Source organism: Peromyscus maniculatus, chromosome 7 (assembly GCF_049852395.1).
Source record: "Peromyscus maniculatus bairdii isolate BWxNUB_F1_BW_parent chromosome 7, HU_Pman_BW_mat_3.1, whole genome shotgun sequence".
NCBI classification, from domain to species: domain Eukaryota; kingdom Metazoa; phylum Chordata; class Mammalia; order Rodentia; family Cricetidae; genus Peromyscus; species Peromyscus maniculatus.
Window position 1 is genome coordinate 103,745,592 of NC_134858.1, and position 211,815 is coordinate 103,957,406.

The 211,815-nt window shown below is 44.6% G+C and overlaps 2 protein-coding genes across 2 annotated transcripts in view; both read right to left on the minus strand.

Moving 5' to 3' along the window:
- Col6a6 (collagen type VI alpha 6 chain) overlaps window positions 1-34,116 on the minus strand; it is a 137,971-nt gene extending 103,855 nt beyond the window's left edge. Inside the window, exon 1 of the mRNA XM_076576972.1 lies at window positions 33,977-34,116. The gene's annotated coding sequence lies outside the window, so the exon portion shown is untranslated. The remainder of the gene's footprint in view (window positions 1-33,976) is intronic.
- A 30,733-nt stretch (window positions 34,117-64,849) lies between these two features.
- On the minus strand, window positions 64,850-187,635 carry Col6a5 (collagen type VI alpha 5 chain). The gene is made up of 41 exons (XM_042281552.2): window positions 187,470-187,635; window positions 165,486-165,582; window positions 162,422-163,135; window positions 156,366-156,998; window positions 152,802-153,362; window positions 150,646-151,200; window positions 147,511-148,086; window positions 144,741-145,316; window positions 142,466-142,806; window positions 142,276-142,357; window positions 139,186-139,328; window positions 136,429-136,521; window positions 133,993-134,046; window positions 131,304-131,375; window positions 130,983-131,009; window positions 130,830-130,874; window positions 130,687-130,740; window positions 127,560-127,622; window positions 126,317-126,382; window positions 125,858-125,911; window positions 122,278-122,313; window positions 120,902-120,964; window positions 119,039-119,101; window positions 118,048-118,110; window positions 115,770-115,832; window positions 112,265-112,315; window positions 112,108-112,143; window positions 108,455-108,517; window positions 106,597-106,659; window positions 103,061-103,096; window positions 102,910-102,946; window positions 98,699-98,710; window positions 97,604-98,091; window positions 91,164-91,257; window positions 89,996-90,652; window positions 86,022-86,112; window positions 83,083-83,291; window positions 72,951-73,637; window positions 71,534-71,630; window positions 70,655-70,887; window positions 64,850-66,071 (listed from the first exon to the last, which is right to left on the minus strand). The coding sequence occupies exons 2-41, from the start codon at window positions 165,550-165,552 to the stop codon at window positions 66,052-66,054; spliced, it is 7,938 nt and encodes a 2,645-aa protein (XP_042137486.2). The 5' UTR covers window positions 165,553-165,582; window positions 187,470-187,635; the 3' UTR covers window positions 64,850-66,051.
- Window positions 187,636-211,815: the final 24,180 nt, after the last annotated feature.

Sequence of the window (211,815 nt, forward strand, 5' to 3'; positions counted from 1 at the left end):
TGCACGTGTGCGTGCATGCGTGCGTGCGTGTGCGTGTGCGTATGTGTGTGTGTGTAGGACTATGACAAAACAAGCAATGGAAAGGATTTTCAAGTCCAAGCTTGGGCTCGCCTCTATCTTCAGTCCCAAGTAAAAAAGGCAAAGATAATAGGTTTATTTTTATTGTACCAAGGCATGGGCAAGTGACCGTGATTAATATGTTGGTGTGCCACCAAGGATGACCAGATTCTCTCATGGGTTTTTTGAAAATATCTGATTGCTTAAGTACATATGAAGAAAGAATGAGAGAGACAGAGTAATTAGCATAAAATTTGAATTCCCAGCACAGTTCACCAGACTGCTATAGCATCATCATCTTGCTGATGGCCTCACAAAAAGTGTGGGTCTCTTTAATCCGTATTCTGGTATGTTACATCCATTCAGAATCAAGCAGGCCAAGGTTAATGTGGCTCTTTTGGAAGTTATGTGATATGGAATAGTTTTTTTTTAAATTCTAGTCTTTGTAAAATTTCTGCAGTGATGGTATGAGTGTGTCTCACTTATACTGCAGCTGCGAAGCTCGCTCGGTCACCCAAGCATTGGCTCCAAGCCCAGAGTATTCAGAACCTGACCAAGCCTTCTCTTGAGGTTTTGGGAATCACGAGTCGAAGAGAGACTTCTGCCAAAGACAAGCCAACTCATAATCCAGGCCACATCTACAAAATAAGATAATTTAGAGCCCAGGAGAATGGAGAAGCAACATTGGCAACATTAAGACAACCTTCATTTCTGTTTCTTGTTTGTTTGTTTTGTTTTGTTTTGGTTTTGGTTTTTCGAGACAGGGTTTCTCTGTGTATTTTTGGTGCCTATCCTGGATCTCACTCTGTAGACCAGGCTGGCCTCATACTCAGAGATCCACCTGGCTCTGCCTCCCGAGTGCTGGGATTAAAGGTGTGCGCTACCATCGCCCGGCTTGTTGTTTTTTAATTGAGGCATACAGGACGTATCAGTTCTAAGCCCTGGTTTTCTTTTTCTTCAGAAGTAAGTGCATCATCAGCGCCTTCACCAGAAGAAACATTGGCTATTTGCCAGGGTGTTAAAGACAAGTGGCTGGTTACTCATTAACCCCCAGTGGTGCTACCACTTCCCTCCAAGTGGTTCTACTCCTACCCAACTCAAAGGGAAGAGAGAGAAAGTTCTAAGGGCCTTAGGTCTGTGTTAAGATGCTTCAGGATAAGTCCTTGGCACATGATGAGGTGAATGAATATGGCCTCAAGGATGCTAAAGAAAATGCTCGAGCAAGTTAATTGTTGTCACACTTTCCAGAATCTCATAAAGTTTCATAAGCTGATCATACTCAAGCAAAGTCATCAGGTGACCTTGTCACTTTGTAAAATCCATACTTTTCTGTGTTAAAGTGTTTGGCGGGGAGGAAAGAATGTGAACTCCAAAGCTTTGTGATTGAGGCTCTGCTCATATCTAAACTGTTACTCGATGCTAGACAATGCTGCCCACTTCTCTAGGTGCCCAGTACGAAGCAGGGATTCTAGTCTCACATCCAGAAGGCCCACAGTTTAGTGTTCTTTCATCTAACCCCTATAATCAAAGAAAAACAAAGAAAAGCCAAAAACAGTGGCAGACCTGGTAGTGTAGGTCAATAATCTCAATTCTCTGGGACACCGAGGCACGTTCAAGGCCTGCCTAGACTATAGAGTAAGTTTAAGGCCAGCCTGGGCAATTTAACAAGAAACCTGTCTCAACAACAAAAGGTAAATTAAAGAGCAGGGAGGTTGGGGTTATAGCCCCGTGGTAGAATATTTGCCTCGTATATGCCAGGACTACAACAGACAGATGGACTCACAGGCAGGCAGACGGCAGCAGCAATAACAAAAACTTTGGGAATCCTTTAGGGCTCGACTACATGAAGCACCGGGGACTGAATTGTCAAAATGCAAATCCATTAGATAGTAACTGTCCACTGAGGAACTGGAAACACAGAAGCAGTCCGAGAGAAACACAGGCACAAAAGGTTCAGATCAGAAATCAGTCAACTAAAAAAGTACTGAAAAATTTAGTTGGGCTAAATCTCAGAGGACTGGTCAATAAAAAGAGCATTTTGTTCATCTTAAGGTCCAACCTGCTAGGATTTTCCCCAAGCCTAATCATTTGGGGAAAAGGAAATATCCATCCATAGCCCCTTGAGCCTTCATGTGTTAGCCATCCACACAGGAGATGGTAAGGTAAGTACCTGCCCACTCCTGCTAGTCAGTCCCTCCCTACAGAGGTAGAGCTGAGGAATATGTGCAATAAATTCAAGAACATTACAGGTCAAAACACAAAGGTCAAAATCACAACTTGAAGAGACTCAGCAAACATTTGAACCAGACTCAGACACAGCTGAGATGATGGAGTTAGCACAGGAATTTGAAAGTACAGATAGCAGCAAGAAAAGCCAAGGAACACATCAGACACTTCAACACCAGTGAAGGACCAGAAGTGTCTCTGCCCGGAAACAGAACGCTGCAATGGAAGTGGAGAATGCCATGGGCGGGGCTTGCTAGACTAGTCCGGAGAGAAAGAACCTCTAAGCATGCAGTTATCTCAGCAGAAACCTCCCAAAGTGAAAAAGCTGTAGGAGGAAGAGGAGGAGGAAGAGGAGGAGGAGGAGGAGAAGGAGGAGGAGGAGGAGGAGGAGACGACAGCGAGGTCGAAGAACCACATGACTACAGAAAGAGGAACAGAAAAATATTTAAAGAAATGGTGAAATGTCCCCCTAATTAGTGACAAATATTAAATGGGAGTCACAGGAATCACAGAGAACACACCAAGCAGATTAAATGCCAAACATCACACTAGAATGTTATTTCTCAAACTTCAGAAAAATCAAAGAAAAAGAAGATACCTTGAAAGAATCCAAAGGGATATTTTTTTTTCACTCACAGAAGAGGAAAGATTAAAACACGCATGTAACTTTCTTTCAAAATGTGTCTTAGTTAGGGTTCCTACTGCTGTGATGAAACACCATGACCAGAGCAGCTTGGGAAGGAAAGGGTTTATTTGGCTTACGCTTCCACATCAAAGGAAGTCAGGACAGGAACTCAAGCAAGACAGGAACTTGGAGGCAGGAGCTGAAGCAGAGGTCATGAAGAAGTGTTGCTTACAGGCTTGCTCCCCATGGCTTGCTCAACCTGCTTTATTTATAGAACCTAGGACCACCAGCCCAGAGGTGGTACCACCCACAATGGTCTGGGTCCTCCCCCACCAATCACTAATTAAGAAAATACCATCTTGCCTACTAGAAGGAAGCATTTTCTTAGTTGAGGCTTCTTCCACTCAGATGGCTTCTTCCACTCAGATGGCTCTAGCTTATGGCAAGTTGACATAAAATGAGCCAGTACACCATGAAAGCAAGAAGAGCGCAAATAAAATATCTCGAGTTGAGAGGATGCTCCATCCTGCAAAGTTGTCCTTCAAAAACGAAGAAAGGACCAGAGAGATGGTGCGGTGGGTGAGCGTTCTTGACACACAAACATGATGACCTAAGTTTAAACCCCAGCACCAAACAAACAAATGAAACAGACATGGCTACCAATGGCTACCCACGTGATTGCTATCCTGGCCACCCATGGCCACCCATGTGTCTGCAATCTTTTCATGAGGTGTGGGCAGGCAGAGACACAAGAACTGGCATTTTGGAGACTTACTAGCCACCAGCAAAGCTTTAGGCTCAATGAGAGACCATGTCTCAAAGGAAGAGGTGGAGAGTAAGAGTAGGACACCTAATGTCGCCCATGACCTCTGCTGCATCCTCACACACAGGTGTGCATACCCATGTACATATAAATTGCTGTTTCATGCACACATACACACACACACACACACACACACACACACACACACACACACAATTTATACACCCCACACCAAAAAAAAAAGGGGGGAAGGAAATAGCTGGGCATGATGGCTCACAACTATAATCCCATCACTGTGGGAAGATGAGGCTGGAAAATTCCCACAAGTTTGAGGTCAGCCTGGGCTGCATACATAGTGACTTCATGGCCAGCCTGAGCCACAGTGTGAGACTCTCTCTTTTAAACTCTTTCTCCCCACAAAAATGTTAAGGAGAATGCACCAAGAAGACAGAACAAGAAAGGATTGACTCTCTAATAAACTGTTTGGGGAAATGGGGCATCCACATCATAAACAATGAAATTGGACCTTTTACTCACACTACATACAACTCAAAAGTCAACTCAAAATGATACATCTAAGTAGCAGACCTGAAGCCACAAGGCTAGATGAAAACATAGGGGAAAGCTATTATGACAGTGGCCTTGGCAATGACATTTAGCTATCCCATCAAAGTTCAGCCTTCAAAGGTAGAAACAAATTAATTGGAGTACTTCAAACTGAAGCAGCAGCCAGCAGAACACAGACAGTTTTCATATGGAGAGGAAGCATTTGTCAATTACATATCTGTAAGGGGTTAATTTAATATAAAAATAAAGAACTCACAATTCACTCTCTGAGAGCCTGAAGGCTGGTGGTAACAGCAGAATGAACAACCTGATTATAAAATAGGTCAAAAGAACCAGGATACTGGATAGAAATTTCTCCAGATGATAAAAATGGCCATCAGGGGTGTAGGGGTGTGTGTGTGTGTGTGTGTGTGTGTGTGTGTGTGTGTGTGTGTGTGTGTGTGTAATCACTGATCTTCAGAGAAATGCAAATCAAAAATCAGAGATGTCACCTCACACCTGTTAGGGTGGCTGCTACCAAAACAAGAGGTAAGTGTTGGGTGACCAAAGAAACTGTATACATTGTTGGTGGGAACACACATTGGCACAGCCATCATGGAAAGCAGTGCAGGGACACCCAAGGAAGCTAAACAGAAAACCCCCGAGATGCCTCTGGGACACACTCAAGGGAGTAAGGTCACCACCTGGGCATATCTTCCCTCTCGTGCTCACTGCAGCATTATTCATAATAGCTCAAGACACAGGAGCAGCTTAGGCTGCGGCCAATGGGTGAACTTTTAAGTGTGATGGATTTATATATAATGTTATATAGAGGAATACTAGTTATCCTTCAAAAAAGGGGGTATGGAAAAACTGTCAGTGGATGATTACATTAAGAGAAATAACCAGATACAGAAAGAAAAATACTGCATGATCTCATTTATATGAGGAATCTTAAAAGAAAAGAAAAAGAAAAGGAGGGGAGGAGGAAGAGGAAGATACTGATGAGGGTACTTGGTGAGGAACAGGAAAATTTAAGCTGAAGAATATAAATCCACACATGGGAAGAATGGGCGAGTCTAGATGTTTAATGTACAACTCGATGACTGTGGTTAATATATTGGTGACTTTTTATCCTCTTTGCACACAGAATGGCTAGCCTTGGAAGATTACAGGTGTGTTAATTTGGTTATCAATCATTTCACTATATATGAAAAGGTAAAAAAGGTTTCTCAGACAAGAAGTGAAGGAAAGTATTAGTGGTAAGAGATTAGCTGTCAGTTTCTACTTTGAAGAAATAGTAAAATAATTTCTTAGGACAGCAAGTAAATAGCATTGTTCTGATCCATATAAAAAACAAAACAAAAAAGAAGTGCCAGAGAATTGTTCTAACAGATGACAGTTTGCTCAAAGTAACAATAACAATGATGCATTTGATTAAATAAACTCAGATATAAACACAGTGTGCTTATATAAATGTAAAATGAATGATGTAATGTTAGAATGGACATAGAAAAGGATTAGGATTATTTTGTTTTTATAAGTTATTCCATTACTCATGAAGCAGTACAGTGCTATCTAAAAGTGGTTTGGGTTGGTTGTAAATAAATTTTATAAACTTTAGGACAACCAGTAAAAATGGTTAAAGAAAAACTACCCACACATTGTGATGTTACACATATACACAATAAACAAATATCAGTTTTTAAAAGTCAGTTTGAGAATGTGACATCTGACCACTTTTTTCTTGCCTTTGAAAGTTTCATCAAAAACATTGAACAATATTCCTCAATAGTGAGGTGCTGGGGATGTTGTGAATGTGTTGCTCTGATTGATTGATTGATGAATAAAACACTGATTGGCCAGTGTAGGCGAGATAAGCAGGGAGGAGGATTCTGGGAAGTGGAAAACTGAGTCAGGAGATGCTGCCCAGTTGCCCCCATGTGAAGCAAGGTGTAAAGCACTGGTAAGCCACAAGCCCCGTGGCAACTTATAGGTTAATAGAAATGGGTTAATTTAATATATAAGAACTAGATAGCAAGAAGCCTGCCACTGCCAAACAGTTTATAAGTAATATAAGTCTCTGTGTATTTACTTAGGTCCAAGCAGTCAGCCACAGGGCCACAGGAGCTGAACAGAACCAGGAAAACTTTAGCTACAGTGAGGAAATCCAAAAAGGCTATTAAAAACAAGAAAAAGTTATATGTGAACAATATAAGTTGTTCATCACCATCAGAAGCTTCCATGAAACCTCCTCTCCCTCCAAGCATCTCCCTTCTCAGGCAGCACCATCTAAAATTTTGTTAATCATTTTTTAAAAATGCTGTATGCTTGTACTTTGAAACAACATACATTAATGTTGGCTGACCATTGACCTCTTTTTTGTCTTTTTGTTTTGGAAAGTCTCAAAATTACAGAAAAGTAGCAAGATAAAGCAATGAACCATGTCTGTGTGTACACGTGTATGTGTTGTTGTGTACGTGTGTGTACACATGTGTGTATGTGTGTGTGCACATGTGGAGGCCAGAAGTCAACAGTAGGAATCGTCTTCCATGGCTCTCCATGTTGTGAGTCAGGTCTCTGACTGAACCTGGAGCTCACTGACTGACCAGGCTGCTGTCCAGCAGGCCCCAGGATCCTCCTTTCTCTACCTCCCAGTCCGGGGATGAAGGCGTGAAACACCTGTTCCTGGCTTTACATGGACTCTTGGATCAGAACTTCGTTCTTCATGCTTGTATAGCAAGTATTTTACCCCCAAGCCATCTCCCCAGAACCAGGAACCAATGTTTAACTCTAAGAATATATGTATTCTTCATCTAGATGGCCAACTGTTAGTGCTTTCTGTCTCAGTAGATAAAGAGGCATGTGTGAAAATCAAGTAAAAATGTACTAAGCATTTGGTCTCCACCTTTAAATGAATAGGTTTATGCCATGCGTGCTATTTTATAGCTTTTTTCATTATTACAGATTTTGGGGATTGATTTATAGTACAAAAGCTGTAATTGCTCATTTTACATTATTGTGTGTTAGTCTATGTATTTATACAGAATAGTCCCTTTTGTGAGAATAATTTGGGTTAGATTAGGGTTTTTTTCTATTATAAACATTAGCTAACACACTGTTGTGTGAGCCTCTGTGTATATCTTTGTTAGAGATGTGTCTACCAATGGTAGAGGGAGTCTGGGGTGTGTGTCTCTGTTAGATATGTGTCTACCAGTGGTGAGGGAGTCTGGAGGGTGTATCTCTGTTAGATGTGTGTCTACCAGTGGTGAGGGAGTCTGGGGGCTGTATCTCTGTTAGATATGTGTCTGCCAATGGTAGAGGGAGTCTGGGGGGTGTCTGCAGTTTTACAATAAAATGTCAAGCTGGCCTTCTGGAGGGGCTGTTGATCCTCCCCACCACAAGGTGACCGAGTTTCAGTGCTGAGCCCTATCTGACACTTATCACTATTTTAAACTTATGACAATTAGGGGTAAGCGCAACAGTATCTCTTTGCTTATTAATTTATGGCAATAGATGATGTGGAGCAATCATTTTTAATTAAGAATTAGTGATATGTTAGAAATAAATAACACAAAAACACAGCATCAACTTACTTTAAAATAGTAAGAAAAAAAAAGAACAACAACAACAAAAAAAAACACCCCAAAGGCACAGACATTTCAGTGTTTTCAAATATGTTAACAAGAATAAATCAGGAAATGGTCAAGTGAAAAGAAGACTCCTGAGTGGCACAGCCCTTGCAGGTCCAGCTAGTAGTTTCATGTAAAACTACAAGCACTCCCATAATAAGAACCACCTAATGCTGCAGCGTTTGCAGCAATATAAATAGAAATGCCATCAGGAAAATCTGTTCCTGGGTGCTACAGCCACTTCAGTCACAATTGTCAAACCCAGAAGCAATTGGGGCATCTGGCAAAGGAGCAGCAAAACCGGTACCTTCAGATGAGGGAACATTATTCACTATGCAAAAGAAACAAGCAATCAAGTCGGGAAAAGACAGAGAGAAAAATCGATGTTTATTGCCAGCAAGAAAATCCCAATCTGAAAAAGGCAGCATAATATGCTGTTCTAACTGTGTGATAGTCTGGAAAATCATAAAGATAGTTAAAAGATCAGTGGCTGCCATCAGCTAGAGGCAATGGATGAACAGGATGACTATAGAGGATGTTTTAGGGATGTTGAGTTTCATGATGCTGTGGTAGCGGACAAATGTCACTCCAAAACTGGCCAGACCTATGGAATGTATAACCGAAGAGCAAGTCCTAGTGCAAACTATGGATTTTGAGTGATGATGTACCATGGTAGTTGGGTTCACCAGTCGTAACAAATGTTCTGTTCTGAAGAGATACTGCGAGGGTCTGTGCATGAACCAGAACAGGTCTTAGGGGGACCTGTATCCTCAACTCCATTTGATGGAATTCTAAACTGCTTGAAACATAAAGACTGTTGGTTTTCTTTTTTGGGTTTTTTTTTCAGTGTTTTATTTTAAGTAGAGAGATAAACATAGGGTCTAGAATGGGTTCATAGATGTGTGGTTCAGGAGAGTGGAGTTAGAAGGGAACTTGTTAAAATTCCAGTTTTTGTGAGTAGATATGTAGGGCTTATTTATTAATAAACAATTCTTAGAAGGACCCATGAATGAGAATGTGGATTGGGTGGGGGTGAGGTGATCCTGTTCTGTATACCCAAGGCTCAATAAACATGTGTAGATATGATACAGACATTGAAAAAATAAACACTATTAGAGCAAAGAAAAAGACCAGTAGTGAAGCCAACGCGTCACTGAATGAATGTAAAGGGGTTTGTGTGAGGAGCCCTCAAACTGCTACTCTTGATGTATTTACGCAGTGTTAGCTGGAAAGGAACAGAGAAGCAAGGGGCAGAGTTTGACCCTAAACGAAAGACTAACTTTCTCCAAGTTTGTTCTTCATGGCCTCAAGCAGGAGCCAGCTAAAGAAACTCAAGGAAATATAATTTCTAGAGCAAAATCCTAGCAAGGAGCAACCCAGGCCCCTGCATGGGTCCTGCCAGTCACTCAGCAGCAGCAGGCCCCAGACCATGGTGAGGCAGGTGAGCTGCCAGTGGACATCACCTCCCCGTCCACTGTAGGCACAGGGTGGGAACTGCCACCCACAGAGATAGAGAGGAGTCTCCCATAGGGTGCCCTTCCATCTCTTTTCCCTGGGACCAGTGGAAGGATACACCCTCAAGCACCAAAGTTGGAGGTTCAGGGCTACCCTCAGCATGGGACTCTGCGTGGCTTTATGGACAGGGATGTTCAGTAAGGGCATTTATGCCCCCATGGAAGAATGTAACTCACAAGTGGACCAGCATGCATTTGAAGGTTATCTGGTGCAATGATTGCCCCCCAAATCAAAGTAGCCTCCAGCACCCATGACAGTAAAGATGGTATGAGGTAGAGGAACTGTGAGCAGGTCCCAAGACTAGAACAAGTTCCTGAGATACCATGGTAGGAGGAGCGGGAGGCAGACTCCGCTGAACACATGACTTCAACAACCAATGCTCGGGTGATGCTCCCGTTGCATTTGAATTTGCTGTGAGGCTGTGTGGCTTCTTTAGCAGTTAAATCCCACAGGTTCTGGCAACAGGCCTCCTAGCTAAACTCCTGACTCTGTGGCCAGAACATTACATACCTAACTTTGTAAGTCAATGCTAGTTGGCATTATTTCTTTCTCTCTCTCTCTCTCTCTCTCTCTCTCTCTCTCTCTCTCTCTCTCTCTCTCTCTCTCTCTCTCTCCATGTGCGTGTGCGTGTGCGTGTGTGTGTGTGTGTGTGTGTGTGTGTGTGTGTGTGTGTCTGCACATAGAGACCAGAGGTTAAGGTTGGGTGTCTTGGTATGTTGGTTTCCATCCTATTTGGGACAAGTTCTCTCACTGAACCTGGAGTTCACTAAGTCAGCTAGAGTGGCTAGCCAGCGAGCCCTGGGCATCCTCCTGTCTCTGCCTCCTTGGTCCTGGGAGGGCTGGCTCATATTACTGTATCCAGACTTCAAAAACAAAACAAAACAAAAAAGGTTACTGGGGATGTGAACTTGGGTCCTTGTGCTTTTGTGGCAAGGACTCTACTGACTGAGCCATGTCCCCAGCCCTGGGTGGCATTGCTTTTATTCTTGTTATTACTCTATTTACAATGGGGCAGTTTGCAAGTGATCTAGAAAAGGAGCTGTCTGAGGAACATCCCAGGAGGGAACCTGATTCCCCCGAGTTTTCCCAGCATGCTTCCTAACCTCAGCACATGTACAGGCTTGTCTGGGTCCAACATTTTTGCACCCCTCGAGGTCTTTCACAGCCACTGGGTCTCCGGCTCCTTATAACATATGAGTGAGGCTCACAGTACTCCCCATGCCCTCTCACAGAGGAATGTGTGAGGCCTGGCAAGGCTGAGCTCTCCCAGCCCGAGGCCCCAGTCCAGCGCTTCCTCTGCTGCGCCATTGCTGCCCTCCAGGCAAAGCTCAGTCCAGTGCCCTGTTCTCTGTAGAGGAAGGGTTCCTACCTAATGTGTCTGAAAGCCCTAGGTTATCTAGGGTCACAGTTGGTTTTTTTTTTTTTATCTTACTTCAAATTATTTCTTTAAGTTGTCTTCTGCACCAGTGAAGGGGAACCAACCCAGGTGATCTCTTCTGACTACAGCTGATCCCACTAAGTCTGGAAAGAGGCGCCCTCTCTCCAACTTGCTGTTTTCTGTATTTCACCAAATAGACAAAAGCCAAACCAATACAATTCACAAAAGCCAATAATGACATCAGCGAGGCTGAAATCTGTCCAACAAACCCCAGGAGGACCAGCGAGGCAATAAAAAAATGTTGGTCAGTGATATTTATTAGCTGTAGCTAAATCAAAAGCATGCCTGGCTTAGTATGGTAGGAAGTATAGTCAAAGTTAACGGGTCCTATTTGTCAGCCAGCAGTCAAGCACAAAATAGACATTCCCCAAACATCTGCTAATGGTTGACTTCATAAGATCCAAGTTCAGAAAAGCTTTCACGAAAAAGAATCACACACAGAGAGAAGCCTCAGAAGGCTGGTGCAAGCTTCCTTCATCAGCTGACATAGTGAGTAATACCAGCAATAACAAGATGGGAGTGGGGAACCAAGGAAAACACATTCTGACCTTGCACTGAGCGAAAGGAGCATGGAATGATGTGTGAGATCCCTTGGCTTGAGCAACCATGATGAGTGGGATACAGGGCCATTCCTGAAATGAGCAAGAGCGAAGCTAAGGATATAGCTCAGTTGGCACAGTGCTTACCTAGAAAGCACAAAGTCCTGAGTGTGAGCTACAGGATCCCACAAAACCAGGTGCCGTTACGCCTGCGATCTCAGAACTTGGGAGGCCGAGACAGGAGGATCAGTGGTGAAAGTCATCTTTGGCTAGACAGTGATTTCTAGGCTAACGTGGCCTGAATGAAACCCTGCCTCTAAAATCAAAGAAAATGAAAGACCAACTAATACTCAATACTTACTTATATGACAGACATTGTTTTAGGGGCCATACAATTCAACAATCCAACAGAGTATTAAAAATTATCCATCCAATGGAGTATTAAAAATTGTCCAACCTGTACTACAGCTGATACTGAATCCAACGGTTAAGTAGGCTGCCAGGAGCCATGGTGCTATCAGCGATCTCTCTGCAGTCGGTCAGTCAAATGTGGATAGCTTTGCTTGCCGATGCTGTGGGAAACAGGACACCTACAGCCTAATTCTGAGCTGTAGAAATACACACGGTAACAATTAACTACTGAATTCACCACAGTCAAAAGCACACATGAACTAGTACTGCCTTTCAGCGCTATGTCAAGGCAGCAACTCGGAGGTAATTACTATGTCATCTCTTTTTTCCATGTTCCTGGGTTTTACTGTTAATTTTAGTTTTAGAAAATCAGCCTGGGCTATAGAGTGAGTTTCAGGACAGCCTAAACTACCAAGTGAGACTATATGAAAAAAAAAAAAAAAGCAAAGAACTGCAACAAAATGACCTGGCCAGATGGCTCAGTGGCTAAAAGCACTTGCTGCACAAGCCTGATGGCCCGAGTTCAATCCCTGGAACCCACTGTCTTAGGATTACTGTTACTGCCATGAACACGCCACAGCAGGAGAGTACTGACTCCTGAGTTGTCCTGTGACCTCCACATGCATCCCATGTCAGGCACATGCATGCCTGTATTCATACACACACACACACACACACACACACACACACACACACACACCACACCACACACACACCACACACAAAACATAAACATACACCACACCACACACACACCATACCACACCATACCACATACACACACACCCCACACCACACACACACACACCACACACACACACACACACATCACAAACATGCATCATACAATCACACACTGTACATACAAAGTATATATATAATTTTTTTCAAGAAAGAAAGGCAAAGCCACTCCTCAGGGACATCTTTAGGTGCATGAGAATCTCTCATACACTTGAAAAGAACCACCATCGAAGTAATACCAGGATAAAAATATCTAACTATAAAAGCAAGAACCCCAGGAAGATGAGGCAGGATGTAACACAAAGAGATGCAGCACTCACAGGCATGAGGCAATAAGACCGTCTGAATGCAGCTGTAAATGACATGAAAGGTGCTTAAAGAAACTGGAAAGCACAGAGATCACACAGCAACCATCACAGGACATAAAGCTATTGGAACCCAAGAATAGAAAACAGACTTTGAAAGCAAACATCAAAACACCGGCCCATGCAAAGGGTGTCCACTGGAAACCCAGTGGGTTTGGTAAAGATCCTGCTTTATATAGGGAGGTGAAAGCAAACGACTGGGCTCCCAGAGTGGAGCAAAGACAAGGAGATGTTTACAATTATCTAACATGGCGTGAAGGGCGAGGTGTGAGAGCTGGCACAGGTCTACTAGAAAAGCAGGGGAAGAGATTGGGAAGAGGGGATGGTTTTTGAAGAGGTTGTAGATAAGAATGTTTTATCCTGGGAAATACAAATTGTTGGGGCTGGAGAGATGGCTCAGCCATTAAAGGCTAGGCTCACAACCAAAATGTCAAGAAAATATAAACAGTTCTGAGGTAGTAAAATATATCAACAATGAAGGGGATATGCTGTAAGGCTTCTTATTCACATCAACAGATGTCAGAAAAATAAGGTAACTATCTCTGTCATAGGAAAACTTTTATATTGAGACCATTTATAATCAGAAACAAATGTGGAAAAGATTTACAATGAGGCAGGACAGACAGACAGAGCAGGAACATGATGACTTGAGAGGAGAAGGGTCCCCCACCCTGGAGCCTGGTGCAAACTCTTGCCAGCAATGAGGGAAGAAATTCAGCACATTAAACAGTGCTTCCCACCTTTCTCTCTTCGGAGCCATAAACCTGCCGTTATCTAGGACTCTCATCAGAAAGCCCATTAATTTACAGGGAACGGATGGGAACTAAACTCCTCGGGGAAGCCTTCTGGCTCTTGGTTTGAGGTGATCCGATAATCCATGCACGGCGTCTGTGGAGCTGCCCTACAGTCTCACCTAACACAGAAGAGAAGGGGAGGCAGAGACAGTTCCTCAGCAAGGTTTCGAGATATAACTTGAAAGCCACCAAATGTTCTCCATGGCTAATGTTATAGTTAGTTGTGGCTCTTTTGAGGAACTCAAACCCACACAGGGTGTGTCTTACTCTCTACAATTCCATCTTAGAGATGCCCATGCTCTCGACAATGCTTTTATTGTTTATGAACTCCTTTCTTCCTATAAAATCATAACTGCACTTCACACCAGCTAGTCCTAAAATTCTCTCCTTTGTTGAAGCCACAAATCCATATTTGGCCTGAGTCAGGTCCTTAAAAGGCTGAGGAAGTCCCCAGGCTGCCAAGCCTGACAAGGGGGAGCTGTGTCTCTGTCGCCCTCACTCATGACAGAAACTACTTCTAGATTTTTACCCAAAACACTACTAAAGGATATATTTGAATGAGAAGAAAATTAAAACCAGTCAGAAAAAAAATGGAATGCAGGAAACAACAGAAAAAGAATTTGAAAGCACAGAGATAAATCTAAGAACTAGTTGGGACAGTCTTAGAACTAATTGAGAACATTAAAATTTGGGGTGTTTTAAAACAAAACATAGCTAAGAGTTCTTGGCATTATCAAGAAAAGATGGGAGAAAGCAATTAAGGAAGACAACTTTGGGGTTTGTATATTATTTAAGAGATGTCTAGATGCTAAGATTAAACTGTGATATGTCACAGGAGAGACATTCCAAAGGCAACATGCTAAAAGACAAACCAAAAACATCTTGTCTTTGGAAGAAATTCTCAAGGAAACAGTCAAGTTTAGACCAAACAGGAGAAGCAGGACTATCAGAACATACGAAGTATTTTGACAAACCCATAGAAAACACCAATCCTGACAGACAAACAGACAATGGTTATGAGCATGAAATTCATGGCAAAGAGTTATATAAATGGCCAGTAGGCATAGGACGGGCTCCACTCCTAGTGGTTATGATATGTGTTAAAATATAAGAACTGTGTTATAATACACCGGGCTCTAGGATCACCTATGCTGGGCAAAGCCAGCTATCATGTAAGAGATGGTGCCCAGTCCAGCATGTCCCAAAGAAACACAAGCCAGTTCCATGCAGAGAGCTCAGGAGTGGGGCCTTACCAGGCACCGGACGGCCAAGCCCAGGTGTTAGGCACGTAATCGAAAAAGATCTCAAGGGCTACAGCCTTGGCCACCAGCTGACCAAGACCCCACACAAGACTTTCGCCAGCCACAGAAGCATAAGGAATACCTATTACTTTAAGCCACTGGCTTTTGAAATGCATTCTTCTACAAATACAGGTCACTGGCACATACAGAAGAACCCCAAGTCTGGTTCTTTGAGGTGCTGAGTGGGAGGCGTCCACAGATCATAGAGCAGGGGCGTCCCAGAGACAGGAGGCAGCTGCAGTACTGAAGCCTAGAGAGTCGTCATTGCTTGTGTGAGTATGGTTGGCTGCCCTGGTCTAGAGCCCCTGGAAATGGAAATCCAATCAACACAGCCCTGGATCTAAGGAACTCACAGTGTGCTAGGGGTGAAGCACGTGGACCCGACACAATAGGATGCAGGTAGGTGGGGGAAGGGAAGTAGATCAGGACTGAAGCTGCTCAATGCTTCAAAGCAGTGGTTTGCAACCTGAGGGTCACAACCACTGTGATGAGGGTTGCATAGCAGATATTTACATTATGCTTCATAACAGTAGCAAAATTACAGTTATGAAGCAGCAATGAAAATAATTTCATGGTTGGGGGTCACTACAACATGAGGAACTGTATTAAAGGGTCTCAGAATTAGGAAGATTGAGAACCACTGCTCTAAAGAGAGAGCTGATGGGAATGCAGAAGTTCTGTTTCCATGATGTAGTTGCTCCCGAGCAGTGTCAATTACAGGTGCCCACAGAGGGCATAAAGACCTAGGCAACGGGGGACAGGGAGGGATAGTTATGAGTTCTCGACTTGAAATCAAGAACTAAGCAAACTGCTTTGCCTTGGCAACAGTTCCATTGGGTAATTTGTATGTTAGTCTCAGAAAGACACAGGCAAGATTCTACACATTACTTCAAATGTGATTCAAACAAAATAAATTAAAATGCAAAATACAACATGTAAATCCATTCATATGGTATTTTTTTTGAGGTCACACGTTCTAAGCACATAGTCCCCCAGAGGCTAGTGTCCATACAGAAAGACTGTGCTCTCCCATCCTGACTCCAGAAAGCCTATAAAGTATACCCGCCACTCCCATCTTATGGATGCTAAGACTGGAACTTACAAAGGACACTCTGAGTCATAAGTAGGAAAGCAGCAGGATTTGGACTCAAATGAGTCCCTTCTCTTTCAATACCACCCCTGTCTCCCAGAAGGTTCTACCGAGATGGGTAAATGCAGCACTAGTCTGTCTCCAGGGCTGTGAAAAGCTCCTGGAAAGCTGATGACCAGGTGGGAAAGCGGGAGCTGAAAGGTTCCAAGGCCTGCTTTGATGGTAGAGGTTTTGAGCTGTGTTTTGTAGAAAGTAGTAAGTTTGTTGTATGAGTAGCTCTGGCTAGGGTCTACATATCTAATGGCATCCAGGAGATGCTGATGTAGTCTAGTCTAGACACTGCATTTTGACCATGATGCTTCTAATTTACTGTGGGGTCCTTCACCATGAAAGCATGTGTAATCCATGAAAGTAACCTGAGCCCCACGTACAGTCAGATGTCAGAGAGAAGACACAGACGAGGAAGAGCCTGTGGGACACAGATGGGACCCACAGGCATCAGTGTAGCTCTGGGTTCCACAGTGGTGAAGTAGGAAGAAAAGGATCTTGAATTTTGTCACTGTTGGTGCCAGAGTCTGGACTGGGGACAATTTTCCACCCTTACAGAACACTTGGAGACTGGACTGGAGACAATAGTGGCATCCAGTGCACAGAGCCAAAGGATGATGCTCAAACTCCCACAGGGCAGTTGATGGGACAGTTCCCTGCAACAAAGCATCATTATGCACAAAGGCCAATGACTGATAAATGATTCAGACAGAGGAACCTGAGCATTTTGAGCACAGTGGCTTCTTCTGGAGAGCAGAGTGTGGTTGGAGTGGGAAAGATTTAAGGAATTGGTTCACATAAGGGCTAGCAGGTCCCAGATTTACAAATTGGAAATGGCAACTGGGACTGAAGTTCAGCCTGCAGGGCAGAGGCAATCTGCAGTCTTCTCGTCTCTTCGGGGGGAAACCTCTGGCTTTTGCTTACAGTTCCACTGACTGAAAGAAGCATGCCACCATCTCCTGAATTAAATACTAATAACTTCTGAAAACTATCATGACAATCATCTAATTCACACAAAAAAGCCACGAGGCAGAGTTTATACTTGTTTAAAGATGGACGAAGTAAAACATGGAGACGTTAACAACTCCATGCTCCACCCAGCTTCAGGATGCTAGCGGCTTCTCCGTTTTGAAGACTTACCTTGTGCAGAGAGAGTGGAAATTGCCTTCCTGTTTTATCTCTTCTCACCCAACTACAGAATTCACTGCGATTTTTCTAAATTTTCATCTCATAGGTCAGATGCTGGGGTGCAGAAATGCAGTACAGGGTACCCAGAACTAGATAAACAGCTTACACGCCAAAGATCCAGGATGTGGAGTGAGGTGTCTTGACTCCCAGTCCGTACCCTAACCTGCTGTCTTCACACTGGAGCTAATTTACCTCTCACCAGATAGCTGGTCTCACCCTAGAAAGCCTAATTTGACTGATCTGAAAGGTCTGGGTGGATGGATTTTTTTCTTTTAAACTCAGAAGGTTCTAGGTACAGCTGAGACCGGGACCAGGTGCCACGTGATTCTACCGAGCTGGAGTCAATCACCACCGCAGCCTGCAAGGCCAATCTAACGCCTGTGACTGCGTTGCTAATTGAAGTTTTACTGGAGCGCACAGCCTTACCTGATCATTTACAAACCAGCTACAGTTGCGATAGCTTCACAGTGGCACACTTGAGAGGCTGTGGAATTAAACCGCTTATTATGTAGCTCTTTCCAGAAACAGCCAACTTTTCCCTCCTCCATTGCCCTCTAAGTGTGGTCCCTGGTCAGCATCACCAGCATCCCTGAAGAGCTGTTAAAAACACAGATTGTCCAGCGTAGACCCTGCACCAGAATCTGCAGTTTAACAGAGGCCCCCGGTGGTGGACAGGCCTGGCAAGGCTTGAGCAGTCCTGCCCTGTACCCATTGGGCTACTGCCACCCTCTCCAGCTTTAAAAGTGGTTTGATTACATTTATTTATTTTTGTGTGCATGTATGTGGGGGGGCACATAAGTGCTAGGATGGGTATGCAGACACCATGGTATGCATGTAGAGGTCAGAGGACAATGTGCAGAAGTCAGTTCTTGCCTTCCACCATGTGAGTTGCAGGGATTGAACTGGGTCGTCAATCCTGGTGGTCGTCAATCCTGGTGGCAAGTGCATTTACTGGCTGAGCTCTCTTGGTGACCCCACACTGACATTTTTATCCCTCCTTGCTCCCGGTTGGTGCTTCTCCATCAAATAAGGTTTTCTCTCTGAGTTTTCCTTCCCAGCACCTTATTATTTTTCCTCAGCACCATTCATTGGAATATTTTCCTCTTTGATGTCTGTCCCTCCATGAGGCTGGAGCATGTAAAAGAGCTCTAACCTCTAAGTCTGGGCATGGTGATGCATGCTTGCAATCCTAGTACTCCAAGGGGGAAGCAGAGGATCGGGAGTTCAAGGTTATACTTGACTATGTAGGGAACTTGAGGCCAGCCTGGGCTACATGAGACTCCACTTCAGAAGCAAAGCACAAAATTGGGCTGGGGAGATGGCTCCGTGGGTAAAGTGTTTGCCAGGAAAGCACAACACATACCAGCGCACAGCTGAACCCCAGCACCGGGGCTACGGGGGAAGTATAGACAGGCGGATCCAAGGGCTCACTGGCCAGTCAGTTACCACAAATGGCGAGCTTCAGTTCAATGAGAGACCCTGTCTCAAAAAAATAAGGCAGAGCAATAGGAGAGGACATATGAAGTTGACCTCTGGCCTTCCCATATGCACACATGGGCAAGTGCGCCCCTAAGCACACATGCAAACACATGTACAACACACATATGTACAACATGCATAAGCATATGTATACACATGTACAACACATGCAAACATATGTACACATACACATGCAAAACACATACATACACAAATGCACAGATGTGTACAAAACACACATTGCACACATATCTATAACACACGTACAGACACACAAGCACACATACAATACATGCATGCACACATAATATACAATACACATATGCACAAACATGTATAACACACATTCACACGTGTATAACACACATACACACATAGGTACAACACACACACAGAAGTGTAAACCACAGTGACTTAATAGTAAGTAGGAAACAACCAAGAGGAAAGGTAATAAACTAAGTAAGTTATTAGGAAGCTGTTAGACCAGGGAGGACAGTGCCCCGGAGGCCTGGGATGATGAGCGGGTAGGTTAGCTTTAATTCCCTCCCTTTGCATTCTGGAGCTAAGTATTACTATTCAATCACACAGAGATTTTCAAGTGCTTTGGGAAACCTCTGTAGAGCGAGGATCCAATTTCACCAGCTGTTCACGAAATAGCCATCTATATCAGGAATTTAATTAGAAAGCTCGGAATGGGATCCTGCCTGGGAAAGTTACATTGCAGGCAGCTGCCTCGCCCCCAGAGACCAGAGGGGAGCTGTGGCTGAATTCTCTGCTCCTCTCCCTCTTCATGAGAGCTCTCTTCAACTGATTTTGTCCAAAATGCCCTTGTGGGCCTGGCACTTTTGAACGACTAACTTATTGTGTGGAGATTAAGTACCCCGGTGGCTCCTGGCAAGAGATTTGTAGTGTCTTTTCAAAACAGGACTCAACTCGAGTCAGATGGGTTAGGCTGACTTCCTTCCGGTCCTTGGATCACATCTACCCTTGGAGAGCTAGCACTGATGACCTTTACTTAGAAGAAAACAAGCTTCCAGCAGCTAAGGGCTGGGGAGACGAGACGGCTCAGTTGGTAAAGTGCTTGCCACAGAAACATGAGGACCTGAGTTCTGATCCCCAGCACCCACAGGAAAAAAAGCTGGACTCAGCCATATATGTCTATAATCTCCACACTGGGCAGGTGGAGACAGGAGGATCCCTGGAGTTCCCTGGCCAGCCAGGCTGGTCAAATTTGTGGGATCTACATAAACGAGAGAGCCTGGCTCAAAAAATAAGGGGAGAGTCACTGAGGAAGACATTCCAGTATGGACATCTCAAAGTGATTGGAATAATGATGCTATCATCATCATCAGGTAGGCACCTGGCTAAACAGACTGGTTATCCAAGGGGAATATTCTAAGTGCATCTTAGTAAGCCCTCCCTCCTGCTGATAAAGGAGAATGGGGCTCAAAGGAACTCAAGTGAAAGAGAGAAAGCCTCTAGAAAGCAGGGTGTGGAGGCACAGGCTCCGGTCTGCACTGAGAGGTCCTGGGTGACCACCTTGGCTTAAACTCTCAGAGACTCGTTTTCCCATCTGCAAAATGAAATGAGTGTTAGTTCACATCTTTGTCCGCTCATTCATTCTCGCATTCAAGTGATATTTTTTTAAAAAAAAACATGTACTAAATAGCAGGAAGGTGCTAGGCAGAAGATACATGCCCAAAGAAAATCACACATGAACTCTGCCCTTATGAAGCTTGCAGCCAACTGAAGAAATGAGGTGTTTGTGTTTGTGGAGGGGGGCACTAAATATGAAGTTACAATTATGGTGCATACCTTAGAGAAAGAGTCCCTCTGACACCCCGCAGTTAACCCATCAACATCTCTTGTTGTCCATACCTTAAAAATACATTCCAAACACCAGTTCCCAACTATGCCCATGCCACCATTGCTTCTAGCTGGATTAGTGCACCAGCACAGCCCCCCGACCTAATTACTCTTCACACAGAAATCAGTTCTTTGAAGACTATAAATCAGATCGATAAGTGCTATGTATGAAGTCCCTGGTGACTTTCCATCATTTTAGACTAAAGTGCAGTTCTAGAGAGAAGAAAAGAGGAGAGGAGAGGAGAGGAGAGGAGAGGAGAGGAGAGGAGAGGAGAGGAGAGGAGAGGAGAGGAGAGGAGAGGAGAGGAGAGGAGAGGAGAGAAGAGAAGAGAAGAGAAGAGAAGAGAAGAGAAGAGAAGAGAAGAGAAGAGAAGAGAAGAGAAGAGAAGAGAAGAGAAGAGAAGAGAAGAGAAGAGAAGAGAAGAGAAGAGAAGGCTTAGGAGGATCTTCATGGCACAGGCCATGTGGGCCCTGATCTCATCTGCTGGAGCTCTCCTTCCAGCCCTCCACTCCAGCCACTCAGATATCCTCACTCCCTGAGCATGCCAATGTGTAGTAAGAGGTCCTTGTGTGCACAGGTAAGCACTGGAGAACCCAGGAAAGTTAAACACACAGGCTCGTCTCTTCAAAGGAAGGAGATGTTTGCCTGTCTTCCATCCTGAATGCTGGGAAAGGATGCAGTTTACAACCTGGTGATCCTTTGCTATATGTAGGTCCTGGCTTCACTTGAATCTTCCAGAATATTATGTTTGTTTATCCCATACTCCACCCCCCAAATCACGAGCATTGCTTCTCAGTCCATAAGCCCATCCTTATAAGAGATGGCACTTGGGCTTTCAACAGCTTAAGTAATGTCTGTGTTATCTCAGGGCCAGGCCAATCCTGACTCCCACAGGCATGTTTACATCAGTCCTTCTCCCTAGACCCTTATCTTGAGCACTGTTTTTGAGTCAACAGAACCCTTCTTTAGGGAAGAAGCCATATGTACTTTGTAAAGAGTTTCAATGTAAACAAGTCTTAAGCTTAGTTGTACACATGGGACTGAGTTAACTGCCATTAGGAAACTCTTTTCCAGAATTGTGCTGTACTTAAATATAACTAAAATAAACCACCCAGGATCAGACTCCAGAATTTTGGCCCAGCACTGGATAACTAAGTTGGGCTGAACTGAGTTTCATTCTTACCCTACCTAAATCATTTCCCTCTCAGTCATGATCTTGAAGGAACACAAATACACCTGGGTATGGCCCCAGCTAGCTTAATTTGCTCACATATTCACTCGAAGATGCTGATATTGATACCCAGAGACCTTGATCTCTGTCAAATGTTGCCTTTCCAGAGAGTCTTTCCTGCTCACTGAGCATCACCTCCCCAGCCCATAGCAACAGTTACCAGCCCTTAATTCATCCTTTACCTAAGATGGGGTTTAATTCCACTTGGAAGTTATTTGTTGACTTCTCTGTTGTTTCTCTCCTATCTGGAAGTAGGACTTTGTTCAGAACATTTTTGAACATCTGTAATAGACTTTGGACATAAGAGGATGCTGAATAAATATATTACTGTTATTCTAAACTGACACAATGAGAATTACTTATTCCAGGGAGACCTGGGAAGGCTTGTTTGGAGGAGAACACAATGCTCAGAGAATGGTTGGAGTTTACCAGGGCCACGAGGTGTGTGGCATTGGCTGAGGAGCAGGGATTACTCAAACAAAGGCTCTGAGGTGGGAAGAAAACTGTCTGGTCAAGAAATTGGAAGCTGAGCAGGGGCGATGACTCCGGTGATAGAGTGTTTCTGCGCGAGCACTAGAAGCTGAGTTCGATCCTCGGAGACCTCACAAAAATAAAACAAACAAACAAAAGACCTGGGCACAGTGGCCTGCACTTGTAATTGCAGGGCTAGGAAGGAGATGGGAAGATCCCCGGGGCTTGCTAGACACTCAGTGCAGCCTGCTTGCCAAATTGTAAGCCAATGAGAAACGGTTTCCTAGAAAAACAAAGAATGATGCACAGCTCCTAAAAAGGTTCTCAGGAATGTCCTTTGGCCTTCACACACACCTGCATACACTCATTACAGCTGAACACACTTACACACACACACACACACACACACACACACACACACACACACACACACACACGAGGGTGGGGGTGTAAAAGAACATCTACATGAGCAGAAGAACACAGTGGAAGGTGCTAGGGTTTTTATTACTGTGATGAAACACCATGACCAAAAACAACTTGGGGAAGAAAGAATTTTGCTTTCACTTCCGGATAATACTCCATCACTGAGAGAAGTCACGGCGGGAACCTGAGGGCAGGAACTGATGCAGAGACCATGGAGTAATGCTGTTCACTGGCTTGCTCCCCATGGATTGCTCACCTTTCTTATATACCCCCAGACAACTAACCAGGCAGGGACACTGCCCACAGTGAGCTGTGCCCTCTACACATGCACATCAATCAGCAATCAGGAGAATGCATTACTGTCTTGCTGCAGGCCAGTCAGGTGCCAGCATTTTCTCATTGGAGGCTCCTTCTTCAAGAACGACTCTACTTGGGTCAAGTTGACATAAAATTGGCCAGCACAGCCATGAATGAAGCTGGATGCAGGGAAGTGGTCAGACTGCTCATGGCTGCACAGGACCCATCCATGAGTTGTGTCTTTATTCCCAGGTTATGAGCACAGGACCCATTCATGAGTTGTGTCTTTATTCCCAGGTTATGAAAGGATTCTAACCTGGAGGAGTTAGGGATAGAACCAATCATTTTTACTTACCAAAAAAATATTTGAAAAGATTTGTTAGGCCATTGCTTTAAGCCAGACAGTAAAAGGAGAAAAGGATTCTGAAAATATTAACCATAGTCGGTTTCAATGGCAGAGATTCAAGCCACTGAGGCTTCTGTCCCCAGAGCTGGGGGATCAAACCCAGGCCCTTGCACACACTAAGCAAGTGTTCTACAGCTGTACAGCATCCCAGCCCCTGAGCTGCTGAGTTCTGTGGCTTCTCACTCACTCATCACCAACCACTTGGAAGCTTTATATCCCGGCTAAGTTGATCATTCTCTCTCTCTTCCCTCTTCTACAAAACAAGCAAATAAAAAGCCCACTGATTGGAAACTTCCCCTTACCATAAAAGAATGAGGTCTGAACTTCTGTTCTGTTCTGCAAGAATGTAACTCAAGCATCAGCATAAAGCTTCGAGGCTTCTGCGGCGTGTGTTTTCCACTGTTTCCTTCGGGGTAGACAAGCAGTGGTCAAGGCCGGTGTCTGGCTGCATCCTGAATTCAAATCTTTCCCACTGACCAGCTGTGGTCTTAGAACAGTGACTCCTTGAGACCCTAACATGCATGCCATAAATCATCAATTAACCTAGTTTTCTTTATTTGGGAATGGGGGATAATGCTGGTACATATAGTTCTTTGTAGGCTCTGAGTTCACTGACGGAAAACTCCATGGGTTGAAGACTCAAAGATCCCCTTTGTGAAGCTCTAAAGACCCCCAGCTCCTTCCCTGGGGGTGGTCCTGGCCATCCCTCTCCCTGAAACTCTACATCTCAGCAAACTGTCTTTCCAGTGGGTTGTTTGGCAGGTATGGGGCTGGGACAGCACAGATGCCCTCTGCATACCCAGTGCATGGCCCAGCTCAACGCTTCAGTGACAGCAGAGCGACGGCATCTACGGCAGCTTTTTCCATAAGACATGGAGAGGCCGGAGGCGGGGGAGACGGTTCTGTGGGTAAAATGCCTGCCATGTAAACAGGAGAGAGGTTTGGAGACATCAGTGCCCGCGTGAAAGCTGAGCAGGCACTAGCATGCTTGTAATCCCAGAACTCAGGAAGCAGAGACAAGGGATCCCGCAATAAAGCTGGCTAGCTAAGACTAGACAATGAGGTGAGCTTTGGGTTAAGAAGAGACCCCACCTCAATAAATAAAGAGGAGAGCAATTGAGGAGGGCACTCAATGTCAACTTCAGCCCTCTACACACATGTGTACACACATGCATGTACACTCATCCATCCATATGTCTATAGACACGCAAACACACCTACCCATACACAGCCCACACATACACACATACAAGTAAAAAGAAGAGAAGAAGAACAGTGGAAAGGCCTGCTGAAGCACCAAGGGAGAAGGAAGTTAACAGAGAAATGAAAACTTTCAGGCATGGGGAGTGAGGGAACAATTATATAAAGTATTTTGCACCACAGAATAAAATATTTGTGGACTTATCTAGTCAAGTCTATCTGAGAAAATGGTGTGAGACTCTAATGTAAACATCATTAATCATTGATTTACCTATTTTCTTTATAGTGACTATTCATTACAAGTGATTTGTGTCCCCAGATTATTATTGGGATTATTATTATTATTGGGATCTATGGATATGGGGAGTTTGCAAAATGTGTATGTCTGCGGCACCTCTGGCCCTGCCAGCTTGAAAATGGTCTTGTTATAGCTCCTAAGTAAGTCACCAAGGCAGCAACTTGCAGAATATACCTAAAAGTCTCCAGAGCCTGAGACTTCCCTACAGGGCTCTTATCTCAATTATGTACGTCACTGGGCTGCCCACTACACAGATCTGAGTTTATCTTCCTCACCCAGTGGTACAAACCTGGGAATCCATTTACTGTGTGTCCCCAGACAGTTAAATCACCTGCAAATGTGCCTAACATTTTAGGAACCCCCTGGTAACAGTTCCCTGGAGGCCCGACAATTAGATGCTTAATGGCCCCACTTCAGGATGCTGACAGTAATCTGGGAGAAAGGGGAAAGCCAGGCAGCATTCTCAGGGGGAGGAGTTTACCGAGGCAAAAACTCTTGGCAAAAGCTCTATTCCTGGCTGTGATTCAGGAAATGCAGAAGTTGACGGCTGGGAGGAAGGATCATTTTGAGGAAACTGTGGAAGAGTTATGGCAGGCCTTGCTTTCCCAAAAGCCCACACTGGGCTCAAAAAGACATCAGAAAAGCCAGGTATTTTAGCTGCATTACCAATGGCTTTCTGCCTCTGGGTTTTGTCCAAAGGTACTAACTATAGCAACATGGACCAGCCTACATCTCCGGGAACATGCCCTACCCCATCTCAAAGTGTCACAGGGTCACTGTTGGAACTGGGAGCCACTCTACAAGGGACAGGACAGGGCTTGCAAAGATCACTGGGATCAAATTAAACTGTTAGGACCTGAAAACTGATCAGATGGGATCATTCACGAGGCCTGGGAGAAGGGGCAGGGCTGCAAGGCTGCTTCGAGCCTTTCTGGCGAGGCCACTGGATTGTGCCATTTGTAGGACGAGGGGAAGGAGTTGAACACTCTGTGGGGTTGTTGGGGTTGCAGTGTGTATGGTTCAAGTTCTTTGTGGGCAGTCAGAGATCTGGAGCTGAGTGTTGTAAGACATTATTTTAAGATGTGTTACATTTGTTTACGCTGGGGAACATTTGTTTAATGATGCAAAGATGTGTTGCCTTCCCTTATGTTGCGTTTGTTTAACACTGTGTTGTGGTGCCTGTCTAAAACACCTGATTGGTCTAATAAAGAGCTGAATGCAAGGCAGGAGAAAGGTTAGGCAGGGCTGACAGGCAGAGAGAATAAATGGAAGGAGAAAAAGGAAGAAGGAAGAGCAAGACAACAAGGAGAGGAGGACTCAAGGGGCCAGCCACACAACCACACAGCCACACAGCCACACAGCCACACAGCAAGCCACGGAGTAAAAGTAAGATATACAGAAGTAAGAAAAGGAAAAACCACAGAGGCAAAAGGTAGGCAGGATAATTAGTTAAGGAAAGCTGGCTAGAAATAAGCCAAGCTAAGGCCAGGTATTTATAAGTAAGAATAAGCCTCCATGTATTTATTTGGGAGCTGGATGGTGCCCCCCCCCAAAGAGCAAAGAGTGAAAAACAGCTGAGTGCTCAGGAGAAGTCTGGCCTGATGGGGGTGGAGGCTAGGAACTCATTGTTAGCAAACAGTGACCACCGCCAGTTTCACATCGGAACCACCTCACGAACAGGACAGTGTTTTGTGCTATTTCTCTAATTATGGGCTTGCAGCAAGCTCCCTTCAACTCTGAGATCATGATGAATCCTCACAGCCTCCCTCCATGTCCCATGACACAGTTTCCAAAATGCCGATGGTAATTTAGGAGCAATTCAGGACCAAGAAACCAATCAAGTAAAACAGCTTTAGCTAGGCCCAGAATTCTGTTCTCTAGTGTGGAAAGCAAGAATCCCATTCTTAATATTTGGCTCCAGTGGTATTAAAGTTATAATTATAGATAAGTATATTTAAGCTAGCTAAATTACATCATCAGCCGTGTGCACCAAAACAGAACAACAATTTCCTCACAAGCAGACCCGGACAAGAAAGTTTTGCTTTCCATTTGTGTGATAAAAACACTCTGATCAAAAACAGCTTAGAGAATGATTGGGTTTGTTTGGTTTACATTTCCAGGTCATAGTTCATCATTGAAGGAAGTCAGGGCAGGCACTGAAGCAAGAACCACGGAGGAACACTGCTTACCAGTTTGGTCACTGACTTATGCTCAGATAGCTTTCTTATACAGCCCAGCCCACCTACCTAGGGATTGGTGGTGCCTGCAGTGGACTGGGTCCTTCCACATCAATCATAAATCAAGATAACCTCTCACAGAGATGGCCTAAAGCCAATCCTATGAAGACAATTCTTCAACTGAGATCACTCTAGATTGTGTTCACATTCACAATAAAAAAAAACCCAGGATACTGAGTTATTTGGGGAGGGACTCTTAAAGCATGGAAGTGGGGAAAGGAGACAGAGGAGGTAAGGAAACCAACGTTAATATACAAGTGATCTACCACCATGTGCACCTGGAATTCTGGTCCCTGGGCCACCTGAGAAAAGTGACTAGACCAGACCTCAGGAGTTACGGGGCCTTTCCTCACCAACCTTAACCTGATGTTAGGTACAGGATTACTCCCGGTGTTCTCAGCTCCCCAGCTGTGCCCCACATGAGAAGAAGCCTGCAGAATGCATTGAACATGAACAAAGAGAGAACATGGCTGGGGCTCTGACATCATCTGCCAGCCCAGAGCAAGGCTGGACCCCGAGGTCTGAACTCTGCTTGAAAGTATGCCATCCTAGCATTCCAAATTCTAACTGCCCCCAGAGAAAATGCAGAAGTAAATGGATTACACGCTCGCCTGTACATGCTAGCTTGGGGTGAGTCGGAAGTACAAAAAGATGTTCGTGGACCATTTGTTGCTCTGTACGATTTTTTTCCTCACTAAACAATAATAACCCAATATGATGGCTTGCTACGAGCTTCAAAGTTCAGTTGTATTTGGACTCACTTAATGGAGACTTGGGGTCAGAATTTCTTGCCAAACATTAATCGAGCTGTTTGATTAGCTTATGATTTTTCAAGCCAACACAAATGCCTTTGTCAACGAATTCTGGCAAAACCGTCTGCCCTCTGAAGTTAGAGTGCATGCAGTACTAACAGCCCATCTGCACACGGTAAGTCCATATTTAACACCTCGTAAGCGAAGGAGAATTTGGAGGCCCATGTTCATTAAAACTAAACTCATTTTTATGCTCTTTCCTCTACCATTCAAACATTGGGAGAAAAAGCTTTCTCTCAGCACCAAAAGCAAAGCAGAAAATTTCCACTGACTTGTTATTTGGAACCAAAAGCAAAGCAAAAATCCTTAAGTCTTAGCATTATCTTAGCTGTTATCAAGATATCAGGCAAAGGTGAGGTTCAGAGTCAGAATGATAGACCATCTGCTTCTTGCTTGGTAAGACCAACCTTCAGCAGCAGGGCTGTGAATGGTGTTAATGTGGCCTCCTTTATCCTGCCTGAGATTCTGCATGCTAATAGACTTTTCTGTGAGATTGTACACCTTAAGGATCTTCAGAGCCTCATGGAGTTTTGCACATTACTGAATTTCCTGAGAGCATCTGCCCCAACTTTCAAGGAAACACATACTCTAGCCATCTTAACAGTTGTTTATTTACTAAATATTTATTGACTACCTACTAAGTGACAGGAACCGTGGGAAACATTAGGGATAAGGAAGGCACAGGGCATGGTTTCCTTTGGCATATGGTTTGTGTTGGCTAAACAGTATCCACGTCTGCCCCTGGGTATCTCTTCCAAATTCCCATGCCAGGGCTGTGAGCTCACTCCAAGACCAGATTTAGAAGGAGTGTGAGAAACCAGGAGAGTGACTGAGACGAAGATTATTATTTCTTCATGAGGTGTGCCTGCTAACTAGGCATCGTGTGACAAAGGATCTCTGTATCTTTGCTCTCTTTCCCTTGGAAACCTTGGGTTGCTATGGAAGATTACTTTAAAATCTTGAAAATATAGGTTCACATTATGGAATTTTTTTAATGGACTCTCGCACTTTGCACCTTGATAGATATTCTGAATGCTGCTGCTATATTTCATACGTAGGGGAGAATTTATCTATCTATCTATCTATCTATCTATCTATCTATCTATCTATCTATCTGTCTGTCTATATCTGTCTATCTGTGTATCTATCTATCTATCTATCTATCTATCTATCTATCTATCTATCTATCTATCTATCTATCCAGTGTCCCGTGTAGCTCTAGCTGTCCACAGTCTCAGTATGTAGTTGAGGTTAGCCTTGAACTCCTGATCCTCCTGCCTCTGCCTTCCAAGGGAAGGGATTTGGGGTGTTTATCACCACCCCAGCACAGAGGTTTACATTTCAACAGTCACACTCTTCTTCTGACAGTCAGAGGAGGAGCTGGGGAAGGGCTGAGAGACTCAGGAGCCTGCAGGGCTAGCATGAAGACCTGAGGTGGGATGCTTGGCCTCGGCATAAAAAGTCAGGTGCTGGGAAACAGTCTCTGTGCTGGGGAGGAAGAGATGGGGTTCCCTGAGCCCTGCTGGTCAGTCAGAGCTCAAGGTTCAATGAGAGACTTGTCTCAAAACTAGATAGAGGTTGAAGGAGACACCCAGCATCAACACATGGGGGTGGGTGGTGGACTAGAAAGGTATCTCCAGCACCACAGAACCATGCTCTACAGAATCAAAAACAGCAAACATGCTTTATTGATTTCCTTTTTTATGTGTATGAGGGTTTCAGCTGCATGTAAGTCTGTGCACCACATGTTTGCCTGGTGCCAGCAGAGGCCATATGAGGTGTCAGAGTTCCTGAAACCGGAATTACAGGCGGTTGTGAGCGACAGTGTGGGTTCTGAGAATTGAACCCAGGTCCTTTGCTAGAGCAGCCAGTGACCTTAACCACTGAGCCATCTCTCCTGCCTCTCAAGTGTGCTTTTTATAGTCACCTACCTATGGGAATGATTTGATTTCTCTGGGAAAGTTTCCTCAAACCATAAAGCTTAAGATACAAGAACCCATCTATGATGAGTTCAGTACAGACACCCCACCTTCCCCCTCCCTCTGGGCAACATCTCTTCCACGATAGCTACATGCCTTAGTGACAGGCCTTTTCTTAAGGAATCTTTATGAACTGGAACACGTCCAGGAAAAAAGCGAGATTGCACTTGGTCAGTTCCTGCTCATCACGTGTTATAGTCCACAGAGACGAATCGTTCTCTGGGGTGGTGACACCGAGTAACATTGGGTCGAACACTGACAGCTGTCCCTGTAGTTGTGTCTGCCTGGTCCTCTTCCCGCCAGCCTCCTGCCAGAGGAGCACTCGTGCTGGGCATTTTCTCCTATTTTCTCCCTCCTCCCTAAGGCCTCGATGTTCCTCAGGACAGGTGAGCAGAGCGAGGCTCCAGGAGGTCAAAGGTACTCAACGGCTCATCTGTCACTCAAAACTAGGCCACTCCCTACTGTATAAAACAAAAGTCAAAGAAGGAGAGAAAGATGCTTTGGGGGCTGGGGACATGGTTTAGTAGTCACCCGGTGAGCCTGGCAACCTGAGTTCCATCCCCAGAAAGATACTGTGGAAGGAGAGGACCGACTTCAGTAAGCTGTCTCTGTTCTCTACTTACATGCCATGGCGTGTGTATACCCCCATCCCCCCAAACACATAAAATAAATAAAATGTAATAAGAAAGTTAAAAATGCTTTATCCGGGGGCTGGAGAGATGGCTCAGAGGTTAAGAGCATTGGCTACTCCTCCAGAGGTCCTGAGTTCAATTCCCAGCAACCACATGATGGCTCATAACCATCTATAATGAGATCCAGTTCCCTCTTCTGGCATGTAGGCAGAACACTGTATATATAATAAATAAATAAATCTTTTAAAAATGCTTTATCCAACATTTAATTACCAAGAAAAAGTCATGTTTCTGCCACATATAAAAAAGAATAAATAGTCTGGGAGTGGTAGTGCACACATGTCATCCCAGCATTCAGGAGGCAGGAGGATTTCTATGAGCTTGAGGCCAGCCTAGTCTATATAGTAAGTTTCAGGTTGGCCAGAGCTACATGGTTTTTCTTTTGTTTTGGCTTTTTGAGATAAGGTTTCTCTGGCTGTCCTGGAACTAGCTTTGTAGACTGGGCTGTCTCCCAAGTGCTGGAATTAAAGGTGTGCACCACCACCACCCGGCAACCAGGCCAGGGCTACATGGTAAGACTCTGTCTCCAAACAAAAAGTCAAAACAAAACAAGAAGAATAAAGAAAAGCGTGGAAAATGTAGTAGTCATCATACTGGTTTCGTGGGACTGCCAGAGTGAGTGTTTATCATTTTCAAATGCATAATTGTTAGCTCGGACCCTGTTTATGTACCTTGGAATATCGCTAACAACATCATGTTTAGTTTTTGAGAAGTTGTGAGGCAGGGCATATTTACTGAGGGTTCAAGTGTCATTTTTAAGAGCTTTGTATTATCAGGACTATGTGGCACACAGTGCATCCAGATGAATAGGTAAAGCACCCATTTCTAGTCACAGTTCTTGTAGCCTGGTCCCTAGCTGGTGACTTAATTAGCTCATGTCAGCACTGCCACGTGAATAAATAAATTTAGTATTACAAATACTGAAACTTAAAAACACAGACTCTGAAGGGGTTGAGACAAGTCAATTGTATTTTACATTTAACAACAATATTCTTGCAAAATTATGTCACTAAAAGACTTAGCAAAACCAAAGGATTCCCTTCCTGAAGCAAAAGTTCATTTTTTTGAATGTTTAACAAAAACTTTGCAAATATCATAAAATTTGACTTCTTACGGCAGAGCATTTAAGTATATCAAACTATGAGGGGGGAACCCTTAATCCAGGTTCTCTCCTCCCTTCTTCCCTCCCTTCCTTCCTTTTACATCCCATCTGTGTGTGTGTGTGTGTGTGTGTGTGTGTGTGTGTGTGTGTGTGTGTATCTTGTGTGAACATGCCATGATATATATACATATGCAGAGATCAGAGGATACCTTGAGCGTGAAGATTTTCTCCTTCTATCTTGTAGGTCTCAGGGACAGAACTCAGGTCTCCAAGCTTGGGGCAAGTGTCTTTACCCACTGAGCCATCCCACCTCTGCATTTCTAATATTAGGAAAGGGTGGAAGGAAATGACAGTTTTTCCCAGAATGATGAGAATGTGCAAGGCTTTCTATTTCAAACCATTAAGTTTCTGGATTCTTGTGAACGTGGCCCTGACCGTGAAGACACTGAACAACAAGCATAACAGCATAACTTCATGCTGCCATACTTGGGATTTATTTAATATTAAAAACAATACCTCGAGGCTGGAGGACTGACTCAGTGAGTAAAACCTTTGGAGCACAAACCTAAGGACCTGAGTGCACATCTTCTGCATCCAAAGACACACATAATTAATTAAAAAAAAAAAAAACTGAGAGCATGTGTTCCATCCTAGCATACGAACAGGCAGATGTCAGGGGAGCAGCAAGATTCAAGATGTCCCAACAAGCACTACACGTGTTTGGCTGAACTCACTTAAAACTGAGGAGAACTAACTGTCTGAGAAGTGAAGGAGCCGGATGTGGGTTCTTGGGTCATGCGGCATCTCCAGGTAAACAAAGCACCAGTGATGCCCTGTCACACCTACAGAGCTCACAGCGGGACTATCCCACACCTCAGTGCCCCCTGTTGTGTGGAGGCAAGACTCACTCATAAGGAACCAGCTGTGCCTACACCAGAATCAGAGGCTATCTAGACGGGGAGCTATTCCAGAAGAAACCGCCAGAGCAAAGCCTTACCTAATAAACGCAAGGAAAAGTATAAAATAAAAAGCAGTGCTCATCAACTAGATAGTTTAAAGGGGCGATGCGCAGCCAGAGACGCGGCTCAGCCCTTAAGAGAGTGTTCAGCTCTTCCACAGGACTGAGTTGGTTCCCCAGCACCTGCTTTTAGCAGCTCACCAACCACTGGTCCCCATTCCAGGGGATCTGAAGCCCTCTTCTGGAGTCCCCAGTCACCAGCACTCTTAGGTGCAGCAGATTTCTATACACATGCACACACAATTAAAAATAAATAAATCTTTAAAAATTAAATGGGCGGTGTGACATCTGCACCCTGTAGCAATAAAAACCCTTAAGAAAAGCCTTCTACTGATCCACCCTGAGTCTTGGGTATTCGCTCAGGTCTTCAGCGACTCCTCAACACTATCCCAGTCTCTCTGCTGACTCCCTGGCATTCACAAAAGTTCTCTTTAAACATCTCCATACTAGAGATTTCTAAAACGGAGCCACAAGAAACCCTATCACAAGAGGCTACACGGCAAAGAACATTTCTTCCTAGTTCCAAGATTCCCTTCCTCCTCTGCCTCCTCTGGTCAGAACTACTTGCAAGGTTGAGTATGAGAGCCAGGCAGCCTGGGCTCCACTCACAGCAGAGTGTCACTGGGAATGGATTTTAAAAAGGCACACTTTGCCTGCCTCCCCTGACCCCTGCACCACCAACAAAACCCCAACGTCGTCTTTAATCGCTTTGTGTGACATGGAACGGGGGAATTTAGGAGCTGGGTACCTGCAGGCTTGGCAGTGACTTTTCCTGGGTAAGTGGCCCTATGTGCCTGCCATGCGCCAGGGCCCTGTGCCAGGCCCTGTGGCGGCTGTGGGGACACAGTATTGGGTGAGGCACTTCTCACCCCTGGAGAGCCCTGGGCGTGTGGTGGGGAACTCCCAACACAAGCAGAGAAATGACTTGTGCCTGCTGCTGAGTCTCCAACGGCCTGAGGCAGGAAAAAGGAACGGAGCCCAGGGAATGCTGCAGCTCGCTCTGTCCGGAGGGGATGAAAAACTCCAAAGAGGCGCTTTTAAGCCCTTTAAACAGAATGTTTCCTTCACCACAGTCCTCTGTAACCTCTCTCATCTGGCTGATCCCTGCCTCCCACCACTGATCATTTGTTCACTTTGTTCTGTCTCTTGCTTTCCCAAAGGATCTTGGCTCCTGGACTTACTTACCTCTGGGAAACTTCTACCCAGCCTGAGGTGGATTTGCAGAGCGCACAACCAGAGCGCACAGTCCCTGGCAGCCGCTGGAGAGCAGGCAATCCTGGAAGTGGCTCCAGGCGCAGCGGGAAAGCCTCTGGCCTCGGGGTCCCCGCGGGCTGTAGCTCTCACGCCCCTGGCTCTGCTTATGAATGTTGCTTTCCCCACCCTGGGGGTCCCCAGGGCCCAGAATGTGTCTCCAGTCTTGGGGAGGTGACAGAAGTGTGAGGGGGTGCGTGGAGGCTGGCACTATCCCTCCTGCTTCTCTGCGATGTGGACCGCCCCCCTGGGCTGCAGACCCTGGAGCAACCCGGAGGGCGGGGAAGTTGGGGCGTGCTTGGGGCTTGCCTTCACTCTCTGCGCCAGGAACTATCTCTGGGCTCCTTGCTAACCGCTGTCCCAGGAAGCTTCGCCTGTGCTCTGGAGAGTTCTTGAAGAAGTCTGGGGTCTAGCGATGTAGCCCAAGAGGCTTTGAGTGGTAGGGATTTCTCCCTTCTCCACGCGGGGCAAGCGCTGGCTAATTGAGTGCTGAAAACAGCTACCCTACTCGCTCTCTTTCTTGTGAGACCTCTGCTCCCTGTCTCCTTGCAGAGACAAACTTGGAAACAGAGCATGAGAGGCAGTCGCTGGGTGAGAACTCAAAGGGCAATTCTATCTCAAGTTTGGAGATCAGGAGAGCCGCCCAATTCCCAAAGGAATTCCAAAGGTTAAGCTAGGTGGGGGAAGCTAGGAAAAGAGGGTCCCAAACACATGAACAGCAGCTGCAAGGACAAAGGGGGACATGAGCCTGCTTCAGGAGAACTGGAATTATCTCTCAGAGCGAGCTGTGTGGTCACCTTAAGTGAAAAAAGGCATGAAGAGGTGGTGAGCTGGTGTGGGGGAGAACAGGGCTGGAATAGAAGTGGCCTAGTTCTGCCATGCGCTGCACCTGTTAGTCTCCATGCTGCCAAGTGTCCACTTCCCAGAGGGCAAGTTCAAGCTAGAAGTGGTTTGTCACAGACAATTAAGTCTCTGCCAGACTATTCACCAGCTGCAACTTTGGCCACACCCTCAACCTCACTTTTTCTTTTTCTTTTATTTTCTTTTTTGTTGTTGTTGTTAAAGTTACACTTACATATTGTAGTGGTGGAACATGACTTTCGGGAGTTGATTCTCTCCTTCTACTATATGGGTCCCAGGGAATCTAACTCAGTTCTCCAAGTTTGGCAGTTTGGCAGTGAGTGACTAATCCACTGTGCCCTTTGGCCAGGCCCTTGGCTCTTTTTTTTTTTTTTTTTTTTTTTTTTTTTTTTTTTTTTTTTTTTTTTTTGATTTTCGAGACAGGGTTTCTCTGTATAGCTTTGGAACCTATCCTGAAACTCGCTCTGTAGAGCAGGCTGGCCTTGAATTCACAGAGATCCGCCCGCCTCTGCCTCCCAAGTGCTGGGATTAAAGGCGTGTGCCACCACCGCCTGGCTGGCTTTTTCTTAATGGAACATAAAGACACATATTAATGTCCCTCATGCATGTCCTGTATCATAGACTTGGGGTTCTGTTATAGAGAGTCCACATCAGGGCAGGTGGCTTCAAAATGACGGTTCTTTACCTCCCGTGGTTTGGAGAGAGGGCAGCTGAGAGGACATTGGAATCACAAGTCAACAGTAGCAGGTCTCAAATGCTTGCTTGTACCTTAAATGATTAAAATCAAGCAGCCCATGTCCTTATATTCTTTTATGGTTATTATTTGTAACAGTGCACTTTAGAACCTGAGTACACTCCCCGACCCCAAGATCAATATGAAAGAGGAAGATTTGAGATTTCTGAATGGCAGGGTTTCTCATCAATCGCCAGCCACCCAAAGTCACTTGCGAAAATGTCCCACACACTCGAACACTGCCCATTCTGTAGTCTCCTCATAAAGAGTCCAGTGTGGCAAGAAGGCTCATGGACGTCAAGGACCTGTAACTCATTGCTCCACCAGTCAGCTGTATGGGAAGGCTTGCGGATCTCTGTGACGTATTGTTTTGAAATATCTTGATGTCAGATCTCATGCTTTGGATCTTAGGCTGTTCAAACTGATTTCACACCGGGATCCAATGGAGACCAGCATTCAAAGACCTGAGCATCTTCTCACCCATCTCAGATTAAAAAGAAGAGAAGTTCATGAGTTTTGTAGAGGAAAGCAGTTGCCTAAACTGACCCCAAGTTTTCACCATTGTGCAGCTCCTGATTTCTGGACCAATGAGACAACAGCCAGTGGTTTTCTGCTGTACTTCGGAGCCTTCTCAGGAACATCCGTGACTGGAGGGAAAGTGTGGGCGATATATGTGTTTGGCTGTACTTTTGGAGTCTACGACAACCTCATCCGACTAGAGATAAATTATATCGGAGGACAAGCTGCTCCACCATCGACAGTGTGGGACTCAAGAACCAGAGAGTTCATAAATCAGGGCTGTGGGAAAGCCAGCTACCATTAGCCTGGGATGAGCCATACTGACTTTCAAACTGTCTTCAGACCTCAACCCAGCTGGATCACCCCCCTTTAAATCCACAAGCTACCCAGATCACCTTCCCTTGGATCTTCCAGGGTCCAATCTTCTTCCCTTTCATCCCATGCAAGCCCTGCCAATTCATCCTTCATTCTGGCGAACATCTTTGTAAGCCATCTCCCTGATTAATCACTCTGCTGGCCTTAATGAGCTGAGCTGTGAGCTGTGGCTCACTGCCAATGCCTAGCATGGCAAGATAGTACTGATAGACCCGAAAAATCCTAAATTTAAATTTCAAAATAAAGTATCTATCAAACATTCATAGCTTTTGCATATCAAAGTCCAAGTCAAAAGAAAATGCCAGGTTGACCATAAGCCAGGAACTGTCTGTACATTAAATATTTTATATTAAATTAAATATAAAATTACTACAGGCCAAGCATTGTGAAGAGTAGAATCATTTTACAGTAATAACCTATCTGCACACCTACAAATGTACATGTATTGTTCCTAATGGCCTTCTTAAGCTGTAATTCATATACCATCCAGCAATTTCAATGATTTTAGTATGTTCTTAGATATATGTGGCTGTTAGAAATGCTACAACATCTCTTCTCAAAGGGAACCCCGCCCCGGTTGTCAGTCCTCAATCCTTTATCCCCCAGGCTCTTGGCTACTAGTCACCTGTTTGCTGTCTCTCAAGCATTTGCCTGTTCTGGGTATTTCAGAAAAAAGGAATCACATGTGACTATAGCTGGCATCTTGCCCTGTGTGTGCTTCAGGATTATCCCTGTTGTAGCATGGGTTGGTACTGGATTCCTTTTGTGGGCAAATACCAGCCTCTATATGGCTGTTACATCTTCAACTGGTAGACCTCTGGGACATTCCCACTTCTTTCTTAGTAAGAGCACTGCTGTAAACATGCTATATTTTCTGTCCATGATTCTGTGCCGGCATATGTTTTCTTTGCTCTTGGGAACATGCCTCGGAGGGCATTGCTGGGCTGTAGGAGATGGAAACCCTGTGGTTTCACTTTTCAGGGACACCTGGACCTTTCCCAGGGGGCTACTCATTTACCCTCCCCACTGGCAGCGTACAGGGGTTTTGATTTTGTCACCTTCTTGCTTGCTGTCACCTCCACAGTTGTTAGCTGATGTTTTAATGACAGCCATCATGGTGTGGGTTAGATTTGACTGTCTCTGGTGGTGTGGGAAACTTCCCATGCCCTATTTGGAGACTTGTCCCATTTCAGTTTCTTTTTAGGTTTATTTACTTTATCTGTGTGCTTTTCCTGCAAGTATATCTGCATACCATGTTTGTGCATGGTGCCTATGGAGGTCGGAAGAGGGTGTCAGATCCCCTGGAACTAGATTGACAGATAGTTGTGAATGACCATGTGGGTGCTGGGAACCAATGCCTGGTCCTCTGAAAGAGGAACAAGTCCTCTTAACCACGGAGCCATCTCTCCCCTCAGCCCAAACTTGGTCCACATGAATTAGGCTGTTTTTGTATTATTACGTTTAGGTGCTTCCCACACGGTTTCCACTCCTTTACATCAATGCCCATCAGTGTTTCTCCCATTATGTGCTCTTTTTACTTTCATGACAGTGTCCTTTGAAGCACATTTTCCATTTGATGGGGGACAATTATCTATTTTCTCTTTTGCTTCTTATCATTTTTATATTATGAGTAATAATCCATTGTAAAATCTGAGGTAATGAACCCTTTACACACACACAATACTTGATTGCACTTGCCTGTAATCTCAGCATTTAGGAAGTAGAAACAGGAAGAACAGAAGTTCAAGGTCATACTCAGCTAGCTACATGGTTGAGTTTAAAGCTCAAAACATAGCATACTTAAGTCAGGTATCTTACTGGGTTATTAGAATCTACTCCTTTGTTAAATACCTACTATGTGGTAAATACTAGGTACCTCGGTTCCCATGAGGACAATAAAAGAATACAATCAGATTGAATAAACTCTGCATTTGGGACCTAAGAACCAGTGTTGGAGATGGGTTAATCAGCTAATCATCGGTTTAATAAAGGGCTGTGTACACTGGAAATATGGCAGAGGCTCCAGTAAGAACACAGTGCTTGAAATAAACATTTGGAGTTGCATGAGAAAGGTAGAGAGAGGAAGGACAGTAAGACAGAATGAGACACAATTAAGGGAGCCAGTGGTGACAGGAGGGGTGTGATATACAGAGAGGTTATGGGGGTGGGGGTAGGTGACAAACTGAACGTCACGGGCAGGTGACAGGAGTCTGGACATTCCAAAGGTTTGTGATTATGGCTGTGCCTGGGCAACTCCGTCTACTGAGACAATGAGCACAGCGGGAGGGAGAGGTCTGGGGAAGAAGGTGGGAGAGAGGAGTTCTATTTTGGATGTTGTGTTTCCCATGTCTGGGAGCTGCTCAAGTGATGACGCTCAGTAGCCAGGTGCACAGGGATAGGTCCAGGCTTGGTGTAAGTCCTGAATGGGAGATGTGGATTTGGTTCATGATGACCTGGGAAACTAAAGCCACAGGTGTGTGCAGTGGTGCCTGCCGGGAGCATTCCTCCCCTCAGCACTCAGTCATTGCAGAGATACACCGAGATCTAGTCTGTGGGAGACACTGCTCCAAACCCCGGTGATACACACCAGAGAACAAAGTAAAGAAAATCACTCTGTTGGGGTTCTTGGGGGAGGGACTAGTGGTACCTTATTGGAAGGTAGGAGACATAACTGGTTTTATTCTTCTGTAGAGCTAGGGACTAAGGCCCACAGCTCTGGAAGGCTTTAAATAGACATGGGAGGTAAGCTCCGGAGACAGCTGGAGCCGAAGAGGTGTAGGCAGTGAGAACAGTCCATGCGAAGACCCTGTGTGTGGCAGGAGCATCTCTGTGCACTGGGGAAAAAAGAGAAGGCCACCGTGGCTGAAGCAGGACAGTGATGAGGCAGATAGGAGGACATGACGTCAGGCAGGTGGCGGATGAGAGGAGGTAGGTTGTGGTGAGAAATGGAGGTTTGAGACAGAGTGACATGGTGTGACTTCTGTTAATGATGATGTTTTTAAGACGAAGATAACAGAATCCTGGGACTAGCTGACATTTAAGGGATGAAGAGAAGAGGGCAGAAGGGAGGTTGGTGGAGGTCAAATACAGGTCATTTAAGGATGACCATAGAACTTAAGACTCCAGCACAGACAACTCGTGATGAAGGAATGGCCAGGGGAGGAGGGACCAGGAAACAGCCTAGCCCAGAGATCTCTGTCGGACAGCTTGTAGAAAGAGTTTTACAGCCAGAAGTTGGGAAACAGGGAGAGATCTAGGGCAGTCTTATATTGACTATGCATGGGATGCTCAAGTGATACCGGAAAGCCAAAGGTGAGGTGAATTTGGACCACTCACCACAGGAGATTGACTCCCACCTGCCACTAACCCTCATTAAGATAGAGGTGACATGACACTTAATCACTGTCAACTTGACCAGATTTAGTCACCCTGGAAACACCTCTGGATATGCCCAAAGTGAGTTCCCAGAAAGGTTTAACAGAACAGGAAGACCCACCCTGAACAGACCAGAGTCCCAGACTGAATAAAAAGGAGAAAACCAGCTGAACACCAGCCTTTGTCCCTCTGTGCTCCTGACTGGATGCAATGTCACCAGCCACCTCAGCCTCCTGCCACCTCAGCCACAACAAACCCCTTCTTCCCGAGGTGGCTTTGGTCAGATATTTTGTCATGGCAGCACAGAGTAACTAATCCAGACAGGCTGGAGCTCCTGTTGTGGGCGGGAAGGTGCAGAGGTCAGCTGGGAAACAAGCAGGGCCGTGGAGTTGCTTCCCTATTCACTCACAGAAACGGCAAGAAGCCAGAGACACTGAGTCAAATTTCCTCACTGGGTGATTTATTCCACTGGTATAATTTATGAGTGGTCAATTCACTTTCAAAGGCCATTAGGGAGTAATTATGTTCAATAGGAAATTTCTAAATTCCCTTCTTAAGGCTGGATGGCAAGTACTCCATAGTTAAAGAAACAGAAAGCAAGAATAACCCAGGAGAGGGTAGGATTTCTCAGACCTTCCATCACAGAACCTTGCTGTAATCAACCCAGCTTTAACACTCCGGGATGGCTAAGGGAGGGAACTGGACTCTGAACACTGACCCCTGGATTTACTTTGTTCATGGCAACTTTCCCTTGTTGATGCTGCTGTTGGCCTCAGATACATCACCTTAACCATTTGGACTCAAGAGGGGACTCAAAAACTTTCCCTTGACTTAATTTCTGAGTCATCACAAAGTACTAGAAAGCCCTGTCTGAAGAGCCAGGGTGATAATAAAGAAATAATGAGTTGCCTCCATGTCGTAGGTATGTTTTACAGATAAAATAGGCAGGCTCACGTACATGTGCACGCGCATGTGTGTGCACACAAACACACACCAAGAAGGCCATCCAACACAGCTGCTAACTTGGAACTCAGAATGAAGCAGGAAGCCAACATGGCAGTAAGAAACAAAGCATGCTGGCATGCAAGGCATGCATGGTGGATTGAACTTCCAAAGAAAGGTGCAATTTCTCAGTCTCTCTCGTTTTGTACAATACAGCTAAACAGTTTTACTGTCTCCTGTGTGCTCGGCACAGAGACTGTCTTCTCCCCCCCCCCCCCCCCACTCCCACACAAAAGCAGAACCCAAGACAAGGAGTTGTGTGCAGGCATTCAGTACCTCTAGGGGAGAAGAGAAGAGAGATAATAAAAGCCAAGGCGGCCAGCACAGGATGTGTGACCAAGAGACCACCGGTCAGTGGACAGCTGGAGCTCAGCCCCGCTGGGGAATGCTGGGAAACGGCAGAGCATGCTCCAGCTCTGCTTCTCTGCCAAGTCCTGGTGTGCTTTTGGCTGAGAGCTCAGAAGGTTGAACTCTCTGGCACTCGGTGTGGCCAGCCCTGGGAGCAGGCAGCCGAGTCTGCAGATATGGGATCCAGTTTGGAGAGGAGAGGCGGGAAAGGGGCACGGTGACAACATCTGCTGGAGATAATGTTCCAGTCTGTGTGCCTGGACAAGCCCCTGGGGCTATGGAACGGCCAAACAGCAAGGGAAATAATGACCCAATTGAGGTCCACGTTCCCGGGACCTAGCAGAATGCAAACTCCTCTTGAGGTTGTAAGCAGGGAAGCTCAGAGCAAACCGTGTGTCACTCAGTGTTGTTGACCCTGCTGGTCCCCTGGTGTTCACGATGGAGGCAGGCCAACACTTACCTACCCTTGTAAAGCACTTACAGCTGTATTTGAGGGAAATGGGGATGGCAGAAGGATCCCTCTGCTGGTCAGAGAAGCTGAGCCGTGTGCATAGGGTTGGCCGCGGGTTAACTGTGTTAAAATAAAAGCCAAACATGAGCTGACAATGAACTCAATTAAAAATTGTTGAAAAATACATCAAAAGCTGGTTTAGAATGTGATTAACCTTAATCTGACAAGTGCCGTTTTTCTGGATAAATCTTCAATGATTTGATATTTTGATCGAGTATCTAATTCACATTACAAGTCCCTCTGACTCAGAAGTTACAGAAAATCTATGAGGAAAGTTTAAACACTAATGTGAGTGCCTTAGTTGTATGTATTTTCTTTTCACAAAGAGGCAGGTTAATCTCATAGACTGCAATTTTCTAAGTTTTCCTAGTGCTTACACAGAAGAAATTGACATTTAAAAGTTAACTCAGGCGATCATCTCTTCGAGGCTCCTGCTCCCTGGTTTACACGTGGTCTTCCTCTTCCTCGGTGTTCACAGGGTCTTCTTCCCTTCGCCCTGTGCCCCCATCTCCTCTTCTAAAAGGACTGCTGGATCAGAGCTCACCCTAAGGACCCCATTTTAATTTTTACTTCATTTTTTTAAAAACAACCTCTCACAACGTAGCCCTGGCTACCTCTGTAGACCAGGTTGGCCTCAAAACCACAGAGATCCACCTGCCTCTGCCTCCCAAGTGCTGGGATTAAAGGCATACAACACCATAATCACCTCATTTTTGCTTCTCTTAGTTTTTTTTTTCTTTCAGCTTAATTGAAGAGTCATTGACATATAAAATTATATACATTTTAAGCATATAGTATGATTTGGTGTATGTATGTATTGAGAAATGATTATTACAGTCAAGCTAACTAATTCATGAATCACTTCAAATAGGTATCCTTTTGTGTGAGAATGCTTAAGATCATTCTTCTGTGTATAAAATTCCATGTCTAAAATGCAGTACCGTTAGCTGTACCTGCCATGCTATTTACTTGCTGAGTCGTATTCATATTACAATTCTTTGTTCATTCTGACCTACATCTCACCTTCCTCAGTCCCCAGTGATCACCATTCCACTCTACTTCCAAGTTTGACATTTACCCCCACACTCCACCTATAAACGATACCATATGTCTTTCTCAAATTTATTTTTCTTAGTGTAGTACAAAGCACCAACAAGTTGGAGCTTATTGTGATTCTGAGGTTCTCAGGGATTTGTAAGGAAGTCCCTTGGTAAAATGCGTGGCACTCTTTGGAGGCAATTTTTTTTCTTTTTTATGTGTGTAAGTATTTTGCCTGCTTCTGTGTTTATGTGCCAAGTACATGCCTGGCCCCTGCAGAGGCCAGAAGGGGGGCACCAGATATCCTGGAACTGGAATTACAAATGGTTATGAGCTACCATGTGGGTGCTAGGAATGAAGCCCAGATCCTCTGGAAGAGCAGCCAGTGCTCTTAACTATGGACCCAGACCACTTGGAGGCAAAATTTATTTGAGTATCTTCGATCGCTTTCTAAATATTTATTATTTTAAGCTAAGGCGTGTTATGCCTCTACAACAAGTACAGATACCACATTTTTTGAGAGTATGGTTTCACACTGAAATAATGAAACTTCAATAGATTAACTTAGATATGAAATCCCTGGGCTGTGTGACCTCTCATGGAGGCATACATGTGCTGTGTAAGCATTCTTTAAGAAACTAGAGGACCCCCATGACACAGGCTTTAGGAAGCACAATGAACAGCACAGGAAATCTCCCCCCGCCACCAACTTCCTGATCACACCACTCTGCAGCCATTCCTGAAGCATGAAAAAGAAAAATATTGAGTCTGGAGAGAAGTGTGTTGTGATGAGCACATGGTCATAAGAGCTCAGATAAGGGTCATTAGACTTGTGAGATTTTCCCAGAAAGTCAGTGGTGGAAGCCCTGCCCTGAAGAAGCTCTCCTCCATCATCTGCTCGGCAGAGGAGATGGGGTTATCTGAACTGCCTGAGCTAAATTCCAGGCTTCCAAGGAAACAACAAATCTCTATTGCTGAAATAATCACAAGTTAGTCAGGATTTCTGAAGGATGTGATTCATCCACTTAATAACCAGCCAGAGTCTTTTGGTGGGGAGGGTCTGTGCATGCGCTTGCTAGGCAGTACTCTACTGCTGAGCTAACCCCAGCCCTTCTAATGGCTTTCACTGGTCTCTACAATAGACTGGAGTGAACTAAGGAGGAAAACTGAGACCTGAAACTCAATGAATATTATTATAGGACTGAGGTTAAGTTATAGTGATCAATGTTTCTCCAATCAGCCATTTTCTCTAAGAAAGATTATTGACTCTCTCTCTCTCTCTCTCTCTCTCTCTCTCTCTCTCTCTCTCTCTCTCTCTCTCTCTCTCTCTGTGTGTGTGTGTGTGTGTGTATGTGTGTGTGTTATGTGTGTACATCTCAGGTTTTAATTATTTCAGGAAAATCCTTTTACATAATGTGCATGGTAATGTGCATGGTTCTGCTCCACACAAGAATATCCCAGTCCCACAAAACTCAGCGCATCTTGAATGCTTTTTCCATTCTACGACTTCTCCTGTTAGCCTTGTTATTGGCATTGGATGCAGAATTCTTCCTACAACCTGCTCTCTAAAAACTTTGAAGATGTTCAGAGATGCTTGGTTCATCACCCATATCCTGGGACTCCTGGTGGAGAAGCAACAGGTGTAGGTACACACATGGACACTCCATGGATAGATGTATATGTGTGTTCTTACAAACTGCTGAGGCTGCAGGTTCCGAGGAAGAAAAACAGAATTCTTGTATGAAGCCATTGCAGAAGTAATGGCCATTTATGAGATGGTTTCCTAAGGCCTGAGACACTCCTTCAATGGATCCAAGATGGAAAGCTTCATTTCCTAGGACCCGAGCTTCCCTAACTGTTCACAAGTAGCGAGCTAGAGTATTCTCGCTAGCACCACTTGAGAACGGAGCTGAGTATGCTTGCTATGACTTCCCTCCTGCACACCCATGGGGCGGAAGTGGTGCATCTTCATTTTCTTTGCTGAAATCATGGCCTCACATGACTGCTGAACTGAGGTGAGAATCATCTAGAAATAAGTCCTATTCCTAGGACACTATCCTGAAGTATGTCTCTATTTCTTGATATTAATGTCTAGGACAGTTTCTGTTGTTTCTGTGTAGATGAATTTCTAAATGGTCTTATTAAATAAAAAACACGGAGCCAGATATAGGGGTGAAAACCTGAGATGTCAGGGAAATAGGGAGAGCCACAGCTAACCTTACCTCACCAACTCTGCAGCTTCCAAAAGCGAGCTACTTCCTGTCTACCCATGCCTATATGCCTTGCTATTCTGCCATCTGATTTGCTCTCTCTGTCCAGCTACATCACTTCCTCTTCCTGCCCAGCTCTGTCACTTCCTGTCTGTCTGTATAGACCTCCAGACCTCCATGGTTAACTGGTGTTGAAATTTAAGGTGTGTGCCACCATGCCTGGCTCTGTTCCCAGTGCGGCCTTGAACTCACAGAGATCCAGACAGATCCCTGCCTGCCAAGTGATAGGATTTAAGGCGTGTGCTACTATTGTCTGACTTATACATAGTAGCTGGCTTTTTCCTCTAATCTCCAGGCAAATTTTATTGGGAGACACAGTATACTGGGGGACACAATACATCACCACACTGCTGTGGCTAATATTCTTTCCCTGGGGGAAACAGAAACTTACTCCTTCCTCCATCTGCTCCAATGACACACCAAGGTGTGATTCCACCAAAGTTCAAGTTCATTCAGGGAAAGCAATGAATTTATTAGGTCTTCTTGCAGATCAATGGATGAGGAGTTCAGGGCAAGGGCATGGATGACCGCAAAACAGCCACACTGAAGTCCACACCCAGTGTGGATAGTGATTTTTTCCCTTGGCTGTGTAGATGGCTCTGCCTGCCCTAATCCTTCCCTACCTGTATCATCCAGCCTTTCCCAGAGAACTTGAGGCCACATGCAGTTAGGGCAGAATTGCATCCAGCTGGTTGGGAGGGCCAGCTTGATACTCAGGGGTTGGGTATCAAGGGCCTCCCCACACCCTTGTTCCAAGAAAATAAAGTCACAGGCCAGCAAGCCCAGCTGCAATGACCTCTGGCCAGAAGGCTCAGCCAAGTTTGGCTCCGAGGGTAGTCCAGACCACTATGGGAAGGTGAGGGAGCCCGAAGCTCCCACTGACGTCTTTGAGGAAAAGTACTGCTCCACAGAGGAGACTATTACTTGGCCATCAGTGATGCATAGCATGGTATATTTTCCATTTTCTAATACTGGAACATTCTCTCTACTTGTGTCCAAACTCATAAATGATACTTTTTATAAACTTCAAATTTATCTAGTCTCTTTTTTTTTTTCCACTTTAAGTAATACAGTCTGGAAGAGGCAAGAAAGGCCACCACAGTTGGTGACAGAGCAAAGATCTGGGCTTTCTCCATGTCACTTGCCATCCTGGGAAGCTTTCCTGTAAGTTATCTATAATGGATTTCCTACTGGGAAATTACTTGACTTTCCATTATCAAGTACATGCCCTAGAAAGATACAGATTTAGCTATCATTTTTCTGATTTTGATCAAATATTTTATATAAGCCAATATATTTAAAATATTATTTCAACTTGAAAACATACAAATAAATAGAAACATTTTACAATCATGTTTATACTAAGTTTTCAAATTCTGGCATGCTTTATTGTGTTTTAAAAATTACCTTAACTGATTCATAAAACCATAAGCCTGTATGTAAGACTCTGTTACAGGATGGCATAAGATAATGTGATAGTGAGCATCATTAGCTTGGCAAGTCTAGAGTCTCCTAGGAGACAACTCTTTGAACATGTTTGTGAGGAGTGTCTAGGTTAGGTTGATGTGGGAAGACCCACCTTAGACATGTATGGCCCCATTCTTGGACTGGGGTCTTGGAAAGAACAGGAAGGAGAATGTTAACTGAGCATGCGCATTGGTCCTGCTCTGCTTTCTGACTTGGGACGCAGCGTGAGCAGCTGCCTCAAGCTCCCTATGCTATGCTTTCCCGGCCACGTGACTGCAGCCTCCCACTGTGGGCCAAGATCAGCCTTAGACTAGCTAACGGCTCTCGTTTCCTTCCTTGTGCTGCCTTCATCAAGTGTTTTGGTGCAGCAATGAGGAAAGGGACCCAGGTGACTATTGATAATTTGTTATTGCAGATCCCAAAGGGCTAAACGAGAGAGGGGATGCTGTGTGTTTTCACAACGAAGGAATGGCATGTGAGTGATGGACATGCTTCACTTAGACATCATGCAATACATACGTTTATCTAAACATGACAGAGTAGAGTATGGTTCATCGTTTCTTTGATGTGTGCCTTTCAGCTAGGTGCTCCACCCATGATTGGTGCTGCACCTTCCAGAGTGCGGTCTTGCTGGGAAGCCAGGAAGCGCAGAGCCCAGGCTCCTTTCTAAGACTGAGTACGTGAGTGATGGTGAGAGCAATAGAAATACAGAGTGGGAGTTCTTCCCGACCCGAGAACTCAGCTCAAGAAGTTTGCACATCACCCTTGCCCGTCCCTTACCCTTTCTGCATAGAGTGGCTACATGTAGACTGGCAGCATCAGAAGAAGGAGAAACATCCTCTTTACGCCTCTAACGACCATTCAGAAGTGTGTTCCCTAACGTTTGCATCAGTACTGAACCATGAAAAGGAAACAAACTATGCTTTTTAACTAGTTTTTTAAAAATCAATATACAAAGCAATGAATTTCATGATGGCCTTTTCATTCAGTTTGCTTTTGTTGATCATCTTTTCTCATTTTTCTCTGGTGTCTCCACCTCCATCCCACTGGTCCCCTTCCCTCAGCAGCTCCCTCCAAGTCACATACACCCTTTTCCCACTTTCTTCCTACCAAGCCCTTTCTGAACATGTAACACAATTATTTCTAGTTCTATTCCTTTTCTTGCAAATGTCATTGATTTCATTTTCCTGAATAGAGGAATAAAATTCCATTGTGTTTATGAACCACATTTTCCTCATGCATTTATATGTTGATGGACATCAAGGCTGAGTCCATTTCTATTATGAAAACGTGGATGTGTAAGCAAGAAAGAAAACTTTACTATGTTTTTGTGTATTTATATCTATGGCAATGGAATAAACCACCCCCAAACTCGGAGGCTTGGGATGACAGTAGTCACTTATTTCACCTATAAAACTTTAATCTGGGTAGAACTCTGCAGGGGCAATCACCTTCTGCACCCCGTTGCTTCAGTGAGGGCTGTGGGACCCACTTTCACAACAATTATATGTGTGCCTGACTGACAGCCGTGAGCTTAGCCAGCCAGGGCTGGGGGCCAGAAGACTGTGCCTCTCCATTCTGGCCTCATCATGTGATTCTCAGCCTCTCCTGGACACAGTGCTGAGTTCAAAGAAGAAATATCCTAAAAGACAAAGAAGCTAACAACTTTTTGAAGTCTGAGTCTAGAATCAAACACAATTTCACACCTGCCATTATTTACTGATCAACCATGGAGCCCAGGTTCAAAGTGATGAGGCCTACATCTCATTTTCCATTAAGTATGCTTAAAGATTTGCTTTGAATTTTTGTTTTTGGTTTTTGGTTTTTTTTTGGTTTTAGGGGAGTTTTTGAGACAGGGTTTCTTTGTGTAGCCTTGACTGTTCTGGAACTCACTCTGTAAGCCCGGCTGGCCCCAAACTCAGAGATCTGCCTGCCTGACTCCAGAGCACTGGGATTAAAAGTGTGCACAACCACCACCCAGCAAGGGAGGCTGGGTTTTTAAACCATTTTTACCCCAGTCAAAGTATGAGCTTTACAGCTCATATCGCTATTAAAACTATTCCAGTGAGAGACAAGGGGAAGAGCCAGCCCCATGCCACCTTAACATACATGAGTTACAATCCACCAAACAACTAACAAGTGACAATAAAACCTCACGGCAGTGGGACCCCGACTTTTGTCAGTTAAAAGAAGTGGAGAAGTCTACAAGGAAAATCCTCCTGAGATCAGCTTCAAAATATATTCATGGATCTCTTACAAGTCAATAAAATAAATATAAGTACTGTGAGAGAAACTGACCCCAGAGCATGGACACAGGTGACTTGCAGTTTTTAAATTTCTTAATGCATCTATCTATCTATCTATCTATCTATCTATTATCTATCTATTTTTATTGTGTGTGTTGGGGGAAGGGAGAGAGGGAGGGAAGGAGGAAGGGAGAGAGGGAGGGAGGGAGGGAGGGAGGGAGAACATTGGCATGCTTGTCCCACAGCACACCTATACAGGTCAGATGATTTTTCAAGAGTCAGTTCTCTCCTTATATCATGTGGGCCCTGGTGTAATAGGTCCTAGACCTTAGCACAACTGATGCCATATTAAAGGCACCATTCTGTCCTTAAAATCCAACACACAGGCCCCAACACCGGCCAAAGCAGGAACTAAGACCTAATCAGTCAAAGACCTGGTCCATAGTTCCAGGATCCAGGAAAATCCCTATATGGACTAGCCCAGCTTTTTGCCTTCTACAGTTCTGCTTCTTGCTAACTGCTCTTGCTAACTGAATGGGGTGAACCAGGATATGGGTTTTGTGCACAAAAAGACAAAAAACTGTGAGGATTGCAGCTGCATGCTTTGGACAAGTTCCCCAGGCAGCAATAAAAACTTTCTATTTGGTTTTGAAAGTGCCCATGTGAGGGTCTCTGATGGGCTTACCTTGAAACACTGGGAATTGGATTCAGTTCACCCGGCTTGGCAGCAAGCACCTCTACCCACTGGGCCATCTCACCAGTCCCTAACAGCAGTGTTCCCATCACTCCGGGGGAAATGTATAGTAATGTTCTCAAGTTCTACTCCCCCCTCCTCAACACGTTCAGTACAGCTCTCCGGAGAAAGGACCCTTCTCACATCCTGTCTTCTAAGAACACGAGCTTTGCCTACTTTTGCATTATTCTGTGGGATTCTGTGCTTCTCTACATCTCTTCTTACACTCACGCCTACACGTTTCACACTGCTGTGTGAATAAGATTATTACTACATCAAAGGTTGTAGTTTTTTTTTTTTTACAATTATACAACCAGCTACAGTCAGAATCCATACCCTGACCTCGAGTGTCTGTCCTACTTTGCCCTCTACCACTGAGATAAACATCGGTACCAACGCAACTGTCAAGAGGAAAGCGTCTATTTCAGCTCACACGTACTTGGCACAGCCCGTCACGAGGGACGTCAGGGCAGGAACCTGGAGGCAGAGCTCATGCAGAGGCCATGAAGGAGTGCTGCTTACTGTCTTGCTCTTCATGGCCTGCCCAGCTTGCTTTCTTACATACCCAGGACCACCTACCTGGGGATGGCACCTCCCCCAGTGAGCTTGGCCCTCCCACATCAAACATCAATCAAGAAAATGCCCCACAGACTTGCTCACACACCCATCTGGGAAGAGCATTTTCTCAATTAAGGTTCTGTCTTCCCAGATAATCCTAGCTGACAAAAACAAAATAAAGTTCACACAGTTTTCTATGTAATCATATGATCTGAAAATAATAGGAAGCAAGTGTTGGTGAATGGGACAAAGGAAGAGTTGCTCCATTTATGGCTAGGCATTGGGATGCAACTATTTTAGGACTCCTTTGAGGGAGCCCTTAACACTAACCAGCTTGTGCTGGCTTGGCCATCCTCCCTGCGAGGAAGCTCACACCACCTTCCCTTATTTCTATGAAGGTATTTTTCAATGCAATTATCATTTAAATCAGTAGAGTCTGAGTAAGGCAGAGTTCTGACGATGTGATGTGAGTGGACCTCTTCTAATGTGGCTACATAAAATGACTGATTCCAGGAGGAAGAGGAAATCCTCCCGACTGACTCCAAACTGTAAATGCTCCATCAGCTCTTCTCCAAACCTCAATGCTGCTGGCCTACCCTACAGATTATAGATTTGCCATCTCAGGCCCCTGGTGTGGGGGGGTGGCAGAAGGGAGTGGGATGGAAGGAAGGAGTAGAGGGGAGAGAAAAGGAGTCCTCTATAATAGGCACCGTATTTTATAAAGGACAATATTATTTCAAAAAGAATATGTAAATTCATCTTTACCAGAAAGAAATACTGAAAAATGTTCCCAAATGTGCTTTTAAATGAATTTTCTGCTTTTCAGGAACAATTGTTCCTAGGCTACTGAGGAAATAACATTTTATCAGGCAGTACCACTGCGGGAGGGCACCGGGCAGCTGGGTCTGCAACATGGGAATGCAGAACATCGGTTAGCATTTCAAATGCAATTATTCACACATTTTATGGAATTCTTCTCTTGAGCCATGAATAATTTGTCCCTATCTCTCTGAATTCTGGCTCTGAGTTCATGTTTTCTTATTCCTGGGGGATTTTCTAGTTAGATATCAAAAAGATAAAGTGTCTTTGAAAACCGCAGAACAGACTCATTCCCAATCCGCCCACTCTTGTAGAGATGTTACTTTGCCTGGGGGAAGAGAGAGGTTGTGACTCCCGCGGGCACCCCATTTTTCTTCCCTTTGCAGTGGAACAGTTGGTGGTTGTCCAGGATTATCCTCCAGTGAAGACTTCCTGAAACTGAACCAGCTGATGAATTAGCTAAACAATCACCCTCAGCCATCTTCCATCCTGTCGATGGGCAACATGTGAGGAGGCTCTGTGGGGTCTGAGCTAATTGTGACTTTCTTCCTATTTCATATCCAGTTCACACTAGGTAGTGACCACAGTGGAAAGCATAAACCACTATGTGCCAGCAGTGATGCCATCCATTTTCTTTCTTTTAATGCTGAATGCCGTTTATTGAAGGAAGGAGGAGGTCTTAAATACAGGCTTACAGCACAATGGGAGAACCCCGGAGGGCAGAAGTTTGCTACCAATGTTTTACAATCTTGCATCTAAGCTGTTAACGCCCATTATGCAGGATACACAGACAAGGAACTTCCCTTAAGCATTCAGGAGGGTGAAACCTGGGAGGGAATTAGCATAGGGAGGATATCAAGGTCAAGGTCAGCAAGCAAGGCAACAGTTACCCAAAACAGGGGCCAGGACCCTACAGGTCCCCCTTTTACTAATAAATGAGCTTCTGACTTAGGTGACACCATCCATTTCTATGTCTATTTAAAGAGAAAAAGACAGCCAGCTCTTCATCCAAAAGAAAAGAAAAGATAAAACATAAGGGTTCCTCAAAAACATAGAACACAATCCCACCTTGGGTGTATAGCCAAATGGTATGAAATCAGTATGTTGATGAGATATCTTCATTCCTGTGTTCAAGGCAGCTCTACTCATAATAGTCAAGATATAAAATCAACCCAAGCATCCACTAGTAATAAGTGGACTTAAAAAATACAGCATATGCATATACACACAGAGGAATGCAACTCAGCCTTTAAAGAGGGTCTCTTACTGTTCACAGCAACATGCTTAAGCCTACAGGATGTTATATGAAGCCAGACACACACAGAGAATGATCATTCTCACTTATATGTAGAATCCAAAATGTCAAACTCATGGAAAGAGGAAGTGGGACTGGAGAGATGGCTCAGAAGTTAAGAGCACATTCTGTTCTCTCAGAGGACAGGAATGAAATTCCCAGCTTCCAAGTTGGATGGCCCACAACTACCTTTAATTCCAGCTCCAGGGGATCTGACACCCTCTTCTGGACTCCGAGGGCACTGTACATATATGCACAGACATACAGACATATACATATATAAAAACAAACCTTTTTAAAAAGCAGAAAGTGATGCTTAATGGGCAGGTGCAGCCCAGGAGATGTTGGTGAAAGAATTTTCAGTCAGATAGAGGAATAAGCAAAGTGATCTGTCATGCATCATGATTATGATGACTGGTGTCAATTACTAATTTGACAGAACATAGAAACAAACCACTGGGCCCACCTGTGAGGGATTATTTAGGGTAGGTTAGCCTCTTGGGGGATTTTCTTGATGAAGTTTAATGGAGATAAGATCTAACCACTGTGGGTGGTACCATTCCCTGGGCTAGGATCTCAGACAGTATAGAAAGGAGAGACGGAGCTGAGCTGAGCACAAGCGTTCATCACTCTCTTCATGGCTGTAGGTCTAGTGTGACCAGCTGCATCAAGGTCCTGCTGCCTTGACTTTCCTGCCATGATGGTCTGTACCTTGAACTGTGAGCCACAATAAACCCTCCATTTCTTAAGCTGCTTTTGTCAGGGAATTCTATCACAGCAAAGGAAACCTAAGTATGAGGAGGGTCTGACTGAATACAATATTTTAACAGAATTTTGTTGTAAGTTGTAGGTTTAATAATGAAGGAAATGTCTGCCTCAGTGGGACAGATAATCACACACAGCCAGCTCTTCTTGAAGTATTTTTAAATGACACAAAGCATTCATTCACACAGAGACCATATATCTAAGAACAAGAACTGATGAGGGAGAAATCTCTTCAGAATGGCAATTTTCTTAGCAGAATGGAGAAAGATGCAAAGTGTGTGTGTCAAAAAAAAAAAGATATAGGACGTATTCTTTCTTAAAAACATTTGGAAATTTTGGTATTTAAAGCATCAGGCACCATGAAACATGCGGCTTGAACTATGGAGCCAATTGAGGGGGAATGAAATCTTGCCTGAAGACTGGTTAGTCTCTTAAATTTCTCTTCTTGCCTTGAAGCTCCATCCTCCTCCACTCTGTTTCCTGTCAGATATTCTCCTCCCTGCTCCACAGTTTCCTGTCAGCCATTCTCCTCCCTGCTCCTCACTCAGTCTCCTGTCAGACATTTCCCCCATATTCTAAACACAGACAGTCACAGATCAGGGACTTTGGGATAAAGGTTCCAGTGTGAGAAAGCCCTAAACCAACAGAATGAGCAACTGCAAAGAAAAATGAATATGTAAGTGCAGTCATAGAAATCTCTAAAAGGGAGAATAAAAAGGGTAGAGCATAAGAAACAGAGGACAGAAACTTAGCAAGGTCAGTTTGGCAGAGAACACCTTCCTCGGTAGAGAAAGAAAAAACATTACCAAACAGGATATATATATACTAATTATTATTATATTATACAATGTTATATAATATAATATATGTTATAACTATATATAAATATTTTTTCTTCACTAATATATATGCTAGCTATATATTTAGCAACTTCGTCCAGACCAGATGCAGAAGGAAACAACAGTAAAGAAATAGCTCATCCAAGTCCAAAATCAGTTTGAGAGGGACGGTGCCGCTTGCAGAGCAATGGTGACTCAAAGCCAGCTAGAACACTGAAAAGTCTCATCCCAGCTCAGGCGAGGACTCACAAAACCTGCCTTGCTGGAACCCAGCTCGCAGGAAGTGTACACAGGAGAGCCACTGCCCCTCAGTGACTGTCTACTGCCTTTAGTCCCTCCTCTGATAAGAGGCTGTCTGTGACAGGGACAGGACCTCACTCCATTGCTTAAGAGGGCTAGGGTCCTGGAAACTCAGTGGCCACCAAAGCCAGAGGCGTTCAGGTTCTTGTGTCACAGATTTTAAGAATGAAATTCATGGGCCACAGAAAAAACACTTTGTTATAGGGAGCTTGAGCAGAAGGGTCCCTGAGAGTGGGATACCACTGAGCCTCAGGGCAGGGTGGGGAGATGGGGACAGAGTAAGCAGATCTGTTCAGTTTCCATTCAGAAGTGCTTGGCAGTTCCAATCATGTGCTTGCTGGGCTTTCTCAGAAAGGAGAAGAGATAAGAACAATCCAGACTCTTGGTATCTCCAGCCTCCGGTCATGGTGGAACAAGGGACATTTTTAACTTAGAGGCTTCTGGCATATCTTGCCTCCAGCTGCAGAGCCGCTGCTGGCGGGCCTAAGGACATTCCTGTCTTTTAGCCAAGAAAGAAGCTGGTCACTCTTCTCTCTTCACCCTAACCTGTCTCCCCAGTCTCTCTCCCTCCCGCTCTCATCACCTGGGACTGGGGAGTTTCTGAGTCCCCTAGATCTTATACATATATATAAAATTGTTTTCTGTCTCCCAAGCTCCCCTCCCAGGAGGGAATATTGAAATATGCAAGAAACATCTGCACAATGAAATGAAATTTTCTCCAAACTGAAGGACATAGGTTGCCAAATTGGAGGAAAATGAAAGCATATACTAGTTATTTCTCTCTCTGCTTTGACAAGATACTTGATAAGAAGCAATTTAAGAGAGGAAGAGTTGATTTTGGCTTACAGCTGGGGAAATGCAGTCCATCATGGGAGGGGGAGGGGGAGGGGGCTGGTCACACTGTGTCACCAGCCAGGGAGCATGGAGTGATGAACACCAACACTCAGTTCCCTTTCTCTTCATCACCAACATTCAGGCTGAGTTTTCCCACCCTGTTAACCTAAGACAGAACTGGAGAGATCTGGGTTCCCTTTGTGAACTACGTTTATTGAGTTTTAGGGCACTATAGTAAAAAAATGACAAATTCTTGAAGGTTGAGAGTGGCTCAGTGGTAGAGCACTTGCCTAGCATGCATGGAGCTCTAGCTTTGACCCCCAGTACCTAAAAGATAAAAGGAACAGAAGTTTGAGATGTGTGGTACAAGAGAACAAGGAATAAAGTGCCGTTAGGGACTGGAATGATGGCTTTTAGTCAGCAGAGCAAGCATGAGTTTGGATCCCCAGCACTCACATAAAAAGCCAGGCACAGTAGTACACACCCAAGATCCTAGCACTTGGGAGATGGAGACAGGAGGATCCCTGGAGCTTGCTGGCCAGGTAGTCTTGCTGAATTGGTCAACTCCAAGTTCAGTGAGAGACCCTGTCTCAAAACTTAAGGTAGAGAACAATCAAAGAAGATACTTGATATAGATTTCTGGCTTCCACGGGCACACACTTAAATAACCCCTCAGGCACACACCATTAGACTTTATAGAACATACTGGAAATGCTAATGTCATAGAGCACCAGCGTCATAAAGTTAGGCAGCTGATGCTCAACCTGACATTTTATACTCAAGTCATATATTAGTGCCAGGGATTCCATAACAAAGCACCACAGAGAGTCATTATATTACCTCTGTAGAACCCTAAGTCCAAACTCAAAGTAGCAGCAAGGATCAAAGGTTCAGGAAGCTGTGCAGGAAACAGACCCCAGGTCTCTCTCCCGGCTCCTGGTAGTTGTCCATGATTCTCAGCAGACCACATGTTCTAGACTCATCTTCCAGCCTCTGCTTCTGTCTTCACATGTCCTTCCTTGTGGCTCTATGTGTCTCTGTGTCTTTACCCAGCCTTCTAATATGGGCACTAGTTGTGGGATATAGGAGCCATCCTAATTTAGTATGACCTGATCCAAACCTCACCTGTGAAATGTTACCTATTACTCCCTTACCAAAAAGTTTTTAAACAAATGACAAAACATCAATGCACAAGAAAAAAAAGAATGAGAAGATACACAGCCATGGGTGAGAATTGACACAATTATTTTGAAGAGAAGCATCTCACAGAGAGTGATATATTTCTTAGCAAAATGGAGAAATTTATAAACTGTGGGTATCAGAAAGGCTTGTAAGGAATAATCATTCTCAATTAAAATTATTTAAACTCTAAGAGCAAGTGATGAAACTAGAGACTTCAATGCCAACATCAGAAAATGTCTTCAAATGTAACCAGATGCCTCTCGTTCCTTCTGTGCCATGATAGACTGCACCCGCAAGCCATGAGCTGAATTAAAGCCTCTTCCTTCACTAAGAGACTGAGGGGACCTAGGGCGGTGACTCACTGGAGAAGCTACTCCCCGGGCAAGCATGAGGAGTTAGGACCCCCAGAACCCACATAAAAGTCAGGCAGCTGTGTCGGCAACCTGCAATCTCAGCACCTGAGACACGGGCGGAGACATGGGATCCCAGAGACCCAGAAATACCAGAGACTCTGAGATCCCAGAGACCAGGAGATCCCAGAGACCTAGAGACCCCAGAGACCCAGAGATATCAGAGACCCAGTGCTGTGGATATCACTCTATATAAATAAAACTCTGATGGCCAGTGACCAGGCAGGAAGTATAGGCAGGACAAAGAGAGAGGAGAATTGGGGAAACAGGAAGAAGGAGGGGAGACACTGCAGCCACTGCCAGGAGAAGCAGCATGTGAAGACGCTGAGAAGCCACCAGCCACGTGGCAAGGTATAGATTTATAAAAATGGGTTAATTTAAGATAAAAGAACAGTTAGCAAGAAGCCTGCCACGGCCATACAGTTTATAAGTGATATAAGCGTCTGAGTGATTATTTTATATGTGGATTGTGGGACTGCGGGGCTTGGGGAACCTGGAGAGAAGCCCTCCGGCAACAACCCAGAGATCCCAGAGCAAGCTAACATGCTAGGCTAACCAGAATTGGTGAGTACTGGGTTCAGTAAGAGACTCTACTGTAGTACATTAAAGTGACAATGATCACAGAGGACACCACACATGTAAACATGTGTGTTGATAAACATACACACATGAATGTGGATCATGTATACATGTCCAAAGAAGAAGAAAGAGAGAGATGGAGGGAGAGAGAGGAGAGAGAAAGAGAGAGGCTGAGAATGCATGAGTCTTCAAGCGGTTGGAAAGCACCTTCCACCCGGGTACACAGGAAGACATGAATGTCACCCTCATGTCTGGGAGAGGCTGAACCACCTGCTGGGTGCTGTGAGGCACCTTCAGAAAGGAATGTCATGGACAGAGCACGACCATCATCTTCTTTAGGGATGTCTCCCTGATCAGTTATCCAGTCCCAAGATGTCGGCACTGAACACGTACACATATGAGCAACACCAAATGAACCCAGCAGGCTGTATTTATAACATAAACATGTCTATACACATAATAATAATTAAAGAAGAGGTGAAAAATGTGAAAGGGAGTGGGGTACTATGGCAGGAGTTGTGGGGGAGAGGGTGGGTGAAATGATATAAATACAGTACTCATATAAGAAATTCTCAAAAACAATTTAAAACTAAAAAAAAGCAATGCTCAAGTGAAATGTGCCACTGAAATCTGCTAACATCAGAAGTATAAGGATGTCAAAACCTACTGTAAAAGTCTAAAATGCCATGGTCAGCCATCCCAAAGTTCCTTGGCCCGCCATGAAGGTTATCCATCATTAGCGTCACAGAGAGTCGTGAAGGCTGGTTCCCAGCTTCTGCAGGGACACCCTGTCCTGAGCCAGATGCTGTAGAAAACACTTCCCACAAGCCGAGGCTCACAAAACCCATTTCACGGATGAGAAAAGTGGAGGCTCCAGTAAGTTCAGCCACAAGGCCGGTTTCAGCTAACCAACTCCTAGAACAAGTTGCACCCTTTTGGTGGCTCCAAACTGCACCTTGGACGCATCATTATAGGGCGGCAAATAACAGAGAAAGATCATTAGCATGAAAAATGCAGAGTGATCCATTTGTCACAGAAAATGTGTTCACCAGACAGAAACCCTGCTGGCCTGGCAGAAGGACTCTCACGTGCAGACACCACAGGGTGGAGCATAGCTCAGCAGCAGTAGTGGATGGCTGGGGAACAACCCTGGTTGTTGTTGTGGGGGTGGGGGTGGGGGAGAAGTAGAAAGAGAGAGGCTCTTTTTAAGTGAGGACCAGAATAAAGTGAAGGCGCTGGTTGGAGAATTTCAGAAAGCAGTTGCAGACGCTGAAGAAGGCGGCGGCAAGTTCCTAGTGGTGATGTGTGTTAGAGCAAAGTCATCAGTTTACTGACAACGATGAGAGACAGATCGGCCCTAAGAGCACATGTTGTTGGAGAATCTTGGAGGAGAATCTTTGGAGGACAAAGAGCTAGGAAAAACTATTCTTGGGTTCCTTTCAAATTTCTGCTTTTCCTGGTTATATCTAGTCGTTTTCATTCAGCCCAAAGGACCCCTTCCTGGGTATTCAGGCTCCAGATGAAGTTTCTTGCTCCATGGTCCCATGAATGCCACCTTCACCATAAGCATCACCACGCTAAAGTGCAACCATCCCTTCCTGAGTCAACATTCCTGGTTAGCTCATGAATCCTATGTCTCCAGCACAGTGCATGCTCCATGATAGATGCTCACACCCTGTTGTTGGTTGCTTTCTTACTCTTTGTCTCTTGGGGGCCCACCACCCAGTTCCCAAATAAATCAGACATGGAGGATTATTCTTAATTATAAATGTCTGGCCTTAGCTTGGCTTGTTGCTAGCCAGCTTTACTTAAATTACCACATCTACCTTTGGCCTCAGGGATTTTCTCCTTCTATTCTTGTATACCTTTCTTTTTTTTCTTATTCCGTGGCTTACTGTGTAGCTGGGTAGCTGGCCCCTGGAGTCCCCCTCCTTCTCTGGCTACTTCTTTTCTCCTCCCAGATTTCTCCTATTTATCCTCTCTGCCTGCCAGCCCCACCTATCCTTTCTCCTGCCTCGCCATTGACGATTCAGCTCTTTAATAGACCATCAGGTGTTTTAGACAGGCAAAGTAACACAGCTTCACAGAGTTAAACAAATGCAACTTAAACAAAAGTAACACACCTTAAAATAATATTCTACAACACACCCCATGCCATGCAGAACTGGAGAGCTACAGGATGCATCTGTCCTCCACAGAACTTCAAGCAAATGATGTCTATACCAACACATCTCAGTCTTACATGATCGCACCAATGATTTGGGGATCTGGTTATAGCACAGAGTCTAGTAGAATAGACATGAGGTAGAGTCCAGAAGTCTTGCATCTCTGCCAGGCTCCCAGATAGTCTGACATGCTGGCCCATGGGCCCCCAGATATGCTTTGGGTGGTTAGGACCATGACCAGGACACTGGTATGTTAATTCACTTTGTTTTACAGGAATGCCAGGAACTGATAAGAGTTGAGCTGTGCTGTTTATTAATCTATTCTCATAACAGCCATCATCCTGGAGCTTAATCTATTTTTTGCTCATTTGTTTAAAAGAGCCCATAATCAGTCCGCTTGTGAGCCAGTCCCCTGCACAGCTGCGTCCCCATCTGTGTCCATCAGCTTTCTGGGGCTGGAATAAATATCCAAGATAAAGCAACTTAAAACTGTTGGAGGTTTCAGTTTGTTAGCAGTTGGCTGGGTTGCTTTTGGCCCTGTGACAAAGCAGGACATCACAACAGGTGCTGTGTCAGAGGAAACGGCTCACCCTATGGCAGGTAAAGAGAAAGAGGAAGACACCAACACCCCAATATCCCCTTCAAGGACTGCCCTGACATCCTCCCAGTAGACTCCCACCTCCTAAAGCTTCTTCCACTTTTCTGTGGTAACAACTGGGACCCAAGCCTAAAATACATGGATCTTTGGGGAAATATCCAATTCCCAACTACAGCGTCATCAAAAACAATGAGAACTTCCTTACTAGCAGCCTTTTGTGAAGGCCAAGTATAAGTTCTTAAAAAAACAAAACAAAACTTTTCTCAACGCAGAATCCATATTCAGTTTGGGAACTAGAATCTTGGGAAAAGGTCTCTTCTCCCAAGGTCAACAGGGTTATGATCCACAAGATAGAGCTCCCTCATTTAGTCCTTTTTGTGTGAAGACGGATGGTTGTTAGGTCTCTATTAAGTTTTTAAGGCACGCGTTCCTAATGATTAGTATGGCGTTCTCACAGAGAGCCAGAGAAGAAATGCAGACAATAACAATACCAGAGTTCTGGGGTCAGATCTCCAAGGTCCCAGCAGCAGGTGAGGGGTGCTGGAGCAGATGGGTTACTCTAGAGAGGTGGGAAGGGGCTGCATTTGGAAAGACTGGGCAGGCCCTGTACAAACTTCCAACTGCACCAGTCAGCATCTTACCCCCGCTGTTCACACTCAGATCAAAGCGTTGGGAATTACATTCAGCCTGTCGAATGCGGTTTTCCAGAGATATCACAGGACTCTTAGTCATCTATGATTCTGACCAGCTGTTCCAAGTCCATCATCTCATGTCATGTAAGGTTGCAGGGGCTTCACGGGTCACTTCTGAAAGAAAAAAAAACTTTCTGGTAAAATGGGTGCTTAATAAACACACATGGTTCCTTTTGAGGGAATTCAACTTGATCATATTTGGGGGAATGTTTAAGATTTTTAAAAAACAGTTTGCTCTTTTTAAAGTCAAAACAACTCACCATACTTTCTGCAACATCAAATTCCCAGGCCAGCCACACTGGCCGCCAGGCAAGCCCGGCTCACACTGCCAACTTCCGGTCTCTCTGGTACACAGATGCACAGTGCTGACTTGGGGATTTGTCATCACTCAGGCCAACTCTCCTCCTTGCCGCTAAATCGTGTTGATCTTTTACGATGGATCTGTCCTGGCATCCCTTCACTGGATTTCTTGAAAGTGCCAGGCACTGTCCTGGGAATGTAATGAACCCGGCAGCGATGCCCCTGGCAACATCCACAAGTGCAATGGGGCCTTATAACACTGGTGAGAGCCCAGAGGGAGTGGCCCAGGGACCAAGAGATGATATGGCGGGGGTTACTCTGCTGTGGTGGCTAATCTTTGTTGTCAGCTTCATTGGGTTTAGAACCACCCACCTCCAGGTGGGTCTGTATGTCTCCAGAGAGGCTTAGCTGAGGTGGGAAGACACACCCTGAGGCAGATGGACTGGGGTCCCAGACTGAATAAAAAAAAAAGGGATGAGCAACAACATTGACCTCTCTCTGCTTCGTGAGTACAGATTCGGTGTGGCAGCTTCAACTCTTACCAACATGTGTTCCCTTCCATGATAAATGGCACCCTGAAAGTGTAAGCTACAATAATCCTTTCCACATATTCATGGAATATATACTCACACACACACATAAATAATTTTAAAATAGATTTTATTTTTGGCTTATATAACCAAAATATATAATTACTTATTCAGGAAGCTCCTCACAATTACAGTGGAATGCTTGTCGGATGAAACAATGTGCACATTATCATGTTCTTGTGTGCATGTGTATGTGCATGTGCATGTGTATGCACATGTGTGCTGTGCATGTGAGTGTATGTGCAGGCTTGTATGCACATGTGTGCTGTGCTTGTGAGTGTATGTGCAGGCATGTATGCACAAGTGTGCTCTGCATGTGAGTGTGCGTGCAGGCATGTATGCACAAGTGTGCTGTGCATGTGAGTGTGTGTGCAGGTGTGTATGCATATGTGTGCTGTGCATGTGTGTGTGCAGGCGTGTATGTACATGTGTGCTGTGCATGTGTGTGTGTGCAGGCGTGTATGCACATGTGTGCTGTGCATGTGAGTATGTGTGCAGGTGTGTATGCACATGTGTGCTGTGCATGTGTGTGTGTGCAGGTGTGTATGCACATGTGTGCTGTGCATGTGTGTGTGTGCAGGTGTGTATGCACATGTGTGCTGTGCGTGTGAGTGTGTGTGCAGGTGTGTATGCACATGCGTGCTGTGCATGTGAGTGTGTGTGCAGGCGTGTATGCACATGTGTGCTGTGTATGTGAAGGCCAGAGGATACCCAGGCATTATTCCTTGGATGCTATCCACTCGATCTTTGCTTTCCTTTTTCTTTTTGTTGTTGTTTTGTGTTTGTTGTTTCTGTCTTGAGCCAGGGTCTCTCACTGGCCTGGAGCTCACCAAATAGGCTAGGCTGGGCGACCAGGGAGCCCGGGAATCCATCCGCCTGTCTGTCTCCCCAGTGCTGGGATCACAGCATCTGCCATGGTGCCCAGCTGTGTTTTACATGGGCTCTGGGGCCGGACCTCAGGTCCTCATGCTTGCTGAGCTCTCTCCCACCCTTCCCTGCTGAGCTCTCTCCCACCCTTCCCTGCTGAGCTCTCTCCCACCCTCCCCTGCCGAGCTCTCTCCCACCCTTCCCTGCTGAGCTCTCTCCCACCCTTCCCTGCTGAGCTCTCTCCCACCCTCCCCTGCTGAGCTCTCTCCCACCCTCCCCTGCTGAGCTCTCTCCCATCCTCCCCTGCTGAGCTCTCTCCCACCCTTCCTTCCCTGCTGAGCTCTCTCCCACCCTCCCCTGCCGAGCTCTCTCCTATCCTTCCCTGCTGAGCTCTCTCCCACCCTTCCCTGCTGAGCTCTCTCCCATCCTCCCCTGCTGAGCTCTCCCCCATTCTTCCCTGCTGAGCTTTCTCCCATCCTTCCCTGCTGAGCTCTCTCCCACCCTTCCTTCCCTGCTGAGCTCTCCCACCCTCCCCTGCTGAGCTCTCTCCCATCCTCCCCTGCTGAGCTCTCCCATCCTTCCCTGCTGAGCTCTCCCCCACTCTTCCCTGCTGAGCTCTCTCCCATCTTTTCCTGCTGAGCTCTCCCCCACCCTTCCCTGCTGAGCTCCCTCCCACCCTCCCCTGCTGAGCTCTCTCCCACCCTCCCCTGCTGAGCTCTCTCCCACCCTTCCTTCCCTGCTGAGCTCTCTCCCACCCTCCCCTGCTGAGCTCTCTCCCACCCTTCCCTGCTGAGCTCTCTCCCACCCTCCCCTGCTGAGCTCTCTCCCACCCTCCCCTGCTGAGCTCTCCCCCACCCTTCCCTGCTGAGCTCTCTCCCATCCTTCCTTCCCTGCTGAGCTCTCTCCCACCCTCCCCTGCTGAGCTCTCTCCCACCCTCCCCTGCTGAGCTCTCTCCCACCCTTCCTTCCCTGCTGAGCTCTCCCCCACCCTTCCCTGCTGAGCTCCCTCCCACCCTCCCCTGCTGAGCTCTCTCCCACCTTCCCCTGCTGAGCTCTCCCCCACTCTTCCCTGCTGACCCTCAGATGCATCAAGCTGTGCTGTGCTCTAGCCAACCTCAAATGACTCCTCACTCCTAAAACTTACATGAAGGTCAATTGGCTAATTTTATGCATTGATTCAAGTTGCATGTGTCCAGTATTCAGGAAAACTGTCACTTGGATGTAACAAACTCCATGACCTTGGCTCACTGTAAACTCCTCAAGGAGAATGAAGATTTGATAGCGATTTTTGAATCCCTTCCCAGTTCCTGATGTGATCTTAGATGTAGATAAGGATTTACTTGAGTTTTGTATGTTTTTCATGACTTCACTTATTCTGTTCTAAATTATGTACTGTCGGGCATCTAACCATGTATAAAGATGATTTCTCTATTGACCCCTTATGACATCACAGTGCCAATTCTAGCTGCCCCAGTTCACCTTTTCCCACTGAACAATCACTGCTTTGGAGTCCGGCATTTGGCTTGGGGGAGATGGAACAGATTCCTGTCCAACACCCAGCTCCTGCACAGGTTCCATGTCTCTTGTCTAAGGCATAGGCTGCAGGGGCTAGAAAACTCCTTACCTGTACCTGTGCTGATCCACTTTCCTGGATTCCCACTTTTACCCCTGCAGAGGGGAGACTCTGCCCTAGGCTGTGGAGCCAGGAAAGGAATGATGGGATATTCTGTTTATCTTGTCCTTTTATGGCCATTCTTTAGACGTCACAAGGGTCCCATTTTCCTAGCACTGAACTCCAGGGTCCTCCAGCTATTGTCCATGCGTTGACTAGATTCCTCAGGAGTCGTCATAAAGAACACATGGTATTGTTTCTCTGGTTTTAAAATGTGTAAGTGATGCTCCAGTATATCCTTCTGCAACTTTTTCTGACTCAATGTTATCTTTGATACTTATATATGTTTATGAATGCAGCTCTAGTTTCTTGGTTTGACTGCCCTGTAATAGTCTGTTATATGCATATGACACATTAGGATATATAGGTGGTATTTAACGCTGCTCAATGCACGGTGCTGTGTCTGGTTCCTGTGCATGTGTGTAAGAGCTTCATACATCCACCTCTTAATGGGACTGTCGCTGAGCTGAAGGATATGGTTAGAAACATAGCAGATACTGCTTCAGTAGTGTCCAGAGTTGGGACGATGCTTCCCCCAGCAGTGAGTGTCTCTGGGTTCACGTTCGTGCCATTGTCCCTTTCATATTTCGGCATCTGATGGACCCTTCATGCTCATATTGAGACACACAGAGTTCTCAGAGAAAAACAAAACCATTCAACAAACAGAGTGTGTTTTGCAACTTTCCAGAGCAATAAATGCCTGCTTAAAATTAATTGACTATTATTTTTAAATTATGTAAACAACAACAGTCATAGTAAGGAAAATTACTTGGAACAAATGTGAAATTGTCCACGGTGTTATCTGATCAGCACATTCATTCCATTTTTCATGCAATGCATGCTCATTAATTTGGTAATTACTTGATGCCTTAAACGTATTGAGTGATTTTATTAGTATATATTAATTGTACAAAATAATGGGTTTCATTATGACATTTCCATATAGGCATGCAAAACACTTTGATAACATTCACCTCCTCTGTTACTCATTTTATTCCTCTTTCGCCTCACAAATCCCCTTTACATTTATCTCCTTCCCAACCTCCCAGCCCTCAAACTCCACATGTGAGAGAAAACAGACGATACTCATCTCTGTGTCACTTTAGGCAAAGGCCATTAGTTCCATCCATTTTCCTGCAAATCACATGACTTTGCTCTTCCTTATGTCTAAATAGCACCCCACTGCCTGTGTATGCCATGTTAAACTGAAGGATTTTTAACTAACTCACTAGAGCTTTATCTTATCCTGTCTGTGTATTTCCCAAATAGATTTATGTATGCTTTCTCGGACCTTTATTCCAAAGGGTCTGAGCTAGACTACAGTTAATAAGAACACACAGAACAAGTTTCTGGGTCAGACCCGGTTTCTTTTAGAAACTGTTTTTGCTGCGTTGTAATTCATAAGAACAGATCTGCTGCCATGTTCACATGCTGACAGGATGTCTTTTGCAGCAAAACCCAAGTACATACAAAGCAAAGCACACTAAAATAGAAAACAAGTGTTCCCAGCGTGAGCGAGGTTCATACAGCAGCCCTTCTCTCCTCTTCTTTGTTATGAATGTGTTGCTTTGTAAATGCCCTGGTAAAGAAAACCCACAGAGGGGGTTATCAATGCTGGATGTATTCTCTGGGTCCTACTAGAACCCAAACTGCTGATTTATAGTTGTATAAACGGGGAAAAGGCAACCCTAGGACATACAATTACAAATGGTTTTACTCAAGGGTCTAATTTGAGACGTAGATGTAACGACAGCTATGACAACAATCTTCTTTTGGCAGATCATCTTCCAAGCTGATCAAATGAATGAACAGGGCTGTCACAGGAAAGACTGCCACTTCTTCTTGCTCAGTGTCCCAGTCCTGCTGAGAGATGAAGCCCATTTCTACTTCCGAAGGTCTGCTCCTTGATGTCTATTCTGAAGAGCCTCTCCCTCAGACTTCGGACTGAGAACTAAGTTTAGTTCTAGTTCCCATGCCTTGCTCTTTTAATAAATGATTGATACTTTGTGGCTGGGACCACCGGCAGGGAGCCCCGTATGCCAGCGGGCACTCTTCTCTCCTGGGCGCTCATCTTGCATCCTCGCCATCTGCAAAACATGAAACACACTGCTCTTAGTGTCCCGATATTGGCTAACAATGTTTCCTCCCAGGCCTACTCCACAGGTACCAGGTGTAAAGCAAACGCAAGTGAGTCTTTGCTATTTTCAACAGGCAAACTAAAAGTCTGACCTAGAGTGATGTGTCCATGGAGAATGATGTGACCTTTGGTAAAAATGAGTAACTCATAAGGACTGTGGACACGATTCTCTCTGATCTACCCATGATTTGAAATTCCTTGCTTAGTGGCTTTAGCAGCTGGGATTCTTATATAGGCATTTGAAGGAGGTGATGATTGTCTGTGATATCAAGCTCTGCTCCGAATTCCTGTGGCCTTTTCACAGCATTCATTTACAGGACAACATTCCTCCTCCTCACCCCCACCCACTCGGCTCCTGACTTTGCACAAGTGAGCTTCTGATTTCTGATACCATCACCAACTACCCTTCAGGGGCGGCTGTTGAGCAATGGAGCTGCTTTAACCACATACTCCATGAGGACCTGGGGTGTGCATCCTTCCCCTACAACAGCTCTTGATCCATCCATCAGGGATTTGGGAGGAAAACCCAACTTCCAGCCTGCCTCCTAACTCAGATGCCTGATTCCCAGCCAGGCCTGGGCCTTGGCTGCCCTCTATGGGCCTGTGCTGACATGGCGCCTCTTTTGGTTTCCATGCCTTCCCTAGGATACTTCCTCCACTGCTTGATGGATTTACCCATGACTATTTTGTGAACAGACCTTACAAACATGAGTTCTCAACTCAGGAAGAGCTTCACCTGAAGATGGCTTGAGAATTTCCACTAAGTACCTCTTTCCAGGGGAAAATCATGTCCTTCTTGCCCTGCACCTTGGAAAGTTAACATCTAATTTTTTTTTCCTTAAAAAAATTGAAAGTATGCAATTGCAACATGCTGTAAAAGCTGACATTTAAAACTAAAGCCTCCATGGGGGCTGGAGAGATGACTCATAAGGGGAAAGACAAGCCCAATGGCTTGAGGTCAATCCCTGGAATCCACATTTAGAAGCCTGATATGGGAGCATGCATTTGGAACCCCAGCATTGCCCAAGCCCAGATGCTTGCCGGCAAAGCCAACTTGGAGTATGTACTCCTCCTCAAAACAAGGTGAAAAGAGAGAAGAGGCTGGGTTCTCTGACCTCTGCACAGTCCCCCTACACATTCATAGACATACACATCATACGGACTCAGGCATACAACAATAACACAGTCTAAAATGACACTTCCACATTTCATTTATTTTTATTTTTTCAGACAGGGTTGCACGTAGCCCAGGCTGGCCATGAGCTCCTAATCCTGCCTAGGTCTCCTGAGTGCTTGGACCCCAAACATATGCCATCACTCCTGGGTGTGTTTCTCTTTCAGCTTTTCCAACAAAATCAAAATATTGTAGTAGTTTGATATCAGTTATCCATTATATAAAATATGTTTAAGTCAGATAATTTATAGTGTTCATTTCTCTCCTTAAAGTTCTACTTCCACTCCAGTTCCAGCATATAATTTCATGCCAACTGTAAAAAGATTTACATGCTCAAAACTCTTTAATTATTTCCCTGATCATAATTTTCTGTTTGGGGAAAATACGTGTGTGTGTGTGTGTGTGTGTGTGTGTGTGTGTGTGTGTGTATGTGTATGTGTGTGTGTGTGTATGTGTATGTGTTTATTCCCTATGTCTATACAACTAGGTATTTAATTTTTGTCTAGATGGGATATTATTAGAATTTGTCACCACATCCTATATATGTAAACTTTGATCATTTTAACAGGGAAAAAGTAAAGATTTTATTGGAAATTTATTTATTAATTATATGGATAATTTTATATTATTTTTACTTCTGGCTTGACCATTTCTACTCAATCACCAAAGCTTCCTAGGAAGATCTTATATCTGGACCAAAGCACCATAATCAGATGCAGGATGGTTGAAAAACATGCCATACTTTGTGTGTGTGTGTGTGTGTGTGTGTGTGTGTGTGTGTGTGTGTGTGTGTGTGTTGAGGATGGGGCCAGAGAATTTATAATACATGAAAGAGAGAAGGCCTCCAAGATTTCTCTCACACACAAATAGATCCTCTTTAGGGCTAGCTTTCTAGAGGGCCACACTCTGGCAAGTCTCTGTGTGTCTCCAGCAGAGACGCTGGTGTATGTACCCCAGAAGGGAAACACCGGCCTTGCCCAAGCTCCTCATTAGCAGTGGTGGAGGGCCCCAGTAGTGAGGTGAACTGTAGCGATCAAGAGCTAGGTCAGCAACCAAATCCAAGCTGGCACCTGGGGCCCCTCGTTCCCAGTCTGGTATGCTTTCCACCACAGCCTTCAGCTCCAAGTCCCTCATCAAACTGCAGAGAGCTGGCACCCATTGGCTTTTCTCTCTTGGCCACATGTGCTTGAAGCACACCACATTCATTCAGTGCTCACACCACATTCATTCAGTGCTCACACCACATTCATTCAGTGCTCACACCACATTCATTCAGTGCTCACACCACATTCATTCAGTGCTTGCATTAGCCTCTGACATAAGCTCTATTACTGTCTTCATTTGCAGCTGAGGAAAGGGAGGCTCAGAGAGGCAAAGAGACACATCCAACCTCAGATGTTCAGCGATTGTGGAACTTGGGGCACAAAACACTAGCTCTGCAAGGTGGTTCCTCACACAGTGTTCTGTGGCGGCACTGATCTGACCAGAGCTGTCCTCAGACTCAGTGACTACCAACCAGTAAAAGACAATGGAATCTCCTGCAAACATGGACCACTTGCCAGTGATTTCCCAGAAGCCTGAGGTTTCATACACTGTAAATATCTAGTGGAAGGACTCCCGCTAAAGAAGGCTGATTCGGGCTCAGAATCTGCAACACTAGGTCGGTGGGTGAGTTCTCAAACAGCAGCCTGTGTGAGAATCTCTTGCAGGTTCTCATCGCCAGAGTTTCAGTTCAGTAAGTCTGAGGTGAGATCTGGGGAGCTGCATTTCCAGTGAGTTCTAGGTGGCGCTGATGTTGCCAGGGTTGGAGTCTACTGATCTGATCGCTTTCAGCAGCAAATTGCCTTGAGACACCCAGCAAGAATGATTCATTCAGTCAGGATTCGTGGCAGTGTTTTGCAAACTTCTCTTGAATCACCCGGGGAACTTGGTAAATAATACCAACTCTGTGTCTCACCTTCAGATAATGATTTCACTGGTGTGGGGTGTGTTTTTGTGCTCAATTAGAACCTACTACAAATAGTGCTGTTATATAAACCCTAGTAGGTGATTTTTGGTGAATACATTCTGTTAAATATATACATATATACATGTATGTCTGTGTGTGTTATGTGTGTTTTATATATGTTATATATAACATATAGATTGTGTGTGTTGTGTTTTTATATATAATATATATATGTGTGTGTGTGTATATATATATATATATCCTGATATAGTTTGCATATATACATAGGTATGCATATGAGTTCTATTGGGTTTATACAGTTATCTTAGTTAGGGTTTCTATTGCTATAATAATATATCATTAGCAAAAACAACTTGGAGAGAAAAGGATTTTTCATCTTACACTTCCGGGTAATAGTCCATCACTAAGGGAAAATAGAGCAGGAATCTGGAGACAGGGACTAAATCTGAGGCCATGAAGAAGTACTGCTTACTGGCTTGTTCCTCGTGGCTTCCTCTGCCTGCTTTGCTCATAGCAGCCAAGCCCACCTGCCCAGAGTTGGCACTGCCTACAATGGGCTGGGCTCCCCCTGTCAATCATTAATTAAGAAAATGCCCCCACAGGCCTACCTACATGCCAATCTGGTGGGGGCATTTTCTTAATTGAGGTTCTCTCTTTCCAAATGAATCTGGCCTATGTCAAGTTGAAATGAAGAACTATCCAGTGAAACAATGTAGAAAAATACAGAGTCATTTTTCCAACTTCAGTGTGATCCATAAATATTTAGTATAAGATAATTTCCCACAAGGTGCTGGAGCTCAGCGGGACTCTGGGTTGCTGCCCTGGAGTCCTCTACAGATCCTTGTTCTCCACTCCTCACTTTCTCTTTAGCCGCAGATCCATAACTGCCTCACCCCCACCTTATAAAGAAGCTGCCCTTGGCCTTCGCATAGATCTCAGAATCACAACAGCCTCATCCTCTCCGGACACTGCTGAAATCATGGCTCGGCAAGTAGGCGACATCTCAAAGCAGGAAAGCCTGGGCTACAAACGCAGACCTGGAGCGTTCAGAGTCAGGAGGCTCCTCACCTGCCCAGGGGTGCAGCTCCTGCCTTCTTGGAAGGCTGTGCTTCTTGATTATCCCCCACCCCCACCCCGGCTCCCTGACCCCACACCAAGCCTTCAGAAGTACTCTCTTCTCTGGTTGTTCTGAACACAATCAGCTCCCGCTCTGCTTCAGGAGATTGTCTCTCCCTCACCCTTTTATCCTGGGGGCTCCCTGTATTCCTGGACAAACAGCACTTTGTCTCTCTCTATCATTTCTCCTTGCCCCCATGCTTTTCAACCCCCAGGGGAAAAGACCAGCCAGGCAAAAGTACTTCAAGGTCTTCAACGACGACATGGAGGTTACCTTGTTTGTCATTCGCTGGAGCTGCAGCTTCTTCCAAATGTGGCTCTTCCTTGTCATTCACCATCAGTTCTCCAGAGGAGAAGAGCGCGTACAACTTCTGGATCAAATCAGCAGTGATCCCCGAATCGTTACTATGATTGTCCCCTAGTACAAAGAAATGCTGCTCCTGGGGATGGGAGTCTCCAAACAGCTCACTGTCTCCTGCCTCGATTTTGTATACCTCTGGGATGAGGCTGCAGTGAAGGACAAAGGGGATTAAGGTGGTTAGCCGCGTCCATTGTAAGACTGAATGCAAATACAGCCATATACCAGAACAGAAATCCATCTTATGCACGTGATAAGAATAGTCCTAATGTGGTTTGTGCATGGAATTTGATGCAGGGACAATTTTCTAATATTCTGAAGGAAAATTAAACACATATTTGTCTCAGAGGTTTAAGATTCCAAACCAATGCTGTTTTCATTACTAAAACTTTATTGGGGACTCACGGTTTCACTTTGCAAAGTCAGAATCCTTCCTACAACCCTGACATGTGCTTTTCTGAAAGGCAGGTGTTTTCTTTGTCATGTTTTCCATCCAGCCTTTCATATTGTGAGCTTTGCTTTGGCACTAGCCAATATGAGTTGCATTATTTATTAATATGAGGTAGTTTTGATAAAAGCAACAGATATGGTTGCTTATAATATAAAATACAGTTCCTTATAATATAGACCATGCTCTATCTTCTGCTAACTGGTGATATCATCACCAGCACAACAATCAAAACCCCCTTGCACAGCCCAACTTTTGCATCCTGAAAATGAAAATGTCATTCACTTCACATTCTTAAGGGCTGTTTTCTGGGCCGTACTCCCCACATCTGAGATTTCTTAACTCACAATAAACTGTCTTCTGTGCCAGCCTTCTCTGTGCTGGGGAAGGTGGCATTAGCACACTTGGCCTGCAGCTCTCTGGTAGGATATTTGTTGATAGCACCTGGAGACAGAATGGAATTCTTAGTCCAGTGTTTACCTTCCCACATAATAACTACCATCCAAAGCTAGGTCATCTTTTACTGGAGATGTGAATCTTTTCAAAAACAAATTAATCTTCTCAGGAACTTAGCAAAGTCCACAGCCTGGCATTGAAAGACCTTGTTCTTGCCAAATCAATGAGATACAGCAATAATTGAATTAAAAGTTCCCACACTCTGTGATACAATTTCAAGGACATCTCTGAATTCCCATCTATCTATTTCTCCCTCACCCCACACCCCAGAAATGGGGGCTCTTCCTAATAGGTTCTGTTGACTATTGACATTGTCTACCCTATTTCTACCTTGGGGTTGAGAGAAGATATTGTTTTTGATTCACTGTAAACATATTGCCTAAATTCCAGGATTCCTAACTCTAAGGTGAGTCCTGGGATTGCATGTGTTCCAGAACCCAAAATATCCTGGGAAAACCTAGCAAGCTCCCAGCCACAACAGACAACCACACAGTGTGGCTTTTGCTGTCTCTCAATTCCCAGCACAGGCCAGGACATGTTCAATGGTCTAAGAACTCGGGCTATTCCATACCTCTGCCTAAAATTACAATACTGAGGGTAGAAACTGAGGCAGCTACTCTCAGAGTGCCACAGTGGAAAGACACCTTACAATTCTCTATGTAGTTGTACTTAAGTTAGAATTCTTGAACAGAGGCTCCAGAAAATATCTGTGCCCATGAATCATAAGAATTCAAGTCAGAATCGAGAATGGTTAATAATGACAAGGTAGACCAGATGTCCTTGGAGAAGGTGGAGGGGTATTGGCAGTGGGGGTTTTATTTGTTACAATAGCATACTTTGTTAAAGGTTTAGTAACTAAAGTATAGTTTAATAGAAAAGATCATAATCCTAAGGCCAGAATGTACAGGGTTAATTCTAGAATTTACCAGGCATTAATTATGAGCTTTTGAACAATTTATTTAATGTATCTAAACCTTACTTTTTCCTTTATAGAAAAGGATTCTGAATTATTCTCTTCAAAGGCTATGCTGAAGATGAACTGATATAGCCATTCAGAGAACCAAACACAGTCAATGCTTGGAAGTCAGGTTGAAGGGAAACCTTTCACCTATTTGGGGGCCTCCTGTCTGGGACTTTGACAGCAGCAAGACCCAAAGTCAACAAGATTTTTATCTGAAATTCTCCCATTGCCTCCTGTTCGCACCCAGCACTCTCTACTCAAATGAGATGCATTTGACTACACAGGCTGATTAACTGCATGCAGAGACATCAACATGGCAATAAGGGGGAGAAGCTTGAGAGACTTACGTCTGATTGAATGAACAAAGGGCTTGACAAACTTAATGATATAGTCCAAATCTGGCTTGTGTATCCGGCCAAGCTGCACCAAGTGATGATCCAGGGGCTGGCTCGCTAATTCTTCTAACTCCATGTCATTGTGTACAGGACCAAAGGAAAATACAAAGATGGAGTAGCCTTGGCACTTGGCTCTCAGAGATGCATTCCTTAAGACTTCTTTGTCTAAAGAACTGGTTTCACCCGCAGATATTATAAAGATAACTTTGTTTTTCCTCAGATTGGGGGTCCCTACAAAGACATTGTCAATTGTCCACTGAAGGGCATGGCCGATAAAAACATCTCCATTGAGCTGCTTAAGAGACTCTTGGAGATGATGCTTCATTTGGTGTACACTGTGATAAGTGACCAAATCAAATTCCAGGTAGACTGGGCATTCCTCAGAGTTTGGCAGGTAGCCTGGAGGAGAGTAGGTCAGGACAGCCACTCTGTCTCCTAAGACAGAGGTCAGTGGATCTGGGGCGATGTAAAAGTAATCCAGTACTGAAGTTATAAGAGCTCTCACTTCCTTAAACAAATCATTTCCTACTCTCTGAGAAGCATCTATGAGGAAAGCCACATCCATGTAATATTCTTGAAGAGAAGCATCCTCAGGTTCATCAGCAAGACCCAGTTCTTTTCTGCCATGATTATTATGTTCTGCAACAGAATAGTTGAGTCACTCATAGTGAAAGGGTTAACTTGAAACTCTAAGACATAAATATAAATATATGGCATGGGGTGTCACTATTCTTCATTCCCATATCATGGCAGACATCACTAGTCAATGCCACAGTAGATATCACTAATCAATCTCAGTACTTGTTCCTAGATACATTCTTCAAATCTGTCTTCATTTAGCGCAGAGAGTTATTTCCATTTGAAATATTTATTTTGGGTTTTTGTAAAATGACTGATTTGACCCCAAATATCTTAATGCAAGAGAGAAATACATGCCTATTTTAATGCTCCCACATGTTTACTGATCCTATAGCACATATTCACATCTACTGAATATTTAATTACAAGAAGTGACCACAAAAGAAAGAACAGATGTCAAAGTTACAACTCATGGGTTTTGGTATCAAAGTGATCTGATTTGAAATAATGAGTTGGTAAATAGTATTTCCTCTTTAATTCCCTAGAAATGTTTGTATAGAATTGGTCAATTCATGGCTGGGTGGTGGTCCCACGCCTTTAATCCCAGCACTTGGGAGGCAGAGCCAGGTGGATCTCTATGAATTTGAGGCCAGCCTGGTCTACAAAGTGAGATCCAGGACAGGCACCAAAACTACACAGAGAAACCCTGTCTTAAAACAAAACAAACAAAAAAACCAGCAATAAAGAATTGATATTCATCATTCCTCAGAAGTTTTGTTGAATTTATGGTGAAATCATGTGAACATTTCAAGTAGAAATTCAATCATTTTGACAAGCTAGTTAGGTTATTTCTTCTTGAATGAACTGTGGTGATTTTCATATTGTAAGAAATTTGTGTCCAATTTAAATGCAAAAGTGCCTTATTACATTCCCTTGTTACCATTTTGATAGCTGTAGATGGAAGATGCCTCCTCTCTCTTTGCTACCACTGGCTCTTTGTGTCCACTTTCCCTGGTGAGTCTGATTACAGCTTTATCAATTTTATTGATCTCAGAGATCTGACTCTTGGCTTTATTGATTTTTCTTATTTCTTGTTCATTAAGTCCTTAAATGTTATCGCTTTCTTCTGCTCACTCTGGGATTGCTTATCTGTCAGTTTTTGGCTTCTGAAGATGGAAATTGAGGTCATTGATTTGAAGCCATTCATTTTTTTTTATATATCAGTATAAGTGTTTAATGTCAGAATCCCTTCATAATCATGCTCTAGTGGAGTCTCAACCATTCTGGAATTTTGATTTCATTTTCACTCCTTCCAAAATGCTTTCTAATTTCTTTATCTATTTCCTCATTGGCTATGAATTATTTTTAAGTGTTTTATTTATTTTACAAAGGTTTGGGGATTTTCCCAAAGATCTTTCTGCTGATTATTTTTACTTTGGTTTTATTTGGGTCAGAAAATATACTTGCTATGACTGGAATCCTTCGAATTCTTGAGCATTGTTTTATAGCCCACAGTATTGTCTGTTTTGGCAAGTATTTCAGGAGCACTTAAAAAGAATTGCGCACTCTGCTCTTGGGTGTAAGTGCCAAGTAGGTTACATTCGCTGATAATTTTGCTAAAAAAAAAAAATGTGCCTCTCTTCTATTTTTTCCACCAGATATTGGGAGAGAATATAGACTCTCACTGATTTTTCATTACAATTTTCAGAGCTCTTCTTCATTTTGAGTCATTTCCATCGCTATATTTCAAGTGCACTGCTATTTTTCCTTCTGTCAAATCCTTGCCCCCCTCTCTGGCACACTGTTCTTGCCATCCCCATGGTTTGCATCTCTACAAACACTGTTGAGCGCCAGAGGCGCGGCTCAGTGGGTAAAAGCTCCTGGGCTGCTGGCGTGAGGATCTGAGTTTGCACCTCAGCACCCAGGGAAAAAGTTGGGCGTGGCGGCACCAGTAACCCCAGCACTGTGGGGTGCAGAGACAGGAAGAACTCTGGGGCTCACTGGCTGCCAGCCTGGCTCCATCAGTGAGAGACCCTGAAAGGAGTAAGGTGAAGAGTGGTTGAGCAGGACATCAAATGTCCTCCTCTGTAAGCGTGTGACCACACATATGAATGCACACACATACACACCACGCACACACAACACACACATACACCACACACTACACAACCCCACATACCACACATGTACCACACACCCAATATATATACACACACACAACACATACACCACACATATACATCACACATACACACCACGCACACACACCACACACACACCACACTCCATACTCTGGTGAGTAGCGCGGGAAGAGCATCTAGAGATCTCTGGAGTTCTCTCTGTGCAGCTCTTCCTCTGTCCTGTGAACCTTCTCTTGGTCTCCCTGGACTCTCAGCTCTGTCTCCTCATCTCTGAGCTCACTCGGCTCTCCTGAAATTCCTCCCACCTCACCACGGCCTGGAAGCTCTCAGGCCAGGAAACTGGAGTAACTGCTGTTCACGCCTTTGTTTTAATCCCCCTGTGTCGTCGACGCTCATGTCCTGACGTCCACTGTTTAACCATCTGTGTGGGCGTTTTTATTTTTCCTGTTGGTTGTGTTGGATCTGGTCCCTCTATTGTCCTGAGGAGGTCCTGATATGAAAACCTGATCATCTTGTGGGGGGTGGGGGGTCACTTCTTCTCCCAGAGCATGAAGAGCTGGTCACACGTGTACCAGGTTCTTAGCACATTTACACTAACCAACAGGATTTTTCACTTTGAGGGATTGTCGGAAATGTACAGGCCTCCCATCCCCACCAGGATCCCAGTGTGAAGTTCTCGCTGGACTTCGGGTCCAGACGGAAGTCCTGGTTAAACTGCTAAGCAGGAGACAACGTGTGTGTGTGTGTGTTGTGATACCCTTCACTACCAGTGGTCCATAGTGCACATCACCACAGGGCACATCACCACAGTGCACATCACCACAGTGCACATCACCACAGGGCACATCACCACAGTGCACATCACCACAGTGCACATCACCACAGTGCACAGCACCACAGTGCACAGCACTACAGTGCACACATCACCACAGTGCACATCACCACAGTGCACATCACCACAGTGCACAGAACCACGGGGCACAGCACCACAGGACACATTACCACAGGACACGTCACCACAGTGCACATCATGTGTTATCAGCAGAGGCTCTGTTTTCCAACCACAGCTTTTCAGTTTTGTGAAAGGACCAACCAGCACACTTTTATAAACAGAGGACGCGATTTCATACACGCTGTGGTAGAGGAGGATGCCTAGAAATATTGCTATTTTGGTTCTAGTTTTCTTTTTATAAATGAACTAAAATCTCATTTTCTCCCAAGTACCTAGCAAAACAATCCTTTTCTAAAGAGGCACAAACCACCTACCAAAAACTCTAAAAATAGGTTCCTTCTCTACTTAGAAGACTTTCGTGGAAATCAAAGAAACTAAGTATAGATGACTGTGCCTTGGAAACTAAAATTTAGCCCAACACAAGGTATGGTTGTTCTATTTTGAGTCTAAATTCACGTTATTTGGGGAGACTTGAGCTTTAAAGTTATTTCTCCTTTCAGAAACCCTGGCAGAAGCTTAAATAAAACCTGCACAACAGCTCACAGCAATGCTCTACGTTCTCTCAAATGTCGGCGGAACTGGATTCTCGCCTTCGGCTCTGTGGTTCGTTAGTTCTGTGGTTCACTTGGTTGAAAGGCAGAGGAGGGAGAGCTGGCTCACTATCACGCACAGACTTGGACAGGATGAATGAGATACAGTCAGATTTCCAAGGAAGTCCCCCACTCCCAGAGAGACTAGCCTAACTTCAGCCAAGCATGTCCACCCCAGAGCCAAGGGTCAGGGGAGTAGGTGTGGAAGGGAAATTTAGGGAGAAAGGAGTAGCTTCATGCATGAGTCCTTTGGACTAGATCATGACACTTATGGGGAATCTCAAGACATTTGTGAGTTATCTAGTGGGCTTTCTTGGAATTTAACCAGCTCCAAAATTAGCCATGGGTTTTCCTTTTCTGTTTTCTTTTCTTTTTGTTTTTGTTGTTGTTGTTGTTTGAGATAGGGTTCCTGTGTGTAGCCTTAGCTGTCCTTGCATTTGCTCTGTGTAGACCAGGTTGGCCTTGAACTCAGAGATCCGCCTACCTCTGCCTCCCAAGTGCTAGGATTAAAGGTGTGCACTACCACCTCCCAGCTTAGCCATGGGTTTTTCATAGGCTACGTGTACAGCTGAGGCTAATTTATGTATGGGGTTCTATTTATGTGAACAATATCTGATATTTTTCTTTTTAAAGACGTTTACCTTTGTGTGTGTGTGTGTCCATGTACATGTGCATGCCTAGAACTCACAGAGGCCAGAAGAGAGTGGAGGATCCCCTGGAACTGGATGATTGGGAACTACCATGTGAGTGTTGAGAACCAAACCCAGGTCCTCTGGAAGAGCAGCAAGTACTTTTAACCACCTCGCCAGCTCTCGAGCCCTAGATAGCTGCTATTTTTCAAGTTCAACATTTTCTCGACATTCAGTCCATTGGACTGACAATGCTTTCTTTTCTGTTTCTACTTCCTGGTACCAAATCGAGTATTCCAGCCACTTCAGGTCTGTTGTTCAGTTTACCCAGGTGTCTTCTCTCATCAAATCTTCCTTTTGGCACAAGAATGGGATTTTTGCTACTCCCATACTCTCATTTCACACAGGAGCAGATTGAAGCTTGGAGATGGCCAGGGATTTAGCCAAGAAATAAAAGCCTATAAGAAGTAGAGGCAGGATCGAATCCCAGAGCTGCCTCAATGTCTGATCCTTCCAAAGAATGAGTCATCCTATAGGAGGTGGGTCAGAAAGAGTAACGCATGCACTAACCAGGTCAAGAAAGGCCCAGGGGCCTGAGCTGAGGAAAGCGTCTCCAGTCTGTTAGTATTCCTCTGACAGAAGCACATTTTCTTCTAAAAGTAAGTCATGATATAAATTAAATTTCTCTTCCTCCCCACCCAATGGGCATTGTAGAGCAATGGGTACAGAGAGCTAAGAGTTTGAGTCTCAGCTGGAGAGTGGTGGCACACGCCTTTAATCTCAGCACTTTGGGGGCAGAGGCAAGTAGATCTCTGTGAGTTCAAGGCCAGCCTGGTCTACAGAGTGAGTTCCAGAACAGCCATGCTACACAGAGAAAACCTGTCTTGAAAAAAAAAAGAAGTTTGAGTCTTATTTCTACCTGTTGTTAATTCAGTAACCTCAATTCTGCATGCCTCAGTTTCTCTATAAAATGCCATGCTAATACACTACAATCTCACAAGGTTTTGTGGGGGAGATGGAATTGTTTCCAGAGTTCACAATATATCCAAGGCACTACGCAAATTTTAGTCTTTATTCGGTAAACAAGAAGAAAAATCCTAGGGCTATAAAAATTCTTCTTGTAATGGTAAATTCTGCAGAATTTCGATAAGGAAAAAAAATGCAGCCTGGTGGCCTAACTGACACACAGATGCACTCCCACGGGCCCTCGGAATAACAGCTCTGCTGTGTTGGTGCCTGCTTATCTGCAGAGCGCTTGGCAGCTCTTTATGAACCGATTCGTTCCACACTAGCAGCCCAGGCCTGTCCTCCCTTCTGTCTGGTGAGGTCACTGGTTAGGGTTCCAGGGCTGGGAAGGCAGAGGAGCAGCACAGTGTGTGCGCATCGCCACATGCCAAGGAGAAACAGGAAACCTTAAAATTCCTCCTCCTTTTCCCAGTGAGAACCTCTTGTCTTTTTTTCCTAAATAAGTAGAAATAACTGCTTAAAACAGATTTCATCCTTTTCCCTAAAGACAGGACAAATATTTCTTTTGGACTTAATTTTTCTAGGTGGTCTTCGATGGTTAGAACATTGCGTATGAGCCACTTTGTGCTCTGAAACAAGAGTGAGCAGGAAGGACCGCCATACTGAGGAAATCCCTGCATCCTTGGAGAATCCCTACAGCCAAACCACCTGCAATCTTGCCCTTTAGTTTTAGTGATGGTATTCTGTGCTTTGTGTCCCTAAGTAGGTCTATTATAATCCAATTATAATTAAATTAAATTTAATTAAAAATTTAAATACCAGAATTGTACCACCAAAACTATTTGAAAATAACTCTCCAATATAATGATGAAATTTAACTTGTTTTCCAGTTTGGTGAATGAATATAGTTCCTCCTTTGGAAATGAAGAAATGCCATCACCAACCATGGGGACACACTGGTAAAAGTCAGCTCTTTGGTGCAGATCATCAGAGGCTGATGTGACAACAGAGTGTCAGCTGATTAACATTCCAGGGATGGCTCCGAAGTCAATTCTTCCATCAAATACAGATTTCAGGATGAGCACATGTACATTCAAGTTGAATATGAGACAGCAAAGAATCAAAATCAAACTACATGTTCAAGAAGGGGTCAATAGCTAATATAATTGTTCAATGAAGGGGACATTATGAGAGTGTTTAGAAAAATCAAGATGTAGTTTATAGCAATATGGACAATAATAGTATGTTTTCACATAAGAGTATGTGAAAAATAGGATACACAATTGAATAAAGCTATGAAAACCAATATGCCTATGGGAAAGACAAAGAATGTATTCAACACTGAAAAGAACTCAATTTGATAAATTGTTTGAAGCTTTGTGCTCAAATTGTATTACCACTCTATGGTGCCTTTGAGGATTTTTAAAGGAATAATATCCTGGGGTGACGATGGGGACAGCAACAGACAGATGTAGGTGCTGTAGGCCTCTACCCGTACCAGACGCCAGAATCACCCTTCAGTTGTGACAGCAAAAAAGGTCTCCAGAGATTGCAGCTAAATCCTCAGAACCCACATGGTGTAAGGAACACCAGCTCCTGAGAGTTGTCCTCTGCCTTCCACATGCATGATGGTTATTGCAACATACACACACACACACACACACACACACACACACACACACACACGTGCACACACACACGCTCACATATATGCATGCACACTAAATAAACAAATAAATGTACAAAAATTTTAAATCCATTATTTGAAGGGCTCTCTAATGAGTTTGGCTCCTCAAACTAATGATTGAATAGGTCTAGGATGAACATTTACAGGATGCATTTCTAGTGCATTCCCAGGTGCCGCTGCCATGGGGAAGAACCCTCACTGTGAGAGTCCTTTGGACAGTTGGTCTCTAACTAGAGACCATATAGAAACCCATATGGCCCCATACCGTGGGACCGGCGATGAGCCTGGTGCAAGCCAGGGCAGGTAGAAGCAGCAGACGGAGAGGCAGGGTGGCAAGACAGGCAGTGGTTGGGTGTCCTGTGGAAAAGGGTGCTGTACAGTGAGCTGCCAGCCCACAGGGAACTACACGATTCTTTAACAGATAAGATTTCTAACTTTCCCTCAAGCCTCTCCATTCAAGGACAGAAAAGTCAGCCATCAGCTGCAGGAATTGTATTATAATTGAGTAATAAACGTGGCATATGGAGATGCTCATCAAAGTTATTAACTCATTTGTACCATGCATCTGGAACTTATCAAGGTTCATCTCTCAGTGACTAAAGGTTTGGAATCACAACTGCCTCTGAAGGACAGCACATCATACGGAACGTTCTTAGCAGTTTTTGGCGACTGGCTACACAAGATTTGAGAGGGAAGGGAAGGAAGAAAAGGGAAGGGAAAAAGAGGGGAGGAGACAGAGAGACATAAAGAGAGACTGTGATTTGTGACTCAGACTTATTTATGGGATAAAGATACAAACATGTCATGCCCAGGTCTGAGGCACTATCCCCAGGCCATCACAACCTACCCAGTCCTCCGTGGGAATCCCCCGCATGCTTCAGAACTTTGGTGAAGTACTATTTACTTTTTATCTCCTTATGGAGATGTGAAAAAGTATTTCTTCAACCAAACTGAACCTCACCATGGCTGCAAGTGTCTAGATTATTCAGACATCTGGAAAGCCAAATGAAAAGCCTTTCTTCCCTTCTGGATCACTGTCATTATGTCAGTAATGATGGCTGTAATGAAGTCCCCCTCTCCCGCTCTCATCTGCTTTCCCTGATCCATTTCCAAGACTTGGAAATGTTCACCTCTAACAAAGCCATCACGAGTGACAATTTCCCACTCTAACACACTGCCAAAATGCATTTTACTCTTGTTTATAAGCCAGATGAGAATGGGTTCCTATGCCTTGAGGACAATTGTAATCCCCACACCATTAAATGAACAAACAAAATCAACAACATCCATTAAAAAGAGCAGGAATCTGATTCTATTGTTCAGGCTATGCCTACATGAGAGTTTAAAATTGTTTTAATGAAATCACGTACAGGCTTAATGCATAGACGTCACAGTGACACACATCCATGTTTACTGAGTCTCTTCCTTTTAAAGCTAATACATCTTATTTTTCAACTAATAATTGATTGACTTTTAAATTCCTCACTGTAGATTTTACTAAAGCTAGTTTGGCTGTTTTAAAAATAAAGTTCAAATGCTTATATTTATGAAATACTTATGAGGATATGATTGTGAAATCCAAGGAAAGGAAGAGCAATCCAAGAAGCTGCTAAGAATCAATACTATAGTGTGAAATTCACCCTTTTTTCTTTTTTCTTTGCATATTCTAGCCATGCATATGATACATTGGATACAATACTTAAAATGCCAACATTCTGGCCAAATGATGATTTTGGAAGATTCTAGATACATAGTTTGAATGGCTGAGTAGTCTGTTTGAAATTTCACATTTTTTTTTAATTTTTAAATAAGTATTTATTTTTCTTTTACGTGTGTGGGTATTTTGCTTGCATGTATGTCTGTGCATCATGTGTATACAGTGTATGCAGATGCCAGAAGAGGGTATCCAATTCCCTGAAACTGTAATTACAGGTGGTTGTGAGCTGTCGTGTGGGTTCTGAGAATCAAACTCAGGTCCTCTGAAAAAGCAACCCATGCTCCCTGCCACTGAGTCACCTCTCCAGCCCCTCACACTTTCAAATGAAAATACAGATATCTCTGTGTTTTATTATCTTACATATCAGTTTGCTTCAAACTATTAAATCTGGACATGACAATATTGAGAGTAAGCTATGGGGGAGCCTCATACTCTATCATTTCTGGGTGTCTCAAAAATAAAACCCAAACCTTCTCATGTAAGCACAGATTCTGGGGCAAGTTTACAGGTGTTTTGATCAATTCTCTGCTCTGATATTCTCTATACTTTCTTGTTCTATATCATATCAACCTTCTAAAATGTATACTCTAAAGGCTCCTTAAATTTCTTTAAGTGCATCATGGACATTTCTAAGAGCTTATGTCAATGATTCCCTTAGTAGTGCCTGTCATCCACTACAACTTCTGTTGGAATACTAGTCACTGGACCCATCATCCTGAATTAGGAACAAAACTTGCTTCAGATACCAGCCTGAATTATTTAATTCTCTACTAACAAGCCTCCAGATGACTTAAAATATTCCATCATTGGTTCGTGGTCTTACCGGAAGTGAGACTTGCCATTGCTTCAGATCCATGATCGTCTCCATAGTGAGTGACTAGCATATGTGGCTCTAGCATTTGGTTTGGAATATAAACCAAATGGTCACCTCCATCATCCTCCAACATAAAAGATGAGTCTTTCCCAGCACTCAGCTCTTGGCCAAGAAGGCTGTTCTCGCTTGGAGAAACCTCATGCAACTCAGTAGTCAATCTAGATGAAGACAAAGAAAGTTTTAGGCTGAGTCCAAATACATTGGAAAGACACACATAAACTATCCAAACATTTTAATATGGTTCTTTAATTACTGATTAAAGGAGATGGGGGTGGTATCTCAGTTGGGAAAGTGCTTGGTTTACAAGCATTAAGAGCTGAGTTTGATTCCCAAGAACCCACATGAAAAAGCTGATGGTGGTAGTGTCTGCTTGGAATCCAAGCACTAGGAGGGAAAGGTGTGTGGATTCCTGGGGCTCTCTGGCCAGGCAGCCCAGGCAACACAGTGAGCTCCAGAGCAGAGAGAGACCCTGCCTCAAAACCAAACCAAAAACCGAGGTAGATGATGCCTGAGGAACAACAGCCAAGGTTGTTGTCTGGCCCTACACACACACACACACACACACACACACACACACACACACACACGTGTATACACACACACATGTACACACACATGTACACACACACACACACGTGAACATATATATGTACACACATATATACACAGAATAGAAAAGATTGGGTGGTAAAAAATTCTAAATCATTCCTTTGGAATAAGCCAAGTCTGATTTGCATAGAGTTGTCAATAAATGATGAGGAAGTCATTCATCAATCAGCCACAGGAACAACCTTATTATACCCCAGACTGATACCAATTATCGCAGAAAATGGATGTTTAATGGACAAAGTCCTGTTCTGAGAGGAATAAGTTTACAAGGAGACTCTTGAAATGGGGCCAGCACTTACATTGACAGTTTAAGAGTTCTTCATGATATTTTAGAATTACCTTTTTATTCAGATGATAACAGAAATCATATATAAGCATATTCTTGGTAATGTCATTTTAATTCAATATTTGTAGTTGTGTTTAATACTGGTGTTTGGTATCCAGAGGTATTATTTAGGGGGCTGGAGAGATGGCTTAGTGGTTAAGAACACTGACTGCTCTTCCAGAGGACCTGGGTTCAATTTCCAGCATCCACATGGCATCTCACAACTGTCTATAACCCCAGTTTCAGGGGACCTGACACCCATGGCAAAACAGCAATGCACATAAAATAAAAATAAATAAAAATTTTAAAAAAAATAAGTATTATTTAACTGTGTGTCAGAACAAATAGACGTAACATGTGAAATGAGATTGCCACAGCCCATGAAGGCCGAATGACATCATGACACAGTGCACAGATGATGGTCTTGTACTTGTGTGTGGGGACCCGTGGTGTGAGCGTAGGCTGTCATGTAACAACGGAGGCCAACTGGGCCCAGGTGCATCTGCAGCATGTGCCAAATTTGGGTCTTCACAACTTCAGCTTTAGAAAAAATCATTCATCACATGAAATTAGCATGGGCTGTTTTTGTCTGATTGTTTAGATTTGGTGTGTAAAGTTGTTTGGATTTAATAGTTGGGTAAAAATCACAAGTGTCGTGGTATGTACAGTGAGGCTTGTGTTTGTGCATGCTCAAGTAACAACGTAATTGTCTGCAGCCCTTCTTAAAACAGTCTGTGGCTTATCCAATGGGAACCACTCTACCTGACATTAGTGTTATCTTCCCCAGGGGTCGGCTGTTGGACACGCCCTTGCTAAACTACCAAAGAAATGGAACCTGACATTAGAGGAGTATGCACTTGCATGGATACTGGTTGCTTCTCATACCTAGAAAAAGCCATATATTCTCTGAGAAGCTGCCTTGTTTAAGGCGATCTGAGATAAGGGAGTAATTAACTATGGGCCAAGACCAGCTATAGCTAGGGATCCAAGCTCAGTGAAGCTCCAGCTAAAATCAACCGCTAAGGGCTATTCTCACAGTATCCCATGGGCTAGATTCAGCCAATTAATTGTTGTATTTTTACTGTAGATAAATACTAGTGAAAGCTGTTGGCACATGCTGTTGTATTGAAGTCTTCTGTGATCTGGATGCTTTGAGGTTGGAACAAGGACTCAGATGCAGACCCAGACTTAGTGAGGTGAGACACTGGGCTGAGCTGCCACAGTGCCTCAGCAGAGGTATAAAAGACACAAAAAGAGCACTGTCTGTTGATGGTTTTGAGATGACATGGTCTTTCTATGTAGCCCAGAATGGTCTTGAACTCACCATTCTCCTGCCTCTGCTTCCAGAGAACTGGGGTTCCAGGGGTGTAACACCATACCCAGCTAAGGTCATAGATTTTGAGCAGGATGTGGGGTAAATATCAGTTTCCAAGAGGGAACTGTTTTAATCAGGACCATGAAGTGTTAATGGGACCTTACGAAAAGGAATGGGATCCCAGGCAGCTGACCAGAAACCAGAAAGGTGACAGGGCAAGGTTCACACAAGGTACACGCCAGTCCAGTGCAACTAGAATTCAGACACTCAGGAAGGGAGGCTCTGGGCGGTGAGGCTGAGGATAGTCTGTGAGGTTTGTTGTTGCTGTTGCTGTTGTTGTTTCAGGGGTAAAGTTTATCAGACGCTCCAGAGGAAGCCATGCCTTTACATGCAAGATTTAATGAAATTCATGATGTTATTAAAATAAAAACAAACAACAACAACAACAAAAAAAAAAAAAAAACATCAGACTGGAAAACATGCTTGATGCATGGCTGATGCTGTGGAAAGTGGAATCCATGAAGAGCCTTTACCTCAGAGACCTTGTTAGCTTCCTTTGCCTAACAGCCTGCCATGGCTGGTTACACACCCACTAGTCAATTACCAAGCACTTGTAAACAGAAGCGCTCTGCTACCCACCGGAGGCTGCTGCGCAGTACATCTCCCCTCTCTACACCGAGACGCCTGCAGTCACCCTCCAGCGTCGGCGGTGGGTACTGATTGAATCCACCTATGGAGAGAACAAAGGCAGAGTTTGATTTCAAAACTAGAAATTGGGTTTTCTGGGCGATGAGAACCCCAACAGGAATCCTCTCAAAGCAATAAATGTTAGCGACACATTTCAAGAGAATTTGGCTGCAGTGAAGATGGAAAACTCTAGAAACGGCACTCATAACTTGAGCCTCTGAGGGTTTCAGCGGCCAAGGATTTACTAGGATCACGGGAAAGTGCTCAGGGTGTTCCGGGAAAGGCTGACTGTGAGGCAGGGACACACGAGGGCGGCATGCCTGTGCTAACATAATCTGAGAGACAATCTATCCTGATTCTCTACGGCTTTTTCTCCCAGACTTAAACTACTAGCTCAAACATAGAAAAGACGGTGTCTTATTACACGATATCATTTCTTTGCTTCTGCACCAATAAGCACTGATTTCCTATGAGAAATGGAGTCACAGATAGGATTTTAACTTACTGACAACACAATACATCTCTTTAATATCTTTCCGTACAGCCTGTAAGTTGCACAGTACTGTGGTCTATAATTTTCCCTCTCATTCAGGAAAACAAATTTTAATGAAACAAGGCCCTTGGTTATTGAAGATCCAAGGCTCTAAGAAAAGCATCTCATAGTTTTATTTCACGGATTCTGGGATATGCTTTATTTTTTTTTCTATTTGTCTAAAATGAGAATGTCTCTGATCAATTCCATCTTCCAGTGGCTACTGTGGAGGGAGGAATCATGACGCCGCTGTTACCTCTGTGTACAGAGAAGCAAAAATGCACAGAACTGGAACTTTGGGGGGGAATTGTCACAGGACCAGAAGATGCAAGAGCAGCCATCTAACTCTGACAGATGGAGTGGGTTCCTGAAGACAGGGAAGGTGGAAGTCAAGTTAAATCAGCTTTGCTCAGTTGCAAAGATATGGCCCAGCCCAACAGGACCAGACCCGAGATGTTTTGAGTCTATTAAAATTGTTGCATTGTTAGCCATCTGGATGCCACAAAGAATAAGACTCTGTGGGGAACGATGGACAGCCATGCCTCTGGACAAGAAGTTCAATTTCTAAATGTTTACTGTTTGCAAAAGTCTCTTTCAGATGAGAAGTTGTTTGGGGATGACCTAGCCATCTACTGCCCAGATGTTCCTCGCATGTGTGCACTGGAGTGACATATGGTGGTAAACATCTGAAAAACATGACTATAAAGAAAAAAATTCTAATCCAATGGAAGGGTTGGTATCAAAATTTATTTGGAAGCATTGTTTTGATTCATCTTTATGGCAAATAAGAGACCATGTTAGGTTTAAAAGCAATAATCTAGCATTCCCAAGAGGCTGCTCTTGCCTGGACTGCTGATAGTATGTTGTATAAACTGGACATGCAGGACCCATAGGAAAATAACCACTGAATTTGCCAAAATGGGGCAAAGTGGTTCTTCAAGTTCCTGCTTTGCAGAGGAGACCGCCAGACATTCTACAGGACACAGGGAGAAGCAACTAAAAAACTCTAGACCTATTGGCTGAAGATGGATGCCCCAATGTTGCAGAGGAACTTTGGGTGACTGTCCAGGCAGCCTGGTGTCTCTGTCATTCTAGATTTTTGGAAGTTGCTTACAATGACCTTCTTATTTACTTAGGTAATATTATATCCTTCTGAGGTCTTTGATGTAGTTGAAGACTAGATAGTTATAATTTTTCTTGGTTATGATAAAAGATAAATTAGATATGAAACTTTAGACTTACAAATATAGGATAGATGATAGAATATTTTCTTTAATTTTGCAAACTACAAATAGACTAGATATTGTAACTGTAATTCTTGCTTGATAACTATTCTATTACATGTAATTTTAAAAACTAAAGTTAAAACCTTCCTTTTTGATTATATAGAAAAGAGGAAATTCTGGGGGATGTCTTTCTGTATGCTGTGAATATGTGTTGCTCCCATTGGCTAATGAATAAAGTTTTTTTGGCCTATGGCAAGGCAGCTTAGAGGCAGGTGGGAAAGGAGAGAGATAGGAAAAGAAAGGCAGAGGCAGGAGAGACACCAGCCACTACCTAAGGAGAAGCAACATGCCAACAGACCGGTAAGCCATGGAACATGTGGCAAAACATAAATTAATAGAAATGGGTTAATTTAAGATATAAGAGCTAGCTAGCAAGAGGCTTTCTGTAGACCATACAGTTCATTTGGTCTATGGAATATAAGCTTCTGTGTGTTTATTTGGGACCAAGTGGCTGCAGGATGCCAGGGTGGGAGAGATTCATCCCAACCGCAGGGCCAAGCAAGACCAGAGAAACTTCTGACTACAGATGGGTAATGTGTTCAACAGTTGAATATGAGTCATAGAAAACAGGCAGAGGCCTCCTTACAGTGGAGAGTATACCCTGAGGATACTATTCCTGCTGTGGGACATCCCCTCAACACTAGGGAAACAGAGTTTGCAACCTCGCTGTAAACCTGACAGAGTCCCAGAAAGAACAGCCTCAGTTCCATTTGTGGAATCGTCCAGAAGACAGTTTGCTATGGTTTGGATAAATGTTCCTCAGAAGTCCATGAGGTTAAGACTTGGTGTCTAGGGCAGAGTTATTGGGAGATATCCTATACTTTAGGAGGTAGGCCTAATGGGAGGTCCCTAGGTCATTGAAGTGTACCCATGAAAGTGCCTCAGGACCCTTCCCTTCTTCTCTGTCTTGCTTCCTAGTTTCTTACAGAAGCAAATTTATTCTTTCCCACACCCCAGCCATGGTGTGCCAAAGGCACAAAGAACCAGGCTGCCTGACTCTGGACAGTAAATCACAAAGACGATTTAAAAAAAAAAAACAACTTATTTTCTTTATAAGCTAATTCAGTATGAGGCAGACTAACACAAAGGTTTCATCAACATAACTTCTTGGTATTTGAGAGCTGGGTTTTGTTTTTTGTTTTTTGTTTTTTGTTTTTGTGGGGGGAGGACTGGATGTCCATCCTGTGAATTGTAGAATGGTAAGAGAATCTCTAGCTTTTACCTACTTGACATTAATAGCACTTGAAAATTATAAGAATCAGATAAGAAAACTGTTTGGGATATTTCCAACTATCTCCTGAAGGCGAAATATCTGAGGGGGGGGGGGGTTCCTCCAGGGAAGTATTTGCTTACACCATTTGTGGTAGGGAAGAGGTGCAATTTCTAAACTTTGGCTGGTTGACACTGTTGCTCTCTGTCATTTCTGATGACACAGAGTCCACTGATCATGCACTTGTATGCTCCAGCAATCATCGTCAAGTTCCTTTAAAAGCTTTATAGTTTTTACTCTCAATTTTTTAACTTAGCACTCACAGGTCAGTTTATGGGCTGGCCCATATCCAAAGGGTAACATATTGTAGCACACAGGACTGTAGCCATGTTGCTTAAATTGTGATCTGTGACTCAGGACACGGGCATCACTCAGGTGCCTATGAGGGACAGTCTCAGACTCCACCCTAACCCTGCTGAACAGGAAGCTGCCTCCAGGTCTGTAGGATTCCTATGGGACATGACTGGGTCATCACATTCTCACACAGCTCTCCATGATGTGCCAAGATTAGAAAATAAACTCATTTAAATGCTCAATCCATACTTTCTAAGAGCTGTTAGAACTTTTTCAGGCTAAACAAATACAGCTCAGAAGACCACCAGTCACTCTGTGATTTCTACTACACAGGTTTTGGCAAGAGATGTTCTACCAACAAGCTCTCACCATCTTACACCCAAGGCATAAGCAGGATACATTCAGGATATGTCCCGCCTTTGCCCCCAATCACTACCTAATTTATATATTTGGATTCATTATAGATTTCATGATATTCATCTTAGGTTATCAGTATTACTACCAAAAACTATTCCAAAAAGAAAGTAACCAAATAATGACTTACGTCTGACAAAGTATACAAATGGCTTCAGAAACTTTACAATATAATTCAGATCTGGCTTGTGCATTCTCCCAAGCTGTATCAGATGGTGATCATGTGGGTAGCTGGCTAATTGTTCCATCTCATCTGTTTGTGTGGAGCCCAGAGAAACCACAAATATGACATAGCCTTGACATTTGGCCCTCAAAGCCACAGTCTTCACAAATTCCTTCTCCTCATGATTCTCTCCAGCTGAAATCACAATGATAACCTTGTGTTTTCTTGGATTGGGGGTTCCTGGGAAGAGACCCTCCATGGCCCACTGTAGGCCAAGACCAATGGTGGCATCTCCATTTAGTTGTTGGAGGGAAGTGTGGATGTAGTCCTTCATGATGGATTGGTGGTCGTAGGTTGTAAACTCAAACTCTGTCTTCACCCTGCTCTTCTTTCTGGAACTCTCTGAGGGAGAATAGCTCAGCAAAGCAATTCTGTCACCAGGGCCCGAGGTTGAAGGGTTTGAAGTGATGTGGAAGCCATCGATCGCTGAGCTCACCAAAGCTTTCATGGCTTGGAAGTCGTCATTGGCTATATTATGGGAATTGTCTAAGAGGAATGCTACATCCATGTATGAATTTTCAGGAAAGGAAGTCTCTTCTGCACAAGTATTTGGAAAACACTTGTCTGAGAACACACAGAGAAATACATCATGGGATCAGTGTTAGCATAAGACACTGAGAGCTTCTAAGAATTAATGACCATATCAATACTACTTCTATTTCACATCATTTAAATTAACAGAAAGTGGTCAGTGTCTCAGTAATGTTGTGGCAACTAGCAATTAACATCAGGGTGTCTATGGCGAAAACAGATTTAGGTGGCATGTGCCTCTGAAGTCCACAATTATGTCCAAACTCACGAAGAAAGTATTTTAGTAGTTTAGAGGTTCTTAACACAAACTACAACACTGTCCTAGGAAAGATTGCCCCAACCAGGTAATTTTCAAAACCAGTTTTCACATTCTACAGAAACTCTAGAAATTAATTAGAGATTGGAATTCTGACATAGTGCATTTTCTAAAAATTGAAAATAGAGCCTACTATTCTAAATAGAAATCTCCCACAAAAGCCCAGTCCAATAACTCTCTGGGAAGGCATTAAGCCTCCTGCACAGTCAACCTTCGCAGAGGTCTTACCATAGCAAAGTGTGCAGCGCCGAAGCCTTTCCAGAGGCTCATAATTCCCAACCGGAGGAACCGGAATCACTTGAAATGTCCCAGTGTCATCAAACTGCATTGAAAAACGAAGCAAATGCTGTTTGTGCACTTGAAGCCTTTACTGGGAAATTATTATATGCTCATCATGAGTAAAAGCTTGAAAAATGACTGATATCACTATCACTTTGAATTATAATCCTTTGGTTTATTCAGTATCACACACACACACACACACACACACACACCATCAACATCCCTATTTCATGATAAGGATATATTTTTTAATGTGTTTGGATGTTATGCCCACATGTCTGATGCCCTTGGGGGCCAGAAGAGGGCATTGGGGCCCCTGAGATTGGAATAACAAATGATTGTGAGTCATCATGTGGATGCTGGAAATCAAACACAGGTCCTCTGAAAGAGAGGAGCGTTCTCTTAACTGCCAAACTCTCTCTCTAGCCTCAGTCTTAACATCTCTTGTTTCCATGGCTGCAATGCTGGGCAAATTTTGACATGTTTCTGTGTGCCACATGATGGGATGCGCATACCACCAGCTTCTAAAGTTGGGCCCTTCAGAAACTTTTTATTTGTAGGTTTCCACCAGTCACTTTGGGTGGTGATACCAGAACCATTTCTACTGGACTCCATCAAAGGGTTCACCCTCCTGATGCCTCATGGGCCTTTATCTCAAACGGCCATAGACTGATGACAGTGTGTTTATTCAAGCTTCTTCTTGTAACTCCTCCATCTCCATCGTCTCTCTGATGACTGCTCTCATTCTTGTCCCATCTGTTTCTTGATTACTGTTTTGCTTTACCGTTCATTGAAATGCGCAATACGCAACACTCATTCATTAATCCATTGACTCAGTACCTAATTCGGGGACATTTATTTTTATGGTCCTTGCAAAGCAGATGCTGTTATCACAGTGAAAGGAATGTATCATTTCCAGATGGTGATGAGGCTACCCCTCAACCCACAGCAATGCTCAGGGTTGTTTTCCCCCTCCCTCAGATCACAGAAGGACCAGAAAAGCCATACCCTCTGCCTTTCTGTAAAGTACTGAGTGTCTGAACATACTTGTAATCATTTCAGCCTTAGGATGAAAGTTGTATGTTATTCCTTTCTTATGAACTTGGACATTTGGGCCTTACTTAACAGTTGACCATTTTTGGTCCCACATCTAAAGACTACATGCTCACTCAGTAAACCAAGAAAATTCACAGGAGTGAAGACATGCTCTGCCTTCATTTATTCATGAATCCAAAAAATATGGATTTGATTCAGCAAATATGTATTGGATGCCAACAATGTTATAGGTACAGATTTGATGTTAGGGATAGTGAAATAAATAGAACAGATAAAAAACACCTTTGCATTATGCTCTAGCGGTACACCTGTCATAAACATCAAAATAAGTATATTATCTAATATGTTGACAGGTAGTCATCTCCCTTTAAAATGGAGTAGGGTCATGAGGATGGAAAATGCTAGGTACCCTTTAAATGAAATCCACCTAGAAAGTGAGAGAGAAAGAGAAACTGAGAGGAGGTTGCCACTGAGAACACCCAGGAAGATGAAATTCTGCGAAGGCTGACCTTTGATGTAACTCATCACCGTCTTAGTCAGAACAGCTGTGATTACTCACAAGCGACTCTCTACAAGGTTGGCTCTGTTGACCTTTCTCATAGGAGGAGGAGGAGGAGGAAAGGAGGGAGGGAGGGAGGGAGGGAAGGAAGGAGGGAAGGAGGGAAGGAGGTGAGGACCCTCACCAGAGCTTCCAGACACTTCTGCCCTCGTTACCTACTCCGGTTGTGTGTAATTCTGCCCCAGCTGCACATGGTTGTGAGAGGTGCTAGCCATGTAGGAAGTGAACCGTTGACTGGATAGGGACCTCACCTACGCAGTCATGGAGGAGGGTTCATCCACACCTGGGGGAAACTGCTTAGTGATGCAGTGGCTTGGGTGTCACCCACACTCATTTAAGTAATTCTTCCACCCATGCACCTGGAAGTAAACCCTTGTCCATGTTCCTGGGCCCAATCCCTTGCATTGGTTACATTTTGTTGGTGTGATAAAATACCATGACAAAAAGCAACTTATAAAAGGAAGACGATGCTTTGGCTGGTGGTTCCAGAGGCTTAGAGTCCAAAATGGTGAGGAGACATGGCTGCAAGCAGGAGCAAGAAGCTGAGAGGCCACATCCCAACCCTAAACACAACAGGAGGCAGAGCAAAGCAGCCAAGGGCTGAGGGTATAAGCTCTCAAAGCCAGCTGGTTGACAGGTTTCCTTCCTTCCAGCAAGACCACACTTCCTAAAGGTTCCACAGCTTCCTCACACAGTGCCACCAACTGGGGAATAAGAATCCCAATTCTGAGCCTAGGGTAGATTTTTTTTTTTTTAATTCAGACCACCGCAGCCCTCACGCATCTATGTACCTATATGGAAGCCCAATCAACTCCTTGGTTCACTGAACTAGACTGGGTGAGTTGTTACTTTGGTTTGTCCCTGGTGTCCTATCTGAGGTAAGTAGACATTTGTTCATGTAAGGTGTCAGTGGAGACAAATGTCTCCAAGAAAATCTAGGGTCAACAGTTTTCTTAACATTGCTAATAAATTATGTGGGCTGAGTGTGGGAACCAGCCCCTGAGGATAGAAATATTGAGAACATTGTTGACTGAAAAGAGCACTTTGGGGGCAGTAGTAGGAATGAAAATGGGAATAGGATTTGTTCAGTAAAGAATGTAAGAGCCAGGTGGTGGTCTGTGCATGGTCCCAGCCCCCAGGATGGTGAAGCAAGGTAATTTCTTGACTCAATGAATTCAACTTAAGCAAAATATCAAGATGGGGAGGGGGAGAAAGAGAGAGAGAGGGAGGAACAGAAGGAGGAGGCAGAGGGGGAAGGAGGAAGAGAGAGAGAGAGAGAGAGAGAGAGAGAGAGAGAGAGAGAGAGAGAGAGCAAGAAGAGGTGCTGTGGACAGCAAACAGGCAATTTTCCCCGAGAAATCATTGTATGGGGAGATAAGGAATAGGGTCATAACTAAAGTGAGAAGTTGGGCCAGGAAAATTACATTTTTCCTCTCTTGATTAGAAGGATTTGACAGAAGGGTGCAAATGATCTATAGTAGACAGGGAGTCTCCAGCAAGAATAAGTCTGTAACGCTTTAGGGGAATGCCTCAGTGCTTAATAACTGTTCGTTCTGTTCAACGCATGGGAGGAAACTCCATAGAGAAGAACAGATTTCGAGAGATCCAATCTAAAACTTGCAACGTTTTTATAAATTTCTGGAACATCAGGGGGATGCTGCAAATTTGGTTTCCAATTGAGGCAGAACACCGAGATAAGAAAGATGAGGCACCATTTTCAAACAGATTTGTCAAAAGAAACTATTTTAAAATGAGGAGGGTGAGATGGCTCAGAAAAGTGAAAATGCCCAAAATCATGTAAAGGTGTTTATCTTCACACAGAAATACTGGTTACAATAACAGACTATTCTTTATCATATTAGTAAAAAAATATTTTTATTACATTAATTATATGTGTGGGTGTGTATCTGTGTGGGTATGGGGACCTGAGTGCAGATGCCTGTGGGACCCAGAGACACCTGATACCCTGGAGCTGGAGTAACAGGTGGTTGGGAGCTGCCTAACACAGGTGCTGTGGGGTGGACTCAGGTTCTCTGCAAGAGCATTACATGCTCTTAACTGCTGAGCCATCTCTCCAGCCCTTCATAATGGTAAAAATGTTAAACATGCATAAAACTCCAAAGTTGCAAAGTGCGCAGAGAGGGCTTAAGGAAGAAGAAGAAGGAATCCTGGGAGAGGAGCACAGAGGCAGGGGTGTATATGAAATGACTGGAGGAAGCGTGGTTCAAGATGATATGTGGCTAGAATTAGCAAGTGAGAGGGTTATCTGGTAATAGCAGAGTGCTAAGGAATATCACTAGGTTAGTGCTCTGTAGAGAGCAGTTGAGAGTGCTCCCACGCTGAGGCCTCCATGGGGTTTGGGCATGGACCCATCAGACTATAAATTGAATTTGCCATCCTTCAGATTTCTTCTATTCTAGAATTAGATGTAGCTCTCGGAGCAGAGATGTCACATGTTTCTTGCAGAGAGCAAAATTAGGAAGGCAGGAAAGCCTGAAAAGAGAAGCCAGGAGCCAGGAGACCTTGACTTCTAAGATCTGATTTATCAGCAACTCTTGTGGCTCCTATTGCTGCAAGCCGCAGGAAAACATAATGGAATTCAGCTACTATCACAAAAGCTACTACTTGGGAAAGTCAAGGACTTCTCCAAAAGTCAAGCCATGGCTTAAGAAGTCTTGGTGATATTTTAGCATATATATATATATATATATATATATATATATATATATATATATATAATCTTGTTCCTATAGTGATTTTCTTGTAATGCTATGGGTGCTTCCAAGAACTTCTAACAGGGTATTTATCTAAAATACCTATCAAGCATCCAAGGCCGAATGAAATAACACCTGTCTCCCAGGTCATTATTTCTTGTGCAATTTAGGGTGAGACCCTCATTCCTTACAGCCTTACTAATAGACTCCTAACTTCTTACCTAACCACTTCTAGAAATGTAGATTGAGCACATAAATTCCATTCTTGACTAGCTGATCATTAGCACTCATTTGGGTTGTAAAAGAAAGCCTGACGGCCACTGCCTGAGGAAAATTCTTACCTGCCTTTATGACCTCTGCCAGAGGATCGCTATGGTTTGGGTTTATAACTGAACACCTCAGAGACTTGAGAGGATTTAGAGACATAAGGAGATGGAGAGGAAGAGAGGAGTAGAGAACTTGAAGATGGAGAACTGAAAGGGATAAGGAGGATTTTGACAAGAGAGAAAGTGTGGACGAGATGGAAAATGAGGAAGAGCCAGATGGGGAAGTACTAGCTGGGTAAGAACGACATAAGAAGGACCTAGATGAGGCAGAATTAAGATGAGAGGATTAAGATAGAACTTAGAGGGAACCACAGATAAAGGTAGAGAGAAATCAGGCAAGAAAGGAGCTAGGCAAGAGGACAGAACTGAGGCTGTGTAGATAGGATTTTGTCTCAGAGGAATAAAGTAGATGGACAAAGAGTTTGGTGTACTTAGGTTCATTTTCTAAAAATAATTCTTGCCATTCATAGTTTTCTCTTCTGGGCCCCTGGGAAGAATATTATTAAGGCTGGTCCTTTTAATATTATACAAGAGCCTGTATCCAGAAGTATGTGTGTGTGTGTGTGTGTGTGTGTGTGTGTGTGTGTGTGTGTGTGTGTGTGTAACAAGATGACTCCCTCTCATCTTTTATTATAGAAATGCATGCATATGAAGAGATCTCCATAGCCTCCTGAGCAATGAGATGGCTTCACCCAGCTCCAGGAGCCTCTTGTGGTTTGAATGTGGGATGTTCTCCACTGGCTCCATGTTTGAACACATGGCCCCCACATGATGGCGCTGTTTTGTAAGGGTGTTGAACCTTTAGGAGGTGGAGCCTTGCTGGAAGAAATGAGTCCCTGGGGGCGGGCCTTGGTGTTTGCTGGCTGTACCCCATTTCCTGTCATCTTTCCTCTTCCTCCCTGCAGATGCCATGGTGACCTGCTGCCCCATGCTTCCCCACCAGGCCTTCCCTACCACACAAACTGCATCTTTATGAAACTGTAAGCCAAAAATCGACCTTCTGTCCCTCAAGTCACTTCCTGTCCAGTGCTTTGTCAGTTCTGAGGATGCTAACACACGCGTGTTTCCTGAGTAATCAACACACTGCAAGTCACTGGACAGGAAATGGAGAGGATCTGCAATGTGGGGTGTGTGTAAGTTGTTTTGTTTGGGATAAGAAAGGAAGACAGAGGAACACTGATTCCTTTAACATGAGTGGGTCCAAAAATGAAAGAACATCTTTAGAGGAAAATACTCACATATATTAAATATCCTGTACCATTTCAGGAGCTCGGAGCTCCCCTGAGCGTCTTCCATTACAGGTGAGAACTCGTCTGATGGGACAGCAGTGAGCAGGTGGCTACTCCTAGCGGAACTAGCCAGCAGAGGGCCAGCAGAATGCCCACCCATGCACGTTTATTTCAGATGGACCTGAGTTGATAGGCACTTGGTAGCCATGTAGAAGTGAATTTGTCTCTAAGAAGGCTCCAGGCCTCTGTTCTCTGGCTTTTAACATGGAGATTGCACATGCATTCACTTCCGTGCTTTGGGAGTACATGAGCATGGACATGAAGCTCTGGTTCCAGGACCCAGCACTTAGCAGGGTCTAACAACCTGGCTGTCACTGCCACTGACTCATTAAGACTGCAGGGGGGCCCAAGAGACCCCTCCCCAACCCTGACTCCGTGCCACTCACTCTCACGCCACCTTACCAATGTCACCACCTCTAAAATGAACAAGGGAGGTTCTTACCCCAAAAGCATCATCAAGGAAAACTCTTTCGTTATAAGCAAAGACTGCAAGGCTGATGTCCAGGGCACTGAACTCCATGGTGGCCGTGAGGATGGCCCCTCTACTGGCTGACTGGCCATTGCTGAAGAACACTGCAACTCTCCTGACATTGGTTCCCGAAGATGTCCGCTTGAAAACATTGCGGGCCACAAACCTCATTGCGTTGCCAATGTCCCTGGCCTTCTGGGGGACTTGGTATTTTATCTGGGAAAGGAGCTGAAGGAGATGTTTCTTGCTCCGGTAGTCAGACCTACGGATGAGGTAACTGGTACCTGAGTCATAGGAAACCACGGCAACCCTCGCTCCTACAGGACAGTTATTTTCCCTGATGTTGAGGTCCCTGACAATGGAAGTGATGATGTCTCTTGTTTCATTGAATCTCCTTTCTGTGATACCAGAGGACTGGTCCAGGGCAAATACCAGCTCTGTTGGATACACGGGACACTTTTCTATGAAGAAGAAAAGCAAAACTATTAAGAGATTTCACTAAGTCCCAGCTATTCCCACACCCTTTACATAGTGACACTGGTTCCGTTGGTAAAGCCCAGGCTGCAGTGGCTTGTCATCCAGGCATCTAAGGACTCAGGCATCCTTACTGCAGCTTAGGTCCTAATAAGACCACCCTGAGGCAGGGTAAGGTTTATACAGGGTAGCACTTGTGAAATGATAGGTGTGGATGTGGGTCAGAGGGAGGCAGGACACTGAGCGCATCCAAGAAGCCAAAGTTGATGGAGACAGTATAGGTGAGTTAGAGCCCTGTTCCTTGAATCTCCAGTACGTCCTGCCTCCCAGAAAGACAGGAGCTACGCTTTAAAATAATGAGTAGAAAACTGTGATGGGCCCTAGACAGAACAATAGTGTGAGCGCCGCCATGGTCACTGTTGACACTCGGGTCAAAACCATGACACTGACAGGTAGAAAGAGTCACCATCGGCAGAGAAATGTCTGCATAGAAGGTGAAAATTCTTTTCTCCCAGGGGAGAGGGCTTTCTTCAAATTATCCTTATCAAAATACAAAAACTATTTCATCAAGGATAGTATGGTCAGAACACTCACCTTTCCAGCAGGCTGTTTTGAAAAGTGGGGGGAGAGACAAAATGGAAAAAAAAAGACAAAGAGAAATGAATCCATTATGTTTTTGACTTAAAACTTTTAAATTAAACAGTAGAATCCCAACCAAACTGAAGATTTGGGTCCTCACTTAAAATGGGGCTATTTTTAAGTTGCGGAGAGCCATAGTTAAAAGACTAGAGAGCTGTCTACAGAACTGTGTTGATCTGGGAGCATTTCTGACCATTTCCCCTGCGAGCCAGAGCTGGCCGACTTCAGCAGAATTCTAGCTGAAGTTGAAAGGCCTATGACTTGTCGTAGAAGCCGACTAGATGAGGCCCTGATTAAATGGCCAGATAGCTGAAATCCAATTTGCTTTGTCTCTCATCTTAGAGCCTTTGGAGACTCATTCAGCAGCAGAAGGCTAAAATATGGGATCTGATTTTCTTTCCTGATGAATGCCTTGGGAACCTCTATTTGGAGAACCATGGGGGCGGGTGTTTTCAAATAAACTTTGTCTCTGATTAAAAATGCAGCTATTTTTCACTTCCAGAGGTTTCCCCAAGGACTTCTATGGGCAGGGCAGCATCTGGTCTCACTGTAAATCTATGGCACATCAAGGGAAGTGCTGGGAAAACTTGAAGAAACCCCAGGCCTGACAGTTTCCATGTTTAGTTGACTCCATTCCTGGGAAGCAAATGAATCATTCCAATCTTCCCTTTTTTTAAGTTCATCAACATTGGTGACAAACCAGCTTCCCTGGCACACGAGCCCTCATGGCAATCCTACCAAAACCCAGTGTCTATCTTAGTCCTGTGGTCAATGAGATGCCCACAGCCATCAGACAGCGCATGTAACCTACAACCTCTTCCTTATCCCAGGGCTGAAAACATCTCTCCATGTGTTGACTTTAGACCTGTGAGACAGGCTAGGTTTGAGTCTACAAAGTGGGGTGACATGGGAAGAAATCACTTCACCTTGCTTGGTGCATTTATTTTCCTAGAATTCTCCTTATATAGCTCCCCTCACAGCACTGAACGTTTGCAGCCTCCCATTCTATTCTCAATCATCCCCTCGCCCCATATTCCTAGATTAATTTTATTCTCAGGGGAGAGTCCCAGCTACCAGTTTAGAATTTGGCCCTAGTCTGGATGGGCAGTGGTGGCACATGCCTTTAATCCCAGCACTCAGGAGGCAGAGGCAGGTGGATCTCTGTGAGTTCAAGCCAGCCTGGTCTACAGAGTAAGTTCCAGAACAGGCTCCAAAGCTATAGAGAAACCCTGTCTCGGAAAAAACCAAAACCAAAAAAACAAACAAACAAAAAGACCTTGGCTCTAGTCCCTGGGTAAAAGAGAGCTGGTGTAGGACGTGGCATCTACAGATGTGAGACCAGGGTCCAACCTCAGCATAGCCTTGGTGGTCCCTTATACCAAGCCGTGAAGGCCTGCCACCCAACTTCTATCTCCAGTCTATAAGTGGGAGCTCAGTGCTAACCCACTCTCTCTACCAGATAATGCAACCCACTCCTCTTTCTCCTGCTAATTACAGGCTGACTCCTTTCAGCCAATGCTGGGGAATCTTCTCCCTCCAATTCTCAAACTCTCCAGGAACTCCCCTTCCTCCTCCCCCGGGTCTCCCTGGGAAGACATTTGGTCTCCCTGAGGAGGCTGGCAATGCCTAGAGAGACTGATCAATCACTTGACCCATCACAGCTCCTCTTCACCTCCTCTCCTGTGCCGAAGAGACTTCTGGCTCTCAAGGTCTTTCACACTAACCTTTCCACATGATCTCCTTGTGGATGCATATGGGCAGGTACACTACTTACCCATGTACGTGCAGAAGCCAGGGGTGGGCAGGGGAGACACCCAGTGTCTTCCTTAGTTGCTCTCTACCTTATGCTTGGGGAATAAGGCTCTTATTGAACCTGGAGCTCACCATTTTTTTTTACAGGCTGGTGACCAGCAACAAGCTCTTTGATCCTCCTTGATCCTCCCCCAGTGCTGGAGTTACAGATGTTCACAGCTGTGGTGTGCCCACTATGTACACAACCAAGTGCCTAGTTACAGGGTTTTTTGTTTGTTTGTTTGTTTGTTTTTTAAGATTTTTTTATTATGTAAACAGTGTTCTATCTGCATGTATACCTGCATGCCAGAAGAGGGCACCAGATCTCATTACAGGTGGTTGTGAGCCACCATGTGGTTGCCGGGAATTGAACTCAGGACCTCTGGAAGAGCAGCCAGTGCTCTTAACCTCTGAACCATTTCTCCAGCCCCCTAGTTACATTGTATGTGGATGCTAGGGACCCAAACTCATGCTTTTACACAAGTGCTTGTCCCCATTGAACCACCTCCCCAACACCTCAGCTCTTCCTCTCTGTCAAATCCCTTTTTAAAGATTTAGGGTTCCTGCAAATTAAAACCCAAGTTGACCTCCAGCAGCAGTTCATTCTATGTTGACAGTGAGAGAACACTTTGCCTGTTAGGATACTGTTACTCGTGGACTGAAATGCTGAAGAAACCCCTCCCCCTATTTTGTTTTTTTGCAAAAATCAAGGTATATTCTAGGGTTTCCTGGTTGACCTCAACAGATAAACTGAGATGATAGTCTTAGTTCAGAAATGATCTGGATGTAGATTTACAGTCTACGTGTACAGCTGGCTAAGTGAGATCGCTTTCACAGTTCTGCATGTATCCCATCGGCTCCCCATTAGTCACTGAACTCTTAAAACTGGTATTGTAACATTATCACAATGTTTTGCGCCAATTTTATAAACTTTACAGTGCAATATGTGTTCCTTTTCTGAGGCAAACCAAAGGTATATTTCTCAAGGTTCTGCTGCTAACAGCAGCGTTGATGGAGGATTTTTTATACATTTGTAATAGATAGAAATAAACCAGAAAGAAAGAAGAAAAAAAAGTGGTGGAGGAAAAGGTGAACACTGCAAGAATACTCAAAAGGGCTGAGAGTTGCAAATGCCAAGAATGGCTTTGCATAGTAAATGGAATAGAACAGCTCTGAACTATAGCTTACTTTTCCTGGTTTGGTCTGACAGAATGATTGAATGCTTTTGTACAAAAATCAGAGCCTTAAAAACAAGGATTTGGTGAGATTGTAAAATGGTGTGCCACTTTGGCAAAACAGTTTGGTGGTTGGTCAAAATGCAAAACACTGTTACTCTGTTACTCAACAATTCTACCCTTAGGAATAAATCCTCAAACTACTGAAAATGTGCACCTATGAAACATGTACATGAAAGTTTACAGCAGTGTGTTGCTAATAGTAAAAAAGTTAAAACAACTCAAATAGCTATCAAATACTGGAGAGAAATAAAATGTGGCTTATTCATACAATAGAATATTATTAAGACATAAAAATGAAAGGCGCAAAGCTACACAGAGAAACCCTGTCTCGAAAAACCCAAAAAAAAAAAAAAAAAAAAAAAAAAAAAAAGACATAAAAATGAATGAGAAACTGACAGAATAAATGACTTTGGTGAACCTTCATAATTTCATTTGTAGATCTTTCCATTTCTAATTTATAAATACATTTGGGGTTATAAATTATAAATGTACTGCCTCCTGTCAACATTGTATACTTCTATTTGATGATTTCTGTGTCAAACATTATATGGAAATGTTTCCAAGTATTTTCTGTACTAACTGTGAATGAATAGAACAAAATAAATTGCCTGTGATGGAAAAAAAAAGAAAAAAAAAAAAGATTTAGGGTTCCATTCTGTGCAACTTGACCCTTCTTCATTCTCACCTTCACGAGTCCATCCCTCACCTTCCGTCTCTCTAGTTTCACAGTCGTGGGAAGCATCATCATTTCACCCACACATGAGTGACTCCAATATCTAAATCATTAAGTAATTAACCAACTATATCTACACCCCAGGGTCCATCCCTTGAGTACTCTGCCCCCTCCCATTATTTTGCTTACAGTTGTCATATGAATAATGGAGCTAGTTCATGAGCCTTTGGGAGTGTCTTATCTCCCATATGCATATCGCCTCTTCCTATATGCATAACACCTTATGAGCACATGCTCTTATGCTTTTTCTTCCACTTTGGATGTGAGATGTCCCTCCAGTTCCAAGGCAATCCTATTACAGAGGCTCCTCACCAGAGAGTTCAGCCGCCTGATTCCACACACCCACTCTACACTCAGTCCCAAGTGTTCTCACCAACCACAAATGTTCTTGACCACATACTCACAACTATGGTTCCGCAGGAACTGCATCAGATCACAGGGCTAGAAAGGTTAAGAGAGAACAAACGTGAGTGCAGTGACCTTCTGGGGCACCTGTTTAGTTCCCAATGAACTGGTATTGGTTTTGTTTGTTTTCATCAATAAAGAGATACATACGGAATATATGGGATGCCCTGCTGTGCCTTTAGGACCCTAAGGGGGGAAAGAGCAAGTTATTGATTTGTGAACTATAGTTTTTAGTAAGAAAATTTTAAAAAATTAAACATCTCCTCCTTTATTGGAAGTAGAAACAACAGAATGTGTCTAAGTACTATGGAGCCTGGTGTGTCAATTACAGAGAGCTTTTTCCATTCCTATCAAGAGTGTATATTATTTTTTATTTGTATTAAAGATGCTATCCTTAGAAGAAGTTTTTCTAAAGGAGGCTTTTTCTAATTATTTTTTTCCTAATTATAGGCAGCAGACTTTCTCCACAGGGTAGAACAAAGGAGATAGATGTATTGAGCATGCAGAGGTAGATTATCTTACAAATCAAGATGCTTAAAATGCAAAAGGCAATAAGCCTCAGTATATCTAAAAGATCCAAAGGCAATTGCATCGCAAATGAGATTTACACAAAAGAGGAGCATACATGCTAAGCTCATAAATGACACAAGACTGAGGAACAAAGGAATATAAATAGCTGGGGAGGGTGTTTACTGTGAGATTAAATCTCTTTGTAATGTCAGAAGCTACGCCCATAAAGTCTCACTAACATGACTGCCCAAGTATGCCTGAACAAGGATGAAACCAATGGAATGCCAAGGAGAATGGGGTAAAGTCCACGAGGCCTCAATATGACATAAAGAACTATAAGCAACTGAGGAAAGCTGGGAGTGGGAAAGGTGGTTTTCCCCAGGAAAAAGAACACCAATTGGCTGTCCAGTGCTAAATAGTCAGCCCCCAAAGCATGCATACAAGTAACATTATACAGACTGAAGAAGTTATATTTAAGTATATGTATGTGTGTGTATTGTATGTATATGATATATATTATGAATATATGTATGTAATGTGTGTAATAAAATATATTATATTATAAAATTAAGGAACAGCTAGGTGGTGGTGGCACACACTTTTAATCCCAGAACTCAAGAGGCAAAGACAGGCAGATCTCTGTGAGTTCGAGGCCAGCCTGGTCTACAGAACAAGATCCAAGACAGGCACCAAAACTATACTAAGAAACCCTGTCTTAAAAAACAAAACAAAAAAAAAAATTAAGGAACATAGAGGTCATATATTTAAAGGAGAGTGAGGAGGAGCATATGGGAGGGTATAAAGGAAGGAAAGGGGAGAAGAAATGTAATTATATTAGAATCTCAGAAATAAAAATAAAGAAACAAATAGTTAGGTGAGATCAAGAAGGATGGCTTCTGGAAAGACATCAGCCCTGGTCCTCTTCCATTTGAGTTTTTTCCCTTTGCTTCTCTTGCTTCTTCTTCTTCCCAGGATCAGGCTTCTCATTGGTCATGCTTTTTAATGTATTTGCTAGTGCATTCATTTCAGAAAAAATAATGCATTATATACTCAAACTCAATCATTCCCTTGGGCACTTCCCCCCCCCCCAGGTGCTTAACCAGAAATGTCAGGATAGCCAACCTCTGTTCTAAATGACAACTGATTTATCTGTCTGACTATCCATCATCCATCATCCATCTATCACCCATCCATTATCTATCCATCCATCATCTATCCATCATCCATCCATCATCTATCCATCATCCATCCATCATCTATCCATCATCCATCCATCATCCATCCATTATCTATCCATCCATCATCCATCACCCATCCATTATCCATCCATCATCCATCCAGCACCCATTCACCATCCATCCATCATCCATCCATCATCCATCACCCATCCATTATCCATCCATCATCCATCCAGCACCCATTCATCATCCATCCATCATCCATTCATCACCCACCCATTACCCATCCATCATCTATCCATCATCCATCCATCACCCATTCATCATCCATTCATCACCTATCCATTCATCATCCATCCATCATCTATCATCTATCCATGCATTATCCATCACCCATCCATCCATCCATCCATCCATCCATCCATCCATCATCCATTCATCACCCATCCATCACCCATCATCCATCTATCACACATCTATCATCCATCTATCACCCATCCATTGTCCATCCACCCATCAATCCATCCATTTAGTCATCCAATAATAGTTAACTGTCTGCCAAATGCTGAGGTGGTCTGTTGTATACTTCTGATTTAACCAGAACTGTGTGCTGTCCATGATTCTACCCAGTGAAGAAATCACTAAAAGTCTTAAAGTTTAGTCTCCTTTCAAATTAGGACAGAAAATGGAAAGAACGCAGTTACTCACACAGAGAAACAGTTTCAGGGTAATACAGAGAGTAGGAGCTACATTTTGCAGAAGGTCAGAAGTAGGAAGAGTTTATCCTGAAAGAGATCTTAAGAGTAACTCCAGGTGCTGGAGAGATGGCTCAGAGGTTAGGAGCACCTGATGCTCTTGCAGAGGACCCAGGTTCAGTTCTAGGCACCCATGTGCAGCCATCTGTAACTCCAGTTCTGGAGTGCCCAAGGTCTGACCTCCATGGGATCCTGCATGTATGTGATGCACAGACAGACAAACACACACACACACACAAGAGAGAAAAAGAGAGAGAGAGAGAGAGAGAGAGAGAGAGAGAGAGAGAGAGAGAGAGAGAGAGAGAGAAATATTAAGAGTAATTCCAAGCAAGTCCTTAACAAAAGCTAAGAACCAAGAACCTGAGACAAAGACCACACCCCAATTATAGCCCTAGGACCTGGAAAAAAACGATGAACTTGGAGTAGAGAAGACTGGCCCAAAGATTAGCTGTTCCCCCACATGACCATACTCACCCATTCTGTAATGCATATAGTGGAGTATCCTTTACAAATAATTATTATATTCTACTATGGAGTCATTTGTCCAAGAAACCATCTGCAAGTTTTGCTTTGCTAGATCCCAAGTTGAAGAATTCTTCAGTGCCTAAAAAGCATTTTGTGCAGTCTGGGAGCATTTACATTGTTGTCTGGGTCTCCTCCGTGTAGCAGGTGCTGGTGGTGTGTAGTTCTGCCCTGACTCTGCTAGAGAGGGACACTGAATTTTCAACCACGTGAGAAGCAGTGAAGCAGATGCAGGTCTGCCCGGGGAGGCCAGCCTGGCTCTGCCTGGGAATGCTTCCAGAGATAACGTTTTTTCTCATAATGGAACCAGAGTGGGAGTTGTGGTTACATTTCCAAATCTCTCTAGAGTCCAAATAAAGGCTAAAAAGGCAACAAGAGTGGTTCTGGCAAACTCTTATCTACCAACCAGCTTTGCATGCTGGAACTCTGTCAAGATTCCTCTATGAAACATAGGCAAGCCCATCCCTATTACAAAGGCTTCAGCGATAAAATCATGATAACAGAGAATATCTGCATTGCACTTACAGTTCACAGTGTTTGTCTGATCCCTACAACTACTTTTTCAGCTAGGGCAGGGACATGTCATCTTCATCTTAATAATAAACAGAGAGACACAGTGACTAGCTGCTCGAACCCAGTGCTTCTGTCTTGAAGTTCCGCATCCTTCCCATCGGGAATACCAGAAACCACCACACCTCAGTCAGTTCCCACTTGTACTTACTCTCCGTCCGGGGGGGCCTTGAGACCCCTGAAGCCCACTCTCGCCTTTCAAGCCTTGAGAGAGCTGAAAAAAGGAAGACACAAGTGTAGTTTCTACATTTTCTGTCCATGGAGACTAGCTCAGGCTTATTTTTTTTAAATGTTATATATGTCGGTGTTTTGCCTGTATCTATAGACAGAGACAGTGTGCATGCAGCACCCATGGAGGCAAGATGGCATTGAATCCCCGAGAACCGGAGTTACAGATGGTTGTGAGCCATCATGTGGGTACTGAGAACTGAACCCAGATCCTCTGCAAGAGCAGCAAGTGTTCTTAACCACTGAGCCATCTCTCCAGCACCAGAATTATCTTAGTTTAAATGAGATGTTATACTTCTCAAAAATAGTTTTTAAACAAACAGCTGGACTGGAGCATGTATCTCTGTTTGTCACAGTGCTTACCTAGAATGTGTGGCTTCCATCCTTAGCATCATAAATAGTAATGAATAATAATTTAATTAAAAATAAAAGGTAGCAGCTTATTCAAATCATGTAAATTCCTTGCTCATAATACAAGCCACCAACTCTTAATCCTTGGTGAACATCCATTTCCCTCTTGTCCCTTTATTTAGTGCCACAGAGTGTTCTGACACTAGCTGTAAACTTACATCTAAATTAGTCAGAGCTGGGATTAATGCTAACAAAACAAGGCACACAAAGATTGTGCAAAAATCTTTGTCTATAAAGATCCAACAATAAGGGCTGGAGAGATGGCTCTGAGGTTAAGAGCACTTGCTGTTCTTACAGAGGAGCCAGGCTCCCTTCCCAGCACCAACATGGCGTTCACAACTATCTGCAACTCCAGTTCCAAAAGATCCAGTGCCATCTTTGGACCTCCAAGGGCACCAGGCACATGCATGGTATACATGCACACATGCAAGCAAGCACTCATACATGTAAAATAAAAATAAAAACACGTGTGCTTGTTTTGTCCTATTCCAATGTGGTTTTGTTTCATATTATATTATATATTATATTATGTTATATGTTATGTTATGTTATGTTATATTATATTCCCTTAGAAGCCTGTTCGTTTTTTATTGAGAGACAGAAAGAGGGTGGATCTAGATGGAGGCATGTGGGAAGGAATTGAGAGTAGAGGGAATGGAAATTCTAATCAGGATATATTATATGAACAAAAATCTATTTTCAATAAAATATAAAATAAATAAATATTTTAAGATCAAATAATAAAAATGACTTCTCACATACAAGATGGTGCATGAGAGGAGTTTATTCCCCAAACCCAAAAGAGAGATACTAACAAACTATATGCAGCTTAATGACAAGGGCCTATTGAACTACATCTCTCTCACACCCAGTGACTGTGACATTGCACTCAGACTTCAAAATAAAAAGATGCTAGTCTCAGCCATTTGTACTTAAAAAAGCATAGGCTTCTACTCTACGTGGCTAATTAGAACACCTCAGTATCCTCCCTTAAATCAATATCCACCCGGCCTCCTTTTGGATAATGGATAATGGAATCATCAGACAGCCCCCTGGGACAAAAGGTAAGATATCAGCTTCAACTCCAAAAGACTGCAAGGCACTGGTATTTCTCCAACAACCAATCACCAGTTTGTAAATCTTAAAAATCACGGAACCATAGGCTTGCAGAGCAGAAAGTGTGTGTCACTAGGTTCAATTCTGATATTCTGGAAATAGAAGCCCTAAGAAAGTGTGGCAAAGGTCACATGACTAGTGAGTGGCTTTCAAGATGCCCTTGAAATGAATCAACAATCCACATTTATTATCACAGTAAGAAAGCTGTGGTCTACAAAAAAATGTTTATTCTTTCCAGAATACAGGCCACTTACAGTCAGTCCCTTGAATCCTTTGGGTCCAGGCCCCCCAGGAATTCCAGGATCTCCAGCATCACCCTGATTCAGATAGATCAAGATGTTAAAATCTTTGCTATGAAAGAATGGAAAAATTCTCTCCAATCAATACTTACACTGATGTTGTAAACATTATCTAAGGAAGGCTAATATAGCAATAAATGCATCTTGACATGGTAGTATTAGATATTAAAACTATTTTCAATACTCTAGTAATCCAAATATTTATATATAAATATCAATTCAATAACCTTCCAGATGCTAAAAACAATCAGAGAATATACTAGAAAAACATGAAATATTGATTACCTGAAGTATTAAAGAATGACTTCCTAGCTCTACAAGTTACATCTCAAAAAGTTGAAGGTAAAAATAAAATATTAATCTTGGAGTAAGGAGATGTTCCAGCTGGTAAAAGTACTAGTGGCACAAGACTGAGGACCTCAGCTCAACCCCCTGGGATCCATGTAAAAACAGCCAGATGTAGTGGTGCACATCTGTAATGCTAGCACTACTGTGGTAACATCCCTCCCTCTGCAAACACACTACATTTTTTAAGTTTAAGAATTTATTTAAAAGTTGTGACAGCATGCACAAGACATTCTCAAACTCAAGCCAGGACAGAACCCCAGCATGGGGTAGAAGGGAGAGTAGACAGGAAGTCCCACCCTAGCTAAGGAACTATTGGCAATTGATAGCTTTTGAGAGATGGAGAGTCAATCTTCTCTAAGGGTGTCATTGGAGGCAGATTGACCCTGTTCCCGTGGAAGGCCACACATCTAAGAGTGTAAGGACAGTGCAGACTGTACCTGATGGAGTTTTTTAATGGGAGATGGGGCAAAGTTTGGTGGGTATGAAAGGGGAATGGATCTATGAGAAATTGGGGTAGGGGTAAATATTATCAAGATACACTGTAAAAAAATCTCAAAGAGCCGGGCGGTGGTGGTGCACGCTTTTAATCCCAGCACTCAGGAGGCAGAGCCAGGAGGAGCTCTGTGAGTTCAAGGCCAGCCTGGACTACCAAGTGAGTTCCAGGAAAGGCACAAAGCTACACAGAGAAACCCTGTCTCGAAAAACCAAAAAAAAATCTCAAAGAACTAATGAAAAAAAGAAAATAACTGAAGATGTAAAAATAAATTGAAAGCATTAAGGTTCATTTAAAGAAATTCAATCTGACTTTGGTAGTAGTTATTTATTAATATGTTCATTTCACATTGATCAATAAGTTGTTACATGTCTCCCTTGGTCAATAAATCAGAAAATAGATCCTCTATAATGAGAATTCTCTTTCTGAGAGTCATTTCTAATCTCTTCCTAAACTCATGTCTATCTCGGGTAGTCCATCAGTAAGAAGCACTTCTCAGATGTTCTCCTGGAGGTGGTTCATTAGATAGACAGTCTACTTTAGACCCAGACTGCTCATCTTGACTGGGGCCTTACAGGGACAGAGCCGTTCTGGCATTTGGGAAATCATAGTACTGAGCCCTAGTGTGCACAGAGGGAATGAGGGTGGCCTCTGCTGAAATGACAGGTGTGTCTGGATCTACAGCATGCAGACAGATTATCTAGTGACAATGAGGAATTTGAAAGATGTTGAGCGCCGATTGGACTAAGAGCTTTGACTCATTCAGGGGGTGACAACAGTGAAGATGCTGAGCAGAACCCATGGAAGCAAGTACTTCGGGAAAATATCATCCCCCCTGGAAAAGGAGGAAGAGATCCACCCACCCACCCTCTAGAGAGCACACCGATGGGAAGAAGACGATGGCGCCAAAGGAGATGCCGACTTGCTGGGAAGTCTATCCTTGGGGTTAGCTGGGAGACGTGGAGCTGGGGCCCCTGGTTCTGGTACTTTGTCCCCATCTTGAGAAGAAGGGGTGCCTAAAGAGATACAGCTGTCCAATGATCTCAGAGAAGCCCAGGTAATGCACACTAATGACAGGTCCCTGGGATGTGACCAAGTCACTAAGCCTTAAGAAATGACAGCAGGGGAGTCTTAGAGTTTCTGAAGTGTTTTTAGATTTTTCTAGAATTAATATTTGGTAGATTACTTTGATAGCCAGCTTTTATGCCAACTTGACACAGGCTAGAGTCATCTGAGAAGTGCTGGGGATGCCTTTCTGTATGCTGTGAATGTGTTGCTCTGATTGACTGATAAATAAAATGCTGATTATCCAGTAGCCAGGCAGAAAGTATAGTATAGGTAGGATAAGCAGAGAGGAGAATTCTGGGGAAGTGGAAGGCTGAGTGAGGAGATGCTGACAGCCACCGCCGCCATGAGAAGTAAGATGGAAAGTACTGGTAAACCACAAGCCATATGACAACTTATAGTTTAATAGAAATGGGTTAATTTAAGATATGGGAACTAGATAGCAAAAAGCCTGCCACGGCCATGCAGTTTATAAGCAATATAAGTCTCTGTGCTTCTATTTGGGTCTGAGCAGCTGCAAGCTGGGTGGGACCAGGAAAACTTATAGCTACAAATGGTGCCCAATGGCTCGAGTTTCCACCTAAGTTCCCGTTTCATGTCTCATGTGGGTGGCGAGATGCTACAACACGTGGGCTTGAACTTCTCTATGGCAGTTTTGTATCAGGAGAAAAAATTAGTTAAGAAAATGTTCCCTCCTGATTGGCCCATGGGCAAACCTGTGGTGTATTTTCTTGGTTTGTGATTGGTATGGGAGGCCCCAGCCCATGGAGGTTGGTGCCACCTCTGGGCAAGTGGTTCTGGATTGTATAAGAAAGCAGGTTGAGCCAACTTTGAGGAGCAAGCTAATGATCAGCATTCCTCCATGGCTTCTGCTTCAGTTCCTGCCTCCATGTTCGTTCCCTGCTTGAGTTCCTGCTCTGGCTTCCTGGAATGATGGACTACAATCTATAAGATGGACTAAATCCTTTCTTCTCCAAGTTGCTTTAGGCCACAGCATTTCACCAAATCAATAGGAACCCTAACTAAAACAGCTATCAACAGTTATTAAAGTAATAATAGCATGGCTGTCTTTGATTGTAAACCAGTATCCATAGTTCTCCCCCGATCAGTAGGGACTATGTCCCAAGACCTGTAGTGGGTGCCTGAAGCCAAGGGTAGACTATTTTCTATTCTAAACTTATATACCTATAAAAAAATTTAATTCATAAAAAAGAAAGATGTTAATTCAAGAATCAGTATAATTAGACCATACTTTGAGGGTAAAAATCTAGTGAATGTGGTATTTTTTGTCAATGGACAGAAAGAAACTGGAAATGGGAGATGACTAAAGAGGACAGTGGGATTTTCAGGTGAGAGGAACCCAAAGTCAAAATAATGCTGGATTAATAACAATAACTAAGGTGGTGAATGAGATCACCAAGCCAGAGAGGGGCTGCCAGGAGGTTAGAGGGTCAAGGTAGAGATATGGATCTCTGGAGTGGAAGTAGGTGGGGTATCAGGCAACAAAGGGCAGGATGTGATCTTTTCCAATATAAAGACTCACAGGGTTAAGACGTCCATTCCCAATGAAGCCCAGAAGAAGCCACTGACCAGCTTGCCCACCCTTCCCCACCTCCCACCATACTCAGACCAATGGTTCATCTCATTTCTCAAGAAGGCCATCCATGGTAATGGCAAAAGAAGAAATTCTTATGCACCTCACCTTCTGCCCTGGGTCCCCAGGGAATCCTGTTGGGCCCTGTAATTTTCAGCAGAGAACATATGTAAGTCAACAAATCACTTCCTCCACACCATCATTTCCTCTCGGTATATTTAGGTTTGATTTATCAATTGAGAAAATAATTGTTTTGCATATTTACCTTAACTCCTTTTCTTCCCATCTGGCCATAGCCTGGGATGCCATGATCTCCCTGTAAGCACATTAGTTAATTTCAGTTTCTCCAAAGCTGTCTCAATGGGGAGCCCATGGTGTTTGGAAATAAGAGCTATGGATGGAAGGCTCTTGCAGAGGACCTGGGTTCGATTCCCAGTACTCATAGGTGGCTCACAACCCTCTTTAACTCCAGTTCCAGGGGATCTGATGCTTTCTGACCTCCACAGGCACCAGGCATGCATGTGCTGCGCAGACATACATTCAGGCACTCACACTAATGTATAAAATTAAAATAAATACATCTTTGTTTAAAAGAATTATAAATGGCCAATAGATACTGGTGTGGACCGCATAGCAACCACTGCTGCTTGACAGAATTCCAGCATTTTGACATTGTAGATCACAGTTCTCCAGTATCCTTTTACTTTCATTTTTAAAGATTCTCACTATGTGTTATAGGAGTTCCCTTATGCCTTTTCCTTTCAGAAATGTGTGCAGGCTGCTGTGGAGGATGAGGATTGCATACAATAGTAGGCCCTCTAGACAAAATAATTCTTTTGAAAAATTCCCCACCACCGTGAAACCACATAGCATACATAACTCTGCACACAAGAATATCCATTGTGCGTGCACACACACACATACACACACACACACCATGCCACCACCACCACCCACCTTCAGTACCCCCCTATCCCCACACACACCCCATTACACTAAGAATAGAGAAGTTAAAGATTTACTGACTGACACACCTGGTCCCACGGATGAACACACACTAGCAAGGGAAACAGAGGTCCAAATCCAGAGCCTGAAGTCATTAAGTGCAAGGGTTCAGTTAGTTAGTAAGTATAGGAATCGGAATGGTATGGCATAGTGGAAAAAGAGTAAGATAACAGGACCTTCCTTTTGGGGAGCACATGAGTGGATCAGGCCCATACAGTAAGACTAAGACACAAAGGAACACAATTAGGAAACAGCTCAAAGCTTATGCTGCATGGGGCAAATAGTGTATCGTGCCCCTTGACAAATGAAAATCACTCTTAGAGGTCTGTTTCCCAGGACTCAGTATGTGACACCTCCTGACCAGAGAGACTGAGATCATGCAGGAGGAAATGGAAGAGGGCACCAGGCAGGGTAACTGAACCTCAGAGGACATTAGAGAACAATAGGCATTTAGATTCTTGCTGAAAACTGCTGTGATAAAGCTGATGACAGCTTTCATCCGGGAATCATTAGGTCTGCTTCCAATCTTGCTGTGTCTAAACTACTGTGCAATCATGAGTATAAAAGGCGTAGCCTTTTTCCAGTAAAGCAGCAGCCATCCTGATTCACCCTCCGATTGGGTCAGTCTCCTTCCTTTGCCCTACACCTCCTCTTTGGGACCCAAACCCCTGCTGGAGCTGGACTCTGGCAAGACATTAATGGGGAAATGGGTTCACTCTCACTGAGAACCAAAAAACTGAATTAACTGAAACCATTAATGAGTTGCCATTTTTGGCAATGGTTATAAGGAAAAAGAAAAGGTTATAATAGCCATTGTTGGTGTGGAGACCTTAAAACAACCAAACTCCTGCATATAATCCATGGGTCCATGTAGTGTTTGAACTACATGAGTGTTTGAAAACATATTTCAACGCCCTAATTAAATGTATGCATATCTGACCTAGCTATGAAAATTCTAGAACTTTCTATACAGAAATTAATTATGGTACTAGGGGTGTAGCTCAGATGTAGAGCCTTGAGCACACATGAAGCCCGGGAGTCTATCCCCAGGCCCCAGGCCCTTCCAAAAGAAATCATTGGTATGTTGTTTATGACAGCAGCTAAACGGAAATATTTATATAAATTAAATATCTAATAATAAGAGATCAGTCAAAAACAAAGACTGTGCCCAAGCCAAGTTCCACAGAGACAAAATAGCAGTGAGAAGCACAGAAGGAAACTTATTCATTGAGGCCACACTGGGAAAAGGGGCAAAGAGACTTGGTGGTACCCTTCAGAGGAATATTTTGAAACTACTGAAGTGACATTGAGAGAACACAATGGCTTGGGAAAGGTTTGTTGGCAGGAGGGGAAACTGAGTCATGCTGATTTTCTCTTCACTCTGCCTAGGATGTTAAGTTTGAGTATCTCAAAATGGCCAAATATGGTAATGTTTCTTTTTCCATCGCTTCCCATTTTCATGCCTACGAAACTTACATTTTCCTCTTTCCTTTTGTTAATCCCACCAATCAAGAATAAGACCACTACCGTAGTTTAAAGCCACATTTGAAGTAAGCTTCAATACTGGCCAGTATTTAATACTGGTGGATGGGCACTGGCCAGGTCCATTTCTAGTTCCCCCCAAAAAAATGGCCCTGAATCAAGTTTTGCAAGGGCTTAAGAAGGAAAACCATGGTCCAATCAGGGACAAGTAGACATCCAAAAGTATTTCCTGCCTGTGAACTTCCTGCCCACATGTGATCAAGCTCATGGTGCAGATGGTTCAAACAAACTTGTTTAGGGGATTGAAAGTTTGTGGCTTATTATCTCCCATAAACAATAGCCTCCAGCATTTCAGGAACTATCTGTCCTTGGGCAAGGGACTTGCAGATCAGAGGCGGTTTTTGTTTCATGGATCTCTATGGCGTAGTAATTAAAACTTAAAATGTAACTTCGGCTCTCACACTTTCTACTTTTGAGTATTCATGTTTTGAAGCCGAATCACAAACAGATGGACACTTCTTTGTTTTGAAATGGGAGTCTCTCCTAGCCTTCTTTTAGTTTATGTAGTATCCTACAGGCTCAACCATGTTGTATATATAATAGGATTCCCTTATTATGTTTAAGCCTGAATAGTATCCCATCACATAGATATACCACAGTGTTTTTATCCATTCATCCACAGATGGGCACTCGAGGTTGACTCCATAGCTTGGCTATACTTGGTAAATTTTCTACTATTTAATATCTACATATAATTTTATAGCTAACATAAAGTAACTCTCCTTCTATTGGCTGTTCCTATACTGAGATTTTGGTTCAATAGGGCAACTAGGCCTGAGTGCGAGCCTTAAAAAGCAGTGGCCTGTTTCTTGACCCTATTCCTCTGCTTCTTGTCACCCTAGGGTTTTACAAGGGGAGAGAGATGGGCTGTTTTGTTTTCAACCAAAATGTAACTACACGGTCTCGCTGGTTGTTAAAATACTGAAACGCCCTGTTCTTACTCACCTGCTCCTCTCTGCCTTCACCTCATCTCCTCCAAACCCCCACATACACACACACACACATACACACACACATACACACACACATACACACACATACACACACATACACACACATACATACACACACACATACACACACACGCACACACACGACAAAAAGGCCGGGTACACAGCAAGGCAACAACAGATGGAGCACTGCCTCACATCCTCCTACCCCGGGTGCTGCAGCCTTCACTGCCCCCCATTTCCCCTTTAGAACCAAGTGCTCAAGCCGCATACCCGTTCTCCTCGCTGCCCAGGGGGTCCTACTGGTCCTGGGCCTCCAGGAACTCCAGGTTCCCCCTAATAAAAGAGGAGAGAAAACACTCAGGTCAGCAAAGTCAAACCTGTTCTGTCCACTAAATGAGGGGACACAAGGTCCTCAGTGGGCAGCCAGCACTCAGCAGGGCTAGGGTGAAAGACACAATACGTCTACCCAGAGAGTAGCAGAACAAAGCTCAGGGCTGAGCTCTGAGGACTTTTTAGGGCTGTATAGTATTCCATTGTGTATATATACCACAATGTTTTCTGCTCTCCTAGTGTCAACTGGGGACTTTTTAAGGCTGTATAGTATTCCATTGTGTATATATACCACAATGTTTCCTGCTCTCCTAGTGTCAACAGACTGGGAAAAGTAAGGGTGGAAAGTTCACTCTAGGGAAACTGACTCATTGGCTAATGTATTCACTTACACAATACTTGCTTATTGCTCTGGAAAATGAGTGACCCAATATGATAAATGTAGCCCTGCCCTTACTAAGCACAGTGTGGTTAGAAAGAGAAAGAATGAGGTGGACAATTACAACCCTGTGCATTGAAGCTGGGACTGCTTTGAGAGCAGCAAAGAGACTTGAGGGTCCAGAGAGGCTTCCCAAGGAGACACTGAGAAGCTGGGCCCAAAGCTCACTGTGGGGGCTGAGGAAGGAGCAAGGGAGCCTACAAGTGACCCCAGGAGAGGAGAGTGGTTGGCTCTGGAGAAGAGGATAGGGAGGCGGGGGCAGGAAGGAGCTGAGCTGAGAAACCTTGGAATTAAATAGGGGGAAATGCAAAAGGCTTCGTGTGCTTCTCCCTGCTGGCCCAGGGTTGATGGCCAAATGCTGTGGGTATCTGTATGCTGTGAATGTATTGCTCTGATTGGTTAATAAATAAAGTGCTGATTGGCCAGTAGCCAGGCAGGAAGTATAGGTGGGACAAAGAGAGAGGAGAATGCTGGGAAGAGGAAAGCGGAGTCAGGAGACACCAGCCTGCTGTCCAGGGAACAGCATGTAATGGCACAAGGTAAAGCCATGGAACCCATGACAACATTTAGATTAACAGAAATGGGATGAGTCTAAGTGTAAGGGCTAGTCAATAGTAAGCCTGAGCTAATGGCCGAGCAGTTAAAATTAATATAAGCCTCTGTATGTGTATTTGGGACCAAGCGGCTGCAGGTTGTGGGTGGGAGAGATTTGTCCCAACCGCAGGGCCCAGGTGGGACACAAGAGAACATTCAGCTACAGCCAAATAACACTGAAAGCTGAAGGTGGACAATGTGATAGCATGTGTACATATGCATATGTTGAAACGACTGCCACAATCACACCAACTAATAACACATCTCACACTACCGCTTAGTACTCTTCCATTTGGGTTTGGATTTTTTTCTTGGTGATGTGTATGTGTGTGTTGAGAACTGTGTGTGCACATGTGTGTAAGGGTAGAGGTCAACATCAGGTGCCTCTCCCAGTCCCTCTTTACTTTATTTTGTGAAACAGGCTCTCTCAGGGAATCTGGAAATCACCAATTCAGCTGGATTGGCTGGACAGCACCCCTGTACCCAGCTTTTTACATGGTTCTAGAGGATCAAACTCGGGTCCCCATGTTGTACAGCAAGCCCCTTACCAACTGAGCTACCATTCCAGCCCTGTCTCATTAGTAGCAAAGACTGAAGATCTTCCCAATGGAAAAATGACAACTGAACCCCATAGTAGTTTCCTGAACCCCATAGAAAAAGAAACTGTAGGTCTTTGGCTCAAATATGAAAGAGTTTTGAGGCCTTGACAAGAGGGTAGGAAACCCAGCAGGACTCCTCTGTAGCCACACAAACCCCAGAGCCTGAAGGATGAAAACAGAGGAGTTGGGTGGACGTGAGGCCAGTACTTGACTCTGGCGATCTCCACCACAGCTACCTTAGCCATGGCAGGCCTGGGTGAGACCAAACGAAGCATACAAAAAAGAGTTCAGATCCATCCACTCATCTCAGCCAATGAATGCATTCCTGCTCAGGGAATATAGGAGCTGAAGAGAGTCTCAGCAGTGTTTTGTGATGGGCAGCTAACTCTCTCCTTGCAATCAGGACAGCTCCCTAGAGAGAGGTAAACAGTAAGGAATTCTGTGCTCTGTGGGTGGGAGAGAACATACTAGCAGCTCGCAGATGGTTGAACATGGTGCTTGGTTTGAATGAGGGATTTTCACACAGCTCAGGAGAAAATGTAACAGCGTTTGTTCCCAGTATTTGAAACCAATGAGAAATGTTTACCTTTCTCCCCCAAAGCCCAGGTCTTCCAATGCTCCCCCTAGATCCTGCTGGCCCAGGAGCACCCTGAAAATAAAGAGAAAGAGAGATGCAGAAGCCACCACTGTAGTAATTTCTGGAAGCCCAGTAGGAACATGGCAGGTATTCACATCATCCCAACAGTCCCGGAAGGTCTCCTTAACAGAAAAGGAGATGAGCCAGGGCAGAGAGGGTAACCTAAGCAGTGGACCATGGCTCTGCAACCACCGGGAATTCACTAGTCCCTGTGGGATCTTAAGGGGAGGGGAGGACCTAAAGGCTTCCTTGACTCTATCAGCATTCTTTCCAAGGGAGGGGGCATTCCCTGCAACACATCTCTGCACATGCACATTCCACAAAACCACAGATACATCCATCATGGAGTACAGGGCATATTTCCAATTGCTAGGTCTAAAACTGGGCATAAACATTCTTTACCAATCTGCTAGGAAGATAGAACTGAGCACATTCGGGCATCCCTTGCCTTCTGAACTCTGGCTGGCAGGAGTGAAGAACTCAATAGAATCAAGTGCTTCCTACAACCCCACCCCCAACCCCGACCATCCAAACTCTCATTCCTCACTGGGGAACCTCAGTCAAATGCTGAATATAAAAACTCGGCACAGATCGTTGTACAGTCAAATGCCTGTGGTCAGTGGAGAGACAGGCACACAGACGAAATCTAAAAGCACAAGCAGAACGATCCGTTCAGAGTGGGCCTGCTCATCATTGGGCAGCATTTTTAAGTCTTCCAAATGCGTCCTTGAGCGGAGTGAGTGAGCCTGTGCTTTCAGAGTGAAAAATCACCAAAGAGGGGTGAGCCAGTGAGGTATAAAGGATCTGAGCCGGACTAAAAATGTATCTTCAGTAACTCAAAAAATGAAATAAACCTTCCATGGATGACGTAAATGCATGATACACTAAGGCCTTTTATGGTAAGAGCGGACAAAAGGTCAGGAGTCCCCGAGTCACTCACCTGAGGTCCCTGGTGCCCTTGACCTCCTTTTTCTCCTTTCTCGCCAGGATTTCCACTGGACCCCTTTTTGTAGTAACGACAACAAATACAATGTGCTGTCAGTGAAGCTCACTCTCTTAGTAGATATTTTTGCAACACCCCTGTGGAGGCAGAGCAATGGTCTGCCTCTCCAAGAAGCCTTACTGATGAGATAAGTCTTTTTTAGAAGAATAACTGGGGACAAGCCCAGACACAGTGGCACAGATCTTATTAAGGGATTCCCTGCCTCAGCATAAAAGTCTCATCCTTCTTCTACAGAGAGAAATAAAAATAGATCAAAAGGGGAATAAGTAAGCCCATGGAGATACAAACAGCCATCGAATGCATCTATGTGATGGTTCGCTGAACCAAAGTGCTTTCTCAATGTGTAAATACAGGAACCATTGTTTCAAGTTTGCGTTAAAGATCACATTAGCAGGCTTCTGCCAGCTAAATGAGAGTTCCTCTCGCTGCATAACTGGGGAGACTAGAAGTGAAATGGCCCCTGCCTACCAGGAAATCACTGAGTAAGCCTCGAGTCACTAGCGTCAAAGGATCCCAGAGCATCTGAAATGACTGTCATCCCACACCCACCCCTAAAAGCATCTGGACAAATCTAGATTGATCCTATGGTTACTCGACCTGTACTAGACCTCAGAAAAACTCAAGAGAATCTAAATTACTTTAGTTTTAAACTGGAACTTTCTGGAAGAAAAATGAAGTTCTTAAAAGACCTTAAAAATAGGTATTTCCACGCAGACTCTTCCAGACAAGTCCAGGTTTAAAGTGAGCTCAACACGGAGTGGGATCAATGGTGACTCAACACAAAGGTGTGGCAAAGCCATCATCAAGAGATGATATGGCTTCTTCCAGGCAGGGAAGAAGACAAGACAGATGCCTGAACTTCTGACACCAGTGTCACTAATGGCATTTGGGAGACTGATAGCAACCCAGTGTATAATAATAATAATAATAATAATAATAATAATAATAATAAGCTGTGGGATATCTTTCTGCACACTGTGAATATGTGTTGGTCTGATTGGTTGATAAATAAATATGTTTGGCCAGTGGCAAGGCAGAATAAGGTTAGGCAGGTCATTTGAACTGAAGAGACAGGAGAAAAAAGAAGAGTGAGAGGAGATGCTAGCCCTCCACTCAAAGAGCAAGAAGATGCCCACAGACCAGTGACACCAGCGCCATGTGGGAACATATAGATTAATAAAAATGGGTTGAGTTAAGTTGTAAGAGCTAGCTAGTGAGAAGCCTGAGCCAATCAGCCATACAGTTTGCAAGTAATATAAGCCTCTGTGTGTTTACTTGGGTCTGAGCAACTGTGGGACTCGGACAGGGCAGGACACAGGAAAACTTCTGACTACAAACTGCTAATTACTCACTTCCTAGGCACAATACAAGGTAAGCACAGATTATACTTTTCCCCCTCAGTGCACATTAGTGAGCTGCAAATGTTGGAGCAATTTTAATGGAACAAAATAAAAAATCAAAATCATCTCCCACCATGGGAAATGCACAGGGTGATGGTTGCAAATTGAACTTTTACCAGTTGAATATATTTATTTTTAATTGTGTTTGTGTGCATATGAGTGCAGGTGCTCAATGAGGCCAGAAGAGGGCATCAGATCCCCTGGAGCTGCAGTTAAAAGCTGTTGTGAGCCACACCACCTGGATGCTGGACATTAAACTCTAGTCTTTGGCAAGGTATTATGTGCTCTTAAGCCATCTTTCCAGCCCCTCTGTTGTGTGTTTTTATACTGAGCTACCTGCTTTCTTCCCACCAGAATGGCTCCATACCATTTGTCCACATTTATGAAATACCTAGCATACCTGTGGGCCTTGCAGTCCTTCTGGTCCCTGTGCACCTTGAGGCCCCGGGTTTCCTGCTTCCCCCTAATGAAAAAGAGTTTCCAGTGTTAAAATTTTTCTCTGCATGGTTCCCAGATAGATCATTTGGTTCATCTGACCTTATACTGCCCAGGGTCTTATTTTTCCAACTGTCAGGAATGAACTCTAGCATGTTTCTAATTTTCATAAAGATGGGGGTGGGAAGAACAATTGGCTCAAACAAACTGTGGTAGTGTGAATGAGAATGGTTCCCACACGATGGAACTGTTTGGGAAGGATTAGGAGGTGTGGCCTTGTTAGAAGAGGTGTGTCACTGGGGGAGGAGTGGGCTTTGAGGTTTCTAGGGCTCACACCAGGCCCAGTCCCACCCTCTCTCTGCCTGCCGCCTTAGGATCAGAATGAAGCTCTTAGCTACTGCTCAAGTGCCATGCTCCCTTCTGCGATGGTCATGGACCGATCCCTGGAAACTGTAAGCAAGTCTCTAATTAAATGATTTCTTTTATAAGCTGTCTTGGTTATGGCGTCTCTTCATAGCAATAGAACAGTAACTTAGACACAAGTTTTGTTTGAAAATGCCATGATATCAAATACTTTGCATGCTAATTAAAAACAAGTTTAAAAGAAGAAAAACATGGGAGGAATACCTGGAATATATAACTAATAACAATAATTTGGATAAAAGATAAGAAGCAACAAGAATTTCACTTTCTTGCATGCTGCTTCCTGATACATGCGACAGCCAGTCAAGGTGTGATGTTTAGGACTGTGTGAGTTCTACTGGTTTGTCAGGAAGTGTTTTTTGAGGAAGGCTTTGCCTTAGTCAGGCCTGTCCCATTTCAGGAAACTGACTGGAGAGCTGCTTGTGCTTCCCACTCCTCAGTAGGGTTCATGGCCAGGGCTGGCGTGGGAGCCCATTTTTGGGTTCCTTGTGGCTTTACCCAGCAGGTCCACATAGAGGATGATCAGGACCACGGGCCTGAGTGCAGGTGTCTGAGATGGTCTGCACTTGGCTGTGCTGGGGGAAGGTCTTTTGCTCCACCCCTTGGCATCTCTATAAAAACCCTGGGGCAGAGACAGTCAGGGCCTGTTGGAATAGGTTCCAGGCCCTCTCGAGGCTATCCTTTATTTTCTGTCTGTTTATCTCCGCAAGATTCTCCGCTATAAATCCTTCTATCTAATATTTCCTGCTGCTCACACTCAAGAAAACTCTGGGGAACTGTGGGGTTGGTGGGCAAACGCCCCACAGGCTGGACATCCTTACAGCATTCTGTCAATGCTACTTACCCAGCACCATCTACATAGAAGAAATGTCCTCAATACCCTACCACAGAGGACAGGAAGTCAAAAAGAAAACTTACCGAGGGACCCCGGAGTCCCCTCCGACCTTCCATTCCCTGAAACGCCAAAGGCAAGGCATCAGTCAGTGTGTCCAGACAGACAGACAGAGGGTCTCTGAGGCAAGCCAGTCTCTCCCATTCCCTGCTCATAGAGGGTTTCCTGGGGGCCCTGGCAGGGCAGGTTTTCACACTGGGTGTTTTAATCACACACTAACATTTAGGGGATTGATGGCAACCCAACACACTGTAGCCTTGCCCCAGCCTAGGAGCCTCTGGCGATTATTGAGTGGGCTATTTGGAGGACCAGATCACCCTGAAGAAACTGTTTTCCCTCCCTGCAGCCCCACGAAGCGTTGTGTACACTGTGTGCTGAGTGCAGGGCAGAGTGAAATTTCTAGACACGGTGGTACATCATACGGGCCCCATGAAGTCTGGCTCTGCAGGATTCCTCGGGGAGGAAATGGCAGTGGTGGCTGCTCCTCTGTGTAAATGTAGATGCTACTGATTGAGTTCCTTACAAAAGGCAAGGCTGGTCCCTCAACTCTGTCTGTGCCTCTCCAGGAGGGAGTTCATGTCACCAGTGCAAGCTACAGGGACAGAAAGCAGCCAAGAGGGGTGATGCCTCAGGCCCCAGATCCTAACTTACTTTCCCCAATCTACGGCAATAAAATCTGCTGACATTATTCTTTCTCACTGAGAAAGCCATGGAACACTCTCAACCACCAATTCATATTGTGTTGTGGTAACAATTGTTTTAAACAATCGCATTTATTCGTTTATTATGTAGGAATTACTTCAGAACTGCTGCTTTCTCTCAGTTGCCCACCTCCTAAAGTTCCTTGGGATACATCATCCAACCAACTAGCAGCCCTACCAGGTGTTAGACTTTTATGATACACTCTGGGAGAAGTTACTCATAGTAACTCGTCAGCTGTTTGTCTCTGGCTATGACTAGTTGATGCTCTTGACACAGGAAAATAGAGAAGATAAAAAGTCAGCAAAGGTGGAGGCTCCTGTTGCCATGACTTCATGGTCTGTCTCCATGGAAAAGCCAGGACAGGGACTAGAGAGGTGTCTTCTCAGTTGAGTGGGTGCTGCTCCCACAGAGGACGCACACCAGGTGGTTCACAACTACCTGTGACTCCAACATCCTCTTCTAGCCCCCACGGGCATCTGGATGCCAGAGCACAGACATACACATGCACACTCAAATGAAAAATAAAATAAAAAGGAAAGGAACAATAAGGTGGCTACAGTGGTGCATGCCTATAATTGCATCATTTGAGAGTCCAAGGCACAAAGACCTCGAGTTCAAGACAAGGCTGGTCTACACAGTAAGTTCAATGCCAGCCTCAGACAAAGAGGTCAGCAGAGAAGAAAGGCTGGAAGAAAGAATAATGCTTATTCTGTGTAATAGATTTACATCATATCATGCTTACAGGCAGGACCTTAGGAACAGCACACTCTCTTGCTTTTAGTTCCACAGCTTTGTGTCTAGGTGGCACAAAGCAATCGCACATTAAACCTCACACAGTGGTTAGGAGCATAGACTCTGAAGTGAGATGATCTGAGCTCAAATCCCAGCTCAGTCACTTACTAGCTTTTGTGACCTAGGGAAGTTACCCAAGCCTCCTTGATTTGCTTGTGTATAATGTGGATGTAAAGATAATAATCCTCCTGGCAGGCATCTTACGGGGCTTCTCTAAATGAGTATCTAAAGTGATTAGATCAGGACCTGGTACAAAATGGACGATATATTAGAAATACAAATGTTATAAGGACTCTTTGCAAGTGGCCACCAAAAGGCCACGGACCTGGAATGTGGCCTCCTGTGTGGTTGCCAGTGTGTTGAGCCATTGTTTTAGTAACAGCTGGTGTGATGATTAATTTCTGGAGGCTGAAGTTCAGTCACACAGGGAGCCCATGCCCGGGTTTGAGCTGTGCTGTTTACAATCCATTATCCACTTAAGATGCTCTGAGGCTCACAACAGAATTCTGGCCTACGTTGGAAATGTGGGGGAGAGGCTAGAAAAGCCCCAGATTGCTTGACTATGAACATGAATATTAATGCTGCCTTCTTTAGTTCCAAAGATAAGAAGTTACAAAACAGGGAAATGGGTAAAAGATGGGGGGGGGGGGGTTTGAGGTCCTTCTGTCCTTGTAGTGATTTAAAAGGCAATGACTAGTGTGTCCAAGGAGTAATCCCAACCCTACTCCCCAACATCTCTGTTTTTAAAGCACACGATTTATGTGTCAGTTATAAACCTATTTCAAACTAAAACCCCTTTTCTCTTGAGCCAACAGATATATTTCTCTCTAAATGTGTAATGCTTAGCTCATCTTGCTGCTCTGCCCCTTCCCCCAATCACATCTCAATCCTGGGAAAGCACAGGCCCAGGGAAGGGTCCCAGAAGCATGGGAGCCTAGCCCCTCTGGCTTGGGATCTTTGTCATTCAGGATAAACAAGGGTAAGATGGGCTAGACTGCAGCCTCCCAGGGAAGAGAGCAGCCGACTGCTGCCTTCGAGGGATGAGAACAATCCACTCAGGAAAGAAAGCCAAATATTTTCATTCCCTCTGATCAAATTAAGGCCAAACCCAGGGCTCTCCACATTCTTCTCTGTTATCACATTCATGCCAAGTATGCTAGAGGAGCTTTTAATACAAATATCATCTCTAGCCAGGTGTGGTGGGGCACACCTACAAGCCCGGCACACAGGTGGCAGGGGCAGGAGGATTTTTCTGCCAGTTTGAGGCCAGCCTGGTCTACATAGTGAGTGCTAGGCCAGCCTGGTCTACATAGTGAGTGCTAGGCCAGCCTGGTCTATATACACAGTGATTTCCAGGCCAGCCAGGGGTACATAGCAGGAGTCTTCTCCCTCCCCCCAGAAAAATAAATAAATATCATCTCTACAGCAGTTCACAAAGGGTAATGTGGTTTCTTGGTTGCTCCTTAAAAACTGAAGGAAATCAAATGTTCTTTGGGTGGGGGAGAAGTAGGCTTGATATCACATGATGCTATAAGCTACCCAAGAGCCTCCAGACTGCCAATGAGCCGGCTCTAATAGCCAGTGGTTTGGGAGTTTATTCAGGAAGAAGCCATTTATGTTCTCCTTCCCTGGTCAATGTGTAAAGAGCATGAGATTACATCTACCCAGTCCATAACATTCTGACCTAGCTCCCAGATGCTAAGCTAGGAGAGGAGACTGTGTATTGGCTCTCTTCAAAGGCATTCAAAAACACACTGAAGGCAGAAAGGCAAAGGCAGATCAGAGCACAGTGTTTCTGAGCCAGGGATGATTTTTGCTTCCTACGCCCACCCACTATAGACATTGGCAGTATCTGAAAAGACATTTTTGGACGTCACAAATGGGTAAGCAGAAGAGCAGAGTTTGGGGGTGTGGTTAAGCATCTTATGAGGTGCAGGACAGTCCTTCATAAGAAAGACTTCTCAGGTCCAAGAGGTCGGCAGTGTTAAGATTCAGAATGCCTGCAAAGGTACCAGCCATGGGTGTGCTCTCTCAGTGGCCACAGATGATCTCCAGGGCTCTGCATCCCTCACAAGGGATAAGGAGGGAAACGGGTGTCTGGGAGATACTTACCCTGCTTCCTCTGGAGCTAGGACCACCTTGTGTCCCCTTCCACCCAGTTCTCCCCTAGAAACACAACAATTCCCCAAAATCAGAAGTCAGAAGTAGGTTCTAAGTCCTGGGCATGTTATAAAGCCATCAACACAAATCATCAACTGCTCTCAAGACAGCAGAACAAGGGAGTCATGCAGGGGTCATTCTGCATAGTGACACTCTTGGTGAGATGGCCACACAAGGACAGGGCTTACAACCAGGACAGGGGTAGCAGCATGTCATAAGTAACTGGCAACAAATGAAACATTGTGCCACTTCCTTGAAAATTAATAATTCCCTCAAAAGTATAGCCTACTTCAGACATGCCTTATTTTAAGTAGAGATGACTTGGAGGGTGTTTGCTCACCCACCATGTTAAACTTACTTAGCTAAAAAATGGAATTAGTCAACTTATCTATGTAACATAGACCGAATTACTTGTGTTCCTCGATCTCCTCTGTGGCCCTTCTGGCCTTTGATGGTGCTGTCTCGTCCTGGGTTACCCTAGGAGATGATTTCAGAAATGTTTTAGAATCCAGAAACATCAGCGTGAGGAAGTTCATTCATTGGTTTGGATGCAGAGCTTTGCTATAGAGCCCAGGCTGGTCTCGAACTCGAGGTGATCTTCTTGCCTCGGTTTCTGAGTTCTAGGATTGCAGGTGTGTGCCACCCCCACTCTGCGTTTTCTCTTTCTTCCTTGTGTGGTGCATGGGATTAAACCTGGGGCTATCGGTGACAGAGAGTTTTGAGATGGAGGTCTCACAGAGTTTCTCAGGGTACCTGAGACCCTCCTATTCCAGCAACCTGAATAATCAGAATTAGAGGCCTGTACCACCTCCTTTTTTTGTAATGGTATAATATTTAAGTGTTAGGCTTCAGAAGTTCTCACCCTGTGAGTCTCGACCCCTTTGGCAAACTCTCTAAAAATATTTACACTGCAATTCATAACAGTAGCAAAATTACAGTTATGAAGTAGCAATGAAAATAATTTTGTGTTTGGAGGGTCACCACCACATGAGGAAGTGTATTAAAGGACCACAGCATTTGGACCCTTTGGTTGAGAACTACTGGGCTAATGCAAGCTAAGAGATGAAGTGTAAGAAAAATCTCCAATTTGAAACTCCTAAAAGTAACCTTTGCCCCAGTTTGAAGGTGACTCACACAGTATTCTAACAGTGCCTGCTGGGCAGTGACTTCCTCTAGTGTGGCTTCCGTGAGGCACTGGCCATCCCCCCAGACATGAATGAAAGCCTCCTGTAACTGAGTCTGAGAGAGAGAATCTCACAGGGATGCAGCTCAGTGGTGAGTGCTTGCCTAGCAGGCACAGGGACCTGGGTTTGAGTCCCAATGCTGTTAAACCAACAAACAAGCATGAAATAAAGAAATCAAGCTCTGGGACGCAAGATTAGAAATCTGATGAACGAAGTGGAAGTTTTCTCCATGTACACTGTGAGAACTCACATGATGGAGCTTTAGATCCCCTTTCTGGGCCATTCAAATAATCAGTCCATAGCAGATTTGGACAGATTTCCCCCACATAAGAAAGCCCTGGGTAACAAACGCCTGCTGTCCCAGCTCCCTAGGCCAACACTTGCCTCTACTTCAGTGGGAGTCACTAAGGAGAAGGAGAGCAGAATTGTGCTGGGATGAAATTCAGAGTTCATTAGGGTCCATAACTTACGGGATCCCCTGGGAAGCCCTTCTCTCCATCTTCTCCAGGGGCACCTCTGGAACCTGGGCTGCCCTGAAAATAGGCAGACAGACAGACAGATAGATAGACAAGTAAATAAATAAAATGAGCCTGCGTGTTATCCTGCAGGTGGCTTTAATGTCAAGCAGTGGGTAGCCAATCAGATAAAGTATTTCATGTTTCCCTGCCCTGCTCAGGTTCCCTTAGACTCCCCAAGTTCGAGGTTAAGCCACGGTCAGGCTAAGAAACAGGAAACCTTCCCATGGTCTAGCATAGAGCTGTCCAATGGGACTTTTAGCAGTTGGGGAAAGCTCCGTGGCCTTGGGGAAAGCTCCGTGGCAGTGGAGGAAAGCTCTGTGGCAGTGGAGGAAAGCTCCGTGGCAGTGGGGAAAGCTCCGTGGCAGTGAGGAAAGCTCCGTGGCAGTGGGGAAAGCTCCGTGGCAGTGGAGGAAAGTTCTGTGGCAGTGAGGAAAGCTCTGTGGCAGTGGGGAAAGTTCCGTGGCAGTGAGGAAAGTTCCGTGGCAGTTGGGGAAAGCTCCATGGCCTTGGGGAAAGCTCCGTGGCAGTGGGGAAAGCTCTGTGGCAGTGAGGAAAGCTCCGTGGCAGTGGGGAAAGCTCCGTGGCAGTGGGGAAAGCTTCGTGGAAGTGGAGGAAAGCTCCATAGCAGTGGGGAAAGCTCCGTGGCAGTTGGGGAAAGTTCCGTGGCAGTGGGGAAAGCTCCGTGGCAGTGGAGAAAGTTCTGTGGCAGTGGGGAAAGCTCCGTGGCAGTGGGGAAAGTTCCGTGGCAGTGGAGAAAGCTCCGTGGCAGTGGAGGAAAGCTCTATGGCCTTGGGGAAAGCTTCGTGGCAGTGGGGAAAGCTCCGTGGCAGTGGAGGAAAACTCCGTGGCAGTGGGGAAAGCTTCGTGGAAGTGGAGGAAAGCTCTATGGCCTTGGGGAAAGCTCTGTGGCAGAGGGGAAAGCCCCATGGTGGCCACTAACCATCTTTGGCTATGCGACACTTGGAACATGTTTAGTGAGACGGAAGGGTGGAATTTTTCACTTCAGTGAATTTAAGCAATCACACATGCACACTGGCTGTCCTACTTGGATGCTCCAGACAGTTTAGCACTTCTGACCTCCCCAGGGGGTTTCAGCTGTCACCTCAAACAACTTTCCAGTGAAATTTTCCCTGGCTACAGTCCCTGGAGGCATTTTGACTGATTCCCCCATTTCCTGTTTTCCTGCATTGGAAGAGCATACTTTCATGAGCCAGGGTTACAGTGGGACAAGAGAGCTTTCTAGGGAGCAACACAAGAAAGGCCTCACTCTGCATAACCTGAGGGTGACTTCTTGTACCCACATGCCCACCCCAGGCTGGGCCCTGCATACCCTTAATATGTCCTGTGTCTGCTCTTTGTGACTGCTTTACTTGAAGGCTTCCTCCCATCTCACTTCGATTACTATGGACCCACCCCTCACCCTTCCTTATATTCATGTCAACTCCAACAGTCCCTGCACTACTTCCAATAATATTTCTAAAACATGAATTTGGTTGCCTTCCCCTTAAACCCTTCCCAAGCCACATGCACACATGCATGTGCACACACACACACACACACACACACACACACACACACACACACAGCCTAATGGCTCATTGTAGCTCTCCTCGCCTTTTATTAAAATCCATCTTCCTCCACCTGAGCTCTGCTCCTTCCAGGAAGAGCAACTGCCAGCGGATCCCTGTTTCAGGTGCTTGCTTACCCTCTGTCTAGAATGTTCTTCTTCCACATCTGCACCTTGCTAACTGCAATTCATTTCTGGTTTCAAGAAGACTCCCTGGACACCCCCACCTCTAAGCTGACTGGGAGTCAGAAGGACCCCAAGTGGCCCCAGATATTTCTGGGTACCATGGAATCCTTGAAGACAAGGATTACAGTGGTCCACTCCAATCTCTGACTCCTTGACAAATAATTCAGTATCTGGTATGTTACAGATGTTCAAAAATATTTGATAAATAAATAAGTAGATCTGTTGGGATGAATTTATAATAAGCAAAATATTTCACTATGATTTATAACTCCAAGGCCCCTAAATCAACTTTTTCATTCTTTTTGTTTTTGATGTCAGGAAAGAGAACAAAGGTTAATAATGGCCAAACATACTCATTTACAGACTTCTGGAAAATGTAACCACAGAAAGACCTCACACAGTGAGTTTTTCTAGCTGGAAATTCTTGAATATTCCATAGTAGTTATGGTGGTTTGAATGAGAAACTCAGTGACTCAGAGGCTCACATATGTGAGCTCTTGCCCCTATTCCTGTTGGTGGGGCTGTTAGGGGAGGTTATGGAACCTTTAGGAAGTGGAGCCTTGCTGGAGGACACTTCACTGGAGCCTGGCCTTGAGAGTTTATAGTCTCACCCTAGTTCCTATTCACTCTCTCATTCCTATACGCGGATACAATTTGATCAGCCAGTTTCCTGCTCCGGCTGCCAGGCCACATCTTCCCCAACACAAGGACTCTGTCCCTTTGGAACCATAAGCTAAAACAAAGCCTTTCTTAAGTTGCTTTTGGTCAAGGAATTTTGTCACAGCAACAGAGAAGGAGCTAATACAGTAGTCTGTGTGTCCCAAACCAAAGAGTGGTGTCTGTTTGTTGGCCATAGGCTTTCCTTGCATGATTGGGATGGTTAGTTTTATCAATTTGAGTTTAAGAAACACTCAGGACACTAATGAGACACACCTTTGGGTATGTCTGTGAGGGTTTCCCCCAATCCCAAAGCTGCACCATCCCATGGGATGAGGTCCTTGACTGAATCAAAAGGAGGCAGGAAGGAAGGGCTGAGTGCTGGCCATCCCCCTTCTCTGTTTCCTGGCCAGTACCGTGGACCAAGACTCCCCAGCCCCCATGCATTCCTCATCAAAACAGACTGCATTCCCCTGAACTGTAAGTGGAAATAAATGCTCTCTCTCCCTTAAGTTGCTTTCTGGGTATCCGGGAGGCATCAGGCATTTGACCAGAAGAAAGGTAATGAAACTGTGGTGACGTCAGCTGTCAATCTTATCCCTAACTGCAAGCACAGCAAACAGGGATGGATCTGTCACCGGGGACTACTTGATTACCAGAAAGAGTTACCTGAGAGCCAAGGTCACCTTTTTCTCCCTTCACCCCACGAAGTCCATAAAATCCCTAAACAAACATAGAACAGAACCTCATTTAGAAGAATCAACCTCATAATGGCTTCACGATAACTCAAAAAGAGGAGACAGATGGCTTACATCTTCTCCATCCAGTCCATCAAGCCCATGTTCTCCGTGTTCTCCCTGAGGGACAAGAGACAGCAGTCAGGTACGGCTGGTAACTGAAGCAATCAGGGAGCCTCTGACCTACTTGTTCGGAGATCAAACTTGACTGGGAAGCAAATACAGTACCTGAGCTCCAGCAAATCCTTTCACTCCCTGTAAAAGATTAAACGTCCATCACTGCGGGGTCAAGGGCAGAACGGGGATTCTAATTCTGCAGCAGGGAGGGGCCTCCCTCAAAAGCATGGTCTCACTTTATCTCTGAATTGCTTCTGGCTACACACCCATATAAAGGTCATGGGTAGAACTATGTTCAAGGCTCATCTGCAGACAGAGGAACTAGTATGTGAAATGGGGAAAAGAGGTGATGAGACAGAGGACACGGGAAGGTGTCACAGGGGCAGGAAGGTGTCACAGGGGAGTGAGCACAATGAGCTAGGGGAAGCTTACCTTCTGGCCTCGAGTCCCCGGACACCCGATGATCCCTCTATCTCCTTGAGGTCCAATTTCTCCTCGTCTTCCCTGAAATGAATCCAGACATGTCTCCAAAGTGATACTTTTGCAGGAAGCTGTGAGCAGTTTGCTTTGGGAGCCCTGAGCTATAGCTTGTGGTACCCCAATTTTAGGCAAAGCAATTCCTCCTTTGCAGCCCCTGGACTCCCTCTCCCCCCCCCCACCTCCCAACCTGCCCCCCCCCATGTTCACACACTTTCCCTGTCAGCCTTCAGCAATCTCGAGACTCCCTCCCCCGCCAGAGTCCCCCTCCCCTTTACACGGCCCCTATGCTCACACAGTTTCCCTGTCAGCCTTAGGGTTCCCTCACAAGTCACAAATGGGTTGAATGTGCACTCAGTCACTTTACTCCCCCATCAGAGAGTGAGGTCACTTTGCCTCCTAGCTACAGGACTAATTGCTCAGTGATCCCACGATATCATGCCCAGGGCCCTGATGCCACCCTGGGGAAGTCAGCCCTGCTGACACAGAAGAGCCATTCAGTGCCCAGGGCTAGAGCTGGGCAGAAACAGGTGGGAAGACGCATGACTGCCAGAACAGAGCACAAAGGCAGAAGAGCTTGTCCTTGGGGCTGGAGGGAGATCAGTTGGGAATGTGCTTTCTGAGTGAGAGTGGAATCTGAGTTTGATCCCAGAATCCACATTTTAAAAATCCAGGAATGGTCATATGTGTTTAAGTCCAGCTCTGGGGTGGGGGTTGGGGGACAGGTGGAACCCTGCAGCTCTTGAGGGCTGGTCAGCCTTATCCAAGTCAGCGAACTCTAGGTCAATGAGAGACCCTGTCTTTAAAAAAAAAAAAAAAAAAAAAAAACAAGTGGATCGCTCCTGAGAAACAACAGCTGAGGTTGACCTCTGGCTTCCATATGTACACACACACACACACACACACACACACACACACACACACAATAAAAGCTGTTCTTCACAATAAAGGTCTGTCCAAAGTCAGACTGTCCACAGAGGAAAAGCATTCCAGGTCAACATGTCTTGTCAAACCTGACTCTCCCAAGAAATATTTAGAAACAGCCAACAGCCAGAGTTAAATGCGTGAGGAGAAAATCATCATGCCCTTCTTGAGTGTGGGGCCCTACTGTTTCTGGGACCATTGTGTGAGGAATTATGTAGATTAAGTCATCTTCTAGGTATGCCTGTAAGGGACAGTCTTGATTAGGGTAATTGAAGAAAATAAATAAATAAATGTAGGTTGTACCATTCCATGGGCTTGGGTCCTGGACTACATAAAAAGGAAAAAGGGATCATCTAAAGGGGAAAAAGCTATCTGGAGGGAGGCTATCTGGAGAGGGGCTATCTGGAGAGGGGACTGTCTGAAGAGGGGCTGTCTGGAGAGGGGCTGTCTAGAGAGGGGGCTATCTGGAGAGGGGGCTATCTGGAGAGGGGGCTATCTGGAGAGGGGACTGTCTGAAGAGGGGCTATCTGGAGGGAGGCTGTCTGGAAAGGGGCTATCTAGAGAGGGGGGCTATCTGGAGAAGAGGCATTTGGAGAGGAAGGGCCTGAGCTGGGCACTCAGCCCTCTCTACTTGCTGACCCTGGACACAATGCAACCAGATGTCTCGGGCTCCCGCCCCGCAGTTTACACACCGTGATGAACCACTCCAGACCACTCCCTCGTATCATCAGCCAACACAAACCTTCCTCTCTTAAGATGCTTTTGTCCGGTGTCTTTTCAAAAGAACAAGAAAAACTGCTACCTCAGCTTCCCTGTGAGGGAGGGGACTTGCAAGCCTCCTTTCCCTGTCTCTGAAGATCGGGCCCTACAGGCCCAAGGTGCTGCCCATGCTCACTGGTGCCTAAGAGAACCTTAGACCTCACAATTTCCCATGGCCTGAGCTTTCAGCCAGCTACAGGCCCTCAGCAAGGCAGAGGGGTGACTCACCCCACACAAGAGCATGCTTACACAGGCCTGGTAGTGTTTGGACCCCAGTAAGGGTACAAAGTGAGCTGCTTAGTACACTCCCTTAGTGGTCCTTTTAAATAAGCAAGTCAGCCTTGGGTCCTAGAAGAATTATCAAGAAGTTAAAATATCCTGGTCAAGGTCTCACTCATAGGTCACTCCTTGGAAGTCTCATTCCAGAGTTGAAGCCTTTAAGCATTATAAACATTATGGACTGAACACTCTCCATGCCTACAGAAGCCGCCCAAGGGGCTCCAGTCCCTCCAACTTCTACTATAAGGGTGATGGGCCAAGCGAGGGTGCTGGTTCCAGAGTCAAATATTGAGGCTTCCAAACGTCTGGGCAGCATTTAATCATGAAGTCATGCTCTGGGGTAGTCTTGCCCACTCCCTCTCATGAAAGAACCATGCTCCAGCTCTGGCCTAGAGCCATGAATGGAGCACTGTGCCTAAAAGGAGCTGCCTAGCTGCTACAACCTGCTTAGAGACACTGAGAATTCCAGACCCCCAACACTGATTTAAAAACCAAACAACACCACCGCAGCAGTCCCTGGCACAGGAGCCGCTGATGTCCACAGCTTGGAGTTAGTGAAGGAAAAAGAAAAGCAGCCCTTTCCTCCACAGAGTAACACACACAAGCGTCCTCTACCCCATGAGTGTTTTCACGATGAAGAAAATCAGCAAGTGCATGTATGAGGGAGGAAGTTCTAACTTACAGGGTCTCCATCCTCTCCTCTGTATCCTCTGCCTCCTTTCAGGCCTGAAGAACCCTAGGAGGCAAAGAGAGAGGCACATTTAACCATCCCCCATCAGTTCAACTAATGAAGTCATTAGGCATTCCTATCCAGGCCCTGCCTTTGACTGTTGGGTGGACCTTGTGCCAATAAAGCCATGAGATAGGGAGAATCCAACTCCTGCAGCTGACTTTTTCCTTGGACTCATCTCTGAAGCCCCTTTGCAGAAGGACATCTTCCTAGTGACACAGGAGACTGATCCTGGGAACCCTCTTGTGGATGAGGGGACACTCCCATATCTGAAGGGTTTACAGGAAGCTGTGACTACCATTTTTAATATGTATTTTTTCTATCTTAACTATATGTATGTGCTGGCTGGATTTATGTCAAGTTGACACAAGCTGGAATCTTTGGAGAGGAGAGAGTCTCAATTGAGAAAATGCCTCTGTAAGACTGGGTTGTAGGCAAGCCTAGAGGGCACTTTCTTAACTAACAATTGATAAGGAAAGGAACTGATGGCCTACTGGGCTGGTGCCACCCTGGGCTGGTGGTCCTGAGTTTTATAAGAAAGCAGGCTAAGCAAGCCACGAGAAGCAATCCAGTAAGCAGCATTCTTCCATGGCCTCTGCATCAGCTCCTGCCTCCAGGTTCCTGCCCTGTTTGAGTTCCTGCCCTGACTTCCTTCAGTGATGAATAGTGATATGGAAGCATAAGCCAAAAAAACCCTTTCCTCACCAAGTTGCTTTTCATCATGATGTTTCATCACAGCAATAGTAACTGTAAGACTCTGTGTGTGTGTATGTGTGTGTGTGTGTGTGTGTGTGTGTGTGTGTGTGTGTGTGTGTGTGTGTGTGTACATGAATGCAGGTGCATGTGAAGTCCAGAGGAGGGCACATGATCCCTTGGAGCTGGAGTTACAGACTGTTGTTAGCATCTTGATATGGGTGCTGGGATTTGAACTCAGGTACTCTGGCAAGCCTTGAGCCATCTCTCCAGCTCCATCATTGACAAATCAAAAACACTTACAAAGGGCCTATTCGACTTCTGCTTTTCCAAGAGCAATGTTTAAACAAAGTCACTTTTCTCTGAGCCATAGTTTAGCTGCTTCTGCTTCGTGACTTGACTTGTAACTAAGATCTCACTGAGGGTTGCTTTCCCCGCCATCTAACACAGATCCTTGCTGGGCCCCTGGAGCACAATGCTATCGACATGCAAGGAGAGAGTTCAATAAATGGAATATCACAATTCAGCAAAAACGTTCTATAAGTTATCCTTCAACAGTGAGAGACAAAGCAGAAACCATCAGCAAATATTATAATCAATCTGTTGGCAACTGAAGAGGAGACTCAGTGGGTGAACATATTTGCTGCCCAACCTGATGCCCTCTGTTCGATCCCAGAACTCACAGAGTGGAAGGAGAAAGCTGACTCCTGCAAGCTGTCCTCTGACCTCCACAGGTGCACCATGACACAGTCATGCCCACCCCCAAATAATTAACTTAAGCCCTTTTGAAATACTCAGGGAAGATAATACAGTGTAAAATTGTTAAGATAAAAATAAATACATTTATCACAAAAAAAAGTCCTTTTACCATTATACTTAAAGTCCATGTGCAAATGCATATAAAATTAATACAATATAAATGCACAGTTTAAATGTTACAAAGTGAGCTTTGTGCAGTAATTATATGACATTTGTGCAGTTATCAACTAGGGCCAAGGACTGGAACATTGCCAGTCCCAGACACTGGGCCACCCCATCACATTCACCCAGAATTCACTACTCAGCCCTCCTCAGGAGTGCACTGTTAACACTTAGGATAATACTTCCTGGACTTTAAAGATACCTCACTGCTTGCATTCACAGACAGTACAGCTTTGTTTTAATCAATGGAATCCTATCTATATAGTCTCCTGCTTTGTCTTGTCTGCTTTTTCTGGTCATTACTATGTGGGTAAAAATTCATTCATGTTTTTTAATGAATGTAGTTCATTTGTTTGCATTGATGCAGTCTGTCATTGAAAATGCCATGATGTATTTCCCATTCTATTGTTGTATAATTGATCTTCTGTAATTTGTTCTTTTATTTTTCGGCTCGATCTCATTTATTGTTGAAAAACAACAACTCTCTCCATTATTTTAACACCTTTCAGACCATCTAAAGCAGATTTAGAAAGTGTAAATTGAAAACCCAAAAGTAACCTCACTAGGGATACAGAAGAGAAGGGGAGCTGTTCTCGGTGACAGTGTCAGAAGTGAGCCCTTCTGAACCTGCTCCTATGCTGTGGAAGTTACACAAGATGCCCAAGGCAATTACATTATATGGAGCAAAGGTTGCAAATTCAACTATTCAACTTCAGCCTCACTCACGACAAAGCAAGGCATGTAAGAGAAAACAGGATCACAATCAAATGGCACCTTTGAGGCTTGGAGTCCCCGGGTTCCATGAGGTCCTGGAATCCCCGGACATTTGCAAAATGTGCAGCAACAAGCCCTCTCTGCGATGTTTCCCTAGAGAGACAGAGGGAAAAAATACCAAGGGGAGGTGAGCGACAACCATCAGGGATTTTCTTACATAAGAACCCTATTCAGACACATCATAAACCATCTGCAAGCCCAGGCTCTGCCTTTGGTGGGGAGGCAAGCAATAAAAGAGCTTTATGACTTGAACTACAGAAAGGGCACCAGACCAACAAATTGTGTGGGCAGTCTCCCCTCTCAAAAGGAAACAACCTCAATTAATAGAAAGGGCACCAAGCGCATACATGGCCACAAGCCAAGCTGACTTGAGACATTGATTCATAGGTGACAATCTCTCGGAATGTCTATTGTATAAATTTTTCGGAGCTTTTTAATAACATTAGGGGCTGGTTGAACTTTTGATTCCCTTTACATTCATTCAGCAATATGACAATAAATGGAAGGACAGAAAAAAATATGTTTTGAATGCAAATCGAAACCTTAGTGCTGCAAGAAGCTCAGGTGTCAAAAGCAGGCAGATCACTCCGAATTGAGGCCAGCCTGATCTACATAGAACATTCCAGGTCAGTCAGCGATGCATACAGTGAGATTCTGTCTCAGATAGATAGATAGATAGATAGATAGATAGATAGATAGATAGACGGATGGATGGATAAAAGTCTTTAATGTTATATTACCTCATATATAGTAGGATGGCTACTACCCAAGAAAGGAAGGAGTGAGGGAATGGGGGAAGGGAACAGGAAGGAAAAGGGGAAGAATGAAGGAAAGAAGGGAGGTGTGGTAGTTTGTATTTGGCCCCCATAAGCTCATAAGGAGTGACACTATTAGGAGATGTGGCTTTGTTGGAATGGGTGTGGCCTTGTTAGAGGAAGTGTGTCACTGTGGCAGTAGGCTTCGAGGTTTCTTTATGCTCAGGGTACCGCCCAGTGAGTCAGTCGACTCTGTTGCCTGTCTATGAAGATGGAAGGACTCAGCTCAGCTATGGTCCCCATCATGCTCCACTCCATGCTGATAATGGACTGAAGCTCTGAAATGGTAAGTGAGATCCCTCAATTAAATGTTTTCCTTATAAGAGTTGCCATGGCCATGGTGTCTCTTCACAGCAATTAAAAACCCTGACTAACATAGGAGGAAACTAAACACATCAAGTGTCCAGGAAGATGTGGAGAAAACAGAACTTGAATGGCATGGAAAACAATAGATGTGTTCCTCAAAACACTAAAAGCAGAATTATCATATTCCATAATCCCATTTGTGGGTACATACACGAAAGAACTGGATATAGGATCTTGAAGAGATGTTTGCTCATGTGTGTTTATCGCAGTGTTATTCATGATAAGTATTACATGTTAAGCACAGTATTATTCATGCTAAGAGGTAGAAATGACCTTAAATGTCAGTTCAGAGATGACTGGATAAAGGTAGTACAGCAAAGAAGGGAATACTGTCACATGCTACCATGTGGATGAGCCTTGAGGACATTACACTAAGCCAGTCACAAACAGACACACACTGCATGATGCCAATGTAATGAATCTTAAGTATAAAAACTTTTAGGTAGAGGAAGTTGAATTAGAGGTTTCAGGCTCTTCAAGGGTAGCAACACAGAGGTCATATTGCCAGTTGAAGGTTTACAGAGTTTCAGTCTCATAAAATGAAAACTTTCTAGAGGTCTACTGGACAGCAATGTGCACATTAGCTAGTGTGGTGGTCAACCTTGACTGTCAACTTGATAAGATTTATCATCACCATGGAAACAAACCTCTGGCATGTCTGAGGGATTCTCTAGATTAGGTTAATTGAGGTGGGACGCTGTGGAATAATCTTTCTGTACACTGTGTAAATTATGCTGTGATTGGTTTAATAAAGAAGCTGACTGGCCAATAGCTGGACAAGATAAGGTTAGGTGGGAAAACCAGACTAAGGACACTGGGAAGAAGGGCAGAGTTAGAGGAATGGCCAGGAAGTGCAAGATGAAAGAGAGGTAATGCCACATGACAGAATGTAGATTAATATAAATGGGTTAATATAAGTTGTAAGAGTTAGTTAGTAATAAGCCTGAGCTATCTGCCAATTATTTGTAATTAATATTGAGTCTCCATGTTGGTCTCCAGTTCCCAGCATTTGGGAACTGCTGGATGGGAAAGAAAACTCTGCCTATAGTGGCAAGACCCACACTGAACATAGGCTGCTGCACACCATTCCACAGGCTGGATAAAAAGGAGGAATTGAATAAGAGCAGCATCCACCCTCTGCTTCCTGGCTACAGATGCGGTGTGACCAGCTGCCTCAAGCTCCTGCTGCCTGATTTCTCCACCACGATGGGCTGTATCCTCCAACTGCAAGCCCAAGCAAACCCTTCAGGCCTTACGGTACTTTTGTTAGACAAGTAACTAATACAACCATATACTACATACTTCAGATTGTTGCAATGATAAATATTGCATTTAACCATAATAATAAAACTCAAATATTTAAAAAAACAACAATTTAGTTTTACTAATAACCAAAGACATGTCAGTTACAATGCTGGACAACACTGGGGAAACTGTGATTGATGTTATGGTCTTTTGCATGTTTTAACATCCTAAATGCCATGTCTTTAACTTAATGACACAAATAGCCCCAGTCTTTGGAAACACCAGCATTCCAATTTGGTCCTTGTGGCACTTGAGATAATTGACAACTCACCAGATACTGTGAAAGCTTCTTGCCCAGGTCTGTCATTCCAATGGTCAGGTGAGTCCTGTAGTCAAATCCTTTTCCAAATTCAAAGCTGGAAAACTCATCCTGAGCTAATGCATTAAGGGACACCACCAACAGAGCATCAAGTCCTATTTAATAAAAATAGCACAGGTGAAACCAAAGGGTTCATCCAACAAAAGAAATTCCACTCTGCAAATGCCATTCAAAGAACCAGAAAACAGAAAAGGTAAACATCAGAGGAAGCAGGATTCTCAACATACAAACACACAACAACAGACTCACCTGCATTTCTGAAAACACATTAGACACTGGTCTCTGGCTTTAGCATGAAATTCCCCCAAGGAAAAACATCTCAGAGAAACTATTGACAAATCAGCTGAAAATGTTGTGGAATATTAGTTTAAGATGTGTTATGTTGATTTATGCTGTGGAATATGTGTTTAATGATGCGAAGTTGTGTTGCATTCTTTTATGTTGCATTTATTTAACTCTGTAAAGCTGTGTTACTTTTCCTGGTTAAAGGCCTGATTGGTCTAATAAAGAGCTGAACAGTCAATAGCGAGGCAGGAGAGAAGAGTGGGTGGGGCTGGTGGGCAGAGAATAAATAAGAGGAGTAATCTGAAATGAGAGCAAGGAGCAAGAAAAGGAGAAGGAGAGGGAGATGCCAGGGGCCAGCCACAGAGTAAGAAGGAAAGAAAGATATATAGAATAAAGAAAAGTAAAAAGCCCAGAGGCCAAATGTAGTTAAAGAGAAACAGGATAATGTAAGTTAAGAAAAGCTGGGTAGAAACAAGCCAAGTTAAGACCAGGCATTCATAAGTAAGAATAAGTCTCCCTGTAGAGTAAAGAATCCAGCTATAGGAAACACTGCTGGGTGGTGGTGGCACACGCCTTTAATCCCAGCACTCGGGAGGCAGAGGCAGGAGGAACTCTGTGAGTTCGAGGCCAGCCTGGTCTACAAAGTGAGTTCCAGGAAAGGCGCAAAGCTACACAGAGAAACCCTGTCTCAAAAAAAAAAAAAAAAGAAAAGAAAAAAAGAAAACACCAACAGAAAGTAGTGCTCAACAGCTCACACCCATTCTGATGCAACTCTTGGGCATTCAAATGTGATTTCTAAGAAATGCATTGTTTATCTTTGGAGTGGGGTTTTGAATTTTCTAAAATACATTTTTTTTTTTGTTTTTTGAGACAGGGTTTCTCTGTGTAGTTTTGGTGCCTGTCCTGGATCTCACTCTACAGACCAGGCTAGCCTCAAACTCACAGAGATCAGCCTGTCTCTGCCTCCCGAGTGCTGGGATTAAAGGCATGCACCACCACCACCCGGCTTTGGAATACATATTAACAACAGTTATCCTGCAGGAACCCAGAGTCTGGGTGAGTCCTATCTCAGATGAATGTATTATTTCATTCACTCATTCACTGATTCATTAATTCATCCACTAGCTGGTTGACTCGTCTATCTTGTCATTAAGCAAGCGTTTATTTCTTAGGAGCTTGTTGTGTACCAATTGTTGTACCAGGATGACAAGATGCTTGGGTCAGGCACATTTCTTCCTGTGTCATAGTTCATGGTCTGATGGACAAGATGGACAGAGTCTCATGGGAGAGACCATTGGGCAGCAATGAAAGCCTTGCTTGAGGTAATGCTCCTGACAGTCTCAAGGGACTGTGGGGAGGACAGTCTCAGGGGAATACAGAAGGTTCTTAGAGAAACTAGTAGCTAAGCTGACTCTGAAGAGGAACAGAAGTTGGTTAAAGGAAAGAACCAGGGATGGAAGAACAGAGGACTGAGAATGGGGGGAGGTGTGCAGAGGTCTAATGAAGACCGGAAGGAACAAGAGTGTCAACACCTTGAAGAAGGAAGTTCTGTGTGTCGGACATCAAGCATGAGGAGTGAGCTCAGGCTGGAGCCAGGGCAGGGGCAGGATTTTGCAGTCTCGGCTGTCATAGCAAGGAAGTTGATACACAACCAAGGACCATAGAAGGAGCTGAAGGAAACAAGAAAGATGGCACCGTCCAGCAACGAATCTCAAAAGCCAGTCTGGGGCTCCTTCACGGCAGTTTTAGAAGATGTGTCCTATTTGACAGTTAATGGACTTTTTTCTTTCTGAAGATTCATCTCATCTTCTCCATCTCACCTCAGGCTCAGTCCAAAACTAGTGGATACAGATGTAGGGTGAGGAGTGCCTAGGCTAACCCACACTGATACCTTTCACATGGACATCCAGAAACAGTGAAAGACGTCTTCAGTTAGACACCCTGGAAGCAGAATCAGAGAGGGGGAAATGTGTGTGTGTGTGTGTGTGCTACTGAGAAAGAAAACCAGCTAAGAGAAAGGGAAGGGAAGCTGTGAGCAGGGTTTTATCTCAGCAAAGACTCAGCTTGAGCTGAGTCAGGAGAGACTCTGAAGTGGTAATTGTGCCAGAGTTGACCTACCTGGGGCAAGAGCACTGGACTTGTGCATGCCTACATCATTGAGAGCCACATTCACTGCGACGGGACTTGGCCTAACCCCACCTGCAATGGCTACTCTTCGTTGTCAGCTGACTAGATTAATAAACACCAGTATGTCCACAAGAATGGTTCTAGTTGGAGAGAAGACCTACCCTGAATACAAGCCATTCTAACCCATGGACTGGAGTCCTGGAGAAAAAATAGAAAACCAGTTGATCTCCAGAATCTTTTCTTTGCTTCCTATTCTGTTGAGATATGAGCAAGCATCTGCCACCATGAAGCTGCCTCCACAATGCCTTCCCCATCATGATGGACTGTATATCCCCAAACACGAGCCAAAACAAATTTCTCCTTACTTAACTACTTCATATCAGCAAACTACCCTCAGTCCATGCCTCAGGGGTTAGCCAAGGGTGTATCTGTAGAAGGTCGCAGGTGTAAGTGCTTGGCTATAGCATCGAATCATTAAGGGAAGAAAAACGGGGACTAATCAAAGGACTTTGCACAAGCTACCAACAACATCTTCTGCAAATGGCTACACAGATCGCAAGACCTAGAACACATGTGGCAGAAACCTGTTCACACGCTCCTTCTCCACTGTTTGCATTTTCAACTCAATACCTGCTTCTCTGAGCCTGTCTGACTGTTGTTCCAGCGTGGTGATGCTCTCGCCCTGGAGACCATCTGAGAAGATAAGCATCACCTACAGAAAGAGAGAAGAAAAGAGGGTGATGGCAAAACCAGAGATACACCTGGGAAAGGAGGAACCGATGCAGGGTGTGGAATGGGAAGTAGACTACAGTGAGAATACCTGGCCCCTGGATGCAGATTTCTCCTCAAACACGTCCCACAGTGACTGCAAGAGCTGTGCGTTCAGGTGAGTTGGCCCACGGACGGTGGCTTGCAGCAAGTTGTCAAACACTGCTTTCTGGTAGATTTGGAACTTGGCGGGGAACTCTTGGTCATTGTTCACCTTAAAGGCCAGGCTCACCTGTGCCTCTGCACCTGCTCCACAGCTCACCCCTCTGATAGAGGTGATGTCCTCTAAGATGTTTGGGAGGTATGATTCTAAGCGGGGATGGCCCTGGAACAAAGGCTGGCCCTCATGGTGGGTGGAAATGTCAAACCCGATCACTACGTCCACAAAGCAATCTGGTGACAAAAAAACAAGGACAGGTTAATTAGCAAACAGGCATGAGGATGGAAGAGAAAAGATTCTGTCATGCTCCAGAGCTGGAGTCCAGGGGGTGTCTAGTAACCAGAGTATGTTCAAACACGAAGGTACTGGCTACTCTACCAATAAAGAACACAGGTCCTACCTCTGTCCCCTTTCATATGCAACAAGTTCCAGTAGTTATTTGAAGTTCAAATCATGGTTTAGGCTCATTGCTAGAAACTTTATATGTGTGGGTGAATTTCCCTGCTTTTAATGACGACATATTCTGATTCATGCAATCATAGCATGCTAAACATTTGAACTGTCCTGGAGATTATTCTAGTTCTAACAGTCATAAATGCAAAGTTTTGCAAAGGCCAGGTGGATAATGCACAGAAGTCAAATGGCCAGGGAGTGAAGACAGTTGCCTGGAGGCCAGACTGAACCCCATGCCTGTTCACAGCCAGCAACAGCTGAGAGGGTCAAGTAGTGAATGGGGCCCCACGGTGTTGACTCCATTTTCTGAAGTAAAGCCTGAATCTGTATTTTTAGTGCAAAGTCTCCAGTTTGTAAGCACTGTCAACTAATTTAACAAGTTACTCCAGCTAGACAGAACGAGCAAGTTGCATGCAGGATCCCCTCTGAGCCTTGCTGTCTCTTCTTTTGCAGGCTTAGGGACAGTGATTCATAAATGTTGTGGCACTATTCCAGGGTTAAAAGTCTGGCTTTTTAATTCCAGACCCAGGGCCCTTCCTTCCTCTGTCACTTGCCTCCACGCAAGCACCCAAACAGGACAGAAGAGATCTGGAGCCCTTGGAGAGACTGACACATGCAGCCTCCAGCATCACAGCTCTGAAGATGGCAGTAGCAGGGAGTTAGTGCCCATGCACAAAGTCCACACAGGGAGGGATGCCTGCTGCCATGCCGCTTTCCGGGCTCCCAGCCCCAAATGCACAGCACCTGAGTCCCCTGTGGCTACTGCCAGCTGCAGCTGATTAGTGGCATCCCTGTGGGGTGGATCACTGTTTCCCAGTTTGCTGACCTCACACCCTGCCTGCCAAGCTGATTTCTCTACAATATCCAAGAGGCCTTTGTAGCCAATTATACTTATGGACTGAATGATCTGTAAAGACAACTGAAATTTTTACTATGTTACAATCATGCAGATGTTACTCTTCAAAGCAAAATAGATCTGGATAGATGGCTCAGTAATTTAGAGAACTTGTTGCTCTTGCAGAGTTTCCAGTACCGGCTTGCTGGCTCACAACCATTTGTAATTCTAGTTTCAGGGGATCTGACACCCTCTTCTGGCATCTGTGGGCACTGCACCCACATGGTGCACACACATAAATGCAGACGTGTTCCAGAGGAGCTGGTGCCCTTTTCTAGCCTCTAAAGTCACTGCAGGCATGTCCACAGACATACATGCAAGCAAAACACCCATATACAAATGTTTTTTTAAAAAATGAAAATAAAAATTTTAAAGAAAACATCCACTGTATAAATACACATAAATGTATGCACATACACACTCAGTCCTTTACTAGTTCAACAATGTTGAAAGAAAGTTTCAATAGTAAATGCTCATTTTCCTTACATCCTACTGGATGAAGGACATTGTCCAGAGGACTTACAAATACAAGAGACTGAGCTCCAGTACAGAGAAGAGCATAAACTTGGATAGCAGTGAGGGAGCAGGGATGCCTATAGGACACAGCCTTACCCTGCCCTCTCATGCTCTATACCCAACCCTGTCACTGAGAAAGGCTGACTAATCACAAACTTCCAGGGAGAAGCAACAACCAATGTCTCATCTCACTATACATTCTCCTAAGTGGGTTCCACAGGGGCTAGCTCATAAGACAGCTTCGGGAAATGGAGGCACAGGAAGCCACCATCAAATAACACCAAACATCAGCAAGACACTCACTGGCTTTCCCGCAGCTCTGGCAGATTTCACGGACCATTCTTTTCTTCACATCCACACTCATCAGTCTATTAAAGTCTTGGAAAGTAATGATTTTTTCTGGATTGCCTGTGATGGGCAGAAGTTGTTCCTTATAAACATCTCCTATTCCCAAAGCCAGGACACAGATGCCAAGGTCTTTCAGGACTTTAACTGCATCTGCCACATCATAGCGAGGATAACCAGAGGTGATGACAACCAACATTTGAGGGACACCAGCATTCTTCCTCCCGCCGACGGAGGGATGAAACATGTGGCTCACATGCTTAAGAGCGAAGTCAATTCGTGGAAACCCCTTGCTCTTGGCCATGGTTTGGATGCGAGACTTCCACTGAGTCTTGTTCAGAGAGCTCTCCAACTCAATGATTTCCTGGTACCGGCTCCCGTATTGAGCCATCCCGATTTTCATTCTCTGAGACTGAATGTCAAAATTATCAATTAAGTCTGACAAGAAAGTTGTCATGGTAACAAACTCCGAATCAGACACCATGTCAGAGCCATCACAAAGGAAAATCACATCTGCTTCCTGAAGGTTACAGGCTGGAACAAGAAGGAAAAAAAAGAATAAATTATTTTCCTCGTGCATCATTTTAAACTGTTCCTTTACTGGGATACTTAAATTGCTTTGCTAAATACTTAAATTGTTTTCCATTAGCAGCAAATTGAGATAAATTAGCTGAAGAGAGACTCACTGATTGAACCTCAAAGAGAAGGAAAAAATAGCAGGAAAGAGTAGGATAATAGACATTTTTTCTAAGTGTAATTATATTTGCATGAGTTATTGAGAAAGATATTGCAGGCTATTCAGGAAGGAAGTAGGTAATTTGGATAGATTGAATATTCTCTTGAAGAGATACTTTACAAGCCTGGAAGTCTCGTCAATGTCTGCAGACCGGAACAGTCTAGGTAGCAATTGCACTGTGTATTGCTGAAACTCCTATTGTTAACTGGTGTTGCCAGATTACACATGTATTGAACAGTATCATTTCCAAAACACTTTGGGCATGCAATAACACAGTAAATAGCCCCAACCAGCTTATGACACATTATTCTGATTTTCTATATGTAGGAATGGAATTCAGAGTCAGGTAAATTCATAAGAACACATAATTACTGTGGAGGAAGGAGTGTATCTGGACTTCCAGAAACTTAAATACACTTTTTTTTCTACTGCAGTTTTTTTATATAGAATATTAGAAGTGTATGGGACAAGTGTGTATTGTCCATAAATAGAGCACAGGGCCATCTCCCTGAAGTTCAATGTGAAATATTCTAAAACCAAGGGATAATTTTTTCCAAGTTCCAGCCAGACTCCCTGGCTCGGGTAGGAACAGCAGAAGGGTAATCACAAATGGTTACCACTGATGGTCCAGTGTCACACAATTCCTTGAAAAGCAGAGGGCAAACACAGAGCCGAGCTGCCTAGACAGGCCTTCAAGGAGCATAGAGCTCCCTGCATTAGGGGAGCCTCCAGCCAGTAGCTCCATCAGGGTCTGCCTCCTTACAGAGATGCTTTGCAAGTGACGCACCTTTCCCAGGGCAGTCCACACTCCCTTCTCACCCTACCCTTGCCATCTTGGTGCTGGGCCACTGCCCTGGGAAGTGCTTGCTCTGGAGCCTCGAGGTTTACAGCTTCCTTGGCTGTGCATCACTGCCTGACTTCTGCCTACCTTGCCCTTCCTTTTTATTTCACAAGTGTGGCTTCTTAATAAACGTCATCCATCCCAAACTCCATCTCAGCATCCACTGCCAAGAGGTAACACGGAAGATAAGAACAAAGTAGCATCCTGACTCCTAAGACAAGACCAGTCTTAGTGATGTACTAGATTAGGCGGGAATCCAATTATAAACAAGAGCCCAAGGAACTCAGTCTTTCGATTGATACAGATGAGTTAACACCAAGAGAAACAGAAGGTGCCAGAGTTAGAGAACATGGAGCAAACAAAAGTTTGAACTTGTCAGGTATATCAGATGCAGGCAAATGAGTGACAGGCTGAGTATTTGTAGTGGGTAGAACGGTGTGCACAAAGATGCGGAAAATTTCAGAATAATAAGAAAGACCTGAAAAGGGCAGGGGAAGCAGATGAGACGGGAGAAGTGCATAATAGTTGGATAGAGTTAGAAAGACAGTGGCGTGACATAGTCCAGTATGTGTAAGATTGTTGAGAGTGACCTGCATGGCAACAGGACAGATGGGTGGAGGGGTGATACACACCCCTGAGCGCACACACAGGAATATGTACACATGAGTATATCGCACACCTAAAAGCTCAGACACCATCATGGAACAGGGGGTAGAAAGACAGTAAGAGCCAGAGGTTGAAGAGGACCATATAAAACGGTGTCTTCAGGGCGTGATAGGACCGCTGCACCCATGAACTCACAGGAGCTGTGACAGCACTGAATCCTGCATAAGATCAATCAGTCAACATTCTATTGTGGAGGTGGGAGGGAACCACAAGTCTCCACCCCTAGCTGAGGCATTATTAGCAGCAGATAGCTTCTGGGGGAGGTGGAGTCTGCTTCCTTTAAGGGTGTAGCTCCAGTAGTCGGGCCCCACATCTGTAAGTAGATGGGCAACCCAAACTGGAAAAGGAGACATGAAGCTGGCGGGGTGGAGATGTGAGGAGGGGTGTCTGGGCAGAGTTAGTGGGTGTGAATATGACCAAAACACATAATAATACAATTCTCAAAGAGTAGAATATTATATTAAGTACTAGTTATAGCAGCTTACTCTCTTGTGAATTATTGCACAGAGTTTCTTGCAGAGGCAGGTAAATATCTCTCAGCTTGTCAAAGTTGTCTACATGGATAGTATTTTCTTTCTTCCCTGCCATGGTCTCCAGTTCATCTTGGTTGGCATTTCCTACACCTACTGCGAAGATGGTGATGCCTTTGTCCCTTAGTCTCCACACTGTGTCGTTGAGTTTATGTCGATCGTGGGACACACCGTCCGTGATGACAATCATCAGCTGTCTCACGTTTTGCTTCAGGCGGCTGCCATGCTCCTCTGTGAACAGGATGTTGGAGTGCTCCAGAGCCTTGGCAGTGTAGGTGTCCCCTCCTGTGTCCCTGGTCCTCCTCAGGTGCTCAATGATGCCCGATTTGCTCGAGTATGTGTTAAGATAGAAAAGGATCTCAGGATTGTTGGAATATTTGAGAGCTCCAAACTGGACTCGGTCCCTGCCAACATCCGCCTTCTTCACCAAGTGGATGGTGAGGTTAATCATGCTTTCTTGTTCTTGTGGTCCGATGCTGCCTGAATGGTCCAGCACGAACACAATGTCTAAGAGTTCGATCCTCTTGCAATCTGAAAAAAAATAAACAACAGGCATTCACAAACTACACTATGCATCTTACACACAAGAGGGAAAGTAGTCAACCTTTCCCATGAGTGTTCTAGGTAAATGACACCCCCATCCCATTCCCTGTGCCTCAATTAGATATCCTCTCATTTTTGTATGTGTGTGTGTGTGTGTGTGTGTGTACATATGTGTGCATATATATATGTGTGTGTGTGTGTGTGTGTGTGTGTGTGTGTGTGTGTGTGTGTACAGGTATGTGTATGTGGAGGCCAACATTCAATCATGGTTTCATTTCTCAGAACACCATCTACCTTGGTTTTTGAAACAAGGTCTCTCACTGGTCTAGAACCTACCAAACAGGCTAGGCTGGCAGGCCAGCAAGCCCCCAGGCTCTGCCTGTCTCTAGCTCTTCTGCACTGGGATCACAGGCACATGTCAAAATCTGGTTTATTCAAATGGTGCTGGGGATCAAACTCTGATCTCCATATGTTTGTGGCAAGCACTCTGCCAATTAAGCATTCTTGCCAGCCCCTGTCTCACTTGTTTCTTCAAGATGGTTGTCATTTTACAGAGAAAGAGACCAAAGCACATTCAAGGGCAAGTTGCCAGAGCTGGATTCTAAGGGCACATGTACCCTTACCTAAGGGGCCTTCTGGCTGGTGGTCCTGCACCACACCACTCTGTTCTGCCGTGTCTCAGGCCCCATGGTGCTAATCAGGCCCCTTTGCTAATCAGCTTCCAACAGAAAAGAAACATCAGAAGCCAGTTCAAGGACAATATGATGGCAAGACGTGCTAGTGCTCGCCGAAATGGACTGCTGTCTTGAAGAGTTCAGGAGCTCATTGTGTAGCTTGGGAGTTGCATCCCACTCTCTCTGGCTCCATCTCTCTTCTGGGCCCCCAGGACCCAAACCTCCCCGCATGCATCCTAGAACTCCCCACTTAGGCGCACTCCAGCCTGGCCTCCAGAATTCCGACTCAGTGAGAGTGGAGACAAGCAGGGGAGGAGTGAAAGCTCTTATCTCATCTTCCCTGGCCCCAAGTCCTCTTCCATTTTCAACGTCAGCAGACCATTCTCGGGTGCTCTTCAAAATCGACATTTTCTTTTCCTTGCTAACCTAGGCATTTGCCTTCCAAGGCTCCCTTTCTCCTTCATGTCCCACCAGCCTGTTTCACCTCCAGTCTTTATTTCTGCCAATGAGGTTCTCAAGTTTTCAAGTCCCAGACACCAAGGGTGAGCTCAGGCTATCCCCGTGAAAGCCTGGGGCAAAGGCTTCATTGAGATTTGGTGACTGGGCATGATTTGAAAAACATTTATCAGTTGGTTAGTATATGAGGCAGTTGAAGCTTCACCATATGCTCTACACAGGGCTCTGCCAGCATTAGTATCTATCCAAAGAAAGAGTCAACAGCCAAAGGTCTAGCCCTTTAGTATACACCTCAACACTAGTGAGTCTGCGAAGCACTGCCACCATAGAGGAAGAAAGGACTCCAGTCAGGTTGCTATCGGAAAGTCCTGAGATAGCACCGAAAATTCATTTGCAGTGAGGTGTTATTTGTCAAGTTGCTAAAAATTCTAAACATGTGATTTTGAAGAATGAAACCAATAACCGTTTCTATTCTGCCAGGAGAACACACAATCCACTTACTGATGTTTTCATTTACTCTTTTAGCTTTTTCCAAAACGGATAACAGCACATGATAGATTTCAGAATGTGTGTCTCCGGTCCTTGTGCAGATTGATAGCAAGTTCTAGCTCAAGAGAGGTTGAATGTGATAGAATCAGGGCTCAGGATGCACGCAACTCAATGGTAGAGCTCCCCCCAGCATCTGTGAGGCACTAGGCTCAGTTCCCAGCCCTGCAAAAAAATACTGGCTCCAACTAAAGATTGCTCAATACTTTTTTTTAAAAAAGTAATATGATTTATAAGATAAAAGTGGTAACCCCAAGGAATCAAGGGGAACGTCACATAAAATTTCACAAGTTAGTACGTGGGCAGACAAATGCCTAGTTGCCAGACGTTAAGAAGAATACAAAGCAATAAAAAAAATGCACTCTGTATTTAAAATATGAGCAATATTTGGGTAAATCAGGACTGTGTAGGGAGTTGTTTAGTATCATTAAAATGCTTCTAATTACTTTCTGCCCAACAATGGCTATGCATAGCCATGAAACAATCCTTTAATAAATTGTTTGAAGGACTGCTGCTCTTCCCACTTTGGGCCAGCCCACGTGACTAAACCAATCCCCACCACCACCACTCTCTCTCTATTTCCCTACCTCCCTCTTTACCTCCTCCCTCTCACCTTCTCTCCATAATCTTCTGCTTTAAATGATAAAAAAACTAGTATTAAAAAAAGCAAAAATTCATGTTTGTAAGAATTAAAGCTGCAAGTTTATATTTGGAGACCTTTTCAAAAGAGATTTGAATTCACCAAAAGCAAGACTAGCTTATACCAAACTTGCTACAGAATTGTTCATCGGGTCATGAGGGTTTTAATATAACTGACATAGATAAGACACTAGGAGACCACTGGGGTCTTGAGGGATATGAGGACACTTACCATGTAGAGCGCACACACGGAACACGAGCTTACTCTCTATCGCCTCCAGATGATCAAAGTTCTCAACATGGAAAACCAGGCTGCCATCCCCACTGATTTCCTCCAGCTCAGCCCTATTGGCACCGTACACACCCACAGAAAAGATGGTCACACTTTTGTTCCTGAGAGCCATGGCGGGACCCCCTACTTTATCTTGGGCTTCTCCGTCTGTGAGGAGGATGAGAAACTTTCTGACCTGGGGACGGCCCCCCTTGGCAAGGTCAAAGTAGTCCTTTACAAAGGTAAGCGCACTTCCAGTCAAAGTGTTTCTGTTGATGGGCGACATCCTGTCTATCGCGGCATAAATTTCTTTGTGTGTGAAGAATGTATTAAGCTGGAATTCTTCCCTGTTATAATCACTGAACTGAACAACACCCACTTGGGTTTTATTGGCACCAATTTGAATCTTCTCCACCAGGTTTTTCATGAAGGTTTTCATTTTCTCAAAATTTGTAGGCCCTATGCTTCCAGAACTGTCCACTAAAAACATGATGTCAGCCTTCATGTCTTCACATCCTATGTGGTAGAAACAGATCAGGAATTGGTGTGATTCTCAGAGTACATGGAAACAGTCAGTAATCACGAATGCATTTATGAGAAAATGTTCAAAATCAACTCAGGGAATTGCTGTTATGTGTGAAATTTTTATTTGCAACTTTGGTAGAAAAAGCCTTCTGATAAGAACCCTATATCAGAAATTCACTGAGGATGATCCAAGAAATTTAAAAAAGGAAATGCCACTTCCAAAGTTTACATTCAGTCCCTCATACATACAATCACTCACTTATCATTCATTTATCATGCATATCTCATTTATCCATTCATCATTCATCCATTCATTACTCTTTCATTCATAACTTTTAAGTGTATATAAATACCAAGCCTCAAGTTAAGCATTAAAGATGTAATGATGATTTAAAAAACTTAATCTGAGCCAAAGTAACCAATTCTCAACATTTATGGTACTAATATTTCAGGATTTAAACATAGTCTTGAAAAACATAATTCTAAGTAATCTTAAAGCAGCATTATTTTCTGGGATAATTTTAAATGGCTTGATAAATAAGTCATTTAATACATAGAAATTGTAATGAAAAGTTTTTTTAGTAGTGACATTACATGCTTTAGTAAGCACATATAATTCACCATGAACTATTCCTTCATTTATACATAAAACTTGTAGCTAGCCTTTATTGAAATTGGGTATACATACATATACATAGATGCATATACACATACATGTAAGACCCAACTTCAATAAACTACTGAAAATAGGTGTTATTGGGGTTGGAGAGATGTATCCATGGTTTAGAGTACTTGTTGCTCTTGCAGTGGACCCAGGTTCAATTCCCAGCACCCACACAGTAGCTCAAAACCATCCATACTCCAGGCCCAGTGGTTCTGATGCCCTCTGCTGACCTCGGCAGGCACTGCACCCACATAGTACACACATATACTTGCAGATAAAACACTCATACGTGTAAAATCAAAATAGATTAAAAACCTTTAAAACAAAAAATATGAATATAGCCTTAACAAAGCACCAAGGTAAACTGCAGTGTTGATGACACTTCTTTGTGTGACCCATATAAAGGAATAGATATAAATTTAACATTCACAAGAGCTGTGCCTCTATTTCTACAGGTGATAGGAACTGCTTCTAGTATGCTAATATGTCTTCCCGTTCTTGCCTGTCAATCAAGTTTCAGCCAGGCTGATGGTTTCCCGGCAGAAGAATGCTTGTCTCAGCCTTCCTTGCAACCAGACAAGACCCCTTGACTAAGTTTGAACCTGCAGTTGGACACAGTGGCCCAGCCTCCTCCGGGTCCTACCATCACATCAGTTGAGTGCAGCAAGCTCCCTTCAGCAGTCTTTCCTCAGATGGGGGGGGGGTGACGAGCACAGTTCTGACCTAAAGGTGGAAGCACCTGCCTGTCCACTAGACCTGAACCCCTCAGCCTGACAGGTACATAAGAGAGAAGTGAGCAATAACGTCCTGGGACCCTGAGCTTGAAGTGAATGCTTTAGTCCACCACACAGACACACTGCCTCATTCCATCAAGTACCTGCTCTGAGCATGAAACTGTTCTCTGGCCCCTCAGGCCCAGGCTTCTTACCTTTTTCGGAGCAGATTCTGTGAACAATTTCATTTTTTATGTTCTTTAGAGAATCAAAATTCTGCCCAAAATTAACCCTATCGTCATTGCCAGCAATTTGTTGCAGCTGGGTTCTGTTCGCCTCGCCAATCCCCACCGCGTGAATGGTGACGCGTTCAGCCCTGAGTCTGTCCGCAGGTTCTAGAACGCTGTCTTCTGACTTCCCGTCAGTCAGTACAATGAGGTAACAGGGAATTTCATCCGTCCTCTCCGATTTCCCCGTCTTGATTATCGGCAGTATGAAATCCAGAGCTTTCCCAGTGAGGGTACGGCCTTTGAGTTGCTTGATGTTGAAAATAGCCTTCTTCAAGGCAATGGCATCCAAGTAGAGAGAGATGGGGAATTCCACTTCATTCTTATGTGAATACTGCACGACGCCAACTCGGACTTTGTTGGGACCGATGGGAAACATGTCTACCACAGACGACATAAATGTCTGGATTTGCTCAAACTCTCTCTTGCGGATGCTGGTCGAGCCATCAATGAGGAAATAGATGTCAGCCTCCTTTGTGTCCACACAGCCTAAGAAGGAAGCAAGCACAGAGGAGTGGGAAGTGTGTTCTCTGTCCACTCAGTCCTTCATACACACAGACATACTGAGAGAACTTGTCCCAGGCTTTGTGCGGAGCAGGAACCTGTGCAGGATCTAAAGAGCAGGGCCTCTGGGTTTGTGTGGAGCGGGGAAACTTCCTCGGGACCTTTCTGTCCAGTTTTAATCTTTGACATGTATCACCATCTTGGGAAAACACTGAGACACAGCAAAGCAGGGTGCTTTATCTAGGATCATACAGCCAGGACATGAAAAGCGAGGACCAGATTTCTCAGGCCCCCAGGCTGTAGGTAAAACCATCTGAGCAGCTTTGACAATTGCCTCTTTATAGAGTCCAGGTCTAATGGCTTCCCTGAAAACAGCATGGGATCAGAAACCACCTGTCCTGGGTGCTTTTGTTTTGGTTTGTTTTTACACAGAATCTCTATGAAGCCCAGGCTAGCCTTAAGCTCATGAGCCTCCTGCCTCTACGTGCACCCTATGCTTGCCTTACCTCTGGCTTTTCTCTCCAACTCTAGTTCTAGCAATTCCTCATCTACTCACTGTGTTTTGATCACATTGACTTCCTATTTTTTTAATGCGTGTATGGGTGTTTTGTCTGTGCACCACATGTGTGTGATGCCTGTGGAGATCAGAAGAAGGTGTCAGATTCTCTGGAGCTGGAAATAGAGGTGGTTCAAGCTCCCATCTGGGTGCTGGGAATCAAACCTGGGTCCTCTAGTGATTTTAATGGCTGAGCCATCTCTCAAGGCCCAGACTCTCTACTCTTTAACTGTGTCCCAGGACCTTTGCACTAGTCCTGCTCCCTTGAAAAATTTCTTATCTCACCAGGTCACATGTCAATTTAGAAAAAGGCCTTCACTTCCCCTCTAGCTGAGACATGTTAGCCATTCTCTATCCTATCACTCTATTTTCTTCTACCATCTATCTATCTATATCTATATCTATATCTATATCTATATCTATATCTATATATTCTATCTATCATCTATCTATCTCCCTCCATCTCTATCTCTATCTTGATTTTTTGAGACAGGGTTTGTCTGCATAGCCCTGGCTGTCCTGGAACTCACTATGTAGACCAGGCTAGCCTCAAACCCAGAGATCTGTCTGCTTCTGCTTTCAGAGTGCTGGGATTAAAGGTGTGTATCACCACATGTGGCTCTATCACCCTATTTTCATTGAGACATTTTTTCAGAATTGATTTCTTTATAAGAATAACCTATTTCTTACCATAGAAAATCACTTTCGACAGATCTGCCTAAGCCATGCTTCTGCTTTGTAGACCTGGCACATCACAGAAATCTGACAATTATTTTAAACAAAATACCTCTCAATGCTCTGTTGTGGAATAGAATATTTGTTTCACTATGTAAAGGTATATTGTTTTTGTTTATGCTGCATTTGTTTAACTATGTAAAGATGTGTTGCTGTTTCACCTTGCCTGTCTAAGGCACCTGATTGGTCTAATAAAAAGCTGAATGGCCAATAGCTAGGCAGAGGAAGGATAGGTGGGGCTGGTGGGCAGAGAAAAAAAAGGGGAGCCAGTCAGTCAATTGGGGGCCAGCCAGCCAGCCACAGAGTAAGCAGTAAAGTAGGACATACAGAATGAAAAGTAAAAAGCCCCAAGGAAAAAGATAAACTAATAGAAACAGGTTAAATCAAGTTAAAAGAGCTAGCAGGGCAAGCCTAAGCTAAGGCTAAGCATTCATAACTAATAATAAGTCTCGATGTCATGATTTGGGGCTGGTGGTCGGAGAAAGCCTGCTACAACGCCACTTCCTCTATTATACAAAATCTAAGGAGGAGTGTTGTTTTCTGTCTCTCTTTCTTTTTGTCTCATGTAGCTCAGGCTAGCTGAGAACTATCTATGTAGCTGAGGATGGCCCTGAACTCCTGATCCCCCTGCTCCCCTTCCCAACTGCTGGGATTACAAGTTCTTCCCACTATGTCCAGCTAATTTTAACTTTTTCATCAGGTGATCCTTTCTCTTTGTAGTCATTCACAGGAAATGGGTAGCACAGTTTCACACTGTAAGCTTCATATGCCATTATTTAGTTAAGTAAATAAGCCAATCTTTTAAACATAGGGCAATTTAGCCGTTTAAGAATTCTTCCTTCGTTGGAAGTGTTGGGGCAATGAATGATCCCTGACAATACTGTAGGCTTTGAGCAACCATTCCTTAACAAGTAAGTGATATTGGAAATACATCAAATCCAGAGAATTAAGACTATGAAATCAATGCTTAGAGCTCTGAGGCTGAGATCACAATCATCTGCAAAACACAGGTGGATCTGGATCTGCAAACCTTGAATGCAAGCACAGTGAACTGATCCATGATCTAATGAAGACACAAGCATTCACCAGAAGGAAGGAGGCAGTGGCCAGGGGTGGTGAAGAGAGGATGTGGATCAGAGCAGACCACAGTGATGGCTTGGCCCTCCTGCACCTCTGCCCTCTCACACACTAGTCCTTGGTCACTGCTGCTCTTACCACACAAACTTAGAGCCCAGACAGTAAAGTGCTTGCTGCATAAGTGTGAAGACCTGCCTTTGATCCTCGGCACCTACATTAAAGTGTGGAAAAACAAGCAAAGTCAAGTGTAATCTGAAGGTAGGACTACAGCTTATTTTTTTCTTCTTCTTGTCCATCTACACTATAAAAAATGTTTTATGCATCACGTGTATGGCTTTATTACATCTTACTGAGGCACAATTTGCACATTATAAAATCAATCCATTATAAGTATATTGTTCAATAGATTTTGGTATATTTATAGCTATGCAGCCATTATGCAAATTCAGGTATTTTTTTTTTGTTTCTTGGTGTTTTGTTTGTTTGTTTCTTTGTTTGTTTTAGCATTCTCTCAACCCTTAAAAGTCCCCTGACTGAATTTTGATCAATGCCTGCTGCCCACTCCAGTCCCAACACTGGACAACCGTTAGTCATGTAATAACAGAGTCTTCTAGACATACCAGTTTTATCAAGTTCCATTTGTTCAGCATGGGTGGAAACTTGGGTCCAGACTTCATTGTGGATCTTCTTCAGGAAGTTCCTACTGTACGATTCCAGCTGTCTGTAGGAGCTGTGTGTGGAAATGCTCTGCTCAGAAGGGTAGGATACTATGTCTTCTAACTGTGTGTTGTTGGCCCCTTGGACGCCCAGAGCAAACATAGTAACACCATCCAAGCGAAGGTCGAGTGCAGCATCCCTCACGGCATCATCTGATGGTCTGTTGGTGACCAGCACAGCAATCTGAGGGACCCCCTGTGCCTTTCTGCTGCCACCAGACTCGGAGAAGCCTTCTCTTCTCATCTGCTCAATGGCAGCCCCAACTTTAGAGCCCCCAGTCCGGAGGGAGAGTTTTCGGATTTGCTGCTGGAATTCAGACTGGTTGGTACTCGACTTCAGGGAAGAAATAGTCTGAACCTTGTCACTGTAGCTCATCAGTCCAAGTCGCATGCAATTGTCCTTCACATCCACAGAGCTGGTGACATTCTCCAGGAAGTTCTGCAGGTCCCTCAGATTTTCTGTGGTCCCCACTGACTCGTCCACCAAGAATATAATGTCAGCCAGGGAGTCTTTCTGACAGGATATGGGAAAGGGAACTGTGGAGAGAGAAAAGTTGTGAGGTTAGAAGAAACCACTGGCCTGGAGTGGAGGGTGCTTCAAGGATTGCTAAGGCCCTAATGAAAATGGATGGAGTTACCAGACCCAGTTACAATCACTTCCTCTCAGTAAACAAAAGATCAAAATTCTGAATAAGTCTGGCAAGGTCATTGAATTCAGAGGCTTCGTGTGAACTCTTTCTTCTCTACTTAGCAATTTTCCTGTCTTCTCTGTGACCAGGCCTACAATAACCATCTTCATGGACAGTATACTTCCCACCATTAGTGTGACCACAGTCACCTGGCTCAACCATCATCACTACCAGGACATGAAGCTCAACTCATTACCACCGCCACTGTGACCACCTCCACCATGGTCCCCACCCCCACCATTTACCAGCAACGTGACCATCATGGCTGCCGCTACCCTCATCACCGCCATCCTCACACTTGTGACATGTGGGGATGAACTGGCAGACATGTTGCTGACCTCAACAAGCTCACACTCCATGGTGGCCAAATTCTATTCTTCCAAGCGGTGATAACTGCCACAAAGAAAACAAGCAGCTGGCTTGATTGACTTTCCCGGTGGTGTGGTTCGGGGAGAGACTTTAACCTACGTGAGATGTGAAGTCAGGGGAGGCCTCTCTGAAAGGATCACATTTGGATGATAGGTGAGTGTAGGATCCAATCATAGGAAATTCGGAAGGAAGAGAAATTCTAGTAGAAAGGATAGCAAAAGGGGGACAAGCAAGAACTACACAGTGGCTAGAGCCAGAGGGAAAAACAATGATGATGTGATGATGAGGTCAGAGCACCCGGAAGTCACATGACCTGTTTTAAATTTCTCAGCATCCCTCCAGGTGCTGAAGGGAAATAATGAATTCCAGGTTACAACAAACAACTGCCCTGGTCCAGGAAGGAAATGCTGACTCTAAACAGGGTAACAGCAGGAAGGCAGAGCAGCAGGAGAAGAACGGGAAACGCCTAGGCTTGGGGTTTGCACATCTGAATGGATAGTGGCAGTGTGTCCTTCTGAGACAGTGGGAATGAGTTACAAGTAGGATCCAAGAGTTCCATTTCAGGCATGCTAGATTTCACACAGCATTGAGCATCCAAGAGGAGATGTCACACGAGCAGTTGTTTGGAAGAATCCGATCTAAGACAAAGTCACCATATTCACAGCAAACATGTACTACAAACATGAGTGGATGAATCACGTCTGTGCAAAGCAGAGTCACGAGACAAGCTTAATCTTGCCAAGAGCTACCCATTAGCTTCTCTGACCCTAGAAAACAGAAAACATGTCTTACTTATCTCTGGCTCTCTGGTGTCAGGTACCTGGTGTGAGAACAAGAATAGAATATCTGTAGAGAATTAATGAAAACGTATTCTCATAAACCTCACTCAGAAGCCCACACCACCAGCTAAGCCAAGCCCCCAGCATGACCCACTCAAGCCAGCGTCTATTTGCCAACAGCTGTTATTTTCAATAGCAATAAACAAAAGTCAGGCAGGTCACTTCGCCATTGTTAGACAACAGACACAATCTTCCTGACTTTACAAGGAAGGGAACAGATGCTCCCAGGTTAAGAAAACTACCCAAGGTCCTAAGCAGTCCAGCCATACTTTAAACTCAGACCTCACTGATGACAGCCCTTGCTTTAACTTCTAGAAGGCAAGGATGGGGTCCTTCCAAGCAGTACCCTGTCTTGTACTATAAGAAGGAGTAAGAGAAGTGTGATCAGTACACGGGGCCCCTAAAAGGTGACAGAGCTCCATTGTCCCTGAGAGACCAGACTAAGCGTCAGAGAGCAGCCAGGGAAGTCCACTCAGCTAAGGATTCTCCTATGATACTCCAAAGACGTGGCCAGGCTTCTTGCCAGCACAGCATTCTTGCTACACACCTGTCTAGAGCTGACTGGCCCGTTTGCTTCATCACCAGCTCTGTGCCTGCACATGCAGCCTCCTATTTCTCTTGTTTCTTACTGATGCTATCTAGGGCCACCTCCCCAGTGACTACTGGACTCACGGTATTCTGATTTGAAATCTTCATAGAAAAGTCACCTAAGACACAAGTAAAGCATCCTTCAATAGGAAGATGTGAGCTAATGGGGCATTAGCATTTCCTCTTTAGGCCAAGGGAATCAAGAATCAAAGTCAATGAAGAGAAGGTTCTGTGTGTTTCTATATGAAATACCCGGGTTTCCTGGGAGCTGAAGGAAAGGCAGAGCAGGTACCTGCCAGCTGGAAGCTGGAAGCTAACAGAGGTGGCTTCTGGGATAGAAATCAGAACTCACCTAAGGACATGCTGCAATGGCTGGGGTCATCACCCCTCCCTAAGGACACACTGCGATAGCTGGGGTAAATGCTGATCCCCAGTAGCTCTCAATGCAGTAGACATCAGCATGGATGGTGGGGTCTTAGAGAAAGGAACAGTCCCATGAGATGTGCTTGGGGGTCAGCATGGATGGTGGGGTCTTACAGAAAGGAACAGTCCCATGAGATGTGCTTGGGGGTCAGCATGGATGATGAGGTCTTACAGAAAGGAGCAGTCCCATGAGATGTGCTTGGGGGTCAGCATGGATGGTGGGTCTTACAGAAAGGGACAGTCCCATGAGATGTGCTTGGGGGTCCATGGAAAAGTAAATGGGAGAATTTCACATAGGAAAGGTAAGGGCTGAGGTCTTGAATTACATAAGTAAGGGAGATACTGAGCCAATTCAATCTGAGCTGCTTCCAGTTGGCTCTCATTCATACCCATAAGCCTTCAATAAATATTTCCAATATTCCTCCATTTAAAGATATATTCTTCTGGGAGAGACATCCTATAGCAGCATTTCAGAGTCTCCTAAAAGCACCACTGATGCATCACAGAAACACAGCCTAATGTTAGATATATGAAAATGTGAAGTATTTAATTATAAACGTGAAGCTATCACCATAGAATGACTGACTACATGGCTGCAGAGGTAACAAGTGCCTTTTTGTCTGGAGCAGGTGCTAGTACTCATTAGAGACATGCTCAAAAGAAATGGTGCAGGAAAGGTTATGCCACTAGGCATACACAAGCCCAAGATCACAGCCCACCACACCTCTGACCAGCTGAGTCACCCCTGTGCTGCCTGTGTGGTACAAAGCATGAACCTGTGCTGACAAGCCTCTCATTCCACAGTCCTCACTCCTATTGAGTGGGATATGCTAGCTGTAGTATGCTGGCTGACTGGCACTTACTGACTTACTGCTCATCAGCCTCACATCACCAGGAATATGAAGGAAAAGGAACCATCTAGATGGGTTTCTGGTGCCTATAACAGTCAGATTTTCACTTATTCATAATAAGAAACCAACATCCTACAGAATGGGAAAATATCTTTACCAACGCCACATCTGACAGAGAGCTGATCTCCAAAATATATAAAGAACTCAAGGAACTAGACAGCAAAATACCAAACAATCCAATTTAAAAATGGGCTACAAATCTAAACAGAGAATTCTCAACAGAAGATTCCTAAATGGATGAAAGACATTAAAGGAATTGCTCAACATCTTTAGTCATCAGGGAAATGCAAATCAAAACGACTCTGAGATACTATCTTACACCTGTCATAATAGCTATGATCAAAAACACTGATGACAGCTTTTGTTGGAGAGGATGTGGAACAAGGGGAACACTCCTCCACTGCTGGTGGGAGTGCAAACTTGTACAGCCACTTTGGAAATCAGTGTGGTGGTTTCTCAGAAAATTGGAAATCAATCTACCTTAAGACCCAATGATACCACTCTTGGGCATATATCCAAGGCATTTTCAATCATACCACAAGGACACTTGCTCAACTATGTTCATAGCAGCATTATTTGTAATAGCCAGAACTTGAAACAACCCAGATGCCTCTCAACCAAATAATGGATAAAGAAAATGTGGTACATATACACAATGGACTATTTCTCAGCTATAAAAAAAAAAACAGTGACATCATGAAATTTGCAGGCAAATGGCTGGAACTAGAAAATATCATCCTGAGTGAGGTAACCCAGACTCAGAAGGACAAACATGATATGTACTCACTCATAAGTGGATACTAGATGTAAAGCAAAGAATAACCAGACTACAACCCACAGCTCCAGAGAAGCTGGGAAACAAGTAGGACCCTAAGAGGGACACATGGATCACCTTGGGAAGGGGAAACAGAGGAGTAAACTGGGGGTGAGGGGGGCAATAGAGGGTAGGGAATGAGAGTTAAGAACATGAGGGCATGGGATGGTCAAGTTGGGGGAGGGACAGAGTGGGAGAGCAATGAATGAGATATCTTGATAGAGGGAGACATTATGGGGTTAGGAAGAAACCTGGTGCTAGGGAAATTCCCAGGAATCCACAAAAAAAACGACCCCAGATTAGACTACTAGCAACAGTGGTAAGGGTGCCTGAACTGGCCTACCCTGGTAATCAAATTGGTGAATACCCTAACTGTCATTATATACTTTAACTGATGGAAGCAGATGCAGAGACCCACAACCATGCCCCAGGCCGAGCTCCATGAGTCCAGTCAAAGAGAGGGAAGAAGAATTAGATGAGCAAGGAGGGTCAAGATCATGATGGGGAAATCTACAGAGACAACTGAACCAAGCTCAAAAGAACTCATGAACTTTAGACCGACTGCTGTGGAATCTGCATAGGACCAGACTAGACCCTCTGCATACAGGAGATAGTTGTGTTGCTGGGTGTTTGAGGGGCCCCTGGCAATTGGGATCAGGATCTATTCCTGGTGCATGAGCCGGCTTTCTGGATCCCATTACCTATGGTTGGACACCTTACTCACCCCTGATAAAGTGGGGAGGTGCTTGGTCCTGCCTCAACTGAATGTACCAGGTTTAACTGTCCTACCGTGGGAGAACTTACCCTGCTGGAGGAGGGGATGAGGGAGGGGGAGGGGGAGGGAAGGATGAGAGAGGGATATGTGGTTGGTACGTAAAATGAATTAAACATTAAAAAAAAAAAAAAACACCACCAGCTCGCTGTCTTAGGCTCAAAGAGCACAGAGATTAACACAAGTTGCCAGTTCTGCCCTTGTGACCCTCCCCAGTCATGGCTGTAGGACAGGGACAGAGATGGAGAATTATGGGAAATGTTGCTGTCATAAGATGTGCCCAAGGAATGCTGGGACCTAAAATGAAAGCCAAGAGAGGATGAACGCAGAGTTGAGATTGAAATGACAGAGCTGTTCTGCCAAAAGGAGGCAGAGGAAGGCAAAAGGGTTGGTGCCAGAGAAATGGCACAGACAGAGGCCAAGAAAAGGTTGATGTGTGGAAATTCCCAACAGCTCAATACAGCTGGTCACAAGTACCAGGTGAGAGCTGCCATGGGGAAGGGCGGCCATATGCTGTGCCCGTGGGGACTGGGCTCCTCTTCAAGGGTTTCCTACCTGTCTGATCAGCATTGGTTGCAGCTGTGGCTGGGGCTTCAGGTGTGGCTGGGGCTTCAGGTGTGGCTGGGGCTGCAGCTGTGGCTGGAGCTGCAGGTGTAGTTGGGGCTTCAGGTGTGATAAGGGCCACAGCTGTTCCTTCCCTGTACTTAGTCACGTCCTTGATAATCTGCGTCATGTTTGGGGCAAACAAACTGAGGTCTCTGACAGTCCTGAGGTTGAAGTGGAACTGGGCTGTGGCCATGGCCTTCAGGTTTTCCTCAGAAGCCTTCTTCACCCCCACCGAGATGACTTTCACCCCATCTTCCCACAGGGCTTTCGAAGCCTCTTCCACATCATCCTCAGACTCGGCTGAAGCCAGCACCACCAGGATTGGGGGGAACTGTTTCTTGTCTCTTCCATTTGTGGATGCAGAGAAATAGGTCCTGTGAGCCTCTCGCAGGGCGTTCCCTATCTTCAGGGACCCACCGATGAACCCAAAGTTCTTCTTCAGGTGGTTCAGCATGGGGTTCCTGTTCTTGAAGGTGCCCAGCTGGAACTCGTTGTAGAGAGCATCGCTGTACTGGGCCAGGGCCACACGGTACTTGTCGGCCTCGATGGGGAGGCTGCTGATCAGCTTGTTGAGGAAAGTTCTCACAAATGGGAAGGACTTAATCCCCAGGTCATCAGAGCTGTCCACCAGAAACACCACATCTGCATACTCGGGGCCTGGCCCTGCGTCATAAAGACAGCAAATACAGTTTTATTTCTACCATCACATTTTAGACCTCACTAGTCACTTGAGACTACATCCTTGTGTCCCTATGGTTTTATCATAATTCCAAAGATGGTTTTTCCCTGGAAGTCAAACAGAAGAAATCACTTGTTTTGCCTGGCATGTCACGGGGACATTAGTTAAGTTAGCCAACAGATTCTTCTTTCTCAAATCTATTTCTGAAGGCAATTGATTTTCTTTTTATTTCTGGAGCCCCAAACTGTGATATTGTACTACAAAATTAGTGACATGGGAGCACCCCAGAAGGTCCCAATGTGGTTTGAGGACTAAGAACTATTTTTGGAAACAGCACAGAATAAGCAGTTGCCTTGGGCTGGAGAATTTAAGAGCAGAGTAAAGGCAGATTTTAGGTGCATGGAATCGTCTGAGGATCACAGAACAAGAGAATCGGGAATCAGACATGGGCATGAAGCAGAGGGAGGTCACCAATGCATCACCAGGCCTAGTCTGAAGGTGGCTGAGCTATCCCATGTACAGGCAAAGGAGACAGTTTTTAACTCCCCTGTGGGCCCACCATTGGCCATAGACCATCCCCAAGAACTGGATAGAGGAGAAGATTACAGGTATGGCTTCTTTGACAAAGCAGCTCTGGGAAGGCTGTAATGCAGCTGCATCTTTTGGTAGGCTGGGGCTCAGTTTGAGATCTTGAACATCGCAGACTGGGGATGTTCAGATTGGAGATACTCAGCATGTGTATTTCATATTGTAAAGGGGGAAAGAGGCAACGGTTTAGTCACAGAAACACTTTGATTATGTTTTCTATACAGGATTCTTTGTCTTCTACCTACTAAAGGGGAAGAATGAAAATGTGTGTGTGTGTGTGTGTGTGTGTGTGTATGAAAGATAGATGGATTATATATATCAAAATCAAACTACTACTCTTTATTATGATAACCTAATAATAATCCTTGCCTAGTGTGCTGGCTAGTTTTGCATCAACATCACACCGAACAAGCCAGAGTGAACTGAGAACAGGGAATCTCAATTGAAACAAAAACTGCCTCACCAGATTGGCCTGTGGGCAAGCCTGTGGAACATTCTCTTGATTAATGATTGATATGGGAAGGCCCAGCTCACTGTAGACAGTGTCACTCTCAAGCTGGCGGGCCTGGGTGCTATAAGAAAGCAGGCTGGGCAGGCTATGAGAAAGCCTTAAGAAGCTCTCTTCCATGGCCTCTCCATCAGCTCCTGTGTCCAGGTTCCTGCCCTGTGTCCCTCCCCTGACTTCCCTCAGTTGACACATGGTGCTGTGGAACTGTAAGCTTAAATAAACCTTTCCTCCCCAAGGTGATGTGGGTCAATGGGGCTTTATCACAGGAACAGAACCCTAGTGAAGACACCCAGAAACTATAGGACAAAGAAGGAATAGAGTGGATTGGAGTTTACTTCTGAAATAGTTTAGCATGCTGAGTTCTGCAAGCTTGCTGGAGCCGTTTCCTCTCAGGAAGGCAAACATTAGCAGGAAGAAATGATTGCCACAGCTATCTGCTCACTCCACAGATCCAGCCCGCAGAGGAAGGAATGTTTGAACTTCTACCTACAGTGTTTGTTCCTGTGATCATGTCTATGATGGAGATTCCCCTTGGTGGAGCTAGGCCTCAAAGACCACCCTCAGATGCTCACATCGTCAAGGATTTCAACACTGTTATCCAGCCTATCTATAAAAGCTGTAAATAACTGTGGGTTGGGGCTCAACTTTAGAAAGCATTAGCCTGGGTCCAAGCCCATGCAAATAAAGCTGCATTCTCTTGCTTTCTTCCAAGTGCCTGCTTGCCTGTCCACTGGTCAGCGTTTCTGCAACATTTCTAAAGATAAGGCTCAAACTACTCAATACACAAGTGGGTTTATTGTATTCACAGAGATATGAGATGTTGAGAGCAATGCAAATCAGTGAGTAAAGATTTTCTAGGCAGGGCTACATAACATGATTTTTTTTTTACCCATAACTTTCCCCACCTTTAAGGGATGAAGTCTGTTGAATACTATGTTCTGTGACTAATACCAAGTGTTGTGTACTTAGATCTGTTATAAATAAAGTATTTCTTTTTATTGAAGTTTAATAAAACATAAAAATATTTATTTTCGAGGCCAGGTATGGTGGCGCATGCCTTTAATACCAACACTCAGGAGGCAGAGACAGGCAGATTTCTATGAGTTTGAGGCCAGCCTGGTCTACAGAGTGAGTTCCAGGATGGGCTCCAAAGCTACACAGGGAAACCCTATCTCAAAAAAATTTTTTAAAAAAAGTATTTTTCCCCAAATGATAATGAACAAAAAATATACTAGTACCTGGGCTCTGATCTGCCAGCGTTTCAGTCCAAAGGATTAGGACAAATGCAATTAGCTGGAGCTTCATTCTGCTAATGGAAGTTTCTTAACTTTTATTCTGAAAAAAAAATGCAATATGAATTATATGCATCTTAGTTAAGGTTTCTGTTGCTGTGAAGAGACACCATGACCATGGCAACTCTTATAAAGAAAGTATTTAATTTGGGTGGCTTGTTTACAATATCAGCGATTCAATCCATTAGCATGACAGGGAGCATGGAGGCATCCAGACAGACGTGGTGCTGGAGTAGCTAAGAGTCCTACATCTTGCAGGCCACAGGAAGTTGAATGACTGTGACACTGAGCGAAGCTTAAGCAAAAGCTGTCCCCCGACAAGGCTATGCTCACTCCCACAAAGCCACACCTCCTAATAGTGCCACTCCCTATGAGATTAGGAGGGCCAGTTACATTCAAACCACCACAATATGCAATATTGAATACCAGGAACTACTCACAAGATGGTGTGCTGAAAAGAAGTATTTTCAACAAAAAAGCAAGTTTATTTATGCAGCATCCATCCAACATGTGGAATATTTGCTGAAAACAGATGTTTGTTAAGCCCTGCATGTGGCTCAAGAACCTCCCTCAGCACTTTACAAGTATCATCTCAGAATTACTGTAGCTATGTGACAGATAGGGAAACTGAGGCACAAAGTGACTTGATACATGGCAGATTGAGAATGTTTCCCCAGATTTGGAGATCACCATGCCCAGGCTCTTCGCACCAGTACCACCATCCTCACACAAAGCCTGTTCTTCACAAATTATGCGCTCACTATGCTTTATCCTCTGCTCTTATTCTGACAATGACTGTGCTCATCACTTTTTCCAAGAAGCCAATGATGACTCCTCATGTTTTCTCCATCAAACGATTGTAAACATTGTTCTCATGGGTCTGGGAATCACCTGAAAAATTAACTTCTATTAATTCTTTGCAGATTTCATATCACACATCCAGACCCCATCCATTTCTCCATCCCCTCACATCCACCCTCTGCCCTTACAACTCCCCCAAAAACAAAAGAAGGAGGAGGAGGAGAAGAAAGAGAAGAAGAAGAACAAGAACAAGCCGGGCAGTGGTGGTGCACGCCTTTAATCCCAGCACTCGGGAGGCAGAGCCAGGCAGATCTCTGTGAGTTTGAGGCCAGCCTGATCTACAGAGCGAGTTCCAGGAAAGGCGCAAAGCTACACAGAGAAACCCTGTCTCGGAAAAAAAAAAAAAAAAAGAAGAAGAAGAAAGAGAAGAATCTCCTCCTGGAAGTTGTGCTTTTTACCCTTTCATCCTCACTGGCAACACTTACAAATGTTCATTGTCATGAGTCATCGGTCTGATCTGAGGCCTCTGACCTCTGTCACACCATCAACAAAGGGCTCTCACCAGGGCCCAGGTTCCCTGGACTCCTCCCCCCGACCCCACCCCACCCCAGACACCCCGCCTTTGTCCTGTGTTGTGGAGTACTGCAGCTTTGGATCTGTAGGCTCCTACCCTTTCATGCTCTAACAGTCCATAGATGAGGTGGATGTTGGGGTGGGCCAACTCACAGCTCGGGTCCTGGGCCTGGGTGACAGCTGGACTGGTCAGCCTGACAGCTTCCCCCATTGTCACCACCAGAGTGACACTGCCTCGGCCAGCCCACCCAATGCAGCCTGCAGGAAGGAGTGGGCCAGTTCTCCACTCACATTCACACCACGAGAGCCAGCTCCACCATCTTGCCCAGGTGAGGTACAGGGCCCTCTCCCCCAATTACTGTAGGGGGCATTTGAGGGGGAACGAGGTCTGCTCTCCTGCTCTCAGGACTGGCTCATCTGTACACACACACACACACACACACACACACACACACACACACACCAGGATCAGCTCTAGTGTGATACCCAGGCAGAGTGCAGGGTCCGCTCTCCTATGTGTTGCAGGTGGTGAGGGGCAGGACTAGTTCTCTTACTCTCATGACCCTGGCCGGGGCCAACTCTCCCAAGGGGCAGGGTAGGAAGGACATCTTTCCCGCCACCACACCGCCAATGAGGTCTGGCGGGGTCAACTCTGCTGCTCTCAGGCCCTCAGGGCCAGCTCACCTGGGTCCTTGACAACAAGGTCAGCTCTAGTGTGCTGCCCAAGTGAGGTACAAGCCCGTGGTGAGAGGTGAGGCCATCTTTCCCTGAGTGCAAGGGCCAGCACTCCTGCAGCAGTATCCAGTGAGAGGCAGGACCAGCTATCCCAGGGCCAGTGAGGGGCGTAGACAGCCCTCAGGTTTCAACACATGTGGTTCCTACAACCCCTTCTGGTGACATCGGCTATGGACATCAACACAGACCCCAGCTCCATCAGGACCACCCACCCAGACATAGCTCTCAGCAACAGCTCAGGCCTGACATCACCATGGCCCCAGTGGCAACCCAGGCCACCCAGATCAGTATGGCCTGGCAGCAGCGTGGCCCTCAGACACCAACATGGTCTCAGGTGGCCGACCAGACTCTGAGCATCCGCAGAGCTCTCCGTGGTAACAGAAACCATGATATCACCTCAGACCTTGACCTCTGCAGGGCCACAGACCCAGACATGGTTCTTAGCAGCAGCCCTGGCCAAGATGACACCATGGCCCCAGGTGACAGCGCAGGCCATTCAAATCATCTTGGCCTTTGTGGCGGCACAAGCCTCCGACACACACATGGCCACAGGTTGCAGCCTAGGCCCCTGGCATCCATGTGACCTTTGGTGGCAACATGGACCACAGACATCAATACACATGGTCCTAGGAAGCAGCCATGGCTCAGATGGCACCATGGCACCATTAGTAGTGCAGGCCACTGAGATCAGCATGCCGCCACCACCACCACCACCCCATGGCGGTGTGGCCCTCAGACACCAACATGGCCCCAGGTGACAGCCCAGACTATAAGCCTCTGTATGGCCCTCAGTGGCGACAGGAGCCACAGACATCAACACAGTCCCCCTCAGCTGTTTCAGGACCTTGGACCAAATGGCTCTTGGCTATAACCCAGGCTCAGACATCAACCTGGACTCGTGGCAGGCAGGTCATTCATGTCGGCCTGTTCCTCAGCACGCTCACCTCTGCAGATCTGCCTCTCCCCAGCCCGTGCACTACTCTCTCTCTCTTCCACCTCCCCAGCCTGCACTCGCTCAACGTAATGGTGCCCAACGCCAGAGGCTGTTGATGTCGTTCTCTGGTGGCCGGAGGCAGCGCACGGTTGAGTCCTGCTCACCCCAGCCACACGGCATGGCACAGAGCTGTTGCTGTTGTCCTCTCTAGGTAAATTTTCTATCACTGCGACTAAATAAGAACTTAGCGGAAGGAGAGTGTATTTGGACTCACGGTCTGTGGTGATAGAAGGAATCACGGCAGGGCAGACACGTGTAAAACTGTGTGTGCTCACATCTCAGTGAACCCGGAGGAAGAGAGGGAGCAGGAAGTAGGGCAGACCACAGAGATTACACTTCCTCTAGCTAAGTCCCACTTCTCAAAGGTTCCACAACCTTCTAGAACAGCATCACCGGCTGTGGACCAAGTGTGCAAATGTGAGCCTTGGGGATGATGCTGAAATCCCTTCACTGGGGGAGACATGAGCAGTGACTAACTCTTCCTCCCATGGTTCCAACTGCAAACCAAGGTGGGGTCCCACCAAAGTTCCCTCGGGGGATCCAATGAATTGATTACTTACAGATCAGTGGGTGAGGGGTTACAGAAGGGAACAGCCACACTGGAACGTCTGTACCCGGCATGGATGGAGATGATCCCCATGGCTGTGTAAAGAAGCTCCCTCTCCTCATCCTTCCTCACCTGTGTTCTCTTGCCCCTTCCCAGAGACCCCAGGGCTCCCTGCAATTAGGGCAGAATTGTATGCAGCTGGTTGGAGGGAGTGGCTAGATACTCAGGTGAGGGTCCAATGACCCTTCCCACTCCTCCTTCCAAGAAGGAAAATTAACATCAACAAGCCCATCGGTAATGATCTTTGGCAAGAAAACAAAACAAAAAAACAAAAAACTGGAAGGTGGCAGAAGTCTGGCCCAAAGGCTACTGCTGTACAACAAGTGGGCATTTCACATCCAAACCATAACATCACAAGGGTTAAAACAACATTAAGTTCATCATTTCTCTCCACTTGGTTCACATTCAATCTGAAATCTTCATGGGGAATTAAAATCTCACAGAAATACCATCAAATAAGAGTTGTTCCTTATTTTTAAAAAATGACAAAAAGAAGAATGGAAATAGCCAATGCTTTCAAATAGGCATGCCTTCAAGAAGACGGTAAAGGTGGAAGAGATGGCTTTTATTCTAGAGCTTTCTCAGCACTCTTTTGAATCGGTGACTCATGCAGGAAGATGAATAGACCAGTTGGAATCTGCTTTTGCAAGAGACCCTGTCTCTTTAGCCAAAAGGAAAGTGAAACCCCAGGTAGTAACTGGATGCCTGTGTGAACAGTGATTTTGAAAGAGATACTCATTGTACTCTAACACACCACACATTTTACTTATTAGCTTTTTTGTTATTTGGTGTACAGTTCACACACTGTATATGTGTATATATTGATACACAGTTCATACACTGTAAAGTGCTAAACTCTTTACCCCTTTAAAGTGTACATGCCAAGAGGATGGGGAGATGTGCAGAAAAAAAAAAAAACATTGCCTTCTGGACACAACAGCTGTGTACTCATGAACTCACTGCAGCCCTGGTTATCTGCACAGGACCTGCACAGGACTGAGCCTGTCAACATCTACCTCTTCATGGATGCAGGGCTGTTAGGTCCCACCTATCCTTGACAGGCTCTTGGCAGTTAATGTTTGCTGAAGGACGAGGCTTCGTTTTCTTCAGTGGTGTGACACATGTTAGTTGCTCATGCTCCAGTAAATACCACACCAATGCAAGCAAGTCTCGTTAAACTCAGTGTCACACACAAAAAGACAGGAAAGCAGGAGGGGATTGTTGGTAAGAAGGGATTCAGTGAGAGAGGGGGATGGGGTAAAAAAAATTAAAATTCCTCATACGCATTATGAAACTGTCAAGAATGTTTTAAAATGAAAAGGTGTACAATTCAGTGCATGTTAGAGTATATACCAGGCATGCAACCCTCAACCCTAATGTCAGAACATTTTCGAGACTCCAGAACAAAAACACAACCCATCAGCAATTACTCCTCATTCCCCCATTCCAACACATCCTGGCAACTCCCCCTCTCCTGTCCCTGCGTGGCCTTTTGGGTTGAACTACTTTCATTTGTTTCCAAAGTTGACCCATGCTGTATCATGTCTCAATACTTCATTCTTTTACTAGCTGACTTATATTCTATTATGTAGCTGTATGCTTTTAAATCTACAGCCAGTTCTGTACATTTGGATTGGTTTTAGGATTGGGCTATTACGGGTAAGACTGTCATAAACATTATGTACAAATTTTTGTATGGGTGTAAATACTCCAATTTTTCCATATTCTTTTTTTAAAAACTTGCTGGGGGACTTAAGAGATGACTTAGCATTTAGAGCACTGGTTGCTCTTTTTTGTTTGTTTGTTTGTTTTGTTTTGTTTTGTTTTGTTTTGTTTTGTTTTCCAAGACAAAGTTTCTTTGAGTTGTTTTGGTGTCTGTCCTGGATCTTGCTCTGTAGACCAGGCTGGCCTCAAATTCACAGAGATCTGCCTGGCTCTGCCTCCTGAGTGCTGGAATTAAAGGCATGTGCCACCGCCACCCTGCAGGACCTGGGTTTAATTCCTAGCACGCACATGACATCTCCCAACAGTCTTTAACTCCAGTTCTAGGGGATCTGATGCCCTCTTCTGGACTCTGTAATCACTGAATATAAGTGGTGCACATACATACACGCAAACAAAACATCCACATGCATAAAATAAAGTAAAAAAAAACAACAACAACAAAAATTTGCTGAGTATGGTGGCACATGCCTGTAACTCCATAATTTAGGAGAAGAGGGCATGGGAATCTAATGTTCAAGTTCATTCTCAACTACATAATGATGTTAAAGCCAGCCTCAACTGCATGAGACAATGCATATGTCCATTCTAGTAAGTACAAATGGTACTTCATTGTGGTATGATTTGCATTTCCCTATGAAAACTGATTATATCTTTTCACATTCTTATTGGGCAGTTATATATCTTCCTTGCAGAAACATTTGTATGATGCCCACTTTTAAGTAGGCTTTTACTGCTGTGTAGAAATAATTGCTTATATATCTATCCTGATACTAGACACATAGCAGATAATAAATGACTTGCAAAGAGACTCCTCCCATTCTGTGGATTATATTTTCACCTTCTTAAGACATAATTTAAGACACAGTGATTTCAAATATTATAAAGCCCAATTTGTCTGGGTTTTATTTTGTTACTTATGCTTTTAAGATTTATTTTTTGGATGGAACTAAGAAAAAAATCATCTAAGGTGAGGTAACCCAGACCCAGAAAGACAAACATAGTATATACTCACTCATAAGTGGATATTAGCTGTAAAATAAAGGATAACTATTGCTGTGGGATGGTCTGTATGTCAAATTACTCTGATTGGTCAATAAATAAATAAAACACTGATTGGTCAGTGGCTAGGCAGGAAGTATAGGCGGGACTAACAGAGAGGAGAAAAGAAAGAACAGGAAGGCTGAAGGAGTCACTGCCAGCCACCGCCATGACAAGCAGCATCTGAAGATGCCAGTAAGCCACGAGCCACGTGGCAAAGTATAGATTTATAGAAATGGATTAATTTAAGCTATAAGAACAGTTGGCAAGAAGCCTGCCATGGCCATATAGTTTGTAAGCAATATAAGTCTCTGTGTTTACTTGGTTGGGTCTGTGGGACTGGCAGGTGACAAAGATTTGTCCAGACTGTGGGCAAGGCAGGAAAACTCTAGTTACAAACTATGCTACAATCCATAGACCCAGTCAGACTAGGTCACAAGGAGGCCTCAAGAGTGGGGTGTGGGTGGGACACCCAGATCTCCCGAGGAAGGGGAAATAGAAGAGACTGTGTGAGTGGACTGCATGTGGGTGGGGATAGGAACATAAGTGATCTGGTTAGATGGTAGAGGGGGAAGAGTACTGAAAGAGACTACTAGAAAGGGGGACATGTGTTAGTTAGTGTTCTATTGCTGTGAAGAGCACCATGACCACGGCAACTCTTCTAAAGAAAAACATTTCATTGAGGCCGCAGCTTACAGTTTCAGAGATTTAGTCCATTATCATCATGGTGGGGAACATGGTGGCATCCAGGCAGATATGGTGCTAGAGAAAGAGCTGCTATATGTTGATATGCAGATAACAGGAAGTAGACTGATACAAGGGGTAGTATCTTGAGAATAGGAGACCTCAAAACCCATCCCTACAGTGACACACTGCTGTGTTCTATATACCGTGAATATGTGTTGCTCTGATTGGTTGATAAATAAAATGCTGGTTGGCCAGTAGTCAAGCAGGAAGTATAGACAGGGCGAGCAGACAAGGAGAATTCTAGGAAGAGGAAGGCTGGGTCAGGAGTCACCAGCCAGACACAGAGGAAGCAAGATGACAAGGCAGAACTGAGAAAAGGTACCAAGCCATGTGGCTAAACATAAATAAGAATTATGGGTTAATTTAAATGTAAGAGCTTGTCAGTAATAAGCCTGAGCTAATGGCTGAGCAGTTATAATTAATATAAGCTTCTGAGTGATTATTTTATAAGCAGGCTGCAGGACTACAGGGGTTTGGCAGGACTGGAGAAACTTTCTGACTACAACACACTTCCTCCAACAAGACCACACCTACTCCAACAAAGCCACACCTCCTAATAGTGCCACTCACTTTAGGGGCTATTTTCTTTCAAACCACCACTGGGAGCATTTCAAGATCAGGTAAAAACCTGGTGCAAGGGAATCTCCAAGGAATCTACAAGGATGACCCCAGCCAAGACTCCTAGCAATAGCAGATATGTAGTCTGAACTGGCCATCTCCTGTCACTAGGCAAGACTTCAAATGGAGGAATTGGGGCACCAACTCAGCCATATAACCTGTGACCTACAGCTTGTCTTGCCTATGGGATGTGCTGAGGTAAGGTAAGGGTGGTCTAGAGATTGAGGGAGTAGCTAACCAATGACCAATCTAGCCTAAAACCCATGTCAGGAGAGTAAGCCCACCCATGACACTGCCTGGAGCACCAAGAGCAACAGGCTGAATGACCCAGAAACCTAGGATAGAACCAAACACAACTGGAGAAAAAAAATGTCAATGTAATGATGCCTAATAATATTCTGCTATACTCATAGATTGGTGCCTGGGCCAACTGTCATCAGAGAGGCTTCATTCAGCAACTGATGGAAACAGATGCAGATCCACAGCCAAACATTAGGAAAAGCTCTAGGAATCTTACAGAAGAGGAGGAGAAAGGATTGTAGGAGCCAGAGTGGCCAAGGGTACCACAAGAAAACCCACAGAATCAACTAACCTGGGCTCACAGAGATCAAACCAACAATCAGGGAGCCTGCATGGGACTGACCTTGGCACTCTGCATGTATGTGGCAGTTGTGTAGTTTAGTCTTCTTGTGGGACTCCTAACAGTGGGATCAGGTGCAGTCTATGACTCTTTTACAAGCCTTTGGGATCCTACTCCTCATACTGGGTCACCTTGCTCAACACGGGGAGGTGCTTAGTCTTACTGCAACTTGATATGCCATGTTTTGTTGATATCCATGGGAGACCTGGCCTTTCCTGAACAGAGATGGAGGAGGAGTGGATTGGGGGGTGGAAACAGAGCAGGGGAGGGGGGGAGGCTAAGAGGAGAGGAGGGAGGGGAAACTGTAGCCAGGATGTAAAATAAATAATTTTTTTAAAAGATTTATTTTTTATTTTATGTATATAGTTGGTGCTGTGGGCCACAGAAATACGTAGTGGGAATTCAGCTGACTATGACAAGCTATACCTGGAAGAAACCAAAGGCCTTTCCAGAGGATAAAGCCAAGACTTAAGGAATCTTGGTGATATTAGCTTTTAAATATATTAGCTGGTTCCTGCAATAATTTTCTTGTGTGCATTAGTAGCTTTCCCAATTAATTATTTTTACTTAAGAACTTCTAACAGTGTGATTGATCATTCATTGGGCACAGTTTTTCCCTATACAATTAAGGTATTTGGATAACTTCCTCCAGCCGCGTTGACAACAATTCACACAATCAAGACCCCTCTTTTCAGGCTTTTGTTCCTTTAGATTTTTAGCATTAGACTCAGAAGTCTGCCTTTCTGTAATTTTCATCATTAGTAAGTATCCAGCTAGGGCCATCTCCGGACAAAAGTATTTTATCTGAGATACTTCTCAAACATCCAAGGACAGACTGCAGATAAGATAAGCATCCAGACCACCTGCTAGTCTCCTGAATTAAGGTAAATATCTGTCAGGGACAAGGACAGAATCTCTAGTTAGTGGAAAAATACAGACTCCCGATAAGATAGGGAACTAGATCATCTTACAGTCAGGTTGCCTAGCAACAGGACATTGAGTCAGAGCCCTTGATCTTTCACCCTGTAAACATCCTACATAAACATCCTGTTAGCTTGCCCCACCCTATGCAGATAACAGCTTCCTGCTCCCCCTACCCTGCAGGAACTATATAAACCCTCCTGGAGAAAAATAAAGTTGCACCTTGATCAGAATATTGACTTGATGTATTCCTTTGTGTCTCCTGTCCCTATCATTCTGTCCTTAGGGTGGTCGAGAACCCGTTAAAGCCCTGCTGGCCGGAGCAAATATCCATATGGGGATAATCACCAACTGATGTTAATTAAGTACATAGCTTTGTTTCTTGTGCAAATTAAGCTTAGACCCTCCTTTCTTCCATAGCCCAAGTGGTATCTCTAGACTTCCCCTTTAACAATTAATTCAGAACAAAAGGGCTTTACACACCAGGTACATCAAGCTGTGGCACAGGCTATCTAGTTACTGAGTTCACTCCCTCCGCCCTGCCAGAAAATGGCACAGCCGAGGTTAGGTTGAGACAGTTATAACTCCATAGAAAAAATAGGCAGTTTTAGTTCACCCATGACTTAGTGACATAAAACTCCTAACATCTTAACTAACCACTTCTAAGAATATAGTTTGAGCACATAAATCCCTTTTCTCGGATCTATTAACTGAATTTAGCCCTCAGTTGATGCATTCCCCATTTGTCACTTCCCTTTGGGGTTGCAGATGATGGCTGACAATTACTTCTCTTTGTGGGAATCATATTGCTCCTCCTTTTGACCCTGAGGGAATTCAAGCCTTGTGACCCTGCCTTAGCCAGGGCATTGCTATTGCATGGGTATATAACTATAAACCTAGAGACTTGGGGAGGATTAGGTTGAGGAGGGCTAGATTGGGGAACTATGATGGAAAGAACTAGATGGGGAAGAACTAGATGGAAAAGAACTAAGAGCAGAAGAATCCAGAGAGTATCAGGCAAGGAACTAAGTATGAGAGCAGAAAAGAAGCAGAATATAGAGAGAACTGATTCAGAAGAATAAAGTGAATAGACTAAAGAGTTTCGTGTAAATAGATTTATTTCAGAATCTCTCAGATTAATTAATTCGCCACTGGTAGCATTTCCTCTGGAATTCTGAGAAAAGACTATAGAGGGGCTGGACCCCAATAGTCTTTGTTAAGGTGGTTTGCCTATATACACGTCTGTGCACCCATGTGGGCAGCACCCTTGGAGATTAGAAGAGGGGCTGAGGGGCTGTGGAACCAGAGTTTATAGATGGCTGTGAGCTGTCATGTGGGGACAAGGAATTGAACCCTGGTCCTCTGGAAGAGCTGCTGAGCCGTTTCTCCAGCCCTATTGCATACGCGTTTAGCAGAGTATCTAACACATCACTGTCCACTCCACCATGACGAAGAATTATCCTGGATGCTTTCTTCTAAGTAGATTCAAGTTTTGCTTCTTGGTGCTGCAACATCAGGCCCCATAAAAGGCTTCATTCTGGGGGTCCTGAGCTTGCCCTGTTCTCTGGAGGTGTACACAGCTAAGGGGCTCTGCTGGTAGTAGAGCAGGCTGAACTGGAAACACAGCGGGGAGATGGCAGTGGAACTGGCAGCCAAGCCTTAGGGGCAGCAAAGGCTGCAGCAGGGGAGGTGGCTGTGGCTGCAGTTAGCAACGGCAAGAGCAGCTGTGGAGCTCCAGAGTGCTCAGAGCAGGGGGCTGGGGGCGGGGGCAAAGATGCCAGAGGCAATGTGGAGGGTGGGGCGGCTTAGGCTGAAGACAGACCTTGAAAAGAAAAGGTGGGGGTGTGGCTGGAAAAGTCCCAGCGAGCTGCCAAATCTTACAGACGAAGGGTTGTCAGACACCGAGGCCGAGAGCTTATGTAAGGGCTAGCCACCGTCACTAGCCACCGTCACTAGCCACTGTCTAGGGTTAAGGACCCCAATGCTCTGGGCCTAAGAACGCTTGCCATTGTTGAGCTAAGGGTCCCAACACGCATGTCTGTTTCAGAGCTCTAAGAAGGTCCCGCTTGGGGCTGCTTGCTGCTGTCTGCTGCTGCTGTGAGCAAGGATGACAATGGCGGCCAGCGAGAGCTGCTGCCCGTTACACTCTCCCCAGAGCAACGCGCCTAGCACCTGAGTGTCTGGGCACCTAGCTCCTTGGCTTCTAGAGCCTGGAACAATAGGCCCTTGGCTTTCAGAGTTCGGAGATTGAAGCCTCTGAGTCACCTATCCAGCCTCGGCGCTCAAACCAACCTTGCCAGCAATGACAGAGGGCGCGCTTCTATCTGTATAGAGCCAGCTGGTTGGTAACACATCATCACAGTAGAGGGTCTCGGGAATTAGGGGTGAGTTAACTACATTTCTAAGACTCGCCAACTCAAAAATCCTGTGGCTCTTTAACGATATGTTGGAAAGAATTCAGCGGTGTAAACAAATTATCTTTTAGAGATTTCAGGCCCTAGAGGAGATAGAACCCAAACCAGACTGGGGATCCTGAAGAGCCAAGTTCGAAAAGCTTCCAAGAGAACCGACTCAGTCATCCTCACACTTTCCAATTCAGAGAGGCTGGTGGGAATTTCAGCTGCCATCACCTCTGAGACGGGGGGAACCCCAAGTCACTTGAGAGGGAATAGTTAAACCACGCACCCAGAGAGAAGAGTCCACACATTTGATACTGGGCAGCATCGCTCTTTCTGACTGGTGGCTAGACTTCCTATAGTCACCAGGGAAACCAGTGTTTCCTTTTGGGGTTCCCCATCTCATTAGTAAAGGAATTTAGAAACCCACTCAGAAGGAGGATTGAGGACAGTTTTATTGGGGTTCAGAAAAAAAACCAAACAGGACAAACGGCAAATCTTGACAAGCTTCCTGGAGGAGAGAGATGGAGGAGGGAGAGAGAAATCCGACAGCCACAGGAGGGGCGAGTCTCCAGAAAAAGAACGAGAAAAGCCAGAGTGCCGGGAAAAGCATGCTTAGGATTTCGGCCAGTATCTGAGAAAGATTTCAAGAAAGAAAAAAAGAAAAACATGCCTAGAGCCAGTCCGAAGGTCGGAGTTCAGAGGGCACCGAGTCTAGGAACTAGACTGAAAACAGAGATGGCTTGTTCAGAAAGGAAAAACACTCCCCAGAATGGGAATGGGCTAGTGGGATGAGGAAGGAGCCCCGAAGGCCGGGGTCACAAGGCGGGCAGTGCTTACACGACCTTTACACAGCACCTGTCCCTCTGGTTCGTACTTAGGCTTGCTCAAGCATGCTCCATTCATTCGATGAAGCCCTGGTGAGGACAGGCTTCCAGACTTCCTCTTCATACGGACCTAGCATGCCCTGTGTAATGCATGGAGCCCAGGTGGGGAAGGGTCTCCAGCCAGCCCCCTGCCAGCTGGCTTCCCTCACACATTAATCCTGACGGTTCCTTCTCCAGCCCCTACTCTCTTGTCACACTATGGAATGGTCTGTTTTGTAACCCAAAATTGGGGTCTTGAGGTGACCTGTTGAATCAGGGAAAGAGAATCTTAAAGTTTTTAAAAGCTCATGGTAAGGCTTGCAATATTCTGGCAGAGTCAGACACCAAAGGAAACCAGAAATTAGTTAATAACTTATAACACAACAAAGGCGTTGGTGTCTTGAATCCTCTGGGTTGCAAATGCTTATGTAGACAGTTTATTAGACGTTTACACAGCTAAATCCTAACTCTAAAACAGCTCATTAAATAATGTTCTGGAACCACCACACTTAATTTTTTTTTCTTCCTCTCCTTCTGCAGCTAAAGAAACAAGAAGAAATGAATGAGAGTAGAGACTAAAAGCCAGGCCATCCCTCTGTCTGCCACTGAGTCTCCTTTCTTCCAGTGCCTACCCTCCTCTCTTCCTGGATCAACATCCCTCACTCAGGACACACGGCCCAACATGCAGAGCAGGGCCAGGGCTGGACCAGAATAAGGGGGAAGGTCACGACTTTAGGAACCACAGTCCAGCTGGTGACGGCCCCAGACCACACATGTTTGCCTTCTCAGCTGGGGATCTGAGGTCTATTGAAGTTGAATGGCAAATCCAAGGTCACACTGTCTCTGGTCCTTTGGCGTATCTCTGGGAGCATCTGGAACACATATTTTGTTTTCCCATCAGCAGAAATAGTGAGCAGCCCAGACTCGTTTTCCTGTCATCCTGTGGGTGCTACAGGGCTCTGCTGTCTTTGGTTTTCATGTTTCTCTCCTGGCTCCATTCCTCAGGGAATGTGTGATCTTCTCCAACCCAAAACTCCATCAACACACTCAGTGCTCACCCAAGCTTCTTGAATAGCCAAGTCCATCCTCCTACCAGACACCGACCACATTTTGCCACATTCTGTGACTCTTGATGGGCTTTTCTCAACCCATCATTTCTGCCCATCCTGAACAGCTGCTGATGGCACGAATGGGTACCTCACTTTTCACCACTGACTGCAGGACTGGGTACCTCACTTTTCACCACTGACTGCAGGACTGGGTACCTCCCCTCTCACCACTGACTGCAGGACTGGGTACCTCCCCTCTCACCACTGAAAGTCTCAATTTCTAGCTCGGTGCCTGGGAAGGAAGGAAGGAAGGAAGGAAGGAAGAAAAGAAAGAAAGAAAGAAAGAAAGAAAGAAAGAAAGAAAGAAAGAAAGAAAGAAAGAAAGAAAGAAAGAAAGAAAGAAAGAAAGAAAAGAAAGAAAGAGTTGAATTGGGCTAATTATTCAGAAAATGGTAAGAGGTTCCATCCTCCCAGCCGTTGATCCTCAATGGCTATCAAAGCTCCCCTGCAGCAGTGCCAGGCACTTCTAGAACAAAGGCCGTGTTCTGAGTGTTGTGAGATTGACAATGTGATGCTCTATGCATGAGAAGCAAACTCTCCAGTTCAAGCATCCTGTACCAAGCCCATATGTGGTATTTAACTGTCCACTTGACTGGACTAGAATCACTAAAAAGCACATCTCTGAGCCTGTCTGTGAGGGTGTTTCTGAGAGGTTTAATTAAGGTGGGAAGACCACCCGGATGTAGATGGTGGGCTGGGGCCCCAGGTCACATAAGAGGGGAAAACTAAGGAGCTGGAGGACAGCTCAGTGGCTAAAGTGCTGGCTTGGCAAGCATGAGGGCCCAGGGTCAAGTCCCAGCATCCATGTGAAAAGCCAAGCACACACCTGGAATCCCAGCAGTGGGGAGGCAGAGACAGGAAGAGCCTGGGATTCACTGGCCAGCCAGCCTAGCCTCATTGGTGAGCTCCAGGCCAATGAGATCCCATCTCAAAGGAAGTGGGCAGGGTTGCTGAAGATAACACCAGAGGTTCTCCTCCAGCCTACACACACGCACGCGCGCGCGCGCGCGCGCACACACACACACACACACACACAGGCATACTTCTGACATATTACTGACTCAGCAAACTTATCTTGAGTGCCAACTATATACTCTTTGGCACTGTTTGTAGAAAGTGGTTTTAGAATTTTTGTTTTGTTTTGTTTTGTTTTTCAAGACAGGGTTTCTCTTCGAAGCCCTGGCTGTTCTGGAACTCACTCAATAGACCAGGCTGGCCTCAAACTCACAGAGATCGACCTGCCTCTGCCTCCCAAGTGCTGGGGATTAAAGGCGTGCGCCACCACCTCCCGGCAAAGGTGGTTTAGATTTAGCAGGGGGAAATAGACAAACAGCTTGCATGAAGATTTCCGTTCTCTCTGTTTTCCCCTCTGAGTGGTAAACTTCTCCAGATCAGAGAACAAGACTATCTTCTCTCTCTCTCTCTCTCTCTCTCTCTCTCTCTCTCTCTCTCTCTCTCTCTCTCTCTCCCTCTCCCTCTCCCTCTCCCTCTCCCTCTCCCTCTCCCTCTCCCTCTCCCTCTCCCTCTCTCTTTATATATATATAAAATCTTTCTCTCCCAAGTACTTGATGCAAAGTGCTAAGTAACAAAGAAAGGAAGTAAATGAGAAAGATAGACAGGAAGCACCCAGGTAAGAGGGAAGAAGAATGAGGCATCATGGTAAATGGAGGCATCAGCAAACACTTGGAAAACAGCACCGAATTTGGGAAAGGCTTCAAGGAAGAGGTGGTATCTGGAGTGGATTTGAAAGGCTCCCGGAGCATAAAAGGCAAACATAATGAAGATCAAACTGTCCTGGTGGCTGGTGAATGAGTGACAGCAAATGCCATGGGTAGATAAGCAGTAGAGGGGTATGTCCGTCCGTCTGTCTGTCTGTCTGTCTGTCTACATGTCTGTGTCTCTGTGTGTCTGTATGTCTGTGTATCTGTGTGTGTCTATGTCTGTCTGTCTTTGTCTGTCTATGTGTCTGTGTCTATCTGTGTGTTTGTGTCTGTGTCTGTCTGTGTGTGTCTATATATCTGTGTGTGTCTGTGTGTGTATTTGTATTGGAGACTGAAGACTTCTGGTTAGGCTGTGTCCAGGATATGGAGAGGGCTTGGAAGACAATGTAGGAAAGACAGGGTTGAAAGGACATGGTGGTGGAAGCTTGAGATGTCTAGGGAGCTTTGCAGGAATTTAACCTTACCCTGTTGGCAACTGTGAGCCAGTGATTGGCTTTGGCTAGAAGAAGAGGGGTACTGAGATGCTTTGGATGCATGAAAGGGATGGTTTTCTGCATCCCATAGACCCTGACTGGGTCTTTGAGTTCACTTTCCAAGACTGGGGTGTCTTATGCACAAAGAGGAAGAGCTCAAGGATTGAAGATAGAGAGGAGCCTGGAACTAGACAACACTTCCCATTAGCACAGGGAACTGCCTCACAAGCTTCCCTCTTTGCAGGGGAAGTGGACAACGTCTTCTTCATGCTAAGGACATACTCACCAGAACAGAGTGGATTCGCTCTATGTACACTGCTACTGTCTAAGACCAAGACAAATAAGGCTTAAGAGAAACTCAGCTATAGGTAAATTAATAAATCTGCCAACTGCCTCTTGCTAGCCAGCCAGCCCCACCATGTATAGATAACTCGTGGACCTATTACAGGCTCTCAGACACAAAGAGAAATGTTCAAAAAAGGCTCCTTCCACGACCATATGAGCCACTTAAGGAGCCAGAACAATTTTGCAACGATAAAAGACAGAATCTAGTCCCAAATGCTAAGCCACAAAGTAAGGTGCCTGCGTTGTAATGTCAGAAGAAAGTCAGAACCCTACGGATTTTTTTTTTTTTTTTGAGAATTTGTTTTAATTGGAAATGTTTATGGATGAGGCTCATTCTGGTGCCGTGGGTTTTCTGTGAAGCTTTTGGATACATTTGTGGTAGGGAGTACATCCAAGAATGGAGTGTCCAATAAAAGCTGGTTCGGCATACTCAACATTCATAGTTGTTAGCTACATTATTACTATGAAGAATGAAGTTTTCCCCTCACTGTGCCTTTATCTGCTTGCTGCTACTTTACTTAGACGGCTATAACTTTTTTCTAGATTTCTTTCCTAGTCAGCTGTCTTGATTGGCTCAGTTTGGGTCTTCCTCTCTCCCTCTGATTCTCTTAGTTGGGAAAGATGAGGAGAGCAGCCCTTGTCTGTCTCTTATCATGTGGTCATCAATGCTCTTCGTCCTTTGTCCTTCACCTCCCTTGGGCATGAACTTCTGTTTACTAACATCACAGAAGAATGAACCACTGTTGGGTATCTTACTCATGTGGCCCACAGCTAGCACACTCTGTGATATTTTTTTTATAATTTTTTTTATTTTTTTCTGTATACCCAGATTTATTTATTTATTACACATACAGTGTTCTGTATACATGCCAGAAGAGGGCACCAGATCTCATTACAGATGGTTGTGAGCCACCATGTGGTTGCTGGGGATTGAACTCAGAACCTCTGGAAGAACAGCCAGTTCTCTTAACCTCTGAGCCACCTCACACTCTGTGATATTAACCTGAACCCAAGCAGACAAAGGACAATGAATCTCTGCACTGACAGCTGCTGAATCTGATGATCTCTCACTCTCTGAAAATATCTTTTTTAAAATCTCATCACACTGTAAAACTGAACACGTGAAGCCATCTTTATCCTCTCATTTCTTCCACCACCAACCCTGCTCATTAAGAAATGGACTAGGGACCGGAAGGCTGGAGCCGCTGTCAGCTGACTGGGCACATCATCTGAGGCAAGTGTCTCTAATCCTTTTCCTCATTTCTATTGCTGAGGTGATAGTATACACATCTGTCCTTTTTACCTCCCAGAATTACTATGAGATTAAAAGCTAGCAATTTATATAACCTCCTTCAAGGCCTAGATTAAAAAAAAAAATCACTATTACCCCAATTTCCTGCCTGAAGTACATCTACTTGGGGAGGACCATCTGTTTTACCTCAAGCCACCCAGTTCCCTAGAAGGTTGGCATGAATGCATTCTCTCCAACACCCCCTATTCACTAATACGCATACTCATGTGCATGTGGGTACACACACACACACACACACACACAGAGAGAGAGAGAGAGAGAGAGAGAGAGAGAGAGAGAGAGAGACCACTATATTCTCCAAAGAATTAAGAACCATTCTCATCTGTATCAGTATTTCAGACTTGTAGTTTCCTGTCCAATATTCCAACATCCTCTGTCTTCTTTATTAAGGAAAGCCCTATAGAGGCCGGAGTGATGGTTGAGTGGTAAGGAGTATGTGTCCCTCTTTCAGAGACACCCACGAGGCTACTCACAACCATCTGTAACTCCAGCCCCAAGGATCTGACACTCTCTTCTAGCCTGCACACTGCATAGGCATATAGGCACGTGCGCGTGCGCGCGTGCACGCGCGCGCGCGCGCGCACACACACACACACACACACACAGTGTGCTTACACGCATGTAGGCAAAACACACATAAAATATAAATAAATCTTTAGAAAAAGAAAAAAGAAAGAAAGCCTTATATTTGATAGACAGGGCAATGTGCTAGGCTATCAAAACGCATGGCAAACCTCCCTTGTAGCTGAAATTATCTTAGAAAAAGATGAGAAAGGTCTGCAACTCGGTAAGAAAGTGGAACTTGCCTCAGCTATTAGCTCTCTGGTCACTGTGAGAAAATATTGTTAGTGTGCACATGAATACATAGTTAAGCTTTTAGCAATACTCATATAAATAATTGGCATACAAATTATAAATTATGCTTACCTATTAATCAAGAAGTCTGGCCAGATCTTTGACAATACTTTTAAATTTCATTAAAGTATTACATTAGCAACTTACCCAAATTGATGTTTTAGTTTTCTGATTGTTAAAAACAATTAGTCTAAAATTAGCCATACAATTATAATGTTAGTAAACGCTAGCATACATTCAATATACCCACCATGTGGAAAACATTTTATATACTGTCTATTTCAATTCAGTTCTCTCCTTGGTTGTGTAAAGTAACTACAATTATACCCATCCTACAAAAAGACAGGGGCTCAAGCAGTTATCATAGCTTGCCCAAAGGCCTGCAGTCTCTTGACTACAAAGATATTAAAATGCAGTACTTCATCTCCCTAATGTTCTTACTCTACCATTCTGGTCTCTCCAAGTCCCTGGTACCTTCCAAGATAAAAATTCGTTAGCCCATGCTAAGAGAACAGGCTTGAGGTGTCACCTGGGACCATCAAATAAGGAAAACTTAAAGGTAGCCTTTCGGAGACCAGACCTTGGGTCAATTATGGCCCCCAAAGAGTAGCTCAAAGGCTGAAAATTCATATAGGTCAAAGGAAGTAGATACCACAGAGCACCTGGGATTTAGAGAGGTAACAAAGTACTGGCAAGTGGCAGACACATAGCCCATCCTCAGGAAGCAGACAGGCACTGCTCTTGTAGCTTGAGACTAGTTTTATCCAGTACACCTTCCTCAGACTTTGTACCTGCCCAGAGCAAACCTGAATCTGAAATCCTGAGTAACAGGGGATTCGTCATAGCCAACAGCACTACCCAGAAAGTATACCTCCCTAGTGAGCATATGCCCTGCACTGCGGGAGATGCAGAGAGTCTGGGGGTATGGTCCAACCTGAGAACTCGTTCCCTTTAGAACGTGATTTGAAGTTGAAGGGGAGAAAAACCAATATCAGAAATACAATGAAAACAAAGCATATGCTGAGGGCTGGGAGACATCGCAATCTGTAAAGTGCTTGCCACTCAAACATGAGGACCTGAGTTCAATCCCCAGAACCTACATAAAAAATCAAGCTTGCTGGTGCACACTGCAGCTCCCAACACCACATAAACGAGGCATGGTAGTGCATACCTGCCATCCTAGAATTTAGAAAGCAGACAGAAGAATTAGATGTCTAAGGTCATCTTCATGGTCATAGTTCAAGGACAGCCTGGACTAAGGGGGGAAAATATCCCTAAACATTTTCTTTCTCTGGAATGAACTCTCTTTGAAGAGAGACTCTGGGTAGATGTCCTAGTGAAATTCCTGAACCTCAGAGCCAAGGGCAGGTGGCAGCCTGCCCAGGGCCCAAACTACCCAAAATACCTCTGTCAAAATGAGCTGGCAAGACAGGCACAGTGGTCCACAACTGTCATTCCCCAACACTGGGGAGGCTGAGGCAGGAGGATCTCAGTGAGTTCAAAACCACCATGGGCTACATAGATAGACCTAGTTTTTAAAATAAAAACTAAATCGCTAGCCACACCATTATGGCTGAAGGATGGGGTTTCCTTTCCCTGATGGCAGCTGTGACTGCATCTCTTCAAGATGTGGCCCTTCCTGGGTCTGGGAAACCAAGTTGGCGAGCAGGCCGAGGTTTGCTGGCCAGTCAGCTCAGCCTCATCAGTGAATCCTAGATTTAGTAAAAGAGCCTCATCTCCATAAACAAGGCAGATGGGAAGAACTCCACCAGAGGTTGTCCTCTGGCCCCCACATGTATGTGCACCCCCCCACACACACACACAGCAAACTTCACACTGCATTACAGAATGGTGCTGAGCACATGCTCATTGAAATCTTGTGATTGTGCAGCCTTGATTCCAAAAATCCACAGTTGCCAACCGTCTTTGCAGGTTTACAGCACCCCTAGCAAAGCCTCCTGATTTTACTGACATCACTAAAACAGTTTTTCAAGCAACGTTAATCAGTATTGTGACCAGTATATTGCGATGAGTACTTCTCTGTTTTATCTGATACGGGAATGGTCATCCAGTGTCACAGCTGATCCAGAACACCACACACTTATTGTATCTGTCCAAGAGAGGGGAATCTGGGGAAGATCCACAAAGAAACTGGTACCAAAAAGATTTAGGCTTAATTTGAATTGTGTTAACCACCAAAAGAAAAAGTACGAAAATCCACAACTGACCACAAACTATATTTGTGCCTTCATTATCAAATATTTAAGGAGTTGAGCTCTCTGCAAAAAATGAAGGGCCAGCTCATCTGAAGGGATGATTCAGAACCTTGGGAAATTGTGTTTTTCGCATCAATTCCTTAGAAGTCTTGGGATGCCCTAGGGACCAACATGATGGCTCAGCCAGTAAAGGTGCTTGCGGCCAAGACTGGAGATCTGAGTTCAATCCCCAGAGTCCACTAAGTGAAAGAGGAGAACTAACTCCCCCAACTTGTCCTCTGACCTCTGAAAGTACTCCAGTGGCACAAGTGAACACACACACACACACACACACACACACACACTAAGAAATATTAGTATCCCTATTTATTCTACTTATAAACTGTAGCACAATAATGTACACAGACCAAGAAGTGTATCTTGCCAGTGTGGATTTTTCTTACAGATTTTGATCGGAATTCATACAATAAACTAATCTCTTCCAAATTTTCTAACCAGTCACTCTAGATTGACAGCAGCAACAACAACGAAAACTTCAGAAGGAGCTGCTGAGTGCTGAAAACCAAACTCCATGTGGGCTATGAAACACTGAAGCGAAGGCTGAAGGCTTCCCCAGTGGAAGGCGTTTCAGGCCTCCATGTGGAGACTCTGAGGGCAGGTAAGTCCCTCAGCACTGGGAAGGACCGTCGCCCGAGTTCCACACACACTAGAAACTCAGCGGTGTTTGTGGAAGCTCTGGATGCTGCTCTGGGGAAACCTCACAGGGCAGTTTAGAGTCTGAGGCCAGACACCATTTCTCACCGTGTGTGTGTGTGTGTGTGTGTGTGTGTGTGTGTGTGTGTGTGTGTGTGTGTGAACATTCTGAAATCCACCCACAGTATCTTATGTATCAGGATCTGTGCACCCACTGTGTATCCGAGGGCTCTCTGCATGGGCATTAGATCCCAACAGTCAGACTGGATGGCCGAGAGCTTGGGAAACCAGTTAAAACCCCTCAGATTCAGAAGGTCTGAGACCACACACACACACACACACACACACACCGCCAGCAGGCATTTCTAAGAGGCTCCTAAAACGTGGGAACCACACTGCCCTGAGGTCCTCTTTCATTCTCAGACTCTAGCCTCTACGGACCTCAGTTTCCTCTGAGCCTCGATCCTGGAACCCAAGCAAAATCTGCAGAGGGAGAGTCTCCTCACACCGAGTCTCAGGCCGGGAGCCCTGCACCCCACACTCACCGAGGCTTCCTGGGGCCCCCGAGGGTCCTGGGGCGCCCCGCGCTGCAGCCCTGTGTGCCCTGGGAGCGCGCGCCTAGCCTCCTCCGGGTTCAGGCTGAGCCGTGGCAGGTGCTGACGAGCACCAGGGGCCCTTTTATGTCTTTGCTGACTCGCCCTTGGCTCGTTCCCCGGGGGACAAACGCTTCGCAGAACTCCAGCGGGCAGAGGCCTCCAGCTGTTCATTGGCGTGGCCCACTGCGCGGGTCTTGGGGCAGCCGCATGAACTTGGCAAGGCAGAGTTTCTCAGAAATCCACAACCATTTCAGCTGGCTGAGGTCACTGCAGCTACTGGGGCCTTGTGATTTGCAGTTCCTCAGAGCTAGCCAGCAGGGAACCGGAGAAAATCTCCTAGGAGGGTAGACCCTAAGGGAGGCAATAAAAACAAAAAGCTAACCTCAGAAGCAGCGTGGGTTTTATCCTGGGATTTCTGGAATGGGGGTGGGGAGTGAAGGTGTGATTTGCATATCTGTGTACTTAGGTGTTAGCAGGTCTGAGAGCATGGAGTATCCTTACATACTGTTAACATGCGGCTTTGGTCTTTCATGGACATGTGTTCCGGTTGAGATTTCACCTTAACACACACAAACGTCGGGCTGCCTGTGAAGACACCTGCTGAAGGTACTTGTGAAGATGAAAGTCTATGACCAGAGACCTGGGACTCGCCCTCACTGAGCCAGCACCTCCAGAGCGCCAGGCTCCCCGACATTGCATTGCTTCTGATGAACCTCAGTTAATTTTTCTAACTCGGGTTGCACTTTGTGTTTTCTCTGGAAAAGAAAGAGGTAAGGCATGGAGGAGAAGGAAAGAACCCCTGCATCTTCAAGTGTTAGAAAGGCTTTTAAATTTTCCCCCAGACTTTATCATTACTTAGATTTGCTGCTCATTAACCCAGCCGGCATGGTGCACATCTTCTGCGAATGTTTTAAATTAAGAGCCACATCACAATAAGATACCAAACTCCTCCTTGGTCCCCACTGGGAAACACCAGTGAAATTTGAAATCCATCCTATCAGAAATATGCAAGATGATTTTGGTTGCAGATAGCTTGACTGGAATATGACTTTCTCTATGATGCAATCAGAGATCTTAAAAGAAAACACTTTTCTCGTGGTGCTTGGTCATGCCTGTGATAAATTAGATAATTAATAATGGGCTGGGAGTATGACTCTGCTCGTAAAGCACTTGCCATATAACACTGACCACCTGAGTTCAGATCCCCAGAACCCACTCGAAAGCAGGCTGCATGTGTCTTTAATCTCAGCAACCCTATTGGGGGATGGGAGGTGGAGGCAGGAGAATCTCCACAAGCTTGCAGGCCAGCTAGGCTGGCAAAGGCTCCAGTGAATGAAAAAAGAAGTCAGCCTCAAACATGGTAGTAGGCAAAGACCAAACCCAGGATTATCCTTTGACCTTAAAAATCATATAAGCACGCCGGGCGGTGGTGGCGCACGCCTTTAATCCTAGCACTCGGGAGGCAGAGCCAGGCGGATCTCTGTGAGTTCGAGGCCAGCCTGGGCTACCAAGTGAGTCCCAGGAAAGGCGCAAAGCTACACAGAGAAACCCTGTCTCGAAAAACAAAAAAAAAAAAAAAAAAAAAATCATATAAGCGCAGCAGAGCCAGGTGGATCTCTGTGAGTTCGAGGCCAGCCTGGACTACCAAGTGAGTTCTAGGAAAAAGCTACAGAGAAACCCTGTCTCGAAAAAACAAAAAAAAAAAACAAAAAATCATATAAGCGCTAAATGTGGTGGCGCACGCCTTTAATCCCTGACAATGGGGAGGCAGAGGCAGGTGGATCTCTATGAGTTCCAGCCAACCAGGGCTACACAGTAAGACCCTGTCTCAAACAAAAATGAAACACCCCAAACCAAGAAATCCCAAAGTCATGTAAAAGGCATTTGTAAAGTAGTTGAAAACTTGGACTGGAAGGTATTTATTTAAGTATAAACCACATAGGTTTAGCATTGTCCAAACTGCATGTTCCACTGATTAGCTTTGAGATTTTCTCTGCCCTACACACACACACACACACACACACACACACACACACACACACACACACTTTTTAAAATTAATAATAAATGTTTACTGATAACTGAAGCCAACCCACTTTCCTCTCATCATTAAATAATATTAGAATATAATTTGCTTTCCTCTCTCTATGTTTAAGCCGCACTGAGAGCAAATGAAAGTGACTTAGCGACTTACTCCGGGAAGCCCCTGCTTCCGAAAGTCAAGGCTATAGCTAGCCAAAACAGCTAGCTTATCAGTATTAACCAGCTAACCCAAAAGACCTGCTTCAACTCCTCCATTCCCAACAACCCAAAATCAACATGTCACGAACTCTTCCCAAATGCAACGCTTTATCTGAATGCAAACCCCAACATCCAGGGGGTTAAGGCCAGGACCTTAACCCTGCACACACACCCCTGACTCCCTCTCTGAGGGACCAGAAGGCTTTACCTCTGAGGAGCTCACCTTTACTACAATAAGCCTGATCTGCCGGGTGTTGCTTGAGTTTTTCTGTCCGGGTCCGCCAAGCCCCAGCAGTCCTGCAGCCCGCTTATAAAATAAACACACAGATGCTTATATTATTTAAACTGTTTGGCCTAATGGCTCAGGCTTCTAGCTATCTAGTTCTTACATCTTAAATTAACCCATTTCTATAAATCTATACTTTGCCACATGGCTCGTGGCTTACCAGTATCTTACATGTTGGTACTCATGGCGGCAGCTGGCAGCTTCTCCTGACTCAGCCTTTCTGTTCCCAGAATTTTCTTTTCTGCTTGTCCCGCCTATACTTCCTGCCTGGCTACTGGCCAATCAACATTTTATTTATACAGAGGGATATCCACAGCAGTTCTCAGGTCACAAGCAGCAAGACGACGATTTAAGGTGATGATTTGGGGCAAATCAATCTGTTTTGCAGGCAAAATTGGGCATAATTATGTTTGCCACACAACAATATCTCAGAACAAGGCAAAATGCTGTGCTTGTAAAGTGTGACTCGTGTTGTGCTTTTTACTTTTCTGGTAGTCTGATTTGGAACAAGTTATTTGATTTTACTTTTCCTCAAAATTTCAGTTCCCCTAAGTGTTAAGTATGCAACATAATTTTTTCATATGCAACATATTTATGTTGTTGTTATGTGGATCTGTCACCTCTGACAGCCCAGTGTGTATCGTGGAGTTAATGTTCGATAAATAGTACTTTCTTCTCATTTGTTCTCCTGATGCCTTGTCCTAAAAGCTGTGCTACACAATACATCCCCCTGTCTGGTAGAATGGTACATTTTACACGAGGCACAGGATGCAGTAATTGTTCCATATCAAAAGACAGACTCTGTTATTTCAGCAAAAGCATTCCTTATGTGGGGATGTTTTAGACAGCACAATCCTGGGATGAATTTGTGTTTATATTTGCCAAAAGCTTACAGGACACGGGGTTATTCTAAAACAAACTGCAAGGACTTGAGAAAGTGGCTCTGCAGGAAGTGGAAGGACATACTGCCTCACTTCCTGATCCAGAAGTCTGCAGGTGACCCCACACAGGAAAGGCACACCAGTGTAGCAGTTAGCCCATCACCTGTCCTGTGCACAGGGGCTGGCAGACGATCTCTGTTACTCCCTGGAACCACTGATCTCGTATCTTCATCCCCCAGCAGCAGACAAGAAAACAGTGTTGGTTTCTTGTATGTATGTGTGTGCGTGTTTGTAAATTTATATACACCTTTCTATATACACCTTACTCAGCATCACAATAGATGATGAACATGGAAAGCAAAGGGAAAACTAACATGCAGATAATATAAGGACAACTTGCAGTTTGGGATTTCTGCTCCTGACTCAGTCTGAGCAACAAGAGTTTTGTCCCATGAGTTTCACAGTCTATCAGATTTGATGATGAAACTCGGGCCCTATATTCTAAGGAAGGGAATTAGTTTTATCAAGGAAGGTCCAAGGCAGACCCCAGAAAATACATTCATGTAATTTTAATATGCAGTGGACAGGGGCTGAGCATGTGGCTCAGTGGTAGGGTGCTTCCATAGCATGCACAAGGCTCTCGGTTCAATACCCAGCACCTCAGAAGGAAATTGCCGAGGACATAAAAAAGGCAGAGATCATCTAGAATCTCTGCAAATGAGTGGAATGTGCAGCTCAAACAATGCTAAACATTTGCAGCTCAGGCATGATGTTAATTACCAATCCAACCAAATACCTTCCAGTGAGTTTTCAAGAACTTTACAATCTCTCTTATATAATTTGGGGCTTTCTTGGTTTGGGGTGTTTTGTTTTTGTTTGAGTCAGGGTCTCACTGTATAGCCCTGGCTGGCCTGGAACTCACAGAGATCCACCTGCCTCTGCCTCCTGTTTGCTGGGGACTAAAGCTGTGTGCCACCACACCTAACACTTATATGATGTTCAATAAACCTCAGCAGCCCCATATATCTCTACACCCTTATCCTTTTATATAAACTCCCCGACCCTTTGCCCTCTGATTGTTGGTTCATTCATTCAGCGAACAGTTACTAAAACCTATGTGCCAGTCTGTTTTAGGTGCTGGAGACACAGGGCTGACTGAGAAACAAGATCCCGGCTCGTAGAGAGTCAAGATAAACAAAAGGATTCCTGTGCTTCCTGAGGAAGTGATAAAAGCACAGGATTCTCTGGCACAGGTGTCAGGGGTGAGGAGAGGGTTGGGGATGAGAGTGTCTCTCTGAAGCAGTGAACTTGAAATTTGACTAAACTGGCCGCAGCTTTTCGAGGGCCAGGCTCTAGAACTCCTGGTACAAAGGCTGTGGAACAGGACAGACCTCAGCATTTCCCAAGAACTGATAGGGCCCAGTATCGCTGACACAGAGTGTGGGCGAGAAATTGGCATGCAAAAAAAAAAAAAAAAGTGATGAGGCCGCATGCGACTGGGCTTTGCCAATTATAATTTAAAAAAAAAGGTGGGTTTAATAAGAATTGCGGTGGGGGAGCTATTAAAGAACGTATTGAAAGGGGGAGCACAGCCTGATGGGTGATAATTTGAAGCTAACTGGATCTGCAGGACACTAGGGTGGGGAAGGAGGACAGTGTGGAGTCATGACACCAGTTATCATTAGGTTTCCAACACATGATGGCAGCCAGATGGATGCTCTCAGGACCATGATTTAGTGACACTGGTCTGGGCTGACCCTTGCTTCCCTCTGTCTTCTGTGGCAGGAGTCGCTGGCAGTATGTAATATGTCACCATGCAGCCAAGTTGGGCTGGTTTCCCCACATCCATCCACCCACCCCACAGGAGTGCCTGCCTCTGGGAATAACGGACACACAGCCTTGTGTTCTCCAGAATCACCGGGTTCCTGGAAGCTGCTGGGCTACAGGATGAACTTCACCCTCTGAATTAGCCCAGAGGCGGTTCTCACTGAACATTTGGACTTCTACTTATCTTCATTCAGAGCTGTCTCTCCCTTTATCTCTAAACTGGACCTCAAATTAAACAGAACCAATTTCGTATTCAGCCATAATTCTAGTCATCTTTTAAATTGTAATATTGGCATGTTCTCAATTAAAAAACGGTATTGCTCGCCTTACTAATTAGACTCAGAGGCTAATAAGGTATACCCCATCTCCACAGAGATGGACAATCTGATTTGACAATCAGACCTGCCGAGGTAAAGAAGCCAGGTCCTCACTGCCACAGTGGCCTCCTTAGCCAGCCTGGACAAACCCCAGCAAGTCTGAGTTTCCATAGGAAGAGCTCATGGGCCACAAATATTGCATTGTCTCTGAATTCTACTTGCTGGCATGAGGATGAGAGAAGCCATCCTCGAAGGGAAACAATCCAGGAAAGAAAAGACAACTTGAAGGACTCTGGGTAATGGTTATGGGACTCACACTGTTCCCTAATGTAGCATCCATTTTTCTTTGATGTTCTGTAACCAGCATTTTAAATCTTTAAATTGCCTTAATACACAGAGACTTAGTCTTACCTATGAATGTCCAAACTTAGCTTGGCTTATTTCTAACCCCTTTTTTTGTATTATCCCATCTACCTTTTGCCTCTGGGCTTTTACCTTTCTCTCTCTCTCTCTCTCTCTCTCTCTCTCTCTCTCTCTCTCTCTCTCTCTCTCTCTCTCTCTCTCTTGTTTTTCAAGACAGGGTTTCTCTGTGTAGCTTTGCGCTTTTCCTGGAACTCGCTTTGGAGACCAGGCTGCCCTCGAGCTCACAGAAATCTGCCTGGCTCTGCCTCCCAAGTGCTGGGGTTAAAAGCGTGCACCACCACCTCCCGGCGAGGACTCCTTTCTCTATTCTATATCTCTTTCTTTCCTTCCTATTCTATGGTTGGCTGTGTTGCTAGACGGTTGGCCCCTAGCATCCCCCTCTCCTCCTTTTCTTGTTTCTCCTCTTCTTTCTTTTTCCCCTTCTATCTATTCTCTCTGTCCGCCAGCCCCGCCTATCCCCTATCCTGCCTTGCTATTGGCCATTCAGCTCTTTATTAGACCAATCAAGTGTTTTAGGCAGGCAAAGTAACACCGCTTCACAGTTAAACAAATGCAATGTAAACACAATCCAGGACGTAGTGGCACATGCCTTTAATCCCAGCACTCAAGAGGCAGAGGCAGGCAGAACTCTGTGAGTTCAAGGCCACAGAGTTCAAGGCCAAGCCTGGTCTACAGAGTGAGTTCCAGGACAGCCAGAGCTATGCAGAGAAACTTTGTCTTGAAAAAAAAAAAAAGGTAACACAGTTTTGCATCATTCAACAAATATTCCACAGTGTAAAAGAATGTAACACACGTTTAACTAATATCCCACAGCATCGTTGCCCATTCAGCAACAGTCCTTCCTGTCTCTGTAGTTTGTGTGCCCTCTCTCCTGCTGTCTGTCCATCATTCCTTCTTCCTCTCCCTCTCCCTTCTCTCTTCTCCTTTCTCTTTCTCTCATACGCACGCCACACCATATCAAGTTACATCATAATATAATTTGTATTTTATTTCATTGTATATATTAACTGTACATGACACTGCTTAAAAAGACATTTTCCTGTAAGTATATAAAATAGAATTTTAGCAGCTTTCTCTCATGTCTATACTGAGCCTCTCTATTTTGTTTTGAATCCCTGGATCTTCCTTTCTCTATCTTAGGAAACATTTTTCTGACTGTCTTACTTCGAAAAGAGATGGTAGGTAGTGGGGACCCATATTGTTAGCCACAGTTCTTGATTTAAGGACAGCCCTTGCCCAGATTTGCTCCATCCACCCTTGGATCCTGAGTCCAAGGAGGCTGGAGGCTGTTTTTTGGTGTGAGTCTAAAGTGATAGAAGCCACATTCCAGTCACCCTGAAAGGGTCTTTCAGATATTAGTGTTGACATGCAAAGAAGAAAAGGAGACTTTGGGGAGCATTAGAACCCTGTGTTCCAGTAAGCTCTGAGACTTTACCCTTCCCATAAGCACACTGGACAGGAAATAGCCTGGCTTGACCTACTTAAACTGTGTTTCACTCAATAAAAGAAGTCTGGCTAAAAGAGTGGCTGTTTCTCCCTCTTAATCTTGGTTATATTTGATTACTGAAGTCATGTCTTAGTCACTTTGGCATTTTAGAACTGTCCTAAATTAACTTACACATAGGACCACAGTAAAAGAATATACAGTGGCATTCTCTGTCTGCGTTTGAAATAAAGAGCCAAATATAGAAAACTTCACCAAGTGTAGACAACTTCATCTCGGATCCCACTCAACATAGGAAGCCAAATACTTAGGAGCCCTCAGATCTAAGGTTCAGCATCCTTCCCCAGGCAGAAGGGAAGTTCTCAGAAGGTCCTGTCATCAAAGTGGGATTTAGAGTTAGCTGAAACTGATAAATAAAGCATGTAGCCACAACCCCACACTGCTGGGCATTAACAACTTGTGCCAAATGATTAAGGCAATTCACTGGCACAAGCCAAGCCTCAAAGAGCTGTTGTCCTTGATGGGTTCTTGGGTTCTGAACTTCACTTTTCCTGCTTTCCTTCTAATAAATTGAAAGATAAGGCATGTGCAATGGGCAGTGGGTAATGCAGAGACTCAACCTGCTCAGAATGCTGAGAATCAGTGATTGTGAGTGCTCAGTCACAGATGGACCGTTCTCCTCTTGTGGAATAATCTTTTTGTACACTGTGAAGATGTGTCACTGTTATTGGTTTAAGAAAAAGCTGAACAGCCATTAGCTAAGCAGGATTCAAGGAAGGAAGGATGCTGGAAGAAGAAGGGTAGAGACACCAGGAGTTGCCAGTCAGTCGGAGAGGAAGCAGGATGAGGAGTGTAAATGTAATCAAGACACATAAAAGAACGTGCATTAGAAGATATGGGCTAATTTAAGTTATAAGAACTAGTTAGGAATAAGCCTAAGCTATCAGCTGAACTTTCATAATTAATCATCAGTCTCTGTGTCATTTTTTGTGAGCTTGCAGCCCAAAAAGAAAAGTCTGTCTACATCCTGCCATCTAAGAGTCAGAACATTACAGAAGAATGAGCAGAGAGAATCTAAGAGTCAGAGGACTCATAGAAGAGCTGTGAAATGCTGTCTTCTGGACACAGCATGTCTGATGCACACATTAATTCAAAGCAGCTATGGTTGTACAAGATCAAGCCAATAAAATTCCAGCAAAGATAGAGGACAGGGCTCCTGATGCCCCCACCCCTAGCTGAGGAGCTGTTGGCTGCTAGGGGAGGGAAGAGTCACTTTTCTTTAGGAATGTGGCCACTGGTAAGTTCTCATGCTTCAGTGGATGACATACCACCTGAGGCTGACTCAATCAGTTCTTAGGGAATGGTGCCAGGAACTTGGCTATGATAAGACACCAAGGAAGACTCTTTAGATAGAAACCTTACTGGCAAAGACGAGCATGACTAGGCCAAAGAATTGAGTCACTTGAAAATGCACAGAATCCTGACCCGCTGTCTTAGTTAAGGTTCTATTGCTGTGAAGAGACACCATGACCAAGGCAACTCCTGTAAAAGAAAACCTTTAATTTGGGGTGGCTTCTTACAGTTCAGAGGTTTAGTCCATTATCATCATGACAGGCAGCAAGGCATCATGCAGGCAGACATTGTGCTGGAGGAGTCGAGAGTTCCTACATCTTGACCTGAAGGCAACAGGAAGTGGTCTAAGACACTGGGTGTGGCTTGAGCATATAAGACCTCAAAGCCTCCCTCCACAGTGACACACTTCCTCCAACAAGGACACACCTCCTAACAGTGTCACTTCCTTTGGTGGCCATTTTCTTTCAAACCACCACACCCACACACCACCATGTACTTATTTTGCCTTTTCCATTGTCCTGAATTTACACAGCCTCCATCTGCTCTTCACAACAACCAAGTTTAAGGAGTTAAATGACTAAACGTGGTGGCTGGCAGAATAAAGCAAGAAGAAATGAAGATGTCTTGTGGGCCTTGCAATAAGAGCAAATCCTTGTGCAACTATGCTACAGGAGCACACTGTAGGGAGTGGAGAAAGACTTGTGTGAACATGCAAAGAGGAAATGAAGTCCTGGGTGAATGTGCATTGTTGACAAGGGAACAGCCACGTCAAGGACCCAGTGACTCAAACCCACTGGAATGGCAAAGCCTTCCCCTGGAGTAAGGCTCAGAGGAATGGCAATGCCTTCCTCTGGTCTAAATTCTAATGTTGATAGCATGCACAAGTGTTTATGAACAATTGATCCTAGTATACAAAAACTAGCAACTGTAGCTTCTTCTCCCAGTGTTTACAGCCTGAGGCAGCTCAGCTATAGAGACCTCTTCCTGAGACTAACTCCTCTCTACTATGATAGACATAATAAATACACCGAGTTTCCAGGGAGTTGTGGAGTTTGTGTGACTCCATGAAGGTACATACAGCCCACCCAATCCTAGCATTTCTGTACAGGTATGTGTCTGTGTATATGTTCTTCCTTTATTCCCTCACTGCCCCTAGTCATGGCTTCAGGACCAATCCATGCTGAATGTGGAAGCACATGATTTAGTAAAATAAGGGGTGAGGAGTATGTTATCTAAGTAGTAATGAGACATTGTGAGCCAGCCTGATGGAGCAAAATTCTAACAAGACTACACTGAAAGGTGACATTCAAGCCACTGATGGAGATGGAAGAAGATTAACATGAGAACACATTGCAAGATTGCTGTGGAATGTATGTCCTGTGGGAGCCCATTCTTAGGTTCCTTGTGGCTTTACCCAGCAGGTCCGCATAGAGGATGATTAGGACCACAAGCCTGAGTGCAGGTGTCTGAGATGGTCTGCACTTGGCTGTGCTGTGGGATGGTCTGTATGGCAAATGTATTGCTCTGATTGGTTAGTAAATAAAACACTGATTGGCCCATGGCTAGGCAGGAAGTATAGGTGGGACTAACAGAGAGGAGAAAAGAAAGAACAGGAAGGCAGAAGGAGTCACTGCCAGCTGCCACCCTGACAAGCAGCATGAAAAGATGCCGGTAAGCCACCAGCTGTGTGGCAGGGTATAGATTTATAGAAATTGATTAATTTAAGCTATAAGAACATTTAGCAAGAAGCCTGCCACGGCCATACAGTTTGTAAGCAATATAAGTCTCTGTGTTTACTTGGTTGGGTCTGAGGGGCTGTGGTACTGGCAGGTGACAAAGATTTGTCCTGACTGTGGGCAAGGCAGGAAAACTCTAGCTACACAAGATTGCTGTGGAATAAGACTTTTGTACACTGTTTTAATAAAACACTGATTGGCCAGTAGCCAGGCAGGAAGTATAGGTGGAATAAGCAGACAAGGAGAATTCTGGGAAGAGAAAGGCTAAGTGAGGAGGTACCAGCCCACTGTCCAGCATGTAATGGCACACAGGTAAAGCCTCAGAACACATGGCGACATATAGATCAACAGAAATGGGCTGAGTTTAAATGTAAGGGCTAGTCAGTGGTAGGCCTGAGCTAATGGCTGAGCAGTTTTAATTAATATAAGCCTTTGTGTGTTTACTTGGGTCTGAGCTGCTGTGGACCAGGCAGGACACAGAACACCTTCAGTTACACAAGATGACTGAGTGGGAATTCACCAGGTAAAACAAGAGTCAGGCATATCTGGAAGCTGATGTGCCACCCTGTGGTAAATTAAATGAGCCAATCCTTTTACTCTGCTAGGATTCAGTATGATGATACTGAGGTTGGGTAAGGGCTAGGTATTGATGGAGTTCACTTCTCTGAGTCCTTATTTCTCTACTTGATTGACTTCCTTGAATGCACATTATCCATTTCTTTATGAATGAATCCTTTCTATGAGATACTGAGTGTGTATAACTGTTGGATGGTTTCCCATTGTGAGGTCATCTTTGCAGTTGAGAGTCCCTGCTGCCAGGCCCCTTTTTGGTCCACCACACTGGTTTTAGTGAAGGTTGGGGAGGCATGGAATGTCCCCCAAGTGTCTTTCAGACTGAAGACAGTCTCCGAGACATCTGCCACCTAGAGCAGAGGAACTCTCCTGTGTGGCCACCTGACCTTCCATGGGGGAGATTACATCATGTTTCTCCCAGGTTTCCCTCTAAGCCATCCCAGGTCTCACCCTGTCACTTGCCCCTGAGCCTCCTGCTCTTCATCTTCATCAGCATTAATTATGCTTGACTCTTCTTCTTTCTAAATAACATTTCCTCATAAAAGGATTGGGCTATGGTTTCACACTCTAGGGAACTTTCCACAGACCCTGGTCCTTTAAGAATTTCTATTTCTGAGCCTGCCATGGTGGTGCACTCAAGGCAGAGGCAGGCGGATCTCTGTGAGTTTGAGGCTAATCCAGTCTACATAGTGAGTTCCAGGACAGCAAGAGCTACATAGTGAGGCTCTATCACAAAAATAAAATAATTCCTATGTCTGTTTGCAAACATATGTATTTCTTAATTGGTTGATTTGTTTAGTGTTATATCATTTCTAGGACTTTTGTATAAAACAATACTAAAATCTGAGCACATTTAAGCTCATTTTAATATCTTATATAGAAATCTCCTGGGATGGGCATATAGCTCAGGAGTAGAGCACTTGCCTAGCTTGTGGGATGCCATGGGTTTTATCTACAGCACCACAAGGAAGAAGAAGAAAAAAAAGAAAAGAAAGAGAGAAAAAAGAAATAAAATAACCATTAATGTTTGTTATTGTGACACTCTAGAAATTAACAATAGTCTGTGTGTGCTTTTGTACTGCTTGGAGAATGATCTAAGATAGTTATATCTTTGGTTTTGAATGAATTCATTTATTAAGTATATACTAAGTTCAAGTGACATAATAAACAGTAAGTGACATATAGATAGGTAAATAGGGTAGATTATAGATAGATAGATAGATAGATAGATAGATAGATATCATCAAACCCAGTATTTAGAAATCAACTGAGGAAACTGAGGCAGTCAGTGAGAGTTCCCAACTGAGCTTTCTCTCCATGAAGGAGCTTCTGACAGCCAACCTTCCAGCACCTCCTTTTTTTTATGGAATAAACATGACCTTGGCTGGGTATGGTGTTCTGCTGTTTTTAAGGGCATGATGTTTTTATTTGGAGACTATTTTGCTGTTCCTACCCCTGTTAAGGGGATAGCTCTTATCCAGACAAGAGGCCTCAGAATACTTTTTGAGACAAGTGTGCTTGAGTCCAAAATAGGAAAAGAAGAATGCCCCACTTCCAGAGCTCAAACAGCACATGACAATTTAACAATATAATATACGTTGTATAAGTTGAAAATGTAAGGAAATGAATACACATTGAATGGCCTATACACATGCAAGGAAAACACTTAAAAGAAATACCATAGCTCTGAGTCCTTTCCTGCTTCTTTCTCTTGGTTCTCTTGGGAAACTTTTTCTCTGTGTGACTGATTGAGTAACCCTGTCTATGTTTACATATTTGAATTTGCCGTTATTTATTACTGAGTCAACAAACATCCATCAGGCAGAAGCCTAATTGGGTAAAGATGTCCTTAAAGGATAGGAAAAGAGAGGCCTTTCTAGTTCTCCACGCTAGTTCTACTTGATGAGCAAGTCGTACAGTATCAGGATGGCCTACATCACTGCTCACTGTGGCTGTCCCAGCTGCATACGCCTGACATTTCTGGGCTGTTGCAGCCTTAGTCCCTAAAAGGAAACTCGTACAACTAATGGAGGCAAGAAACAATTAAGGAAAACTGTATAGGCATTTATAATGGGACTAAGAACCCAAAGAAGGGTCCCCATTTTCTTGGTAACACTGCTACACTTCATCCAACTTCCTAGATCATCCTTAAAAATATAGATCAAAGCCTCCATGACCCTCAGCGCTTGTCTTCTGCCTACTAGCCCAACAGTATCATGTGGATGACTCCCAAGGCCTGCTACCAGCTTAAGCACATCCTAGACTCTTTAGACCATGGCCCTAGGAGCTTCTAAGTATGTGGGCTGAACCCAGAGCCATGGGATACCTGCCAAGGAGAGTGCTAACAGGGAGTAAAACCAACTCAAGAGAAAGAAGTGTGTTTCAGTCAACAAAGCTGAAAGGAGTTGGAGATCTGAAGACCATTTTGACATCAAACATGGAGATGCAGAATTTGGAGTTTTCCCAGATGGTTTTCAGTCTTGTTTTGTTTGGTCCAGTATTTCGTTACTATGCTCCCTTTTCTCACTTTTGGAATGGTAGTGTATATCCTGTGCATATATGTATATATGTTGGAAGTGTGTGATCTGCTTTTTGGTTTGATTTAATGGGCATTACAGTTAGAGATTGCCATTAGTCTCAGAAAAGACTTTGAACTTTGGACTTTTACAGGGTTGAGACTGTTATAGACTATAGGGACTTTTAAAGTTGGACTTAATACATTTCTGCATTATGATATGGCTACAAGCCTATGGGGTCCAGGGAGTGGAATGTGGTGGTTTGAAAGAAAATGGCCTCCACAGGCTCATAAAAAAAAATGGCACTATTAGGAGGTGTGGTATCATTGGAGTAGCTGTAGCATTGTTGAAGGAAATGTGTCACTGGCCGTGGCCTTTGAGATCTCAGATGCTCAAGCCAGGCCCAGAGTGGTATCCTCTCTCTCTGTTGCCTGCCAATCCAGTTGTATAGCACCATGTCTGCCTGCATGCTACCCTGCTTCCTGCCATGATGACAATAGGCCAAACCTCTGAACTGTAAGCCAACCCCAATTAAATGTTTTCCTTTATAAGAGTTGCTGTGGTCATGATTTCTCTTCACAGCTAGAGAAGTCCTAACAAAGACAAAAATGCATGTAAGATAACAAGTCACGTTTTCACTTCTGTAAACAAGACTGGTTGCCACAACTGTACAGGATGTGCTTGATCACCCATAGGTTGGAGATACATAGGCAGAAAGTATATCAGGACGTATGCTCTCCCCTGATTGGACAAAGATAGAAAGTACATAGCCTTGTGAGTTTTGCTTTTATAAGCACCTGACTAGCATAATTCATGGCCATTCTCTGGGAATCCTGGGTACGGACCTGGCCAGTATCCATTGTTCTGCCTAGTATTTAATAAAGCTTCAAATTTGCCTCAAAAACTATGGTAGTGGTCTTATTCTCACCCAGTGGAATTAACAGGAGATGGAGAAAATGAACAGGGAAAACCATGCTATTTGTAAGCAGCCACAGGGCAGACAAGCAGCTACATCACAGGATCATCAATCTTCAGGCAAAGAATGAGGAATCCCAAAGCATCAAGAAAAAGCATGTTCAGACTCTATCCAGTATCCACAAGAAAGAAAAAATATTTTTAAAAAAGACAGAAATGGGGAAAGTTACACTTTTATGAGTAATTCAGGAAAGGTGGACAGGCTCAGCTAAGCTGCATGGTGGCAGTTCTGCAAGCAGTTGTGCCGGGGCAGGATTTTCTGGGTAGGAAAGGTGCATTATCTCATTAAAGGGCTAATTATTCCTCCCATCTTCTTAGCATGGCTTAAGGTAAACCAGCCTTACTGAATGAAGGGTAGTCTCTTGACCAGGTGACTGATAGGCCCAGCTGGATTTTCATAAGTGAGAAAACAGTAGTATATAATGTAGTCTTTAATGCAGATCAGAAATTCATGTCTCCACCCAGTACCAGGATAGTTTTCATTATTTTGACCAGGAGGAAATAGTTTCCCCTTAATGAACCTCGACTGAGGCCTGATCAAGGCTATTATGATATTCACCCTTCTGAGGAGGTACCCCAAAAATAATTTATGAGATGGGCTGGAATTGGGAAGCAGATACAACTCATTTTCACGGTGAACCTCTGGAGATGTAATTCAAAAGCTGTCCATTCAGCAGAAAGGGTTAGAATCTGGACATTAGTTTCAGCATGACCTTCACATGCAGCCTCAGGGCAGGGCTGCTCACTTAAGAGGTAAGATGTAACCACTCCCTTCTGGCATTCCACAATGAGAATCAAGGAAACTCCCTGCCTCTGGCCAAGAACACTAATGGAACTCTTCCCAGGTCCTTGCCCCTAAACTACCTAGCCAGTGTCTACCTCCTGTCCTCATGAGCAAGGTCAGATTCCCAGCAGGGACCCCCCCAAAAAAAAGCTAATATATCACTCTGTGAAGATGAGTTAAAGTTCCACAGGAGACCCCAGGAAGTTGAAGATGCTAGAAATGTGTAACAGCTGCTGAGGAAGGCTGCAGGCAGTGAGTGGAGCCAGCCAGAAGAGAGGTGCCATGCGGCCATGTGGCCTGCAAATGGCAAGGCCAGAGCTGTAGGGCTACCCAAGGCTGTTGGAATTCACATCAGGACACCATGTGTTCTCCTATCCGGTACAGAGCTGAAGATGGTTTTCCTTGCCAGATTTCAGTCTTGCTTTGGTCCTGTCCTCTCTTGCTATTCTCCCACACCCTCCTTTTGGAATGGGTATGCTTACATTGTGCTATTGAAAGATATATATATATATATATATATATATATATATATATATATATATATATATATATAGGCTCTCACAGCTAAGGGTTTGCCTTGAATCTTGAGAAGGAACTTGAATTTGGACTTTTGATCAACATTTGAACTATTAAGACTATGAACAGCTGATTCCCAGATAAAGGCGCTCTTTGAGGAGGTTCTGGAAGCTTTGGGAGGCAGAACCCAGATGGAGGAAGATCAATTTTGGGGGTGGACATGGTCATTGGGTTCTATGGCCACTTGCTGACTCCTGACTGTCTCTGCTGGTCATTCATCAAGTACACAGAGCTCTGCTGCAGCACACCCCTGCTGCCATGACCAGCTGCCCAATGCACAGAGCCAAGTAACCACAGAGTAAACCCCCTGGAAGCTTCAGGCCTCTTCCCTCCTGTAAGTTGTTCTCTGTGATAGTTTTGACAGTGATAAGTGACTAACACACACAGCATCTAACATTCCTGATAGCATGCCCAGAAAACACATGTGAGAATCTACACAAAGGAAGAGCATGTTGCTGTCAAGATCGAGCTTAATGTTTGTGTTTCAGATTTTCTTAATTCCATGTCATTGCTCCTTTTATGCATCACTTTCTCTAATTTTAACCACAGATGTCAATTGCATGTGACAGAAATTAAGCCAGTTTTAACTTCCTACTGTTTCCTCTCTGGTCCTTTTAAGCTCATTTGTGGCTTTGACAATATTTTTATGGTGACTTTTTTTTTCTTTTTCTACTTCTAACATACAATGGTTTCAATCTTCCCTTTTACACACACACCCTCTCTGAGTTCTTCCAGCTCATTTTTATTTCTTCCTAGCAGTCTTAAAAGGTGTCTCCTTTGTACCCTAGCATCTATTCTTCGAGTGCTTCTCACAAAGAACCCATGTGTTTTGTTTTGTTTTTTCTTTTCTACTATTTATTTTATTCATTCCATATTTTCTTATTCTTGGTAATATCATTTTTCTCATGTTTTTTTTTGTTTTTGTTTGGTTTGGTTTGGTTTGTTGTTTGCTTATTTGTTTGTTTGTTTTCATTTGGGGAGACAGGGACCTCACTATATAGCTCTGCTGGCCTGGAAGTTACTCTGTAGACCAGGACGGCCTTAAACTCACAGAGATCTGCCTGCCTCTGCCTCCTACATGCTAGGATTAAAAGTGTGTGCCCCCATGCCCTGTTTTTCTCAGGTTCCTGCCACAGAAAGCTTTTCTGTTTTTCTCTCTTAGTATTTCTCTTGTTTTCTTGCTGGTTTCTTGGTCAATGGTACTCATCTTTTTCATAAAAGCCAATCTTGTGTGGCCAGCTACTTTCTAAAGAATACTATGTGGTGGCAGATATCAGTCTGGGTGTGCAGGGATGCTTGGCAGGCAGGATCTACATCTATCACTTGGAAACATTCCCCCTGCAAGTTCCTGCTCTTGGCACTCTTGTCTCGGCAATCAAGAACTGTACATGGCACTCAATGAAGCTAAGAGCATGAATTCTTCTTGGGTTGTGTACTTATTTCTCTGCAAGTCACCTTACCCCTCAAAGTTTCTCCTCTATCCTACTGCTCAACAGTGACATATTGCTTCTTGTGAGACAATATGTCTACTATTCTTTGAGTTTGCACTATATTTTGTAATGAAATGGGGCTCAGGGACTTCCCAGAGAGCTGTCTGTTCAAAGGCCAGAGACCAACTGTTTGTTCTCCTCACTAACACCTACTGATGGAGAGGTCTGTGTGCTGGTGGGGTGTACAGAAGCAACTTCATTTATTCCGAAATATCTATTGAGTAATCACCAAATTCCAGGAACTATTTTAAGCTTTTGAACTATCAGCCTCCCTTTATCCATGGAGAATGCATCCCAAGTCCCTCCCCCAATAGATGACTGAAACCAGATATAGAACCAAATCTTAGGTGTACTTTTTTTTCAGAATTTTTTATTCATTTTACATACCAACCACAGATCCCCCTCTCATCCTTCCTCCCACTCCCCGCTAGCTTTCCCCTCCACAAATGACCACTCCTCCAAAAGGGTAAGTCCTCCCATGGGGAGTCAGCAAAGCCTGGTACATTCAGTTGAGGCAGAATCAAGCCCCTCCCTGCTGAGTAAGGTTAAGCAAGGAGTCCCACCACAGGTAATGGGCTCCAAAAAGCCAGCTCATGCACCAGGAATAGATTCTGATCCCACTGCCAGGGGCTCCTGAAACAGACCAAGCTACACAACTGTCTCCCATATGCAGAGGACCAAGTCTGGTCCCATGCAGGTCCCACAGCTGTTGGTCTAAAGTTCGTGAGTTCCCACAAGATTGGTTCAGTTGTCTCTGCAGATTTCTCCATCATCATCTTGACACCCACCCCCACCCCCCGCTCATATAATCCCTCTTCCCTCTCTTTAACTGGACTCCTGGAGCTCCACCTAGTACTTGGTTGTAGATCTCTTCTACATCTGGATGAAAGCTCTATGATGACAGTTACAGTATTCACAAATCTGATTGCTGGGTTAGGCCAGTTCAGGCACCCTCTCCACTATTGCTAATAGTCTAAGCTGGGGTCATCCTTGTGGATTCCTGGGAATTTCCCCAGCACCAGGTTTCTTCCTAATCCCATAAAGTGTCCCTCTATCAAAACATCTCTTTCATGGCTTTCCTAATCTGTGCCTCCCCAAGCTGTACCACTCTGTTCCCTCATGTTCTCATTCCCCATTCCCTCCCCTCTATTGCCCCTCCTCACCCCCAGTTTACTGCAGAGATCTCATCTACTTCCCCTTTACAGGGCAATCTATGTGTCCTTGTTAGAGTCATCCTTGTGAGCTAGCTTCTCTGGAGTTTCCCATTTACTATTTTTGTGTTGTTTTTGTTTTTTTGAGACAGAGTTTCTCTGTGTAGCCCTAGCTGTCCTGGAACTCACTATGTAGATCAGGCTGACCCTGAACTTGAATCTGTCTGCCTCTGCCTCCCCAGTGCTGGGATTAAAGGTGTGTGCTACCTGTTGTAGCTATTCTTTTAATCACCACCAGCCAAAGACAACTGGATCTGAAGCTGTCAGAACTGTGGGTAAAGCCCACTCTGCATCTGTGAATCATAACAGTGTCAACATCTGTGCTCCTGAGACTGGCACTACTGGGGTCTGAGAGAAGGGGAGGGGGTGATGATACATCAATACCAGAAATCACATAGCATGATCAAAAGTGATAAATACCTGTCGGGAGAAACACAGAAAGAGGGATCGGGATTGGCAGATTAAACATGCTACGACTGAAAACAGAATGCTCTGGATTCCACAACATTTGCAGCGACATCCCATAGGTGATAGTTTGAGGTTTTCTCTCCATACTAACGCTCTGGCTGTTTTCTTGTGGCTTCAGTGAAAGTGGAGTTGGTTTTTCTTGGTTCTGCTGTACTTAACATCTTCCACCACCTTGTTTTGTGTTAAAGCACTCATTTCGTGAATTATGGCAGCTTGTAGTGTAACATTCCTTTGGATTTCTCTCCTTGGGACTCATATTGTGTGTATGAATGGTGGGAAAAATGTTTAAAGCCCAACCATTTTTTCCCATCCTCACTCAAATCTAAATCCAAAAACCACATTCTCTGGCCAGTTCTCTTGTGTGTTAGTCGGTTTATAACAAATGGTTTTGTTTTTCCTTCTCGGTTTTCCCTAGCAAAGGTCATTCTCGCATCGTCTGAAGCAGGGTAATATACCCTGGGTTCGGTCTTGGAGCTGGTTCTCTGAGACTGCAATAGAGCAGCACTTAAGAGAAGACAACCTCCTTGCCCCTACCTAGAAATCTAACAACAGTTAGAGGGCATTGCTGCCCGTGGCATAAAAGATACACTCCTAACACCTCAACATATAAGCCACCCTCCTGTCAGTATCAACCAGAAAGTGAAGTCTTCCTGAGAGGGAAGAACTGGGCATGGAGAACCAAGGCAGCATGCCTGCCATTGTTCAAGTCCAGGTGCCAAAGAAGGTGCTCTTTAGTGGGAGAATTTGGGGGACGTCTGATGTCCTAGAAGGAAGTGCCCAGCCCTCTGACTCTTGTTTTCAATGGTTTAGTTGGAAAGTGCTGTGATATTTGTTCAAGACTCCCGAAGATGACTGGTCTGAAAAACAAACTGACCCACTAAGAGAAATAGAATTAAAGGTAAACACCATACAGGGCTGGAGAAATGACTCAACAATTAAGAGCACTCGCTGCCCTTCCAGAGGACCTGAGTTTGATTCCCAGCATTCATGTCTGTCAACTCACAGCTTCCTGTAATTCCAGCTCCAAGGGATCCAACACCCTCTTCTGATCTACACAGGTACCTATACTCATGTGGCATGTACTCAGACACATATACATACAGATGAGGGGCTTTCCTACATGTGAACTAGATGTTTAAAGGAGTTGGGATTTCTTGTGGATTAGCTAGAGTCCTGGTTGTTGCTAGCATGAGCTACAGGAGACATTAGATTGGAAAATGTTTGTAAACATACCGTGTGTGTGACAGGTGGCCAAGGCCAGGAGATTGATAGCACTACGATGGTTCACCTTCACTGTCAGGTTGACTGGATTTGGAATCACCTGGGAGACACACCTGAAGTGTCTGTTCTCACACTGAATGAAAAGAAGAAGTGAGAAAGTGAGATGAGCGCCAGCATTCATCTCTCTTTGCTCCCTGACTGTGAACACACTGTAGCCAGACACCTCCTGTTCCTTGCTTTCCCTGACATGAGCGACTGTATCCTTTCAAGCCACACCCACTTACCTTCCACCAGCCCTTAGTCTGATACTTTCCCTAGCCACAGAAGCATCTGGGAAATCAAGCTGAGCTGGAGTGGTAAAAACATAGACAGTGTGGGAGATAGAGGCTCTGAGGATATGAGACAGGAAGAAAGAACTGCTCTCCTCCAATCACAGCTTGGTGAACAAAATATACATTTCCTATGTTTCATCTATAAGTCCAGCACTTCTACGGTGCAATGGGAAGTGGAGACAAAAGAATCCCCAGAAACTCACATATCTTCTAGACTTGAGTGTGCAGCAGTAAACAGAGCACAAGGCAAGGACTGATACCCAAGGTTGGATCCTGACTTCCACAAGTGCACCATGGCACATGAGTGACTGCACTCCCACACATAAATACACCCAAGTACACACACACATACAGAGAGGGGGAGAGAGAGAGAAAGAGAGAGAGAGAGAGAGAGAGAGAGAGAGAGAGAGAGAGAGAGAGAGAGAGAGAGAGAGATGTGTACCCAGAAAGAGAGAAGGGTTCTTTTTTTTTTTACAAAGCTATTAAGGTAGGACAATTTGTTACACAGCAATATATAAAATAGGTAACTGAAAGGCCATTTTCAGTGTAGCCACCGTATCAGTTACTTTGCTGGGTGCTGTGACAAAACACCTAGCAAAAGCAAATTAAAGAAGGAAGGGTGCCTTTGGCTCAAGGCTTAACATAGTCAGTCATAGCATGGAAGGCGTGGAGCAGGAGCAAGGGGAGGCTGGTCACATCACATCTACAGTCAGGAAGCAGAGAGGGCAGCAGGGGAGACCAGGCTATAAAACTAGTAAATTCCCCCAGAAAGGGAAAGATTCATGTGTGTTTGTTTGTTTGTTTTTATTCTTCACAGGTACTTCCTAAAAATGGGATATTCTGGAAGAATTCTTAGCACATCTATATGCTCAGTGCATATTTATCCAAGGAGCAAATGCCTTTTACTTCTTGGAAGTTTTTCTCAAAGCCCTGCCCAGTCTCATCATGGTCATCATCATCTTCCCCATCATTGTCCTCCTCCTCTTACTCCTCCTTCTTCTTGGTTTTTTGAGATGGGGTCTCAATCCCAGCTAGACTTGGAACTCACTGTGTAGACCGCACTGACCTCAAAGTCACAGAGATCTGCCTGCCTCTGCCTCTTGAGTGCTAGAAACACAGTCATGATCCACCAAACCTATCCAGCTCTATGAATCAAAACAAGCTATCTTTATAGAGCCAGGAGATTACAGTAAGACCAAACATTCTGATGTCACTTTTTAATTTTCCCTGACATGATTAAGAAACCAAGACCTAGAACCAGTCTGGGATTTTCTTTTCCTAATCTAAGGAATTCTAACATTGTTACTGTTCTCTGATGATCTACATGATGAAGAACCCCGGCCACTCCCAAAGACTAAGATTGACTTGAGCCAACATGGAATGTCTCTTGTTTCCCTGAATCAAGCATCATATGAAAATGGTATCAGCTCACTTGTCCCAGATATGTGCTTTGGGAACTTTCTAGATTACTGTGGTGCATAAGACATAAATGTGTACCTCAATGCACAGATACCAGATGAATACCCAATGTCTTAGGGTTTTGTTGCTGTGAAGAGACACCATGACCACAGCAACTCTTATAAAGGAAAACATTTCATTGGAACTGGCTTACATTATCAGAGGTTCCGTCCATTATCATCATGACAGGAAGCATGGCAGCATGCTGGCAGACATAGTGCTGGAGAAGGAGCTGAAAAATCTTCGTCTTGATCCACAGGCTGTAGACGGAGACTGCCACACTGGGAATAGCTTGAGCATATATGAGTCCTCAAAGCCCACCTCCACAGTGACACACTTCCTCCTAGTCCACACCTACTCCAACAAGGTCACACCTCCTAATAATGCCACTCTCGATGGGCCAAGCATTCAAATACATGAGTCTATGGGGGCCAATCCTATTCAAACCACCACACCTAATGACTACACAACTCCAGGAGGCTAGAGAATGTCAACATCCATGTTCCACATCTGGCTTCTAGGCTCTTCCTCCACAAAAGGAACACGGAGCGCAGTTCCCAGGAAGCAGTCCCTGATGTAGGTAGCATGAAGGATGTTTATACAGGGTTACCTGAAGAGCAGTATCTGTGGGTGGGAAGGAAAGAAAGAACTAGGCAGAAAGAAGCCAGGATAGTGTGCAGGCTACAGCCAACCCCTCAGGCAGCTCTGGGGTCAACCTGTCCCACATGGTAAGGTGGACATTTATAACTCAGCTTTGATCAGCTGCTAGACACATTTGCCCCTGAAAGGATATGAATCCTCTCCAACTGGTGAAATCTTCTCGATGTCTCATCTAGAGGTTGCCTGCCAGGAGTTGCAAAACAGCTGGACAGATGAAGTGAGAACCTACAGAAGTCTGGTCCATAATTCATTAAGGGATGAAATGGGAATAGCACAGGAATACAGAATGAAGTGGTGCCTCTGCCTCCTCATCCACCAGGGAAGGATAAGGAAAGCTCCATTCCAGCTCACCAAACAGTGGCATCAGGAAACCTTCCACATCCCAGAGAGAGCTTGCGACCCTCCTCCTCTGTTCTTATCCGGTTACCAGCCAAGACCACACCCTGGGGCTAGTCACCACAATACCATTGACTGACTGGATCGAATTCCCACAACAGATGGACAAGTTCTTCGCTCCCTGGGTGGGGGTTGGGGGGGCACAGAACACCAGAGCTGCCATCACATTGACATCCTGACTTGCATGTCAACCACATCTTCATTTTTTTTCTTCTTTGACCACATAAGGGACAACATAATTTAATTGTTGTCTACTTTGAAGCTTAGAGAGAACATTGAGAAAGGAATTGGAAAGGATTGGAAAGGGGGAAAAAATCAAGCAATGTGCATTTGTATATAATGCATTTGTAGATAATATGAATATCTATCTAGAGAAATAAAAAATGCTAAGATGACAAGATTACAAGTAAATCCTGCTCCAGCAGCCCCAAGCCACAGTGGACAGCTAAGATGGCTGAAGAAGAAACCTTTGTGGTTGTGGGCCCAGGTGCTGGATATGAGCAGTATATACAGCTGTGTCTCCGTCTTGCTATCAAAATGTATCTTTTCAGATCTATTCTTGTTGCTGAATCTCAATTCAGCTTTGGCCATTTATTTTCATCCTTCCTTATCTGGTTTTTAAATTACATTTGTGTGTGTGTGTGTGTGTGTGTGTGTGTGTGTGTGTGTGTGTGTGTGTGTACACATTTGCTGCAGCATGCATGTGAAAGTCAGAAGGTAACTTGCAGGGATGTGTGAGTGTGTGTGTGTGTGTGTGTGTGTGTGTGTGTACATTTGCTGCAGCATGCATGTGAAGGTCAGAAGGTAACTTGCAGGGATGTGTGTGTGTGTGTGTGTGTGTGTGTGTGTGTGTACGTTTGCTACAGCATGCATGTGAAGGTCAGAAGGTAACTTGCAGGGATGTGTGTGTGTGTGTGTGTGTGTGTGTGTGTGTGTGTGTGTGTGTGTGTACACATTTGCTGCAGCATGCATGTGAAGGTCAGAAGGTAACTTGCAGGGGTCAGTTCTCTCCTTCCACCATATGGGTTCTGGGGAATCAAACTCAAGCCGCCAGGCTTGACATCAAGTGTCCTTACCCACTGAGCCACCTCACCAGCCTGTTTATTTTGTTTCAAAGCACCCAGCAG

Excerpts from the sequence above, each read along its gene's own strand:
- Col6a5 (XM_042281552.2), bottom strand. The coding sequence starts at position 165,552 with ATGAAGCTCCAGCTAATTGCATTTGTCCTAATCCTTTGGACTGAAACG. Across the intron at positions 142,807-144,740 it reads CCAGAGCTGCGGGAAAGCCA|ATTGCTTTGTGGACGTAGTG; the intron begins GTGAGTGTCTTG and ends TTTTGTCACCAG. Across the intron at positions 131,376-133,992 it reads GAGGAGAGGATGGAGACCCT|GGAAGACGAGGAGAAATTGG; the intron begins GTAAGTTAGAAC and ends GATTCATTTCAG.